This window comes from Bos indicus x Bos taurus, chromosome 3 (genome assembly GCF_003369695.1).
Source record: "Bos indicus x Bos taurus breed Angus x Brahman F1 hybrid chromosome 3, Bos_hybrid_MaternalHap_v2.0, whole genome shotgun sequence".
NCBI lineage: Eukaryota > Metazoa > Chordata > Mammalia > Artiodactyla > Bovidae > Bos > Bos indicus x Bos taurus.
Window position 1 is genome coordinate 40,446,883 of NC_040078.1, and position 288,358 is coordinate 40,735,240.

The window sequence follows — 288,358 nt, forward strand, 5'->3', positions numbered from 1 at the left end:
ACAGACCCACAACAAAAAGCATGGTCAATGTTGAGCCTCCAAGCTCACTTCAGATCAGATCAGATCAGATCAGTCACTCAGTCGTGTCCGACTCTTTGCGACCTCATGAATCGCAGCACACCAGGCCTCCCTGTCCCTCACCAACTCCCGGAGTTCACTCAGACTCACGTCCATCGAGTCAGTAATGCCATCCAGCCATCTCATCCTCTGGCCTCCCCTTTTCCTCCTGCCCCCAATCCCTCCCAGCATCAGAGTCTTTTCCAATGAGTCAACTCTTTACATGAGGTGGCCAAAGTACTGGAGTTTCAGCTTTAGCATCATTCCTTCCAAAGAAATCCCAGGGCTGATCTCCTTCAGAATGGACTGGTTGGATCTCCTTGCAGTCCAAGGGACTCTCAAGAGTCTTCGCCAACACCACAGTTCAAAAGCATCAATTCTTTGGCGCTCAGCCTTCTTCACAGTCCAACTCTCACATCCATACATGACCACAGGAAAAACCATAGCCTTGACTAGACGAACCTTTGTTGGCAAAGTAATGTCTCTGCTTTTGAATATGCTATCTAGGTTGGTCATAACTTTCCTTCCAAGGAGTAAGTGTCTTTTAATTTCATGGCTGCAGTCACCATCTGTAGTGATTTTGGAGCCCAGAAAAATAAAGTCTGACACTGTTTCCACTGTTTCCCCATCTATCAAGCTAATATTGTACCCATTTCACTCTGGGAGTGGCAATGATTTATCGTGAATGTATTAAATCATGACCATAGGTATATTATCTCTTTCTTACCTGCATGGCCATGACCAGTTGATGCAATGCTTGATCTGCCAGCAGAGTGTATATAACATTACATCAGACCAAGAAATTCACTTTCAATCAGCAAAGGAAGTTTAGCAATGAATGCATGTTAATGGGATACATGAGTTATATCATGTTGCATTACTCAGAAGTTGCTGGCTTGAGAGAGTGATGGGATAGATAGTTTTTTGAAGATAATGACCAAGGCACCAACTTAGAGATGCTACTTTGTATGGATTAATCATCATCTTTAAGAATACATTATACACACTAAGTCAACAACTAGTATATAATTCTGTGTCACCAGTAGATAGAATACTTGGGTATGGAATGGAAACTAAGGGCAAAAGTAGAAGTAGTTCCACTTACCATTACATTCCAGTTACCACTTACCATATAGGAACCAACCTGGGGAATTTGTGCTTCCTGGCCCTGAACCCTGGGATTAGACACCCTAGTTCCCAGATAGGCACTGCTTCCAACAAGGGTCACAGCAAAAGTCCCATAAACTAAACTACAGCTGCTTCCCTGTCACTTCTGTCTCTTCCTTCTAAGATACCAGAGTCAAGAAAAGGGTTACCACTTTGTCGGAGGTAAATTGATTCTGCTTGTTAAGGTTGCATTGCTGCTATGAAATGGGGAAGGGAATACATTTGGCATCAGGTGATCTACTAAGCACGGTGACAATATACACCCTTGACGTACTCCTTTTCCTATTTGGAACCAGTCTGTTGTTCCATGTCCAGTTCTAACTGTTGCTTCCTGACCTGCATACAGATTTCTCAAGAGGCAGGTCAGATGGTCTGCTACTCCCATCTCTTTCAGAATTTTCCATAGTTTATAGTGGTCTACACAGTCAAAGGCTTTGGCATAGTCAATAAAGCAGAAATAGATGTTTTTCTGGAACTCTCTTGCTTTTTCGATGATCCAGTGGATGTTGACAATTTGGTCTCTGGTTCCACTGCCTTTTCTAAAACCAGCTTGAAAATCTGGAAATTCGTGGTGCACATATTGTTGAAGCCTGACTTGGAGAATTTTGAGCATTACTTTACTAGCATGTGAGATGAGTGCAATTGTGCAGTAGTTTGAGCATTCTTTGGCATTGCCTTTCTTAGGGATTGGAATGAAAAATGACCTTTTCCAGTCCTGTGGCCACTGCTGAGTTTTCCAAATGTGCTGGCATATTGAGTGCTGCACTTTCACAGCATCATCTTTCAGGATTTGAAACACCTCAACTGGAATTCCATCACCTCCACCAGCTTTGTTTGTAGTGATGCTTCCTAGGCCCACTTGACTTTGGAATCCAGGATGTCTGGCTCTAGGTGAGTGATTACACTCTTGAGAAATCTGTATGCAGGAAGCAACAGTTAGAACTGGACATGGAACAACAGACTGGTTCCAAATAGGAAAAGGAGTATGTCAAGGCTGTATATTGTCACCCTGCTTATTTAACTTATATGCAGAGTACCTCATGAGAAACACTGGGCTGGATGAAGCAGAAGCTGGAATCAAGACTGCCGGGAGAAATATCAATAACCTCAGATATGCAGATGACACCACCCTTATGGCAGAAAATGAAGAAGAACTAAAGAGCTTCTTGATGAAAGTGAAAGAGGAAAGTGAAAAGTTTGGCTTAATGCTCAACATTCAGAAAACAAAGATCATGGCGTTCAGTCCCATGACTTCATGGCAAATAGATGGAGAAACAGTGGAAACAATGGCAGAATTTATTTTGGGGGGCTCCAAAATCACTGCAGATGGTGACTGCAGCCAAGAAATTAAAGACACTTCCTCCCTGGAAGAAAAGCTATGACTAACCTACAGAGCATATTAAAAAGCAGAGATGTTACTTTGTCAACAAAGGTCCATCTAATCAAGGCTATGGTTTTTCCAGTGGTCAGGTATGGATGTGAGAGTTGGACTATAAAGAAAGCTGAGCACAGAAGAATTGATGCTCTTGAACTGTGGCGTTGGAGAAGACTCTTGAGAGTCCCTTGGACTGCAAGGAGATCCAACCAGTCCATCCTAAAGGAGATCAGTCCTGGGTGTTCATCAGAAGGACTGATGTTGAAGCTGAAACTCTAGTACTTTGGCCACCTGATGTAAAGAGCTGACTCACTGGAAAAGACCCTGATGCTGGGAAAGATTGAGGGCAGGAGAAGGGGATGGCAGAGGATGAGTTGGTTATATTGCATCACCGACTCAATGGACATGAGTTTGGTTAAAGTCTGGAGTTGGTGATGGACAGGGAGGCCTGGCGTGCTGCAGTTCATGGGGTCACAATGAGTTGGACACGACTGAGTGACTGAACTGAACTGAACTGATCTACAGCAGACTCTTGGCTCCTTTTTGCTCTGTCTTTGCTATAAATAGATAAGCATATCAACCATGCCTAAGACAGTCATGATACTAATGGGTTAGAACCCATAGGGATGAGTGTGGATTACAACACCAGGTAAACCATCTAATCTAGAAAATGGGTAATAAATAAAGAAAAATATGAGTTACAACCTAAAAAGACCAACTGCAGCACAGTAGTTTTCCCTAATAAAACATAGTGGTTAAAATCTCAGAGGAGCTCTTTCTGAAACTTATGTAAAGAAGATACATTCAAGCTGCTCAAGAGATGGGTTGTAGAAGATACTATAGTGTATAACATAGGTAACTTTAGGACGGAGACACTTTCCAAGTTGTGGAGAGTGTTCAGCTGAATAACTGCCTTAGAAATTGAACTTTGCTGAGCCATATTAGTATATATGCATATGTAAACATTATACATATACAAATCTTATATCCATTTATGTATTACATATTAAATATGTAAAAATTAAATTTAAAAAAGAGGTTGAGCTAAATTAAATGCGGAGTAAATCTGATTTTATTATTTAATGATCAATTTCCTTCTTATGGTATTTTTCCAGCTTTATTGGAGGTATAATTAATATAGAAAAATTTCACATATTTAATATATCCATAACTTCCAAAATAATTCTTGTGTCCTCTTTTTTTATTTTTGTTTTTGTGGTAAGAATACAACATGAGATCTACCCTCTTAACAAGTTTTTAGATGCACAGAATGATGTGCACTAAAGGCAGTAGGTTATCCAGGAGATCTCTGGAACTTATTTGTCTCATATAAGTATAATGTTATCCCCATTGCCCTGTCACTTCAGTTCCTGTCAAGCATCCCCCTGTTCTCTGCTTCTACAGTTTGATCATTTCAGCTACCTCATATAAGTAGAATCATGCAGTATTTGTCCTATGACTTCTTTCACTTGCCATAATGTCTTTTAGATTCACTAATGTTGTCCAAATATAGGGTTTCTTTCCTTTTCTTTAAAATACTGAATTATATTCTGCTGTATGTATATATCACATTTTCTTCATTCATCTGTCAATGGACATTTGAGTTGTTTCTACATCTGAGCTATTGTGAGTAATGTTGCAATAAAAATGAGAGTGCAGGGATCTTTTTTGAAATATTGATTTGAAGTCCTTCAGATATATACTAAGAAGAAACATTGCTAGATCATATGGTAGTTTTATTTTTAATCTTTTGAGGAAACTCCATACTATTTTCTATAGTGGCCAAAACATTTTACATTCTCACCAGCATGTGGTTACAGAAATATCAGTAACCACAGATATGTAGATAATACCACTTTAATGGCAGAAAGTGAAAAGGAACTAAAAAGAGCCTCTTGATGAAAGTGAAAGAGGAGAGTGAAAACTTGACTTAAAACTCAATATTCAAAAAACTATGATCATAGTATCTAGTCATATCACTTCATGGCAAATAGCTGGGGGAAGTGTGGAAACAGTGTCATATTTCATTTTGTTGGGCTCTAAAATCAATGCAGATGGTGACTGCAACCACGAAATTAAAAGATACTTGCTCCTTGGGAGAACAGCTATGTCAAACCTAGACAGTGTTTTAAAAAAGCAGAGACATCACTTTGCCGACAAAGGTCTGTCTAGTCAAAGGTAGGATTTTTCTGGTAGTCGTGTGTGGATTTGAGAGTTGGACCATAAAGAAAGCTGAGCACTGAAGAATTGATGTTTTGGAACTGTAGTGCTGGAGAAGATCTTGAGAGTCCCGTAGACTTCAAGGAGATCAAACCAGTCAATCCTAAAGGAAATAAATCCTGAATATTCATTGGAAGGACTGATGATGAAGCTCAAGCTGCAACACTTTGTCCACCTGATATGAAGAGCTCATTGGAAAAGACCCTGATGCTGGGAAAAATTGAGGGCAAGAGGAAAAGGGGACAACAAGGATGAGACGGTTGGATGGTATCACTGATTCAATGGACATGAGTTTAAGCAAGCTCTGGGAGATAGTGATGGATAGAGAAGCCTGGGGTGCCACAGTTCACAGAATTGCAAAGAGTTGGGCACGATGTAGTGACTGAACAACAGTTTATTAGTGATGTTGAGCACCTTTTCATATACCCGCTGGCTATTGTATATATTCTTTGAGGAAATGTCCATTCAAGGCCTTTGTCAAGTTTTAAATCAAGATATTTGTGTTTTTTGCCATTGAGTTGTAGGAGTTCCATATATGCACTGGAAATCAATTTCTTTTCAGACATACAATTTGAAAATATTTCTTCCTGCTTTGTAGGCCCTGGTTATTCTTAGCATGAATCCAACACACCCTCAGGAATAACCTTAAGGAAATTTGGGGAAAAAAACGTTTATTACTTACAAGTTCTGGAAATTACGTGCCACACTTTGGGCCACACAGCAAGGTCACAGGTAGAGAGAAAGGGAGAGAGAATGCATAAACTCGAGATTCTGCTTCTGTTTGCAGTCAAGAGTGGGGGCCTAGGGTTTCATGGGATTACTATTGATAAATTTAAAATATAAGAATGAGAATTCAAAGTGCAGGACGAAAAAAGAAAAATAGCCCAAATGGCTAGTTATCTAAACCAAACAGTATATTGGGGGGAAAAGAAAAAGGCCTTACATGGTGTTCAGCCTGGCTTTTTAACTAGTTGTGTGGCTGGAAATGTGTTTATTCAATATAACTGTCATAGAAGTACCTCTTTGAAGTGGATGCCTCTGCAATCAAAGCTGAAGTCAGGCATTTTCATTAAAGCAAAGAAAATTCAATTGTCAGGGCTTACACTAAAATTCTCTTGACTGTGTCCTTGGTTGTGCAGAAGTCTTTTTTAGTAACTTAGTTCCATTGTCTACTTTTGCTTTTGATGCCTGTACTTTAGGTGTTATATCCATGAAATCATTGTAAAAAATCAATGTCATGCAGTTTTCCCATACATTTTCTTCTAGAAGTTTTATAGTTTCATCTTTTACATTTAAATTTTCATACTCTATTTTGAGCTGATTTTGCATGGGGATATAGTTTCCCAAGAACATTTGTTAAAGAGATTATCCTTTTCTTGTATATTCTATGCATTCTTGTGGAAGAAGAGTTTTCCACATATGCACCCATTTATTTCTGAGCTCTCTATCATTGGTCTATGTGTTTGTCTTTATGTCAGTACAGTATTATTTTAATTACATAAAACATTCATAATATGTTTTGAAAACAGGAAGCATATATTGCCTCAAATTTTGTTCTTTTTCAAGATCACTTTAGTTTTTTTGGGTCTTTTGCTGTTCCATATGGATTTTAGGTTTGTTTTTTTCTATTTATGTTAAAGTGCTATTGGAATTTGAAAAAATTCCAATATCTGTAAAAATCTGAAAAACTCCAAAAATCTGTAGATTGTTTTGGATAGTATGGACATCTTAACAGTTTTGCATGTGGATACCTTTTCATTATTTGTGTCTTTTAAAATTTCTCTCATCAACGTATTGTAGTTTTCAATGTATAAATATTTTGTCTTCTTGGTCAAGTTTATTCCTAAGAATTTGATTATTTTTATGCTATTATAAATAAGATTGTTTTATTAATTTCCTTTCTGATGGTTCATTGTTGTTGTTTAATCACTCAGTTGCGTCTGACTTTTTGTGACCACATGGACGACAGCATGCCAGGCTTCCCTGTCTTTCACTGTCTCCCAGAGTTTGCTCAAATGTCCATCGAGCTGATGACGCCATCCAACCATCTCATCCTCGTTACCCTCTTCTCCTCTTGCCTTTAATTTTTCCCAGCATCAGGGTCTCTTCCAATGAATTGGATCTTTGTATCAGGTGGCCAAAGTACTGGAGCTTCAGCTTTAGCGTCAGTACTTCCAGTGAATATTAAGGGTTGATTTCCTTTAGGACTGACTGCTTTGATCAAACACAAAATCAGTTGTGTTACTATACATTGACAAAGAAGGTTGAGTGCCGAAGAATTGATGCTTTTGCACTGTGGTACTGGAGAAGACCCTTGAGGGTCCCTTGGACAGAAAGGAGATCCAACCAGTCATATATTTAGGTGCTCCGATGCTGAGTGCATGTGAAAGTGAAGTTGCTCAGTTGTGTCCGACTCTTTGCGACCCTATGGATACCAGGCTCCTCCGTCCGTGGGATTTTCTAGGCAAGAGTACTGGAGTGGGTTGCCATTTCCTTCTCCAGGGATTCTTCCCTACCCAGGGATCGAACCCAGGTCTCCTGCATTGTAGACAGACGCTTTACTGTTTGAGCCATCTGTAACTGTTGTATTTTCTTAATGAAATGACTCTATTAGCATTATATAATGATCTTTGTCTCTTGTGATAAAGGGATTTAGGAGTCCTGTGCCAGCAATGGAGATGAAATTCAAATATATATTTTTGTTGTTGTTTTAAGTCATGATATTACATGAGTTACATAAATCATCTTATATTTAGAATAGCATTTCTTTTAAACCTATATCAACCCAACTTTAAGCTAAGTTAGTTACTCGCTCAGTTGTGTCCAACTCTTTGCGGTTCCATAGGCTGTAGCCCACCAGGCTCTTCTGTCCACGGAATTCTCCAGGCAAGAATACTAGAGTGGGTTGCCATTTCCTCCTCCAGGGGATCTTCCCAACTCAGGAATCACATCTGTGTCTCCTGTATTGCAGGCAGATTCTTAACTGTCTCAGTCACCAGGGAACCTATAAAACTCATTTTTATTTCCCAAACATACTTTATGTTATTGATGTCACTACTTACATATTTTTATATTGTGTATTCATTAACTAGTTCTTGTTGCTAGTTATTCTTAACCATTTTGTTTTTTAACTTTTATACTGGTGTTAAAAGTGATTTTTAGACCACCTTACCTGTCTCCTGAGAAACTTGTATGCTGGTGAAGAAGCAATAGTTGTGGCATGTGAACTCAGTAGTTTCAACTTCTGGGCTCTAGAAGACAAGCTTAATAGCTGTGGTGCACGGGCTTAGTGACATGTGGGATCTTCCTGGACCAGGGATTGAACCCATCTCTCCAGCATTGGCAAGTGGACTCTTCACCACTGTGCCACCAAGGAAGGCTCAAACATAGCTTTTTACTGAGGACTACTCAGTACCAGTCACCAGAGTATCTCAAAAATTCATTATAGCAAGCCTGTAGATGCTAAATATATGTTACACATTTAGAAACAAAGATTCAGAATGGTGTGTGACTGACAATCAGTTACATGCGTAGCAAGTCGCAGAGTGAGGATTCAAACTCCCATGAGAGTAGCCTTCATTTACAGAATTGCTATCTATATTTGACTTTTAAGAGCAAATATATTTTGAAATTGCATTGAGTATGGAATAAATGAATTTTGTTATACACATTTTTTGAGAGATAACTTGAATGACACCATGAGCTGGCATAAAAGCCTGACAGTTAAACTCCCAAAGTCTTGAAATAGAAAGAACAAAGTTAATGTTCTTTTCTAGCATATGTTTTCCTTTGTTTAAATAATTTATATATCGTCTTTATTTTATGTGCAGCACTTTATAACTATGGAAATTGATACATTCTTACCTCATGAAGATGTTATGAAGACTAACAACAACAACAAGCATTAAGTATTTTTAATAAAAATGTTTGTATTTTAGTGACAGTAGTATTTTGCTTTCAAAAGTATTCCTTCATAGTAAATCCTGCTTGTTTTGCAATCATTTAAATTCATATATGATTTTCCAGACTTATAGATTAGATTGTGGAATTTTGAACTGAGATCTATTGTTTGTCCAGCATTTGAATGTGTAATAATTTGACCATACTAATACTGGCAGAACATATAATATTGGGAGGATTATTAAACGCTGAGATCTGCAAAACAAATTAAGTTGAAGTTATTCATCACAGATGTTTAATAAATCAGATCTATTTCAACATTTAACCATATTCACCAGCCTTAAATCTTATATTTGGCATTCATTTTGGCAACAAGAAAATGTATAAGACTGTCATATAAAAATAACAAAAATATTGTTTATAATTCAGAAATATGTTTTGTATGAGTCTTCAGATTTTTGAAGCACATGCATTTGATTTCAGAATTAAATGAATTGGTACATATGGCAGAGGCATGAAACAGATTACACATGGTTATCTGGAAATAATATTCATTTTAAATAAAAAATATTGACAAATGCCATTGGGATGGATGACTCTATGTAGACATCATTGAGGTGAAGAAAAGGATTCACTTATTTTGGAAAGTGCACCGATATATGTGGTCAGTTTTATTATTTATATTAAGAAGTAATAAGCATCAAAGGAAAATTATTTACATATTCTCATTTTACTACCAAAATTAAATTTTAAAGTTCATGAAATTGCTATGTGTAGATTTTAAAGAGTAAATAATCCCTATAGATAAGCTAAAATCCTTACCTTCAGCCACCTTATTTTATTAGGAACAGCCAGTGTGAATTAATTAGGAACAGCCAAGACAATTACTACTCGAATGATAGTTGGGACACCATATACAGTGAAACATCATTGGGATATATTCTTGATGTCGTAACTTCCTTTGGCCATGGTATGTAGTTCACTAAAATGTTTAAGATACCATCTTCAACTTCTATTGGTAGAGATGTTGATGTTGTCCTGCAACACTTTGCGGAAAAGTCTTGTGTAATTTCTGCTGACACAGGAGCTTAGTAAATGCCAAATCCATTCAATTAAGAAGAAAAAAGATACAGAGAGTAAAGTATCTTGACAAAGGTCCAACAGATATTTAAGGTTTTACTCTGAATCATTCTGTTCTCTTTTCCTCTCTTGTTATCTTTGGATAATTATGAAAAAGAACCATGATAGTTTTCTGTTAGCAGAACCATGATAGTTTCAGTGAGCATAGCTAACCACAGGATATTTTTAACACAGATGGACATGATTGTACAAGGCAATTGTCCTTGCTGGATTGGGGTTCATTTAGATTTGATTTTACTTTTCTTTTAAACAGCATGGGTCTATCATCTCTGAGTTGACTCCTTCAGCACTCTAACAGACCAAACTTTTCATATAAAGATTTTCTTTCATCATGGATTTGTGTTAAATTTAGATTCCTCTCAAGTTCTGTATGTTATTTCATAACGTGCAGAAAAATATCCAGTCATCACTGTGGGGTAAGTGTGAGCTAGACTGACTATGAAAATAAACTTTTCTATCCCTCTCTCACCCCCAACTTTCTATAATACAGTGGCCCATCTGTGAGGTAAGAGGAACCAACACCACTTTTAAACAGAGACTAATTTTTAGCCACTCGTGTATTAGGAAAAAAACAACTGTAAAATCAATGTCAAAGTGCTTAGTCATTTCTTTCTTAAAATAATTGACCTAAAGTTCAGAAAAGTGCAAGAAAGACAAACCATTAGGCACAGTAAGAGAGGGATTACATTCAACAACGATTTTCTTTTAAATGTATTAAGTATTTCTGATGTGTGCAAGAGTTTCCCACCCCCGTAATAATTTCTCATTCACTAAGTCTAAGTAGATACAATGGCTTTAGTGTGTTTGGAGAGATTGTTCATATATGTATCATCTCTCTCTCTCTCTCTTATGAATGCCAAATCATTTCAAAGATGATGAAACTTTTCAAAAATCTACTTCTTTCACCTAATTCTGCCCATAGTAATTTAAGTCTTACAATCGAGTCTCTATTATTGTTTCTGTTAGGGACTATTTTTGACAATATTAAGGGAGATTTATCAGCATCACACAATGTTTAATAAAGCTCCATGAACTCTGAAGATTGTCTAGAACATTTATGTTCTCCCACTATGCTACTGGGGCTTCTCTGGTAGTTCAGCTGGTAAAGAATCTGCCTGCAATGCAGGAGACCTGGGTTTGATCCCTGGGTTGGGAAGATCCCCAGGAGGACGGCATGGCAACCCACTCCAGTATTCTTGCCTGGAGAATCCCCATAGACAAAGAAGCTTGGTGGGCTACAGTCCACGAGGTCGCAAAGGGTTGGACATGACTGAGCGATTAAGCACAGAACAGCACTATACCACTATGCCCCTAATCAATTATCAAATTATTCTCTCAGTTTCCCAGACAAGCCAATATGGCCAAATGGGCAATCTAAAATACTACTATAAAGAATGTGACTATTTTTTCTCTAAACTGTTTTCATCTTGTTTTTGAAAGACTTGCGATCAGAGCAAATTATACAAACATGAACAAATATCTTCAAATGCCATTTTCCTAAATGTAACAAGATGGGAAATGTAACACAGATACTTGTGCTCCAAATAAAAGACCTATATGTCAGGAAAACTGTCGCATTCCATTATAATTTGAATCTACGTATAAATAGTTGGCAAGGACTGGTTGAAAGATGGTGTAGGAAACAAGTCATTCTCTGTGAAATTGAAGGTAGTGAGGTGGTTCTCTTTCTGCTTCCCTCTGTCCTTTTGCTCTTTTAGCATTACGCTTCCTTCCACTAAATTCATCTCCTGTAAATTCACGGGCAGGTACCTAGGAGACTCCAGACCTGGCTAATAGCTACAGGTTAGAGGGGTAAGATATAATTAATTATTCCTTACTATGAATCCACTATATTTCCTTCCAGGGCATTAATTCAGACTCAGGTTATGCTTCTCTGGGCAGTGGCCAGAGGAATTCAGACCACAGAGTACAGAGAGCATAAAGTAGTAATAACTCTATTCACCCAAACCACTTTGCCTGAAAGGACCCATTCACTGCTGTGAACAGGCCTGAGATGTGACCAGAAGGTGGGACTTCCTAGACTGACTGCATCATTTCTCACCTCCCAGAACAGTATCAGACCATAGAATTCTCTATAAATCAGGAAAGCTATTGAAAAACAGCTTGGAACACCATTTCTACATATTCCTGCAAGCATTAGAACCCTCTCTAGGTCTTGCATTGACTTAGGATTCTGCTAGCTTCACAAATGATGTACTTCCAAACTCTGTATTCATTTTACTATTTTACATTTAAGAGAAGACCTCGAAAATAAGTTTAAAAATATACAAAGAATTGGACAAAAAGAATTCAGGTTTCAAAAAAAAAACTGTTAACTGAAAATTCCAACAGACTTTTCATTTTGTCATTTTGAGAAGATAAAAATAAACTGTTTCTAAAAAAAAAAAAAAAAAGAGAGAGAGAGAGAAGATGAAGGATAATGAAGATGATAAATTTCAGTATATTTTTCCCTTTATTGTTGTTCAGCCCCCTTAAGGTTCTTAATTTTTAATCCTACATTTCACATTCAAACACTGTATGATATTTAATTATTTTATTAAATTGTGTTAACAACTTGAAAATATTTCTCTGCAGCTGATATAAGGCATCTCAAACATTCTGCCAGCAACATTATCAATGCAAAGTATTTTTTTAACCTATTATCTTTAAGAAGTAAATTTCTTGATGTGGGAATGGTTCTTTGTCACAGAGTGAACAGTCATGTTGAAAGTATTTTTTAGTTGCTTTCCTCATTTGATATGTCTCTTATACACGTCCTTGTACAATTAATTCCATCTTGGACTTCGTATAGTTTCTGAACACCTTCATCTCTTAAACCACATAGTTAGAATATCTTGTTAATCTCATGGGTCATGAGCCATTTTTTGATAACTAGTAGAAAATTAGATTCCTAAACATTAATGGACATATGCATCTCATGAACTTAGCTGAGAACTCTTAAGCCTTGAAATATCTTAAAATCTCAGCATAGGTCCTGGCCAAAGCTTCCAGTTTTTACCAACACGAAAATGTATTCATTCACTCAACCCATCTCTATTGAATCCCTAATGTATGCTGGCACCTTGTTGGGCTCTGTTCCAGAAAATTTTTGAGAAACATCTTAAGAAATATTAAAGAACAAAAAGGAGCCAATAGGAAGGGATAATTTAAATGTAGAAAAAAAATGACTGAAGAACCTATACTCCAGGTTTAAGTGGATTACTTGGAGGAGGAGTAAGCAGAAGGAGTTTAGAAATCTGTCCCTTCTCATTAGTTTCAATGTGGAGTGACCATATTTTCAGCTCCTGAGGCCCTTTATAGGAGCTGTGGGCCTAGACGCTTTGAGATCTCCGCTAGTTGCTTTCCCTGACTTTTCTCCTCTCCCTCTGCCCCCTCAACCTGGTTCAGTATGGAATCAGTTGGAAAATTAAATTACTCACCCCCTTAAAGTCAGCTCCCATATATTTCTTTCTCCTCCTGCCTCAGAGTACAGTTCAGTTCTTTAAGAGACTTGCCTCTGAATGAAGCTAGCGTAGAATTCAAACATTCAAGAGAGAAACCTGTCAGTTTCAGACCTCGAAGGAGAGCTTCCCTGTAAGATCAAGGATTTTGACCTCTGGGGTCTCTCCATCTCACCTTCATCCCTTTCTTTTAATTCTCTGTTTAAAAATAATAGTAAAAAATGCTTTTCGGAGCAGGCAGAGCAGTGAATCCGCTGGTTCCACGTCTGCTATAAGAAGCAGATTTTTGCACAGGGATAAGGTTACCGCTGGCAGCCCAAAACTCCAGCGGTGTGGCGGTTCAGACGCTGGGCTCCTCCCCTCCCCCGCCGACGAGGAGAGGCTCACAGACGGGTGCAAGTAGACAAGTAGCTGTTTTTATTGAATACAGAAGCTCCTTGAAAACTCTGTGGACTCTGGGGCTCTCCTGCAATTCCTTTCATTCCCAAAGTGCTGGAGCCAAGCACGCGTCCCCCGTAACTCCCTCCCATTTCTTCTCCGGGATTTGGATAGGAGAGGAGGGAGGAGAGGAGTGGGGAGATGGAGGGTGGTTGGTGGGCTGGGCTTGCGGGGAGACCTGATTCTCCGGCAAAGGAAAGGGGGGCGGGCTCGGGGCCGTCCGCTAGGCGTGTGATTGGGTCTGACCTTCAGCGGGCTTGTCAGTTTCGCCCGGGGTAAGGGGGGCGCGGGAGGGGAGTGGGCGGGGGAGGGGGCTGCCCGGAGCCTCTCGTCCGGCCCACTGACGGCATGAAGCCTTTAGGGGCACGCAGTCCTCTCAGATTTTTGGTTGAAGCCCCTCATCTGCCGTCAGTCTGAAGGCAGGGCCCCGCAGAGGACAGATCGGAGGGTCCCGACCGGCGGGGCCAGCCGAGAGGGAGAGGAGGGGGCGAGAGACAGGAAGGAAGCAAACCATCAAATTTAAGAAAAAGCCCTTTGACTTTTTCCCCCTCTCCCTCCCCAATGGCTGTGTAGCAAACATCCCCGACGATACCTTGGAAGGGACGAAGTAGGTCTGCAATCGCGATTTCGTGGGTTGAGTTCACAGTTGTGAGTGCGGGGCTCGGAGATGGAGCGGTGGTCCTCTAGGTGGAAAACGAAACGGTGGCTCTGGGATTTCACCATAACAACTCTCGCACTGACTTTCCTCTTCCAGGCTAGAGAGGTCAGAGGAGGTAAGAAAAAATGGTTTGGGGGAGGTGGGAGATTGCTGTCGGTCTTTCTCATTCTGTGCCCCTCCCCCCTTCCTTCTTCCAACCCCTCCCCCGCAAACAATTCTCTCAAATAAAATCCAGATTGTAGCTGCCACCAGGTTGGAAGTGAAGACTGGTGAGAGAGATGGATGTAGGCGGGACAGTAATGGGAGAAGAGGTAGCAGGAAAAAAGATCTGTCAGGCACAGAGCCTGCTGAAATGCCCTTCACCACCTTCCAGGGGCTTTGAAAAGAGGAAAAATATTACCTTGAACACAGAGGCAGTTGTACAAAGCTTTTGTCTGAGGAAAGGTCCTTAGACTACCTTTGAACACATCTGGTTTCTGCAGATTCTAACTAATGGAAGTCTTTTTTAAAGGTGAGCTGAGGAGAGAATATAGAGAAAGGGCATAAAATGAGCCTTGATAAAGTTCTTTGTCTGGAACAAAGTGAGAAACAAGCTGTTTTAAGGATTTGAGAGAGACCAGGGGGAATGAATCTTGAAGACTGAGAATACTTTGTGTGTGTGTGTGTGTGTGTGTGTGTGTGTGTGTGTGTGATCTTGAAGAGATAGTAAGAGGGAAAAAATGGCAGATTAAAAGAAATGGATGGAGATAGGAAGAACACTCTTCCCGGGATTTTGCACCTTCCTCCCCTCTGTGACCCCCCACCCTCAACTTCTTCTTGCAGGTTGGACGTGCAGTTCTCTTGGAGAATGATGAAACTCGCCAAGCAAATGGGGTGGGGGCGGAGGAATAGGGATTGGAAGGAAGGGGAGGGGGCGTGGGGTGGGATGGGAGGAGAGAGGTAAGGAAAAGTTCCTACGTGGCACCACCAAATATTCAATGACCAGACCTGCTGGGAAGACTGCAGCTCTGTCAGTACCCGAGGAGGGAGAGCGACTTCACTCCTCCCCTCCGCCTCCTCCCTCCCCTTCCCCCGCCCTTTCCCGCAAAGGCATCTGGCTGGAGCGGTCCGTTAGGTGCTGTAGACACGGCTGGCGGGAGGACGGTCTCCTTTGGAGTTAAGGGAGCCCAAACAGTTTATAGTAGGAAAGCAAGCTTTGTCGGGGTGTGCAGAGAAGTAGGGGTAAGAAGGAGGGCGGCGATGATTGGCTGAGGGAGAAACAAATTGTCAACCCCAAAGGCTCAGGCTTTAGCAGAAACCTGAGTCTGATCCTGGTGGGTGCCAAGATCTGAGTTCTCCTTTGTGGGAGTTAGCGCTCCCGGAGGCCGAACTCTGCGAAGCCAGGTCTGTATTTCTTCCCCACACTTTGTGATTGTTCACCTTCCTGAGGAGCAGGCAGGGATGGCTTATTCCTCTGTGACTTTTCCTGGCGAATAGTACAGTCAGAGACTCATTAGGACTATCTTTGAATTTTTGAATAAGTCATGCTGATTCATTCATTTCTACATTTTAAAAGATAAATATCAGAGTCTTGAAAGTGAAATCTATCAAAAGTTTGCACTTTACCTTTGGTACCTGGTCACCAGCGGGATTGGTCGGTTCTGTCCTCAGGTCTGCCCTCTGCTGGTTGTCTTTATTATTTGGAATTAAAGCAACTGCCTCAGGATATAAGGCCTCCTAAAATCCTTCTAAGTACAATGATCCTGAAAAAGGACACTTGATTAAGGAAGAACAGGTATACTGTTTCCTTTTGAACTTTTCCAGCTATTTCTTTCGTCCAAACTTGGGACAAGTATCATAATGGCAGCTTTTTGTTTTTAATATGGAAACTAAGACTTTCTTCAGTGAAGACAGATGCACTGTAAACTCGAGAGACTTATAGGTATTCAGGGATTATTTCACTGAAGATGTTTCACTTCCACACGGGGGCTTCTTTAAAGCTCTTAGGAGATCAGAAAGGTCAAATTTATACACTTGTGATGCATAATTTTCTCATTTAAATCTAGCTGCATACCTAAAACTCTTTTAAACAAAACATCTTGGTACCACATCAAATAACTGGTGGTAAAAGAAACTTCTCTATTATTACAAAACCATCTAAAGTGAGAAGTAGGGAACTTTAAAGATCATGTTGTAGTTTCTGTTTGTTATTTTTGATGAAATATCTTGAAAGTTATATGGTTATTTGGATCTTCACATTGTTTAAGATTTGGTGTTCATTTCACCAAATTGCTAGGTGCTTATTCTTTAGAAGGAAACTATATTTACTTAAACCTACTTTTGTAGGCATTCTTACCACCTAATGAAATTCAAAAAGGAAATACTATATTAATGCTTAAAAAGGAAACACTAGCCTGAATCATCACACAAAGGAAAAATAAACTTAGTGTCCATCCAGTTCTCATGCTAGCCTTTATATTTGCAATTGATGTAACAATGAGTTAGTTTCTAAATAAGATATTGTATACCAGAATTATACTATATATATATATATACTATATAATATACTATATATTTATATTTATATATAATACTATATATTATATATTTGATTTCTCTGAGTTGCAGTGGTATGATCTGACTGTTAAACTGAAAGATAATTTAAAGATAACTTTTATCTAAAATTTGTATTTCTTGGATTAAAAAATGCTTAAGTCTAAAAAGTTCTGGGTTCATAATAAATTGGACTCTAAAAATATGCAGTAAAAATATGTAGTTAGGATCCTGATGCATCTTACAGAGAAAACCTTACAAAGAAAATTTCTTGGAGTGAATGAAAAGAAAGTCAGTGAATTCACACAGTCATATTATTTTACTTTGCAAATCCAAACTCTGTAATTTAGTAATCTTTAACTTACTTTAAAAATTTTTGGTATTTATTATGGTTTAATAAGAAGAAAAGAGTAAGCATTATTTCTTATATTTATTTGCATTAACTTCAGGATCATATTTCATATACTTGCTTATGGTTAATATAAATGTTTTATCTCATGAATTTATAGATTTCATATTCAGTTAGTTCAGTACTTATTAAGATAGAACCTGAAATTTACCTGGAATTTATAGTGACTATAACTCATGACTGTGTTCAGATTGGTGGTTTTATGATAGATGGTTTTAGCAGTTTTTAAAGGAGTTAAGCTAAATTGAGTAAAAAGAAAATATAATATCTGACTGAATCATTTTGTTGCTAATTAAAATGGTATTCTACCTTTGGTGGTTGAGCCAATACTGTGCCTTGCAAAACACTGATTAATTTTATGAAGAATTTTCGAAGCTTGTCAGTAGTTGGTAGTGATTCCTGCTGAAGTGTTTTGAGTGCCTGGGATCAGCAGGTGAAATGGTGCTGGCTTCCAGAGTATGTGCTAATCCAACTTTGGGAAGAGATCAAGCTTGTCCCTTAGGTTACTCAATCAGAAATCAGTTAAAAATCAGATATGCTTCTGATAGCAAATGAAGTATCTTCTATGATTATTAATATTGTGTTTTCATTTGTTTTTTAAAGCAAAATCAACAAAGTCTGTAATAAACACTGAAAAAAAGTAGGTAGCTCATGAGAAACATCTTCCTGAATCTTTTATACAGATAACCTTAGTTTAGGTGGCACATATATATTCAGTTAATTATAGACACTTTCACAAAATTGTCTATTAGTTTTAATATTAAGTATATTAATATTTTAATGTGACAATTAACTTTATAATTAATACTTTGTTAAAATCTATAAAAATAATTCTGTAAGAGGTATACGCAGAGTTTTAAATAAAATTATGAAGTTGCAAAATGAGAAATGTATATATCTAAATAGTATGATTGCTTATGATTTATATAATTAAATTTTAGCTTCTATGTTTGCTTCGATTTGTGACTAAAATTGAAGGGGCACATTATTCAAGTTATCACTAAAATATAGCAAGGCAAATATGGCCCCCTTTTCAAATTTGTGGGTAGGATTTCTGACAAAAAATAAGTAGTTGTCTTTCTATTTTTAAATTTTGTTTCTTTTCTGAGACATTTTTCTTCGCTCTGGTTAACTTATTTAGGCACTACCTATGTAGTGATAATGAATGGATTTGAATCAAGTTTCAGTGAGAGTGTGTAATAAAAAGCTGAATTTTTCAAAAGAAGAAAAGGTATTTAGATTCTTTTAAAGAGAATGCTAGAGATAGAAATTCTTATAAAAATTGCAACTCCATACTACCTTCTCACTTTACTAATGAGGAAACTAAGGCACAGAAAAATTCTTAACTGAATCCTGTCTCTAAAAAAACTATATTCATATAATAGTCAAGATTTTCCATAAATGAGTAGGATGAAATCTGCAAAAATGATAAAGTATCTTTAAATAATAGTAGTCTGAGACTTAATAGAATAAACAATTATTAATTTGTATGTATTTGTGAAATGTAGAATGACATATATTGCTTAAATATATGTGCTGGAGTTTAGATTAGTGAGGATAGATTAAGTGAAAATGATGAATCAAAGAAACACAGGAGATTATAGAACATATTTAATAATTCCTCAATGTTCTAAATTTAGATATAGGTAATTTTTGATAATTTGTATTATTAATATACCTAATTATGTGATTCTATAAGATCTGTATCAATGTAAAAAGTGTAACAGTTTATAAAATATTTTTGTATACATTTGTTGCTGGATTATGAACATAGTTTTTTTTTTTCCCTCTCTAAAGTTCCTAATAGAGGACCCAGTACAACTTTGAATTTTCAGGAAGCTAAGAAAGTTATATGTTTATTTCAAATAAGACAAATAATGTCAAATTTCTCTTTTCATGTTGATTTTATATTGATTGGGTGATACATATTATATCTAATTGTATGTTTTTTTATTAATAAGTCAGATAATGAATTGATTTTTACTTGATACGGGTTATTTGTTTAACAGATAACCTTTTTTCCAAACAAGCAGTCAGTTTTGGGAAAAAAATAACAGATGCGCTTAGTAGTGCAAATTCTAATTCAAATTTTTCCTTTTGGATTGTCAAAGTGTCTAAAAGTACATAATCACCTTTTACTTTGGGAATAAATGGATAGTTAATTTATAGAGAAATACTTCCTTTTCAGGGGCTACCATGGTATGCGGTGCTGGCAATGGCTAAGATAGAGCTAGTATTTCAACCATGAAGTTTTTTCCTCTCTTTCGGGAAATTCAGTACATGTCCTTAAGGTCCTGAAGAATATACTAAGGAAATTAATAGTTCTACATATGACTAACTCTGTTTTATATGAATACAGGGTTTTATACATATTGACCCAGCCCTGTCATTCAATATAATTTTTAGTGATGATGTTTAGGTATTTAAAAGCCAGAATCATATTATATCCTAAATGCACTTTTCTTCCTGTCCACCTTTGGAGAAAGTGCAGTTGGTTTGTGATCTTAGGAATTCAGGGGAACTGCAGAGTTGGGACTGAGGGCTGATCTGCATTTCTGCTTTTACTCCTCCACTTCTCCCATTTAATACTGAGGAAATGTGACCTGAGCTGGAAGTGGTGAGAGGAAATCAAACTTTTTTTTTTTTGAGCATTGAAGTTTTGTCCCTTAGCAAAGAAGAGAGGTACACACAGGTGCTATAAAAAGTTACATTGCTTCTTACGCTTTCTTCCTGAAGAGTCTATTTTAAATACAGTATTCAATGTATACTAAAATTACGCTATAATGAATTTCCTAAATTTGGACTTTTTTCTACTGATTTCTTTTGCAATTAAATTCAGAACCCAAAGGGATTTGCTTTTTTTTTTTTTAACTACCTTCTGTATTCTAATGTATCTATTTATTTCTCCTTTTAAAACCCTAATATGCTTTTATTTTTATAGATAATTGTGATTTTTTTTTTTTTTTACTTTCAGTTGTGTCAGAACTCAACATGAATAATACTCTTGGGTAGAGAAGATGAAACAATTTTAAAGTGATTTAGTGAGCAGTATCTATTTATCAGTTGCAGTCTTTGGCCTACTACTGACTTGGCTAGTGGTTCTTTAGACATTGGCTGATCACCAGACCTACTGTTATCTGGTAAAATAAACTCTTTGCTTGCTGCGCATGGAATTAGAGACAGTGCTATTAATTTAGTAGAAAGAACTCAGAGAAAAGAAAGGTTATCGTATTTCAGAGTAAGAGACCAGTTTAAATACGACTTGACAATTGAGAACTAAAACAAACCTGTGTAAAAGTGCTTCAGCACAATCAACTTTTGCAATCCCTCAAACCTTCATTTTCTTTTCTTTTTCTCCTTAAAAAGCATTTCTTTCTTATTTTAACCAAATTTAATTGCTCTTGAATGGCCCTGTACTGTACAGTCCAATGAAGGTCCCTATTCATAGAACTTGAGCGTATAGGATGTCAGTGGAAGCGTCCTCCCTCTATCTGACTGGTAAACTCACATCCGGGCTTATAGGACCAAACCTTAGACTGTTGAGGCAGTTGGCTTTCCTTTCTCACTCAGACTTTAACAAACAATTTCCCGAAAGGATGACTACTACGAAAGAGCAGTAGTTGCAATTCCTGACAAAACTAGTAAGAAGCTCTAGCACATTTTCCTACTTTGTGCTCTTAGGTACCACTGCGGAGAGTCGTAAGTATTAGTGGTGCATGCTAAGTCACTTCAGTTGTGTCTGACTCTGCGACCTTATGGACTGTAGCCCACCAGATTCCTTTGTCCATGGGATTCTCCAGGCAAGAATATTAGGGTGGGTTTTGCTGTACCCTCCTCCAGGGATCTTCCTGACTCAGGCATTGAACGCAGGTCTCACGTCTCCTGCACTGGCCAGCAGATTCTTGACCACTAGCGCCACCTGTGGTATTTGCCCTTAACTCTCTTTTCAGACTAACTGTGAAGTACAGCCTTCTACTTGCTGTCACTCTTTGAATGCTGATGAACCTTCGAAATACTTCACTGGTTTTGAGGACAAACGTATTGTACAGATGGCCTAGCATGATGTAGAGTGCCCTTCTGTATGTCTCAGACTCAGGTTTCCCACTCCAACATCATGCACCCTGCACACTAGGCATGTTAAACCTCTTGACCGTCTTCTCCCCTGTCCTGGAACGCATTATTCTTTTTTGCCAGGAATGTATTTTTCCTTCTCATCCATCTAGCAGATACTTTCTCATACTTCAAAATTTAACTCAAGCTGCCTACTCCAGACAGATATAGAAGCTCTAACACTGAATGCATATGTCTCCTTGTAAGCATTTTTGTATAGAATCTCATTCATTCTGACAGTTGTCTTAGAAGTAAGCTAATACTACCATCTCTATTTTACCCATAAGGAAACTGAAAAACAGATAAGTTAATTGTCCTACTTAAGACCGTACAGCTACTGTGTGACAGATCCAGGATTTGAACCCAGACAATCTTGCTCCAGAGCTCTTGCTTTTGACCATTTGCGCATGTTTACTTTATTGTGTATTCTTTTTATATATAAATAGTTTTTAAAAATAATTTTATTTATTTCTTTTTTGGTTGCCCTGGGTCTTCAATGCTGTACACAGGCTTTTTCTCGTTGAGGTGAGCGGGGGCTACTCTTCGGGGCTACTCTTCATTTCTGTGCCCTGGCTTCTCACTGCAGTGGCTTCTCTTGTTACAGAACACAGGCTCTAGGCACGTGGGCTTCAGTAGTTGCAGCATGAAGGCTCAGTAGTTGTGACTCACAGGGTCTAGAGCACAGGCTCAGTAGTTGTGGCACGCAAGCTTAGTTGCTCTATGGCATGTGGTATGTGGCATGATCTTTCCTGGATCAGGGATCAAATCTTTGTATCCTGCACTGGTAGGCAGATTCTTATCTACTGCACCACCCGGAAAAGTCTTATTGTATATTCTTAACGCTTTTGCACAGCCTCCCTGACTATGCTTATGATTATGGTGCCTTGGGGCCTAGCAATAATGCGCAAATCATGCAGCTGTAACCATTGTAAATATCATGTAAATTGTGCAAATAACTTGAATACTACCAAGGAAAAATATAAAGAGATTTTGGTGAAAGATGATGTCATAATTCAAGTGACTCTTCAGCTTAACGCTAAATTTCATTGGTGAAGGACCTGTCACTCGTCCCATTTTAGGGACAAATCTAAGCCTTAATGATGGCAGAAAACCAAAGGGGAGTGGATGGAAGCTAGCATGTGTTACTTTATTTCTTTGACAAAGGGGAAATTGACAGCTTTGTCTGTAGGTGTTCAAGGTTCAGCTTGGGGTTGGCCTGGTTTCATTAAGTAACAGGGACACTTACAAATTGCTGCCTGTTCTAATCAGGATCTATTACAAGGAACAACAGTTCTATTCCACTTTGGGGGATTGATGTATGGGAGTAAGCTTATTACCTTCAGTATAAAGTGTCAGATGTGATTATCTAAAAGCTGTTTGAATGTAATCAGCTAGGGGAATGTAACTGAAAGATACATGGTCTGCAAAAAAAAAAAAAAGGACACATTATAATTATTTTAAAAGTTCTTCATTTATATATTAGCCTTCCTCTAGGAGTTGCTGGAGGGTAAAGACTGTGATTTAGTTTTCTTTCCCTAGTGTCTGCCAAGATGCCAGAATGAACACAGGATATGATATAGTCACCATTTAGATTACTAATTACCTTCTTGCTTTGCTCATCAGACTGGAACAAGGTTAAAATCTAGTTAACTTGGAGTGGTGTAAAGTGACCTCCTCATGTCATGTTGTTAACAGTGATTAGAGTCCCCCCCCCCCCTCTTTTTCTTTACTCACTCTCTGAAAGTGAATAAATTGCTACTTCTTTCCAGCTTTCCTCATTTGGAAAATAGTTTTGCACATTCTCTCCAAAGATATTTTTATATACTTGAAGCTTTCAGTTGACCATACTATCTCTAAAACTGTAGTTTGCTTTAACATAGTAGTATGACTGATAAAATGCCATATGAAGTCATATTTTTGCTTTGACAGCAACATAAATCATCATTTCACTTGTCTATTGGTGAACAGGAAAGTTTAATTCAAATTTGATTTCAATCTGTAAAAGTAATAATTGAGAAAACCCTGTCGTATATCATTTTTCAAACCTTTATTTCAGTTTTGTATGATATTAAGGGTTGTCTAATTTTGCTTAATGACTATTAGGAAAAGTAGCCTATCTATATTTATTGCATTATGATTATTTCAGTAAGATAGTTCTTCAAGTTAGAAAGCAAATTGCATGTTGCATATATAATTATGTTACTATGAAGTACCATCTTTAAGAAGGAGTACTTAAAATTTCAAGTGCTTAATAAGATTAATAGTCTATAGCCATAGAATTGTTTTGGATAAAAATATATTTTTAATATTCTATTCCTATCCATTGTATATTTTAGTTCCACTAAAATCATCAGGATGAGTATCTTTATCTGCTTTATTTCGTTTGCCCTAAGCATGCAGATTGAAACCTATCACATAGTAAACATTTGGAAAATTTTTGTTGAATAAGGTAAAGATGTTGACTGTAGCTCAGATGAATTGCTTTTCAATAACTTAATCGATAACCTGAGATAGGATATAAATTATGTAAATAAGTTGTTGGCAGTGTCTGTGGAATATACTTAACAGATTTTTGCTGATACTGTTATGATTTCTTGGAAATGGCTGTCTCTGTTTTGTCTCCAAGCAAACTATGGTCTTTATGATGAATACTCTCCCAATCTGCTTACCATTACTTTTTTTACACAGAGTTTAATTATTATCTCCTCTAGGAATACCTCTTCTTAACCATGGAGACTAGGATAATTGACCTTGTGTAGCATCCTAAAGCACAGAAACCTTGTCATAGAATGGCATCCAGCACTATACCTGAAGTATAACAGATGGCCAGTAAACATTCATTGAGTGAATTAATGAGCTCATAATTAAGACATTTTTATTAAAGTCAATAAGACAGGAGTACTCAATTATGGCTTGATATCACAATCATTTCCAGTCCCATCCCTGTGCATATTGATTGAGTAGATTTTGTACAGAATCCAAGCATAACTGCTTTATAAGGCTGTACATATAATTTTGATGCACAACCAAGGATTCATGAACCTTCTGAAATAGGAAATAAATGTATATAAAAATGAGGATTGCCTAGTTTGTATTACAGTGTACTGGAAGTCAAGTGAAAGATTATTTATCTGCTATGTGCAAATCTTCTGATACATACCTTATTGTCAAACAGAAGTGGTTCTGCATAAAATAAGTAAATCAACTGATCATGATATTGATAATGCTTTTTAAAGAAAATCCTCCTCTTCATAGCATGTAACAAACTAAATGCCAATAAATATTTATCTTCTCAATTTAGTGTCAAATTATATAATGAAAATATAATTTTAGTTTTATAATAAGCATATTTTAATAGCTTTGGGCTTCCCTGATGGCTCAGCTAGTAAAGAATCTGCCTGCAATGCAGGAGACCTGAGTTCCATCCTTGGGTCTTGGGAAGATCCCCTGGAAAAGCGAATGGCAATCCACTCCATTATTCTTGCCTGGAGAATTCCACTGGACAGAGGAGCTGCAGGCTACAGTCCATGGGGTCACAAAGAGTTGGACATGACTGAGTGATTTTCACTTTCAATGGATTTGACCACTTATAAATCAGACTTTATTTTCTTGGGCTCCAAAATCACTGCAGATGGTGACAGTAGCCATGAAATTAAATGACGCTGACGAACCTGGACAGCATATTAAAAAGAAGAGACATCACTTTGCCCACAAAGCTCCCTATAGTCAAAGCTATGGTTTTTCCAGTAGTCACATACGGATGTGAGAGTTGGACCATAAGAAAGGCTGAACACCGAAGAATTGATGCTTTTGAACTGTATTGGAGAAGACTCTTGAGTGTCCCTTGGACTGCAAGGAGATCCAACCAGTCCATCCTAAAGGAACTTAGTTGTGAATATTCATTGGAAGGACTGATGCTGAAGCTGAAACTCCAATACTTTGGCCACCTGATGTGAAGAGCCAACTCATTGGAAAAGACCCTGATGCTGGGAAAGATTGAGGACAGGAGGAGAAGGGGGCCACAGAGAATGAGATGGTTGGACGGCATCACCAACTCAATGGACCTGAGTTTGAGCAAACTCTAGGAGATAGTGAATGACAGGGAAGCTGAATGACAGGGAAGTCAGCATGCTGCTGTCCATGGGATTGCAAAGAGTCAGACATGACTAGAGACTGAACAACAACAAAATCAAAAATGCCATACTTTTCAAATATTACATTTTCAACTGGTGTTTCTTCTTCTGTTACCATTCTCAAAGTTGTGACTTTATTTCTGCTTTCAATTTTCAGTATATAATGCTTTTTATGATATAAGAAAGTTCAGGATTAAAGTTGTTTAATAACTGAGAAAATTAAATGATCCCCTTCTTTGTGCAGTCACTGTGTTAGGTGTCAGGACTACAAAGATGGTAGCTCAGGCTCCATTCTCATGGAGTATGTGTATTACCAGGAGAGTGCTGGAGTGGAGGGTATGGGGAGGGACCATGTAACATAAGACCATAAGGATATACTTTCCTGCATAGAATGGAATGACATGACTAATTTAAAGATATAGAGAGGCTGCCAAGTTGGCATGGTCAGCACATACTTTCATATCTGTACATGACTAGGTGGTTCCAACTGATTGCAACCATTGGATTCTCTGACAAATAACCAGGGAAGTAGAGCAATGCAGATTTTTTCTGGATTATTTAATCTACTGTAAAGTGAACTGACATTCTCAATGGTAATTAGTACAGTTGAGTCACAGTTGATATGGAGTTATGGTCATGATGAAGTTGAAAAATGAATGAATAAATAATCTTCCTATTTTATAAAGGAGTATGATAAGCAACCATGTACACATTTATAAAGTCTATTATGAGACAAAGTAAGCTAATATTTTTAAACCTTACAATGTGATTGTTCTTGTTATTAACCAAATTATAGCATGTTTTAGAACATAAAGTGTAAATAGTGATTTTTGTTTCTGAAGATTAATATGTTGGACCAAAACCTCTGTTTTATTTAGTTGGGAATAAGTTACTTATTATAAGCATTTTTAACTTATAATGATTTCTTTCATGGAAAGTTATATCAAATAGAGTTTAAAAAATATATCATTAATTTAGTTATAGTTTAAAATGACATTGATAGTCTGTCAACTCCCAAAGTTTTATTGTTACTACTCTAGACCTTTCCCCTGAACTTCCCCTAAACTTCAGACTCCTAAACTCATTCAACTGCCTATTCAGCTGTTTCCAGTGGCATTTACTAAGTCATCTCAAAATCAGCATGCCTAAGACTGAACTGCAGAACTCCAGCCCTAAAGTCCATTCATCACAGTCTTCCCTGTCTCCGTTAATGGCAACACAATCAATCATGATGTTTGAACTAAAAACGTTGGTGTCATCTTTGACTCCTTTTCTCTCATACTCCACTCTGGTCTGCTGTCTTCAGAATATATCCATAATATCACAAAGTAATTCATCTCTCAGCCCAAGAAAACAGTATCAACAAAATTTTACATCTAGAAGATTGCAATTGCTCCTTCTCTGCACTCTAATTCTACTCCAGTGTCCCTAGAGTCTGTTAACATAGCAGTCACAGTCTTCTGAAAAATTAGTTAGCTGATGTTCTTTCTCTCTCTTTAACTTTCAGTGGTTTTCCATTTCATTTGCAATTAAATCTAAACTCCTTGAATATCCCACAGGACCTATACAAGCTGCCTTCAACATGCCCTCATTGTTACTTCTCTGACCTCGTCTCTTACATCCTTTTATTTCCTTGGCTGGAGACATATTTGTCTCCTTGCATTTCCTTCAGCGTCTTAGGTCAGCTCCTATTTCATTTTCTTTGAACTTACTAGTCTCTTTGCTTTCAATTCCACTGCATAAAAACCTTAAGGTAGAGGAAGAGCTTATGCCTTTTCCGAATTTACTCAAACCTTATCTTTTTGAGGCTTTTCCTGTCTTACATATATTAAAATCCATATCACCATAACCCTTCTTATATTCATTCACTGACTTATTTTTCTCCTTTATTGTTGTTCAGTTGCCCAGTTGTGTCTGACTCTTTGAGACCCCATGGACTGCGGCATGCCAGGCCTCCCTGTCCCTCACCATCTCCCGAAGTTTGCCCAAGTTCATGTCCATTGCATCAGTGATGCCATCCAGCAATCTCATCCTCTGATGCCCTCCTCTCCTTTTGCCCTCAATCTTTCCCAGCATCAGGAACTTTTCCAGTGAGTTGGCTGTTTGCATCAAATAACCAAAATACTGGAGCTTCCACTTCAGCATCAGTTCTTCCAATGAGTATTCAGGGTTGATTTCCCTTAAAATTCACAAGTTTGATCTTCTTGCTGTCTTCTTGCTGTCTGAAAGGAACTTTCAGAAGTCTTACCCAGCACTACATTTCAAAGACATCTGTCTTCTTTATGATCCAGCTGTCAAAACTGTATGTGACACTGGGAAGACCATAGTCTTGACAATACAGACCTTTGTCGGCAGAATAGTGTCTCTGCTTTTCAATACACTGTCTAGTTTGTCGTAGGTTTCCTGCCTAGAAGCAATTGTCTTCTGAGTTCATGGCTGCAGTCACCATCCGAAGTGATTTTAGAGCCCAAGAAGAGGAAATCTGTCACTACTTCCACCTTTTCCCCTTCTATTTGCCATGAAGTAATAGGGTCAGATGCCATGATCTTAGTTTTCTTTTAATATTTAGTTTTAAGTTGACTTTTTCACTTTCCTCCTTCACCCTCATTAAGAGGCTCTTTATTTCCTCTTTGCTTTCTGCCATTAGAGTGGTATCATCTGCATATCTGAGTCTGTTGATGTTTGTTCGGTCCATCTTGATTCTGGCTTGTAATTCATCCAGCCCAGCATGTCTCATGACAAACAGGGTAACAGCACACAACCCTGTTGTACTCCATTTTCAATCCTGAACCAATCAGTCGTTCCATACAGGGTTCTAACAGTTGCTTCTTGACCCACATACAGGTTTCTCAGTGGGAAGAAAAGATGGTCTGGTATTCCCATCTCTTTAACAGCTTTCCACAGTTTTTTTTTTATGATCCACACAGTCAAAGGTTTTAGAGTAGTCGGTGAAACACAGGCAGATGTTTTTTTCTGGAATTCCCTTGCTTTCTCTGTGATCCAGCAAATGCTCGCAATTTGATCTCTGGTTCCTCTTCATTTTCTAAACCCAGCTTGGACATCTGGAAGTTCTTGGTTTGCATAATTCTGAAGCCTAGCTTGCAAGATTTTAAGCATGACCTTACTAGTATGGGAGATGAGTGCAATTGTCTGATGGTTAGCGCATTCTTTAGTATTACCCTTCTTGGGAATTGGGACGAGGATTGACCTTTTCCAGTTCTGTGGCCACTACTGAATCTTCCAAATTTGCTGACATATTGAATGCAACACCTTGATGGCATCATCCTTTAGGGTTTTGAATAGCTCTATTGGAATTCCATTTCATCCACTAGCTTTATTAACAGCAGTGCCTCCTGAGACCAACTTGACTTCACACCCCAGAATGTCTGGCTCTGGGTGACTACACCATTGTAGTAACACGGTTCATTGAGATCCTTTTTGTACAGTTCTATGTATTCTTTCCATCTCCTCTTGATCTCTTCAGTGTCTCCTAGGTCTCTACCATTTCTGTCCTTTATTGTTCCCATCCTTGGGCAAAATGTTAACTTGATATTTCCAATTTTCCTGAAAAGATCTTTAGTCTTTCTCCTTCTGTTGTTTTCTTCTAGTTTTACGCACTGTTCATTGAAGAGGTCCTTCTTGTCTCTCTGTGCTTTTCTTTGGAACTCAGCATTTAGTTGGATGTATCCTTCCCTTTCTCTGTTGCTTTTCACTTCTCTTTCTTCAGCCATTTGTGAAGCCTCCTCAGATAACCACTTTGCCTTCTTTTCTTTTTGTTTGCAATGGTTTTGTTCACTGCCTCCAGTACAATATTGCAGCCTTCCGTCCATAGTTCTTTAGGCACACTGTTAACTAGATCTAATCCCTTGATTCTGTTCATTACTTCCACTGCATATTCATAGGGGATTTGATTTAAGTTATACCTGGCTGACCTAGTGGTTTTCCTTACTTTCTTTAGTTTAAGCCTGAATTTTTCTATGAGATGCTGATGATCTGAGCCACAGTCAGTTCTAGGTCTTGATTTTGCTGACTGTATACAGCTTCTCCTTTTTGGCTACAAAGAATGTAATCAATTTGATTTTGGTATTGACTGGTGATGTTCGTGTGTAAAGTCTTCTCTTGTGTTGTCAAAAAAGGATACCTGCTATCACCAATGGATTCTCTTGGCAGAATTCAGTTATCCTTTGCCCTGCTTCATTTTGTTTTCCAAGGACAAACTTGCCTCTTACTCCAGGTATATCTTGATTTCCTACTTTTGCATTCTAATCCCCAGTGATGAATAGAACATCATTTTTTGGGTGCATTAGTTCTAGGAGGTCTAGTTCTTCACAGAACTGATCAACTTCAGCTTCTTCAGCATTGGTGGTAGGGGCATAGGCCTGGATTACTGTGATGTTGAATAATTTACCTTGGAAACAAACCAAGATCATCTGTCATTTTTGAGGTTGCACCCAAGTACCACATTTTGGACTCTTTGTTGATTATGAGAGCTACTCCCTTTCTTCTATGGAATTCTTGCCCACAGTAGTAGATATAATGGTCATCTGAATTAAATTTGCCCATTCTCTATTTTAGTTCACTGATTACTAAGATGTCAATGTTTATTCTTACCGCCTCCTGCTTGACCACGTCCAGTTTACCTTGATTCATGGACCTAACCTTCCAGGTTTCTATGCAATACTGTTCTTTGCAGCATCGGATTTTACTTTCATCACCAGACACATCTGCAACTGAGTGTCACTTCTGCTTTGGCCCAGTCGCTTCATTTTTTCTGGGGCTATTAGTAATTCTCCTCCACTTTCCCCCAGTAGCATATTGGACACCTTCTGACCTGGAGGACTCATCTTTCAGTGTCATATCTTTTTGTCCTTTTATACAGTTTATGAGGTTCCTACGGCAAGTATGGGGTGATTTTTATTCCATCCTCCAGTGGATCATGTTTTGTCAGAACTCTCTGCTATGACTTGTCCATCTCGGGTAGCCCTACACAGCATGGCTCACTGAGTTTTCCAAGCCCTTTTGCCATGTCAAGGCAGTGATCTATGAAGGGGATTTTTCTCCTTAGTTCTCCTCAAATATTTGTCATTTGTAAAAAAGTAATGACATTTAAATTAAGGGTTGAGATTTTATTTTAAGGCTTTATATAACATGTAGAATTAGATAACTTTGCAGTACAGATATTATTTGGACAGCTTCTAGGCCATATTTATCCAAATAATTCCCACATTTTTCATTTCATTTTACCTGTTTAGATATAGTCAATATAGAAATCAAATTCCACTTAGTAGAACATTTTACTTATTGGCTAGATACTGTGCACATTGATCCAGTTGTCTTGAGAATTGTAGTTGTGTAGTAATTGTAATGGGGGTTTGTGCTTTGTTTTACTGGTTTAACAGAGCAGTGATCCAGGACTTGTAGTTACCTAGAAAGTAGCAGAGAGATGTTTCCCACTGAAGACCTAGAAAGCAATTACAGAGTAGGAATTATCAAGAAAATGTAAATATATGTTGCTATTCAAGTCAAATTTATTTATTGTTCCTGTGCGTGCTAAGTTGCTTCAGTCGCGTCCAACTCTATACGACCCTATGGACTTAGCCCACCAGGCTCCTCTGTCCCTGGGATTCTTCATGCAAGAATACTGGAGTGGGTTGCTATGCCCTCCTCCAGGGGATCTTCCCAATCTAGGGATCGAAATGGCGTCCCTTATGTCTCTTGCTTTGGCAAACGGGTTCTTTACTACTGCTGCTGCTGCTGCTAAGTCACTTCAGTCCTAATCAACACTACATCTGGGATTCTGTATTTTATGGATTTTTCTTAACCACTAAATAGGACAGAATTAGAATAAATTGTGACCAGTGGGACATGAATGCAATCGATTTTGATGGGAGTCATGTTTTTCCATTAGTTCTACTCAGAATACTTTACTATATATTTTTTCCCTGACCTTTCCAGTTTTGAATTTTACTCTGTAGCTGATTTAAAAAAAAACAAAAAACAAAAAACTAGTATTTTCACGAAAATGTAAGAAAGTACATTTACATTTGATCGTTGAGTTCTTATCTTCTGAAATGGTGGTACCAATAGGTTTGTTAGGTGTTTGATTTGATAAAATTAAATTAATTATAAAATTCCTAAAATTCTAGGCTCCTATTTTATATTGTCTTTGTCTATGTCATCCTCGATTTGATGCTGTTCTTTGTTTGAGTATCAAATGCTTGTTTTTTTCAAGAAGCATAAGACACTGCTTCTCCAAAACTTGAGTCTTGAGATGTTTGTATTTCATTCATTCTTTTCTTTTTTTTTCTGTAGGGAAATATATTCTCTAAACATAGGCTTAAATGGCAAAACATTTATTATACAAACATACAAACCTAGGTATGTTTCCCAAACCTAGGAATATTTAATGTAAACTGCACAACTATAATCTTATTTACTTACAATTTACTAATGTATTCAAGCCTTTTATTTCTCCCATTTGCACTTTTTAAATTTTTTCTGAACACAGTGATTCGATTGCATAATATTGACAAAAAGTCTGGTAGTTTAAGCCAAAAAGAATTGTGTAGAGACTTAAAGCATGTATATGATTTATATTGACTTTATTTTTGCCATGCTGTCACTTCAGTCATGTCTGACTCTTTGCAACACCTCCCCCACAACCCCGGCCCCATGGACTGTAGCCCGCCAGGCTCCTCTGTCCATGGGATTCTCCAGGCAAGAATACTGGATTGGGTTGCCATTCCCTCCTCCAGGGAATCTTCCTGATGCAGGGATTGAACCCTCATCTCTTATTCTCCTGCACTGGCAGATGAGTTCCTTACCACTAGTGCCTCCTGGAAAGCCTACTTGTGCCATATAGGCATTTAAAGATAAACTTTCATACCTTTTTAAAGATGGAAGAATCTAGGTTTATATGTTTTATTTTCTAATACTTCATGTTAGTTTATAATACAAGGTTGGTATGTGGCATGTGTGGGTTTGAAATAAATGAAGTAATAGCATCAGAGGTCAGACATTAAAATATTAGCTTTTTAAAAATCTTCTAATAACACATTAGGGTTAATCTAGAGTTATATTAATGTCTATGTGATACAAAGACAAAATTATTGAAAAGGAGACAATTTCAGTGATATCCGTGCTTTAATGTCAAGTTTCGTTGCAGGGTGGTAATGGGACAATGAACTTGACAGCTTAAGTGGTCAAAGTTTCAGGAAGCCTCCTAGGGTTGTATGTCCCTAGAATAACATAAGAACATGCTGGAGAGATTGCTAAGTATTGCATACTTTTCATGCATGATATCTAATGGATCTTTAGAGATTAAAAAAAAAAAAAAACACCAAAAAGCTAAAAAACAGTTTTAGAGATAAAAAGTGTTCAGTCTTATACTCAACTGTTAAGAGATTTCCCAAGGTGGTCAGAGGAAATGAATAAGAGAAATCAAGTGAATTACAGAACTGTGGAAACACTGGTGGCACTCGATGGGATTATTGGATGTTCAGAAAGGTTGAATTTTCGACAAAATAGTGTTTTTAGGTATTCTTTTTATTGAGTACTTAGACACTATTCTCCAAGAATTTAAAATTCCATTTCTCATTTAATTATCAGAATTTGGTTAAGTTGAAGAAACTAAGTCTAAGAAGGGTAAGCAGCTTATCTAAAGTTACACAAATAATAAATACCAAACTTGGGTTGGAAGTTGGGCTATCCCAACTGCAGGAATTGTTATTAACTGCTGTCCACTTGTCATATCTTACATTTTAGATTCTTTATTAAGGGCTTTTATGCTTTTGAAAAACAACAGGATGTTGGTAATAGTTAAATTATAATGAATAGTCACTTCTCTCTTATTTTTTTTTTCTTTTGCCAGTCCTACCTCCCACTACCACATAAACAAAATACTCTTCTGTTGTTTTATTTATTTATTTTTTAATAGAGCATCAGAGCATTTCATGATTGGGTGGTAGATGGCTGATATCACTTTCTATGTCTTATTTTATTTTTATTTCTCTCTATAAGGATATGCTTCATTTCTGGCCTGTGATGTGAGGTACAAGGAGAGAATAAGTGACTCCCTAGAGTGGGGAAAGCGTCTAGCATTCTTTAGTAAGATTACTTCACACCTGTGTTCTTGCCATACCCGAATCAAAGGGAAACAGCCAGATTTGTCAAGCTCTTCAAGGTGCTGTTAGTAAAGGCCACTTTCAACCCTCTTCTTGTTTCTTCTGAGACTGATGAGAAAGAAACTTCAACCCTGGGGCAGAATGTGACTGCTCATTTACTCATTTATTTAGTAACCATATTTCTATTTTTATTTACAATGTGTCAGGTACTATGTTATTTATGAATATTACAGTGAACACCCATAGTGGTGATGTTTGCTGTCAGGAGATTTATGATCTACTGGGAGGTAGATATTAACCAATAAATTACAAGTTCAGCAAAAAGAGAGAGAGAAATTAGGTGGCAATCAAGACTACCTAATTAAGGAAATCAAGGCCATAATTTAAACATACACTGTGACTGAGTGCACACTGCCTAGAGTGAAAATAAATAATTAAGCAAAAGAACAAAATAGAGTGTGGAGCTATCCAAGGGAACTTGGGATCCTATGAAAGGGTCATATAACCCAGCCTAGGGGTAGATAAGAAACTATTTCCTGAAGAAAATCATGTTTAGGTTGATATCAAAAGATTGATTAGGTCTAAGTTCACTGCCCAGCTACACATTAGACTCATTTGGGAAACTTTAAAACACATAAATGCCTGGGGACCCTCCCCACTCCCTGCTCTGTCATTCTAGATGTTAGTTCTGGAGTTGGACCCATACATCTATATGTTTTAAAAACTCTCCAGGAAATTCTACAGATAGGGTTAAAAAGAAAAAAAAAAAAAAAACACTTAACTATCCTTAGTCAATTGATGAAGGATTGAAAAAAGAATCTTCAACAGAGTACAGTAAATTTTAGAAACTTGAGAGATGTTTATTTGAGCCAGAGCATGAAATTTGGGGTTGAGGAAGCAGGTAGGAATTAGTGTAGATGTCTCTCTTGGAGTTTGTGGTTGTGCATTTTCATGGTGGTGATATGATTTTTCTCAAGAAGTCCTCAGAAGCCAAGATGCCCCCCACCCCGGGAGACTGAACACCTAAATTTATTCAGTGTTGATGTCCTGTCAGGACAAGAAGAGTTCCATTTTTTTTTAACTCTATGCTGTCTTTTATCTGTGCTGTCATATTTGATATTTCTATTGCTTCCTCTTCATTGATGAATCTATTCAAGACTCAGCTTAAAAGGATCACATGGCAGATATTTTAGCTTTTGAGGACCACCCAATGCTACAAAACTCTGTCCTTGTAGTGCAAAAGCAGTTACAGACAATGAATAGCTGCAGCTGTATGTACAATATAAAGCTTACTTATGGGCACACATTTAAATTTCATGTAATTTTCATGTGTCATAAAATATTAAGCTTCTTTTATTTTCAACCATTGAAAAGCATTCTTATTTCACGTACCAGAGAAAAATAGGCAGCAAGGAGGTCTTAATACAGAAGCATAGTTTTCCTATTATTTCAACTATCGAGTCAGTTCTCACAAAAACTGTTTCAGGTAGATATTTTTATTATTCTCATTTTACAGATGTTGAAACTGAGGTACAAAGCAGCAAAGTAATATGTCCAAATAACACAGATGCTAAGTGCCGGAGGTGGGATTCAAACCAGCCTGGCGCTTCAACACTGCAATGCTGCTATGGGCTACTTACTGCTCAAGGGAGTCTGTGAAGACAAAGGAGGGATTAGAGACTAAACAGTCAAAGCATTTGTGTGACCTTAGAACAGTAATCTGAGCAGACATTGGAGGCACCAAGGAGGAAGGAATAAAGACCTGGGATAGTCTAATGGATGAGTGGAGGTGTTAAAGAGATCAACAGAACACAAGAGGAAAGACATACTAGGCCCTCACAAATTTTTGTTTCAAGACAAGAAAGCCCTGTGGGCTTCAGAGGAAGTTGCTTCTATATGTTTCACCTTAATGTGTTTTACATTATACAGTATTTTATATAGTACATGGGTTTTTGTGTGTGTGTATGTATGTATACTTGTTCTCTTCTAGTTTTGGAAAAGGGCAGGCAAGTAAGAAATAGGCAAATGTGTGTGTCCTCTGTTGCTCAGTCATGTCAGACCCCATGGACTGTAGTCTACCAGGCTCCTCTGCCCATGGGATTCTCCAGGGAAGAATACTGGAGTAGGTTGTCATTTCCTCTTCCAGGAGAATCTTCCCAATCCAGGGATCAAATTCGGGTCTCCTAGATCTCCTGCATTGGCAGGCAGATTCTTTACCACTAGTGCCACCTGGGAAACCCAGTAGGCAAATCAGTTCAGTCGCTCAGTCGTGTCCGACTCTTTGCGACCCCATGAACCGCAGCACGCCAGGCCTCCCTGTCCATCCCCAATTCCCAGAGTCCACCCAAACCCTGTCCATTGAGTCGGTGATGCCATCTAACCATCTCATCCTCTGTCGTCCCCTTCTCCTCCTGCGCTCAATCTTTCCAAGCATCAGGGTCTTTTCCAATGAGTCAGCTCTTCATATCAGGTGGCCAAAGTATTGGAGTTTCAGCTTCAACATCAGTCCTTCCAATGAACACCCAGGACTGATCTCCTTTAGGATGGACTAGTTGGATCTCCTTGCAGTCCAAGGGACTCTCAAGAGTCTTCTCCAACACAACAGTTCAAAAGTGTCAATTCTTCGTCACTCAGCTTTATAGTCCAACTCTCACATCCATACACGACCACTGGAAAAACAATAGCCTTGACTAGATGGACCTTTGTTGGCAAAGTAATGTCTCTGCTTTTGAATATGCTGTCTAGGTTGGTCATAACTTTCCTTCTAAGGACTAAGTGTCTTTTAATTTCATGGCTGCAATCACCATCTGCAGTGATTTTGGAACCCAGAAAAATAAAGTCAGCCACTGTTTCCATTGTTTCCCCATCTATTTGCCATGAAGTGATGGGACCAGATGCCATGATCTTCGTTTTCTGAATGTTGAGCTTTAAGCCAACTTTTTCACTCTCTTCTTTCACTTTCATCAATAGGCTCTTTAGTTCTTCTTCACTTTCTGCCATAAGGGTGGTATGATCTGCATATCCGAGGTTATTAATATTTCTCCCGGCAATCTTTATTCCAGCTTGTGCTTCCTCCAAGTGTATAAGTGTAGGCAAATAATTAAAACCAAGTGTAGAAAGTACTATGATAGAGGTACATCTAACCCAACTAGAGAATGCCTTCGGGAAGAGGCTGCACATCAGTTATATACTTTTTTCCTTAGAATAGGATTTATAAAAGCTGAAAGACTGGAGAAAAAATGTGGTGAATAGTCTGTGAAGTCTGACTTCAGTATGGGGAGAAATCTGAGTGAGAAAGGCATTAAGGGGGAATGAGATAAAAGGTGGAGATGCAGTAGCATCAAACTGGAAGAGTGAGTGGGTGTGTCCACATCATTAAGATTTTATATTCAAGGTATGTGCAAACCACCTGGAAGTGGGTGGGGTTCTCTGAAGAAATTTAAGCAAAGTGACTTAAGGCATGGGAATTCTGGAAGCTCACTCAAGCTGTGCTATACAGATAGATGAGAAAAGTCATTGAACCTGGTTAAATGACTATTGTAGTAATGCACGGGGTCTGCTATCCTATTTTCTCATTTAATAAATAAAAAAGTGTACACTAAAAAACAGGAAAAATATTATTGAACAAAGTATTATGCTGATTGGGTACATCTGAATGCTAATCATGATCTCTGCCATGAGAACTGGTGAAATAGAAACAATGAAAACATTAGGGACATTTAAGAATTGTTTTGAACATTGAAATCATCTATTTTTTTAGATGTATCGAGTTCAGATCAGATCAGATCAGATCAGTCGCTCAGTCGTGTCCGACTCTTTGCGACCCCATGAATAGCAGCACGCCAGGCCTCTCTGTCCACCACCAACTCCCGGAGTTCACTCAGACTCATGTCCATCGAGTCAGTGATGCCATCCAGCCATCTCATCCTCTGTCGTCCTCTTCTTCTCCTGCCCCCAATCCCTCCCACCATCAGAGTCTTTTCCAATGAGTCAACACTTTGCATGAGGTGGCCAACGTACTGGAGTTTCAGCTTTAGCATCATTCCTTCCAAAGAAATCTCAGGGCTGATCTCCTTCAGAATGGACTGGTTGGATCTCCTTGCAGTCCAAGGGACTGTCAAGAGTCTTCAACACCACAGTTCAAAAGCATCAGTTCTTTGGCGCTCAGCCTTCTTCACAGTCCAACTCTCACATCCATACATGACCACAGGAAAAACCATAGCCTTGACTAGACGAACCTTTGTTGGCAAAGTAATGTCTCTGCTTTTGAATATGCTATCTAGGTTGGTCATAACTTTCCTGCCAAGGAGTAAGCATCTTTTAATTTCATGTTAAGCTATAATAAATTACTGCTTTTAATCTTTAAACATTTGAAGTTCAGTTAATAAAATGTGGACTAGTTTCTCCCATCTATGCATGTGTGTATATATAAGTCCATAGAAACTATGTTATGAGAATTTGTTAAATGCTATAGTTATGGTATAAAATGAAGCAAATAAGTGTCTTAATTTACTATTTAGTTTACTTCAGAGGAAACATCTTTAAGACTTGATGAACTGAATTTTTGGAGAAGGAAATGGCAACCCACTCCAGTACTCTTGTCTGGAAAATCCCATGAACAGAGAAGCCTGGTACATGGGGTCACAAAGAGTCAGACATGACTGAGCAACTTCACTTTCAACTGAATTTTACATTTTCGTAACTTTATATAAATTTTTAGGAAAAACTATTTGCAATCTTTATTATATATCCCTATTTTTAGAATGAATTATTATTTCATATCATTTGTCTCTACATAGAAGCTTATTTAGGCTTGAAAAATAGAGCCCTTAGAAGAGTCCTGTAGAGGGAGGGTGTTTTTATCATATTGCTTTCAAAGTAGGAGCTAACAAATGTGACAAAACCTGTGCTGTTGGAAAAGGTCATCCTGTTAAGAGATAGTTTGGAGAGAAGGAGACTTGTGGTCTGTTTTATGTATTATTTACTGATGTACAGCTGAGACTGTGACTGTGAAGCTGCACCCTTTTCTTCAGGAAAGAATTAGAGCCTTCATAGCTGTGTTCATGTCAATCCTGAAGTCTTTACCCTATTGGCATGTACTTTTGCTAATGGCTTTAGTGCAAGAAGATAAGATAAAATAAGCAGATAAGATGCTGTGTTTTTAGAAACAGTTTCCTTCAGAGTAATTTATACCCTGAAGCATGAACTGAGTTTAATTTAAATCTAATATAAACCTTAAGAATCAATGGACTGGCTCAAGATGATTTTAATATATTTGTGTTTTAAGTTTCTTTTCACAGTATGTTTGGTTATGGGCTAGCAATGAAGTGGAATGAACCTATGTTTGATTTTGCACAAACTTTAGGGGTATCCTTAATTTGTGTTCTGGTTCTAAGTTCCTTCATCTGTATAGTAGGGATAAGAACACATGGCCTGCAAAATTTGTGAGGGTTAACCTAGGAAGAGTTTAATCCAGTTACTGTCCCATGTTAGGTTCTTTGGACATGGAAGCTAATATAGTTATTATTTTCTTAGTTTTATGGTAAGAGAAAAGAAGAATGTAAAAATAGTCAGGTATTGTACTGGCCTTAAAAAATGCCCATTTAAAGCAGGACTTAGCCAAAATTGTTGTTAAATGTTATTGTTTTAAATATCCCAAGGCTGAATTAAAGAGGATATATTTGATCCTTCAATATTCTGATTTTCATTATATTTTTTTCTTTTTTCTTTTTAAAATTTTGGAACAATGTGTACTCTACTGGTTAATGTGTTATTTTCATTTGAAAGTTTGATGAAATAGATGGTCGTTATTATTAAAGGGAAGTACATTTCTTATAAGATAAAAGACAAATTATATAAAGCTTCATTCAACATGATTGTACGTATAGAAGTTAATATCTCAAAAACTTAACTAAGGAAATGACCAAATGCACATTTCTCATGCACTCAGTCATCCATTCATACATTCTATAACTGACACTAGTTAATGCTAAAAATATTAATTGAAATTGTAATTTTCAAAGAGCACCACTCTGTTGCAGGTCACTGTCTACTTTGTGTAGTGTGATAAATCATGGTAATGTTATTAACTGGTTTTACAACCAGTCCCACTTTCATTTTAAGTCCTCCCCAAACAGTGTACTTATAAAATTCAGTGCATTTGAAAATTGATAGCAATTCTATTTTTTTTTTTAACAAGTGAAACTTTTCACATGAGTAATATTGGTCTCATTTTCAACCAAACATGATCTCTTTTCCTTCTGAATGAAAGAATACTGCATGCATCTCTATAGAACAATAGATACTACCTCCCACATAATTATTGGGGCATGTTTAGTGCCTCCTTAAGTAGAATCTAAATATTTGTAGTGTAATTAATTAAATAAAATCTATATACTTGCAGCCTCAGACATGCTCAGTGATAGGTTGGCAAACATATAGTCTTCTATGAATATTTTTATTTTTGGTTATTTATTTTTATTATTATTATTTATTTTGATTATTTTTGATTAAACATAGAAAGCCAATGAATATGAGCATATTGAGTAATATGGATTCCTAGGTCTGTTTTTATAATAATGCTTATACCACCTGAATCATGTTTTGATTTGCTTAGTGAATTAAGTAAATATTTAGTTGTGGACCAGGGAATCTAAGAGTCTAAAAAATCATTTGTCCTTTTATATCTGGTTTATTTCATGCACTATTGTGTTTCAATGGTTCCATGTGGTAGCATGTATTAGAACTTCATTCCTTTTCTGGTTGAATCACATTCTATTATATGTATATATCACATTTTGTGAATCTATTCACATATTGATGGAAACTTGTTTTCGCTTTTTCATTATGGTGAATAATGTTGCAATGAGCATTCACATACAGATGTCTGTTTTAAATTCTGAATTTCAATTCACTTAAGTATATACCTAGGAATGGCATTGTTTGGCCATGTGGTACTTCTATGTTTAGTATTTTTAGAGATATTATATGGTGCCACTCATTTGAAATTTCTAGCATAGCAAACTTCATAGAAATGGAGAGTAAATTATCAGTTACCAGGGCCTGGGCAGAGGAGAGGAATAGAGACTTATTGCTTAATGGTTAAACCGTTTCAGTTTGGGCTAATGAAAAAGTTTTGGAAATAGTATTGATGATTGCATAACATTGTAAATTTAATTATGCTATTAAATTGTACACTTTAAAATGGTTAAAATGGCAAAAATTTATGTTGTATATATTTTACAACAATTTAAAGAATGAATAGTAAAAGAAGTTGTTTAGTCACTAAGTCGTATCCAGCTCTTTTGTGATCCAAGGGACTGTAGCCCACCAGTCTACTCTGTCCATGGGATTTCCCAAGCAAGAATACTGGAATGAGTCACCATTTCCTTCTCCAGAGGATCTCCCCAACCCAGGGATCAAACCCATGTCTCCTCCGTTGACAGGCTGATTCTTTACCACTGAGACACCAGGGAAGATCAGAATAAGTATAATATACCACAGTTCAGTTCAGTCGCTCAGTCGTGTCTGACTCTTCACGACCCCATGAACTGCAGCATGCCAGGCCTCCCTGTCCATCACCAACTCCCGGAGTTTACCCAAACTCATGTCCATTGAGTCAGTAATGCCATCCAGCCATCTCATCCTCTGTTGTCTCCTTCTCCTCCTGCACTCAATCTTTCCCAGAATAAGGGTCTTTTCAAATGAGTCAGCTCTTTGCATCGGGTGGCCAAAGTATTGGAGTTTCAGCTTCAACATCAGTCCTTCCAATGAACACCCAGGACTGATCTCCTTTAGGATGGACTAGTTGGATCTCCTTGCAGTCCAAGGGACTCTCAAGAGTCTTCTCCAATACCGCAGTTCAAAAGCATCAATTCTTCGTCACTCAGCTTTCTTTATAGTCCAACTCTCACATCCATACATGACCACTGGAAAAACCATAGCCTTGACTAGATGGACCTTTGTTGGCAAAGTAATATCTCTGCTTTTGAATATGCTGTCTAGGTTGGTCATAACTTTCCTTCCAAGGAGGAACTGCCTTTTAATATCATGGCTGCAATCTCCATCTGCAATGACTTTGGAGCCCCCCCAAATAAATTCAGCCACTGTTTCCACTATTTCCCCATCTATTTGCCATGAAGTGATGGGACCAGATGCCATGATCTTAGTTTTCTGAATGTTGAGCTTGAAGCCAACTTTTTCACTCTCCTCTTTCACTGTCATCAAGAGGCTCTTTAGTTCTTCACTTTCTGCCATAAGGCTGGTGTCTTCTGCATATCTGAGGTTACTGATATTTCTCCCGGCAATCTTGATTCCAGCTTCTGCTTCTTCCAGCCTAGCGTTTCTCATGATGTACTCTGCATATAAGTTAAGTAAGCAGGGTGACAATATACAATCTTGACGCACTCCTTTTCCTATTTGGAACCAGTCTATTGTTCCATGTCCAGTTCTAACTGCTGCTTCCTGACCTGCATATAGGTTTCTCAAGAGGCAGGTCAGGTGGTCTGGTATTCCCGTCTCTTGAAGAATTTTCCACAGTTTATAGTGATCCACACAGTCAAAGGGTTTGGCATAGTCAATAAAGAAGAAATAGATATTTATCTGGAACTCTTTTGCTTTTTCCATGATCCAGTGGATGTTGGCAATTTGATCTCTGTTCCTCTGCCTTTTCTAAAACCAGCTTGAACATCTGGAAGTTCATGGTTCATGTATTGCTGAAGCCTGGCTTGGAGAATTTTGAGCATTACTTTACTAGCGTGTGAGATGAGTGCAATTGTGCAGTAGTTTGAGCATTCTTTGGCATTGCCTTTCTTTGGGATTGGAATGAAAACTGACCTTTGCCAGTCCTGTGGCCACTGCTGAGTTTTCCAAATTTGCTGGCATATTGAGTGTAGCACTTTCACAGCATCATCTTTAGGATTTGTAATAGCTCAACTGGAATTCCATCACCTCCACTAGCTTTGTTCGTAGTGATGCTTTCCAAGGCCCACTTGACTTCACATTCCAGGATGTCTGGCTTTAGGTGAGTGATCACACCATCATGATTATCTGGGTCGTGAAGATCTTTTCTGTACAGTTCTGTGTTTTCTTGCCGCCTCTTCTTAGTATCTTCTGTTTCTCTTAGATCCATACCATTTCTGTCCTTTATTGAACCCATCTCTGCATGAAATGTGCCATTAGTATCTCTAATTTTCTTGAAGAGATCTCTAGTCTTTCCCATTCTGCTGTTTTCCTCTATTTCTTTGCATTGATCCCTGAGGAAGGCTTTCTTATCTCTCCTTGCTATTCTTTGGAACTCTGCATTCAAATGGGTATATCTTTCCTTTTCTCCTTTGCTTTTCGCAATGTACCACAACGAACAGATTTTATACTTCGAGTGGGTGAATTGCATGGTATGTGAATTACAGTCCATGAAGCCATTTGAAACATAAAGTTTACCTAAAGGATTACACTTACAAAGGGGAAGTTTAAGGTTAGTAGCAGGAGGTAGCTGAAATGGATTGGATTTGGGAAATTTATGGTTCTGCCAACAAACAGCCTATTCTAGGCACCCTGAGGCTAACATAAAAAGGAAAAAAAAAAAAGCCTTAGTATCTCCAGGGACTTTCACAGGAAAGCACTCAAAGCAAGGGCATTATATTTTGTTACCTATTCTTTTAAACAACTTTTAACTTATCATTGGGCATTCAATATGGCTTAGTAACTGCACATTTTACAATGCTTATATATAACATTCATTGTGAATTTGAATCTTTACAATAACCTCTGTTTAAATTATGAATAGTTGAATATAGTATGTTGATTAGAAATTAATGGGATATGTACAAATGCTGGCTTTTTCAATATGTTTTGCTTTTCGTAATTTGATTTCTGATTGAGATATTTTGTGTTTGAGAATGTTTGTATTTTACCTGCTCCTCCGCCTCTCAGCCCCCCAACTTAGTGTTAAGGAAGCATGGCAGGTGGTACATAGATTTGAGAAGTAGGATACAATTTCCTCTGTTTAAAAAATAACTCATTTTTATTAGATTATTTGTTCAATTACTTTTCCCTATTTTTAACGTATTTTTCAGCTGATCCAGTTGATGTACTAAAAGCTCTAGATTTTCACAATTCTCCAGAGGGAATATCAAAAACAACGGGCTTTTGCACAAACAGAAAGAATTCAAAAGGTTCAGATACTGCTTACAGAGTTTCAAAGCAAGCACAACTTAGCGCCCCAACGAAACAATTATTTTCAGGTATGTTCTTTTTATTACTGCGACTACTGCTGCTTTGATAACTATTATTATTCCTTTTTATCATGCTACATAATGCATAATTATGGGGGGATTTTTCATAATGGTTTGAAAAATACTTGGTGAATTTTTTTTCCTGTCCTTGAAAGCACTAAATGACCTGGTATTAATTGTCTAGAAGTCATGATAATGTAGGGAAAGGGAGTAGTGAAATGACAATTTCTGAGTATCACATTTTCTAAGTAAGTGCCTTATTATGAGTGCTTGCTTGCTATTGGATACATATCGATTGTTTCTTTCTTACAGCTTCACTGAGTTGAGTGGCCTTGTTCCTATTTAACAGAAGAAGAAACTGAATTTCACTGAGACTCTGATTTATCCATATTACAGAAGGTCAATATTTAATGCAGGGTTTGTTTCATTGCCAAGGCCAATATTGTCTTATCAAGTATTCCTTTTTGGTCTTTTAGGATCTTTTCAGAAACAATTTATCCTTTAAATTCTTCATATTATCCTCTAGTGTCCTCATGTGAAGGAACTCAAGTTCCCTATTTTTACATAAAACTCTTTTCTATTGATAGAAAAATTATAGATCAAGGGACTACAAATTTACAAAGCAAAAATAGCATATTTTTCAAGAAAGTACATTTTAAAGTATTTTTGAAAATAGATTTATTTTGCTAAATCATTGATTTTTCCAAAATATCTCCTGTCTTGAAAAATGCAAATTTGTGGTGGACAAAAGTAACAAAATGCAAATATAAGGATAAAATGCACACTTTTTCTGACTTAAAATGAAAAATTAAATTCATGAAATATTTTTCAAATCAAATGTGAAAGTTGTAAATAGTAAAAATTAAGCTGCTTTTCTCTTTATTTACACTCTAATGCTGAAATAGGAAAAGGATGGGAATTTTCAGGAGAGAAACAGAGAGTAAAATAGATTAATGGAAAAGCTTTAGAGATACTCAAGAAGTTAGTTTATAATTTTTTATATTTGGCTCATCATCTCAGGATCAGTTTTTCCGCCCTCTGGTGTAGTAGTTATTTTGATTAATTTGATTATTTCTGTTGTTTATTCTTGGAAAAAGAGCACAACATGTACTTCTAGGAGGTCCTTCTGTGTCAGTTAACAGAATAATCAACATTTCCCCATCTTCTCAAAACATTGTGTCTTAGGTATGTGATTTTAATAATGAGTAATTCAGATAGGAAGAGACATCTATATCTGTTTCCACATGCAAGTGATTATAGGGTTATGTTCCTGGAAGATATAGCTTCCTGTCAATTAATACAAAAGAGCATTTAATAAAAATTACCAACAGCACTTTTACCATTAAAAAATCTAAAGTGAATGTGTTAGTAGCATTCCTTATTAAAATAGTGAAAAATCTTGGGAAATTTATTTGGAATACTTTTTCTTTCATTATGAAAACACCAAGTAACAACTTCTTTCCTAATGAATGAAGTAAGCAGTAGTATTGGAAACTTCAACATTAGGGTTGGGGAAGTGTTTTCAGATTGCCATTGTAATGCTCTGTTGAGTTAATTTATGTGTCCTCCAAAGTCCCAATTTGAGACCTTGAATTTAAATACCTGAGAACTCTGTACCTGTGACCTGAATAGATGCTGTAATTTGCAAATTCCACCTGGTCTCTTTAGAACACCTGCTGTGGGACAGACACAGTACAAGAAACTTTGTGTATATTGAACTTTATGTTCATAACCACCTGGAAAGAAGAATATTTCAACCCAAATAATGGATTAGGTGTTAGAAATGTGAAATTTTTGAATACAGTCACAGAACCCATGGATGATTTAAAGCTGAGAGATAGTCTGGGGACTCTTTTTAGACTAAAGTAGGCTTTTGCCATTACGCAAAATTACCTTCACACATGATTTTAAAAACCCTACCAACCACTAAGTTACATCAGAAAGAGATTTTATTTAAAGGGAGACATATTCTGCATGAAAATATATGGACCACAAGTTAAAAATTAAACCCCAATAATAGTTATTGTGCTTTTTTAATATCAAATGTATTCATGGATGCAATATCTATTGATGTTAAAAGCCCATTTAGGGAATCATTTTTGTATCTGATATACTCTTCTGAGTGATTATTACACATCTAGGATTTATGTATATACACTTATTAGAGGTGGTAACATTTTTTTCCTTTAACAGCAATCATTTAATAGAGAGGATACTTTATTCTTAGTTTGTGTTTATACATTTTAAAACATACTAAGTTGCAAACTTACACATTTTTTCTGTATCATGTATACTGATCACTACTATTTAGATAAAATTTCACATCTTAAGTGGTTGAATTTGTGTTATTGAACTTACTTTGTAATGAATTATCTCTGATAGATTTAGTTGGCTGAAACAAATTTGATTAGCATCTTATAGGGAGGAATCTAAATAAGTGTCTAGGTTATATTGTGGACATTTTGACATTGAGTCATGATTTTTTATAATTTATTTTCTAAAGGTCATAACTTAGAGATTACAATTAAAATATTGTTGCTTAATTTTAAATTGAGAAACGCTTCCATAATTGAAAGATTTTACTTGTTGCTACAATTAGAAGTTGACAATTTTCAAAAGCTGTGTTACATAAATGGAATGATTAAAATTTGTTACAACTTATTAAGTCTCACATGAATATACTATTTCCTGAAATTCCTCTTTTTGTAAATGTCCTTTATTAAATAATTTTTGCAAAAATATTGTTTTATCCAACTCATACTATTTTGGCATCATTTTTTTGAGTACAGAACATATTTGAAAATTGAGGTATTCAGGGAGAGAAGTCCTATAATTCTCAACAACATTTTGAGTTAATCATTTGAAGAAAAAACTTCTTTGTTATTGAATTTCCTCAATTTTAGGCTGAATTACTTATATTTTTATTTGTAGTAAAAGAAGCTAAAAGGTGTTTTTGTTAATTGATGTGTTTTATTATCTTTCCATTCTATATACATGATCATTTTTCTTCTATTGATTTTCATAAATATAAAATTGGCTATCTCTGTGACACAAATCAAATCAAACAAAATTCTTACTCTGTGTGTGTGTTTGTGTATGTGTATAAATTGCAATGAAAGCAAGGTTTTTATGATCTATTTGTGATCCAGTGAAGTTGTATTGGTAAATTATTTTAAAGATTAAAATTAAGAATTTTAAGTAGACACTATTTGTTTGGAGGCATCTATCTAGATTTTAGAGTATCTAGATTTTAGGTAGATTAGAACCAAATAGGTAACGTTAATTGACTGCTTTCTTTGTGAAATATTCTTATTTACTTTCCATAGCATTTTAATTAATTCCATTTCATAAGACATCTTTCCACTATATCATTTTAAGTGGCTGCATAGAATTCCACTGTATTAGTATTTTAAAATTTCATTTAACCAATCCCAACCATTGCAAGCAATTTTAATGTTTTATTATTATAAATAGTATTCTAATTAATTGACTTAACATAATATCTTTATGTATAAGTATCCCTCTCACTTCTATAAATTCTTCACATTAAAACTTAAAGTCTCCTATAGTCTTCTGAATTTGAATTCATGGCATTCATATTTATAGTATTTTTATTATTTCATACCACCATACATAATAGTGTATGGAATGGATGGACTGAATATGGAATTTCTTGGTGTTGGCTTATGCATGCACATATACACCAGTTTTGCATGTGTAAAAATTTTAATTTAAATAATTTCATCCTTCAAATAACAATACCTACTTTACTTATGTCCCAGGGTAGTAAAAGGATTAAATAAAATATATATGTAAACTTATTTTTGAAAAATAGAACCCACAAATTTATATGCAGTGTTTTTAGTAAAAAAAAAAAAAAAAAACCCACAATAGTCATTGCTTAAATATCTGAGATGTATTGTGGTAACTATTTAATTTATATATTTATTTAATAAATGCTTACTAAGAACTTATATAGGTCTGGCCCCATGCTGGATATTTGGGATATGATGATGAGAAGGAAAAGAAAAAAAATTAACCCTCTTAAATTTAGAATCAAATTAATCAAGTATCTAAGAGTTCTGATTTTAATGACATAAGCTTTTTATTAGTGAAACTTCATGTGTGATAGAAAAAACTGCTCAGAAAATCTTTAGCTTTTGAAGAGATGACTAAGAGCACCATCATATGTTGTGTCCTTACAATGCCTCTTTCAAGAGAGGATAGAGGGCACAGATTAGACAAAGGCAGAAAATACAAATTGTACACCAGAATTTCATCTTAAGTGTTCTAAAAGTGCTTATTGTGTGTTTGATATTGAATTGGCACCATGATCTTGTTTCCTAATTATGCATTCAATTTTACATAATCCTTGTGCTTTAATGAGTGGTGGCGAAGTTTGAATACAGCTTCAACAATTATTGCAGACAAAAATTAATAGAATCCCCTCCCCACTGGTTTTTAAGTCAGTATTGTTATTACTGTTTGAACTTTGGTTACTGGTTAAGACCACATTGGTAAGCTCAAAAATAATAGGGTGATCCAGGAATAGTTTAGAATTTCTGACTCTTTGGCATTCTGTTTTCAGGGGGAACTTTTCCAGAAGATTTTTCAATATTATTTACAATAAAACCCCAAAAAGGAATTCAGTCTTTCCTTTTATCTATATATAATGAGCACGGTATTCAGCAAATTGGTGTTGAGGTTGGGAGATCACCTGTTTTCCTGTATGAAGACCACACTGGAAAACCTGCCCCAGAAGACTATCCCCTTTTTAGAACCGTTAACATTGCAGATGGAAAGTAAGTAACACAATAATCCTGTGTTTTAACTGTGTGGAAAGCAGTTCCTTCATTCGGTCATTCAACAAATATTTATAAAGTGTGATGCAGTTTTTCTAGGGAGTGGTGATGCAGAAATGAACAAAACAATAAAATACCTAACCTTACATAGTTTACAATCTGGGTCAAGCAGTGAATGATAAAAAATTACTAATGAATATCAGATGGTGATAAGTGACAGGGAGAAATATAGCAATGAAGAGAGTAGGGGATGATGGTGGGGAGTGCAATTTTAAGGAGTGAGGTCAGGGATAGTCTTACTAAGAAGGTGACATGCAAAGGTGGTAGGCTGCATGCCACTGCTAGTAATTAAAAGGGTACTATTCCACATGAAGGAAAAACAAATGCACAGCCTCTGATTCTGGCTGTGACTGATTTGGCCTAAGCAACATCAAGGATGCCAGTGTGGCAGGAACAGAGTGAAACGTTGAGGATGGAGAGGCAGCAGGAGGGAAAATGGTATAATACTTTGTGTTGTTGTTTAGTCATTAAGTCCTATCCGACTCTTTTGCAACCCCATGTAGATGGCCAGGCTCCTCTGTCCATGGGATTTCCCAGACAAGAACGCTGGCGTGGCTTGCCATTTTCTTCTTTAGGGGATCTTCTGACCCAGGGATGAAACCCACATCTCCTGCATTGGCAGGAGGATTCTTTTCCAATGAGCCACCAGGGAAGCCCATAATACATTGGATTATAGGTGATTGGAAACACTTTGGATTTTATTCCGGGTAAATACGAAGTCACTGTAGACGTTTTGAGCAAAAGAATGATCTGATTTGACTTCCTCAGATAGAGCTAGCAGTAAAGAACCCGCCTGCCAATGCTGGAGACAAAAGAGACTTGGGTTTGATCCCTGAATTGGAAAGATCCCCTGGAGGAGGGCTGGCAACCCACTCCAGTATTCTTGTCTGGAGAATTCCATGGACAGAGGAGCCTGGTGGGCTATAGTTCACAGGGTTGCAAAGAGTTGGACATGACTGAAGTGACTTAGCACGCATGCATGCACCAATATTATTAATATTGACAATCATAGGAAGTTTTATATAATACTCAATATGTGCTGTATACTGTTGTGAACACCTTATACAAGTTAACTTCTTTAATTTTTCACAACTTTTTGAAGAAAATAATAATAAACCCATTTTACAGATAAGGGAAGTAAGGTACTGGGAATTTAAGTAACTTGCATTTGGAAAGTGGCAAAGGTGAGGTTTGAACTCAGGTAGACTGTCCAGTAACAGCCACTCTCTTAAGAAAATCATGCTGAATTCTGTATTGTGAATATTGTTTAATATTGTTTTGCTCCCTATCATTTCAGGAGCAGCTAAAAGCAAATAAATGTTTGTTAAATGTACTTGATATTTTATTGCTGAATTTAGGCTACTAAAAAGATTTATCACAAATATAACATTTGATTATAGACATAAGAAAGAAATAGCTGTTCAGATGGGGAAAAAAAAATTCACACTCAGATTACCATTGTCAGAACCATGGAAAAACTGCCTCTCAAACCCAGGAAAAAACTGGGCTTTAACAAGTAATTTACATCATTATCCTTAATATGAAAAGTGATGATAATTCTATGAATGAAAATACATCAGAGTAAGAAGTGTAGGGTATACTGTTTTAGATTGTTTTAGATACAGCAGTCCTCTTCGGCATGGTTGCCTTGAGCTAAGACCTTGGAAGCCAGGGAGTGAGCATGTGGGGTTATGGAGGAAGAGCATTCCTGACAAAGTGAATTAGGTGAAAGGAACAAGAAAGAGGCAGAAGTGAGGCTGGAATACTGCGAATCAGAAAGCAGAAATGTGGACATGAGATAGAAGAGAGGCAGGGTTAGGCAAAGTAAGGACTTCGGCTTTTACTGGGAGTATCAGGTTAGCTTTTAGCTAGAGAGAAACTTGATATGACTCATATTTTAAAATGGTGACTCTGGTTGCATCAGAGTGGGAGCAGGGACCAGTTAGGAGTCTAGGAGAGAGACATGGTTACCTGGTCAAAATTGTGAGATTTGAATCCTGAATATCCTGCAAATATAGGATTGACAGATTTCCTGATGATATGAATGTATAATATGACAGAAAGAGGATAATTAAGAATGTTTCCAAAATTTAAGGTTAATTTAGTATTTTGAACATTGTATGTGACACCATGATTATGACATATTATTATCAGACCTTAAATTAATTCAACAAAATTCAAATTTAGAGTCCTAATCAACTTGCAACAATTGAAAGAAATCATTTTTATTTTATGTTAATGAAAAGCACATGCCCACAGTAGTGGAGGGGGTTTAATTGAAGACACAGACTTCTTGGCGGAAACATGTGTAAATTTTACTCTCACAGTATTAAGTGCCTCCTAATATAAATCTTTGTGCAATTCAAACCCAGCAGATGCCTATGCTAGTTCAAATTGCTATGGAAAGACCAAAGATTAAGTGTATATGGAAATATACTTGGTCCTCATCAGTAGCCATGCCAAGTCACATGAAACAGATTTTTGAAAGGCTCCTGCAACTCTTTGGGTACTTTATTTTATGGATATAGTCCTAGAAACTTCTGGAATATTAATTTAGCACTTTTCATTTGGAAAAATAAAAGAGTGGTTTGCAAAATGCAAGTGATCTTCATTTAGTTGTTTATGTTAGCACAAGATACTGTTAATAAAACCCACCATTTTACAATTTTGATTAGGGTATTTGTATTTCCAAAGGACTGGCCACATCTCCATTCCTCCCCGCCGCCCCCCCATTCCCCACCCCCACTGCAAAGCCTGTCATCACTGCTCTGAATTAGCTGGAGCAGTAGCTTCAGAGTGAATTGAGACTCTCACTCCACACATGCATTGACTATGCTTTCTTTCAGTGTTCCTACTTCCTGCCAACTCTGGAAAGGAGAGATATTGTGTCTCAGTCTTGGATCCTGCCCACAGTAGTGAAATATAACTGTCTTGAAATTAAAGTGGAAAAAGAAAACGAAAGCACTTGAAATAAATGCGAGTAAAGACAGAGAAGCACATTGTGTCTTACAATTAAACGTTCAATTGCTCCAGATGGAACATTCATTCAATTAGTAGACATACCCTTTTAGAGCCTATATCAGGGGATCTCTCAAGCAGAATTCTTTTAAGTGAAATTCCACATTGGAAGAAAGCACTTACGTACATAGAAACTATTACTTATCCCATATCCCACCCCTAATCTCTATCAAATAACCTTGTGAGGGCATGGTGAGATCGAGCTATTGTTTCAACACAAGGTGAAGCAGAGGATGGGCACTGCCTTATCAGCACAGACAGCTAATCCTGCTGTGCAATTTACATAGCTCTGTGACTTTTTGAGTACCTACCACTGCTCTGGATACTAAGTAGCCACTTGTTAACTGATTGATGAATAAATAAGCCTACATTTTGTATAATTTAAGATCACTTGTATAATTCAAAATACATTGTTCTTTCACAATAATGGTTTGACAACATCTTTGGAACTTACAGCATTATTTGGCTTTTTAAGGTGGCACCGGGTAGCAATCAGCGTGGAGAAGAAAACTGTGACAATGATTGTTGATTGTAAGAAGAAAACTACAAAACCGCTTGACAGAAGTGAGAAAGCAATCGTTGACACCAATGGAATTATGGTTTTTGGGACAAGGATTTTGGATGAAGAAGTTTTTGAGGTAAAATAAATCAAACTTTATTTTTTATGAATATTATTAATTCAGATGAGTGGAGTTAATAACAGCAACAATCCATATATGCTATAAAGCAAAGTTGTAAACTTTAAAGGGTGACCTAATTTATTCCCCTGTATGTATAGCAGTGATGTTTTTTATTGTTCAGTAAGAGAATGAGTAGACAGTGGTGACTATAAAACCTGGGAAACTGTAATAGAGATTGGTTGATTTAAATACTGGCATGCTATATTCTTGGGAAAGACAAATGGCTTTCCTCTTAGTACTTTGCATTGTTTTCTTTGGAGAAAAGAACATTTTCTTCACTTCCTTCTCTCAGAGATTAAGGTAATGAAATGTACAAGTCAGATATTTTTTGTGTGTGTGTATTTCCAAGGTAAAATAGAGATACTCCAAAAGATAAACTTTATTTTTAAAAATCACTATTTCAATGTGAAGGTAATGGTTAAAAGCTCCTTTCCAGGTACAATTGGCCAATTATGATAATCGCATTATTTATTTGACCCTTCCATCACTGTATCTGGTAACTCTTGCTTTAATTTTCATTTAGTCAATTATTAATGGAACGAACACATTTGACTCCATGAAGGGGTGCACTCCTGAGCTATTCAGTCATTACTCTGGTGACTGTTTTAATACCATTTTTTAATAACTTAGTTTTCAAAGTGTAACAAAGTAAAGCTGTATAATATATTATGGTTTAATAGACAAGTTTTACATGGAAATACATTTGCTGCATTCTGCTGATATGTATATAGAGATATGTGTGCACACACAGTATGTGTTTTCAAAAACCACAGTGGAAATTCAGAGGGCCAGTAGAATATTGCATTTCTGTGCTTAGTTATATAATCAATGGAATAATTTCAAATAGAACTATTATTTGTGACATATCAGATTATTTGGGATTCTATTTGTTTCTGAGTTTCTGCACTAGTATATACCCAGGTCTTTGATGCTAAACAAAATGTTTTAACACATTATATCACACTAAATTAATGACAAACTGATTCAGACAATATGTAATAATAAAGTCTCAGATATTCCAATATCATGCATTGATTGCACACAAATGATAAATGAATATTTATTTATTAAATGAATGAATATATAAATAAATTAATTTAATTTTTAGGCTTACAGAATTCTATTTTAAAATTAAACTGTTTATGAACATCAGTTTCATAAGCTAAATCTATTTTTGTAATACACAGCACCTGATTTTCCTAGAACATATGAGTAATATGGAAGAAATATATCAGTTGAAGGTTTCATTTCATACATTAGTTTAATCTATCGCTGTACATATTCACAGAGCTTGTGTAAGTTAAACAATGGAAATTAAGAGTAGATTGTTTTTGCCATAAATGATTAAAACATATAAGAGGAAATATATAATATTATTTATTAGTTCTCAAAATTTACTGTTTCTGAAAGATAGTATTTGATACATGTACACATTGATTGGGCTTCCCTGGTGACTCAGACTGTAAAAAATTCACCTGCAGTGCAGAAGACCCAGGATTCATACTTGGGACAGGAAAATCACCTGGAGAAGGCAATGGCCACCCATTCCAGTATTCTTGCCTGGAGATTCCATGGACAGAGGAGCCTGGCTGGTTCCACAGTCCATGGGGTCGCAAAGTCAGACACCACTGAGCAACTAAATCACTGAGCGACTAACACACACACACACACACATATACATTGATTAGATTTCTTTTTCATACCATTTCATAGCATCGAGACTTCTATTTTTACCTGAACTTACTTCTAGGTGAATGTCATTTAATTTTTATTTTTTATTCCCCCTACCCTACACGCATATAAAACCAGATTATATTCCACTTTCTTTTCCATATACTACACTCATACTTACTAGGGTCCAGTTCAGAGTTTTTAAAGTGTAGTTACAGACTATCACAGTAAGCTTCTTCTTTTTTTTTTCAAAATAAATAATTAAACCTAATGTTACATATTAAAAATATGTAATAAGCACCTCTATGTTTCATAGGCTGATTATAGTATCAACAATTAAAATATGTAAAAATGATTCCTTAAAATATTTCCATGTGTCTTCAACCACTACTAACCAAAATATATCTAGCCGAGAGGTATCTAGTAAACTACCAAAGACAGAGGTGCTGGAAGCAAAATGTATCATTATTTTATCTGATTAAACATTAGCAATCTAATGCATAAACCATATTCTAAACTTTGAAGTAACTTCAGCTGTTTTTCTGAAAAAAAAAAGTCTAATATGCAGTATTTGAATTGCAATCTGTAGAGTTTTAAGAATTCAGCATTAAATAATAAAAGCAAAACTAAAAATATTTTTTAAAGTATGACAAAATTAGTTTATATGAAAATGCCAAAATGAATATGTAGACCCATAATTCAGATTATATACTTTTAGCATGGCAGAGTAAATATAAGAATTGATTTGGGAATGATAAAAATCTGATTTTGAATCCTAATACATAGCTTAATCATGTTTCTCTGTGTAATTATTTTTTGTAAGTTTTAATTTCTTAGTCTTCAGATGAGAACAGTAATATAATCTCTCTCGTATTTTTAAAAAATTGAATTTATGCATGTAAAGTGCTTGAAGTACTAGTACTAGACAGATTGTGACTCTGTATCTTTTTTTCTTGCTAAGAATATTGTTTTTTTTTTTCTTAAATGTATTTATTTTGACTGTTTTTGGCTGCACTGGGTCTTTATTGATGTTCCTGGCCTTACTTGTTGTGGTGAGCCAGGGCTACTCTTCACTGGAGTGTCCAGGGTTCTCATTGTGGTGGCTTCTCTTGTTGCAAGGCCTGGTCTCTTGGGCTTTCTCATGGGTGTCAGTAATGACAGCCCATGGGCTCAGTTGTTGTGGCTTATGGGCTCTGGAGCATAACCTTAGTAGTGGTGCTGGGCTCTGTGGTCCGTGACATGTGCAGTCCTCCCTGACTGGGGTTGAACTTGTTTCCTCTGCTTTGGACCCTTAGGGAAGTCCCCATGTCCCTTTAAACTGCATATGTTTTCCAAGGTTCATACTTAAAAAGATAGTATGCCAGTAGACACAGTTTTCCTGTAGATTAGCATGATAAGATGGAAACAATTTTCACATTTATCCATCTTTCCCAGTCTAGATACATTTTTGTCAGTCTTTGAGACTTTTGTATAATTGAAGTGCAATAATATAAAAATATCAAAAGAGTACTATTTAATCAGTTGTGACATATACATATATGTGTATACATATATGAGGATTCCCAGGTGGCTCAGTGGTAAAGAATCCACCTGCCAATGCAGATATCAGAAATGTGGGTTTAACACCTGGTTAGGAAGATCCCCTGGAGAAGGAAATGGCAAACAACTGCAGCGCTCTTGCCTGGATAATCCCATGGACAGAGCAGTCTCTGGTGGGCTACAGTTCATAGGGTGGCAAAGAGTTGGATGTGACAGCACACATACATGCACACACTTTTATATATATATATATATATATATATATATATTATATATATACACACACACATATATACCTCTGAAATTATTGTCATCACACCCAGAGAAATTTTCCTCCTGTATTTTTATGATCCATCCTTTCTCCATCCTAAACCCCAGGTAATCTCTAATTTATGTTTTATCACTACAACTTATATGTTACGAAACTTTTATAAATGGAATTGTACTGTATGCATTCTCTTTAGTTTGGCTACTTGTTATTCAGCATACCATTTTTAAGTCTTATCCATGTTTTCTTATGTATCTTTATTTTGCTTTTTTTAATGAGCAGTTTTCTAATGTGTGAATAAAACACAGTTTCTTAATCCATCTGTTTTGCTAGAAAGCATTTGGATGGTTTCTATACTTTGGCTACTACATACAAAGCTCTTGTGAATAATCATGCCCATTTTGTGTGGGAATTTATTTTTATTTGTCTTAGTTAAGTACCTAGAAGTTGAATGCTTGGGTTATTTGGTAGGTGCATGTTTTGTTGTTGTTCAGTCACTAAGTTGTGTCCAACTCTTTGTGACCCCATGAACTGCAACACAGCAGGCTTCCCTGTCCTTCACTATCTCCCATAGTTTGCTAAAACTCATGTCTTTGAGTAGGTGATATTCCAACCATCTCATCCTTTGTTGCCCCTTTCTTCTGCCCTCAATCTTTCCCAATATCAGGGTCCTTTCCAGTGAATCAGCTCTTTGCATCAGGTGGCCAAAATATTGGAGTTTCAGCTTCAGTCCTTCCAGTGAATATACAGGGTTGATTTCCTTTAGAATTGACTGGTTTGATCTCCTTGCTGTCCAAGGGACTCTTAAGAGTCTTCTCCAACACCACAATTCAAAAGTATCAACTCTTTAACGCTCAGACTTCTTTATGGTCCAACGGTCACATCCATACATGATTACTAGAAAAACCATAGCTTTGACTACATGGATCCTTGTTGGCAAAGTGATATCTCTGTTTTTTTAATATGCTGTCTAGGTTTGTCATAGCCATTCTTCCAAGGAGCAAGCATTTTTTAATTTCATGGTTGCAGTCACCATCCACAGTGATTTTGAGCTCAAGAAAATAAAATCTGTCACTGTTTCTACTTTTTCCCCATCTATTTGCCATGAAGTGATGGGACTGGCTCCTGTGATCTTACTTTATTGATTGTTGATTTTTAAGTCAACTTTTTTACTCTCTTCTTTCACCATCATCCAGAGGCTCTTTAGTTCATCTTTGCTTTCTGCCATAAGGTTTGTGTCATCTGCATATCTGAGGTTATTTATATTTCTCCCCGAATTCTTGATTCCAACTTGTAAGTCATCCAGCATGCATCATGCATCATTTTGCATGATGTACTCTGCATATAAGTTAAATAAGCAGGTGACAATATGCAGCCTTGATGTACTCCTTTCCCAATTTGGAACCAGTCCATTGTTCCCTGTCCAGTTCTAACTGTTGCTTGTTGGCCTGCATACAGGTTTCACAGGAGACAGGTAAGGTTATCTGGTATTCCCATATCTTTAAGAATATTCCACAGTTTGTTGTGATCCACACAGTTAAAGACTTTAGTGTAGTCAGTGAAGCAGAAGCAGATTTCTTTTTGGAATTCCCTTGCTTTTTCTATGATCCAGCCAATGTTCACAATTTGATCTCTAATTCCTTTGTCTTTTCTAAAGCTAACTTGTACACATGTAAGTTCTTGGTTCATGTACTGTTGAAGCCAAGCTCAAAGGATTTTGAGCATTACCTTGCTAGCATATGAAATGAGCACAGTTGTATGATAGTTTGAACATTCTTTGGTATTGGCTTTCTTTGGGATTGTAATGAAAACTGACCTTTCCCAGTCTTGTGGCCATTGCTGAGCTTTCCAAATTTGCTGGCATATTGAATGCAGCACATTAACAGCATCATCTTTTAGGATTTGAAATAGCTCAGCTAGAATTCCATCATTACCACTAGTTTTGTTCAAAGTAATTCTTCCTAAGTCCCAGTTGACTTCACATTCCAGGATGTCTGGCTCTATGTGAGTGATCACACCCTCTTGGTTATCCAGGTCATTAAGCATTTTTTTGTTTGTTTGTTTTGTATAGTTCTGTGTATTCCTGCCACCTCTTCTTAATATCTTCTGCTTCTGTTAGTTGCGTGTTGTTTCTGTCCTTTATTGTGCCTATCTTTGCATGAAATCAAAGATAGGTATCTCTAATTTTCTTGAAGTGATCTATAGTCTTTTCCACTTTTTCTACTATTTTTCTCTATTTCTTTTCATTGTTCACTTAAAAAGATGTACAATACATGTATAAATAATATCTCATGAAGAAGTTTATGCACAAAAATTTCTCTGTGTTCCACCTATTTATCACTGCCTTTCCCCTAAACTCTGGCAACCACTAAGTTTTCACTAGTTTCTTAGTTTTGCTTTTTCCAGAGTGTCATATAGTTGGAATTATACAGTTTTTAGTTTTTCCAGGTTGACTTCCTTCACTTCAGATCAGATCAGATCAGATCAGTCGTTCAGTCGTGTCCGACACTTTGTGACCCCATGAATCGCAGCACACCAGGCCTCCCTGTCCATCACCAACTCCTGGAGTTCACTCAGACTCACGTCCATTGAGTCAGTGATGCCATCCAGCCATCTCATCCTTTGTCCTCCCCTTCTCCTCTTGCCCCCAATCCCTCCCAGCATCAGAGTCTTTTCCAATGAGTCAACTCTTCACATGAGGTGGCCAAAGTACTGGAGTTTCAGCTTTAGCATCATTCCTTCCAAAGAAATCCCAGGGCTGATCTCCTTTAGAATAGTATTATACATTTGCATTTCCTCCATGTCCTTATGGCTTGATAGCTTATTTCATTTAAGTACTGAATAATATTCCATTGTTTGAATGTATCACAGTTTATTTATCCATTCATCTACTGAAAAACCTAATGATTGGTTCCTAGTTTTGATAACTGAGTAAATCTATATAGATAACCAGGTTCAGGTTTTCATGTTGATATGATAACATGATGATATCATATTTACCTAAGATGTTAATAAGTTTTCAGCCTCTTAGGGTAAATACCAAGGAATGTAAATGGATAATATGGTATGAGTATGCCTAGTTGTAAGAAACTAATAAACTGTCTTCCAAAAGGAATGTGCTATCTTGCATTATCATTGCAATGAATGAAAATTCTTCTTTCACAGTTTTGGCACTATTTGGCTATTATCCATTTTAATAGGTGTGTAGTAGTATCTCGTTTTAATATGTATTTCCCTGATGATATGTTGAGCATTTTTTCATATATACTTACTTGCCAGTTTTCTATCTTCTTTGGTGAGGTATCTGTTAAGGCCTTTTGCCCATTTTTTAATCAGGTTATTTTTGTTTTAAATGTTTTTTAAAGAATAATTCTTTATTAGATATGTCTTTTACAGATACTTTCTCCTGGTTTGTCTTCTCATTTCCTTGACATTGTATTTTGTGGAGTGAAAGTTTTTAATTTTAATGAAGTCCAGCTTATCATTTTTTTTTTCATGCACCATGCTTTTGATGTGGTAGCTAAAAAGCCATTGCTCTACCCAGTTGTCATCTAACCTTTCTTAATGTTCTCTTCTAGGAGTTTCATAGTTTTGCATTTAGATAATGATATATTTTGAGTTAATTATTATAAATGGTGTAAGGTTTGTGTTTAGATTCACTTTTTTGCATGTGGATTTCTTGTTCTAGTACAATTTGTTGAAAAAACTATCTTTACTCCATTGTATTGCCTTTGTTTGCTCCTTTGTCAAAGATCACTTGACTATACTTAGTGGGTTTACTTCAGGGCTCTCTATACTGTTTCATTGATCTACTTGTCTTTTCTATCACAAAAATTACATTGTCTTGATTACTGTAACTTTATAGTAAGTCTTGAAGTCTGGGTGTCAGTTCCCCAACTTTGTTTTACTCACTTAAAATTGAGTTGGCTATTCTGGGCCTTTTGCCTCTTGTTATAAATTTTAAAATCAGTTTAAAGATATTCACAAAGTAATTTCCTGGGATTTTTAACTGGGAAAGTTGAAGCTGTAGATCAAGTTCGGACAGCCTTACATCCTGGCAATAATGAGTCTTTCTATCTGTGAAAATGGAATATTTCTCAATTATTTAGTACTTTGATATATCATCAACATTTTGTAGCTTTTCTCATTTAGATCTTGTTCATATTTTGTTATTGTTTTCAGTTTCACTGGTTTTGACTCTCATTTATATTAGTTCTTTCTTTTACTTGCTTTGTAATTAAATTGCTCTTCCCCTTCTAGTTTTCCAAGGTGGAATCTTAGATGATTTGATTTTATATTTTTCTCCTTTTCTTGTATTTGTATTCAATGTTAAAATTTTCTCTATGAGAACTGCTTTTGCTGCATACTACATATTTTGATGAGTTGTGTTTTATTTAGTTCAAAAATATTTTATAATTTTCTTTGAGATAGCACCATTGACTCATTGTATTTGGAAATGTGTAGTTTACTTTCCATTTAAAAAAAGACTTTACAGAAATCTTTCTGTTATTGATGTCTAGTTTAATTTAACTCTGTTCTAAGGGCTGATATTGTATAATTCTATAATTCTGCTCTTCTAAATTGTTTAGGTGTGTTTTATGCCCCAGAAGGTGGTCTGTTTTTGTGAATATTCTGTGCAAGAAGAATATATAATCTGCTGTTTGATAAAATAGTGTATAGAAGTCAATTAAATCTTTTTGATTGATAATGCTGTTGTGTTCAAATATGTCCTTACTAATTTTGTGCAGCTAGATCTCTCAGTTTCTGGTAGAAGGGTATTAAACTTTCCAACTATGTTATTATAATGGATTACTCCATTTCTTCTTGCAGTTATATCACCTTTTGTCTTGTGCAGCTTGATGTTCTGTGTTAGGCACACACACGTCAAGAGCTATTGTTTCTTCTTGGACCATTGACTCCTTTATCAGTATAGAGCATCTCTCTCTATCTCTGATAACTTTCTTTATTCTGAAGTCTTCTGTGCCTGAAATTAACATAGTTACTCTTGCTTTCTTTTGATTAGTGATAGTATAGTCTATCTTTTCCATTCCTATACTTTTAATCTATATGTGTCTATACTGAAAGTAGGTTTCTAGTAAACAATATATAATTGGGCCTTGTTTTTTGATCCACTCTGTATAGCATTTGAGGTTAATTCAGATTTCAGAACTCTATAGAAGATCCAAAACAATACTTGTTCAGGATATTGTTCGTCTTCCAATATGAGCAATTCCTTGTTAATGCATCACAAGATTATCTTGTGATGCCAACAGTTTACAATAACGTATCACACACTTTGTTTTGTCCCTTTTGTAAGTTTTATCTCTGATTTCTTGTTTGTTTGTTTGTTTTTTTTTCTTTAAGGCTTATCATTACTTTGTGGCATTTTATTAACTTCTCAAAAAAAAAAAAGCCATCTTTTATTGCATTCTTGTTGTCACTATTACTGTGCTGTTTTGTAATTATCTAAAATGCATTTCTTTCTCATTAGACTGTAAGTTTATTGACAGCAGAATTTATATCCACTTAATTTAGATACTGAATCAGTGGCATCAAACACAAACTCTGCACAGTGCTTATATCTAATGAAGACTAGCATATATATGAATGTACGTTATGCCTGCTAGCAGTTAAGGCTTTGTTAGAACCACCTGTCTGGAAGGACAAAAAAAAAAAACAAAACGTGGGAAGTCAAAAGATACCTGGAGTAACAGGCAAATTTGGCCTTGGAGTACAAAATGAAGCAGGGCAAAAGTTAACAGAGTTTTGCCAGAGAACATATTGGTCATAGCAAACACCTTCTTCCAACAACACAAGAGACAACTCTACATAGGGACATCACCAGATGGTCAAAACTGAAATCAGATTGATTATATTCTTTGCAGTTGAAGATGGAAAAACTCTATACAGTCAGCAAAAACAAGATGGGAGCTAATTGTGGCTAAGATCATGAACTCCTTATTACCAAGTTCAGCCTTGAAGAAAGTAGGGAAAACCACTAGACTATTCAGGTATGATCTAAATCAAATCTCTTATGATTATACAGTGGAAGTGACAAATAGATTCAAGGGGTTAGATCTGATACACAAAGTACCTGAAGAACTATGGATGGAGGTTCATGACGTTGTACAGGAGGCAGTGATTAAGACCATCCCCAAGAAAAAGAAAGGCAAAAAGGCAAAATGGTTGTCTGAGGAAGCCTTTCAAATAGTGAGAAAAGAAGAGAAGCTAAAGGCAAAAGGGAAAAGGAAAGATATACCTATCTGAATGCAGAGTTCCAAAGAATAGCAAGGAGAGGTAAGGAAGCTTCCCTCAATGATCAGTGCAAAGAAATAGAAGAAAACAATAGAATGGGAAAAACTAAAGATTTCTTCAAGAAAATGAGAGATACCAAGGGAATATTTCATGCAAAGATGGGCCCAATAAAGGACAGAAATAGTATGGACCTAACAGAAGCAGAAGACATAAATAAAAGGTGGCAAGAACACACAGAAGAACTATATAAAAAAGATCTTCATGACCCAGATAACCATGAGGCTGTGATCACTCACCTAGAGGCAGACGTCCTGGAGTGCGAAGTCAAGTGGGCCTTAGGAAGCATGACTACAATCAAAGCTAGTGGAGTTGATAGAATTCCAGCTGAGCTATTTCAAGTCCTAAAAGACGATACTGTTAAAGTGCTGTACTCAATACACAAGCAAATTTGGAAAACTCATCATTGGCCAGAGGACTGGAAAAGGTCAGTTTACATTCCAATCCCAAAGAAAGGCAATGCCAAAGAATGTTCAAATTATGGCACAGTTGCACTCATCTCACATGCTAGCAAAGTAATGCTCAAAATTCTCCAAACCTGGCTTCAACAGTATGTGAACCAAGAACTTCCAGATGTTCAAGCTGGTTTTAGGAAAGGTAGAGGAATCAGAGATCAAATTGCCAACATCCATTGGATCATCAAAAAAGTGAGAGAGTTCCAGAAAATCATCTACTTCTCCTTTACTGTGTACCCCAAAGCCTTTGACTGTGTGGATCACAATAAACTGTGGAAAATTCTGAAAGAGATGGGAATACCAGACCACCTGACCTGCCTCTTGAGAAACCTGTATTCAGGTCAGGAAGCAACAGTTAGAACTGTACATGGAACAACAGACTGGTTCCAAGTAGGAAAAGGAGTACGTCAAGGCTGTATATTGTCACCCTGCTTATTTAACTTATATGCAGAGTACATCATGAGAAACGCTGGGCTGGAAGAAGCAGAGTACATCATGTAAACGCTGGGCTGGAAGAAGCAGAAGCTAGAATCAAGATTGCCGGGAGAAATATTAATAACCTCAGATATGCAGAAGACAACACCCTTATGGCAGAAAGTGAAGAAGAACTAAAGAGCCTCCTGATGAAAGTGAAAGAGGAGAGTGAAAAAGTTGGCTTAAAGCTCAGCATTCAGAAAACTAAGATCATGGCATGTGGCCCTATCACTTCATGACAAATAGATGGGAAAACAGTGGAAACAGTGACAAACTTTGTTTTCTTGGGCTCCAAAATCACTGCGGATTGTGACTGCAGCCATGAAACTAAAAGATACTTGTTCCTTGGAAGAAAAGCTATGACTAACCTAGATAGCATATTAAAAAGCAGAGCCATTACTTTACCAAGAAATGTCCATCTTGTCAAGGCTATGGTTTTTCCAGTAGTCATGTATGAATGTGAGAGTTGGAATGTGAAGAAAGCTGAGAGCTGAAGAATTGATGCTTTGGAACTGTGGTATTGGAGAAGACTCTTGAGAGTCCGTTGGGTTGCAAGGAGATCCAACCAGTCCATCCTAAAGGAAATCAGTGCTGAATATTCATTGGAAGGATTGATGCTGAAGCTGAAGTTCCAATACTTTAGCCACCTAATGCAAAGACCTGACTCATTTGAAAAGACCCTGATGCTGGGAAGATTGAAGGCAGGAGGAGAAGGGAACGGCAGAGGATGAGATGGTTGGATGGCATCACTGACTCGATGCATATTAAGTTTGAGCAAGCTTTGGAAGTTGTTTATGGACAGGGGAGCCTGGCATGTTGTAGTCCATGGGATCACAAAGAGTCAGACATGACTGAGTGACTGAACTGAACTGACTGACTGGGTGGAGAAGGAGCTAAGAGAGGTACAGGATAGTACATGTCCTTTGAAAGTTAGTTGTACATTAAGTAGTTGACCATTCTCTGTTGAAATAGAATACATATTATATAACATCACTGTGCTTAAATTACCTATGCTGCAAAGTCACTTCAGTCGTGTCCGACTCTGTGTGACCCTACAGACGGCAGCCCATCAGGCTCCCCCATCCCTGGGATTCTCCAGGCAAGAACACTGGAGTGGGTTGCCATTTCCTTCTCCACTGCATGAAAGTGAAAAGTGAAAGTGAAGTCTCTCAGTCGTGTCTGACTCTTTGCGAGCCCATGGACTGCTGCCTTCCAGACTCCTCCACCCATGGGATCTTCCAGGCAAGAGTACTGGAGTGGGTTGCCATTGCCTTCTCCTAAATTACCTATATAGAGATACAAATAAATAGTTGTAATAAGATAGAAATTCTGTCTCTAATAAAGATACAGAAATGTTCAAGGGAGAAAATGCAGTATGCAAAATAATGAAAAAAATAAAAGGATGTTTAAAGATGAGGGCACATGTGCAAAAGATGGAAGTTTGGAATGAGCTCAGCGGATCTGAGAATCCAGTTTGCTTTGGGGGATATTTAGGAGATGACTTAGTGAGATGTTTTAGGGCCTGTTTATGAAGTGCATTTTATACCACCCTGAGATAGTTAAACTTTAAACCATAGGCCATGAGAAGTTTCTTTAAGTAGAGGAATTAAATATTGAGATTGTTTTTTTACAAATTCCTTTTTTGTCAGTGAAGGAGTTAGTCTAAAATCAGAAGAACCTGGTTAGAAAACAAAACAAAACAAAACAAAAACTGATATGTTGAAACATTTAGTTCAAATAAAAGGTTACTTAGAGACAAGGTCATCACAGAAGAAATGGAGAGAAAGGTCTTGTTTCAGGATGCTAATGTGTGGTACAATTGACAGATCTTAGTACTGATTGGGTAAGTGGGGTTAAGGGAGAGAGAAACTTCATACTTTAGGCTTTACATAAGGTAGCAAATGGGACTTCCCCGATGGCTCAGTGGATAAAGAATCCACCTGCAAAGCCAGGAGCCATAGGAGGAGGAAATGGCAACCCACTCCAGTATTCTTGCTGGGATAATCCCATGGACAGAGGAGCCTGGAGGGCTACAATCTGTGTAAAGAGTTGAATGAGCACGCATGACTGACTCTTTGAGACCTCATGGACGGTAGCCTGTTCCTCTTTTCATGGTATTTTCCAGGCAAGAACACTGGAATGGTTGCCATGCCCTTCTCTGGAGGATCTTCTCTATCCAGGGATCAAATTCAAGTCTCTTTTGTCTTCTGCTTTGGCAGGCGTGTTCTTTACCACTAACGTCACCTGCGAAGCCCACGGGTAGCAAATAGTCAATGTTTCCTTAAAACATGAAATGCTTGGAATTTTAGCTAAATTCAAAAGCCTTTAGTTCTCTTATTTTATGGTTTATGAACTATGTGTTTTTAATGAAATTTTGAAACGTGATAGGAGTACCCTGAACCAAATAATCTTATCTCACCGTCTTTCTATATACTTCCTGAGGTTTATAGTCGAACTACAGTTAGTGCAAAATTGTTATTAGCTCACCGACTAATAATAATTGTTATTAGCTCACTGATGGCATCACTGACTCAATGGACATGAGACTGAGCCAGCTCTGGGAATTGGTGATGGACAGGGAAGTCTGGCGTGCTACAGTCCATGGGATCGAAAAGAGTTGGATGTGACTGAGAGACTGAACTAAACAGTTAGTGTGAAATTATTATTAGCTCAAAGAAGTAGAATAATAATGTGATAAATTATTCAAAGTATTTTTTTTTTTTTTAGGAATTAGATTTTAAAGGCATGACCTAGTTCATTACAATATGACTATATAAAGTTTTTAGAAGACTGGCAGATATACAGTAAGTGCCAGTAAAATATTATTTATTATTATAACAATTAGAGTTATCTATTTTTTATAATTGTAGGAATTATAATTTCTATAAGTATATGCATATATATTTATATTTATATCCAGTTGACAAATAGCATCACAATTATTACTGTATGAGAAACTAAAATCACCAAAGAAGCTAAGGCCTAAGTTCTTATTCCAATTTTTCCCTCTTGTTTCTACCTAAGATATATTAGAAATTAAATTCCAGTACCTCAAGAAAAAGGAAGGTCTACATTACTTAAATACGTATGGAAAATAAAAGTGCAGAAGCCTTTTGATTGATTTCTCTTTCTCTCTGCCTTTCTGTTAGTCTGTTCTCTAAGCATCAAGCCTAAACTAGTAGGTCTATTCCTGTCAAATAACACCTGGCTGAAAGGATGAATGAGTCAGCAAAGAATGTCACTTCCTTGTTTATAATTGTTCAGTGGCTTTTCATATCATTTAGAGTTCTGTAGGCTCCTAAGTGATTCATTCACACCTTTTGCCCCTTTTCTCTGACTTCATCAATGGCTCCTTGCTCCCTCTGATCCATAGGGCATTATTTCTGAACACATCAATCATGCTCCAGCCTTAGGGTCTAAGCATCTACTCATCCTCTTGCCTGAAAGGCTTTCCCTTAGATATCTCTATGCATTTCTTACTTTCTTGGTTCCTTGTTGTCTCGGTCTCAACAGCCCCTTATCAGCAAAATCTTTCATGATCATACTTTATAATATAGCACTCTGCCTTAGGAGTCTGGCGGGCTAGTCCATGGGGTCACAGAGAGTTGGACATGACAGCGACTGAACAACAACAAGCTTCTAAATATCTCTCCTAACTGCTTTGTATTCTTTCCAGCACCTATTACTTTCTGATACTATGTTTTATTTTCTCTTTCCTTCTGTGGAATGTAGGGATTCCCTCATAGCTCGGTTGATAAAGGGTCCGCCTGCAATATAGGAGACCTCCGTTTGATTCCTGGGTTGGGAAATCCACTGGAGAAGGGATAGGCTACCCACTCCAGTTTTCTGGGGCTTCCCTTGTGGCTCAGCTGGTAAAGAATCTGCCTGCAATATGGGAGACATAGGTTTGATCCCTGGGTTGGGAAGATCCCCTGGAGAAGGGGAAGGCTACCCACTCCAGAATTCTGGCCTGAAGAATTCCATGGTCAAAAAGATTTAGACATGACTGAGGGACTTTCACTTCCTTCCTTCTCTGAAATGTAAGAGAGCAGAGGCTTTGCACTGTATCCACAGTGTCTAGAAGAGTACCTGAAAATATTTTTAAGTGGATGAAATAAATATGCTTTCTAGTGCTTATTAATTCACGGAGTATAGATCATCTTGGCAAACAAGAAAGGAAGAGACCAGATTTGTTACATTTTTCTAATTGTTTTTTTCTTTTCTTTTCCTCTTTTATTATTATTTGTGGAATAATAATAAGAGCTGCATTGATAGATATCTTGTAGTAAGAATGTTTGTTATCTTATATTCAGTAAGAATACAAGATAAATATTTATTTTATACTTTTTGTGGTAGTGTTTATATAACTTTAGGCATTTTCTGTAATACTTGGTAAATAGTTGTTGAATTAGTAGTGCATTCAAGTAACATAGGAATGCTACTCATTTTCTTACAACTGATTTCTTAAGCTGATTTTGAGACAGTGAAATATAAAGACTGTGTGGGTAGCAGTTCTGTCTGTGATTATGTGGGATGTCTTCATTTTTTTCCTTTGAGTTATAGTGCAGATGCAATCTCTGATGCATTTTTCAGTTAAACTAAAATTCTAAGCATTTTGGCAGTCTTCCTTTCCACACAAAATATTTGAGAAAGAATCATTAACTGTACAGAATGTTTGGGAAAAAAAAAAGAACAACTGTGATGAGAGTTAATGCCTTGGCAAATTCAGAAGTCTGAGTAACAGGAAGCATAGTTTTGCAATTAATCTTCTGATAATCTCTACTTTTTGAGAATGTTATCCCATGTTAAAGATTTAATGTCAGTCTTGTTCCTGGATATACAATATTAAACCTCTACCAGGATCCACCGTACTTTTCAGCAAAGATTTAATATCAAATATGAACAGAAGTTTTAGTGTCTAGGGAGACACTATATAATTTTGTTAAGCTATTGCTTTTACAGAGTCACATGCTGGAAACTGCTTCACTAAATGTGTTTTTCTTTCTCTTCTATTCTTTAAGTGTTCTGTTCTTTAAGTCTTCTGACACTCAAGCTTTTTTGGAGTATATTTATGGAAAGATTACAAAGGGATTCTCCAGCAGCATTTCTTAAATTTTATATGTTTATACAGTTCATAAACATGTTTAGAAGTTTGAACTCAAAAGTGTGTTCTCTTGTAACTGGTATCAAGTACTGTAGGAATTGAACCTAACATTTGTGTATACTTACACTTTAAAAATTGTTTAAGTAGGTATTAGCTTTTAAAGAATCTGTAGGAAATTCGAGACAAATAATAATATTTTTAATTTACAGTTGTTAAAATTGAATCTTGTAATGGTGAATAAATTAATTGCCTGGGTATCTATTTATTGAACCACCTGCAATGTATGAGACCTGGGTTCAATCCCTGGGTTGGGAGGATACCCTGGAGAAGGGAAAGGCTACGCACTCCAGTATTCTGGCCTGGAGAATTCCATGTACTGTATACTACACATGGTCACAAAGAGTTGGACCTGACTGAGTGACTTTCACTTTCAGTATTTATCAAACAGACATTTATTAATATTAATATGTGCAGGCCTATTCCATGGATTTGTGGAAACCTGGGAGAATGAAACAGACAGGTCCTTGCTCTCATGATGTTTATATTCCATTGAGTTTAGCTGAACAATATAGATTGGCTCATTATGAAGAGGAGCTACTGGGAGTTCCCTGGTGGCCTAGTGGTTAAGATTCTGAGCTTCCACTGCCATGACCCAAGAGTTCAGTCCCTGGTTGGGGAAATGAGATCTCACAAGCTGCACAGTGTCTTCCCAGCCCCCTAGCCCCACCCCTATCCCCACCCCCAGCAAAAAAAAATCAAGAGCCCAGAGTATAAACTGTGTCATCTAGTAGAAACAGCACACTTTCCTGGAAACTGATACATATCTGTACTGATTATTTGAATCCTTAAACACAGTATATGCATAAAAGGAAGGTACCTATTGTTATTTCAGGGCCTTTAAGCACGTGGTCTTTCTCTATTCTCTCATAGTCCCTATGAGTTCACTGTGGTTCCAGCAGGAAACTGAATTTCTACTGAGGTGATTTAGGAGGTGTGAATAAGGAGGGAGAGTTACCTGGTGAGCATTGCCTTTCCCATTTTCCATGATAGATAGCAGTACAGTGAGAGCTAGAGCCCTGCTCAAGTGCTTTCTGACAGTGGCAGTAGCTGTCAGGGTACCGGACTGCAGTGTCAGGCAGGAAAATGTCTGGTAAAACTACTCCACCCTCTATTCCCACCTTCCGAACTCCTAACTCCTGGTGGTCACTTCATGGTGTGTACTGGAAACCACCTGCAAGACAGTCTGATGATGTGTGTTGTGGGGTCAGACTCTTCAGGCACAGGCTGAGAGAGAGCAGCATGAATGATTAGGATTTGAGAGCCAACAAAGAATACTACGTACCTTTATATTTAAAAGAAAAATTAGACACTTTCTCATGATCTCATTTATGACAGGTCCTTCTAGATCATTCCTCTGATTTTCCCAGATGAAAGTTGTCTCATCCCCAACCTCTGCTGGCCCAATTTATTTTTTTCATAATTGGTTTAGTCCCTAAGTCGTGTCCAACACTGGTGACCCCGTGGACTGTAGCCCACCAGGTTCCTTTGTCTATGGGATTCTCCAGGCAAGCATACTGCCTGGAGTTGCCATTTCCTTCTCCAGGGGATCTTCTGGACCCAGGAATGGAACCTGGGTCTCCTGCATTGCAGATGAATTCCTGCACCGAAGGAGGATTCTTTACCAACTGAGCTACAAGAGAAGCCTGCTTTTCATAATTGGAATTCAGTAAATACTAAAGAAATATGTCTAAGTAATTTCCCTTACCAGGTTACACCCTCCCAGGTGGCACAGTGGTAAAGAATCTGCCTGCCAATGCAGGAAATGCAAAGGACGCAGGTTTAATCTCTGGTTCAGGAAAAATCCCCTGGAGTAGGAAATGGCAACCCACTCCAGTGTTCTTGCCTGGAAAATTCCCATGGACAGAGGAGCTTGGTGGACTGTAGTTCATGGGGTCACAAAGAGTCTCTGAGAGTAGGATCTGGGTCTGATTTTCCTTTTTCTTCTCTCTTGCCTGTCTATAGTGTCAGCATATTACTTTTCCTGAATAAATATGTGTTGATTAAAGGGTAGATGACCGATTGGTAGATAAACAGGGTGAAGGATTCTGAAAGTTATCTGGCTGTCAAATTTCTGTGTAAGTTACTGCTAAAAGTTATAGAAGAAATACATTTATTATCTGACTTATGATGTATCTGTGCCTATTAAAAAATTGTGTGTTATTTGTGCTTTTTTTTAAAGAAAAGAGTTTGGGGAGGGAGAAGCCTTAAATTTGTCTTCCAATTGTAAGGCATGAAGTACCTCCTCAAATTAGGAATGCTGTGTAACAGATTTGCTTTTTTCCTTCAAGAGAACTGTGTAGTTCTTTCCAAGAATTCCCATTTCTTTTTTTTTTTTTTATGATCAAACTATTAAGGTTAGTTATTGTATTATATAAATTTATGACACCAGAAATACTTTTTTCAATATATATATTATTACTCATGTATCAACTTTACTCCAGATGCATTTTACAAACAATAAAATCTTTTTATTTTTTTAATATAAATTTATTTATTTTAATTGGAGGCTAATTACTTTACAATATTGTATTGATCTTACCATACATCAACATAAATCTGCCACGGGTGTTTCTGGCTTTCACCTTTGACAGCATGACCCTCATCTTTGATTTTTCAGTGGACATATGTATAGATTGACTGTACTCTGTAGTGAGCAAATAAGTTTTCACAATATTACTGAAAAAATGTTTTTTAAAATTAAAAGAGTAAAAGGTATATATATATATATATATATATATACACACATATATACTTGAAAAATCCTCTTAGGCTTATATATTTCATAAAAGGGCCAATTTTGATTTGCTAAAACTTCAATTCACTTAAGAAATATATCATTTATATTAGTAGAGCAGTGCAACAGAGTAGAAAAAGAAAGTATTCTTAAATGTTATTTATGGGACCTATTGCTTCTGCGACACTGTCATTGCATGCAGAACTATTACTAGAATAATAAATGTATCAAGATGCTACTACCAATGATTTCTTTTCATCCTTTTTCTCTAGAGTTAAAATTAGGTAATGAAAATGATGCTAAACTGATAATAAAAAAATGATAGCCAAATACCTAGTTGATTTGTTTGGGTTAAAAGAGTAAATGTGCCAGTTCAACTATTGAACTCTTTATGAAAGATTAAAACAGTCTATCATTTCTTTCCATATCCAAAAGATGATAATTACTTTAAAATAAATTCAAAATTTACTGCCAAGTCAAAGGCCATGAAATGTAAAGTAAATTTCAAATTCTACAGTTAACTTTGTGTGACAGCCAGTGAAAGTCATAACCTGCTTGCAAATCCATATTTGACCTTTATGCTGATATTACTAATATGAATTTATTCTTTGAGTCTGTGCTAAAATACAACTTAAAAATATTAAATGATGCATAATGTTTCCTTTCATACAAATAATATTTTTCTCAGCTTAATTTTTAAAGGTAAAGTCTCAAAAGATTTATATTTTGTTTTTAAATCCTCTGTTTAGATCTTTTAATGTTATCTTTAGTTACATTATTTGAACAACAGATGTTAGTAAGAAGTATCAGACGACTCTATTTTGGGAGGAAGATCAAATTTTGATTATGCATATTTAAAATATTCATATTTAATGAACATTTGAAATGAATAATCTTTTGTAATCTAAGGATTATCTCTATTTTTTAAGAATTGTAATTTATTTTGCATATGTTTTCTTAATTCAAGAAAGTATGTTGTTTTACTCTTCATTCATATTAACATGAATAAATAAAATTAGGTATAGAATACAAAAATATATTTTTCTGATTTTATATATGTATATTTTTTAGTATATAAAAACAATAAAACTTTTTCCTATTAGTTTTTTCTTTTCACTGTTGACATGAAGTAGAATTAGGATATAATTTCATTTATATTTTTTCTTTTTTTATTTTATTTTTTAACTTTACAATATTGTATTGGTTTTGCCATATATCAAAATGAATCTGCCACAGGTATACATGTGTTCCCCATCCTGAACCCTCCTCCCTCCTCCCTCCTCATACCATCCCTTTGGGTCGTCCCAGTGCACCAGCCCCAAGCATCCAGTATTGTGCATCGAACCTGGACTGGCGACTCGTTTCATATATGATATTATACATGTTTCAATGCCATTCTCCCAAATCATCCCACCCTCTCCCTCTCCTACAGAGTCCAAAAGACTGTTCTGTACATCAGTGTCTCTTTTGCTGTCTCGTATACAGGGTTATTGTTACCATCTTTCTAAATTCCATATATGTGTTCAGTTCAGTTCAGTCGCTCAGTCGTGTCCGACTCTTTGCGACCCCGTGAATCGCAGCACGCCAGGCCTCTCTGTCCATCACCAACTCCCAGAGTACACCCAGACTCACTTCCATCGAGTCAGTGATGCCATCCAGCCATCTCATCCTCTGTCGTCCCCTTCTCCTCCTGCCCCCAATCCCTCCCAGCATCAGAGTCTTTTCCAATGAGTCAACTCTTCGCATGAGGTGGCCAAAGTACTGGAGTTTCAGCTTTAGCATCATTCCTTCCAAAGAAATCCCAGGGCTGATCTCCTTCAGAATGGACTGGTTGGATCTCCTTGCAGTCCAAGGGTCTCTCAAGAGTCTTCTCCAACACCACAGTTCAAAAGCATCTTTGGGAACTTTGGGAAAAACTCTTTGGGAACCCATGGCAAAATCTGGGAGATGGTGAGGGACATGGAGGCCTGGCATGCTGCAGTCCATGGGTTCCCAAAGAGTTGGACATGACGGAGTGACTGAACAACAACAGTGATACAACTAGGAGTTGTTTTAACTTTTTAAATAGTGTAATGAAAGTGTATTTTAAAAATTCATAAAGTGGATATTTAAACTGTAGCATGCATGTATGCTAAATCGTTTCAGTCGTGTCCGACTCTTTGCGACCTGATGGACTGTAGTCCGCCAAGCTCCTCTGTCCATGCAATTCTCCAGGCAAGAATACAGGAGTGGGTTGCCATTTTCTTCTCCAGGGGATCTACCCAATCCTGGAATCAAACCTGCGTCTCTTATGTCTCCTGCATTGGCAAGGAGGGTTCTTTACCACTAGAGGCACCTGGGAAGCCAGTATAAATTCTAGCATAATTTAATTTGATAAAGTTGTTTAAATCCCTGGTAAGTTTACTTAAAAACTCAATGCTTTCAAATTCCTTTGCCAACTACTGAACAACAAAGGCCTTTGCCATCTGCCTCTATAGCTGTTGACCTTCAACAACCCCTGAGGGAGGTCAGGGTGGAGTGAGGCACTCTGTGCTCCAGGGAATCTGGTGGGGCAGGTCTTTAGATAGTTGGATGTTTTTAGGAACAGATTTTATGATCTCAATCCTTGTATCTCCTCATACCTAGAGAAGCACTAAATCCCTTCATGGTTTTACATCAGATCTTCATGACTAACAAAAAAACCTTTTGTAAAATGAGTGCTTCATGGTATTGAACTCCCCCTTCACCAAAATGTTATATATTGTCTTTCCCCCACTGCTGCTTTGGAGCAGTCTCTCAGAGCTATCTGAGATGCTGCCTCCCAGGCTGCAGTCCTAATTTTGCCCCAAATAAAACTTAACACACACATACATGCACACACATACACACACACACACATACACACAACTCAATGCTTTCACATTCTTTATTTATACTTGGGGACAATAATTTTTCTTTTTTTTTTTTTTTTTAATAATTCTTTACTTTCTGTTACCCCCAGTGCCTCAGGGATATTTACACATGATGATACTGTCCAGGTGCATTATAACCTATGATTACCCGGAATTCTAGCTACTTGTCATATTAAATCAGTCAATACTTCTACAATATCTACTTAATACCAGTCCCTTGACATAGTTTGACATTACCCATATCATGAACAAACAAAAATACTTGTTTTGAAGTGCTATTCTTTATTCTACTATAGATAATACTTGCAAGATATAAACAGCTAGTAATTATCAATCTATATTCATTTTCTAGGACTGCTACAACCAAATACCACAGGCTGGGTCTTAAAACAACAAAAATTAACTTTTTCACAGTTCTGTTTGTGTTGATTCTTACTGGTGCTTTTGGCTTAGTTTGGCCACAGTTACATAACCTGACAGTTGGCATGTCAGTTCAGTTCAGTTCAGTCGCTCAGTTGTGTCCGACTCTGCAACCCCATGAATTGCAGCATGCCAGGCCTCCCTGTCCATCACCAACTCCCGGAGTTCACTCAGACTCATGTCCATCGAGTCAGTGATGCCATCCAGCCATCCCATCCTCTGTCGTCCCCTTCTCCTCCTGCCCCCAATCCCTCCCAGCATCAGAGTCTTTTCCAATGAGTCAACTCTTCGCATGAGGTGGCCAAAGTACTGGAGTTTCAGCTTTAGCATCATTCCTTCCAAAGAAATCCCAGGGCTGATCTCCTTCAGAATGGACTGGTTGGATCTCCTTGCAGTCCAAGGGACTCTCAAGAGTCTTCTCCAAAACCACAGTTCAAAAGCATCAATTCTTCGGTGCTCAGCTTTCTTCACAGTCCAACTCTCACATCTGTACATGACCACTGAAAAAACCAGAGCCTTGACTGCTGCTGCTGCTGCTGCTGAGTCGCTTCAGCTGTGTCCGACTCTGTGCGACCCCGTAGACGGCAGCCCACCAGGCTCCCCTGTCCCTGGGATTCTCCAGGCAAGAACACTGGAGTGGGTTGCCATTTCCTTCTCCAATGCATGAAAGTGAAAAGTGAAAGCGAAGTCACTCAGTCAGATGGACCTTTGTTGCCAAAGTAACGTCTCTACTTTTCAATATGCTATCTAGGTAGGTCATAACTTTTCCAAGGAGTAAGCGTCTTTTAATTTCATGGCTGCAGTCACCATCTGTAGTGATTTTGGAGCCCAAAAAAATAAAATTTGACACTGTTTCCACTGTTTCCCCATCTGTTTCCCATGAAGTGATGGGACTAGATGCCATGATCTTCGTTTTCTGAATGTTGAGCTTTAAGCCAACTTTTTCACTCTCCTCTTTCACTTTCATCAAGAGGCTTTTTAGTTCCTCTTCACTTTCTGCCATAAAGGTAGTGTCATCTGCGTATCTGAGATTACTGATATTTCTCCCGGCAGTCTTGATTCCAGCTTGTGCTTCTTCCAGCCCAGTGTTTCTCATGATGTACTCTGCATATAAGTTAAATAAGCAGGGTGACAATATACAGCCTTGACGTACTCCTTTTCCCATTGGAACCAGTCTGTTGTTCCATGTCCAGTTCCAACTGTTGCTTCCGGACCTGCATATAGGTTTCTCAAGAGGCAGGTCAGGTGGTCTGATATTCCCATCTCTTTCAGAATTTTCCACAGTTTATTGTGATCCACACAGTCAAAGGCTTTGGCATAGTCAATAAAGCAGAAATAGATGTGTTTCTGGAACTCTCTTGCTTTTTCGATGATCCAGCAGATGTTGGCAATTTGACCTCTGGTTCCTCTGCCTTTTCTAAAACCAGCTTAAAGAGAAGTTTCTTAAAATGAAGACTGACCTTTTTCTAAAAACAATCCTTAATTATCATTTGACTTCATAGACTTAAAAGGTTGATCCTCCATCTTTCTCTCTTATTATGTTTCTCAGCCAAACAAATGCCTTTTCCTCCCTACTCTTGCACATACCAGAAACTGAAAAACTACCTTCCATTACTCTCTAATGCACTTTCTCCTTCTCTCCTTGCATATCCCATCCCACTCCATCGTCAGCATCCAGTCAGTTCCCAAATTTCACACATGTTTTCTCTAATAAACTGTATTATCTTTTATATCTATCTTTTATTCCTAGATATCTTTTATATCATTATTTTATTCCATAAGGGTTTCCCTGGTGGCTCAGTTGATAAAGAATCTGCCTGCAGTGCAGGAGAACTGGATTTTTTCTCTGGGTCAGAAAGATCCCCTGGAGAAAGAAATGCAACCCCCTCCAGTATTCTTGCCTGGGAAATCCCATGGACAGAGGAGCCTGCTGGACTACAGTTCATGGGGTCGCAAGAGTTGGACACGACTTAGCAACTAAACCACCACCACCACCATCCTTTATTCCATTCCTCCTATTGCTGCCTTAGTTTAGTTTCTCAATGCTTAACTGCAATGGATTCTTTATTGATTCTTATGCTTACACACTGGCTGCTTTCAAATCAGCCTCCCCCATGTTGTCATAGCAGTTTTGTTAAAATGCAGCATTGATCAGTTTACTCCATGGTTCACAGTCTTTGAACAACACTCTGTAATGTTTAGATTTCAGCTGACACACAAAACCCTTCTTAAATTGGTTCCTCCCTTAGTGTTTTTTTGTTTGTTTTGTTTTCTTTCTATCTTTATCTTTTATACCTCAGTCTTCAGTGCTCACTATCACTGTATAGAGCCATCCCTCCAACTAGACAGCACTGTATGTACTTTTCTAACTTTGTCAGCTTCATGCATCCAAAGCTTTAAGATGCTTTTTCTGTTTAATGCTATTTCTCTCTCCATCTTCTTCATCACCCTAACTCCTATTTGCTTATAACATACAGTTAAGATTTTCCTGAGAAGCATTTTATAAATGCTTTAATTCCCATTGAGATACCTACATGTTGGAAGTAATGGAAGTAAGAATGTGTTTCAGGAAATATGGAGGCTAGCTGATTTTATAGAATACAGTTGCAGCGTGTGCTTTACTCTAGGCTTAGGGGAGATGAAACTTCTAATTTTCGAAACCTTTGAAATTAAATGAGACACTAAACAACAACAGCATGTATATGCATATACAACCCAAAATAACAAACAATAATTGTTAGGATATATGCATTATATTTTAGCTTTGAAATGAGGATACGCTAATACTTACATAATTTGTTGTGATAAAAATGTGTCAGAATCCTTTTGCAATGGAAGTTACATTTAGAGGAACCATATCTTTATCATTTCTATTCAGTTTTCTTACATTTATTTTGCTTTCCTCCTCCAGGATCATCCTGTCTATAGACAAATGCTATAGCATAGACTCAGACCTAGTTGGCACAGCTGTAGATAGCAAGGTAATTGCATCAGCTCTGCTTTAATTTTGGCTTTGTGGGTCGTTAGAGGAGGAGGATGTCTTTTTCATATGTTGTGTGCAGCAGATGCCAATTTTACTTGGTAACTTCACCTTTTTCCAGTTGTGGAAGTTTTTATGACTATTGAATCTAAGTATTTATGGTTCATTCAACCTGTCAGGATGCTTTTGTTTGTCTACAGACTGTCTCATAACATGTCATATGATTACCATAAAACACTGTAAAATACCTTCTGGGAAAAAGAGCACTATAGGTTTTTAACTGAATTTTCCAGTTTCTTCCCAGTAGTATATTTTATGGCTGAATATCAAACACCTGAATAAAGAATTTATAGTGGAAATAATGGCAGGATTCCATTTAATGAAGTGGAGTGCCTTAACTAGAATATTTAAGTACTTAGAAAACCAGTATTCTAAAAAATATGCTATTAAAAATACCATATGCCATACAACAGATGACTTTTTTGTGTTTCAGGAAAAGCTGCATTTAGTTTATTATATTATCTGTAAGTTAAGTTTGAAGTTTTAATTGCTTAGTTGTGTCCGACTGTTTGCGATCTCATGGACTGTAGCCTGCCAGGCTTCTCTGTCCATGGAATTTTCCAGGCAAGAATATTGAAGTGGGTTTCCATTTCCTATTCCTGGGGATCTTCCCAACTGAGGGGTCAAACCTATGTCTCTTGAGTCTCCTTTATTGGCAGGAATATTCTTTACCACTGCACTGCCTGTGAAGTCCAAGTGACTTGCATAATTCTGAGTAATTAATGACAAGGCTGGGGTTCAACAATTAGAATTTCTAATTCTCTAAGATGACAGTATTCAAGATGTACTGAATGATGTCTTTTTTTTAAACAGCAGAATGAAGAAAATTCAAATTTCTCTGTTACTAGTTGTTTGTTGTTCATTTGCTAGGTCATATAAGACTCTTGTCGACCCCATGGACTGAAGCATGCCAGGCTTCCCTGACCTTCATTATCTCCCAGAGTTTGCTCAAACTCATGTCCATTGAGTCGGTGATGCTATCTAACCATCTCATCCTCTACCATACCCTTCTCCTTTTGCCTTCAGACTTTCCCAGCATCAGAGTCTTTTCCAGTGAGTCAGCTCTTTGCATGAGGTGGCCAAGATAGTGGAGCTTCAGCATCAGTACTTCCAGTGAATATTAAGGGTTGATTTCCTTTAGGACTGACTGGTCTGATCTTGTTGCAGTCCAAGGGACTCTCAGGAAGTCTTCTCCAGCACCACAGTTCGAAAGCATCAGTTCTTCAGTGCTCAGCCTTCTTTATGGTCCAACTTTCACATCCATACATGACTACTGGAAAAACTGTAGCTTTGACTGTACACACCTTTGTCGGCAAAGTGATGTCTCTGCTTTTTAATATGCTGTCTTGTTTTTGTCATAGCTTTCCTTCTAAGGAGCAAGTGTTACTGGCTGCAGTCAGCCCTGCAGTGATTTTGGAGCCCAAGAAAATAAAATCTGTCACTGCTTCTACTTTTTTCCCCTCTATTTGGCATGAAGTGATGGGACTGGATGCCATGATCTTAGCTTTTTAGTATTGAGGTTTAACCCAGCATTTTCACTCTCTTCTTTCACTCTCGTCCAGCAGATCTTTAGTTCCTCCTCACATTCTGCCATAGAGTGATATCAACTGCATATCTGAGGTTATTGTTCTTTCTCCTGGCAATCTTGATTCCAGCTTCTGATTCATCCAGCCGGGCTTTTTGCATGATATACTCCGCATATACGTTAAATAAGCAGAGTGGGTTGCCATTTCCCCACCCCATGGGGAATCTTCCCAACTCAGGGATCAAACTTGTGTCTCTGCATCTCCTCTATTGCAGGTGGATTCTTTACCTTTGAGCCACCGAGATTACATGCACTTATAAAGAACTTTCTGAATGAATGATTGAATAAAATGACTAAGTAACTGAAGAATTATAGCTAAATCTGACTGTGGAGAAATTTCTTAATTCAACAAAATTTATCTTAATGATTATCAAGCATTGTAATATGTCATGTTAGTGAAAATTTTATTGACAGATGTGTGTTTTTGACATTTTAATTTTAGTAATTTTTCTGTTGCTAATGAGACATTCTAGATGCAGATCTTAGTACTTGGCAGTGTTCACTTAAATGTTAGGATGTTGAGCAAACAAGGATCAGACAAAGATGAAAAACACTGGAAATGAGACATCTATGAAGGGCACTGCAAAGCTTCTGTATAATCTTGGGTATCTATGAGGCCTGTGTGCATGTTCAGAAAAGACCTGAAAAGACCCTAATATCTCAAATATCACTGAGCTTTAGGATCTGTATAACAAAAAATGAGATCTAAAGCATAGTTGTAAACTGTTGAAATATTAAAGGCATACTCACACACAAATACACACTCAAGACTCTTGGCAAATAGTGAAAGTTTTTTAAGGAACTCTCTGTTCAATCATTTATTCATCACTAGCCTAGTTGAGTTGGAGAAGGCAATGGCACCCCACTCCAGTACTCTTGCCTGGAAAATCCCGTGGATGGAGGAGCCTGGGAGGCTGCAGTCCATGGGGTCACTAAGAGTCAGACACGACTGAGAGACTTCACTTTCACTTTTCACTTTCATGCATTGGAGAAGGAAATGGCAACCCACTCCAGTGTTCTTGCCTGGAGAATCCCAGGGACGGGGGAGCCTGGTGGGCTGCCATCTGTGGGGTAGCACAGAGTCAGACATGACTGAAGCGACTTAGCAGCAGCAGCCTAGTTGAGTAGAGTCCTCAGTGGACACAGAAAACAAAAAATATTGAATTATAGAATTACTTCAAAAGATCACTAAACAAGCAGCAAAAATAACTGCAAACAGAAATATCAGGCATTGAGGGGAAGGCATAATGGAATACGGTTTCCAAAGGTGATATTTAAAATATGCAATTGTCAAGAAAAAATTATGAGACAGGCAAAGAATCAGAAAATTATGTCCCATACAAAGGAAAAGCAAATCTATGTCCTTGAAGACATGACAGATATTGGGCTTACCAAAGACTCTAAGTCAGCAGGTATGAGTATGTTAAAAAAAACAAACAGCTAAAGGAAACTACAGCATAAGAACTAAGTGACAATATGGAAATGATGTTTTATCAAATAGAGATAAATAACAGTTGGATTTCTTTTAAAAGAATAAAACACACTGAGGAAACCAGAAGGGAAAGAGACACGTGTACCCCAATGTTCATCGCAGCACTGTTTATAATAGCCAGGACATGGAAGCAACCTAGATGTCCATCAGCAGATGAATGGATAAGAAAGCTATGGTACATATACACAATGGAGTATTACTCAGCCATTAAAAAGAATACATTTGAATCAGTTCTAATGAGGTGGATGAAACTGGAGCCTATTATACAGAGTGAAGTAAGCCAGAAGGAAAAACACCAATACAGTATACTAACGCATATATATGGAATTTAGAAAGATGGTAACAATAACCCTGTATACGAGACAGCAAAAGAGACACTGATGTATAGAACAGTCTTATGGACTCTGTGGGAGAGGGAGAGGGTGGGAAGATTTGGGAGAATGGCATTGAAACATGTAAAATATCATGTATGAAACGAGATGCCAGTCTAGGTTCAATGCACGATACTGGATGCTTGGGGCTGGTGCACTGGGACGACCCAGAGGGATGGTATGGGGAGGGAGGAGGGAGGAGGGTTCAGGATGGGGAACACATGTATACCTGTGGTGGATTCATTTTTATATTTGGCAAAACTAATACAATTATGTAAAGTTTAAAAATAAAATAAAATTAATTTAAAAAATTAAAAAAAAAAAAAAGAATAAAACATATCTGGAGTTGAAAATCAATGGAGATTCCTCAGTATGAAGAAAAGAAAGAATAAACTTGAAATAAAGTTTATAGAGTATAAAAGACCTGTGGGACACCATCAAGCAGAGCAACACAGACATAATAATGAGTCCATTTATTTGAAGACATGATAAATAAAAAAAGCTAGTCACAAAAGGCTTCGTGATGTATGAAATAAGCAGTGAATGTCATTGGTTGTGGTGTTTCTTTCAGAGGTGATGACAGTTTCTTAAAATTAGATATTGGTGATGGTTGGAAAACCCTGTGAATGAACTAAAAACACTGAACTGTACACTTCAAAAGAATAAATTCTGTATGTAAATTTTATCTCAATAATGTGATAGGGATGAAAATATAGATTTTTCAGCCATTAAAATAAATGCTAATTTTAAGAGTAAGAATATAGAGTGCTTTTTAGACAGAAGAAAGCAATGCAAATAGAATTAACTACCACACTACAGATAGTAACCATGGTATTTAATGAAAATTTGTGGGCCAGAATTAAATAATTTATACTCTTTTCTGGGTACTTTTCACATGAGTTTGCTTGTATCTTTTTAAGTTATAAATTTTACTCTGCGTTTTATTACAGTTTTAACTCTTAACCATTATATTACACTCTCCAAGGGGAAAGATTCTATCAAGTTCATGTTTGCACCTCCCATGATACTATGTTCAATGTCTTGTGTATTGTACCTTTTCAATCCACATTAGTTGATGAATAAATGAATGCTGTGGCATAAAAGTGCTGTGAATTCTTTCCTAGTACTCAGTTTTAGAGATGTCTAAAATTTTCATCAGGCTCTAAATAACCTATGCTAGTCAGATGTAGAGAAAGCTGTAATAACTGGGAAATTATTAAAAATGAAATCAGGAGTTTTGTGAATCAGACTCATGTTCTCAAACTTACAGAAACTTGAATTACCAAGTCAAATGGATATTAACCCAGACATTTTCCCATGCCTGGGCATAATTCTGAATTAATATGATCATGACCCATAGATTTATATCAAACTAGCTTCATGTTGAATTAGACCTATGTGGAAATATTCAGATGACTTCAAGAGCAAAATATTTTATTTTCCTCTTGTTCATACAGCTTCCAGAATGTCCTGAAACTAAAACTCTTTAGCTAACCCTACTATTATTTCTAATCTTTATTTTATTACATTTTAATTTTTTAAAATTTATTTTTCATTAATTTTATTGGAATATATTAAGATCTGATTTGTTAAATAGTTGTGAATTTCTCACTCAATCCTATAAGACTGCTTTCAACATTGAAATGTAAGTGATTTTTCTTCTCAGATATTTGAAAATGAAAAACACTATGTCTTGGGTAAATCTTGCTCTGGATGTATGTGTATTCGAATATGCTAACTAACCATGTTTGTTTCTTGGCAGGGGGACATTCAGCAATTGTTGATCATAGGTGACCCCAAAGCAGCATATGACTACTGTGAGCATTACAGTCCAGACTGTGATTCCTCAGCTCCCGAGGCTGCTCAGGCTCAGGAACCCCAGGTCGACGAGGTGAGGAACGTAAGATCAGGGCAGGTTTTCTCATTCCCATGGTAATGACATAGTTTGCAGTTTCAAGTTGTATCTCTGTTTATTCACTTTTAATTACACTATATCTTTTATTTAATAGTGTTTTAATGAGTGACTAACACTCACTCTTTCACTAATATTTCAAAGATCTAATTTGAAGATTTTTGATGTTTGTTTCAATATTAAGTATTTTGTTACTTAATTTCTTAGAAATAGAGATAGTTCCCTTATATAGTGTGTTGCTGCTGCTAAGTCACTTCAGTCGTGCCCGACTCTGTGCGACCGCATAGATGGCAGCCCACCAGGCTCCCCCATCCCTGGGATACTCCAGGAAAGAACACTGGAGTGGGTTGCCATTTCCTTCTCCAATGCGTGAAAGTGAAAAGTGAAAGTGAAGGCGCTCAGTCATGTCTGACTCTTAGCGACCCCATGGACTGCAGCCTCCCAGGCTCCTCTGTCCATGGGATTTTCCAGGCAAGAGTCCTGGAGTGGGGTGCCACTGCCTACTCCGATATAGTTTGTAGAGGAGGATATTTTACTTAGGGGGAGATGAGAAAAGAGATAATTTCTCCAACACTTATTTTTTTCTTGTTACTTTTATAATTAAGGCAGCCTCAAGACAAGGATAATATTTTCTAGTGTACTTGCCATATCTTCAAGCCTTTAGCAATTCCTGTTGATCGCAATGGCACCCCACTCCAGTGCTCTTGCCTGGAAAATCCCATGGACGGAGGAGCCTGGTAGGCTGCAGTCCATGGGGTCACTAAGAGTTGAACACGACTGAGCGACTTCACTTTCACTTTTCACTTTCATGCATCGGAGAGGGAAATGGCAACCCACTCCAATGTTCTTGCTTGGAGAATCCCAGGGACAGCATAGCCTGGAGGGCTGCGGTCTATGGGGTCGCACAGAGTCAGACACCACTTAGCAGCAGCAGCAGCAGCAGATGAAAAAGGGACGTTAGTGCTATCTTAAAGTTTTCAGGCTGTGCTGAATATTTAAAGACTTTTTTTTTCCATTTCTTACAAGGTTATGCTACAATGATGTGTAAGTTTTCCTTTTCTTGCACAAGACTTGATACAAACAGCAATGGAATGAAAAGCAGTATGAACTGATTGCAGTAACAAAATGTTCATATGCTTTGATTAATAGTGCATTACTTTATTTGAAACTCTGGTGTGAAACCATTTTTCCAGGCTATTTTTGCAAGAAAATTCACCATAATGAAATTTGACTCTATTCTCTCTCAGATAAAAAATATGTACATTTAAGTTAGCCATAGCCATTTTGTCAGACTTGAATATCCCAAAGAAAAAAAATATAGCACAGTGTACCTTTTATGCAAATTTTTAGGTAAAATTTGTTAATGTGGATTTTCTGGAAATTAAAAAGCAAATTCTGGAAGGAGTTGAGTCTTTAGTTGGCTGCAAAACTGTATTTCTTAAGGTGGGAAGAGTTTAAAATTTTAGAAGGTGGGGTGGAAGTTTATAAACATCAAGATTATCCTTATCTTTGAAAGTAACTCAAATAGCTTTCTTCTTGACTTTTAAAATACTATGAAGTACAATCTTTTGAGTTTTACTATTTAGAGAAGGTTAATATCTTATCTCTTAATTTTAGTTTGCTGTTATTTCTGCATGTGAATTACATTTGTGTTTTATTAATTTTTGACATTACTTTTCTTTTTAAGGTATGTTAGTGAATTCTGTTGCACTGACTTTTTCCATAATTTAATATTAATGTTTTTTTTGAAACAGAATAAAGCTTTAAGAAGCTAAAAGGAAAGCAAATATGAGAAAATAAAAGAGAAATTACTTGGATATTTGTGTTTGCTTGTCTCCCAGTTCTCAAGTGCTTCATTCTTTTTATTCCCTCATGATTTATTAAAACATTCTAATATATTCAGGTTTAGTATTTTTATATCTTAGACACTATGTGGGGCTCAATATTAAAATTTATAACATTTAGTATATATGTTTAAGACAGATGAGATTTATTAATATTTTGCTCCTGTTTTAAGAAAGATAAGACTTGTCCTTTTTAGCAACAGATATGGCTCTGATTTTTGGAAGAATGAAGGTATGCATTCTTATTATATCACCTTGAGCTGTTTTATTCCCATGTTTTAATGCTATTATGTCAGGTAAGCTGAGTTATTTTAAGGCAAAATAATATTTTTAACCATTTTTATCTTAAATTCATTAAAAAGTAGGTGTTCCCTTTTTTACTTTAGTTGTTGATTCATAAATTTAACATTCTGCTGGTAAGTCAAATTTGTTTTTACTAGAAGCATCTGATGAGGAAAAGAATGCACTGCTATGATAAGGACTGCATGAAAATCTTGTTGGGTGATCCAGTAATAGCATTTCTTAGCTTCTATATTGAATATGTCATCTTGAAAAATTTTTTTGAAGAATTAGCTCTCACTTTTCCCAAACAATGCTAAATTACATTGATATTTCAGTGATAAACATCTTTTTTACTAGTATGAAAAACACCTGGTTAATAGAATTGTAAGCCACCCTTATATTACTTTTGAACTATAGCCATTTATGTATCATTATATTACAAGTATGCATTTTAATAATTGTACAGCAGATATTTTGCCTATGCAAAATACAAATGTAATGTTACCAATGAATAAAGAACGTATAGTGCAAAATAGAGCATCAAACATACATGTTGTACTTTATATTGCTTAATTTTCCATTAATAAATTTGTGACAATCATATATTATCATTCTGATTTGGATTAATAAATATGTCAATTTATTTTATAAATTAACTCAAGTATGTTTTCTTCAACTTGTGATTTTGTATGGTTCATATCTTCTAAAGAGCATATTTTAATTCATTCTTAAGATTCAATTTTTATGTGTTTTATGCATCATTGCATCATAATCAGAGTGAAATGTAAAATGATAGATTTAAATATAGTCTTAATATGAAACTATTATTCAACTTGAACCTCTGCAATACCATTTATATAGCGAAGTAACCAATATTAAAATTATGGTGGTTTGGGAATTTTTCCACCATGTTAAATAATCCTTCTATCTTAATTAGAAAATTGGATGTTAAATCTGCATATGGTTCTTTCTTAATATATTGAATACAGCACAGATTGCAATGTCCTATGTACAGCAGGGAATTAACATTCTTATTTTTCATATCAGTATAAAACATGAAAAGGAAGAAGCAGCAAGAGGAAAACACTGTTTTATAAAGAAATTTATTACCTTTAATATTTTGCACTTAATATTTACCAGATACCCTAGTTCTCATAGATGCACACATATTTGCTGATGCCACTATTTTTCTAACAACTTGAATAAGAAAAGACTTAACAAAATGTCCAGAAAAACTCCCTTTCTCCTCAAATGTTTTAACTTAGGCTAGGCAACTCCTAAATCATAGGTGAAATTCTATCACTGCACATTTTTTTGCTCATATTCATTTGATTAATTATAACTAGTTCTCTCTTCTTTACCTGTCTTTGAGGCATCACAAAATTCTGCAGTAAAAAGGGAGAATCATTTCCAAAAGTAGGTTGTAAAGCTACATGTAGACCAGCAAATTCCTACATGGGTCAATACCCACCAGAGGGGATGTTGTTTAAAGAAATAAGGAGAACAGAAGCAATGGTTCTTTTTTTTTTTTTTTTAAACTTTACGATATTGTGTTAGTTTTGCAAAATATCGAAATGAATCTGCCAAAGCAATGATTCTTTTCACTGACTTCTGGATGGCTCTAAGAAAAGCATGTGCGTTCATGCCTAAGATAGTGAGGACATTACCTCCTTCATTATTCTACCACCACAGCTAGTCCATGTGGAAAAAGTTAAAACAGAAGAGAGAATTATGGAGATTAGAACAGGTTTCCTCCTATAAGGAAAAAAAAGAAAAACATGATATAAAGATAGTAAAGGTAACTGGCTATTTTGAATATCAGGCTTCATTCAAGATGCATTTAAGATGCTTTTAAATTGTCTATTTTTACAATCCTTCTTGGCTTTACAATCCTTTTTGCGATTGGTTTGTAATATGTTTCATTATATGTCTTTATGAAATTTGCCTTCATTTGCATTGCTATAGCTAAGACCGCTTATTAGAAGGTCCAGTGATCACAAGTCTCTAAAAGACATGGTGTGAAGAGTTATTTTTCTGGTGCATTGAAAGGGAACCATTGGCAATTTTAAAAGGCCAAGAGAGGTCCACTTGGGTTATAATTGAAATTTTACCAAATACTTAGGGATTTCCAAATAGACTGCTTTTGGCATATATGTGTGTGTGTATACATGCACACACATATGTATATATGTACCTAAGTATATATATACATAAATATACTAAACATAATACATGTATATATACATACACAAATGTATGTATATGTATACATAAAGATATTATAAATAATATATACATATATATTAGCATTTTAGCTTATTGATTTGCTGCTTAATAAATATTTTTGTTATATATGACCTTAGTAGATTTAGAGTTATTTTGATTAAAACCAATAATATATGTTTAAGATTAAAATTTCAGTAGAGATATTTGGCTTTGAAGGTGAACATGTTTTCCTCATAATTAAGTATTGTTTCTCTCATCCCTTTATTGATAAACATACTTTTCTCTCTTAATTTTTTTAATAAAAAACAATCTAGTATTCCATCTTTCAATTTGAGTTACATTTACCTGTTTTAAGATACCCAAGTGTTATGCTCTTTTTCAATAGAAAAAACACAATATTTGTAAAAATTGATACAGTGGGTTAAATATAAACAGATCTAATTTTGAATCTTTTAATGGTTCACAACTGTGCTCATTTTGATCTTAATTTTATAACAAATTAGTTATTTCTGAATAGATTTTAGATTTTTTTCCCATTGGTTCTATTATTCCAAATAGAATATAGAATCATTTCATGTTCCTTCTGTTCCCTTTCCTTCCTCTCCCCTTTCCATCCCACAACTGATATGAAAATTCCTTCATACTTGGGAAGACTATTTTTAAACATGCAGTTCAATGGGAAAAAAAGTACCCATTGAAATTGCTATAAATAAAAGAGGTTTGTGTAGTAGTTTTTACAAATTAAAATTAACATGAATATTTAACAACTATGAACAACTGTGTCCAAGTATGTAACTGCTATGTTTGAATTAATATTAAGAATTAAAAGTTTGAATTAATATTCTAAACTTTTAATTTCCTCACACTCCTAACCACTGTTCTGCTCTTAGAAAACCTGCTTTGTCAGTTTTTTATTATACTCTGTATATGATAGTATTACTTCTTGTAACACAAGTAATATTTAGATAACAGTATTTCCTTGTCTCTTAACTTTGCCAGTAAAAGTTAAGAACATGATTCCCTTTTTGTTAATAGTATTACCAGCAACTAACAAAATTGCCTGATATTTTTTCCTTTGCGATGTAGTATGCACCTGAGGATATAATGGAATATGACTATGAGTATGGGGAAGCAGAATATAAAGAGGCTGAGAGTGTAACAGAGACACCCACTGTAACTGAGGAGACAATAGCGCAAACTGAGGTAAAAGCAAAGTAGAACCTTTGTGTGTGGTGTCCTGGTGTTTGTCAACCTGTGGTTCCTTATGTCCACTGTTCCTCAGACTTATCGTCGGTCTTTCATTCATCTCATTTCTGTGACCCAATAACTGATTTTTATTTGACAGTAGTAGCTGTCCTGAAGGAATGATGTTTGGTTTGGTTTGCTTATTCTTCCTTTCATCCATGCTCTTCATTTCCCTTTTCATTTTATTTATGTTTTCCATTCCATCTTTCACCACATTTTACAGAAAAAGAAATTCAGTTTCAAAATGAAGATGAAGACAGTGGCCACTAATTCAAAGAAAAAGTCCAAAAAGTTTACACCCCCTAAATCTGAAAAATTTGCATCCAAGAAGAAGAAAACTTATCAAGCAGCAGCAATGGCCAAGCTAGGGGTAAAGGTAGCAAAGAAAAAGCAATCAAGATCTCTCCTAGATAAGCTGGAAGATCTCTGATGATGAGTCATTCCTAACCCAACCAGATAAATACTCATTTGGCTAATACAATATCCTAATTAATTATGCTTTCCATAGATTTTGGATTACCTTAACATTTTTACTAATTACTTTTCTTTTGAATTCACTATTAGGCAAATATTGTTGATGATTTTCAAGAATACAACTATGGGACAGAAAGTTACCAGACGGAAGCTCCTAGGAGTGTATCTGGATCAAATGAGGTAATGCTCATAGACAGCATTAAATCGCAGTTCAAATTTTTTAAATGTGCAGTATTCCTTGATATATTTTGCTCTGGAAGAATCTATAACCTCTGAAAAATTTGATGTTTTTATTCCTTTACAAAGTAAGAGAAACAATAGCACTGGCTCACTATTACTAAAAACAGTTCATTTAAAATTAATCCCAATTCAGGTTTGCATGACTCTGCTTCATGCAAATGCTAAATTGATCAAACTGAATTGGCTGCCATCTTTTTTTATTGCTCCTGGGATAGAGCAAGCTTCTCAAAATGTGATTAAGGTTACTCACAACATGACCTTACTGTGAGGAGGAAAATCCTCCAAAAAAAAAATTGTATCATCAAATGATACAATTAAAATTTACTCCATCTGACCAATAATCATGCATTTTTATGACACAAATATTTTGATAAAATATAGTCTTAGTTGATTTTAATGTCTGTTTACATTTTCAAACTTAATATGGCTAAAATAATATATCTTAACTTTTCCCAGTCCTTTCTATGAAAATATTTAAGTATATTCAGGTACAAATTAGAACAATCTTCCTGAATTTCATATTATGTATATATTCCAATTATGAGAAAATAAGTATACAATTCAGTTTAACTTTGTTAAATTTCTTCACACCTGGTATGAGGATTAACCGAATCATTTAAATTAATAAAAATTTTACATCACATGTGTCCCAGTGGGACTTTACATGAAAACACATATTTTAGAATAATATTTTAGGGTAAAAACAGATTTTAAGTCCAAATCTTGTCCAAGATAATCCAAATTAATCAAGCTTATCATTTTCCAAAAATGGTTAAGATGTTTATTTATATGCTCAAATTCTTTCAACTTTTTATCTCAGAACTGTGAGCATAGTACTATTCTGATTCTGGATAATATGTACTCTGTAATGATAGTATGTCCTCATTGTCTAAGAATACAAAATATTATGGTTATTGGACATTTTATTTTAGTTAACAATTGCTGAATTAATCATTAACCACTTTTTTCATTCACATGACTTCATGTAACATACTTATTATTAAGTATTATTCTATTATCTAGATTCCCTATGTCATAGCAAACAAGTTATTTCAAGATGAAATTTAAAAGTAGCAAGATACATTATTTGATCTGAACTTCATCAAAATCATAGCATGACCAAAAATTACCTAATGAATGTTATTCAGATTTATGCTATTAATGAGGACTTATTTATAAAAAGGAAATTATACTAGTGTTATTTTTCTATATCTCTGTGAGTAGTTTTGATATATCACATTAGAATCTTGATATAATTTTTACTTTTAAGTGAATAGGCTCATACTCTTTATGAGACTATATAGTGATCTATTTAATTGTATTGAATTCTGAGGACTATAATTTATATTTGCTTTAAAGAACTCTTTGTGATATAATGCTCACTAAATACTTGGAGCTTGGAGTAAATATTGCAATGATAAATCTCAATATTGGCATTAATATTTTACTTTTGGATTGAGAGTCAAACTTACATAGCTTTCCTGATAGAAATTATATTTCAGTATGAGATTCTTTGAGACTTTTGGATTGAGAGTCAAACTTACATAGCTTTCCTGATAGAAATTATATTTCAGTATGAGATTCTTTGAGATCTGAAAATTAAGTTAAGCTTTAACTAAATATTGCATATATATATTATTTGAGTCAAATTATAAAGTAGATATCAAATTGCATAACAAGCTTTTCCCAATGAACAAGCAAATACACATGTTGAATCTATGTGAATATTTGCAGTTTATTGACAAAGGTGCTTTGAAAGCAATATTTTCTTGTGCATTCCAATGTACAAAAATATTCCTTTCAATGATGTTAAAGGCTATCTTTCCCAGCCTTCAGACTTGCTTGAGTAGTACTCAAACCACTTCCCATCACATGCCATCAAACTGTATTTGCAAATGCTTACTTTGCTTTACTAACAGTAAACTTCATTTCTCCAATTCCTTACAACATAAATTAATAGCCAAATCCAGTTGAAGAAGTATTTACTGAAGAATATCTAACTGGAGAGGATTATGATTCCCAGAGGAAAAATTCTGAGGATATGCTATATGAAAACAAACAAATAGACGGCAGGGACTCTGATCTTCTGGTAGATGGAGATTTAGGCGAATATGATTTTTATGAATATAAGGAATATGAAGATAAACCAACAAGTCCCACTAATGAAGAATTTGGTCCAGGTGTTCCAGCAGAAACAGATATCACAGAAACAAGTGTAAGTCAGATTATGCTCTGTGTCATTGTATGTCTTATTTCTGGTGTATTTTCATGTTCATCTTGATGTCTTTTCAGGTTTAAAATATAGATTGTTCTTATATAAATCATGAATCTTGATCACTACTAGGACACCTTGATAGATTCTTCCTCATGGAGATCTCAGGCCACACTACTGGAGTCTTCTTTTGAAAGAATAATCTAATAGCACTGATAAGATTAAATCAGTCATTGTCATTCTGGATACCAAGACTATTTTCTAACTTTTAAACAGCTTAATTGACCTTTCTTATCTGGTGAAGTTCAGTAATCCACCATATTAATTATCATTTTATTGTTATAATTATTAGTATTTAAACTTTTGAACCTCTTTACTAATTTCTTCCTACCACTTCTGTTATTTTGATTTTAATTTGAAGACGCTTTTTGTTTATTGCCTTGGAATAATAACTAAGGTCAACAGATACCATTATCTTTGTATAATATGTCTTTAAGAAGCAATTGTTCAATCTCACTCAAGATTTAGCATTAATGTTCATTGTGTTTTCCTTTGTATATTTTCAGTATTTAAAACTTTAATTGGTTTCTATGTTAAAAAGTGTATTTAATAGATTGTTTAAATGCACTTATATGATTAAATAACCTTTTTAAAAATACTTAAATAGCCTTATTTACTTAAAGACAGGCTGCTTGAATTTTTCACTCAACAGATAAATGGCCATGGTGCATATGGAGAAAAAGGACAGAAAGGAGAACCAGCAGTAGTTGAACCTGTAAGTACTGGTGTGAATACGTTGTAAAGGTTGGTACACTGATTTGTATCATGAGCTATCACTGCTGTAAATCATTACGCATGTTCATGTAGTACCACTGAAAATTCTATATGTCTAAACATTTATAATGCCACAAGTAAGTGAGTTAGTAAAACCAGTTCTGGCAAGTAGAATTTCAATAAATCCAAAAACAGAGAGAGAGAGAATTTTAGAATTTGAAAATAGCTGACACTCTTTTCATCTAATTCTTTCCTTGTATAACTAAGAGACTTAAGATCTAAAGGATTTAAGGAATTTTCCTGAGGTTCAAATGTTTGATAGTTGATCTATGACCTGAATTCGTCTCTTCTATTTTCCAATTCAGTAATTTTCCTCTAAGTGCTGTGACTTGACATAATTAGAAATATATTATTTAACATAGTACTTATTTGTTTCATATCCAAATCACATCATATAATTATATGAAAACATTCTTTTTAAAATTTGCCTCCTTTTCTTCTACTGGAAGAAAAGTGATTTTTCAGATTTATATTAATGCTACTACCACTCAAGATATTGGTAAGAAGCAAATTCTTATTGGAAATCAATTTTACTATCATTCTCCTTAATCAGCAATTTGGGAAGTATGTTGAACTACCTCAAGCTCATGAAAATCATTTCAGAATCTGCAAGGACAAAATTTTTTTTTAAGTGATGGAGGAAGATAAACATAAAAAGGCTGCATCTCTAAGAACATTGTAGTCTATTACTCCAAAATCTGAGAAAGCACATCATATGCTCACCAACATCTTTAAAAACAATTTTCAGAATAAATTTGTCTTTGTTATGCAAAGTTACAACTAGCTTTTAAAATGACAAGACAATTTTCAGAGTAGAATCATAAACTTTTAGAATTGGGTTCTTATCCTGAAATAGTATTCTATTTCTTGTCTATTTAAGAACTTACATTTATGCCTAATTCTTTAACATGGACTTTACTCCCCTTTCCCTAAATTAAAGTGCTTAGGTGCTCTTTCTCCCATCCTTTCATTCACACAGCAAATATTTAGCATGTTCTTGAGATGTACCAGGTGTTATTCTGGCTGCTAGGAAAAATTTGGTTAAATATATTTACCCTTTTGGGGAGCACTTAGTATATTCTTTTTGTAATATTACTTATCTGAATATTTCTTTCCTTGCTAATTAGTTCATGAATTTTCTCAGGACAGGAATTATGTCTTCTATCGTTTTGAATTTCCTCCCTCCCCTGTACAAAAATGCTTGCAATTATCTTTGTATGTAGGAGCAGATAATTCACCTTTTAAAGTGCTGTAATGTGGTGCTTTCATACAGCCAATTAGATAAGAGGTTAGGGGTTCCATTGCCCTAGTAATGACTTTATCTTTTCTTTAACTGTAGGGCATGCTTATTGAAGGACCACCAGGGCCTGCAGGACCTGCGGTATGTAATGTTTTAAGATTATTTTTGTCTTGATTTTTTTAAATCAGATATAAGATTTCTATTATACTGTTGAATTTATATATTTTATTTGAGTATGGAGCTTCCTTGATGACTCAGTCAGTAAAGAATCTGTCTGTAATGCAGGAGAATTGGGTTTGATCCCAGGATTTGGAAGATCCCTGGGTTTGGAAGATGCCCTGGAGGAGGGCATGGCAACCCACTCCAGTATTCTTGCCTGGAGAATCCCCATGGACAGAGGAACCTGGTGGACTACAGTCCATAGGGTCACAAAGTGTCAGATATTCTTGAGCGACTAAGCACACACACACACACATTTGAGTATTGAATTATAGAGGCAAGGACCTGGTGGCCTTAAATCAGTTTCTGATTTGGCTATCCAAATGATACTCTTTTGAGAAATATGAAATTAAATTTTGTTTTAAATATTTTTTGTTGTTTAATTATCTCTGACTTTTCTAACCTCATCTTCAACTTTGTACTTGAAAATTATAAAAATATATAAAGGCCTTCTTTCTTTTCTTTTTAGAGGTATAAGCATATCTCAATGAATGGAGTTGAGAATTCTAAGTAGACTATAGCTGCCTTTATTGTACTGCTGAATGTAGTGATTATCAGCTTCCATTGTCATTTTTTAATAAGGCTGTTGTTACTCATCAGTGTGTCTTTATTGTCAGGGAGTTGTACTGATCTGACATTGTAAGAAATCTTCTTTCTTTTGTGGAATTAATTAAATTCTTGTCATGTGAATTAAATGTATTATATTCCTGCCTATAAATACTTACACCCATAGAAGAAGATAAATGATTTCTAGATTTCAACTTAGTGGTCACATTTTTGCAGTCTGAATGAGTATACCATTTCTTTCACAAGAGCCGGGAACCAGCTTCCACCTCAGGGACTGAATATTGGCAGGATCTCCTTTTCTGTTCTTCCGTGGAATGTCTGTGTCTACCTGAGAACAGCCTTGTAGAGGAAGAGTTGAACTAGCTATAAAGTGGCCCATATATGTTCTCTTTTTATGGGAAGTTTAATAGGCCAGTTGTTTGGGAGAAAGTGTTTGTTTATGAAATATAAATGAGTTCGTCTTTGATTTTGGTAGAATGAATTTGCCTGAATACTAATAAATTCAGGAATCTGACTCATCATGGTTTATTTCTCTGTAGGGTCTTATGGGTCCTCCAGGTCTACAAGGCCCCACTGGACCCCCTGGTGACCCTGGCGAGAGGGTAAGTGAAGGGATTCAAAAGAATGCAACTTAAATAAAAAGAATTAAAGTATATTCTACAAATTTAAGATATTATTCTTCTCACTTGAATAACATGTGAGCTTTGTTTAACTTTTCTAACTATAATTTTAAAAATGAGAGGAGAGAATATGCATTGATCTTATAATTAGTAAGAAATTTTTTATTATTATAATCAATTTTTTTTATATGAACCTGATACATTAGAGCAAGTTCTTCTTTTGGAATTAAGACATATTTTCCAGGAACTACTACAAATGTTTAGCTGAATGCTGGTAGAATGAGTTAATAAGCATGCATCCTAATTTGAAGATCATGTCCTGGGTCACATGGTGAAATAGACTATTTATGTTAAGTCTGTAGGAACTCTTCTTGCAAAATCCCTTTTTTCTTCTTCCTTGAGTAGCAATAAATTTATGTATCATTTAAATTCTGTAAAACTAGTGCAGTGAAATACAGTCCTCTCTAGATATACTTACTATTAATAAAAGATTAACCAAGGAGTAGAGGACAAATTAAAAATTAGGTAATGTAGAGTTATGGCATTCAAAGTTTATTTATTAATTTTGATGATTTCATTTACTTCCCTAGGGTCCTCCAGGACGTCCTGGTTTACCAGGGGCTGATGGTCTACCTGGTCCTCCTGGTACCATGTTAGTGTTACCGGTATGTATTTTTATTGTTATAAAGATAATCTGATGTTTTGTCATCCTATTGCTGAAAAATATTGCAGAATCATATTATAGATCAATCAAAAATCTACTGTGTGAGGTAGTGATACTTGAAGCAGCCTCCAGTAACTAGAAAATTCAATAAAGCAAAATTCTGGTAAATATTAACTTTGCAGTAGAACTAAGCCTTTATTATTTCATTATATTTTGAAAACAAAGCTTAAAGGACTTAGTATTTTTAATTGTGTACTTTGTCCTGAGTCATATGGGTGCATGCATTTCATGTACTACATAAAATTAGTATACTGTTTACCACCATATAGACACTAGCTGATACTTTTTAAATAACATATATTTATACTGTTATTATTCATTGCCCCCAAATTATTTAATTTACCTTAAGATTGCTTTTTAAAGTTGTACAGAGGAATTAATATTAAAATGACCTTACTACCCAAAAGCAATCTACAGATTTAATGCAATCTCTATCAAATTACCCATGTTGTTTTTCATATAACTATCAATAGAATTTTTTTAAAAAATCCCAAAATGTATATGGAACCAAAAAAGGCCCAGAATTGCCAATGCGAAACTTAGGAAAATGAACAAAGGTGGAGACATAAGTTTCCCAGACTTCAGGAAAGTAACTTTACTACAAAGTCACAGTAATCAAAACAGCATAATGCTGGCACAAAAAGACAAATGGATCAATGGAACAGAGGAGAGAGCCCAGAAATAAACTGACATACCTATGGTCAATTAATCTTTGATAAACAAGGAAAGAATATACAATGTGGAAAAGCCTGTCTTTTCATCAAGTAGTGTTGGGAAAGTTGGACAGCCAAATATTAATCAATAAAGTTCAAACACACCCTCACACCATACAGAAAAATAAACTCAAAATGTTTTAAAGATTAACTGTAAGACATGATACCATAAACCTTCTAGAAGAGAACATAGGTAAAACATTCTTTGACATAAGTCATAACAATGTTTTCATGGGTCGGTTTCCCAGGGTAATAGAAACAAAAGCAAAATACAAATGGGACTTAATCAAGCTTATAAACTTTTGCACAGTGAAGGATACCATAAACAAAACAAAAGGCAACCAATAGACTGGGAGAAAATACTTGCAAAATATGCAGCCATCACTGACTTAATTTCCAAAATATACATCTCATATAGCTTAATAACAACAACAGCAAAACCAAAAAACAAAACAAAACAAAAACCCTATTATTCAGAGTGAAGTAAGCCAGAAAGAAAAACACCAATACAGTATACTAACGCATATATATGGAATTTAGAAAGATGGTAACAATAACCCTGTATACAAGACAGCAAAAGAGACACTGATGTATAGATCAGTCTTTTGGACTCTGTGGGAGAGGGAGAGGGTGGGATGATTTGGGAGAATGGCATTGAAACATGTATAATATCATATATGAAACGAGTCACCAGTCCAGGTTCGATGCACGATACTGGATGCTTGGGGCTGGTGCATTGGGACAACCCAGAGGGATGGTATGGGGAGAGAGGAGGGAGGAGGGTTCAGGATGGGGAACACATGTATACCTGTGGCGGATTCATTTTGATATATGGCAAAACCAATACAATATTGTAAAGTTAAAAAATTAAATTAAATTAAAAACACACACACACACACACAATCAAGAAATAGATGGAAAGACTAAGTAGACATTCAGAAAACTAAGATCATGGCATCCAGTCCCATAACTTCATGGCAAATAGACAGGGAAACAGTGGCTGACTTTGTTTTTCTGGGCTCCAAGATCACTGCGGATGGTGATTGCAGCCATGAAATTAAAAGACGCTTGCTCCTTGGAAGGAAAGTTATGACCAACCTAGACAGCATATTAAAAAGCAGAGACATTACTTTGCCAACAAAGGTTCATCTAGTCAAGGCTATGGTTTTTCCAGTGGTCATGTATGGATGTGAGAGTTGGACTATAAAGAAAGCTGAACACCAAAGAATTGATGGTGTTGGAGAAGACTCTTGAGAGTCCCTTGGACTACAAGGAGATCCAACCAGTCCATCCTAAAGGAGATCAGTCCTGGGTGTTCATTAGAGGGACTGATCTTGAAGCTGCAACTCCAATACTTTGGCCACCTGTGTGGAGAGCTGACTCATTTGAAAAGACCCTGATGCTGGGAAAGATTGAGGGCAGGAGGAGAAGGGGATGACAGAGGATGAGCTGGTTGGATGGCATCACTGACACAATGGACATGGGTTTGGGTAAACTCTGGGAGTTGGTGATGGACAGGGAGGCCAGGAGTGCTGTGGTTCATGGGGTCGCAAAGAGTCGGACACAACTGAGCAACTGAACTGAACTGAACTGAAGTAGGCATTTCTCTAAAGAAGACATACAAATTACCAATAGGAACAAGAAGAGATGCTAAACATTGCCAACTATTAGAGAAATAAAAATCCAAACTATAATGAGACATAAACTCATGCCAGTCAGAATGGCCATCATTTAAAAGACTACAAATAATAAATGCTGGAGAGGATGTGGAGAAAAGGAAATTCTCCTACACTGTTACTGGGAATGTAAATTGATGCACCTTCTATGGAAAACAGTATGAAGGTTCCTTAAAAAACTAAAACTTAAAAAACTAAAATAGGGTTACCATATGGCCCTAGAGCCCCATTCCTAGACATATATCTAGAGAATACTAAAATTTGAAATGATACATGTACCCCAGTGTTCATAGCAGCTCTCTTTACAATAACCAGGACATGGAAGCAACCTAAATGTTCAGGAACAGATGAATGGATATAAAATATATGTATATAATAATGGAATACTATTCAGCTATTATTAATAAAAAGCAGCATGGATGAAACTATTGATTATCATACTGGGTGAAATAAGTCAGACAGAGAAAGACAAATATCATACATTATCACTTATATGTGAAAACTAAAACATGATACAAATGAACTTATATACAAAACAGAAACAGACTCACAGACTTAAAAAGCAAACTTATACTTACCAAAGGAGAAGAAAGGTAGAGAATTAGCAGATAAAAGCTACTATACATAAAAAAAGATAAACAGGTTCTATTGTATAGCACAGGCAGATATATTAAATTATAATAAATCATAGTAGAAGAGAATATGATAAAGTATATAGTACCCATATATATATATATACATATTACTTCTCTGTAATACCAGAAGCTAACACAACTTTGTAAGTCAAATATACTTCAAAAAGATTTATGAAGTTGCCCAAGTTCTTGTGAAAAAATAGGTTTATCTATTTAAATATAATATAGATTCAAGTAATAATAATATAGCATGAGAAACTTATTCATCCTGCATTTTGAGTTAAAAATCAAAAGGAGCTTTAGCATTTTATGAAGGGATACAGAAAAGATGTTTCCTAGTATAATTACTTAAGGTAAACAAACTGAATCCATCTCAAGGAAGATTTCCTCTGTGTTCACAGAGATTCTAGAAGTTTTGCTCAGAAAATAGCAGTTGATCGATAACACTGTTGAACTGAATGCATTTAGAATTTTCACAAATGAGTGGATAGAGTGGGTAGCGTTTGCACAGGTAAAGAAATGGATGATGGCTTATTCCAGTGTTTTCAAAAATTATGGAATTTAAAATTGTAGATTCTGTAGTCTCTTCTAAATGTGGTAAAGCATGGTCTAGAGAACCTCCATATCTTAATAAAAGGAAAATTTAGAAAAAAATCAAGGTATGATTCATGATGGAATTACCTCACACTTTGTAAAATGCCATCATTTTAAGTAAGTAGTGTTTAAACTGGTAATTAAGGCACCTATTTGAGAAAGTCTGATTTTGAGCTTTTGTACGTTATTATCTTTTTTTTAGTTTCGTTATGGCGGTGATAGTTCCAAAGGACCAACCGTCTCTGCTCAGGAAGCTCAGGCCCAGGCCATTCTTCAGCAGGCTCGGGTAAGAAAGGATCAACATGTAGTCCCATAACCTGATTATGTGTTCAATTACACAAGAGAGAGAGAAAGAGAGAGTGTGTGAGGTGTGTGTGTGTGTGTGTGTGTGTATGTATCTGGAGGGTGCTACTATTATAAACAAAATTCTATATAGTATATTGAATCTAGATGGAGAAGATGCTAAGAAAATATCTGTTTTTCCAGTAGGAATATTTTATTTGATATTGAATTTAAATGACTGGCCTTTGCAGTATTACTACACATAATTCTTGCAAAACCACACAAACCATAACACACACATTTTCTAATTTTATTCAAAGAGGGCTGATGGTGAATTAACACATAACATCCTTTATCTTTCACATCCAGTTTTCCCTGCTAAGGCGTATGTCGTATGTTGGTGATCAATGAATAAAGAGGGTAAACTTCTAAATAATTTTTCCACCTAATCTTACAGATTATTCAGGATATCCAATTAATCCAGAAATTTCAGTTTCTTAGGCATTCTTGTGTAGGAAAGAAACCTTCAAATATGCAGTCTATGTGTGAAACATTGTAATCTATATCTTATTTTTCCCAGACCTGCTCAGTTCATACTTTATTGTCAACTAAAAGTTTTCCACTATCTGCATACATGTAGAATATAAAATTGTTTATTTTTAAATTTTTTCCATTACAATTAAAATAAAATAAAGAAATAAAAAGAATGGATCAGGAAAGAGTTGAAAGTGATATAATACTTTTATTCATAGTGTAGTCTTGTTTTCTTTTCAAGGAGAAAGGAAATAAAAGGCTTACAGTGGTATGGATATGAGTTCCTGCTTCCTAAGTGATATAAATCATTTTGGTGATAACTATTTATCATCATTAATTTATGACTGCATACATTATATGAAAATGTAAGTCTATTTGAAAAAATATCATTGTTTGGTTACATCATCTATAAAGACAATGAAAATTTAAAATACTTGTTTATTAGATCTTGACATGATAGAAGTCTAAAAATATTTAAATTGATTTACTAATGGTGCATACAACTTACAAATTATATTACTTTGGACAAGTTTTAGATAATTATTTGAGCTTAAATAGTTTATTAGGTCATTGAATTCCTAATTTTATTAGTCCTTTTAATCTACTTGGAAATAGGTAGCAAGCATTATAATTCCAATTTTTCAGATATTTAATCTCAAGGATTAAGAAGTGTATTGTCAAAAATCTCATGGTGAGTCAGTAGTGTAATTTTGGAGATATTACTGTTTTCATCTCATGCACTTTTCTAATATGATTTTACATATTATTTCTATTGCAATATTTTTATATCTGCTATGGTAATCTAAATATTCATCTTTGGAATCACTAATATTCAAAAATAGCACACCACACTAATTTAACACCTGTCAAATATTTATCTTTTTACTCTAATTGTTCCAGCTTTACAAGTGTGCTAATTTCACATTTCTAATATTCAGTGTCAATAGTGCATGTAATCAGTCTATTATGTCTATGATTCTATAAAATAAATGTATTTTTCCATAAAGCACTAAATTTGAGATTTGTTAAAATAGCTATATTATCTTAACACTTCCTGATCAATTTTGCTTTTATTTGGCTTGAATTGTCATAGCTTTTTGTAAGATATTGCTAGAAAACTTACTTAAAAAGCATCTCAAATTGTTCACAACTGAAAGTATTTTCAATGAGAATTGCACCTACATATTGAAGAGAAATTTATGCAATATTCTAAATGTACATTTGAGTAGAAAAATGATCAGATATTAAGTTTCTTATTAGATATTAAAATATATTTTTACTTTTATCATTAGATAAATAATAAATATATAGTATAAGACTATATAAGTTACAACAGTTTAAAAAAGTTTGATACTTATGTCATTGTCATTTTAGAAACATGATTCTTCAGTAATCACCCTTTCTACATAGCTATTATGCCTCTGTTGATCACGCTGTTACTCAAGGGCAACTTGTACAAATAATTATTGTGGTTTAATATGCTCATCCAAGGTATCGTTCCTGAATTTGCTTTATTTTGTTTTCTAGATTGCTCTGAGAGGTCCACCTGGCCCAATGGGTCTGACTGGAAGACCGGGTCCTGTGGTAGGTTATCCAATAAGATTTTATATATTTAAATTCCTGTATTCATAGTTCCTTGTGAGCTTTGGTCACAACTTTCATATCTCTGGCTGGTGAAAGTAAGGTAAATAAATAGACTTACACTTCATTTTGTTTCCATTTAAAAGAAGCTATTTGAATTTAGTCCTCAGTAAATTTTAATGAAAAATTGCCGTAGGAAGTTCTCAAATAATACAATGAAAAATATAATTAAATCACATATCCAATTATTAACTTTTAAAACAATACTAATTATTTGTACAATAGAGCTATTGAATTTCAATTTTACAATAAATTCTTGAGATTTAATTTTAGGTTAAAAAGAATTGATAAAAAAGCAAAAATATATGAGGCTAATGAAAAATTGTCCATAATCTTAGGAGAAAACAAGAGACGTGGTTTAAATTTTAAGTTGCCTATAGTATTTCATGAATTGTTTCAGATATTAGAAAAGCTATTTTGTCTTTCAGAGGCTCTTGGAAAATGTGTTTTGTTTTTCCTTATAAGCTTACTGACAAGCTAATGTGGTCTATATTTTTAAAAAATAATCTCAAATATTTTGAAATTTACCAAATGCTAAGGACTATAGCAATTCACACACACACACACATACACACACACCAAAAGATTTTTTTTAAAAAAGAGAAAAGAACTGAAAAATTCCAGCCTAGTTTTACATTGATTTTAAAATTGATGGAATAATTTATAATTTAAGTATTTGTTTTTGATATTAAAAGCTATACTATGCTTTCGATATGATCTTATATGTGCAATATACTTTATTGAAATAATGGTACTTATAGAAATTATTATGCTTAACATTAAAAGTTTACTTTTGGTTTGCTGATTAGACACAGCAAAACTTTTTTATTCAAATATGATCAATTAAATAGTTTTCTAATTCTGTTTTATTGACCTTATTGGGATGCTAGTTTTCTTCATGTAATTTATTCAAGTGTTTTTTATGTATTTTTCCAGATATTTATAGTTCTTTGAATTCATTCTTGAAATTTTATAGCATTTTATGTATTTTCAGGGCTATACACTCAATCATACGAGCTCATGTGGAACATGTGTTCTGGCAGTATGTTCCACAGAATTTAAATTACACATTTCTAAATGCATTATTATGTATTTATCATATAGTTTTACTGCTCTGCCTTACAAAATATAATAAGGAAATGAAAGAGTTTATGTCAGTTAACAAAGGAAGAAATAGAATTAATGTTTAGTTGCTTATTAGTAATAACAAATTTACATGACTGAGGAAAATCACTAATATGCTGGTGTTTTACAGATATGGGGGTGGAAGAATCATGTGTATATTTTATTAAAAGTGAAAGTTCCTGGAGCCTGGAACTTGAGACTCTGATGAGGCAAATTCAGAGTTGGAGAGGCAGATTTAGGGTTGGAACTGACAAAATGTATTTTTAATGAGGCAGCAGGCTGAATCTTATGTTCAAGAATGCTTGGGAAACACTGCCTATTGTTTAATTTTAAAACATCAGTCTAGAATCTCTAAAATTAAAGGCATTTTCCTACTTATCATCCTGACAAATACAAATCTAGTAGATTTATATAGGGTAAGGGCAGTGATGAACAGAATCCATGAAAGCTTGTTACATTGAGCTGTTCTGTTTTCACCAGTCATTTAGGGCCAGACATTCACAGCATGTTTGCAAAGGGAAAACATTAACACCCATGTTATTACATTACTATTCTCAATGTAATATCCAAGATTAATTGATTTTATTACTAAAGTCTTTGTTATAGAGTGTTTTAGCTTCCTAAAATATTAAAGGTAGGTATTGAGAGAAAGTAATCACGTTGTTTGTTTTCACCATTTTCTCTTCTATTTTCATTGCTCCAAAACATAAAGTTATTACAGACTGTCAATAATCTTAATTTTAGAGTCTAAAAATGTTTTATATATTAAGATTTTAAAAAGAAGCAATATTTTAAGACATAAATATTTTCATTTTTTCCATGAGCACTTCCTTTATTCAATTATTTATTTCCAATTGCTTTTATAGATAAAAGGAGATCTATATTATAAAATATTTAGGAAATCTTGAAAATGTTCTTTTGCTTTTTCTGTTACTGTCAATGATTGCATGACAATTTTTAGAATAAGTGTTTGGGCAAAGTAATTATAATCTGTTAAGTAGATAGTGCTTATATACAGATATACAATGTAATAAATTAATTAGATTATTGAACTGTTCTTTGCATTCAGGTCTGAATAATAATCTCATTTAATGTAGAACTCCAGTTTCTTTCTTGAAGAAATTTAACTGCAAGATTACAAGCATGATCTTCAAGACTGGAATATTCATATTACTTGACTTGCCATATTTTTTGGCAGTCACATTAACAGTTATTTTACTTTGGAGCCACCAGGAGGCTCTCAACACCTAGCATTTTCAGGCTTTGCATAATTTTAGCCTTTTTGCACTTTGATTCAAGGCAATATTTAGTAGAATATTGATTTAAATAAATCAGAAACTTTTTAAACACACAAAGTATACTTCAGCATGAAGTAACTATTATCATTATGTTCAATTTTAATGTTTTAAAGCTCTTTAGGAGGGTGAATGGCCTAGTATTTATTTTTTTTAAACTCACAGCACTTTTATAAAGTGATTTTATATTTTTTCCAGTTAATGTGCCAGATTTTTGTTGCACTTCTTGACTTATGTAAATATTTGTAAGAGGCTTTGTCATAGGATTTATTTTTGTGGGGAAAATTAATACAGAACAATCTAGAGGAAAAATGCTTTAACATTATTTCAGGACATTATAATGATAGCAATAGCATCTGTTTTTGATGTTTTATTGCTATAGAATTCAGCATTTCAGAAATTTCTGAGTATAAAAGCATTAGCATGTTTCCAAGTTGTATAAATGGATTCAGTGTGTACCCGAGTCTGTAAAAATGTGTTTTCTCTAGTACTGCACCACAGTGTAATGATAAATAATGCCTGAGTATGGTGGTAAGTGCTCTGATGGCATACACATTAGAGAATATCTCAGTGTGAGCTCATGAAATTGGCTTCTGTGTGATTATCAGTAAATATAAGCTTTTAAACATAGTTCCCACATGTGAATACAGTCAAAATCTGAGAAGAGATGTGTTTCATTCAGAAGACTTGAAAATTTTATTGTATTAACTAATTAAATCATATTTGAAGAAATGTATTTTGAATAATGTTTGTTTCAAGTGAAAATAGTAGGACATAACTGATTAGAGAATTACAAAATTAAGTGAATATATCTTCACTTTTTCTCTACAGGGTGGGCCTGGTTCTTCTGGGGCCAAAGGTGAGATGGGTGATCCAGGTCCTCAGGTAAAAATTAATCTATGTCACTTATTTAATATTTAAATTTATTTTATCTATTATGGTAATTGAAGGGTCTGCCATTTGTTTTAGGAGTAAAGAAATTACTTACATGGCCTTCCAGCTCACATCAACTTCTTTAATTGAAAAATCTCTAATGGTTAGTTGACTACCAATAATTTGATTAATTTAAATAATATTAGAAGAAGATAATAAGCTAGAATTGTAAAGTCTTGATAGTAATAGGTCTCCTGAATATTAAATTGGTTTAAAATTGTACAGAGCAAAGCAGAACCATTGCGATTGTACTTATAGCAACCCTGACACAAGCCTAAAATGTGGAGACCAAATCTAATAAATTCTCTCAGAAAGGATATTTAATATATCTAAAAGAAGCTTACTTTAAATCCTTTGTAGAGCTGAGGAAATCAAGAGAAACTGAGAACATCTGAGCTAAAATTCTAAGAAAGATCTCACATATTGTTGCACATGCATGTGTGTTCAGTCTCAGTCGTGCCCAACTCTTTGAGGCCCCATGAACTGCAGCCCACCAGGCTCCTCTGTCCATGAGTTTACCCAGGCAAGAATACTGGAGCGGATTGCCATTTCCTACTTCAGAGGATCTTCCCAACCCAGGGAGAGAACCCCTGTTTCCTGAGTCTCCTGCACTGAGCCATCTGGGAAGCCCTACAATATATTTACAGTATTTAAATTTAAAGTATTATTTTTCCTTGAATGATAAGTAGATAGAAACATACACTGTAAACACATTATGGAATATACTTATTTTAGAAAACTGACAACAAAGTATCATGTACTTTTAAAATTCATTCATTTTTTTTAATGAAAATGCTTCCTGGTTTACTCAATATGTATAGATTCAGATTGGCTGCAGGAGCTTTCAAATGGTCATCTACTTTTTCCTTTTTTAAAAAAAATCGATTTTACTTTAACAATATTATATTGTAAAAGTGAATTTGAACACCTATATGCATTTTCCCTAACTACCCCCACAATCATTTGGATATTGAACAGTTACAGAACCCCAAACAATTACTTGATACCACTTTACCGTCACATCTTCTTCCTACTGCTAATAGCTGACTGACTGCTGATCTGTTCTTCACCATTACAGTTTTATGTTTCCAAGAATATCATATAAATGAAACCATACATTATGTAATCTTTTGAAACTGTCTTCTTTCACTCAGCATAATTTGTTGCAGTTGATGAGCACATCCGTAGTTTATTTGTTTTTGTTACTGAGTTAATATTCCCATGTTTGGATGCACCACAGTTTATTTTGAAATGAGAAAAAAATTCCCCTAAATTGAGAAAGATATTTGAGTGACGCAGAATGTGAGAGTTTTTTTTTTCATGCCTATTAAGTATTGTCATAAACGGATGGAAAGCATTTGTACCTTAACTGAGAATTACATAAAAAGATTGAATAAAAATATTGAAAAGTTAGGAAATTTAGCCTTTTACAGTTTATGAATTTCTGGATCCAACTCACCTCTTTACAAAATGGGTGAATTTGAAAACATGCTGCAGCAATTTTCATGGTCTTTGTAGTTTTCCTTAATTCCAGTGAGATGCAGTATCAAATGAAAGATCATTTTCATTAAAAACTAACAGAATTTGCCCTGTTATTATTGCTCCTTGCAGTCCAGCTGGGGTATAGGATAGAATTTTTTTCTACAGTATTTTTAAGCTATATTCTTTTAATCTCTAACTATTAGGCAACTTTAATTTCATGTTTCTATAATCATTGTGTCAAAGCTATCATAATAATTACTTGTAATTTCAAATGTGTGTTACATTTTCTACCACACTCATTAAATTCATATTGTTTAAACTTAAAAAGAGATGCTACGCTATGTTGCTTCAGTCATGTCCAACCCTGTGACTCTGTGGCCCACCAGGCTTCTCTGTGCATGGGATCCTCCTGGCAAGAATACTGGAGTGGGTTGCTGTGCTTTCTTCCAGGGGATCTTCCCAGCCAAGAGTCAAGCCTGCATCTCTAAAGCCTTCTGCATTGGCAGGCAGGCTCTTTGCCACTAGTGCCATTGAAGGCCTATGTCATATTTCTAATGGATCTGTATGTTATCTATTATAAGCTGTGCAATTTTATTTTTAAAACATGTATATTAATTCACAAATAAGACATTGTATGTTGATATAACATTGTACTGAACTACCTCAAGAAAGATACTGAGGACCTTAAAACTTTAATCTGAGATGGCATGGCACCAGTCAGTAATTGAATTTGAGTTTGCCAAGTCATCCTCCAGAAATGTGTACCAGGCACTGTGCTAAACTGTAGAAGTATAATGGAGAAAAAGATTTAGTCCAAAGTTGCGGTGGTTAACAGTTAAATGGGAGACTCAACTATGGAAACCAAAACAAAAAACAGTTACAATCAAATGTGATACTTGCAATAAAAGAATAAATATCTAGGAGAAGATCTCCATAAAAGAAGGGAAATTTGAAAGCAAAGGGATTAGAAAGAGAAGAGGAATGAAATGAAATGTTTTCAGTCAAGGAAAATGTAAAACCCCAAGGTTTTGAGAATGAATTTAGTAATTGAGAATTTTTTAAGTTTAAAATATCATTTTGCATTCCTTTTGTTTATATGTAATCATAGGTCTATAAAAACTTAATAAAATAGTATGACTTTTTCTGGCAAGGAGCCATGTAGAAAAATTGATTCTCTTATCTTCTTGCTTTATGTGGACTTTTATACAAGAAACAGTTTTTTTTGTGTGTTAAAGTGATTAAGGTAAAACTAAGAAGATATAAAATTCTAAAACCATTTCTCTATGTGATTGAGTTTATTGAACTGGAATTCTATAAAATTAATTAAATATGATGTTTTAATATAGGGCCCACGTGGTGTCCAAGGTCCTCCTGGTCCAACAGGAAAACCTGGAAAAAGGGTATGATTTGCTTTCATTGAGCATATTGAGGGCATCTGAAACCATCAGTTATTTTATTTTCTTTTACTCTGTGCTATTTGGAATCCTTTTTGCTTAGTCATGTTCTTGGTACTGTCAGGGTCGTCCGGGTGCTGATGGAGGAAGAGGAATGCCAGGAGAACCCGGGGCCAAGGTCAGGAACTCGTCTCATATGTTTGTATATTCACTCAGTTTCTCCTGAAGTTTTTATATTTTAAAATAAAGTTTCTTGATATGAAATAATATTTAACATTCGAATTACAGTTCAGAAATAAGCTCAGAATATGACGTTGTTGATGATGGTGATGATGATGCTTTTACAGGGGGATCGAGGATTTGATGGACTTCCAGGTCTACCAGGTGACAAGGGTCACAGGGTAAGATATACCATTCTATTGTTTTTTATACAGGGATAATATAAGAATACTATGAAATATTTTAAATAGCTGCACTAAGAAATAAGAAAATTAAGTATTTGTGAACTCATGTAAATTAGTACATCTAAAAGATACATGAAGAAATATAAGTAGAATTATATGTGGGATATTATTATATTTTTTAGATATTAAAATACTCATTTTACACAAATATAAGTTGAGGCAGAATCTTTAGGTACATGGATGTGTACATGCTAAGTCGCTTCAGTCTTGTTAGAGTCTTTATGACCCTCTGGACTGTAGCCCGCCAGGTCCTCTGTCCATGATTTTCTAGGCAAGAATGCTGGAGTGGGTTGCTGTACCCTCCTACAGGATGTTTATGTATATGCAAAATATATTTACAGAACAAGTATAGAGATTTAATTTTTTGATAATTTTTTGATAATTACCTCAATTTCTTTCTTACATTTTGCCTATGGATATATTCAAAAGACACCTGCAGGCAATCTGTAGTTAATATTACAATATACTGGGCAATGTATTTTATTATAGTTGTTAGATGGTGCCGGTAGATCGAGATACCATAGACTACTTCTTTGTGATAATATAAGTTTATAATTCAGTGCAGGAATTTATAATTTACTAGGGCTTATTAACAATATACAATGTTGAACAGCAATCCAGTCAGTAGTTTTAGTGGGAAATTAAGCCAGGATGTGGTCTCTCAAAAGAGATCAGCTTTAGATCTTCACATTACTCTTCTTCAAAAGTTAAAAATAAAGGTGAGGCAATCTTTAAGAAAATTAGAAGTGAAAAAAAGAAAGATAAAGAAAAGAGAGTCCCATGAAAGTTTAGCAAAATATCTACTGTGTGCCACGTTGAGGGAAATACATAATTTTGTTTTTGTTTTTTTTAAATTGAAGCTTTGTTAGTCTTCCAGAATTGTGCTGAATTGATGAGAATTGTTTAAGAAGCAGAGAAAATTTAAATAAAAATCAGCAAAGTGCATCCATGCACCATGAAGAATGAAGACAATCTTCAGCAAAATAATTTTCTGTTAGTTTGTAATAATTAAAAGTCTGAAAATTATTTGGATATTTTATTTAAATCTTTTTGTTTTCAAAATTGAAGGAATGTTTTCCTTGCATACTAAATTGTAATGCCAGTTAATATAAAGTTATGACTTATCTCTGAAGTGTTTTCAGGAGAGAAAATAAAGCATAAGTTTTTCTACCAAATGTTTCATTATTTTTGCTAGGATAGCTGTAGGATAGAGTTATAAATATTCTGGCTTACTTCAAATTCTAATTGTATTTGGATTTCTTTAATAGGGTGAACGAGGTCCTCAAGGTCCTCCTGGTCCTCCTGGTGAAGATGGAATAAGGGTATATGAAAGTTCATTTCTTTTAAGAAATATTTAAAATTAAAACATTAAAGAAAACCATGCTGAAATGTTGCATTGTCTGATCACATCACTATCCTATTCATTATGTCCATGACAGGGAGAAGATGGAGAAATAGGACCAAGGGGTCTTCCAGGTGAAGCTGTAAGCAACTTTCTTTTTTTTTTTCTTTTTAAATAATACCCTATTTAGGAGGAATAGTGCTTGGTGTTACAAATATAAAGTCACTAATAATTGCAATCTTACCTAACCTAACCAGGTAATTTGTTATGTGAAAAAACATTTTAAAAGGATACTTACAGCTCTTCTGTCATTAAATTTTAGGAAATTGAGAGGAAAAAAATGTGGGATATAACATCTTAACTACAAAGAGAGATAATAAAGCCTTTTTAAGTGAATAATGCAAATAAATAGAGGAAAACAATAGAACAGGAAGGACTATAGATCTCTTCAAGAAAATTGGAGATACCAAAGGAACACTTCATGCAGAGATGGGCACAATAAATGACAGAAATGGCAAGGACGTAACAGACACAGAAGAGATTAAGAAGAGGTGGCAAGAATACACAGAAGAACTACATAAAGAAGGTCCTAATTACACAGTTAACCACGATGGTATGATCACTCATATAAGGCCAGATATTCTGGAATGTGAAGTCAAGTGGGCCTTAAGAAACATTACTTTGAACAAAGCTTGTGGTGGTGATGGAATTCTAGCTGAGCTATTTCAAATCCTAAAAGATGATGCTGTTAAAGTGCTGCCCTCAATATGCCAGCAAAATTGGAAAACTCAGCAGTGGCCACAGGACTGGGAAAGGTCAGTTTTCATTTTAGTCCTGTTGCTGCTGCTGCTGCTAAGTAGCTTCAGTTGTGTCCGATTCTGTGCGACCCCATAGACGGCAGCCCACCAGGCTCCCCCATCCCTGGGATTCTCCAGGCAAGAACACTGGAGTGGGTTGCCATTTTCTTCTCCAATGCATGAAATTGAAAAATGAAAGTGAAGTCGCTCAGTCGTGTCCGACTCTTCGCAACCACATGGACTGCAGCCTACCAGGCTCCTCCATCCATGGGATTTTCTAGGCAAAAGTACTGGAGTGGGGTGCCATTGCCTTCTCCATTTCAGTCCTAAAGAAAGGCAAATGCCAAAGAATGTTCAAACTACCATACAATTGTGCTCATTTCACATGCTAGCAAGATAATGCTCAAAATCCTTCAAGCTAGGCTTCAATAGTATAAGAACCCAGAACTTCCAGATGAACAAGCTAGATTTAGAAAAGGCAGAGGAACCAGAGATCAAATGGCCAACATTTGTTGGATCATACAAAAAGCTAGAAAATTAAAAAAAAAAAAAATCTACTTCTGCTTCATTGACTATGCTAAATACTTTGAATGTGTAGACTACAACAAACTGGAAAATTCTTAGAGATGGGAATACCAGACCACCATACCTGTCTCCTGAAATCTATATGCAGGTCAAAAAGCAACAGTTAAATAACCAAACATGGAACAACAGACTGGTTCAAACTTGGGAAAGGAGTACAACAAGGCTCATGCTTTCACACTTTTATTTAATTTCTATGCAGAGTATATCTTGCAAAATACCAGACTGGATGAATCATAAGCTGGAATCAAGATGCATGGGGAAATATCAACAACCTCAGATATGCAGATAATAACACTCTAATAGCAGAAATTGAAGAACTAAAGAGCCTCTTGATGAAGATGAAAGAGGAGAGTGAAAAAAAAGCTGGCTAAAAACTCAACATTCAAAAATCTAAGATCATAGCTTTCATTCCCATCTCATCATGGCAAGTAGATGGGGGGAAAGTGGAAACAGTGACAGATTTTATTTTCTTGGGCTCCAAAATCACTGCAAACAGTGACTGCAGCCATGAAATTAAAAGACTTTTACTTCTTGGAAGTAAAGCTATGAGAAACCTAGACAGTATATTAAAAAGCAGAGACATCACTTTGCCAACAAAGGTTCCTATAGTCAAAACTGTGGTTTTTGCAGTAATTATGTACCGATGTTAGACTTGGACCATAAAGAAGGCTGAACACTGAGGAATTGATGCTTTCAAACTGTGGCACTGGAGAAGACTCTTGAGAGTCCCCTGGACAGCAAGATGAAATCAGTCAATCCTAAAGGAAATCAACCCTGAATATTCAGTGGTAGGACTGATGCTGAAGCTCCAGTACCTTGGCCCCCTGATTCGAAGAGACAACTCATTGGAAAAAATCCTGATGCTTGGAAAGATTGGGGGCAAGAGGAGAAGGGGACGACAGAGGATGAGATGGTTAGATGGCATCACCTACTCAATGGACATGAGTTTGAGCAAATTCCAGAAGATAGTGAAGGACAGGGAAGTCTGGTGTGCTGCAGTTCAAGTCACAAAGACTTGGTCATGACTGAGCGACTAAACAACAACTTGTCATCCAAAAAACCTTATCTAGTTTTTGTGGCTGTTTATTTTGTTTCAGTTTTTTATATCAATACCTCTAGAATTTTTTATTTGTTTAGGATAAACAATTATTACTAGAGGAAACAAAAAATGAGGTGCTTGCTACTGTTAGTACAAAAAATGAGGTGTTTAGTATATATCAAATATAACTATAAAATTTATTAAATTATATCCTTTTTTCCATTGAATTTTACAAATGAGGAAACTGAGTTGGAAAGGTTTACTCAAACCTAGTCAATCAAAGATCCACACTAGAAGCAGACCTCTTAGTTTTACTGCTAGTTTGCCACATTATAGAACCTGTCAATTCAAAGGCAAAGCATGTTTGTATATGTTAGTTGCTCAGTTGTGTCCAACTCTTTGCAACTCCTTGGACTATAGCCCACCAGGCTCCTCAGTCTCTCAAGTAAATATAACAGTAAACCATACTGTTGACTTTTTTGAAGAAGGAAAAGAAGGAGGAAAAAAATGGAGAAGGCGAAGAAGAGAAGAAAATGCTTGCTTAAATCATAATAATTTTAAAAATCATGAAAGTGGTTTCTATAACCTTCCTAATATAGTCCTCCAGCTGTTTGTTTCTTTCTCTCAGTAGAATATTCTCTCAAGATGGAATTTACCTAAATGTAAAATAAATGAGCATCAAGACTCTTTGTGTAGTCTGTTTGAATTATAAGATTTAATAAGATTCAGCGTTGCTATTCAAATTGGAAAATGGCACCAAAGTTACTTACTTAAAGCTTTAAAATATTTCCTATATTGAAAGTTTCACAAGTGATTCATATGTAATTCCATAGACTCAAAGATACAGTTCCTATATTAAAGACTCACTCATTCATTTTGGCTTTTGGCTCAATATAAACACTAGGTAATTGTGTCACACAAAATGCTATTTTAAATGCCCTTATTGGTGTGTTGAAAGAGGGTGAATAAATATTTTAATCAAAACATTACATTAAAATGTGTTTATTTAAAAGACAAGACATGTTTTGAAGGCCTTTTTTTTTTTTTTTGATAATCTGTTTCTTTTTTACTCCTAGGGTCCACGAGGTTTGCTAGGACCAAGAGGAACTCCAGGACCTATTGGACAGCCTGTATGTATTGTTGAAAACATTCACGATGTTCTAGGGAAAGCTTATTGCCAGAGTCTTAAAGCCAGAAAGCTGTAAAAGCTTTCAGTAGACAGCCAAAGTTTCACTATTATAATCTAAGACCTAATGATGCTGCCTATCAATTTACCTGAGTGTACTCACTCCACCTGCTTCTTTCTTTTCTCTTCCTTTTAGTTTATGTATTTTATTCTTTTTCCCAACACACAGTAGAAAATACTGCCAGGATGTCTCCATGGACATGGAGAGGAGAGTATAGACCTTGCTTTTTCCCTCATTTCCATTGAGTTCTAAAATGGCTTTTAGTTACCCTAGGTTACTGGGTATCATGCTATTAGGTTCGTTTTTTATATTTTCTATTGTAGCATCTGAACTTGTATATACTCATGTATATTTTTTCTTCATTGAAGGGTATAGCCGGTGTGGATGGCCCCCCCGGACCAAAAGGGAACATGGTATGTACAAGACATCCATAAAGTAACTCATTTCTGTACTCTAATACTAGCAAACCATTTTTGTTGCTAAATCTAAAATTAAGGTTTCTTACAATGTTTTGCCAAATTCTTCTGCTAGCATTAATATTTTGCAAGATTTTCCAGATTCTCTAAAGGGAAACATGATATGGGAACTATTTTTCAATCCAAAAGACAAAACCTATTATGTGAAATAGTTCTGTTAAAGACTCTTTTCCATTTTCCTATGTCAGGGTCCTCAAGGGGAGCCGGGACCTCCTGGTCAGCAGGGAAACCCAGGACCTCAGGTAAGTCTAAGCCATCACACCTTTTATTGAGGTAATGGGGTAAGATGGTACCTTTATACAAGAAAATTGAGAGCCTCAAAATTTTCTACGTAGGGCTGAGAGTTTATGTATGAATGTACAAAGCTCATTCTATTTTATTCCTTTTAAAAAATTTTTGAACAAATTTGCAGAGGCTTTTCTTTCTTCTAAGAGTAAAATGAGTCATTCAGTGCTCATGGAATGCCAGGATACCTGCGGGAGGGTTCTGAATAGGATCACATTGCAGTTCCATTGCCAAAAGAGTACCTTGTATACAACTCCAGTGTTGTAAAATCTTCTGCAGAAAGTGGGGGATGTATATAATACTCACAGCTCATTGCATGTAATATAGAGGGCTCATCATTTACTATTTTAAAAGTGTGTTCTTATGATGTGATACTTGACGTATGAAATAAATTCTTTTAAAATAGGGTCTTCCTGGTCCACAAGGTCCAATTGGTCCTCCGGGTGAAAAAGTAAGTTCATCTGTTGTCCTAGGAATGTCTGGTAAATGAGCTTGTATTGTCAATCTTAGGGAGGAATAAGGCCTGCCTTCTGCTTTTGATATTTAAATGGCTCAGCATATAAGGAATTAATCTGGATTTAAATCATGAATGTACTGGTGAGCAGAAGCCATTCATATGTCTCTGAATTGTAAATGATAACATTTCACAGAGTTTCCATTTGGATAGCTTCCAGATATGACATTCTCAGCTATATTAATTTCATTAATGTACTGATATGAGTGAGTGCTTTCTCTTTATTTTTGTTCTCCTTTCATTTCTCATTATTTAAAACATGTGATTAGGTTTGCTTGTGACAAAGGGCTTTTAACAAGATCTAATTAAGGGAAAATTGTGACGTTATCATTGCCACCATTTTTCATGGAAAAATGGCAAATGATGTTCTTGTTAAAACTCAATGTCTAGATCAAAACAAGAATAAGTCTTTAATTAAAGAGATGTCTTTTTTCCTCCATCTCCCCTGTCAGTTTCTTTAAGTAGTATTTTCTATTCCCTATAGTTACAGCACAGTGTTGCCTGTTCTTATATAATTTGTTTTCTTATTTTGGCTGATTTCTATAAATATGTGATTTTTTAAATTATCAACTTTATTGGAGTTAATTTCATACCATAAAATTTACTCTCTTTAAGTCTATCAGTCAATCATTTTTAGGAAATTTATAGAAGTTTGCCACAATCACATTTTTAAAATATTTATATCACCCCAGAAGGAAAGCTTGCATCAATTTCTACTCCTGAGTCCATGCACAAACCTACACAATTGATGTGCTTTGTATCTTTATACATACACCTTTTCTGACCATCTTATGTGAACAAAATGTATGAATGAAGTTAACATTTGAATTTAATTATATGAATAAATATAGTATGTGACATTTGTGTCTGGCTTCTTTCATTTGGCATAATGTTTTTGAGCTTTATCAATGTGGTAGCATATATCAGTACTTCACTTCTTTTTTTTTGCCAAACGGTATTCCTTTGATTGAATATTTTGTTTACTTATTCAGCAGTTGAGGGAAATAAGTTATGTACACTTTTCAGCTATTATGCTGCTTTGAATATTTGTACAAAGATATTTGTGTAGACATTTTTAAAATTATTTTTGTTAGATAGAAATGGAACTGCTGGGTATATGACAAATTCATGTTTAACACTTTAAGAAGTTTTCAGATTGTGTTTCAAAGTGGTTGTACCATACTTCCTTCCTCAAAATTTATGAGGATTTCAGTTTTCATTCCAATCCCTAAGAAAGGCAAGCCAAAGAATGCTCAAACTACCACACAATTGCACTCATCTCATGTGCTAGTAAGTGAAGTTGCTCAGTCGTGTCTGACTCTTTGTAACCCCACGGACTATAGCCTTCCAGGCTCCTCTGTCCATGGGATTTTCCAGGCAAGAGTGCTGAAGTGGGTTACCATTGCCTTCTCCAGGGCATCTTCCCGACCCAGGGATAGAACCCGGGTCTCCCGCATTGTGGGCAGATGCTTTACCCTCTGAGCCACCAGGGAAGCCCAAAGTGAAGTCGTTTAGTCATGACTGACTCTTTGCGACCCCATAGTCTGTAACCTACCAGGCTCCTCTGTCCATGGGATTTTCCAGGCAATAGTACTGCAGTGGATTGCCATTTGCTTCTCCAGGGGATCTTCCCAACCCAGGGCTTGAACCCTGGTCTCCCACATTGTAGACAGACGCTTTACCGTCTGAGCCACCATCTCATGCCCTAGTAAAGTAATGCTCAAAATTCTCCAAGCCAGGCTTCAACAATATGTGAACCGTGAACTTCCAGATATTCAAGCTGGTTTTAGAAAGGCAGAGGAACCAGAGATTAAATTGCCAACATCCGCTGGGTCATCGAAAAAGCAAGAGAGTTCCAGAAAAACATCTATTTCTGCTTTACTGACTGTGCCAAAGCCTTTGACTGTGTGGATCACAATAAACTGTGGAAAATTCTTCGAGATGGAAATACCAGACCACCTGACCTGCCTCTTGAGAAACCTATATGCAGGTCAGGAAGCAACAGAACTAGACATGGAGTAACAGACTGGTTCCAAATAGGAAAAGGAGTATGTCAAGGCTACATATTGTCACCGTGTTCATTTAACTTATATGCGGAGAACATGAGAAATGCTGGGCTGGATGAAGCACAAGCTGGAATCAAGATTGCAGAGATAAATAGCAATAACTTCAGATATGCAGATGTCACCATCTTTATGGCAGAAAGTGAAGAACTAAAGAGCCTCTTGATGAAAATGAAAGAGGAGAGTAAAAATGTTGGCTTAAAGCTCAACATTCAGAAAACAAAGATCATGGCATCTGGTCCCATCACTTCATGGGAAATAGATGGGGAAACCGTGGAAATAGTGGCAAACTTTATTTTTGGGGGCTCCAAAATCACTGCAGATGGTGACTGTATGCATGAAATTAAAAGACACTTACTCTTTGGAAGAAAAGTTATGACCAACCTAGACAGCATATTGAAAAGCAGAGACATTACTCTGCCAACAGAGGTCCATCTAGTCAAGGCCATGGTTTTTCCAGTGGCCCTGTAAGGATTAGAGTTGGACTATAAAGAAAGCTGAGTGACGAAGAATTGATGCTTTGGAACTGTGGTGTTGGAAAAGACTCGAGAGTCCCTTGGACTACAAGGAGATCCAACCAGTCCATCATAAAGCAAATCAATCCTGAATATTCATTGGAAGGACTGATGATGAAGAGGAAACTCCAATATTTTGGCCACCTGATGTGAAGAGCTGACTCATTTAAAAAGACCCTGATGCTGGGAAAGATTGAAGGTAGGAGGAGAGGGGGATGGCAGAGGATGAGATGGTTGTATGGCATCATCGATTCAATGGACATGAGTTTGAGTAAATTCCGGAAGTTGATGATGTACAGGGAGGCCTGGCATGCTGCAGTCCATAGGGTCGTAAAGAGTTGGACACAACTGAGTGACTGAACAGAACTGAACTGAACTAGTTTTTCCAGATGCTCAGCTATACTAACATATTTTCTCTCTTTAATTATGGTTATTTTTGTTGGTGTGAAATAGTACCTTATTGTAGTATTAATTGGCATTTCCCTAATCACTAGAGATTTGGGGCTTATTTTTATATGCTTTTTGACCTTTTGTATATATTCTTTCATCTTCCCTGGTGGCTCAGCAGTAAAGAATCTGTGTGCAATGTAGGAAACACAGGTTCAATCCCTCAGTCAGGAGGATCCCCTGAAGAAGGAAATGGCAACCCACTCTAGTATTCTTGCCTGGGAAATCCCATGGACAGAGGAGCCTGAAAGAAGCTCCAGTCCAAGGGGTCTCACTGACTCAATGGACATGAGTTTGAGTAAACTCTGGGAGTTGGTGATGGACAGGGAGGCCTGGTGTGCTGCAGTCCATGGGATTGCAAAGAGTTGGATGGACTGAGCAACTGAACTGAACTGAACTGAACTGATCTGATCTCCTTGCAGTTAAGGGACTTTGAGATGTCCTCTCCAGCACCACAGTTCAAAGGCATCGATTCTTTGGTGCTCCACTTCCTTTACGGTCCTGTTCTCACATCCATACATGACCATAGGGAAGACCATAGCCTTGAATACACGGACCATGTCAGCAGAGTAATATCTCTGCTTTTCAACACACTGTCTAGGTTTGTCATTGCTTTCCTGCCAAGAAGCAATAGTCTTCTGATTTCATGGCTGAGGTCACAGTCCGCTGTGATTTTGAAGCCCAAGAAGGGGAAATCTGTCACTGCTTCCACCTTTTCCCCTTCTATTTGCCATGCAGTAATGGGGCTGAATGATGTGATCTTAGTTTCTTAATATTTAGTCTTAAGTCAACTCTTTCAGAGGCCCTTTAGTTCCTCTACACTTTCTGCCATTAGAGTGGTATCATCTGCCTATCTGAGGTTATTGATGTTTCTCCTGCCTACCTTGATTCCAGCTTATAACATCCAGCCTGGCATTTCTTATGATGTTCTCAGCATATAGGTTAAAAAAACAGGGTTACAGCAGACAGCCCTGTCGTGCTCCTTTCTCAACATTGAACCAATCAGTTGTTCCATACAAGGTTCTAAATGCTGCTTCTTGACCCACATACAGGTTTCTGAGGAGGCTGGTAAGATCGTCTGGTATTCCCATCTCTCTAAGAGCTTTCCACAGTTTGTAATGATCCACACAGTCAAAGGCTTGATCATAGTTGATGAAACAGAGATAGATGTTTTTCTGAAGTTCCTTTGCTTTCTCTATAATGCAGCAAATTTTGCCAATTTGATCTCTAGTTCCTCTTCCTTTTCTAAACACAGCTTGGACATCTGGAAGTTCTTGGTTCACATACTGCTGAAGCCTAGCATACAAGATTTTAAGCATGACCTCACTAGCATGGGAGATGTGTGCAATTGTTCGATGGTTAGCACATTCTTTGGTGTTACCCTTCTTGGGAACTGGGATGAGGACTGACCTTTTCTACTCCTGTGGCCACTGCTGGATCTTCCAGATTTGCTGACTTAGTGACATCCTCCTTTAGGAATGTGAATAGTTCTGCTGGAATTTCATTGCATCCACTAGGTTTATTAATAGCAATGCTTCTTAAGGCCCTCTAGACTTCATACTCTAGAATGTCTGGTTCTGGGGGACTAACCACACAATCATAGTAATTCAGTTCATTAAGATTTTTTTTAATACAGTTCTTCTGTGTATTCTTTCCATCTCTTCTTGATCTCTTCAGCATTTACTATTCTCTACCTTTTTTATCCTTTATTGTGTCCATCTTTGGGCAGAATGCTCCCTCGATGTTTCCAATTTTCCTGAAGAGATCTCTAGTCTTTCCCCTTTTGTTCTTTTCCTCCAGTTTTATGCATTGTTCATTGAAGAAGGCCTTCTTGTCTCTTCCAGCTATTCTTTGAAACTCTGCATTTAATTGGATGTACCTTTCCCTCTCTCGCCTGCTTTTCACTTGTCTTCATTCTGCTATTTGTAAAGCCTCCTCAGATAAACACTTTGCCTCTTGCTTTCTTTTTCTTTGGGATGGTTTTGTTCACCACCTCCTGTACAATATTACAGACTGCTGTCCATAGTTCTTCAGGCACAGTGTTATAGTCCGTTGAATCTATTCATTACCTCTACTGGGAATTCACACAAGATTTGACTCAAGTCATATCTGGCTGGCTTAGTGTTTTTCCCAGTCTTCTTTAGTTTAAGCCTGAATTTTACTATGAAAGCTGATGATCTGAGCCACAATCAGCTCCGGGTCTTATTTTTGCTGACCGTATACAGTTTCTCCATCTTCAGCTACAAAGAAATGAAATCAGTTTGATTTCAACATTGACCATTTGATGATGTCCATCTGTAAAGCCATCTCTTGTTTAGCCTTTGCCCTTCTTCATTTTCATATCAAACTTCAGTGGTCTCTAAAGTGCTTTTTTTCTGTGTATTTTCTATATGATTACAGTATCAGAGGGCTATTGGAAATAGTTGATTTATTTAAAATATTAGGCACCAAAGGTGCTTTAGATCAGGGATTTTAATCTGGACCACTCTTATCATATCTTAGATTAACTCATCATAACCATATTATGTTTGTAATAAATTGCACTTGAGGCGTGTGCCTATTAAATTTTCTATAATAATACCATCCCTGCACTGGAGTCTTAGAGGAAAAATTTGATTTTAAGGAAAGTTGGTGTATCTGAATTCACCATGTTGAGACACAGGTAAAATATAGGGTCTGGTTCACTGCACTTCTTGTGGTAGGAAGAGAGCTAGCATTAAGCATAACCTGCTTCTTTTTCTGCTTTAAACACATCTAGCTCTTGAGTTCAAAAACAGTCTCTTTCTATCAAAGGAGAAAGAACACGAAAGAAATGCGTTTTATTTATTTTGTGTCTATGGTATATATTTTATTTTAGATTTGTGTTCTGTTTATTCTGGCTCAAGAGCCTTGTCTTTCAAAACTTGGTGAATAATGTTTTTAATCAGATTGTGCAACCCACAGTTAAATCTCACAGTTAAATATAATTTTAGAAGTGTCATATATTTTTAATTCCCAATAACATTTTTATCATAAGTTATTGTTGCCTGTACTTTTATTATATTTGGGATAAAATATTTTATAACAATAAGTTAATTATCCAAACTGGATGACCACTATATTGCTCTTCTGACATGCAATAACTTAAATATACTTTTATGTCCTGTGATTTAATTTACGCTTTCAGAATTTCCATCACTCATATATTAATTGCTTTATAGAAAACAAATGATATTGTATAACTCTGTGAGCTAAAGAAGAAATAGCAAGACACAAAACAAATATTAGCTAAAGGCAAAGACTTTGAAAATATGGCTACAGATCTGGATTCATTTATATTGCAACTCTGTGATATATTAGCATTGGTTAATTACTCAAAATCTTAGATGATGAAATTTCATGAAATTGCTTGAGAATTAAAATGGACAGTATACATATATATAATATATATCATATATTGCTTAATATAGCACACAGGAACACAACAAATTTTAACTATTTTATTAAACTCCAAAAAATATGGCATTCATTCATTTAAATTTATTGCCATTCCTTTAGGGAAATAACAAGCAGTTAAGAAAGCAGACAAAATACTGTACTGTCATAGAGCTTCCATTTTAAAATAAATGGATCGATTTTAACTTGATTTTTAAAAATCCTATAGTACAAGACTTTTAGTATTTCTAATCTACACTTAAATATGTAGCAACAACAACAAAAAAAAACAACAACATAGTCTTATACACAAGGTCATTGTCATAGAAATATCATGCCTGCTGGAAATAATAATTATGGAAATAGTTTTGCTTTTGTATTCTACATTTTGTTTTGAAGAAATAAGTATATTGTACTGAGAGCAAAAAATGATTTAAGTGAAAGGTAAAACACTGTCATAAAAGAATCAGGATTTTATAGCAGTTATTTTATAATATTAGATTACTTGACTGTATATGACTTTGCACAGTGGTGAAGAGAATTGAAACTTTTAAAGCCTATAAAAATGAGATGCAATTAAATTCAGTTATAAAGTCCAGATTATTTAATTTATAGGTTATTTTTGGTTGTTGTTGTTCCATAGTGATTTAAATGAGGCTTTCTTGTTAAACTCTGTACTATCCATATACATGAAAACAATGCTTTTCTTAAATACTGTCTGAGAATGGAAAACTCCCTTTACATCCAGCATCTAGACTTGCTGATGTATCCTTGCTCTTTTAATTGTTTCTAAATCCCGACTAATCATGAGCAAGCAGAAATGGCTTGAGCTTTAAAGACTTGATAAAGTTAATTATTCCAAGTAGAAAGCCAGTTTTTCTCCCAGTGAAGGGTCTGCTTGCAATAATCATTCTTAGCATGTTCCAACCTAACCAGTGATCAAATTAAATGATATCTGAAATCCTTTGTGATTAAACACAGATTAATCTATTGAATAAATAGTTACTTTATTATTATTTGTTTCTATGTCTTATGAGTAACATAATCTATAACATATTCCTTATGTTAATTATTACTGATGTTTAATCAATGTTACTATGCAACTATTTGAACTGGCACATTAAAAAAATTATTTTGTTGAAATATAGCTGATTTACAATGTGTTAATTTCTGCTGTACAACAAAGTGATTCAGTTATACACACACACACACATGCACATACATTCTTTGTCATGTTTTTTTCCATTATAGTTTATCAAGGGATATTGAGTATCAGTTCAGTTCAGTTCAGTTCATTCACTCAGTTCTGTCCAACTCTTTGTGACCTCATGGACTGCAGCATACCAGGCTTCCCTGTCCATCACCAGCTCCTGGAGCTTGCTCAAACTCATATCCATTGAGTCGGTTATGCCATCCAACCGTCTCATCCTCTGTCATCCCCTTCTTCTCCTGCCTTCAATCTTTCCCAGCATGAGGGTCTTTCCCAATGAGTCAATTCTTCGCATCAGGTGGCCAAAATATTGGAGTTCAACTTCAGCATCAGTCCTTCCAATGAATATTCAGGACTGATTTCCTTTAAGATGGACTGGTTTGATCTCCTTACCATCCAAGGGATTCTCAAGAGTCTTCTCCAACACCACTTTTCAAAAGCATCAATTCTTCAGTGCTCAACTTTCTTTATAGTCCAACTTGTTGCTCAGCTGGAAAGAATCCGGTTGCAATGTGGGAGACCTGGGTTTGATCCCTGGGTTGGGAAGATCCCCTGGAGGAGAGAAAGGCTGCCCACTCCAGTGTTCTGGTCTGGAGAATTCCACGGACTATACAATCTCAAAGAGTCAGACACAACTGAGTGACTTTCACTTTCATATTGAGTTCCCTGTGAATAGGAACTTATCAGTGTCATTATGGAAATATCCAGTATTTGCTTTTTCAGTGATGTAAATCAATGTATATCAATGAATATAATGATTGCATATGGACCTATATTTTTTTTTCTTTTTACTCTGTGCATGCATGTGTGCTAAATTGCTTCACTCATGTCTGACTCTGCGATCCTATGGATTGTAGCCCTCCAAGCTCCTCTGCCCATGGGATTCTCCAGGCAAGAATTCTGGAGTGGGTTGCTATCTCCTTCTCCAAGGGATCTTCCCAATCCAAGGATCCAGACTGTCTCTCACATCTCCTGCATTGGCAGGCAGACTGTTTACCACTAGCATCACCTGGGATACCCTTTTAGTCTATAAGCAACAATTTATTGTGGTATGCAAAAATTAAATTAATTAGCAATTAATTTAATTGCAAATTAAAAAACACACAGGATTAAAAGCTAGATAAAAAAACTAATGTGTTTTTGACATATGTTAAATTTTATTTTCATCTATCTTTATATACCATTTTTCTACAAAACATGTTAAAAAGTATTTAGATATGTGCAATTTATAGATAAAGATTGGCGACTCAAATTAAGAATCTTATTAGCAGTATATTCCTATGTACAAAGTCAGACTTTACATTTTTTTTTAATGAAAATATTCTTTTTTTCTATTCAATTAGGGTCCACAAGGAAAACCAGGGCTTGCAGGACTTCCTGGTGCTGATGGGCCTCCTGTAAGTAGTAGTTACCTGGTCATTAAACTTTCCATATTTCATTTTCAAAAATAGATTTTACATGTGTTTAGAAGTGATTGTATGAATTCAGTAATAAAAGCAAATTGAGCCAGTAATTAAACATTGATCTCTCTAAAATTCTATTTAATCATGTAGTTTCCATACTGCAAAATCTTTAAAGAGCTCCCAGTGGTCTTAGGACCACTGTCTGCCAGAATCTCATATTTTCCTACCTCTCACTTTTCTCTTAGTAGGCTCTACATTTTCTATTGCTATACTTTTTGTTATGTCCTTTTCTTTTCATAGAAAATACTTTATATCTTCTCTTCCTTTTCAAAGAACACGTTTCTTGAGAGTCCAGGTGATATTCCTCATCTTTTGTAAGTTTCCTCAGACACCTTACATGAAAATTCATCTGTGTTCAGGGATTCCTTACTTTTCTAAAAATATAGCAATGTTTATTGTATCTTATCATATAGCAATAAATTATGTAATCATGTAATATCCATGGTTGTTATTTGAAAACCTTTTATTTATGCTTCTTTTTTTTCTCTTGAAACTACTTACTCAGAACTAAGGTATAAAAATTTTCATCCTGTTATTGCTTGTTTTCATTGAGTAGAGTTGTTTTGGAGCTGTGCATTTTTATTTACCAACTCTCAGTAACTTGATTAAAAACACCATTGGTGTTTATGATGTTGCTGTGTTTTAAATGTCCCATTGATGTTCTTAGTTGCCTTGTAAAGATGTGAGTATAATTATTTAATCAATATGCAAATAGAAGTTAGACTGAAACACTTTTATTTAAAACTAATTGAGATTGGGGTCAAACTGTTCATGAATAATATGCATGCTTTATGTGCTTTTCCCAAACTGTCTCTCAAGTTCATTATGTCATTGGTGAAATTTGCACCAAGCCAATATAAACTTATGTTTCTTTCCAAATACTAGTTTCCAATATTATTTAAAGTTATATAGAGTGATGCAAAATATTTAATATATTTTGAAACATAAAGAGTAAAACCTCAGCATGTGGAAAAAAGGGAACAATTTCATATTATATATTACCATTAATATTGCATCTCATCAGTATATATTTTTGACAAATGTAGGGTCATCCTGGAAAAGAAGGCCAGTCTGGAGAAAAAGGTTCCCTGGTATGTTACAAAGTATTATTTAAATGTTCTGTCACCTTATCTCCTAGAGAAAATGCCTTGCTTTGGTCATTTCTATGAGATACATATACATATATATATATATATATATATTTGATCATTTAGGGCTATGAATATTAGAAAATAAGTAGCGAAAAATACTCTCCACCTGTAATATGTATTTACTTTCAAAAGAATGTTTGCTAACATTTAGGTATAAATCATGTCTCTAAAGTAACTTTTAATTTAGGGAATAAAAAAAGATATGTCTTAGTTAGATAACTTTTAATTCTGTATTGGCAATTTGATCAATTAGATCAATTAGCCTATCATTCTCAGTTAAAAAAAAATTCTCATGATCAGAAATACATTCACGTTCTGCAAATATAGTATATGTGGAATACATGATTATAAATAATAATAATGAAATTGGACAAGAACTACTGAATATTGTTAAAGTGTTTATGTCACTTGAATTTGATCTATATTTATTACTTTCTGATAATCTTTACATAAGATGGGAATTGAAAGAGAAACAGTTATCAAAATATCTAAATAAAATATCAAAATTAAAACTTATTCAATCTTAATACTACTTTTGGATTACAGTAGCAGGGTAAGATCATTTTTATGTAGAGTTGCTAATTTTAGATTCTTATTAAAATAGCATTACTACTGTATGTTATATATTATTTCCCTTAGATAGAATAGTGAAATGAAGCCAGCTGTGGAAGATATATAATTTTGATCATTTTCTTGATGTAAATGCTGTAAATTTAATGCCATTTTTTGGTTAGAAATTATTTATCCTTTTGGTTAATCTGTAGCTGTTTTTTGTAGACATCAAGGACATCAGATTTTTTTCAATCTTAGAAAAGAAATTAATTATTAATATATGATTATTTATATTACTTCATATATTTATGACATTTATCTTACTTTAACATAAATATATGATATGTTTGTTCCTCATATCTCACTTTAGATAGAAATGATAAGCTACCAAATAAATTTTTACCAAAAGTGGAAAAATATCATCTTCTTAGAGATTATTTGGTAAAACTGTAGTATGTGAGTGAGGGACACTTTCAGTACATTATGTATTTAAATTGCATTGGGTCTTTTACAGGGCCCTCCTGGTCCACAGGGTCCCATTGGCTACCCTGGTCCCCGAGGAGTAAAGGTAAATAATATTATATTTTCCACATTATTTAATTTCAATGTAAAATATTATAGTCATTTAATTTCTCTAATTTATTCCATAGGGAGCAGATGGTGTCAGAGGTCTCAAGGGCTCTAAAGGTGAAAAGGTAAAACATAATTTATTTAGGTGATTTTAATTGGTATTGTATAAAAAATTAAATTTATTCAATAGATATTTCATTTCTCATATATTGAATGATTACTTATGTATCAGACACTGCAAGTCTAATAATTTTGGACTCTGTATCCTGGAAACTTTAAAAGAAAAGTTTTATATCCTTGGATGAGGATGAAATTATAGAAGAAAAAAAAGGTATATCATATATAAAATCAATTCTGCTAAAGTTTTATTTTTACATGTCTTTAACTATTCTAAATTATAAGATTGACTGTATGATTGTATTTGTTAAGACTGGATTGGATCCAATTATATGCATAACAGAGGAATATTTATTCCCTTTTTTCTCTACTAAAATTTTCATTCTTCATAAATTGAAATAAAGTACAAAATAGGAATTAATTGTTGGAAGAAGAAGTCTTTGTATGTGATAATGCATGCATAGCAAAAGCTTAAATGAGAAGGAAATAAAGAGTAAAACCAAATAAATGTGAATGAAAGAATATGCACTATTTTAAAGGATGCTTATAATTTAATTTGATGAAGAAAACAAAATTGAGATTTTTTTTTTCATTAAATGGCCTCCCTGGTGGGAGAAATGTTTAAGATAAATGTAGAGCTCCCACATCCTCAATGATTATGTTGAAATGGAATGACACTACTCAGAACTGGTACTGCATTAATTCTTACTATATTACATTTTATAACACAAAGTACAAAGTGTTATGGGAATTTCATGAGAAATATATGGAATATACATTTTTATTTCAAGGATAACTGTTTATTCCTACAGTCATAATATTATTAAAAGCACCTTGAATGGATTTGATATCAGTAAGGAATAAATGACAAGAAGGGATGTATTTATTATATATGTCATATTTTATTTTCTGAAAACAATAAATAGGTAACATACAGAGGCATTGTCAAAGTATGCGACTATATTGTCAAGTCTACTGCGTGAAAATATGTCATGTGTTTTAAATTAACTCAGCTACTTTGGTTTGAATCCCAATTCATCTTTATCATCTCAGTTGAACTTCAGGGTATAGTGTCTTACTGAGCTGACAGCAGAGTGATGGCTTAGACAATGTTGAACTCGTAATTATTTGCAAGTAGCCTAGGCAAAAAAAAAAAAAGTATGTATATATATATAGTCTCAGTTTGGAACTTAGAATCTCAGTTTTTGTTGTTAATACATTTAAATATCAATTCAAATTTTTTATCTGGAATTAGTGCCCACCAAGAATTTTAGGGAAGGCAGTGTTTATATGAAAGGTATATAATTGGAGTGGGAAAGTTGTGAACTTTTTGGAAGGAGGGGTAGTGGCAAATGCAAAGGAAAATAAAATTATAGATGATGAGATATTTGTGAGAAGAAACATACTCAGGAAAAAAAAATGTATGGAAAAAAATTTTATATTATTGGTTATTTTGAGTTGCATATGATCTCAGAAGAAACAAGTAGATATATAGAGAAAGAATTAATATTTTTAATTGGGAATTAAACATTCTGAGTTCTGATTATAGTGCTCACAGTAAAGTTGTAAAGCTAACTTGTAAAGTTAGGTTGCTTACTTTCGCTGAGCTTTATTTTAAGTCTATAAAATGAGGACCTCATCCTAAAAAACCTCTAAGATATTTTTCAGTTGTACCTTTCATTCCATATCATATATTAACCTAGTAATATATTGTTTACCTAGATTTAGAGAAATATTGTATAAATTTTAATGGAAACTTTTTATAACAAGAATTCTTCCTATTTTCAAACTTTGTAAAGAACTATGAAATCCTAGTTAATTTTAATGTACACTATTGTTTTTCTGAATATATATTATAATCAACCATTATCTCAAGAGATGAGGAAGGAAATTGAAACTATTTTCTTTTTACAAATAGCAGTATTAATTAACGAAAGCTGAATTACCAAGTTAGTGCCCTAACTAGAATAAAATTCTCCACTGTTTAGACTCAGCTTTATTCCTTAGAACTTAAGCAACATAACCCAGTCAACCAAGTGGCACAGGTGAATTCCTTTTTCACCTGTTTTCTAAAACCTGTTTCCTCCAGTCTACGTTCAATGCATGAAACAGGGCACTCAAAGCCAGTGCACTGGGACAACCTGAGGAATGGGATGGGGAGGGAGGTGGGACGTGGGTTCAGGATGGGGGACACATGTATACCCATGGTTAATTCATGTCAATGTATGGCAGAAAACACTACAATATTGTAAAGTAATTAGCCTCCAATTAAAATAAATTAATTAAAAATACTAACTAAGATTTGATAATTTAAGGACTGGAAAGCTTAGTAGCTTGAAAGTGCCATTTGTTTTAAAAATGTCACTTACTGTAAGGATGTTCTTACTAACTTACTAATTTATTTTTAAAATTATGAATGTATTGAAAACAAAGTTTTGATAGCAGTAGCCTCTACTTCACTATATATTCTCTTAAAATATTTCTCCTTGAAAAAAATGTTAAAAACTATTATTTATTTTAGACATAGAGTGCAGTAATTTTTTAAACTAAACTTGGCAACTGTGTAATTACTTTTCTCTCTAGGGATCAGGTAATGAAGACACCGGTCAATAGGAATTTAAGTGGTCATTTTCAGCTTTTAAGCCTCTGCTATTGCCCAGCTGCATTCAAGGCACTATATCAAATTTGATTCCTTTTCCAGGTCTTGGCTTCCCAGGTGGCGCTAGTGGTAAAGAAGCTGCTGCCGATGCAGGAGACATAAGAGATGCCAGTTGGATCCCTGGGTCAGGAAGATCCCCTGGAGAAGGGAATGGCAACCCACTCCAGTATTCTTGCCTGGAGAATCCATAGACAGAGGAGCCTGGAGGGCAATAGTCCATGGGGTTGCAAAGGGGCACAACTGAAGCGACTTAGCCTTTAGCACTTCCGGGTCTAAGTCTCACATGTCCTTACTAACCTTATATCTTCTGGACCTTAGCATACATTACCAAACTCACACTGAGGCAAGGATGATTCCAAATTTACATTTAATAAATATCTGTTATATATCATGATTTTGAGGGTCAGAATATAGTAGGCATTGGAGAGCTAGAGGTTACTTAGGCATGATTGTTGTATCCCATGGACGGATAAGCCTGGTAGGCTACAGTCCATAGGGTGGCAGAGTCGGACACGACTGAGCGACTTCACCTTCACTTGTTTTTCAGCATTTAGTAGAAAGAAAGAGACCTGTGATTATTCCCCTGTGGTTCAGTCAGGATGTTATGTTATATTAACAAATGATGAGTGCGGCACATAGGATGAAGAGGTTAATTTTAATAGGCAAAGAATGAGGTCATGGAATACCTCATGGCAATGAAAGTGTAGTCCCTGGGCCCTGTTCTGACTCTTTGCAACCCCACAGACTGTAGCCCACCAGGATCCTCTGACCATAGAATTTTCCAGGCAAGAATCACTGGAGTGAGTTGCCATTCCCTTCTCCAGGGGATCCTCCTGACCCAGGGATCAAAACCAGGTCTTCTGCATTGCAGGCAGATTCTTTACTGATTCATAGCAGAATCATGAGCTAAATCCTAAAAGATGAGGAAAATCTCACCAGGTAGACAGAGAAAGTAAAAGATTTGCAGATGCGTGTGTATGTGGAAGTGGTTAACCAATGCAAGAATTACAAATGGAAATACAGCACATTCAGCTTTTGTAAAATTCAGTTCCAGTGTGTTGGATGAAAGTAGAAGGGATATTTAAACCAAAGATAAAACTATAGAGGTGAACAAAGCCTCGATCGTGAGGGAGATGGCAGCTTATGGTCATCATTAGCACTTTGGAATCATTGATTCCAAAAATTGATATGATCAGTTTTGTGTCTTGTAAAGGTCATTTCCATAGCAGGATGTGGAAGTGTAAGTACTAATCTTCCTAGCTCTGTTCTCATACTTGGCCTGACAGGCCTTTTTCTCAAACTCTGCAAGTCATCCATTCTCTAACTGCTAATTAAGGTACCAGCTGCTCTGTGAATTCTCCAAGTACCCTTCTCTCCTCAGCACCACCACTACTGGTACCAGCACAGTACATCATTATCATTATCCTCATGTCTTTAATCTCTAAACACCCATTCTCCTCCTCCTGAGCCAAAATTAATGCAAATTATTGGTAAAACAAAAACTTCAAATTACTCCACAGTGCTCTGAATAATTGCTCAACTAATGTTATTGAATACATGAATGATTATTCCTTAGGAATTTTTTTCTTGAAATTAAGAGACAGTAAAGTCATTCATGAAGCTGGATATAGTAAAAATGACTAGAAGTATTTTCATAGTCAAAATTTCTCCTCTCTTTGATAAGGATGCCCAGTTTTCAGCATCCCTGGTTTGTGCATATGTGCCAATTAGCAATCCCTATTTATGCATAAAGGATAATATTAATTTGCTTATTCTTCACCTGAAGAGAGGTTGTAATATAGAGAACAGGTTGAACCAGAAGACATTTATCTAGAGCACAGGAGACAAGATGAATGAGATAAAATGTATAGGTATGTATCAGCAAAGATAAAGAATTTATTTGGTCATCCAGGGTTCTTGTAAACCAAAGGTAATTAAATTTTTACTTCTTTGTTCAAATAACATAGGACACATGTTGTTACAAGATAATGGTTATTTTCCCCATAAGATAGAGAAGATTTAACGAACACATTTGTGAAAAGTTTTCTAGTAACTTAGAGCCATTGCTGCTGCTGCTGCTGCTAAGTCCCTTCAGTCGTGTCCGACTCTGTGCGACCCCAGAGACGGCAGCCCACCAGGCTCCCCCGTCCCTGGGATTCTCCAGGCAAGAACACTGGAGTGGGTTGCTGTTTCCTTCTCCAATGCATGAAAGTGAAAAGTAACTTAGAGTCATTAATTATGGGGAAATGAGAGAATACTGGAAATAAAGGTTTAAAATAGGGAAGAGAAAGTTTTCACAAGCAAGATTCATATTTCTCAGAACAATTTTTCCTAATTATCAATACTCATTATTTATATAGTATTTTCCAAACAATTGATTAAGTACTTGTTTTATTATTTATACTTTTTAGGGTGAAGATGGTTTTCCAGGATTCAAAGGTGACATGGGTCTCAAAGGTGATAGAGTAAGTAAAAAGAAAATCTGCACTAGTACATGCATTTATGGATGTGTGTGCTTATTTCTATATAGTTAAATACTGCAAACATAGAATAAGTCAAATGTTTGTACTACCTGAGACATTTTTCACTTCCACTTTTATCTGAAGATTAGGTGTCTTAATTTCTGTGGAAATAAAATATTATTAGTTATTTTTTGGATGCTATGCTAAATATATGTCCCATAGCATATCTACAAATGCATAGTTATATATTTATATATATATATATGTATAAATACACAAAATATATATTGTATCATATATGGTGTTACTCTTCACAGACATTTTATAAATTGATGATCAAATTGCTTTATATAATTAATTCAATAGATTTGTTTTAAATCTTGTTCATATATAATGAGCTATGCTTCCTGGAGACTATATCTGCAACTTTCATGAATTTTCACTTTATAGTTGTCTTGAATTTTTGAGTCTGAATATAGTACACCGTTTTTCTGTTAGCGAGTATCTTGAAAATAAAAGTTTGTCACCTAAAGTAAATTAAATGTTTTATTGGGAAAATTTGTTTTATAACTAGCATAATAGTATCTAATAAATGGAATAAAAAAACATGGTATAGAATATTGATTTTCCTAAAATGCATATAAAGCCTATGTCTGGGATGGGAGCAATAGCATACACATTCTAGAACCTAATACCTTAAATGTGAAAATAAAGTTTAAAGTCAGGTGAGATATTTTTCTTATGTTCCAATCAGTGATTTCCAAAGTTGCTATCATCTGGGAGGAAAAATTATTTTCCCTCCTACCCTGATAGAGTCTCAGACTGGAGCCGTCTAAAATTACAGAATGACAGAAGACAGATTAATAAGAGATAAGCAAACAGAAGTTTATCTTGTGTATCATGATTATACATGGGAACGCTAAATGATGAGTAATTCAAGCGTATATCATTTTAGCAAAGGAACAATAAATTTTAAAGAAGAAAGGACTTTGAGTTTCTAGTGCTATAAACTGTGGGAAGGCAGATAAATGGAAACTATTAATGTTATATAAAGGCTAGTTGGAAAGTTTGCTGTATAGATATATTCCTCTGGTGCTTGCTTCTGGCTCCAGACTAGTAAGGGTCTAGTTACCTCTAGTGACTAATTTTTGTCTTTTCTGATGAAGAGGGTAGGAAAAACACCTTTGCAAATTTGTTCCCCGCTTTTAAGCAAGTACAGGGTGGGTAGATCACTTTTTCTGTATCTGCTCCTTCTCACTTGCCTTCAGTTCAAAATAATCCTTATGCCAAAGTGGCGTATTTTGGGGTAGCATATATTGTCAACCTATAGTATCTAATTTTGATTCTTATTTTCTCTTTCTCTTTCTGTGACTCAGTGAATTAAAATTAATTTAGTGTGATACATGGTAGCATAGGACTTCTGTAGCTTTTCAAATGTCAGACTGTATTGAGTCATTTATGTATTAATTGAAAGATTGATAAAGTCAAAGACTTTCAGTCCTCTTTGTCATATATATGAGTAAATAAACCAAGAATTGAAGAATATAACTTTTTGATGAACTATAATTTCTGCCGTTCAGTCTCAAAGATATTTTAAGTTGCAAGAATGCTCTTACTTTGTTATCAGGGAGAAGTTGGTCAAGTAGGTCCAAGAGGAGAGGATGGCCCTGAAGGCCCCAAAGGTCGAGCTGGTCCAACCGGAGACCCCGGTCCTCCTGGTCAAGCAGGAGAGAAGGTGAGTGAACAACTTTAAATTTACAGGTCCTCTTGTACATGATGTTTCATTGTCATTTTAGGGTGATTTTAATCACCCACTATATAAATCAAGAGTTTTATCTAGTTTCAATTTTTTGAATTTCAATTTCATATCCATATGCTATGTAGAAGTATAATCAGGAGACGGGCACATTCATCCTCTTCTACTGTTTCTTATTTTCTAGTCTCTTCTCCCATTGGCCATGTAGCATCAGCCACTCTTAACACTCTTCTATATTAAAAGTGCAGAATCTGCCTGTGATTAATGAAGGATGAAAGAATCAATGAAAAGTGGCCAACTTATTGTTTTGGAGCAAGTTGAGAGACCTTTGGCCCTAAAACCAAAATGTTCTTTTCTCAATATTTCCACATAAGCATGTATTTTTACAGGATAAATGTTTCAAAAGATACTGATGTTCAGGCCATACTTTAAGAGGTTTTAATTCTAATCCAGTTTAACTCAGGCATCACCATGTTTTAAAAGTTCCTAGATAATACTAATGTATTGCTTTCACAGCCACTAAGCTATATGCATATGTCAAAAATATTTGCAACTGTTACATTTAGATATAATATTAGGCAACATTAAAATTATGCCTTCATAGAATATTTAGTGATATTGTAAACAACTTATAGGGCTTCCCTGTTGGCTCAGATGTTAAAGAATCTGCCTACAATGAAGGTAACCCCTGTTCCATCCCTGGGTCAGGAAGATCCGCTGGAGAGGGGAATGGCAACCCCCTCCAGTAATGAACCTGAAGTTAAATTAAGAAAAACTAGAAATATTGATGATAAGTGCTATCCAATTATGTACATTGAAGGAAAATATAAATAATACATGTCTCTTGGTGGTATAAATCAAACTATTCCTTTTTTTGTAAGTATGTCTAGTCTCCAATTTTTTATATTGAGCATATCATTATTCTATAAATACGAAAATAGCATGCTGTATAAGAAAATTGTTGTCTCTGCCCTTTACCATCCTGTTCCAGAAAAAAAAACAGGGATTATATAGGTATTGTGACTAGACAAATAAAAAATCATTTTTTCATGTTATCATGAGTCATTTCTACAGTTTCACATTCCCAGTTGCTGTTTGTAAACCAATAAATAATGTCATCGTGTTTAAGCAACAGAAGGAAAAGATGGGGTTCAGGGCATAAAGGCTTATAAGACCTATGAACCTTCTGCTTAAAGTGCTCCTTTGCCAATAGTTTAAGGATATTCTAGGACCTTCCTCTTTTCTCAACCCCACTGTATTCTGTGTAAGTTGGTCCCACAAACTGTTCTGAGGCATCAGAAGTTTACTTCCCAATTTTTCATCTTTAGCATTTCATTAGTATTTTCTCCTTTATTGAAGTTGCCTATCACTGTACTGAAAATACAGTTTTTCTGTCTGGATTTATTTTTAAATGACTCTAAAATGAATGAATTTGCATTCTAATGTAGTAACATAGACTGCAAAAGTTTTCTGATCATAATTAAGAGAATTTCATTAACCTTGAAATCAGTAGCATAAAACAAGCTGTGACAACATACTGTGTCCAAGGTGACATCATTATAAGTATGGTTCTTAAGGCTTGTTTGAATATTTTTCGTGTGAAGACCGCTTACCTATGTAAAGTTGATCTTGAATCAGACAACTGTTTAGTTCAATATAAGATAGTGAAAGTGAAAGTCGCTCAGTTATATCTGACTCTTTGTGACCCCATGGACTATATAGTCCATGGAATTCTCCAGGCCAGAATATTGGAATGGGTAGCCTTTCCCTTCTCCAGGGGATCTTCACAACCCAGGAATTGAACTTAGGACTCCTGCATTGTAGGCAGATTCTTTACCAGCTGAGCTATCAGGGGACCCCTATCTATAATAACAAGATCATAAACTGTATTCTTAATTTCTTGCCTTGCTTCATCCAGTAAAATATTTATTTTTGTTCATAAAGCCTCCTCATCTTTTAAAGTTTTATAGATAGTAATTTGGACTTGTTTATGTTTTTGTTATTTATTTTGAATGCACATAGGAAATAATAATACTATTTGTCTGTTAATGTTTAAGATTTTGATAAATATTTTATATATTAAACATACTTTCTTAAGATCTTAAGGAAATTGTCTCAGTCAAATTTCACAAACATATATTTTATTCAATCCACTTATTTTTATTTTCTTTCTATCCAAATTTTTAAATTAATGCTTTGTTCAGGGGGTCAATTTTGTTAGTTTAGTGTTTTAAACCTTTTAGTATATGCTATACATCGTTGGACTTCACTGTAATTTATCATTTGTTTTAGCATTTTCAAACTGAGTAGTAATTTTATTGCACTGGAAGACAATAGCTACACACTCAAGTTTCCACCCGTAGGAATTAACACTCCACAAAAATCATTGTTTAGCTCTGTCTCTCAATATTTGGTATTTATTAACTCAATTTATTCAGATATTTGAATAAAAGAAACTTTGCTCAAAAACTAGGTTAAAATTTCTTAATATAGTTATTTAAGCTTTCCTTTAGTAAAAAAAAAGTTTACATGATTGCTTGCTATTTACAGTGAGAAATTAAATAATTTTTTCAAATAGATTACCTTTAGTTGAAATGGCAAAACCTACATGCAGTTCTAACTACAGCCATTCATTTTAAATAGTATTTAATTTTGATAAAATTTAGGTGAATTCTTACCATATTCTTTCATTCACAAACAGTCCTAGAATTATCTTTACTCAGGGCCCTATGTCAGGGTTTCCCTGGTAGCTCAGCTGGTAAAGAGTCCGCCTGCAATGCGGGAGACCTGGGCTCGATTTCTGGGTTGGGAAGCTTCCCTGGAGAAGGGAATGGCTACCCACTCCAGTATTCTGGCCTGGAGAATTCCGTGGACTGTATAGTCCATGGGATCGCATAAGAGTCGGACATGACTGAGTGACTTTCACTATGTCCTTAAAGAAGACACTATCACTTAAGAGGTTAAGTTATTGAACATCATAGCATTAGTAACATTTTTTTCCTATTCAAATTAAGAAATGTAGTGAAAGTAAAGAATGGAAAAACTTGCAAATCTTCATTTCAAATGCTCTAATAGACTGAATTCTATTTTGAAGTGATTATTATTATTATTATTTTAACTTTAGGGGAAACTTGGCGTTCCAGGATTACCAGGATATCCAGGAAGACAAGGTCCAAAGGTAAAACAATTAGCTTGATTTTTATAGCTTGTTTATTAGCATTTTGTCAATACATTTAACATTAATCATCTATGGTTACATTTCAGTTTGTAATGTAGAGATGATGAATCCTTAAAATATAATGTTACAAGAGAAAGTCAGATGCATTTATGGGTACTGGGATTGCAGAGAGTTCAGAGAGCTTATGTGATTTTGGACTGGAGTATTTTAGAGACAGAGGAAGTCATAGTCAGCTACTTCCTTGTAATTGGAATAAGGTCTATTCCTAGGCAGCATTTAATTAATAGATCTAGAAGTTTTGATTTCCTGTCTAGTTCCCTAAAGGTTTGAATTACCATTTGATATTATTTTAAGAGAAAGAATGGCTCTTCTTTGATCCTCTTCATTTTCCCTCATTTCCACAGAATCAGTTTCCTAGAGCTACTGTAACAAATCACCACAAACTTGGTTATTTAAACAATGGAAATTGACTTTCTTACACTTCTGAAGGCCAGAAGTCTAAAACTGAGGTGTCAGCCAGCCCATACTCCCTCCAAAAGCCCCGTGGGAGAATCTGTCCTGTCCTCTTCCATCTTCCTGTGGCCCTCGGCATTTTTTGACTTGTGTGCAATCTCCAACCCCTTCTTCACATGACCTTTTTTTCTGTGTTCTTATCTTCTCTTCTTCTTATAAAGACACTTGTCATTAGATATAAAGACCACCTGGATAATTCAGGATGATCTAATTTCAAGATCTGGAACTAAATTACATCTACGAAGACCCCTTTTTTCCAAATAAAGTAATATTCAAAAATTCCAGAATATTTGGATATTTGATATGTCTTTGAGAGGACTACTACTCAACTCATGCACTCAATGCACTGAGATTCTATTTTTGACTATGTGAAATATACATATTTTAAGCAAAAAAGTGTTTTTAAAATACATGTTTACCTTGCATTAGTTTTCCTTGAGCTCATTATAGAACTTCACTAAGGATTCTTTTGATTGATTGACTAATTACATTAAATGGTTAAATGATTTCATATATAAATTTTGCTTATTAATATAAAGGTAGTTACATGCACGTGAGATTATCTATATCTATCTACTATCTATCTATATGTTTGTCATCTATCTATCCCTGTTTGATTTGTTAATGTTTGACAGGTTTATAATATAAGGATACATCCTGGTTGGGTGTAATAATACCCAAACATATATTTATTAATGTTTCACAGATAATCAATGGGAGACAAAAATATCCTACCTCCTGACAAATGTGAATTTCATGTACTTGTGACTCATTATCATGTGATAAGAGTATTTTAGGCTTGCCATCCAGTTTTGCCCTATTCACTGGCTTTCTAGAATATTTCCTTGTATTCTAGGAGGTAATGGAGCCATTCTAAAGAAAGATGCATTTAATCTATGATTTAAAAAATAATGCAAGCATTAATTAGTAATTTTTACCTTTTAAATATTGTCTCTAATACCCTATTCTGTTACCTAGTTAATTTCCTTTTGGATGTCAAGCATTTTCACAAGTGCTTTGAGTAAAAAAAGATATTTACTTTATAAAATACAACTTTAAACTATTCTTAACTTATTGGGTAAATTTTTGATCTAAATTGAATTGCAGTTGTGGTTGTGTTTTGATTTAAAAACAAAAATCTGTTTTTACATTTACATGAATGAGTATAGTTTTCTATTAAGTGTTTATTTGACATCCTTATATTTTTCTGTTTTTCCTAAGTCAATACTATGTTCAATAATCATTCAGTTCTTTAGTAACAAAATGGACCAGAATGACTAGAGAGAAACGCTTCTTCCCCGAGGAATCAAACATTGCATTATTACCTTTTAACCTAAATGTCTGAAATTTTGGTCTTTATCTTTTTCTTTTACTTTTTCACAACTTTTTTCTATGATCAAAACCATTTGTTTCTCAGTTCTTAAATAAAAAATGATGGATACATCAAAAATCAAAGATAGGGTCACATTCCTTTCCTATGTGGAAGCCAGTGAATTTTGAATAGGCTTAAGTCTTTATTATACTAAATATGAAACTAGACTACTAATCCCTTTCAAGCAATATAAGGACTATAATCGGGCTTCCCTGGTGACTCAGATGGTAAAGAATCTTCTTGCAATGCGGGGGACCTGGGTTTGATCCCTGGGTTGGGAAGATCCCCTGGAGAAGGGAACAACTACCCACTCCAGTATGCTGGCCAGGAGAATTACATGGACCGAGGAGCCTGGTGGACTACAGTCCGTGGGGTCGCAGAGAGTCAGACATGACTGAGCGACTTTCCCTTTCACTGAAACTTGGCTGCTAATTTTCAAGCAATATAAGGACTATAATTAGACAATATAATTTATGCAATATCTTACTAGAAATGTAAACCACAATGGGTTTTAAAAATATGTACCATTATGCTGCTGCTGCTGCTCAGTCGCTTCAATTGTGTCTGACTCTGTGCGACCCCAGAGACGGCAGCCCACCAGGCTCCTCTGTCCCTGGGATTCTCCAGGCAAGAACACTGGAGTGGGTTGCCATTTCTTTCTCCAATGCATGAAAGTGAAAAGTGAAAGTGAAGTCGCTCAGTCGTGTCCGACTCCCATCGACCCCATGGACTGCAGCTATGTTGTATCCAATGATAGCTATTTCAAAAAGTAAAATCTATTTTCAGATAGAATTAGTTTATATTTAAAAATAGCATTTAAACTAATTTTAAAAGTTTTATTCACCAAAAAAGCTGATTTTGCTATTAACCATTGACTTTTTGGTCGTTTGTTGGCTGTTTATTTTTTCCACTTAAAAGCAAATTGTCTTTCCATAGAAATTGTACATTTTGGTGATAATTTTTATGTGGGAAAAAAAGAAGGATCTGCCTATATATTACAAATTGTTTAGTTGGTGGATTAGACATTTTTGTCTATTTCCCATAAATTTCTTAGAGCAGAAACTATGTAAGAAAATAAATTCATTAAACATAAAATTGATACATAAGAGCCATTTGTTCGAATAAAGTCTCTATAAATGTATTTCTCTTCTACTCCGGACAGATGAATATTTGTCCTTGAATTGAATTTGGTAGAAATGAATTACTTCCATATTGAATAATAATTACTTGTCAATGTCCTAGAGTATTCACATAGTAATACTCTACCAGATATAACTATATGATTCTCTGTAGAGACTTAGCAGCAGCAGCAGCAGCAGAGAGAGAGAAAAGGCTTTTTGAAAGCCTTTCAAAAATGTAATTTGCAGACATGTTCCCCCATTATGTGAGCATTACATGTTTTAATAATTGTCCTCAGGTTGATCACATAGTGGTCTCTATAAATGAACTATAATATGTTGCTAAATGGGTCCTAATAGGACGCTTAGCAGTTCTTACTAAGCTTTGTCCATCAAATGCCATAAGGCTTCACATACAAATTTCCTGATTTGTGGAGGAAATATAAATTGATAACACCCATTCTGTATGTATCACCTGGAGAAATTGTTAAAAATGCAAATTCCTGGACCCTATTGCCTGCAGTAGGATTTGACAGTCCCTTCTTTCAGCAGTCACTCTAGACTATTCTGATAGAGAGGAGCCATTATTACTGGGAGAAATATTACTTTAGGTTAGTTCAGTCCAAATGAGTGTGCACTGAAATAGAAAACAAATTTATTGTTACCAAAGGGAGAGAAGTGGGGGAAACAAACAAATTAGGAGTTTGGGATTAAGAGATACACACTACTGTATATAAAATAGATAAACAACAAGGACCTACTATATAGCACAGGGAACTATATTAAATACCTTGTAATAACTTTTAATGGAATAGAATCTGAGTGAAGAATATGTATTTGTGTGTGTTTGTGTGTGTGTGTATAACTGATTAACTTTACTGTACACCTGAATCTAATAGAAGAATAAAGAAAAACAAAACCCAAAGATGTATTCAAGTCAAAGAAGGCTTTGTTTTACCTTCATTGATGCATGGAAAAGTGTGTAAAATCTGCATGTCTACTATTCTTTGCTAGACATTTTACACATTATTGCATTTAATCCATACACTGGTCTGAATAGGAAAAGTGAGTGCTTGGAAGCCCCCTCCCCCACCCACCACTCTGAGGGTCTCATAGTTATTAGTAAGTTCAAGAGAAAGGATTGAACCCTAATCTGCTTTATTTCATGATACAATAATGAGGCAAACCAATCACAGTCATGTTTGAAGGAATCTCTTAGTAGATGAAAATCTGGACATATGTACAAGGTAAAATGGAATTATATTCCATTTGTTAAAGGTAACTGTGGATTAAATTACATAGTGCTTTTATAGGGCTTATTACATCCTTAAATAATCCTTATTTAATGTTATCTATTATTATCATTTTTATACTTTGCCTTCCTTCAGTTCTATATCCTACAAGTGTCAAAGTACCTGTAAGATGCAGATGATCTCATTTTACTGAAGAAAAAGCTATGCTCAAAGGGGATAAGTGATGTACTCAATTTACTTACATGATTGCATGACAAACATAAGTCTTGAATTCATGTGTTTGGAATCCCCATAACAGATTTTAACGCTGGACAGTCTGACTTAGACTCTCAGCTGTATCCAACCACATTTAAACATCAAACAGAAAAAGGGGAAGGTTTTTAATCTTTTTGATTTTATCCAGTTCCAAAGGTACAAAATACTCAACTAAAAAGTGATAAGTATACTACAAGAATACAATAATGTTAATTCAGAAAAACATTTTATAAAACTCCTATTTTACTATTTGATTATTCATGCTTGTGAAAAGCAAAATTTTTCTTCAGAGTTGAAGCAAATATGTAGAATTATAAGTCAAAATTTATTTTATATGAAATGTCCTTTAATTGCTATTTTTTGGTATGAGAAATGATATATTTGATTAATTAATTTCCTTAAAGCTGAAAACTAAGATGTGTTATCAATTCATGTTTTCAATGCTTCCAGGATTTCAGGTGTCACTGTAAGTTCATTTTTCAGTACATGAATAAAGGTTGTATGGTGTCTTAAAGTTATATTTTTGATTTGAATGCTACCCACTTGTGAGAACCACTGTATTTTAAAAGACTTTCAGCTTGTTGCTAAAATGTTAATTAATATACTCATTGGTTACTATTTTTATTTTTGTAGGGTTCCACTGGATTTCCTGGGTTTCCAGGTGCCAATGGAGAGAAAGGTGCCCGGGTATGATATACAAGTATACTGTTCTGGACTAATATAAGTGTTCTTACATGGGAACCTATGTCTCGGACCCAGACTCGCAATTCATTGTGATATACTGTATACTGAGGCTGTTTGTACTGTTGTTGACAGGGCGTAGCTGGCAAACCAGGTCCTCGGGGTCAGCGTGGTCCAACGGTAAGGGCCTTGATTTAAAATGGTGATTTTGATTTTGGATTTAACTTTCCAAAATAATTTGCTTCAAAAAAGAAAACTGATCCTGTGCCGTTTTGATGTAATTGGAGCTAGATCAATTTCATCTTTGCTCTTACATACAGGGACCTCGAGGTTCAAGAGGAGCAAGAGGTCCCACTGGGAAACCAGGTCCAAAGGTACTGTCAGAACTTGTTCCATTTGGGCTTGTCTGTAGGTTCCTCTTCCAGAGGACGGCTGTTACCGGAAGGAGTCAAAACTGATTTTTTTCTGGTTTTGTGTTGTTTTTCCCAGGGCACTTCAGGTGGTGATGGCCCTCCTGGCCCTCCTGGTGAAAGAGTAAGTATAATAGTTACATCATATAAATGTTTATATTTCACAAGTGTTTAAATTTCTGGGAAAAGACATGTGTTTGCAAATCCACAAAACGTCAGAGTTTAAAAGTTCCTGTTCTTTAATATGTGTGTGCGTGCTAAGTCGTGTTGGTCATGTCTGACTCTTTGCGACCCTATGGACTGTAGCCCACCAGGCTCCTCTGTCCATGGGATTCTTCAGGCAAGAATACTGGAGTGGATTGCCATGTCTTTCTCCAGGAGATTTTCTTGATCCAGGGATTGTGTCTCATGAGTCTCCTGCATTGGCAACTAGGTTCTTTACTATTAGCATCACGTGGGAAGCCCACTCTTTAATTTACTTCCTTAAAAAAATCTTCATCATTTATGTGCTACTAATTTTGTTATAGAAGTGAGAGAAATTATATGTGTAACTGGCGTATGTTATTAACTCTTAAACTCAAACCGAAATCTTGTTTTTCTTTTAAATATGTGCTGCTAAGTCGCTTCAGTCGTGTCCGACTCTGTGCGACCCCATAGACAGTAGCCCATCAGGCTCCCCCGTCCCTGGGATTCTCCAGGCAGGAACACTGGAGGGGGTTGCCGTTTCCTTCTCCAATGCATGAAAGTGAAAAGTGAAAGTGAAAGTGAAAGTGAAGTCGTGTCCGACTCTTAGCGACCCCACGGACTGCAGCCTACCTGTATATAACACCTATACCTTCTCCTCCCCTGCTCTTGCTTTCCATACTGATACTTTGTTTCTGGAGCTGGCAGTAGCATTATGCTGGTAACATGCAAGCTTCCAGTAGCCATTAAGTCACAATCAATAAACATTCCAATCAAGATAAAGCGTCTATTCCAGTAAATAGGAAAACTATTTAGTAAATTGATTTTTCAATTGATATAAAATAAAGCTAAATATACATAAGTAAGCACGCCCTTTGTTTGGCAAACTATAGCATTTTTGTAGCCAGATTTTAAAAGCTATCCTCTTGAAAGAATTTAAAATATTCTACATTACTATCAATGAAATTAGGCTAATGACTTAATATTCTATACTTTAATTATACATTTTATATTATAAAATTGATATTATAAAATATAAAATTGATATTATATATGTATAGAATTATACATTTTATATTATTGAAATTTATAATAGGTATTTCACAAAAAGTAAAACAGAAATACCCTCTGATGTATAACTTAAAACTGAGAATAGGTCATTTTTTAAAAAATAAACTTTCTATTTGTGACAGAAATATCAGTATATAAGACCCAAGTATAAACATTAAATTACAGTTGTTTCAGGGCTTTGGGTCAAGTTTAATTAAGTTTCTATTAAATATTTCTTACTGTTGATGAGCTATTTCCAAATTAAGTTCATCCTGTACATTTTGACTTCATAAACAATATACACATTTTAAATATTTTATATCAGTCATCTTAATTGGAATATACAGTTAAATTAATTAAAATGGCTGAATCATTAACTGGAATAGAACCAGTAGAACCATTTAACAAATTGTAGCATAACTAAGAGTTTTGTCTTTAAAGCACAAACTATTCTATTTACATATTTTATTATACATTCCAAAATCTCAGTATCAGCTATAAATCTTCATGATTTTATTTTGGAACACAACAGTGTAACCCAAGAACATGATCACTTGTGACTGTGAAGAAATTTTGAGAATGAGAAAAGTATATTTTGAGGATCAAAGTAAAGTGAGTGTTAGTCGCTCTGTTGTATCTGACTCTTTGCGACCCCATGGACTGTAGCCTGTCATGCTCCTCTGTCTGTGGGATTCTCCAGGCAAGAATACTGGAGTGGGTTGCCATTCCCTTCTCCAGGGTATTTTCCAAACCAAGGGATTGAACCTGGGTCTCTCACATTGCAGGCAGATTCTTTACCATCTGAGCTGCCAGGGAAGCTCAAAGGTTGATTTTAAAAAGCAAAAAAATTTTTAAGTGTGCTTGAAACCATTTCCAAGAAACATTTATACTTGTTTTAAATATACAAAATGTATTTCTTGCATTCTGTGTAGTTTATCATACATTTTCTCTATAATATAGCATTTTCTCAAAGAATTTTAAGTATCATGAACTATTTGCTATGTCTTAGGCACACAGTTGAAGAACAATAAAAGTAATATCACAGAAATGTTCTCTTCTGTATATATGACTTGGGAAGTTCAAGGAGAGAGTTTTGTAGTACCATTGAATTAGAAATTAAAAATACCTATATTTGCCCATTTTAATGACCTTCTTTAACAATATATTTATGTATGTATATATATATAAATAGCATTATATGTACAAACAATATATATTATATATGTATATATACATATATATTTATATGCACTCATTAGGATATTCTACAAGTTAAATATGATCCCTCATACTCATGATTTGCAGAGCATGAATGCCTACCAATAAGGACTTAGTTAATATAGTTTTTACTTAGGTCTAAAATGAGAAATTTTAGCAAAAATAAAACAGAATAAAAACAAAAAATGAACATACTGAAATAAATTGAATTTTGCATAAACAATGGATAATTTGTGGCATAAATATTTCTTTTTCAATATTTGGGACATAGTATTTTCATCTTATCTACAAAAGAAGCTTATGCATGAATAAAATGAGATAGCAATATCCTCAAAAACAAATACATTTTAAATATAGAGATTAGTTAAAGGTGTCCTCTATGGTCTTTTTGAGATAGTCACTTATTTTTTTCTTTTAATTTTGTATGACTGTAGTGTCAAAATATGTATAGAGTCAATTTTAAAAATAATTTGGGGGAGTCTATTGAATTGAAATATTTCCATTTATAGATGTTTTTAGCTAATATTGAAAATAGATTATCTACAAGGTTTCCTGATACACCCATGTTCTATTTACTTTTAATATGAATTCTGAATATTTTCAGTGTTCTTAAGGTAATGCCACTTATGTGATGTGCAGTTTTGAGTACTGAATTTTGTGGAAAATCATCCATTTCCTTATAGATTAGCATAGATTACCTCATTGTATTGCCCATTGTTCTGCCATTATGGTAAATAAGCTGTGGTCTGTATTGTTCTTTATCTGTAGAAATAAACTTCAGAGTGTAAAGATGTTCCTTTTAAAGTATATGCTTAGATTACCCTACTGCTTTTTCTTTTCAGGGTCCTCAAGGACCTCAAGGTCCAGTTGGATTCCCTGGACCAAAAGGCCCTCCTGTAAGTGTCATAGTTTTTCTTTCTCTTTCTTCACTTGATAGTGTTTTCAAATTTTGCAAGTCACAGCTTATATGTGAAATATATTTGGATACAAATATTGATACAAATTCCTATAAAAACAAAATGCATGTGTGCATGCCAAGTTGCTTCAGTTGTATCCAACTCTGTGCCACCCTATGGACTGCAACCTGCCAGGCTCCTCTGTTCATGGAATTCTTCAGGCAAAAATATCGGAGTGGGTTACCATGCCCTCCTCCAGGAGATCTTCCCAACCCAAGGGTCGAACCTGTAGTTCCTGGCCTCCTGCGTACAGGAGGATCCTTTACCACTGAGCCACGAGGGAAGCCCATAAGACAAATTGGTGATTAATGCCAGAGTTTGTATTTTCAGCTTATGAAGTTTATCAAACATTTCTGAATATAATTTAGATATATCTGATTAAACATCCCTTCAAAGTATATCAAAACTAGAACAACATGAATATTATTCTCTCAACTACTCTTCTACTGCAATAAGTATTATTGATGGCATTAAAAATCATTACTGAATCTTAAATATTTGGTGTATTGATTTCTTTTATCTTTTGTCATCCAATGCATCCTTCTTCAAAATCATCCTCCAATGTTCTGATATTACTTATATCACATTAAGATCTATTATTTGTATTTACTATTTTTGCCTTTATAATGTATTTTTTAAGAAAATGTAATGATAACCCTTCTTGAATCATTCCCTTTTTTATAAAATTTATTTAGAGCCACAGTCTTTAGACTATCCTACTCAAATATTTTCACAAAGTTAATTGAAATTTGTTTTTTACACAGATATTTATGGGAATATAGGACATGCCTCGTGCTCAGTTGCTTTTTTCTCTCCTTTTTCGGCAACCTATTCAATTTATTTATAAGAGCTAGTATCAAGTTACTGCCTTAGTCCATTCTGGCTGCTATAACAAAGAAAACATAGACTGTCGAGTGTATAAATGATAGAATCTATCTCTTAGAGTTCTGAAGGCTGTAAGTCAGAGATCAGAGTCCCAGAATGATGAGGTGAGGACCCTTTTACAAGTAGCAGACTTTTCATTTTCTGTTCTCTGGAGCCACTTTTATAAGTCAACCATTCCATTCTTGAGGGTTCCATGAAGATAACATAAGCACCACCCAAAGGTACCACCTGTTAATAACATCACATTTGCGTGTTATGCTTTCAACATATGAATTTCAAAGGGACACAGCCTTTCAAACCATAGCACCCACCTATCAAAGGAAATTGTTCTCACAGGGTGGCCCCCATGGGCCACCAAGAAGATCAGGAGCACTTTATTAGAAATACAGTGTCCTGTTTCCACCTTACCCCTTTAATCGGAACTCAAAGAGAGGGGCCCAGTCTGTGTCTTAATGAGCTCTCTGGGTAGTTCTGATACATGCTAATGTTTGTGAACCACTGTTCTAGTCCAGAGTAGACAATGCTATTCAAACTTTAATGTACACATAAATCATGTTGGTATTTTGTTAAAAATGTAGGTTTTGATTCAGTATGTCTGGGATAGGTCTTGAGACTTGATATTACTGGCAAATGTCCAGATGATGCCAATGCCAATGGTCAATGGGCCTTACTTTCAATAGTGAATTCAAAAGTAGTTTGACATTAAGACCAATATAATTTGAATATGAATATGACCTACTCTGTAGGAAACTGAGTACAGTTAAAATTTTCAGTCAATGATTTGAGAACAAAATTTTTTCAATGCAATAATACAGATAACTAATTCCTTGTAAATAATTACTGATGGTTTTACTCACATCCTTGATGTTTTCATTTAGACACATACTGATACAGATTTTTGGCTGCATGTTTTAAACTGATTTTGAACTGAATCTTTTTTACAAAGGACTACAACATGCACCTTGTATGAGGAAGTTATATAAGATGTTTTGGATGCTAACATTTTAAAAATTTTCTAATTTCTAATAATTATGTATCTAATATAAATATAGTTTACCAAATATAGTTCAATAACAATCTTCATTAAAGAACACTACTAAATTAAGATGTTTAAAACCTAAATAAATGTTACAAATGAGTACATTCTACTTTTAAACATGTTGACAATCATTTATAAATAAATAAAATGTTCTCCAGTACTTTTATTGAGTTTGAATAACTCCCTCGTTCCTTGATTACTTTCAAATGTGACTTTAGCTCACATATTTGAAAATGGGTTATTTATGGTAAAATACTGATTTAAGTGTTAAATATTATTTTTATCACTAAGAATCTTGATATTACTGCACACATATAAAAAGGCTATTATCTATATTATAATGTTATAAAAGGATTAACACAAATACCTATTATTAAACAAAGGATAATTAGATACTACCTGCATGTAATGTTGTTTACTATTTCAGTTTTGTTCCAAATGTAATATTAAATGATGAAAAGTTGCATATATAGAGAAATGAAAATACTGTTGCAAAATTGTGCACATAAGATCCATTCATAAGTATTTTTAAGGCATGCTCATAGATTATTGTTTAGCAACATAAAATCCAGTGATATGTATAACTTCAACATTATCATGCCATTTATATTTGAACAAACTGGTAAGAAGTGTCTCTCATGTAGTATAATTTTATTGTCACAGAGTGCCATTTTTCCTCAGATTTTTTCAGTCCATTCTCTCATGTATCTTTCAAGTTTTGAGTCATTGATCATGCATGCATTTTGTCTCTTAAGTATTAGAAGTGTAATAAATGCCTACACTTGAGAAGCATGCAGTCTGGTAGAGAGACATGATACTGCTAAGGAACATTGCTTTCACTGCTAAACAAAATGATTTTTATACTCTATTTCTCTGACAAATGAAACATTCAAGTGTGAAATAAAGTACCTATCATTCGTTCTAGTATGCAGTTTTATAACATATAGGAAAGAACTGTCTTCATTTCTTTGATATTTAGAAGGAAGGATTCAGGTAGAAGGATTGAACCAAGCTCCTCTTCCTTCAAATTAACTGATTCGTTTTCATTATAATTAGGAAATGTATATATATTATATGTGTATGTATAAATAAATGAAATATATATATTATATATATATATACTCACACAATATGTATATATGGGATACTTGGAATATTCATGTTTAGAGTCTATTTATCTCAAGCCAATGTCAGCATATAGTTACCCCATTTAAGAAAAAGTTAACTCTGGTGATTAATAAGATTTATAACATGATTACTATAAGATACCTTCTATTTATAGAGAAATCAAGACAGTGCTAATGAGAAGTGAAAAAATTCTTAACATTTATTTCTAAGTATCTTTACACAGATTACTTTGCTATATACATACAACCCCCACTTAGATAAATTTGTTGTCACTGACATTCTCCAATGACATCAAATGTCCATCTATTTTGATCAATAATATTATTATTTTTAAATTAACGCCATGAAATTATTTGGCCACTATATTTATTTTATTGGGTAGTAGTTTGGAGTCAATAAAACTATTTAGGATTTATCACTTAATATTAGGAATGCATACTTAAGAAAAATGATGATATGAATTTTTTATATAGTCTATTAAACACTGCTCCCATAGAATATCTAGGAAAGCCATTAAAAATCATGTTACATTCATCTCAGATTATGTTATTTAGATCTAAGTTTATTTTAAAGCATTGTAATATTTTGCAATAAAAGTATTATCTATACTTTTCACACCAGCAAATATAATGAGATATTTAACTTTTATATTTACAAATGTTAAACAAATGTAAATAGCTTATGTGTGTTTGCATCCTCAGTCATGTCCAACTCTTTGTGACCCTATGGACTGTAGCCTGCGAGGCTCCTGTGTCCATGGGATTCTCCAGGAGAGAATACTGGAGTGGCTCTTCTGGATCTAGGGATTGAACTCCTGTCCCCTGTGTCTCCTGCCTTGCATGTGTATTCTTTACTGCTGAGTCACCCGGGAAGCCCTATAAATAGCTTATACTGATTGCAAAACTCATCATTTGAGATGCAGTTTAGCACGGTGGAACAAAGTGTCTGATTCATGTTTATTATCCTTTAGCAGTCACCCTGTAATTTTATTTAAAAGTTTTACTACTAACCCCAATTGATGGCACATCTATTCCCATATGTATCAAAATAGTAGGATTTGTTTTTATTTACTATTTTGAAATACTGAACCTAAACAAGATCCAGTAACAATTACTTATGTTTCACCTCCAAACTGAGAACTGTATCTCATATTATGATTACCTAGTGCCCAACACATAAGTATGTAATATATGTTTTTGAAAGAAAGAATGGGTCTGTGATGCCCAAGAATATCTGGGGGACTTGGTTAAAAACATTCCAGTTTTGGTCTTTGGGGAAGATGGCAATAGAATCACTGAGATGGTCCTGGAAAATACGAACAAATCACTTAGCAAGCAATGATCTTGCGAAATATCAGAGAGGCTTTAATTAGAGCTGGTAATTTAAATAGTGTGTCAATAAAGAGGAGATCAGGGAGAGAGCTGGTATTAGTCACCATCAGGAAGCCTTTCCCCAAGATGTTACAACCAACTTAGAAAAAGTCTTATTCCAGTGGAAGAAAGCTGTCTGTGAAAATGATATTATTTGGAAATACTTTTTTTCAAACTTGATATACAAAGAATTGATACTTGAAAATAAGTTTATGTAAATAGTGTATTTTTAATACCTGAGTAGGATTATTCAAATAATTAAACTGTGAGAGGTATGCTTGTTATCGTTAAACATGTTGTCATTGAAGTGATCATTTCCTTCATTTACCCAGACCTTCTCACCTAAGAATATCTCTGCCTGTGCCTATTATACATATTTTGAAATTTGAACTTGATGCTTAATGGTCTCTGTGTAGGATGAGTCATCCACAATGCATTCTAAAGAAGCCATCTATATCTACTAAGTATCTAAACAACCCTCTCAGGGTTTTTACCTTAAATTCTTAGTTGATGAGCCTCATTTATTTTTTCAGTCATGACAAAGACAGCATCATTTACCTAAAGTGATAGCACAGTGGACGTGCTCTCCAGTGTTTAAGAGACATTATGCTTCCAAGAGGGTATTTAAGAAAAGCTACAGGGAAAAACTGGGCCTGGTAACTGCTAAAATTGAGTGGTGCCCCTTGTTTTCTTTACCTGAAGCAACTGAGAAGTAAAATGCTGTTGTTTGTAAGAGTTTTTCTTTCTTTCATATTCTGGTCAGTTAGAAGCTCAGACCACCACTAGAGGACACCATCTGTCTCTATTATTCAAGTCTTTATGCACAGGAAATTGAATTAAAAGTATTCACCAAATAACAACAAAAATAAGGGAAAATATTCATTTGTCAAGTACTGAGGGACTATTATTTTTGCAAAAATAAAATACAAATATGTGGATATGCTCTTTAAAAATATAGTTGCTAATGAAATAATTTAAATGTAAAATACTCAGATTACAGTTTTATAATATTGTGTTGGTCTGAGTTATAGCTATCTGGTGGTTTATTCACTCAGTCATATCCAACTTTTTGAAACCCCATGGACTCTAGCCTACCAGGCTCCTCTTTCCATAGGATTTCTCAGCAAGAATACTGGAAAGGGTAATAATTTCTTTCTCTAGTGGATCTTCCTGACCCAGGGATCAAACTTAGTCTCCTGCACTGCAGGCAGACTTTACTGTCTGAACCACTAGAGAAGCTCATAGAATTATACTAAAGAGATATATACGCATACTACCTGCTCGTGCTCAGTCCTTCAATCGTGTCTGACATTTGTGACCCTGTGGACTCTAGCCTGCCAGGTTGCTCTGTCCATGGGATTCTCTAGGCGAGAATATTGGAGTGGGTTGCCATGCCCTCCTCCATGGTATCTTCTCAGTTTAGGAACTGAACCCACTTATCCTGCATCTTCTGCATCACAGGTGTATTCCTTACCACTGAGACTCTGGGGAAGCCCCTTTACATGTACTACCATATATAAAATCAGTAGAACATCAAAATAGCATATCTAATGAAGATATAAGAAAATTGTCTAACATTATATTTAGATTCTAAAATGATTCAAGAAATACTTGTGACATTTGATGTTGAATATTTGTGATTTCAGGGACCACCTGGAAAAGATGGCCTGCCAGGACATCCTGGGCAACGTGGAGAGACTGTAAGTGATCCCACTCTTCTGATTAACATTTTCTATCTCTAGCATCTCATCATTTCACAAAAAGATACTTTATTATTAACAAGACAAATATCAGGTTAAGGACAATACCAAAATTAAATCCATTTAATCTTTTTAAAATATATATAAAATACATACTGCTGCTGCTGCTGCTAAGTCGTTTCAGTCGTGTCTGACTCTGTGCGACCCCATGGATGGCAGCCCACCAGGCTCCTCCATCCGTGGGATTCTCCAGGCAAGAGTCCTGGAGTGGGGTTTCATTGCCTTCTCCTAAAATCCATACAGAGACCCATTTTGTGGCTAAATACCTAAATGAATATGATTATTTGGGGACATGCATATTACTTGATTTTCCTTATTTTCAATAAGAGCATTTTGGGTATTTGCTGATGGAAAAGATGTCATTATCATTTGGATCCCTCCATAAGGTTGTCATCCTTGATCCTTTCACTGAAGTCTTTGCTTACAGATACATTTACAAGTCTTTCACCCTTCTAGTCTCTGAAGGAGACACATTACAATAAACCATTCAGATAATAGGTTCTTGTGTCCAAAATTAAGGGATGAAATATTTACTGAAGTTGGAACCATAAATCTGTAATTTGCCTAGAACTGTGTCAAATAAACCCTTTCCTATCAGGTAAGAAAATGGAAAAAAATGTAGCTTAAATTATGAGGAATATAACATTAAACAGATTGTCTGAACAACTTATGTAAGAGTGATTGGGGCAGAGGAAAAACTGGCATCTCAACTATGGCTTAAGAATCCTGATGGTTTTGTTTATTTATTCTGCCACTGTTACAAAACCTTGTATCTGGCTCTTTTGAGTGAGTGAAGTCGCTCAGTCGTGTCTGACTCTTTACGACCCCATGGACTGTAGCCCCCCAGGCTCCCCTGTCCATGGGATTCTCCAGACAAGAATACTGGAGTGGGTTGCCATTTCCTTCTCCAATCTGGCTCTTTAAGTGGGATGATAATCTAATCAGAAATCATCACGGAGGATTAGTATCTTTCCTTGATTTCAATTCTTAGCTCTTAACATTGATTAATTTTATCCAGATTTATTAAACCACAAGACAGACTGCCTTTGACTATGTGTCTCAAAATTATCCTAGGGTATTCTGTCAGCATCAGTACATATTAGGAGTTCAATTGAAGTACAGAATAACAGATCTGAAAACACAATGCTTTTCTGCATAGGAAAAACAATCTGGAAGCAGCAGCCAATTCTTGTTTTGCTCACCAAATGACAATTCTTCCTGTAACGACTTCTTGGTTTTAGTGAGATTTAGTAAACCTCAAAGTTTTGGATTACACAGCAAAATCAAGAATGATTTAGTGAGGCCAAAGAGTATAATTGTTTGGGGGTCCTCTTGGGAATGACATTTGCATGGTGAACAAGAAATAAGCTCTCTAAAGGATAATACACACTCAAATTTGCAAATGCATTCTCATTCAAATATTGCAGTCATTTCTAAGTCATGGTGTAGCTTCTTGGGAATAACTTTAGAATATTTCAAAAATGTATTTTGAGGAAGGGGTACCTAGAGAATTATTATTATAAAATCCTTTTGTCTTCAGTTTAATCAAGAGCTTCTGCTTCTATAGAGAGCAACAATATTATTGTTGTTCAGTCGCTCAGTCATGTCTGACTCTTTGTGACCCCATGGACTGCAGCACACCAGGCTTCCCTGCCCTTCACCATCTCCCAGAGCTTGCTCACTCATCTCCACTGAGTTGGTGATGTTAATGTCTAAAGTTAAACAAAGTGGAAAACTAACATGTTAACTAATGATTCTAAGATAGGTATTCTCACCTCGTAGTTTCTTATAAATAAAGGCTAGCATTATTTCTGGAAAATTATATTTCTGTTTTCAAATTCACTTAAAGAACAACAATGAGTCATGTTTATACTCAGGAACCTTTCTTGCTCACCTTGTTCTGTATTGATTTTGATTCATAAGATTGTCTTGTACAAGGGTCAGAATCTAGGGCAGCTATATTTTGATATATATGTGTTTCCTTATTTTAAAGAAGTTATTCTGTTATATTTGAGACTTGTCCTCATTCAGAAATCCTTAAACTGAAAGTTCATTCTGATATCTTACAATTTAAAGCTTTTTAGGAGTAATTAGAGTCCAAAATCACTGAAGATGGTGACTGCAGCCATGAAATTAAAAGATGCTTACTTTTTGGAAGGAAAGTTGTGACCAACCTAGACAGCATATTAGAAAGCAGAGATATTACTTTGCCAACAAAGGTCCGTCTAGTCAAGGCTATGTTTTTTTCAGTAGTCGTGTATGGATGAGAGAGTTGGACTATAAAAAAAGCTGAGAGCCGAAGAATTGATGCTTTGGAACTGTGGTGTTGGAGATGACTCTTAACAATCTCTTGGACTGCAAGGAGATCCAACCAGTCCATCCTAAGGGACATCAGTCCTGAGTGTTCATTGGAAGGACTGATGTTGAAACGGAAACTCCAGTATTTTGGCCACCTGATGTGAAGAGCTGACTCATTTGAAAAGACCCTGATGTTGGGAAAGATTGAAGGCAGGAGGAGAAGGGGACGACAGAGGATGAGATGGTTGGATGGCATCACCGACTCAATGGACATGAGTTTGGGTGAACTCCGGGAGTTGGTGATGGACAGGGAGGCCTGGTGTGCTGTAGTCCATGGGGTCACAAAGAGTCAGACATGATTGAGAGACTGAACTGAGAGACCGTTTTATTATGCTGAAACAACCCACATTTTTCTTAGAAATGCAGTGCCAAATTGTGTGTTAATCATACAGGTGATCAGAATAGAAGTTATGTTTTTAATAGCCATTTATCAAATTCATTTCTGTTCTTAAGAATTTTGAAAAACATAATTTAACATACTAAAATAAATGGCTAGTCTTAGTACATGGCAATATTAAATAATCACACTTCATTTTGATCTATAAAAGCTTTTTTTGTATGTATTTTATATGTAAGATCTTTACTGTCAAATTTACTAGATACTTGCAAAATTCTGAATATTTTGAATGAGCTGGCATATGGTCAGAGCTGTTTTCCAGCTCCTTACAAATCTGTCTGTCACTCAGATGAGCTAGCACACTCTTAGGGTGTATGAGTACAAGTCTGGGTAACACATTTTTTCACAGAATTTCCTCAGTGAAAGCATGAGAGGGCATTGAAAATGTCAAGTAGGCACTTACTGAGAGGGTTTTAAGACTCAGCAGAGACTAGAGGGTGAGAAATAGTTTGTTGCAGAGGAGTTGATCAGAATCACAGATATTAATAGGATTTGTTTTCATGGAAATTATTGAGACCATCTAAGGAGTAGATAGGATGTGGGATTAAATGATGTAAACAAATGGTAAAAATAACTGCTAAGAGCTGTTAGCTCTCAGTGGAAAAGTAAAATATAAAGTAATATGTATATAATATAACTATATATATGTGCTTACCTATGTGGGTACTAATTTCCAAACCATTAAGTTCCCGAGAAGTTAAAATTAAGCAATAAAGCTATTATTTTGTTTATAAAATGCTAAATAAATTATATAATGCATTTCCCTTGAATTTATTAATTTTGCTATTGTGATTGATAAGTAAAGTGGAAACCTGAGGGTTTTAAGAATTAATGTGTTTTAAAACTAGGATAAATTTGTTTTTTTTCTTTCCCTGGAACATCAATTAAATAATTACAAATAGAAATTTTTTTCTTTTACTGCTTTTAAGTTTCATTTTTATAAATAATGTAATAATAATCATCAGGAAGGTCATGATACAAGTGTGGAGCCAGTTTCTGTCCCTTGCTTTCTAACTTTCTTATTTCCAATCTCATGTTATAAAAGTGAATAAAACTTTTGCAAATATTATTTGCTTTAATTCAGTTCTTTGGCACATTTTTCTCTCAGCATTTTGAATCTTTCTCCAACTGTTAAGTGTAAATTAACTCACATGAGAAGGAAATTTGCTATTCATAATACAGTCATGCAGAAAATAACCCAGGAGTCTAGAGAAATAGAGGTACCAGAATATATGCCAAAGGCCTTATTTAGTGAGTACATGAGCTCACATGTACTGGATTTTATTCTAATGACTACAATATATGTAAGATACATTTGTAAGTATATTCTTTTGGGTTTTAAGAAAGAAAATTGATAAAATATTGAAATGGTGACAAATCATGTAAAATATTCTTTTTTTTTTAATTTAATTTTATTTTTTAAACTTTACAATATTGTATTGGTTCTGCCATACATCGAAATGAATCCGCCACAGGTATACATGTGTTCTCCATCCTGAACCCTCCTCCCTCCTCCCTCCCCGTACCATCCCTCTGGGTCATCCCAGTGCACCAGCCCCAAGCATCCAGTATCATGCATCGAACCTGGACTGGCGACTCGTTTCATATATGATATTATACATGTTTCAATGCCATTCTCCCAAATCATCCCACCCTCGCCCTCTCCCACAGAGTCCAAAAGATTGTTCTATACATCTGTGTCTCTTTTGCTGTCTCGTATACAGGGTTATTGTTACCATCTTTCTAAATTCCATATATATGCGTTAGTATACTGTATTGGTGTTTTTCTTTCTGGCTTACTTCACTCTGTATAATAGGCTCCAGTTTCATCCACCTCATTAGAACTGATTCAAATGTATTCTTTTTAATGGCTGAGTAATACTCCATTGTATATATGTACCACAGCTTTCTTATCCATTCCTCTGCTGATGGACATCTAGGTTGCTTCCATGTCCTGGCTATTATAATCTTTTTATAAATTTATTTTTATATCTTATTTTATGAGATTGTTGGAATGGAGGAAAGAGAAATGCATTGATATCACAGACTGTAGATTTATCTCTGCATGAAGAACCAGTGGACTGTTACAAATAGTGTCTAAGTCATCACTTATTTCATCCATAAATGTTTCTAGATTAAAATTTCTGTGTTGTCTGACACAGGGAAAGAGGGCTAAGAGCACAGTTTTGCTCCAGCTTCATCACATTTTTTAATTTTCTTTTTTAAGCTTATTGAAGATAATCATAGAACTACAGTGTAAAATAGTGAAGACAATAACTTTTAAATGTAAAGAGAACTGTAATGTAATAATTTATAGGCATTTAGAAACAAGTGCTTGTGTGCACGCTTAGTCACTCAGTTGTGTCCAACTTTTTGCAACCCTATCAACTGTAGGATATTTGCAACAGGCTCCTCTGTCCATGGGATTTATGAGGCAAGACATTTTTAGCCAAAAGATGGCTTCCTTTTAGAGTGAATTAGTTGACTATCTCAGAGAATTATAATGTATGTTTTGTGCCCTGGATGGCTTTTATAGTTTTGTTGTTTTTTCTCCTTAGGGATTTCAAGGCAAGACCGGCCCTCCTGGGCCAGGGGGTGTTGTTGGACCACAGGTACGTTCCACTACTTCTTTCCTAACAAGATTTATTTCTCTGTTTATATTTTAACTTTTGCTAACTTGTATGAGATTTATTTTATTTTGAGAATTTTAGTATTAATATATTTTTATATTTTAAATGGTATTTAAATCTATGCAATTTGCCTACATCAAATGAACTTCAGAAAACCATTAGTTAGCTAAAGCAAGTTTTCAGTTGCCTGAATGAATAAAAGAGAAAAATAAAATAAATAATGAAAATAAGTCAGAAAGTTCACAATGAAGGTGGCACAAAAGCCTAATCATGACATCATTTGCTAAAAACATAAAGATCCTTTTAAAATAGATTGACCATTGTCTTTTTTCAGAGATATCAGATTCTGAAATGACTTCAGTTTTCTGAGTATAAATTAAATGTATGTGTATAATATATTAGAAATATAAATCTTCTAACATAATTCTTCTAAAATGTTAAAATTTGTATTATATTACATCTTTCTTAAAATTTCTGTTTTCTTAACAATGATTTCCATCAGTGGTAAAATATGAGTGTGTAATCTTTGAGTGTATACTGATAGAAGTAATGGCAAAGACAAGTAGCTCTTTCAAGAGAGGCGGCAGAGAGAATATCAAAATTTAAGGTAGTACCCTGAGTTATAGTATTAAATACTTGTAGACAATAATTTGTGAGGATAGAAAACAATGTTTTTATTCTGGCATAACATATTGAATGGACAAGACACATTTAATGTACTCAGCTGGAATTTTACCCCTGCTACTAACAAATTATAGCAAAAGAGCCAGAGCAGTAAAGTGTCTTAATTACTTAATTGCTTTAAAGAGTCTTTTCTCAGCCTACAATTAGTTCTTAATACTTTGGTAACTCAAACACATACACACACACACACACACACACAACACAGAAACAAAATATGTATCTTCTTTCTAGGAATATGTGTGATAGAAGCAAAAATGAAGAATTCTTGGATTGGCTTATCCTTTTAATTTCAGAGGTCAATCTTGAACCAAAGAAATTTCTTTTTGCTACTGTATCAAGGAAAAAACAGTGTGCATGATACTCTTTTTGCATACTTCTATGTGTGTATATGTTGAGCCTTTCTTTTAATTAATTGCCTAACAATTTAAAGAAAAACCTCTAAAATACTTTTGTTTTTCTTTATTCCAAACAACTTCAAAATGATTTTCTGTGATAATTTAACTAAAAGAATGATTCCTATTATGTCACTTATGAACAGAAGTAGAATTAGGGCCCCAGCTAGAATGTAAACAACTTGGGGTTTAACTGAAATTTTCAGATCCTCGCATTTTTGAAAGTTTATCTCTGCCTAATGCAAACATCTGGTTTCTGAAAACTGTGTCCTTTCTTGTCCTCTTACTGTAAGGCATAAAAATAGCAGATGTGTATGATCATGCATCTTCATTGGATTATTTTTCTTCATTGGTCCTTTAAATAAGAAAATTCAATAGCCTATTTCAGATTTAATCCTATTTTCATGTTAGGACATAGGAAGTGATTTAATAGGAGCAATATTGATTGCAATACTTGATATCCACTCCTTTTTTTTGTACATTCATGTAAATCACTCCTCATTTTCGTCTTGGTGATAGCCATTACATTGAAATTCTGATTGATGTTTAAGGAAAACTTCCTTTGGGGAGAAATGCTTGCACAATAATGATAAATTGGGGGCTTTCAGCAATACATAATTAAAAGAATTTAAATCTAGATAGGTATACCCAAATTTGGGGTAGATGTGTTGTTTTTTTTTCCTAATCCAAGACCAAAAGGTAAGAATCTGTTGCAGTTTTAGAAAAATAAGAGAGAATGATAGCCTATAAGCAATTTAAGTAACACACTGGACTGTTTAACAACATTAGCATCTGGAAAATTTCCCTTTATATATCCTTAACTTTATTCTAAGCAGAGATAGAGAGTGACTGGTGACCATTCTCTGTTTACACTTGCAAGGTCATTAAAGTCTAGCACCACAGAATGGCACAACTCAGGGGACACATAAATGACCTGACATTTTTCACTTTGGCATTTGCAGCAGTTTAAGGCAGTGGGCTATTTGTTATAGTCTTTGGCCTGAAGGAATTGCCAACTGAAATCCATGGTTGTCAGGATCTCCCTGACACATTCTCTAGACTATCAAATCAATGTAGATTTACAATTGGAAGGTCTCCAATCATGGAAATTCTAAGGAGAACCACTTTGGTTGTTTCGGTTCCAGGGAACTTGAGCTTATTATCAAGCAGTGATTCACTGACTAGCTACCAGTGTGGTATTAATAATGCCTCTTTTACTTTTAAATTTATTTGACATCTTATATACAAAGAGGGAAGGAGATGAAATTATAATGATAAAATGGTTTTTAACAATATTTAGACTGGCTTCACTCTGAAAAAATCTGGTATTAAACAAAGAAAACAGCTCTTTAAATTTATCTATATATTCCCTTTACACACTCAGATTTTAATCAAGATTATGCATAATCTTTCAGACTTCTATTTTACTTTCAATGCTTTATATGCAATTTTGTAGGACACCATGAAAATAATTGAAAATGATATACCTTTGTGAAAGGGAGTAATATTTGTTATCTTTGCAAAAAAAAAAAAAAAAAAAAAAACCAATCTGATGAAGTTTTTCATCTGCTTTAGGGACCAACTGGTGAGACTGGTCCAATAGGTGAACGTGGACATCCTGGCCCTCCTGGCCCTCCTGGGGAGCAAGGTCTTCCTGGTGCTGCAGGAAAAGAAGGTGCAAAGGTACATACACCATGCTGTTGGAATTTTCTTGGCTGAAATCATCCATTTACTTTTTACTATAGCTTCTCATCACTTGTCTATAGATTCTCTAAATATTGGTGTAGTATTTAAATGAATGTCAGAAAGATATCTTAGTAAAATATTCCGTTTATTGTACTTCAAGTCATGACCGAACAAAAATATGAGAACATATAGCTTCATTGACCATAAAACCACCCATTCATGCACACTCAGCTGTAGATAGTGGTTAGTTCATTTGAATGTATGTGACATTCCACACACTACTCTCATCATTAAATGGTATTCAAACTTTACTCACACTAGGTTAGAGGTAATTACAGTTTTGTTTTTGGGAGCATGTAAGTTTACTTCCTATGATGGATGTATGTTATATTCCTTAGGGTGACCCAGGTCCTCAAGGTGTCTCAGGGAAAGATGGACCAGCAGGACTACGTGGTTTCCCAGGTGAAAGAGGGCTTCCTGGAGCTCAGGTATAATTAACATATTAATGAAACATGTAAATAAGATTGCTTTTTAGAAGCATTCTTTTGGTCTCAACTAAATAAAGATTCATGAGTAATTAAAGGGAAATATGTGAGCATATGCACTGGTTGTGGTAAAACATAGAGCAATAGATTAATGTATTTGTGTCTGGAATCACTTCCTGACATTCTCATTATTTCAGTCATACATCACCTCTTATTTATATTCAATTCATATCAATTCATTTTCTTTGCTTTTCACTTTTCCCAGGGTGCCCCTGGATTGAAAGGAGGAGAAGGTCCCCAGGGCCCACCAGGTCCAGTTGTAAGTATGATTATAAAATAGCCATGCAATCCATAGTTGCAAATTACAGCACTTCTTTGATTACTCTCATGCTGTGATCCCACAGTGTGTGGAAGAGAAAATAAACATATGTCAATCAAATCAGTCAATGCCTGGTCTGTACTAATTGCATGCTCTCATGAGTGCAGAAACAGAAGTGCTTAGATGATGAAAATATTTATTTTACCACTGCTGTCAGGAGGTGAAAGGAGCTATCTTGCCTCTTGAAATACCTGAGAAAATATATCATAATTTGTCTGATTCTGAGTATTTGAATTTTATTAATGTTTATTTTTTAAAAAAAACATAAATATGAAAGGCATGTATCCACTTTATTTGTTATCTAGATTGCTTTAGTCATTGGCAAATTCGTAAATATTGGATTTTTATTTTCTTGGGATATGTATCAATCTCCCAGAAAGCATTAAATACAGCCTTTATTTTTTTCCATAAGTTTACCTTCATTCTTATCTGTGAAGTTACCAACAATAGCCAAGCTATCATTTTTAGTGGTTTCTTCTCATTCTCCATTTTATTTCACCAATCTAAAAGGCTGAAAGTTGCCTAAACTCTCAGCTCCACCTCCAAAATATTTTTTTAATTTGTCCCCCTTTCTTCGTTTCCACTACCATCACCTTTGTTCAGACTCTTTCCTTTCTCACCTTGCTTAATAGTGTCTTAACCTACCTCCTGACTCCATTTTTAGTCTCTTTAGTTGGCTTTGCCCACTGATTCTAGAATTATAGGTTAATGTCAGTTGCTTAGTCATGTTCGACTCTTTGCCACCCCATGTACCATACATAACCCACCAGGCTCCTTTATGCATGGAATACTCTAGGCAAGAGCCTACAGGCTCCTTTGTCCATGGAATTCTCCAGCCAAGAATACTGAAGTGGGTACCCATTCCCTTCTTCAGGGGATCTTCCCAACCCAAGGATTGAACCCGGACTTCCTGCATTGAAAGCAGGTTCTTTACTGTCTGAGCCACCAGGGAATACAGAGTGCCATTTTTCTGCTTATACATATCTCATGGTCCCACACTGTCTTTGGAAACCAAACCCCTCATTATGACCAAGAGGTTTGTTCAAAATTTGATCGCTGTCAGTATCATCTATTTTATTTTCCTGAAAGCCTACATTCTAATTCTTCCCTATTTAATGCATTGAACTTCTTGTTTATCATACTAATACAATTTTTACACTTTGCTGAGAATATACTTGTCTTCTTCCAAGAAACCCCATTTTTCCTATCTCTATTTGAAAAAAAATCCTACTCATCTATAGAGATCAAGTTTAAACATTAAATCTCCATAAGGTCATCTTTGGACGGTTTGCCTCCATTTCATATATTAGTGAAATCTCTTCACCCTTTGTTCTCTTTGTTATGATTTATATTTTAGAAATTGCATTGGAATATGTTTGGTTATCTCTTTCATTAAGACTGTAAGTTCCTTGAATTAATTTGGTTCCATTCACAGCACAGTATTGTCAATATAATCATTCCATATCTCCCTATTTAAATTTATCATACATCCTGATATTGGAGTTAAGTGTGTACAACATAAATAATACTAAGAAAATAACAATATAATCTTTGGCAGATTGATTAACATTATATTTAATCTGAGATCATACAAATGTCATAGGACAATGATTATGGTGGTATGGATATCTGATAAAGATTTTTTAAAAAGAAAAATAATATTTGATATTCATAAAAATATAAAACATTTTAAGATATCCTTATCAGTTAGTGGTGGTAGCACTAGTGGGAAAAATAGTTGAATAAGACAGAAGTGCTTCAATTTGAGCATAGATGTTTATATGCATGGCTCAGTTGTGTCTGACTCTTTGTGACCCTGTGAACTGTAGTCCACTGAGCTCCTCTGTACATGATATTATCCCAGCAAGAATACTGGAATGTGTTGCCATTTTCTCCTCCACAGTATCTTCCAGATGCAGGGATCAAACCCACATTTCAGTGACTCCTGCATTGGCAGGTGGATTCTTTATCACTAAGCCAACTGAAAGCCACTTTGAGCATAGGTAGAGCCTTCAAAATTTTCAGTGCAATGCAATCTATTTATCCAGAACTTTAGATTCTAAAGTGAATTTTATTTTGTAATATGGATTCATTTTTTTTTAGATCAATGGTAATGCATCTGTGAAACCTGAATCATGAGTACAGCATTTAAGTTGTTTTAAGTTATTTTTAGGACTCAAGCAAACAATGTTATCCCAGTTCTTTGGACAGTTGAAATTAATATATTTATGAGGTACATAATATGACCAGGAGATAGAGATATAATTTAACAGGATATAAACTGATTATCTGGTTACATCTGAAAGAACATAGTAAAAATGAGTTTTAAAAGATCTAATATTTATTCATTTAACATCAAGAACTGTTTATTTGGCGATTTCTACATACTTCCTAGTGTACAATTAAGCTGCACAGAATATACACCTTTAAGAGACTTAAAACTAAATAAAACTATAAATCAGCCAGTGATTAAATGCCTAATGATATACAAACAACAAATATTAATTATTCAAGGGCAGGGGAAGAGAAATCAGTAGAGTGTCAGGCAGGAAGTGGTCCTTGAATTTGACTTCACAGAGTATAGAAGATTACAAAACTATGTAAGATCAAGAGAATGATATCAGGAAAGGAATAAGGTGTTTAGGGAACATCTGGTCTTACCAAAGTGGGCATCTTAGACAAGGACTGAACCGTGATGAATTATTTCTAGGATGCAGCTACATACTTTCATAATCTAATGCAAAAATATATGTCATATGATTACTGAAGCTCTAAAATGCCAAACCGAAATAATTTGAAGATCTGGAGTTTTTCAAGTAAGTGGATTATGAAAACTACAATAAAGTGTTTTGCAGTAAAACAATTTAATAAAGTTTTAGGGGAAAAGTTGTCATTAGTGTATAATATATATAACAAAGAGGAGAGAGACTTGTTGAGCATAAAATTTCAGTGATCAATGTCATGATAAAAGAGTGAACCAATATAAGGCAGTAGGAAGTCAGTGGCCCAGGATGAAAGTGAAAGTGAAAGTGAAGTCACTCAGTCCTGTCCGACTCTTTGGGACTCCGTGGACTGTAGGCCACCAGGCTCCTGCGTCCATGGGATTTCCCAGACAACAATACTGGAGTGGGTTGCCATTTCCTTCTCCAGGGGATCTTCCCGACCCAGGGATCGAACCTAGGTCTCCAGCATTGCAGGCAGACGCTTTAGTAGGATTTATTCCTAAGACTGAATATGGGTAGTGAGGAAGATGAAAACAGAATGATGACTTCAAGCTTGTGTCCTTGTGGGAGTGACACTTTAGTGGTGACTTGGTTAATTTCATCTGGTCAGGAACAACAACAAACACTAAACTCTCACATAAAAGCTCAAAGCCTCTTAGTAGTAACAAAAGATTTTAAAACGCTTTTATACTTTGCTGATGGAAATGCTCTACAAATGCTGATTGTGGGTTTATTTATTTGGAATTAAAATCTATTCTTACAATAAAATAACATATCCAAGTCTATAGGCATCAACAAATTAAAATTCTTCTTCAAAGTTGGAAAAGGAACCACTAAAAGGAAAGACATCATCCACATTGACTATGCTTTATGCTATTGTAATTTCTATAAAATGTTGTAAAAAGATCCATGATGAGGTTCCTACTCCATGAAATAAAAGTGAAGTGAAGGGACTTTCCTGGTGGCTCATATGGTAAAGAATCTGCTTGGCAATGCAGGAGATGTGGGTTCAGTCCCTCAGTTGGGAAGATCCCCTAGAGAAGGAAATGGCTACCTACTCGGGTATTCTACTTCTGCTGCTGCTACTCCTAAGTCGCTTCAGTCATGTCCGACTCTGTGCGACCCCAGAGATGGCAGCCCACCAGGCTCCCCCGTCCCCGGGATTCTCCAGGCAAGAACACTGGAGTGGGTTGCCATTTCCTTCTCCAATGCATGAAAGTGGAAAGTGAAAATGAAGTCGCTCAGTTGTGTCCGACTCCTAGCGACCCCATGGACTGCAGTCTACCAGGCTGCTCTGTCCATGGGATTTGCCAGGCAAGAATACTGGAGTGGGTTGCCATTGCCTTCTCCATTCTACTCCTACTCCATAGCAAATGCTAAACAAGCCTTAGTTTATTCCATTTAAATCAAGTACATGCATGTGAGGTTTGATTTTGCATTTTTTTATTTCAAATTACCAAGATTTAGACCAAAAATTTTTGATTCTCTAGATGAAAACTATAATTTATTCAGAAAATTTTTTCATGGTAATTCTTATTTTTTTTAGAAGATTTATGATATCATCTTGCTTAGTTCAGTCACTCAGTCATGTCTGACTCTTTGCCACCCCATGGACTGCAGCATGCCAGGCTTCCCTGTCCATCACCAACTCCCAGAGCTTACTCAAACTCATGTCCATTGAGTTAGTGATACTGACATCTCATCCTCTGTTATCCCATTCACCTACTGCCTTCAATCTTTCCCAGCATCAGGGTCTTTTCCAATAAGTTAGTTCTTCGCAACAGGTGGCCAAAGTATTGGAGTTTCAGCTTCAGCATCAATCCTTCCAATGAATATTCAGGACTGATTTCCTTTAGAATGGACTGGTTGGATCTCCTGGCAGTCCAAGGGACTCCCAAGAGTCTTCTCCAACACCACAGTTCCAAAGCATCAATTCTTCGGCTCTCAGCTTTCTTTCTAGTTCAACTTTCACATTCTTACATGACTACTGGAAACACCAGAGCTTTGACTAGATGGACCTTTGTTGGCAAAGTAAGGTCTCTGCTTTTTAATATGCTGTCTAGATTGGTCATAGCTTTTCTTCCAAGGAGCCAGTGTTTTTAATTTCATGGCTGCAGTCACCATCTACAGTAATTTTGGAACCCCCAAAAATAAAGTCTCCCACTGCTTCCATTGTTTCCCCATCTATTTGCCATGAACTGATGGGACTGAATGCCATGATCTTTGTTTTCCTAATGTTGAGTTTTAAGCCAACTTTTTCACTTTCCTCTTTCACCTTCATCAAGACGCTCTTTAGTTCTTCACTTTCTGCCATAAGGGTGGTGTCATCTGCATATCTGAGGTTATTGATATATCTCCCAGCAACCTTGATTTCAGCTTATGCTTCATCCAGCCTGGTATTTCGCATGATATACTCTGCATATAAGCTAAACAATCAGGGTGACAGTATACAGCCTTGACATACTCCTTTCCCAATTTGGAACCAGTCTGTTGTTCCATGTCCAGTTCTAACTAGACAAGACCTATTACACTGACTTCATAAACCATCCATGGATCGTAATCTACATTTAGGAAAAGCATAGTCTCTAAACTAGGTCTCTAGTATGAATTTTTAGATTACTAATATTGATAGTCCTACTTTTTGCCAATAAAAAGTTACTTGCTTGTTTATTTTTCTTACCTACATTTCTTTTTTTTTACTTTTTAAATTTATATTATCTTTTAGTTATGTCTTCCTTGTAAGCTGCTGTAAATCTTTTCCTGTGAAAAACTGTAATTAAATAATGAATATGCCATTCAATCTATTAAGCTGAAGTTTTACAGATTCATTAAATGGACATTTCCTGCATAGAGCTTATGGTTTACTGAAGAAGATGGGTTTTGTCTATGAAAAGCAAGTTTGTTTATGAGTTTGACTTAGTCTTGAAGTGTTCAATAGTATTTTAGTCCTCTTAGCAAAAAATTGGTATTTCATCATCAAAGTTCTCTGAAGTTCTAGCTACTAGGAGTGTATGCATATTGAGAAGCAGGTTTTAGTGCTCCCGCTCAAGATGAACAAAATTATCCCAATGGGATACTGTTCCTTTGGGCTTCTAAAGTCTGGCCTAAACCAAATGCTCTCTGTATGCATGATGATATACACAATAGCTGGTAATAGATGCCCGTCAAAGGAGGGCATGTTTTCTCCTCTCAAGGGGTTTACTGACTAAATGGATGTCTTGATGCACACAGAAGGCAGGAAGAAGCAAGAGGCTGAACAGCAAGAGAGGAAGGCAGCACAGCATTTTTCTCATATGTTAAACACAGACTGAGTAAACATTTTATATTTATGTTAACATACAGTATATACAAATTGATTATGCAAACGAGCTCTCAGATTGCATTTACCACTGATATATTTCATAAAATAAATTAAGGAAAATGTATTCCCTAAATAATCTCTCCCTCATATTTTTCTTTCTCTGATAAGAAAAATCCCCTCAAGGACTTTCCTGGCGGTCCAGTGAATAAGACTCTCATCTGCCAATGCTGGGGGCACAAGTTTGATTCCTGGTCAGGGAACTAAGATTCCATGTGCCACGTGGCATGGCCAGAAGATGAAAATAATAATAATTTTTTTTAAAGAACCCTCATTCAAACATTTATTTCTCTAAAAATGAGGAGAATTTAAAAAATATATAATAGTGTGCTATTAAAAGCCCTTTATCCTTACAACAACATTTCTCACTCTCACCCCTACCTCTTAGAAAAGTGGGAATTAATATGGAGAATGTGTATGAGAGGGGCCAGATACATAGCTGCTAGAAAGTAAATATCCAAGATTTCACAACTGTGCAATATATCAGTCTTTGTCTCTTTTCTGTGACTTCTATTTCATAACTGTCTTCTGACGATTGTCTCTTTTTCTCTCTATGTGCTATTATTTCTTCCTGTTATTGTCCCTTCTTATCATAATTCCTATTCTAATTTTTCCCCACTTCCTATTCCAGAGAACCTTCTTCTTTACTGGCATTTTACTTATTCCTCAAACAAGGAGCTAGACAAGTTTTTAGAAGGATTTCGCTTACTAACTGGGTCACATGTTATTCTTTTGAAAGATGAAGTACACTTTCTATGTTGGGATCCACTTAGACCATAGGTGGCATGCAATCAGGATTAATCAGGTAGAGAGGTGGTTGTGGGATCAGTGACTAAAGACTGAGACATTGTAAGACTTTCACTTAGTCACTCAGTACTTATGTTTTAAATTCTAGTAATGCTTGATATTTTATCTGAATTTTCAGCTTCAGTCAGTTAAGTTCAGTCTATCAGTCATGTCCGACTCTTTGCTACCCCATGGACTGCAGCACACCAGGCTTCCCTGTCCATCACCAACTCCCGGAGTTTACTCAAACTCATGTTCATTGAGTTGGTGATGGCATCCGACCATCTCATCCTCTGTCATCCCCTTCTTCTGCCTTCAATCTTGCCCAGCATCAGGGTCTTATACAATGAGTCAGTTCTTTGCATCAGGTGGCCAAAGAGTTTCAGCTTCAGCATCAGTCCTTCCAATGAATATTCAGGACTGATTTCCTTTAGGATAGACTGGTTGGATCTCCTTGCAGCCCAAGGGACTCTCAAGAGCTTCTCCAACACCACAGTTCAAAAGCATCAATTTTCAGCTTATCTGATCTCAAATTCATGTAATCTGGAGAGTGAGAATTACCTCAAACTAGTTTTGCCATGAAGATTAACTTGGCTTTAAAAAGAAAGTGCTAGACCTTTTCCTTTCTTTGCTTCGTACTTGTGTAACTAGCTCTGTTCCTAAGAACTTGTATTTGCGTTTTTTTTTTTTTTTTTTTCTTCTCTCTAGTGGGCTGCCTTTTAACTGAAAGCAGATGAGATGATTTCTCTGATTACCTTTTTTTTTTTTTTACAAATGCTCCTCAGAATATGAAACACCTAGTGAACATAACAGAAAATATTTGTCTGGTGTTCTCTTGTGTGTGAAGTTAGAAAAATAATCACTATTCTCACTGCTCCAAGGAAATAAGCTGATGCTGTTGACTTTATTACCATTGCAAAGTTTAGGGAAAAGGACTTCAGAAGACGATAAAGCTAACACAAACTTAAAGAAAGGTCACTGATTAGAAAAATGTAAATTCCTCTGGCTTTAAAAAATAGGCAAATGTCCAGTCTTCAGTTAGTGCTTGCTATTTAGTATTAAAATAACAGGATATACTTAATGATATTATGGCCATCATAATTTTGGTAATTCCTTACACACCTTTGCTGTTGTGTAACACACTTCAGTTGTGTCTGGCTCTGTGACCCTATGGAGCCTGCCAGCTCCTCTGTCCATGGGATATTCCAGGCAGAAATAGTGGAGTGGGTTGCCATTTCCTTCTCCAGGGGATCTTCCCCACCCAGAGATGGAACCCGCATCTCTTAAGTGTCCTGCATTGGCCCAGGGGTTGGTTGCCACTAGTGCCATCTGGGAAGCTTTTAATTTATCTTGTGTCCATTGCAATTTGAATTGAGGAAATATTTTTATAGCTTGTAGCCTCTTTTTCCCTCTAGTTAAGCAGTTTTGATGGGACAGTGTCACTGCTATATTGTTGAGTACATAAACAAAAAGTTAAATTAGGATTAAAAATACTATTTTGTGGGAAAAGTTCTGCTCTTAACGGTGTGGTCTTAGATATATTGCATATCAATTTTTATCTTAATTTTCTCTTTTATAAAATTTTACTTCTACAATCATTTGAGATTGCATATCTACTTTTGGATTAAAGCTGTTCATGTACACTACTCCAACATCTGTTGCATTCAAGGTTTAAGACAGACTTTAGATGTATCATTACATTAATACCAGGAAAAAAAAAGAGGGCAATTTATTGTTGTTTCCATTTTATTGGGAGAAAATTGAGCCAAATAGAAGTTAATCAGTTTGTTCAAGCTGGGAAAACTAGTGGTTTCAGTGCTGAAAAGGAAAAGATCACATACACAGTGACACCGTTACTTAGGGCTTGCTATGTGCCAGTCAGAACTTGAAGGACTTTAGATCCATATAAAAAACAAGCAAAACTGTTACCTTTGGGAGACTATCATTATCCATTTAAACTATGCTTAAACTCAAAGTATTCCTCTTAGATGTAATTGTTCATTTATCTGACAAATATAAAGCCCTCTGTTCTTCACTATAGCCAGTTATAGAGCAATACAATAAATTCTGTAGCTATAAATGTCTACACTTCATGGAAAAATTGCATTTACATGGTGAGTTTCTTAAGGGCTGATACCTGCCATAATACATTTTGTATTCTGTCTGAGTCACAAGAGAGTAGAGTCTCTCTATATTTTTGTTAAATGTGTAAATGGTTCTCTTTTTGATAGTGGGTTTAAATTTTCATTTTTAATGAACTTTCATAAGTGATTCAACTGGGATTAAAGGATTCATAAAACTTATTCTTTTAAAAACTGACCTGGGACTATTTAAATAAGATCCATAAGTTTGTAATAGCATGTGTTTAATCAGTAGGTATCATCAGAGATTTTCACTTTTCCATTTATAGATATGTAATATAAAATCATTGCAGAATATGCTGTTATCAAAAATATCTGGACATAGTATGTTTGAAATAACTAATAGGAAAGAAATTGCAATTGTACCTTAGGGCAAAAATATTCATTGGAAATGTCTCTTCTTGTTTTAATCCACTGTTTCATAGTTAATGAGCTGTGACAAGATTATAAGCACTTTTTTTTAACTTCAAGGAAGCAAAGTGTTTTTATTGTTAATCTTAATGCAGGTTTCACAAGCAAGATGGCAATCTGAAATTTAATATTAGGAATGCTTCAGGGAGTAATTAAAATAGTTAAGTTTGCAATAAAGATAGTATATTATATCTACCAACTATACATATTATCAATGATTCAAATTAGCATTATTTCTCTGCTTGATATATGTGAAAATATTTATTTGATTATTTTTGGATATTAAATATACTTCACTATAAAATTAACAAGCATTCTTTTCTTAAATAAAAGCTGTGAGTTATTTTCATGTGTCAATTATAGTGTCTTGTTAAGATAATACATATTTCTCAATTATATACCACATCCTCTGTGGAAAGTATATATTCAATTGATATTCATCTGCAAATTTGGTAAATTTCTACTGACTACACATGAGTTTATTTAGGAATTAAATTTTTTAACATATCCATAATTTATAAAAGACTAGTGCATATATCTAATTGTATCATTATGTTCTTAAGTATATTATTATTTGTAGTTATGTAATACATACAGTTATTATTTTAAGCTTCGGAAATATTCATGATGAAATCAAATCATGAGTATTTACAGGACAAAATTCAGCTACAAATGCTATATTAATGCCTTCAGAAAATAATAGTAGAAAACCTAGAGTACAATGGTAACTGTGTAAGGAATATTTAGAATTATGTCTCATGATTTAAATTCTCAGAATAATACAACTTTGGACAGAGGAGGTTGTCATCCTGAGCATAAAGAGTGGTTGGAATTTTAACAGTACAGGGAAAGACCAAGGACTGTCCAAGGTAGAAGATAAATGGGACCAATCAGATGTATAAATGGGCGCATCGTTTTAGAGGGATAATGAGAGATTTAGTATTTTCACATAGAAACAATTTTGACAAAGAAACAATTTTCACATAACAATCTATAATGTAAAATAAAACAAAATTTCTTAGTGTGATTATATTAATATTTTTCTGAGAAAATAAAGGATAAATATGTTCTCAAAAAATGCATGAACTCAAACTATTTTGACTTCTGTATATTTGTTGTTGTTCAGTTGCTAAGTCTTGTCTCTTTTTGACCCCAAGGATTGCAGCATGCCAGGCTTCCCTGTACCTCACTCTCTTCTGGAGTTTGCTCAAATTCATGTCCATTGTGTCAGTGATACTATCTAACCATCTCATCCTCTACCACCCTCTTCTCCTTTTGCCTTCAATCTTTCTCAATATGAGGGTCTTCTCCAGTGAGTCAGCTCTTCACATCAGGTGGCCAAAGTTTTGGAACTTCAGCTTCAGCATCGGTCTTTCCAGTGAATATTCAGGGCCGGTTTCCTTTAGGATTGATTGGTTTGATCTCCTTGCAGTCCAAGGGACTCTCAAGAGTCTTCCCCACCCCCACAGTTTGAAGCCATCAGTTCTTCAGCACTCAGCCTTCTTTATGGTCCAGCTCTCACATTCGTTCTTGACTACTGGAAAAACCATAGTTTTGGCTATGGACCTTTTTCATCAAAGTGATGTCTTTGCTTTTTCATATGCTGTCTAGGTTTGTCATAGCTTTCCTTCCAAGCAGCAAGCATCTTTTAATTTCATGACTGCAGTTACTGCCCGTAGTTACTTTGGAGCCCAACAAAATAAAATCTGTCATTGCTTTCATTTTGTCCCCTTCGATTTGCCATGAAGTGATGGAACCGGACACCATGATCTTAGTTTTTTGAATGTTGACTTTTAAGCCAGCTTTTTCACTCTCCTCTTTCACTGATTTCACATATTTCTACATATAAGAAAGGGAAAATCACAGCTGGAAGGTAATGAAAAAGTCCTATTTTGTCACATGTGTTAAATAGTTCTCAAAACTAAAAATAATTCTTCATTGTAAAAATTAAAATAAAATAATAAATAATAGTGACAAAGGGCAAAAATTCTATTGAGTTTTATATAGCACAGTTCAAATGAACTGTATAACTATTTGGACAAAGGCAATAAGCATTGCCATTAATTCTTTCTCATTTTAGAAAGTATTCAACCAACATGAACTTATTCTGGTACAAGTGGCTTTAATTGGCCTCTATTTCTTATACTTATTAAAATTTAGCATAATATGTGTAAATTATAGTGGTACAAGCAAGTAGGAATTTTTTCTTCACCACTGTGAAGTACTCTGTATTGCAGGAAGAAACTGAAACAGGGCACATGAGTGAGACCCTGAGCCTAACGGCCTTTACCTGAGAAATAAACAAGTTGCACAGGAGTTAAATTATATTGCACATGTAAAGTACTTAATACAATAAGTGTGTAGTAGGGTCATTAGTTGGAAAATAATAAATTCTCTTAAAATACACATCTGCTTTCTAGTGAATCTCTTCTTTTATCATTTTGGTCTCATAGCTGTCAGTCTTAACACAGTTTAAAGTGATGTCTTCCTCAGGTAGTCTTTGAAAAGCTGGGATTTAAATTTAAAAACAGGATCAAAGAGAAAGATTTCATGGCCTGAGAAGTTAAAATGTATCTCTTTACAATTTGTATCATCAATTGCAAATGAAATATCCCAGCACTTAAATTGGATACTTAGTTTAGATTGATAACTCTAATGGGTAATAATGCTTGTGTGAGATTTTATAGGTAAAATGTTAAAAATGCAATACAGCCACCTTATATGCACATTGATCCTCAAGAAATTAGATTTTCAGATAAGTAAAGACTAATCTTTAAGGATGACAGTGTTTTCTTGGAATGAAAAAGAATCACTCTGCTCACACGTATATTGTCTTCTGTTTGTATGTGTGTGTGTGTGTGTGTGTGTGTGTGCTCAGTTGCATCTGACTCTGACCCCATGGACTGTAGCCCACGAGGCTCCTCTGTCCATGGGATTCTCCAGGCAAGAATTCTGGAGTGTGGGTTGCCATTTCCTCCTCCAGAGGATCTTCACAACCTAAGATTATTTACTACTTTGCCACTTGTGACCTTTCTGTTTACACTTTTACCAAAAAAGACTACTTTCATTGCTGAAATTTTTATTCCTCTTTTTTCTGTAATTCAGGGCACACCTTTGTGTTTCTCTCAATTTCAGTGTCCTTGCTCTTCTTTTTCTCCTTGTCTTCCTGCTCCTTTCTCTGTTGCACATTGTTCATTTTATTATCTCCCCTGCCCTTCTCCTCTTCCTCCACTTTTCCTCTTTGACTTCTCTGTCACTTATAAGACTGATCTTTGCATTCCTTTCACTTTTAGGACTGTACCTGTTAAATGCACTCAGACGATTCTCCTTTTTATTTTCTGCACTGGCCTCTGGTATCATTCACCCAAAGTCTTGCCACCTGGTTAACAGTCACACTGCTTGTGGTTGACTCTTTTACATAAAATATTTTAATATTATTAAATTAAAAATAACATTTTGACAGAGGGCAGATGCTTTTTATTTAAAAAATACTAAATAAAATTTTCCTTTGCAATTGTTTTTCTTTCATATTTGATTAATGTGGTTGATAAAAATAAAATTTTCACATAACTTGATTAATTATTATCCATCTGCACAGCAATTCCTGAGTTTGTTTTTAAAATGTATACTTATTATAACTCAAAAATGTCACTTGTTTATATCAAGTTCAAATTCCATGATTTTTTAACTATACTTTTAGTGAAGTTTCTCAAATGATTTCTATTTCCTAAGTTTAAAATATCCTATAATAAAACAACCATAACAGTGGTCCAGTTAGTCTTAAAGAAAATGAGACAACATTAGTTTTCTAGTGTTACTCTTAAGTTGTTCCCAATAATCTAAAATTTGTATAATTTCTATTCATTTTAATTGCTTTAATTTTCAGATACCTCACAAAATAAAAAGAGTACTCTATGTAGCTTGTATATGTAGCCAAAAAAATGTCAAGAAATTACATAGTAAATAGTCTTGTCAGTTCAGTTCTGTTTAGTTCAGTCGCTCGGTTGTGTCCGACTCTTTGCCACCCCATGGATTGCAATACACCAGGCTTCCCTGTCCATTTTCGAACTCCAGGAGCTTACTCAAAGTCATGTCCATTGAATTGGTGATAGCATCCAACCATCTCATCCTCTGTTGTCTCCTCCTCCTGCCTTCGATCTTTCCAGGGTCAGTTCTTCGCACCAGGTGGCCAAAGTATTGGAGTTTCAGCTTCAGCATCAGTCCTTCCAATGGATATTCAGGACTGATCTCCTTTAGAATGGACTGGTTGGATCTCCTTGCAGTCCAAGGGACTCTCAAGAGTCTTCTCCAACACTACAGTTCAAAGCATCAATTCTTCAGTGCTCAGCTTTCTTTACAGTGCAAGTTTCACATCCATACATGACTACTGGAACAACCAGAGCTTGACTAGACAGACATTTGCTGGCAAAATAATGTCTCTGCTTTTTAACACGCTGTCTAGGTTGGTCATAGCTTTTCTTCCAAGGAGCAAGTGTCTTTTAATTTCACGGCTGCAATCACCATCTGCAGTGATTTTTGAGCCTCTCCCCACAAAAAGTCTCTCACTGTTTCCATTGTTTCCCCATCTATTTGGCATGAAGTGATGAAACCAGATGCCATGGTCTTAGTTTTATGAATGTTGAGCTTTAAGCCAACTTTTTCACTCTCCTCTTACATTTTCATCAAGAGGCCCTTTAGTTCTTCAGTTTCTGCCAGAAGGGTGGTGTCATCTGCATATCTGAGGTTATTGATATTTCTCCCAGCAATCTTGATTCCAGCTTGTGCTTCATCCAGCCTGACATTTCGCATGATGCATTCTGCATGTAAGTTAAATTAGCAGGGTCATGTATATTATAAGACAGAAATAGTTTGTAATCCTCTGCAGTCAAGGAATAGTTCAATAAAATTGAATAGGTGCTACATTTAGAGAAATTACAATTCGATAGCCCCTGAGAGTTGTTAATGTCTTCATTTTCCGAGAAGCAATGGGTGGCTTTATGAAGTAAAGCCCAGGGAAGAGTCCTTGGTCAGGGTTGCTCTTGACTAGTTCCCTGATTATGGGAAGGACACTTAACTTCTTATGTTCTTCATCTTTTAAGACTGCTATTCTATTCCTGGGCTTCCCCAATAGTTAAGTTGGTAAAGAATCTGCCTGCAGTGCAAGTAGACCCCGGTTTGATTCCTGGGTCAGGAAGATTCTACAGCTGCACCAAAAGCTCCACAGAATCTTTCTGGGAGTAAAGTGACAAATAAGTGTTAAACTGACTTTTAAATTGTAAAGTACTATGTTAACACAAGTTGTTGTCATTATCATTGTTTTTATGTTCATATGTAATTAGTGTCCTAGCTAATAAAAATAGAACAAAGTCAGTAATTCATATTTGTAAAATAAAATTATTTCTAATTACATAGGCAGAATAATATTAGTTAAAAATGTGAAAGTACTGCATTTTCCAGCTTTTTAAATCATTTGAGTTTTAAAATGATGATATTATCTAGACTTCTTAATTATTAAGGGAATCTGCTAAAAATCATGTTTTCTAATATTTCACATTTAGTTCCTCCTGAATTAAAAGAATAAATTATAACTTAGCCACACATCTAGGAATTTAATCCAAAGACATTATTCTTGTTATCTTTCATTAAATAAAATTGAAGATGGTAAAAGGTTAACTTTGAGCTTTATATGACTTAGTAGATCTATGTTTTCATTTCTTTTTTTTTTGCTTTAAATAACACTTTTTAAAAATTTTTCATAAGATAATTAACATGAAGGCAGTACCCACACTTTCTAAAATTTTACATATTAAGTATTTTTAAAGCAAAATAATTTAAAGCATATGGCATCTATTTTGTAATTCAAATGGGCATATCTACTCAAATGTGAATTATCTGTCTAGTGTTCATAATAAAACCAAATGATCCCTATAGGACTCTAAGATAAATTTAAGGACTTATTTTCTTGGAAAAAGTCCAAGCTCTGGGATAGTGATTATTAAACTTTATTATGTAAAACATTATATTTGTACATTAATGCAATGACAATTTCTGAACTTATTTTTAAGACTTAGAAATTGTGACTGAGCAAGTTTAACGTGAAGTACAGAAATCATTTTGAAAATGTTAGTCTTAGACAATGTAACCTGCCAATTCATGATAATACAGGGAGAAAATTGTATAGTAAGGTACTGTTGCATTTATGTTTTATAAAGCATTGTGAACAATTATGAACACTTAAATGAAAAAGAAAATGTCTATAAAATGTTAAAGATATATTATTTTGAAATAGTTTTCTTCTTATCAGTATTTCTTAACTTTAATATCTGTGCTTAATATTGGGGCTAGAATTTAATCTTTTAAATTGTGAGTATTATTCTGAAATTTTAAAGTTATCTGAAAGTGACTTTTATGTTATACAAACTATAAGATGTCAATACTGAATAGTGATTCTTAAGTATCTCTTTTTCCATCTTTAATAACAAGATACCTTTTTTCCCCTATATTAGGGCTCACCAGGAGAACGTGGATCAGCAGGAACAGCTGGCCCAATTGGTTTGCCAGGGCGGCCAGGACCCCAGGGTCCCCCTGGTCCAGCTGGAGAGAAAGGTGCTCCAGTAAGTAATTTCAAGGAGGAAATATATTATACTGCTACCCTGCACAAGTTATTACTTTTTATTCAAGGATATTAGCTCTTCATACTCCACTGCATTCTTTCTGCATATGTGCCTGCCATGTAAACATACTTCTTTTTGTATTTATAATACAGAAAACTTCAAATTCAATTAAGTAAGATGACATTTTCCACACTTTATGAAGCCCTAATACCTGTGAGGGAATTGGATATTATTAATGTAAAAGCTTCTGATTTTGCTCCTTTTAAAAGTCCTTCTAAAATTGGACTTTTGATTAAAACTATAGTTTACAGCATAGAGTTAGAAAAATGAGCACTTTTCACTCCTATACAAAACTATACTTCATTTCCAATATACAACTTCATTTCCAATCACTTTCATAGTCTGTAAGTGAAACACATAGGGAGTGGCTGCCCTTTTTTATGTAATTTATGTTTTGATCTACAGTGAAAGAGGTGGAAAATATCTGGTCAATTATTTTATCTTATATCTACTGTTTAAAAAATTTATATTTAAATAATCAGTGTATTATATTCATTAGATTTATATTTCATCATCAAGCTTCCTTTCCTAATTTTGTTACTGTTTTTGATTTAATCATATTAATTTTCCAAAAAGAAAGTTAAAGCATTCTCTCATCCACCATGGTTAAAGCAAAAACCCAGTAAATGTATATAAAAGTTGCTGACCATCATAAGCAAAAATATGAGTTCAATACTTTTGTGTATATGTAAGTCTTGACATATGTAATTTAGTTTAAGCCTATAATCTTCAAAATACCTTTTTATCACTAAGGCCTTAGTTTTAGCAAGTTCAGTCTGATTTAGCATGTTGCTTTCATTGTCCATTGCCGTTAATGTTTGTGATTTTTTTTTAGTATTTTCAAATTGCAATGATTGTTTTTCTGTAGTCTACTACCTTTTAGAAACACTTAGAATAATTAGGGTAGGATGATATCACCTGTGGGTGGAATTTTTGGGTGACAGAAAAAGCATTTTTAATTGCTGAAAACTTTTTAAAGCAATACATTTCCAGCTTCAAATACATTTGAAGAAAATTTAGACATTGTTTTCTGAGATGTTAATGGAAAAGCATAAAAAATTGTTCTTTGTCTCCCTCTTAGAATTTCTATAATTTCCAACCAATCTCAGAAACTAAAGATTTGTCTATAAAACCTTTATAGTATACTGTGCACTGGAAGGGGATATAAAACACAGATTCAGGACATTTCACTCATTCAGGACATTCTTGATTTTCATTCAAAAATCCAGGGCACTCATATTTTGGCACAGCACAATTAGGAATGTATACAGAGAAAAAGAATATGCATTGCTTTAAGTGTAAATTGAGACTACATAATACTTATTAGAGAAGTCCAGAATTCCCTGAAGATAATTGAATTCTGGGTTTTAACTTGGTTAAATACCTAGAATTTATGAAGAGAAAATATTGAAATGAATGTAAGAATATGGAAAAGTATTGAAAGTTATAATAAGTTACTTCAGTGATGTAGAGGAGAAATTATTGATCAAAAGCCTTCTTAAGAGCTAAGATTTGGCCTGGGTTTTGGTATTAGTTGACAGAATGAGTCGGAAGGGAAAGGAGAATGCTCTGCCCATCCATTCTCTCTCAGTCATTCCCACCATGAAAAAAGTCCAAGATGTTCATTCTATTGTTATTTTATTAAAGAACAATAAATAAAGGATTGAAGATGGTTAGCATAACATTCTTATAGAAGTGTGGGGTGAAAGTATTCATAAACCTCCATGGAGAAGTTTAGTAAAAACTGACGGAGACATTGGCTTAGATGTTACATGAAGCCTTTTACCTCTTCGTTCTTAACTCCTCTGAACAACTTGTATTATAATTTGTCATATAACTATCAGTAAGTTAAGGCTTGCATAAAGAAAGAAAGACAAGCTAGTGATCTGTGAAAGGCAAGTCCTTGGTCTATTTACCTACCAAACAACCACCTTGGAAGGGAGAAAATGGAAAATGAGAGCCATGAATATCCATATGACCTCTGGCAATAACTGGCCTAATTTGTATCCCCAAATTAATCATCCAGATAAGAAACTTGGAGGAATAGGGGGTGCTGGAAAGCAGGTAAAGAAAAGAAAGCTAAAACTTTTTCTACCTAAGTGCATTAATAGAAATATTTTGATGGAAAGAATGATTATTGAAGAAACCTACTAATTGTATTAGGGAGGTACTGGATTGAAGGACTACAGATAGGAAGCTATGTAGATAATACATCTGTCTGAGACTGCTACAGAAATGGGGGATGCCAGATCCAAAACACAGTGAAGTCAATATATTGACCATAAATTGATTAGGCATTAGTAGGTGTAGGTACAAGGAAACATTATTTTCAGTTTCAAGAACATGTAAATATAATTGAAAAGAGAATGATCCAAGTCAGGATTGCAAATCTGGGAGTTATTTAGAATAAGTTTGATGTAGGAACTGTATTATTGAGTCTCCATTTGACGCAGTATTGAGGGAAGAGAAGAAAGATCTAGACTCTTTAGGGAAAATTGTAATGGTGAGAGTTCTGAAAGGATCCAGTAAGAGGGAGAGCAAGAGAGACTGTGAGTGATATGGAATATATCCAGTGGCACACTATCATGAAGGCCAAGAGAGAAAAGAGTTTCCTTTGTTGAATGTTTTAAGTGATCAAGAATACTCAAAGTTGAGAACAAAAGATAAGACAGACCAGGATTTGGTCATTGGGCATTCAAGACTTCAGGGTAATTGCAGTGGGGTTCAAAAAGAAGGTGGATGATAAAGGAGTAGAATAAGTGCATACAGAACACTTCAGTTAAGCCTGAGCCTAGAAGAATAAGGAGGCAGGACGTGGTAGTACTAGCAAAATTGAATGCATTGCCTCTGGTTATTATTATTACTGTGATGCAGTTATATTTATCTCCCTGGAGAAGGAAATGGCAACCCATTCCAGTATTCTTGCCTGGAAAATCCCATGGACAGAGGAGCCCGGTTGGCTATAGTCCATGGGGTCGCAAAAAGTTGGACATGACTTAACTTTCACTTTCAGTTTATATTTATCTACTTAACAAATAATAAGAAATAATCAATGAAAAGTGAGGAAGTTAAGGATGTCAGAATAAAGTAACGTTGCTGGCTTTGAGCCAATAAGAATTGAGCTGGGAGCTCAGTTCTGTTATTTATTTTGTTCATTATTTGGGATGTTAACATCTCTAAACCTTTGTTTCCTTATCTCTGAAAAAAAAATACCTTGATATTTTGTGATGAGTAGATGAAATTGTAGTTCTTTCACTTTGTAGGATCATCATCATAGGGTATAAACCAGAGTTTTCATCAAAATATTAATTAATAACTAGAAAATAAATGCATAAATTAGCTTTTGAATCAGAAGGAATGGATTTGGTGAATTAGAATAAAAGTTGAGGGTGTGGATAAGGCTAAGTTCACACAGAGTCAAACAAAGGACATGGGGATGATTAGCTAATTTTATCAGTGTTAATGTAATATTCAGCTATTAATATTGATGAAGAAGTAGAAGTAATGAAATAAACATTGCTTAAGGAGAGATCAGCGATGTTTCTGGTAGTCCTGTAGGTTATGGGCCAAGATATCCATAATAGGGGAGGCATTTACCATCTTGCAGGGTTATAAAATGAAGAATCTAAATTTAGATTGTTATAGATCTGTTGAAAGGTTATCCCTGATTCTACTCATACCAGGATCAAAAGAAATAAACAGCAGGTGATTCCTGGCAAGTGATTATGTGTACTATAATAAAGGCAGATAAGAATTAATCTGTTTAATTTATACATACTTTCATAGATTCAATTTTGGAGTTCAGATTCTGAAGGAAATTCAAATTAGGGAGAAATATCTGAATCAGTTGATGTTTTCAAAGTAGTGACATTCACTGTGAATAGCATAACACACTTTATAAGTGGAGATAGGTTTGTGACATTGTAATATTTAATTTGAATGAAATAAAAGGTCTCCAGTGTGACAATGGAGATATTATTAAATGATGATTATGACATAGTTTTGAAAAATGAGATCATATGGAACCCAATAAAGTAATAAACTTGTAAAAGTTGTTTTATAGATATTTATTTTTGTCATTAAGCAATAGATTAATTCAATACTCCTTAAATGGCTACTGTGGGCCACAGGCCAGGAAGATACAATGGAAAACAGAAACAGTTTCTTCTCTCACAGTTTATTGTCTGATGGAGCATTGGAAAATAATCAAAGAATCACAAAGTACATGTATAATTACAAACTCTGGTTAATGACATAAAGAAATGTACTGATATATATCAGATTATGACAGAAGGACCTCAGCTGGAGTCAGAGCCTTTCCTTGGACAGGGCATTGATGATGGAATTAAAAAGATGAGGAGGAATTAACTAAGTAGAGGGTCCTCCTAGGGGCATTCCAGGCAAATGAACAACACATGCTCAGGCCAAGTAACAGGAAGGAAATGTCATCAAGTTTAAAAAAAGATCTAGAGGAGTTGAAATACAGAGCAATGGCAAAGGGAGTAGAAACCAGGTAATAGGGAGACTGCACTAGCAGCTTGCTCTTTATCTTAGGAATGGTAAACAAGTAAATTGACTAAAGAATGTTGTTAAGATGATCTGTCTCTCCAGTTACAACATAGGAAATAGTTTGGAAGTAAGAATAGATGTGAGATAGGAAGGAGGTATTTCAACAGTTCAGAGGAGGGCTACTAGTATTTTGGGATAAGATATTAATGGTGGAGATAAAGTGAAGTAAATATATTCAAGAGATAAAACTTGGAAATGAGGTGGTAAGGGATAGGGAAGCGGGTAGATAGTGGGGTCAGGATAATGTAAAGGCAGGAACTAACGACATGGATTCCCAGATTGTATAACAGGAGGAAAGATAGAACTACCAAATACAATCAAAAAATAACTCTGTGCAGAACTGATGAGGTCTTCACTTTTAGGAAAGGAATTTTTGCCATCTTCATTACCAAGGCTCTACTTTTTCAATTATACAATATACTTAAATTTTAAAAGAGGAAAATAATGCCACCGTCAAAAGATAAAGAAAAAATTTTAAGAAGCTAACAACCTTTTCATTCTGAATCAAAAGCAAGAAAATTGAAATACCAAAATCTAGAAAAATTCATGAAACATTTGTTAAAAATGAAAAACATCTACATATAAAGCATATTATAAAGTTGGGCATATGAGCAAATGCATTGTATGGTTTTTGAGGCCTACCAGCCACTGCCCAGCTATTTCAATAGCAATACAGAACAACATAAAGGGTCAGTAACATAAAGGGTCAGTTTTCAAAAACATTAAGCATCTGATTTTTAATATATAATGCTTGATTTGAAAATGTGTGGTTCAAAGGAAAATTCTATTGATTATTTTTGTTGATTGTTGATTATTTTTTATGAGATTCATAAATGGTTAGCAATGGTAGTGTTCTTAGTCACGAAATAATGTGGGATATTTCATGTTATTATTTGCTACTGAGAAAATGCATTTTGGGTGAAAATCAAAACAATTTCCTTGTTAAATATGGAAGCCAGGGTATGACTCTTGTAGCTTCACTTATAAATTATGAGTGGCAAATTCATAGGTTTCTTACAGCCAAGTAATGACTTGGTGGATTTTCAATGCAGGGAGAAAAAGGTCCCCAAGGTCCTGCAGGGAGAGATGGAGTACAAGGCCCTGTGGGTCTCCCCGGGCCTGCGGGGCCTGCTGGCTCCCCTGGAGAAGATGGAGACAAGGTGAGTACTCTTTATTTATGTTAGTACATACCATGAAAAATAAATTTTTTCTCAAAAATCCTAGATATAATCTTTCTTAAGATTAGATATAAAATCTAAAGATATATTTTTCAAAGTTTCAATATAGCTTTCTTGTGCTCAAAAGTTTTAATTTAGGGGCTTAGAATTAGAATTTTCCTGTGAAATAGTATGTGGGATCTAAACAAGACATGAACAATGGTAGTGAGAAAAATTAGCAGATGCCAAAAACTCTTATCTGTTTTTAATGTTTCTCAGATAAATGTGAAATTCGAGTAATTAGTTGTATACATTTAACCATGGTGTCTTGGATATTGTAGGGTTAAAATTTAAGAATGAGCTGCATACATCTTTGATAATCCTGTACTTCTCTATTTTTTACTAATATGTAAGTGGAGATTCTAAGATCTTGATTTTAAATGTATAGCTGTGTTGTGTTTGAATTGAATATACTTTCTAGCATTACTGTGAAATTATATAACAAAATTTGTTAACCAGTGTGCTGATAATGCATTATACTTTAGCAGTTGGAAAACTAGGAGAAAAAATAGATTGATTTTTGATTAATGTGTAATTATATTTTTATATAAATCAGTGTATTTCCATTATCAGTTTATACTGGTGTTATTTCAGATGAAATTGATTTTGTGAATTGAAAATCCCAGCTGCAATATTCCTCAGAGTTCAGTTGACTTTTGTTTTTCTATATGCTTATCATATAGAAAATGATCTAGACAACAATATTAGTCAATACAGCAGAGTGATCAGTAGGCTTTTCCAATTTAAATAGTGACATTAAATGCTAGCACATAATTTAGTCATAAGATGATAGTGATCATAGTGCAATGGCAGGTATGGCATATTAGATATAAATTTTAACTCAAATATTTCAAATTCAGGGTGAAATTGGTGAACCAGGACAAAAAGGCAGCAAGGGTGACAAAGGAGAAAACGTGAGTTTCCTACTTCTTATTGAGGGGGATTATTAATTTAATTTCTTTTGCTATTAACTATGGATATTTCTTCATATTACTATTTCCTTATGTCTCCCTATAATATTACTACTATATTACCTCTGCAGTAACTATTCAGTTTGAGATTTGGTCAATTCTAATAAAACCTCTTTTCAAAACTTTGTGTTAAGAAATGAAATAATTCAAACCTTAAAACCTCAGAATGAGACTAAACTATCTGCAGTTTTCCCCTCCATTGCTTTTACACTGTTAGTTCAAATACCATATGGTTTAAACACAGATAACATCTTTGTGTTGCTATGAAAAAGACACTGACCTAGTGGAAACCTGAAAGGTACCCTGGTAGTCCCTCAACCACATCTCCAGAGCCTATGCTTCAAACATTGTATCCAATGTGTGGCAGTTTTAAGGAAAAGAGCGGTACAATTCCATGACTCTCGTGTCTGGATCTTTTATAGTGCCTGATTGTATAAAAAAAAAAAAAAAAAAGAAAGAAAACAGTTAAGAAAATATGTTTATGCATGGAAGACTCATAAAGCTACTGAAATCTATTGCTTAAAATAAGGAGTTCTGGTTTACTGAAAACATAACACTGAATTTGCTTGTGTTTACATATGAGAAAAATTCTAGGTTTTCATATATCCTTACTTTCTGTCTATATAGAATTCCCCACAACCTATTTTTCTTTTGGAAAATATCATATATATGAACTTTTTCATGTCTCTTTTTGAGATATAGATATCTCACTAAAGAAATCTGGTATTTTGAAAATTTTCAAGTGTGAAACTTTGACATGATTTATAAATATTCACATAGAAATCCTTTTTTAAATATCAACAGTATTACAGATGAGAATGTTTTCAATAACTGCCAATTTAAAAGTGATTGCAAGTAAGCAACTCTGAGGCTCAAGAAGTAAAATAAATAATGGTTGACTGCACTAAATGCAAAAACCTTTTTCTCCAAGAAGTGTATAGATGCTTAATAGATTTTGATCAATCAAATGTTCTGTACTATATAACAGGCTCTTCTGGCTTCAGTTTCAAATTTACAGATTTTTATCTCATTTCAGGGTCCTCCTGGTCCCCCAGGTCTTCAAGGTCCAGTTGGTGCCCCTGGAATTGCTGTAAGTGTTCCTCTTTGTTCAGCAAATCTTAAGTCCTTTCTGTTCTCTGATTAGATAGATCCATGAACTGTCACATAACCAGTCGATTTCATGTGGTAATAGGTTTGTTTGTATGCTTAACACTGAATCAAGTTTAAATTATCTAATATAGGTAGCCAAGTTGATCTTTATAAACAAAAAACACTGTGACATCATTGGAAGATAGCTAATAACCAGTTGGGAAGTACTTAATTTGTAGGAAATTCTGAACATTATTTTCCCTTGTTATGTAGCTCTTATTTCACTTGGTAAACATGAGAAAAATCAGAATAAGTCATATTCCATAATCAAATAATGTAAGTAAAACAAACAATGGTATATTTGCAGCAGATCATACAAATTTTACCTACTTATCACTTGGTTGCTTATAATAGACCAACTTTGATTAAATGAGGAATGATTATATTTTTATTATGTCTTATGGCAGAATCATGATTTTTTCCAGTTTGTGATCATTTGTCTTGGTCTTCTCTAGGGAGGTGATGGTGAACCAGGTCCCAGAGGTCAGCAGGGGATGTTTGGACAAAAAGGTGATGAGGGTGCCAGAGGTTTCCCAGGACCTCCTGGTCCCATAGGTCTTCAGGTAAGACGTTTTCTGCATTGCACATCCAGTCATTCCCACTTACTTCTCACACCAGGTTTTCTGGTGGATGTAAAACAAAGCAGAGGTCCTTTTTTCTATCTAGAAACTCGGGTTTTAAGTATAATAACCATTTTACTTAAACATATATCTGAACTTTAACTGCTTTTTACCAATTACTATTAATTTTTCTGAAACTTCATCAGCCTTGGCTTCTGTTTCTGGAGATTATTTAGCCCCACCTTAGGTTTAATACTGCTTTTCTTCATTCTCATTGTATATGGAAAATGAATGACAAGCTTCTTTAAGTGTATATCGAAAAGCACGATGTTAGAAAAGTTCTTTCACATATCTCACGGCAGGAAAATTAGTACTCGAGATGGCTAGCAGAAACAAAGAGCCTTTTGAGAAATAGCAAACTGTCAATCACAACTGTGGCTTCTCAGGTGGTGCTAGTGGTAAAGGATCTTCCTGCCAGTGAAGTAGACACAAGAGACTGGTTCCATCTCTGGGTGGAGAAGATCCCCTGGAGTGTGAAATGGTAACTCACTCCAGTATTCTTGCCTGGACAATTCCAGGGACAGAGGAGCCGGTGGGCTACAGTCCATGAGGTGGCAGAGTCAGACATGACGAAGTGACTGACTGCACACATACACACACATACACAAGACTGTAGCTATTAACAGAAATTGCCAACAGCAAATGTTAAGCAATAAGAGGTAAAATAGGCTTCCCTTCCCTGGTGGCTCAGATCATAAAGAATCTACCTATCATGTAGGAGATTGGGTTCTATCCCTGGGTCAGGAAGATTCCCCTGGAGAAGCGAATGTCTACCCACTACAGTATTTTTGCCTGGAGAATTCTATAAACAGAGGATGCTGCCACACTACAGTCCACGGGGTCACAAAGAGTCAGGCAGGACCTCAACGACTAGCACTTTCACAATAGGTAAAATAAACAAATAAACATTCAGTTCAGTTAGCCGCTCAGTCATGTCCAATTCTGCAATCCCATTGACTGCAACACTCCAGGTTTCCCTGTCCATAGCCAATTCCTAGAGCTTGCTCAAACTCATGTCCATGCAGTCAGTGATGCCATCCAATGATCTCATTCTCTGTCGTCCCCTTCTCCTCCTGCCTTCAATCTTTCCCAGCATCAGGGGCTTTTCCAATGAGTCAGTTCTTCGCATTAGGTGGCCAAAGTATTGGAGCTTCAGCTCCAATCATTTAAATAACTTAAATGACTAAAATAATCTTTAAAATAACTTCTTATATTTAGAATTATAATTTGTATTTTAGTAAACCCATTAGGACTGCGGCTTAGATCATGAACTCCTTATTGCCAAATTCAGACTTAAATTGAAGAAAGTAGGGAAAACCACTAGACCATTCAGGTATGACCTAAATCAAATCCCTTATGATTATACAGTGGAAGTGAGAAATAGATTTAAGGGCCTAGATCTGATAGATAGAGTGCCTGATGAGCTATGGAATGAGGTTCGTGACATTGTACAGGAGACAGGGATCAAGACCATCCCCATAGAAAAGAAATGCAAAAGCAAAATGGCTGTCTGGGGAGGCCTTACAAACAGCTGTGAAAAGAAGAGAAGCAAAAAGCAAAGGAGAAAAGGAAAGATATAAACATCTGAATGCAGAGTTCCAGAGAATAGCAAGAAAAGATAAGAAAGCCTTCTTCAGTGACCAATGCAAAGAAATAGAGGAAAACAACAGAATGGGAAAGACTAGGGATCTCTTCAAGAAAATCAGAGATACTAAAGGAACATTTCATGCAAAGATAGGCTCGATAAAGGACAGAAATAGTATGGACCTAACAGAAGCAGAAGATATTAAGAAGAGATGGCAAGAATACACAGAAGAACTGTACAAAAAAGATCTTCACGACCCAGATAATCACGATGGTGTGATCACTCACCTAGAGCCAGACATCCTGGAATGTGAAGTCAACTGGGCCTTAGAAAGCATCACTATGAACAAAGCTAGTGGAGGTGATGGAATTCCAGTTGAGCTGTTCCAAATCCTGAAAGATGATGCTGTGAAAGTGCTGCACTCAATATGCCAGCAAATTTGGAAAACTCAGCAGTGGCCACAGGACTGGAAAAGGTCAGTTTTCATTCCAATCCCAAAGAAAGGCAATGTCAAAGAATGCTCAAACTACCGCACAATTGCACTCGTCTCACACGCTAGTAAAGTAATGCTTAAAATTCTTCAAGCTAGGCTTCAGCAATATGTGAACCATGAACTTCCTGATGTTCAAGCTGGTTTTTAGAAAAGGCAGAGGAACCAGAGATCAAATTGCCAACATCTGCTGGATCATGGAAAAAGCAAGAGAGTTCCAGAAAAACATCTATTTCTGCTTTATTGACTATGCCAAAGTCTTTGTGTGGATCACAATAAACTGTGGAAAATTCTGAAAGAGACGGGAATACCAGATCACCTAACCTGCCTCTTGAGAAATCTGTATGCAGGTCAGGAAGCAACAGTTAGAACTGGACATGGAACAACAGACTGGTTCCAGATAGGAAAAGGAGTTTGTCAAGCCTGTATATTGTCATCCTGTTTATTTAACTTATATGCAGAATACATCATGAGAAACGCTGGACTGGAAGAAACACAAGCTGGAATCAAGATTGCTGGGAGAAATATCAATAACCTCAGATATGCAGATGATACCACCCTTATGGCAGAAAGTGAAGAGGAACTCAAAATCTGATCTGATCTGATGTGAAACCCATTAAGAAGTACTACGTTGTAAAACATTGTAGGCTAAGAAATTGTCTTTAAATATAGCTTATAACTGGGTTGTTAGGCAAAACATTGCATAGTAGATATCTGTCTGAGTTGCCTTTCTTCAATATGATGTTAACCGCTTCCTACAAACTGGAAACATCTGGCTTTCTTCTGCCACTTGTTTATTCGATACTTACCTAGTGATTCTATAAAAGATCATAAAATTTTGTTTAAATGATATTTGGGTACATATGGATATTAGTTATGCCACATTAGCAATTTTATAAATGATTAAATCATCTAGTTCATAATAATTTTTAATATTAAAAGTACCTTCAGTTCAGTTCAGTCACTCAGTCATGTCTGACTCTCTGCGACCCCATGAATCACAGCACGCCAGGCCTCCCTGTCCATCACCATCTCCCGGAGTTCACTCAGACTCATGTCCATCGTTTCGGTGACACCATCCAGCCATCTCATCCTCTGTCATCCCCTTCTCCTCCTGCCCCCAATCCCTCCCAGCATCAGAGTCTTTTCCAATGAGTCAGTTCTTTGCATCAGCTGGCCAAAGTACTGGAGTTTCAGCTTTAGCATCATTCCTTCCAAAGAAATCCCAGGGCTGATCTCCGTTAGGATGGACTGATTGGATCTCCTTGCAGTCCAAGGGACTCTCAAGAGTCTTCTCCAACACCACAGTTCAAAAGCATCACTTCTTTGGCGTTCAGCTTTCTTCATAGTCCAACTATCACGTCCATTCATGACCACTGGAAAAACCATATCCTTGACTATACGGATCTTTGTAGGCAATGTAATGTCTCTGCTTTTGAATATGCTATCTAGGTTGGTCATAACTTTACTTCCAAGGAGTAAGTGTCTTTTAATTTCATGGCTGCAATCACCATCTGCAGTGATTTTGGAACCCAAAAAAATAAAGTCTGACACTGTTTCCACTGTTCCCCCATCTATTTCCCATGAAGTGATGGGACCAGATGCCATGATCTTCGTTTTCTGAATGTTGAGCTTCAAGCCAACTTTTTCACTCTCCTCTTTCACTTTCATCAAGAGGCTTTTTAGTTCCTCTTCACTTTCTGCCGTAAGGGTGGTGTCATCTGCATATCTGAGGTTATTGATACTTCTCCCGGCAATCCTGATTCCAGCCTGTGTTTCTTCCAGTCCAGCATTTCTCATGATATACTCTGCATATAAATTAAATAAACAGGGTGACAATATACAGCCTTGACGGACTCCTTTTCCTATTTGGAACCAGTCTGTTGTTCCATGTCTAGTTCTAACTGTTGCTTCCTGACCTGCATACCAATTTCTCAAGAGGCAGATCAGGTGGTCTGGTATTCCCATCTCTTTCAGAATTTTCCACAGTTTGTTGTGATCCACACAGTCAAAGGCTTTGGCATGTCAATAAAGCAGAAATAGATGTTTTTCTGGAACTCTCTTGCTTTTTCCATGATCCAGCAGATGTTGGCAATTTGATCTCTGGTTCCTCTGCCTTTTCTAAAACCAGCTTGAACATCAGGAAGTTCACAGTTCACATATTGCTGAAGCCTGGTTTGGAGAATTTTGAGCATTACTTTACTAGCGTGTGAGATGAGTGCAATTGTGCGGTAGTTTGAGCATTCTTTGGCATTGCCTTTCTTTGGGATTGGAATGAAAACTGACCTTTTCCAGTCCTGTGGCCACTGCTGAGTTTTCCAAATTTGCTGGCATATTGAGTGCAGCACTTTCACAGCATCATCTTTCAGGATTTGGAACAGCTCAACTGGAATTCCATCACCTCCACTAGCTTTGTTCATAGTGATGCTTTCTAAGGCCCAGTTGACTTCACATTCCAGGATGTCTGGCTCTAGGTGAGTGATCACACCATCGTGATTATCTGGGTCGTGAAGATCTTTTTTGTATAGTTCGTCTGTGTATTCTTGCCATCTCTTCTTAATATCTTCTGCTTTGTTAGGTCCATACCATTTCTGTCCTTTATCGAGCTCATCTTTGCATGAAATGTTCCTTTGGTATCTCTGATTTTCTTGAAGAGATCCCTAGTCTTTCCCATTCTGTTGTTTTCCTCTATTTCTTTGCACTGATCGCTGAAGAAGGCTTTCTTATCTCTTCTTGCTATTCTCTGGAACTCTGCATTCAGATGTTTATATCTTTCCTTTTCTCCTTTGCTTTTCGCTTCTTTTCTTTTCACAGCTATTTGTAAGGCCTCCCCAGACAGCCATTTTGCTTTTGCATTTCTTTTCTATGGGAATGATCTTGATCCCTGTCTCCTGTGCAATGTCATGAACCTCATTCATCAGGCACTCTATCTATCAGATCTAGGCCCTTAAATCTATTTCTCACTTCCACTGTATAATCATAAGGGATTTGATTTAGGTCATACCTGAATGGTCTAGTGGTTTTCCCTACTTTCTTCAATTTAAGTCTGAATTTGGCAATAAGGTGTTCATGGTCTGAGCCACAGTCAGCTCCTGGTCTTGTTTTTGCTGACTGTATAGAGCTTCTCCATCTTTGGCTGCAAAGAATATAATCAATCTGATTTCGGTGTTGACCATCTGGTGATGTCCATGTATAGAGTCTTCTCTTATAAATAAGCAATGCTGAGCAATATATATCAGTATGTATGCTGGTGCTGCTGCTGCTAAGTCATTTCACTCATGTCCGACTGTGTGCAACCCCATAGGTGGCAGCCCAGCAGGCTCCTCTGTCCCTGGGATTCTCCAGGCAAGAATACTGGAGGGGTTGCCATTTCCTTTTCCAGTGCATGCATGCATGCTAAGTCGCTTCAATCATGTCTGACTCTATGCAACCCTATGCAGAGCAGCCAACCAGGCTCCTCTGTCCACAGGATTCTCCAGGCAAGAATACTGGAGTGGGTTGCCATTTCCTTCTCTACAGTTGTATGAGCAGCACATATATTTGAAAATAACAAGGCATTAGAAATTAGATTGCTGATGTATATATTACCATTCATTTTCTGCTTTTTCATTTAACTGATTATTCTGAATTCTATAAGGTTGTAATTTAGAAATTTAGTTGTCATGATTAAAAAAGGTGCCTTGTAACTTGTATTTACAAAATATTGTATTTTAAAAAGTCTTCATTTACACAGAGTAAGAAATATGATATTTGATGAAGGTGATTCAAGAAATCAATTCCCAAAAAAATTGATTATATTTTCCCAGAGTACCTCTTTAAATCAGGAATCTGAAAAGATGTTAATTTAATTACCATGCTCACAATTGTGTCTTCATCCTTTAATTGAGTCTTTGGGGCAGAATAGATGTTAGCAATTATATTAGACATTAATAATAATAATGTAGAAGTCTAGTTGCTTACTATTTGTCTCCATATGAAGAACACACATAGAATGAGAGTTCTTGGCCTGAATTCATTTTTTATTTCATCATTTAAGAGGTAAATGATTTTAAATTAACAGATCTTATAGCAGAATCTCTCTATGCATAAATTACTCCTTAGAAAAATGCTGGGACATTTGAAAACTGATTAATACTGGAGTGCCATTTTGCACATTTAGTTGCTGCAAAAAAAGGATTTGACTCATTGTGTTTCTACTGATTTCAATAAGAACATTCTGTCTAAACTTGGGGCTTCCCTGGTAACTCAGTTGGTAAAGAATAACCCTACAATTCAGGAGACCCCAGTTCAATGACTGAGTCAGGAAGATCTGCTGGAGAACGGATAGGCTACCCACTCCAGTATTTGGCTTCCTTTGTTACTCAGCTGGTAAAGAATCTGCCTGCAATGCAAGAGAATTTGAACTATAATCAAACTTCATAAAAAGAGATAAATATTTCAATATTTTTCTATTGGGTGGTTTCTACTGAACTAATATCAAGAATAACATATGCATAAATAAAATGGCAATGCAGACTAGGTGTGTTATAGAAATATAAGACAACTATGAACTAATATTTATATAACATTCAATTTGGAAATCACAAATCAGATGCACTATATACTACAGTTGGTGGGATACAAGGAATGTGATTGTTAATTTATGTGGTGTTTATAAGAGCTTAATTATGTTTACATTGTAATGCTTAATACTTAAGGAAATGGGCTTAAACTGAAACGTTTATTTCATCTATGTTAAAAATCTACTTGTCTTTTTAAGAATTTGAGTTTATGTTCTCCATCAATGAATTAGAATCTCTTTGGTTGTGGATCTTGGAATCTAAAATTTTAGTGACCTCTTTCAGATTATCTTTAAGCGGGATAAAATTGGAAACACTACCTGGCTATTTCCTCCCAGGAACTTCTCTAGTAATTCTAGAAGCTAGCATCAGTTGACAATAACCATTTGGCAAGTACATATGATAGGCTATTTTCCTAGACATCTAACTTACAAAATGAGAAAAAATAAATGAAATTCTGATATATGTTATTATAAATCAGTAATTAAGATTTCCTTATACAAATGAATATACAGAACATTAAAAAATTTACAAATATACTCAGTAAAGTATCCTCTCGCCAAACTGAGAGTCATATGGAATTGGTATATCACAAAAACAATTTAGTGGCTTATTACCAGCATTTAAAAACTGAAATATAACAAGATAAGGATAAAAATATCAAATATCATCATTATCTATTCAAGATTACTTTTTTCTTTTTTAAAATTAATTTATTTTAATTGGAGGCTAATTACTTTACAATACTGTTTTGGTTTTTGCCATACATTGATATGAATCAGCCATGGGTGTACATGTGTTCCCCATCCTGAACCCTCTCCCACCTCCCTTCCCATCCCATACTTCTGCATCATCCCAGTGCACTAGCTGTGAGCACCCTGTCTCATGCATTGAACCTGGACTGGCGAACTATTTCACATATGATAATATAGATGTTTCAATGCTATTCTCTCAGATCATCTTACCCTCGCCCTCTCTCACAGAGTCCAATAGACTGTTCTATACAGCTGTGTCTCCACTGTCCCGCATATAGGGTTATTGTTACCATCTTTCTAAATTACATATACATGCATTAGTACACTGTATTGGGCCTGGCGTGCTGCGGTTTGTGGGGCCGCAAAGAATTGGACACAACTGAGTGACTGAACTGAACTGATACTGTATTGGTGTTTTTCTTTCTGACTTACTTCACTCTGTATAATAGGCTCCAGTTTCATCCACTTCATTAGAACTGATTCAAATGTATTCTTTTTAATGGCTGAGTAATATTCCATTGTGTATATGTACCATAGCTTTCTTATCCATTCATCTGCTAATGGACACATGTACACCCATGGCTGATTCATGTGAATGTATGGCAAAAACCACTACAATATTGTAAAGTAATTAGCTTCCAATTAAAATTAATTAAAATATAAATTCTATATTTCATTAAAATCTCTATTTTTCCCTGGTGCTCTGCCAGTTGTTAGAGACAAAAGATTGACCTGAAAGAGCAATGTCCCATGAGTTCAGTTCAGTTCAATTGCTCAGTTATGTCCAATACTCTGTGACCCCATGGACTGCAGCACACCAGGCTTCCCTGTCCATAACCAACTCCTGAAGCTTGCTCAAACTCATGACCATTGAGTTGTTGATGCCATCCAACCATCTCATCTTCTGTCATCCCCTTCTCCTCCTGCCTTCAATCTTTCCCAGCATCAGGGTCTTTTCCATTGAGTCAGTTCTTCACATCAGGTGGCCAAAGTATTGGAGTTTCAGCTTCAGCATCAGTCCTTCCAATGAATATTCAGGACTGATTTCCTTTAGGATTGTCTGGTTGGATCTCCTTGCAGTCTGAGGAACTCTCAAGAGTCTTCTCCAACACCACAGTTCAAAAGCATCAATTCTTCTGTGCTCAGATTTCTTCATAGTCCAACTCTCACATCCATACATGACTACTGGAAAACCATAGCCTTGATTAGACAGACCTTTTTTGGCAAAGTAATGTCCCTGCTTTTTAATATGCTGTCTAGGTTGGTCATTGCTTTTCTTCCAAGGAGTAATCGTCTTTTAATTTCATAGCTGCAGTCACCATCTGCAGTGATTTTGGAGTCTCCAAAATAAAGTGTCTCACTATTTCCATTGTTTCCCCATCTATTTGCCATGAAGTGATGGGACCGGATGTCATGATCTTTGTTTTCTGAATGTTGAGTTTTAGGCCAACTTTTTCACTCTCCTCTTTCACTTTCATTAAGAGGCTCTTTAGTTCTTCTTCAGTTTCTGCCATAAGGGTGGTGTCATCTGTGTATCTGAGGTTATTGATGTATCGCCCAGCAATCTTGGTTCCAGCTTGTGCTACATCCATCCTAGCACTTTGCATGATATATTCTGCATATAAGTTAAGTAAGCAGGGTGACAATATACAGCCTTGACATCCCATGAGTATAAGTATGCAAACAAGTGGTACAATTGTGTTTTTAAGTGTACGATTCAAATGTGTACAAAGTATTATAAAAGAGGAAATATAAACAGATATGATGAGGGGAATTAGGAAAATCAAGAGGGAGTACAGTAATTTTTTTTGCTGGCCCATAAAGATAGGGCCAGGTGAAATCTGAGTGCAGCTGCTCTGATTTTATTCAATAGCATAGAACCTCTCCTAAAGCAATTACACTGCAATTGAACATAAAGGAAATAGATTTGAGTAAATAAAGGAAGTGTAATATATCAGGTCTCTTGGCCTTATGAGTTTTTAAGATCCAGAACTGGAATTAACAGGTCAAGAGATCAGAAGATATTTGTAACCCTGGACATATGTTGGATGGAATATTTATTTTCAAAGGAGTTTTGTCTAACTGTTCCTATCTATAAAATCCTCACCGGGAAGAGGTGTCCTAAAATAATTTGGAACAAGATTTTTCAAAAACATTTTTACAATGTTAATTCCATATACTACTCATAAAAGATAGAGAAAATGATTAGGTATTCATAAATTCCCAGAACAAATTATATATTTAGTTCTTGTAATTGAAATCAAAAGTATAATACTATGCAAAGCATGAATTTTGTGAATGTACATATATGATTCCCTAATTTTAGTCAATATTTGCATTATGTGTATTTTGACAGATGATAGTTTATGAGTCTTAATTCCACATTCTTATTTAGCTGTATTTAACTTTGAATTCTATATGAGAAATTGGACAAATATTTCTTTTTAAATACATGAATGAATTTTACTGTTTTTCTATTTATATTTTCTTAGGGTCTTCCAGGCCCACCTGGTGAAAAAGGAGAGAATGGGGATGTTGGTCCCATGGTAAGTTTTTATTTTCTAGAATTGATGTATATTGTGAATTTCCACATCACTAGTATCTTTCTCAAGGCTTATTAATATAAACAAAGTAGTCTTAAAGGTTATGACTTTTCAGATTGTTGGCTCCCTGTTCCTCACCCAGACTTGCACCTGCCACTTTTAAAGTTTCTCGCACTGTCTTGACTATTTCTCTATCTTTCCTTTTTCTCTCTTCAGAATAATGTTGTGCACACATATGGCCTTTTTTGGTTGATATATTGTTATATCTGTTTTATTTCTCTGTGTATATATTGTTGCTGCTGCTGCTAAGTCGCTTCAGTCTGTCCAACTCTGTGCGACCCCATAGATAGCAGCCCACCAGGGGCTCCCCTGTCCCTGGGATTCTCCAGGAAAGAACACTGGAATGGGTTGCCATTTAAACTGCTACACTTTGTTTTTTTTTTTTTTACACTTTGTTTTTTTTTTTTTAGTCTTTAGCTTTAGCTCTGGCCTTTGATGTGAAACAGGTGAATAATAGATAATTGTTACCCAGGATTTAGGTAACTAACAAATGTTAACGTACTATTAAAAATTAATTACCCTTTAAAACAAATTCTTAATTTAATGAGGAATTTTATCTTAATCAAAATGCTTTGGCCTAATAATATTCAATTATTGATTCTGGATTTTTGCTCTAAATTTAATATTTCAGCTAAAAATTTAAAATACATATATTTGTTGATCAAGGACTACCTTGGTAAGGAAAAAATAAGCCAGGGTAATTGACATCTATAATGAAATGAATACATTTTCTAATTGCTCTTTCCCTTTGGTAAACATTGCCTCCAATATTTGCTCCCTTCAAAATACATATTTTGATAATTTTATACTTACATGTTAGATTTTATAAGGAACAAGAAACATAAACATTGCCCATTCAAAATAACTAATTAATACCCTAAAGAGTTTCAGTTGCATAGCAAGCTTCTCTCTGAATACTCTTGCTATGGTCCCCTGAATCATTAATACATTCTCTCTGATTTATGGTAATAGCTAATAGCTAATAGTCAAACATGACATGAGAATAAACTGTGACCTCTAAGTACTAACGCCCTGGGATTTACTACAGATGAATTTAAACACAGTCTTGAAGTAAGGGGTTCTGGCCATCAGTATTTTACAAAAATTGTCCCAAGGTAATTTTAATGCATAGCCAGGAGCAAGAACCTTTATTTAAGGATGACAACTAAACAGTTAATCTTATTCCAGTTCTGGCATATATAACATGAGAGCTGACATTAAAAAAGTGAAAATATACAAATAAAAAATGTAGAATTAATGAATTCTAAATCTACTCAAGCACTGTTTATTTTCCCAACTTTATGTCTCCTTTATACTCTAGCATTCTAGTATATTCTGGTATATAATATTTTAGTTGTATTATGAATTCATTGTACTGGATAGTATTAATAGACTTTTATAATTTTTAATTAAATTGTTCTTCCTGCAGTTCTAATTTCCCCATATCTATGTGTAAAGAAGCATTTGCTAACATGATCTTGTATCCATTAAGAATGATACCTGATTTGCTTTATTGACTATGATTTTGCAGACTGAAGCTTCTTTTTGTTTTCTTAATCACAAAATGAAAACATCAGGAATGCATTTGAGTTCAGTCTACATAAACCTTAATATTCTTCTCTTACAGGGTCCACCTGGTCCTCCAGGCCCAAGAGGTCCTCAAGGTCCCAATGGAGCTGATGTAAGACTGTGAAATATGTTAGTTATTTTGAAGTTATATAGATATTACATAATGGCAGGCAGTATCTAAAATACAATGGGGATAATTACACTCCTTTGAAATGTTTACATGAACAATAGCTTAAGTGTCATTTACTCACTTCATTTTTTTTAAAGGAAAAGAAAGGCTTTGTAGGGAGCTAGTCCCTACAAATGTTACTATAATATAGGTACAAAGTTTATATTCATTATATATTTAGTGAGAAATATATATTGAGGGAGAAATATTCACTAAAGCACCACATTATTCAGTTCAAATTACTGTGTCTTGCACATAATAATTCCACACTGCTGCTGAATTGTTTCAGATTTAACCTTTATTTTTTACAACTGCTTGAGGAGATGGTTAGTAATTGCCTTGATTACAGTAGCCTAGGTCTGTGCCCCAAACATCCTTTATCTAAAAGTTTTGCAATTTTGTATTTTTTTCTGTAAAATATATCAGAGTAATGTGTGCATTATAATATATTTACTTCTTACCCTGTAAAAAATGTTTCCTCTTAATTGTATAAATGATCTCCCCCAAGCTTAACTGTTGACTGATTGTTCCAATATTACAGGTGTGTAATGTCATATTTATCTTATTGTTACTATTAACAAATTTATAGACTTTGGTGTTCTGTTTCCATTTGACTTTCCCTTTTCATAAAGAGCAAGTTATTTATTCTTGTCTTTATTGCTCTTCTGTTATTCCTGGTTTTAATGCTGGCAGGCCAGAACTAGGTAAAATAAATTACATGCAGATATACTAAAAATGCTTTTAGGTTTTAATTCTTCTAAGTAATTTAAAGACTAAGAGATGGTTTATATTGTTTTTGCATGGATTGTAATATTCTTAATCAGAGTCATATTTTGATCCACTAAGAAAATCTGCAAAACCATCCTCTAAATCTGATCTACTCAACTGGCAGAAAAATTGAAATTATGTTCCAAGTATCAACTGACATGACTAGAGTTGGAAAGTCCTCTGCTTTATCTCCAGAATTCTGGTGCATTTGAAAATCAATGTAATACAATTAAATTATTTGCTATCCAGCACATTTGACAACTTCATAAAGTTCATCATTTTGTCTCATCTTTCAAATGAGTTGAGATATTCTTGCACATATTTCTCTCTTTGAGAACAAGTGGATGTATGTTTATGAATTTGTATCTTATTACAAGAGTAAGGATAACTGTATTCCCTTTCTTAAACTGCAGGGACCACAAGGACCTCCAGGATCCATTGGCTCAGTTGGTGGTGTTGGAGAAAAGGTAAGGGATGCAGTGATAGACAGTTAAAGCAGGAGTTTAATAATATCAGTTAGTATTTTAAGGGCTTATAATAGTTGTGTCTTTCTAATGTTTTGCACATATTTATATCATCTTCTGTGATAGTGAAATAAATTAAAAGTAAAATGATTCAGAGGTGTAACATTTTTTATTGCCAGGCATGGTGCTGGGTGGTATAAATGGATTACTCCCGGTAATTAACAAAACCACCCCATGATGATAATATTTTATCCACATTTTTAGGCTAAGTGTGCAGAATATAGAGAATATCTGTAATTTCATCAAAGTTTTGTCAATAGAAAGTGACTAAATCAAGATCCACTTTAACCCAGGTATATTTGATTAGACTGTGTCTGTAGTAACATTCTACTGAAAATAGAAGAGATTGGTTGATGCAACTGACTTAAAAGGGAGAAAAGAATCCTTCACAATACAAAAGAATATCACATTTATTTTGTGATATTTGGACAAAATTGTCCAAATATGTATTTTCATTACTAAATTTACTAAATTTTCATTACTAAATACAGTAATTGTATTTTCATTACTAATTGAGCTTCCCTAGTGTCTCAGACAGTAGAGTCTGCCTGCAGTGCAGGAGACCTGGGTTCAATCCTGGGTTGGGAAGATCCCTTAGAGAAGGAAATGGCAACCCACTCCAGTATTCTTGCCTGGAAATCCCATGGATGGAGGAGCCTGGCAGGCTACAGTCCATGGGATCGCAAAGAGTCGGACACAACTGAGTGACTTCAATTTACTTTACTTTTTTCATTACTAATACTGTCTTTGGCACTTTTCAAAATAGTTGACATTGATATAATATCTGGGCTCTGAATAGTTTCCTTTTATCATGAAAATGATTTTATTTAAAATATCTGCTTTTCCTTTTTATAAAAATGATAAAATGATTCTCTTATTTGTTATTTATGCATTCACTCTCATTTCTTAAAAGAACTTTCAAGAAAATTAACACTGATATTGCTTTACTTAAAAAATAAATTCTTCATTAGTTTGAGGCATAGAAATGTCATGCTATAAAATATGCAGTGGAAAAAATTTAGAAATTTCCTGTGTTTGCTTCAGTTTTGTTAATAAATATCAGAAGTATAGACTTATCATAAAAATGATTCTGTTGTTTAGTCTCAAAAATTTTGATGTATCATATATTACATTCATGATTTATTTTTGTTAAAAGATTTAGTCCTCAGAAAAGATATGTAATTGGTTGAGAATCTAGTACTTTAGTGTTTATTTCTTCCCAACACCCACATTCTAGCATTTTGATTATAATTAATTTTATATAATTGCCTATTTAAATAGTTTATTAATTACTAAATTAGAAATAGTTGAAAGCTATTATCTAATTCTTCCCCTGGAGAAGGAAATGGCAACCCCTTCCAGTATTCTTGTCTGGGGAATCCCATGGACTGTGGAGCCTGATGGGCTACAGTTCATGGAGTTGCAAAGTCAGACACCATGAGTGAGCGACTAACACTTTCACTTTCATCAATTCTTGCTTCATAAGAAGGCTAGTTCTTTAATTCTGATTGACTAACTCTTGGTTTATATTCTTAAAGTTTCTGTTTAAAAAAATGCAGATAAATTGAGAATGGAATTCAAAGAACTTTTTCTTTGAGTTCAGTTGACATAGGAAGACTAACAGAAGAGAAGACGGCTATCTGATGGTATCACAGTAATAGACAGATGAAGGTAGCCCATGCCTTTCCTCTTTCTTCCCTTTGCATCATCTTCTTTTGGTTCTAATACTGAACAAATAATTGTGAAGACTAGTCTCTAATTTTAGTTTTCTGCCCATATAACAAATTCTAAAATCATTTTACAACTTTTTCAGCTTATTTTGTTTCCTAAAGCTTTTGGGTGCAGTGGGAGTACTGTTAAGTACTTAAGTTGCTTCTTTAATGGTTTTATCCTCTGCCCTACTCTAGAAGATAAGCATGGATGCCAGATGTTTGGAGCTTTGGGAAATTCCCTTCCCATACTGTTTCCATTTGCTTAAAGTCTATCTGGTAATATCTGGCCACTTTTGCATCTTCATAGAATAATTCGGTCAGTCAGGATAGGTGTTTGACTTCTTACAATTAAAACGTCTAAATTTGTTGTACTTAAAAAAAAACAGAGTTTTATTTTTCTCTATTTAAAAACATTTCTATGTGACAGCAAGATAGAAATAAAATCCTAATTTTCTTTTTTCTTCAGAATCTAGGGTATAGATTCTGGCTATACTTTGAATCTAGGGTATACTTTGATGTAGATTACAGATTTTTGAGATCGAATCTGATTTGATTTGAATGCTTTCTCATTTCTATGCTGGAAATTTATTTTCAGTCCCAAAGTCAATAGAAAAAAGAAAAGCTAAGCTACTTTAGTCATGCTGCACTTTGCTTAAATAAATTTAACTTGTTTTCTGTGTAATATATATTTGCTATTGATGGATTTTGTACTTTAGTATTTTCCTCAAAACAATGAATGCATATTTTATGAATTGAGGCAGACAGAGTAATTTGCTGTCCCTTCTGAAGGGGGCTTTAATCTGAACAAGTGTGTTATAGAATGGGATAAAATGGTTAAATGATAAGTAATAATTGTATAATCTACCACCTCTTTCATATACCAGTGGTCTTCATAGAATTTACATTATTGTAAATACACTACTATTACTTAGAATAAGCATGGTATAGCCTTGTTGATACTAGAAATATTTAATTTATATAATCTAGTCTTGTTTCACTGTATTATCGCTTTACTTGTGATCTTGTTCCATCCTTTTTCAATTTTAAATGGGATCTTTAGAGATAATATTAAGATCATCTTAAGTAATTGCTATTGTGCACATTTGTCTATAATATAACCAAAAATGTAATTTTCATATATATTTAGTCATACTGCTACATATTAGATCTCTAGAACTTATTCATCTTGAGTATCTGAAATTTTGAACCCTTTGACTAACATCTCCCCATGGCTCCAGTCTCCAACCCCTGGTGACAACCAATCTACTCTCTGCTTGGGTGAGCTTGGCTTTTTTAAATTCCATCTAATTGAGGTTATGCAGTATGCTGCTGCTGCTGCTGCTAAGTCGCTTCAGTCGTATCCGACTCTGTGCGACCCCATAGACGGCAGCCCACCAGGCTCCCCCGTCCCTGGGATTCTCCAGGCAAGAGTGGGTTGCCATTTCCTTCTCCAATGCATGACAGTGAAAAGTGAAAGTGAAGTTGCTCAGTCGTGTCTGATTCCTAGCGACCCCATGGACTGCAGCCTACCAGGCCCCTCCGTCCATGGGATTTTCCAGGCAAGAGTACTGGAGTGGGTTGCCATTGCCTTCTCCATGCAGTATACTATATACATTCCATACAATGAATTTAATATGGACATTTTACATTTGATTTGAATGGAAAACCACTTAAGTTTTTTCAAAGATGTGAATAATGACCCTTAAAATATCACCTACATTTTATTCCATCATCCTGGGATTGCTGAATTATTCATTGCTTTGAAAATAATGTAAATATAATATTTTACTTATAAAGTTTATTCACGATAATTGGAAATATTTTCTACTTATCTTGAGAGAGAAAATAATTTATACACAATAATAGTACTAATAAATTCTTAGAAAGTACTTGATCTCTTCCCTCATTATGCAGACAATTTCAAAAGTTAAAATATGTGCATATTCTCAAAGAATAAGAAATTGTGTACACAAAATAGTCTCTCCCTTGGAATTATGTTGATATTTGATTTCAAACAAATTCATGAACAGTCGGTTTGTGCCAGGAACATTAGAAATAGCCAAGTTAAAAATTAAAGGAAATTCAGGCCTCATTTTTTTTAATTAGAATAATTTTTATTTCAGAGTTTCTACTACTATGGGTTTTGCATAGAAACATGCATGGCACATCAATGTACTCTATTACTTCACTTGAATGATTACTTGAACAGAATATTGTGTTTGTATGCATTTCTAAGTATGAAGAGTTAATAACAGACTTTCACAAGAGAAAATCTATTAGTCTAGGAGGTTTATTTATTATTCCACTGAGTCAGAAAATAACCATCCATATCTATATATGGAAATCATAAAAACTACCTATATATATTGGGGAAGTATATATATTGGAGAAGGAAATATATACACACACACACACACACATAAGAGAGGGAAATGGCAACCCACTCCAGCATTCTTTCCTAGAGAATTCCATGGATAGAGGAGCTTGGCAGGCTATAGTCCATGGGACTGCAAAAGGGTCAGTCATGACCTAGCGACTTAACTATATATATATATATATATATAGAGAGAGAGAGAGAGAGAGAGAGGCTCAAAAGAAGAAATTTTAATTAGTATCTAAGTATCAATATGCATCTTATAGTCTTTTTGTATTTATTTATAGCTCCTCTTCAGACCTCTACTAACTAATTTGATAGGATTATCAAAATACTACCAAATTGTTTGATTAGAGCAAATTAATATTTTAGAGAGAAAACATTTTTAAATTGTTTAATCCATAAGTTTAATTGTAATGTGAATATTGATGCAACACAATACAGAGTTTTTAGGAAACATGTGAATGTCTGTTTTGTGTGCTTTGGTGGTAACTTGGCTTAATATTCTGGCTATTAACTAAGTGAGAATTGTAGCATCCAGCATATTCAGTTCTATTAATATCTCCCCAGTTGAGAAATAAAAGTATTAAGGTCAGTAACAGAAAAAGTTCCTTATTTTTATCAAAGTTGTCCCTGCTTTTTAAACAACATAATGAGTTAAGGGCTGGTTTAAAGTGTCATGGTCATCATTGAAGGCAATTTTACAAATGCAAAACATCGTTTCTGTGTTCTGATAACTCATTTCTCTTCTTTACAGGGTGAACCTGGAGAAGCAGGGAACCCAGGGCCTCCTGGGGAAGCAGGCACCGGTGTAAGTGCTGGCTTATTGTCAATATAGTGTTTTAGGGATAAGATATTTCTTTCAGAGTATTTTAAACATGGAACTTAACTCCTAGATGTGATTCAGTTACTTGGTTTCCCTTTCCAGTCCATTAAGAATCATCACAACTGCAGAGCCTTTTTATTTAATAATTTTGCCTATCCTCTGCATATTTTTGACTCACACAGAAATTTAAAAAATATTACATATGCATAAATTAGAACATTAAGAACTGTAAGATATTTATTGCACATATCTTTCGTGGACTATCCACAGAAGAACAAACCCTGCTACATCAAGTGATTATATATGAATTGTATTAGGATGGTACTATTCTGACTTAGATTGGTTTAAACTGAGGGTGACCTTGACTTCCAGAAAACATTTGGCCATGTCTGGAGACATTGTTGGTTGCCACTCTTGGAGGAAGGATAACTGCTGGCATCTACGTAATAACACCTGGATGGTGGCAAATGTCTCGCAATGCAGGAAGACAGGCTCCCACAGCAGAGAAGCGCCTGACCTAATATGCTGAGGTTAAGAAGCTGTTTTAAAGCTTGCAAGAGAATCAGGTGTTTTTCTCATGTTGCGTAGGGTCCCAAAGGAGAAAGAGGAGAGAAAGGAGAAGCTGGTCCCCCGGGTGCTGCTGGACCTCCTGGTGCTAAGGGACCACCAGGTGATGATGGCCCTAAGGGTAATCCGGTGAGTGACGCTGGTCCTCTTTAAAGTGAAATCTGTGGCAAAGCTCCTTGAAACTTTTCATAGAAAGACTAGAAATCATGAGACTTTGGCCCATAGTTGGTGAAGTTAACTTTTCTTCATTTTATATATTCATAAGCATTCTTAATTCATACCATTTAAAAAAATTTTCTAGCAGAAGAAAGATATTTTATATGGTTTTGCCATGACTTTTACCTCTTAAACTTCAGAATATCATGACTTTTTATGAAACTATTTTTCATTATTTCCTTTTAAAACATTATCTTAGGGTCCTGTTGGTTTTCCTGGAGATCCTGGTCCTCCTGGTGAGCCTGGCCCTGCAGTAAGTATCATGAGAAAACAAAAGAATTATTTTCATGAGGAATCTTCCCAGTAAATAATTAAAGAAAAGCCTTAATTACTTCAGTGGATCCTCAAAATTAGGAAGAAAAGAAAGATGTAAACTGTAGCCACGTGTACCAGAACAAAAATTTGTATATTTGAAGATTATTAGACTTGCGTTGCATGATTATTATTATCTCTTCATTGGGTTAGTGTTCCAGATTTTGTTGGGTTGTACATATTAATTATCTGAGTAGCAGCAAAGAGTCGGACACGACTGAGCAACTGAACTGAACTGAACTGAGCAGCATTACTTTTATTTCAAAATTATAGGAGTTCTGCTTTTACCTCAGTCTGTTCTAAGATCCAAATATCTCAAACTGCATCATATTTGTTCATAGTTAAAGGATGCACCCTTCTTGTATAATAATTATATCTTCCCCTTTCCTTATATTCAGAGCACACTATATATTTTTTAATTTCATATGAAAGAAATTTCATAAATTTTATGGTAAAAGTAAGAGATTCTACAATTCTTAAAAATAAGAACAACTGAAAGAATATAATGATACTCTTGTCTATCAGGTAATAATTTATCTTAAGGACTAAGCTGGTACATCATATCTTTTTTTTCCTGATAAAAGTGAGTTAATGGTGAGAAATACCTGGGTTCATTTTCTTTTGCTGATTATAGGGTCAAGATGGTGTTGGTGGTGACAAGGGTGAAGATGGAGATCCTGGACAACCGGTAAGTAAGCACACTATTTTATTTAGTTTCTACAGAGTCTCAAGATATTTTAAAGAAGTAATCGGGCTCTCAAAAGCATAGCTTAATGTACACATATTTTTCTTAATGAATTATCAGTTATATTTGAACTCCAGTTTAAATTCAGTCTTCCATGGAATGTTTCTTACTTGATACAGTTTAAGAAATATAAGCACAGCCTTCATAATAAAAACTAAAGCTGTATCATAATAGTGATTTTGTCACACCAGATCACATTCAACTATTTCTCCAGTTGTGTTAAGTGGAAAATCATTTTAAACTCACAAGTGAGACTTAAATGAAGAAAACGAGGTTATCAGCCTATTATTAGGATGAATTACTTCAATTTCCAACCTAAATAACTCAGCATTATTGGACTATTTTTTTATTTTTTAACTTGGGAAATACAGCAGGAGGCTTCGGCCACATGTGGTATTTAAGGAGGAGGTAAGAAGGGTGCTTACTTAACTAGGAATGAAAGACAAACTGCACTTTTACCATAACTCTGTCTCTAGAGTCATATCCGCTGGATGTTTGCAATCACAGATATATAGGCTTATTCTGTGTGAATAAGACTTGTGGGTCATATCCCAGCATGTTGTGTTCTCCTTTGCATAAAAAAGGGTAGTGTTGCACAAGATAAAATTAGAGATATAGATTCATAGTTCACAGATGTATGTGATACGAATAGAATTATTAACCACATGGTTCTATTAATTAGTACACCGACTGGATATTTTTCAGATATAAATTAACACTTAAAAAACAGTTTTAAATAGAAGGAATTCAATTCCTCTTTTTTTCTTCTATTTATATGAAGAAGTTTTCCATATAAATTTAGCACTTGTAATTATAGATATCTGGAGGAAGTTTAAGTATCTGAAATAGGGATGAGATATTCCAGGAAATAGATGTGGAGAAATGAAAAAAGCATGTTGGTTTCAGTCCAGATTTTGAACAGTGCTGGGAGCCATAAAATAATACCCATAAAATTGCTTTAAAAGATATTTTTTTTCACATTTTATAGGGTCCTCCTGGCCCATCTGGTGAGGCTGGCCCACCAGGTCCTCCTGGTAAAAGAGTAAGTTTTAAAAATTCTTTATTTGAAATATCTACTAATTATCCATTCTGTGTATAAATTTGTATAATATATATAAGCTGTAGGCAACATTTTAATGGTACTGAAATATATAAGTCTTAGAGAATAATTTCCTGAATTTGTCAAAATAATTGTTAATGTAGAACACACTTTAATTGACAGGTTTAATCTGTCACCGTGAAAAGTAGTTTTACACTTCTCTGTGCTTAGGTCTCCTCCTCTGTAAAAATGTCACAGGCTTTTTAAAAGACTCTGCTGATACCCTGAACTTCAGCTCATGGTGGTGCCTGAATTCCGGTGCTTCTTGAAAGAATTATAGAAACCTTATTACAGTATCAATAGTATGAGCTCAGAAATCAGCATGTTAGATTGCTTTGCACTGTCAAACTACTCTGATTTGGAAACAATGGCTGTATTTTAAAAAAGAACTGTAGTGAAATATAAAAATCTTGTTCAAAATATTGGCTACAAAGGAACCTAGGAGATTTGCTTTATTGCTTTGTCCCTATTATTATACTGTTTTTATAATAAAACAATCCTGTAGACCTGCCTCTTGCAGCTCTTCTATCAATATCCAGTGCTCTCCTGCACCTTCTTTAGTCTATTTTTTAACCTATCCATGAACAGAATATGTGGTAAACATTAAAATGTGTTTCATAGTCTTATTTCCTCTTCAGTAATTCAAAAGCACAGAGCAATTGGGGCCACGCTTGTTTTCTAGGGTAGCTTTATACTAGGAGGTATTCATACTATACATCTTCCTATACACAGAGTATGAACAGGTTTTAATTCCATCTCTCAGGATCAGAGGAGCCTGGCAGGCTACAATCTGTGGGACTGCAAAAAGTCAGACACAACTGAAGTGACTTACCATGCACTCAGGATATAAATTTGAGTTAATATTTACAACCAAACACTTCTCTGCCAGAATGAACTTAGTTTGTAGTAAATATTGTCTTTGAATACAATTTTATCCCACTGACCAAGTGCCTGTTTTAACTTTTCTCCTCCTCTTCCTCCTTTTCTTTCTCATTATTATTTTATTTGTTTGCTTGTTTTCTTTTTGTTAGCAGGCCAAAAGCATAATCTTGATAGAAAAAGAAATATATCTCAAAACAACCACTGGGCTATTATTCTTACATACATTCTCAATCACTTGGTTGTGTTTGACCCTTTGTGACCCTATAGACTGTAGCCTGCCAGGGTCCTCTGTCCATGGGATTCTCCAGGCAAGAATATTGGAGTGGGTTGCCATGACCTTCTCCAGGAGATCTTCCTGACCCAGAGATTAAACCTGATCTCAAGTCTCCTGCATTAGCAGGCAGGTTCTTTACCACTAGCACCACCTGGGAAGCCCAGAAATACAACTTAGAATAAGTTAATTTCTTTGAGTCTTAATTTTCTCATTTATAAAGTGGGAAAAATAATATTCAATGCTGGAGTGAAATTAATAAATGTATATTTAAATCATCACATCTAATATCTGGATTTACCAAGAGTTCAAAGAGTGAATGCTCTTCCTAAGGAGTTAAATACAAGTTTTGAATTACAGCATCATTTATAAATGAAACAAGCATGTTAATTAAAATGTACAGATAAAATAGACATTTTCTTCTAATTTCTGAGTTCTGTAAATTGACGTGAAAGTTCATTAGCAATGAATTTATAACTTCATAATTAATTACATTTTTGAAATATAGAATACTGTGATTCTGTTGAGGTAAATACATATTTGTATGTATTTACTGATCTCCTTTAGGATGGACTGGTTGGGTCTCCTTGCAGCCCAAGAGACTCAAGAGTCTTCTGCAACACCACAATTCAAAGCATTTAAAATCACCTTTGTGGAAACAGCAAAAACATTCCTATACAATAATTATAATATCTGATCTATATACTTATGACTTGATTGAATATGGAATTTCCTTACCATTTATTTCCCTTTAGTTCATCTGGAAAGTATAATTTTAAATAAGCTTTGTATGTAATTTGTGGAAATTAATATTTCTCTTATCCTTTGTTTCCCTACATTGGACACAACACAAAAGTAGATCAGTAACAATTTTGCTATAACATCTCATAGCAGAAATAACAATGAATAGAAATGTGTTGAAAAGTATTTTACTTCCCTTGAGGGAATCTTACAAATAAATGATAATAAACTTTCCTGATAGAATATTGATCGGAATGTTGTGAGTAGCAATGGTATTAAGAAACATCATTCTAACAGTTATTGAACAGGTAGGAAAATTAAGTTGCCATTTGTAGTACATGTACCTTCTGTCATGCATTTTAATACTTGAGAATAAACATATATTTCCTTAAGGCACTAGAAGACTACAGTTTGTATCAATAAGCCATTGGATTTTAATGCTCCAGTTACCATTATGGCTGTTTGAAACCAAGAGCTAGTTCAAAACCCTTATACTGAAAAAGAAAAATCTACAGATGACTAAACTGATTTAAACATTATAATTTGAAAATGCATATACTAAATGGAATTTTAAGGAGTTTATCTCATTTTTGCCAAAGGAAAATTGACAAAAAATTAAAGCAATAACTGATGTTATTAATTGATACAAATACAGAGGAAATTCTAACCAACTCTATATGCTCATATATAACATATATGAGCCTATGCCTTTATGCATGGATGTGAATGGTCAGAAGATAAAGTGTTATAAGGAAACATCCTTTCCATATCTACCTACCGTAAGATAAAGATCAGATATTAGGTTCTTAGGAAAGCCTTCCTATTGCCAAACTAGATCAGTATACCTTTCTCGTACACCTATTTCATCTCCCTGTGTTTTACAATGTACTGTATTTGTTAATATTGTCTTCTCTCTTTAAACTTTGTGGATTGCTAGAGTTTCACCATTTTTCTTACATTCTCCAGGCACAGTACATTTCTGGCATCTAAGAAAGTTTTAATTATTTGCAGCATGTGTGGAAGATTGTGTAAATTGAAGAAAAATATTGTAAAATGTGAATAGTGGAAAGGACTATATTGTATATTTTGAAAGTGAAGTGAAAGTGTTAGTTGCTCAGTCGTTTCTGACTCTGCAATCCCATGGACTGTAGCCAATCAGGCTTCTCTGTCCATGGGATTCTGCAAGCAAGAATACTAGAGTGGGTAGCCTTTCCCTTCTCCAGGGGATCTTCCCAACTCAGGGATTGAACCCTGGTCTTCCGCATTGCAGGTGGATTCTTTACCAATTGAGCCACCAGGGAAGCCCAAGAATACTGGAGTGGGTAGCCTATCCCTTCTCCAGTGGATCTTCCTGACCCAGGAATCAAACTGGGGTTTCCTGCATTGCAGGCGGATTCTTTACCAGCTGAGCTACCAGAGAAGCCCATTGTGTATCTTATATAATGTATATTTCTCACAGCAAGAAAAATCTTACATAGCAGTGATTACTGATTTACAAGAAGTATTTATTGTATCATGTTTTATGAAACATTTTCCAATCAGAACACTCATTACTTCATGATAGTACAGCAACTAATTCACTGCCTTAAGTCCTTGCCTCTCTGTTTAATGCAGATATCTGAGAAAGACATGACTAAAACAAGTATGTCCATAGGCATTGTTTAGTTTTCTTTTTTTAAGAAAACTGCCTCTTCTCTTAGAAAAATTACATTATCCATTTTCACTGTAGTCTTTCTTAAAAATAAACCTGTTTCATCTAGAAAAAATATATAAAGAATAAGAGAAAAATGGGAAAAATGAGATAAAGAACAGACCAAAGTCATTTAATGTGGATTTCCACCAGGATAGACATTAGGCATTCATTCAAAGAAGAAATAAATCCTTTTGGGATGAAAAAGTGAAAGTGAAGTCGCTCAGTTGTGTCCGACTCTTTGCGACCCCATGGATGGTAGCCTACGCAGCTCCAGGTCCATGGGATTTTCCAGGCAAGAATACTGGAGTGGGCTGCCATTTCCTTCTCCAGGGGATATTCCCAACCCAGGGGTCAAACCTGGGTCTCCTGCATTGCAGAGGGACGCTTTACAGTCTGAGCCACTAGGGAAGCCCTTGGGATGAAAAAACTTTCTATTAAATCACAATTTTGTGGCTGTGCTGTAGCAACATTTTTGTTACATTTTAGATTGTTGATGACTTGCTTTTTCTAAAGCTGGATATTTATATATCTTCTGTATTATAAAGTTCATGGGTGTAAATTCAATCTCAAAGTTATTACCTTTATGTCACTATTGTAAGGTAAAATCTTCACAGAATAAAGAAAAGCCCATTATTCATTGAATCTCATTTCTCTTCCCCAAATTATAATTATTATGGCTATTTTACCCACTGTCCTTCCCTGATGGCTCAGATGGTAAAGAATCTGCCTGCAATGTGGGAGACCCAGATTCCATCCCTGGGTGGGGAAGATCCCCTAGAGAAGGAAATGGCAACCCACTCCAAGTGTTCTCGCCTGGACAATTGCATGTGCAAAGGCTACAGTCCTTGGGGTCACAAAGTCGGACAGGACTGAGAGACTAACACTTGCACACTTGAATAAGTAGTATTTTAGCCGTCATGCCAATATGTTCAATTGATGTATAATTGACTTACAATATTATATTGTTTCACTGTACAACATAGTGATTGGATATTTTATGCATTATAATCATCAAAATAAGTTTAGGTACCATCTGCACACCAAAATATGACTCAACTCTTTAACACGAAGAAATATTTGAAGCTTATGCTTCTCTGGAGAAGTACTCTTGCATAAATAGTATGAAATTCAAAAGATACACTGAAGTTTCAATGCCTATATTATTGTTAACAAATTACTGCTTGAATTGTAAACAAGAGACTGCTTACAGAATTTATACATTTCTTATTTTGGGGTCAAGGAACAAGGAATGTCTAATAATAGATGAAGCTACAGTGATAATACTGAGAAAATAATTACTGATGATATTATCATTGCCTCTCTCAGAGATAAATGAGTTCACAGAACTCTGAATTTGATGAAGTGCTTGATCCTCATTTTAAATGTGGATTTTAAAGACCAAATGAAAGGCTAGCATTTATTCACCAGTAGAATATTAATAAAGCATCTGGAAGAAATTCATCCTCCCTCGCCTTGCATCCACCGATTAATATTGTTTCTTCTACACTCCCCAAACTCCAATCTCAATCTTAGTGGATGATTTTGAACACAATTCATAGCAAAAATTAAGTAAACAAATGAAAAGCGGGAAAGTCTAGGGGTAAATGAAATAGTACAATTTCCTAGATATCATTCAGTTCAGTTCAGTTCAGTCACTCAGTAGTGTCTTTTTAAACTTCCTGTACTTATGTCTGAACTTGTGTAAAAATTTTCAGCACAAGTAAGTTTCAGGTTGAATCTTAATGTTTGTTGCTGCTGCTGCTGCTGCTAAGTCGCTTCAGTCATGTCCAACTCTGTGCAACCCCATAGATGGCAGCCCACCAGACACCCCTATCCCTGGGATTCTCCAGGCAAGAACACTGGAGTGGGTTGCCATTTCCTTCTCCAATGCATGAAACTGAATGTTTGTTAAGTAGTAATAAATATCAGTAAATTAGTGGAAATGAAATAAATATTTTATAATCCAGTCATAAATTTGTTATGTCTTAGAATGAATTTGTTAGGAATATATACCTTGTTTATCCCACCACAGCGAGAGGGAAGAAGCACTCTTACTGATTGGACTGTCAAACCAAATGCCCTGGTTGTGTTGATTTGAAAGATTTCTAAGAGATGCCATAAGTGAAAATATCAATGACCTAAAAATAATGAATAGGAACAAAATTTATATACAGTGGGAATTATAGCATATTTCTAGCTTCAAAAATTTTTGTTTTCTTTGATACCTTGACTATTATATTGAAGTTATGTAATATAAATGATTCCTTTTTACCTATTTGTTATGAAGTTTAGAAATGTCAAGTTTTATATTTCACTGATGACCGATAAAATGTAAGAAGGAAATCTGAATGTCAAATTTTAAGATCCGACCACATAATACAGGATCATATTATAGAATATCTTTTTAGTTGACTTTCAATTTTCTAGTTAAAACAAGTAATTTAAAAAATGGAGTTCATATTTTGTAGGTGTTATAAACCTGAAAAGTATGAAATAAATAATCTGTTGAAATGATATTTGCAAATGTATTTTGAAAGTCAGTTTTATTTCCTCGATTCTTAAGTTGCCAACAGGGTGAAAAATATTGGTAAAATACTCTAATTGAATTTATATAGAATAACAATAACCAATCATTTTAGTAATAATAAGCAGTAACTAATATTTGTAGTGTTTTTATGTCTCAGGTACTGTTATACACCCTTTACATTTATCAACTCATTGAATTCTCATGATGATGCTGGGAGATAGCTGCTATTATAATACACATTATGCAGAGCAGTAAACCGAATCACCCACAGTAACTGGCCAAAGATCACAAAGCTAGTTGACGGCAGAGCCATGATTTGAATCTAGGAAGTCTGAGCCCAGGCTTTAGGTTCTTAAACACCAGATTCCATACCTGTATTTGATACTGCTCTACTGGGAAGTTCACAAAATACTTCTTCATGTGTTGCATCATTTAAATTTTTAAATAATTTTATAACAAGGGAATTATTATTAATAATATTTTAGGCATCACCTACTTTATAGACATGAGTTTGAGTAAGCTCCTGGAGTTGGTAATGGACAGGGAAGCCTGGCGTGCTGCAGTCCTTGGGGTTGCAAAGTGTCAACCACTACTGAGCGACTGAACTGAACTGAACATTTTAGGATGAAAGAAATCAAGTTCAAAAATACTAATAATTGGTTAAAAGTCACATAGCTAATAAAAAAGAACTGAAGAGAAATAGGTAGACCAATACCTCACAAAGATAGAAAACTATGTGTGTGTGTATGTGTGTGTATAGAGGAGCATTATGAAAATCTTTAAATATATAATAATTAGCATTTCTCCATAGCAATCCATGCAGCTATACAAAAGTTATGCAAAGAGCAGTATATCTTATTGTTTTTGGATGACATATGGAGTGTGAATATTTTTTTTCTGTTTTCTCTAATTCAAGGTTTGTAAAAGTCATACTATTTTTATGCCATGCCACTAAATTATAATGTCAGAGAATAAAAAGTCAGTATCTGTTGACCAACAAGATTTTAAATGTTGTACTATTCCAATTTGAAAATGATCTTATGAAAATGTGTAACATATTGATCTTCTGAGATTAAGAAAGGACCCAGTCTAAAACACATATAATGATGGAAGTCAAATCTGAAACCCTCAATTAATTTCTAACTATGCAACATAATAAATGATAACAGTATCTAACACACTAAGAGTGACTAAGCATTAACCTTTCTTTAAAATTTTTATCTTTATTGTTTCCTTACATTATTGTGATGTGATTATCTGTATTAATCTGTGCTTCATTTGTGCTTCATATTCTAAATTTGTACATCAAAGGGGTTTTGAGTTTTCTCAGTTTCTTAAACTAAATTGCTATAGAAAATCACAATTTGTTAGACTCTCACTAGTTAAATTGGGGTATTTATAAATAAGATCTCAGTTGTACTATTTTTATATGCTATATGTATTTGAAGTGCAATTCTGTGTTTGTAGGGTCCTCCTGGAGCTGCAGGGGCAGAGGGAAGACAAGGTGAAAAAGGCGCTAAGGTAAAACATTCACTATAGGTATCATGTTTGAAAATCTCATGTGTATATTGGACAACAACTGTTTCAGTACTTTTCATAAAATAATAAAGTGTCTATCTTCATTATTAATACATCCACATATTTTATTTTCTAACAGGGAGAAGCAGGAGCTGAGGGTCCTCCAGGAAAAACTGGCCCGGTTGGTCCTCAAGGACCGGCCGGAAAGCCTGGTCCAGAGGGTCTTCGGGGCATCCCTGGCCCTGTGGTGAGCATCTGTGCTGATAGTTGTCATTTTGAAAATAATGTCTTATTTCTAAGGAAAATTATGGATGAAAATATTTATGTCAGCATTATTATATAAATTAGTATATATGGTAAATAGTATGTAATAATTAAAGCCAGAGCCCCTGAGAATATTTAAGTATGTCATTTATTTAGTGAGTACATTTTGAAATTCTAAATTATAAAGATAGAATACAAAGCTAAGCCCTAAGATCTCAAAGATGTAAAACTTTTTATACACGCAGTCATCTATCTGTGAGTGTGTGTGTATGTGCATGTAGACATACAAACAGCAAGTAAAAAGACTCAAAAATTGCTTACAATATTTGTAGATGTTCTCCATGTGATGGAATCCATAGGTGTTGTTTGCTTTCTTTCTTTTTTGCATTACCAAAATTAAAGAAAAATAATATGTCTGCTTCTGTTAATTTAAAAAATCTGTCATGTTTCTTCTTCCACAGGGAGAACAAGGTCTCCCTGGAGCTGCAGGCCAAGATGGGCCACCTGGTCCTTTGGTGAGTAGCACATTATTCTGTTGTTAGAATTCCAGAAATGAAATTGTTTATAAGCTAGAATCCCCAAAATTTTGTCTGGTAAATTGGTTTATAAATTGTAGAGTATTCAAGGAAGTGTATTACTCAGACCAAAATAAAAAGAGGAAAGTAATTCCAAGTGATAATTTACTTGGAAAATATGCCCTTGATCAAAAGATCTTTCCTATCTTATGTCCATTGGATGAAAAAAAAATCCGTTTTGAATAAAATGCCACTAATGGCCCAGCCAGTTCTTTTCCAAATGTGGACGGCTCCCCTAAATGCATCAATTACACTTAGTTTCCTGGCACTTCATTTAAAAGAACAGCATTGGCACAGGCATACAGTGATTCTTTCACCAAATAAATTGTTCTGTTCATGAGTCATATGGGCTGAAAGATAAAGCATTAACCCTCATGAGTGAAGAGAGGTACAATTATTACAACACAGAAGCTTGGTTAATATCATAAACTGTATATGCAAACAACACACCTGAAAAATTCAATAAAGCATTTAGTTGACTAGCATATGGTTCATAGAGGCTATCCTTGCAATAAAATTTAGGCAGAAAGTGAGAATCCAAGACCTGCCTTTAAAATTATTGCCTACTAGGTGACAGATTCTATTTCATGGTAGAGATATTTGAACTTCATTGTCCAAAAATAGTAATATGTAAGGGGATTAATTAAAACAGGAAGCAAGACATTTAGTGCTATTCAAGTATAATGTTGGAGAAGGCAATGGCACCCCACTCCAGTACTCTTGCCTAGAAAATCCCATGGATGGAGGATCCTGGAAGGCTACAGTCCACGGGGTCGCTAGGAGTTGGACACAACTGAGCGACTTCACTTTCTCTTTTCACTTTCATGCATTGGAGAAGGAAATGGCAGCCTACTCCAGTGTTCTTGCTTGGAGAATCCCAGGGGCGGGGAGCCTGGTGGGGGGCCATCTATGGGGTCGCACAGAGTCGGACACGACTGAAGTGACTTAGTAGTAGTAGTAGCAAGTATAATATGTCTGCATATGCTCAGTTGCTCAGTTGTGTTCAACTCTGCAACCTCATGGACTGCAGCCAGCCAGGCTCTTCTGTCCGTGGGATTCCCAGACAATAATACTGGAGTGGGCTGCCATCTCCTCCTCCAGGATATCCTCCCGACCCAGGGATCAAACCCACATCTTCTGCATTGGCAGGTGGATTCTTTACCCCTGAGCCACCTGGGAAACCCCTCAAGTATAATGTATATCAGTTTAAATAGTCAGGTTTATCTATAGAAATTTTACAAAACTGCTTCACATGAGTATATCGACTACCTCAGATATATGTACGTGACGAGAAAGGCATCGAAACTAGTATCCGCAATCTTAATCATTCAGGAAAACTTGGCCTTTTTTTTTTTTTGTTAAATATCACAAAAATTTCCTCTAACATTCCAGGTATTAGTGTTATGGAGATTATTTTTTTAACTTGCTTTGAAAAGTTAAAGATCACTTATTTTAATAAATAGATAAAAGCTATCAAATTTTGAGGAGATTATCAACTCTGCACATGACCAACCCCACTGGCTTTGAAACAGGGACTTGACAAAATAGGATCATCAGTTCCATGTCTGCATCACTATTTAGAGAACACTCCTCTTAGATATGCTAAATTCCTAAGTGCGCAGAGCCATAGCCTCGGAAAAAAATACTCCACCTTAATACCACCCTAAAATTTGCCAAAGATTTTTTTGGTTATTTCAGATTTTCCAGTAAGTATTCTGACCTTTTTCCAGATGTAATAAAAAGCATCAAGCTGGAGATTTCCTTCAGCTAATATTAAAAATAAAACCATCAGACATACCACCTGATTCTAGCTTGCAAAAGTTTACAATTCTGAATGTTAGCTAAATAACTCACACCCTTTTCCACAGTAAAATGGAAAGCAACAGAACTGAGCAACATGGGTGCCATTCCTTTTTCGGGCTGCTTTTTTTTGTTTTATCAGAGAGTATTTAGAATGCGAATTTGTTGTAGCGTTTTCATACCATCAAATAGTTTGTTCGAATTTTGGTGAAAATGCTACTTGGTCTTCAGGAGATGAGGATGAGTGGAGAAATCATCTTCAGGATGTATAACACTTTAATGAACTTTTCAGTTCAACTAAGAAATACATGTTCTAGTAGGCAATTTTGGATTTGAGTGAGAAGTAGCATATCATGATTAGAGGTTAAGCTCATCAACTTTCAACCTGAATGAATTTTAAGAAAGTTATTCAATTTTTTTAAGCTTTAGGTTTCTCATCTGTAAAATGAGAATTTAAGTAGAATCTATCTTATAGGATATTATGAGGTTAAAGTGAATCAAATGGGATATTAATATATTTTTATCCATGGGGTTCTTATGATGATTAAACAAACTATTCCTAAAAAAAAAAAAAAAAAAAAAAAAAACTCAAGCAACTTAGACCATTTGCTATATAAGTAACAATTTAACCACTTTATATTAATATTTGGATTGGAAATTCTTTGTGCTATAGTGAAACAAACATTTCATTTCTACCTCACTGTATGTGGGCTTCCTGGGTGGCTCAAATGATGAAGAATGTGCCTGTGATGCAGGAGACCTGGGTTCGATCCCTGTGTTGGGAACATCCCCTGATGAAGGGAATGGCAACCCTCTCCAGTATTCTTGCCTGGAAAATTCCATGGACAGAGAAGCCTGGTGGGTTACAGTCCATGGGGTTGCAAAGAGTCAGACTCAACAGTAACTAACACCTCACTATATGTAGTTCTTTCATAGGCCTGGTTTTTCTTTAATTATCCCAATTCTCTAACACAGTTATTATTATAATATATTTATAAATAAAGCTCTGATACAAGAAAGAACAAACATTTTAAAATTCATAAAATGATAACTGGTATTTCACCATTCTATATGATCAGCTCTACTAGAGTTTATATATGGTATAATATTTACTTATTACTTCAAAATTAGATATTTCTCATGGCAAAATTTAAGCTTCTACATATGCATGAATTTTATATACAGTTAAATATTCAGAACCATCATATGGAACTGAAAGCAGATAAACAGTATGTGTGAAAGCTAAAAGAAAGCTAAAGACAATGATGAGATTGTATAAAGAAATTTATTTGAGAGTTTTTGAAGTTGAACTTTTTTGTTGTGTTGTTTTTGTTTTCTTTTTCAGAAAATAGAAAAAATCAAATGGTAATAAAATTGAGTGCTTTAGAGAACAGTAATTATTGCTATATTCTCCTCTCTGCTGTATAGTCAAACATGATTTAATAATTTTATGTTAATTTTTATTTTACTTTTTTAAGATATAATTAGCATCTATTTTAGTTTTAAATATTTATTTTGTTTCATAATCTTTTATTTTAAGAACTATTTGTTCCAGTGTAGCTGAAAAACTGTTTAGTATTTTTACAAGTTTACCTTATCATACATTCTTTTTCGTGCTGATAAGTAAAATATCTGATAACGTTATTTTTTAAGCCATAATTGCTGAATAAATGGTAGGATTACTGAATTATATTTTAAATTTTTAAATGCTACATTTAACTTATCTGTAAACAGGTTTGAGATGTGTAGTATTCCATAATGATTATGCAGGTTTAAATCACAAAACATTTGCTTTTCACCAAATTAAATGTTATTTTACAATACTACTTTCTAAATAAAGAGTAGGATCTGAATTTTCTCTAAATTTTAATGCACTAGAATTTTGAGATGCATAGTAAAGCAAATATTGTGTATAGCGTGATACTGCAAGGGAAAATATTTTATTGTGTATTCTAGACACCTAAGAATGTATCATCCCTGTTTTCCTTTTCACTTTATCACTTATGAATTATGTATTTCATAAGGTTTTTCAATTTACAATATTCTAAAGAGGAAATAGAAAATATCTGTACCTGAAATAACATTTTTATATGCAGAGTTGATATTTTTGATGTGTTCCAGGTTCAGAGGATTTTTATAACTGCTATCACATCATAACTTGCCAATGTCTACTTCCAACTGATGAAAATAAGAAACTGACTTTGCTTGGCAAATGCCTCCTTAGATATAGTTTGAAATTTTATGATATTATTAGCTTAAAAGAATTAACATTCATTTCCTATAACTCTTTCATGAAAAGTATTTATAGAAATGATTTGAAAGCATTACAAACACAAATAACTTCTAGTATGTTTCCCATTACCCTGAGCATTTAGAATCTGTAGTGTTTCTTTTATTTTTGCCATTCTAGCTTTTACTATTAGATTGTCATGAGAAAGCTGATTGATTACCGTCCAGAGCATATCAAAAACAAATAACAATAATTCAATTTCCATATATTTCACTATATGTAGTGCTTTCATAGGCCTGTTTTTTCTTTCTCTATCACAGTTGTCTAACAGTTATTATTAGAATACATTTATAAATAAAGCTCTGAGATAAGAAAGAATGGACTCAGGAATACCTGAATAATGAGTGGGAGACCTGAGATGCTGAATGAAGCAGTGATTGGAATATCAGTGTTCATGAAGTGACATCCCTGTTAGTTCTCTCACTTATAGCAAGATTTCTGTGTTTATTGTCTATCAGAGAGAGCTTAAATGTAAAATAAGAAGAAAGAAAAAATCTAGCCTCTTTAAATAGCTTTTGTATTGCAATTTAATAATATATTTACTTTTTACTGACAGATGTCAATTTTAACCAATATTTTTAAATGGGTTCAGGCTACTGGTTCAGGTATATGGTTCTTTCATGAAATTACATATTTCTTAGAACTATTTTTTTGTGCTTTTTTATGTCACTTTGTGCTAACATATAGAATGTTTGGCATCTATCCTGATGGTCACAGGACCTCAAGGAATTATTTCATTATTTTCATTACTCATTTATATTATTCCTTTAAAATTGTGCTATTAGACAACATTAATTTCCTAACCAATAATTTACCAGGCCTTTCTGATGAGATCAGAAAAAAGTTGATGCAAATATACTTACTTAATCTTAAAATTATTGAATTAGTAGGACTAAATAAGTAATGCTTTTAACATAAATGACATTCTTTATGCTGTTCTGATTTTCATATTGATTTAACAGATTTGGGACCTAATGCCACAGAATCCTTTTTCTCAAACTTTAATGAATAATAAACCTATGAAACAGATTGCTGGTTTCTAACTCCAGAATTTCAGATTCAGTTAGTCTAGACAAGCCTCTTCTCTAATACATTCACAAAGGGCTTCTCCGATGGGTCAGTGGTAAAGAATCTGTCTGCAGTGCAGGAGATGCAGGTTCAATCCCTGGGTTGGGAAGACAACCTGAGGGCATGGCAACCCATTTCGGTATTCCTACCGATTATTCGGATAATCCCATGGATGGAGAAGCCTTAGGCCATAGTTCCTGGCATCACAGAATCCTGAGCATGCACGCACACAAAATACCTTCATAAGTGGTGATAATGCTGCAGTCTGAGGATCACACCTTGAGATCATCCACTCTGATACAATATTAGCAAATGATATGAAAGTCCAGTGTTAGAATCTAGCCTTAGAATATTCCTGAAAGTGAATTTGACAATTATTTTAACAAAATAGCATGATTATTTATTACACAAAAGAGAATCTAAACTGAATTGATAACAAATCTGTATCTGAGGATTAATAACTTTTTCTTTATAAGAAGAGTTTTAGGGTTAAATTTACATTTAAAATTGCATGGAATTTCTATAAAGATAATTTTATCTATTGTCAATAGAATGACATAGGGAAATTGTTCACTTTTATATCAATACTAACAGAATTTCAGACTCATTCATGTAGTGCAGTGTGTTAGCTGCTCAGTCATGTCCAGCTCTTTGTGACCCCGTGGACTCTAGTCAGAGGGTCCACTGTCCATGGAATTCTTCAGGCCAGAATAGCTTGTCATTCCATTCTCCAGGTGATCTTACCAACCCAAGGATCGAACATGCGTCTCCTGTGTCTCCTGCATTGGGAACTGGGTTCTTTACCACTGCACCATTCTTTCTCTGATATTCAAGATTTCAGTTTGAGGAGAAGACTTGAGAAACTAAAGAATGGAGAGTGCTTATCTATGCAATTTCACAGTAGCCCCTTGAGACAGGAATTATATAATCCTTGGTTTACAGATGAGAGAACTTCAGTTCTCTTTGGTTAGCTAAACTGCAGATAAGAGCATCTGGCTTCCATCCAGTCTATCGGATTCTCAACCCATAGTTTTTATATTACATCACGTTATTTAGATCCATGGCCCTTAATACATTAAATTTGTAAAGATGATGGACTAAGACTTACTGTGCTCTTTCACACTGAAAATTCAAGTTGTCTAGAGAGTGAAAAAATACTTATGGTAGCCTTGCAAAAGATACTACAGTGAAGACTAATCATATAGCTTGATCAAAGTTAAAACAATTTGATTTGTAAGTGCTATGTTAAAATCTTTATGGAAATTATAATTCAAATAGTTCAATTCAGTCTATATAATTCAAACTCATAGAGAAAAAATTATATTTTGCCTTTGTTTCTTGATGCGGTATTTTTTGCAAGCAGTAGTGACTCAAGTGTGTAGTATTATCCTGGCCTTTTTTTCATCCACCACCTACTTGTAAACCATCTGCTTGCATAGTTCAACTTGCTGTAATTTCAGAACAAGAACCTTAGTTTGTGTTGAAGTACACTAGTTTTTTATATCTAAAAATTTGTTTAAAAGACATCATTATGAATATTTTTGTAAGTAGAAGCCAGGACTAAGAGTTAATTGCTAAAATAATTCCATACTTTTCATTACAATATAATTTAACTTGAATGGATAAATGGATTACCCTTGGATTATAAAAAAGATTAAATAATTAAAATATAGGTATAATATGAATAAAGTGAAAAATTTTTTTTTTTACATTTAGAGATTATTTAGATTAGAAATTCAATTTGGGAATTATAGCTAAAAATACTTTCTTGGGAGTTTGCTTAGCAAAATGGCTAACAATGGTCAGTTGACTGTCAAACATTTTATTAAAGGCTTTTCCTTTAAATTTTACTGGCAATATTATAACCTTTGAATTTGAGTTTAGCACTAAAACACTTCATTAAATGAATGTAAAATCTGGAAACTTCTTTTCTAAAATTAATTAAAAATGCTTCTTTTCTTTTAAATCATGTGCTATTTTTAACTTCATATTTATTTAAACAAACTTACCAATACTATGTTTTATTATTATGGTTATATATTAAACCATGGAGTTTTAGTGCACAAAATAATTTATAATCCTAAAAAGTAAATGCTTGTTATCAGTAGTTATCTTGAACCTTATCATATTATTAAAACCAGCTTTTCCTCTTTTTGTTTTCCTCGGATAATAATATGATTCTCTAATTTGCGCATACTCTATGTATGTTTGTTATTTCTCATTATTTAGGGACCTCCTGGCTTACCCGGTCTCAAAGGTGACCCTGGCTCCAAGGGTGAAAAGGTGAGAGTAAAATAATGTATTATTACACTGTTGCTATCCTAATTGCAGAGGCTATGATTATGCACATTAAAATCACTCAAAAGGAAATTTCAAGGAATTGCTTTGTCATTCTAACCAAGGAAAATGCTGTCAATCCTTAGCTTCCAAGAGGAATTCAGAAAAGAGAAAAGAATGATGAAAAATGTACCAGAACTCAGTGCTATATTAGTCAATGTTCCTTTGTAGGAACCATATGGAGAAAGCATATGGTTATACTAAAATAACTATTCAGAAAATAAACAGAATAACAAAGTGCCCATTTTTTCATGTTTTTAAACATGAAAATAAAAATTTTAAACTAGACTGTCCTTCAGATGGTAATTTTAAAGATATATGTGCTCTGTTGCATCAAATAAAGAAAATAAAACATTTTTAGAGTGACATTAATATTTTTGAATTATTTTTGTTTGTAAATATTTCTTGGGTACTGAAAAATCTCTGAAGAGTAGAACTCATTTTATTTTTTTTAAATTTTTTAAGCACCAAAAACATTGTCTTGGATTATAGCCAATTAGCAATGTTGTTCTAGTTTCAGGTGAACAGAAAGGACTTGGCCATACATATACATTATCCAGTGCTTATTAAACCAAAGAATTTTCTGTTGTTTATTTCACCAATATTAAATTTGGTCATTATTGGCCTTTTAGTTAAAGGAATTCGCTTTAAGTAAACACAGCACTGAAGGTGATGCTTTCAGAAAGCATTTTGTTCAATAATATATATTCCTAACCCTTAATGAAAGTCTCATATAATACAATCAGTAAAGGATCCTATTAGGTGAGGAGGAAAAGGTTCTTAATCCTATATTTTATTCAGAAAGGGTTAAATTTTTAATGTATTTTTTATTCTTATATTTCATGTATTTAACGCAGTTATTTTATGACTATAACTTAATACATGGTTGCAATTTATACATCATTAAAATTTCTTTGCCTTTCAAAGGGACATCCTGGTTTAATTGGCCTAATTGGTCCTCCAGGAGAACAAGGTGAAAAGGGTGACAGAGGACTCCCTGGAACTCAAGGATCTCCAGGAGCAAAGGGAGATGGAGTGAGTAAAGATATCACTGATTTTCCTACTCCTTTCCAATCCTACAGTCAATACACCCACACTCCTGCACACATTCCTTTAAACATGACCAACAAAGTGATTTAGGGGGTCTAATCTTAAGTCAATGATGTTTTCAAAACAAAATTTATTCAACTTTAGAGTAAATAAATAAAAATTATGAATATTGGAAACCATAAAAATTATACTTTAGTAGTCAATTACACAAACGTTCATTGAATCCTCAACACATACAAATCATTCTCAATGCTGCAGGACCATAAAGATATATATAGAGAGACATATTGCAGCAAAATGGAAAAAAAATACAGATTATCTTGCTTGCAAAAGTTATTTCCTAGATTTAAAATGGAAAAATTTAAGCCATTCTTCTGTATTTCTGCACTGTCTAAATTTTGCAGTTTGTGTTGTTATGTAATGTATAAAAATGGAATCACTGAGAAAAACTCTAATTTGTATGAAACTTCTCTGTAGGGAATTCCAGGTCCTGCCGGTCCCATTGGTCCACCTGGTCCTCCGGGCTTACCAGTAAGTACAAGACAGAGAATTTTACCAGGTTAACTTATAAATAAATCAAAGAGACATAGATTCTCTAGATTTTTATGTCTGCTTTCGCTTTTGCTTTTTTTAGGGTCCTCAAGGTCCAAAGGGCACTAAAGGCTCTACGGTAAGTACCTTTCCCTTTAGCATTTAAATTTTTCAGTGATGCCTACTCAAATGTTTTGGTCTCCATTTATTTTGTTGCTTATTCTTTCTAATAGGGACCTGCTGGCCAGAAGGGTGACAGTGGTCTTCCAGGGCCTCCTGGGCCTCCAGTAAGTGCATAGTAACAAGAGTAATATTTTGGCAATTAGCATCTTGAGACAGCCAGTGATTTCTCTGAATTTATAAGAATGAAAAAACACATTCTGTCAAAGTACTGATTTTCTAGGAAATAGCAACTACCTTAAATAAGTACTTAGGTCTGCATGCCAACACATGTCTTTTAATTGGGCTTCCCTAGTAGCTCAGATAATAAAGTGTCTGCCTGCAAATTGGCTTCACTCTTTGAATACACAGATACTATAACTATATATTATAATATCTTGCTTTATTTTTCAAGAAAATCATATATTTTTATATCACATTTTCATGAAAGCAACTGCTTGTATGCCACAAAGATATATTAATACCTAACTAGGAATAAAAAGTTCAGATACTTGGCATTTTTTTTTCCTACTGCATATAATGATAATAATAGCTTCTGCTGCTGCTGCTAAGTCACTTCAGTCATGTCCAACTCTGTGCGACCCCATAGACAGCAGCCCCCCAGGCTCCACTGTCCCTGGGATTCTCCAGGCAAGAACACTGGAGTTGGTTGCCATTTCCCTCTCCAGTGCATGAAAGTGAAAAGTGAAAGAGAAGTCGCTCAGTCGTGTCCAACTCTTAGCGACCCCATGGACTGCAACCCACCAGGCTCCTCAGTCCATGGGATTTTCCAGGCAAGAGTACTGGAGTGGGGTGCCATTGCCTTAGACGGCAGCCCACCAGGCTTCCCGTCCCTGGAATTCTCCAGGCAAGAACACTGGAGTGGGTTGCCACTTCCTTCTCCAATGCATGAAAGTGAAAAGTGAAAGTGAAGTCACTCAGTCGTGTCTGACTCTTAGCGACCCCATGGACTGCAGCCTACCAGGCTCCTCTGTCCATGGGATTTTCTAGGCAAGAGGACTGGAGTGGGGTGCTATTGCCTTCTCCACCAGATAATAATAGCTGCTACTTATTAGATCTGACATTTACCAGGGTTCACACAACTACTGTGTTAGATCCATGTGACAAAATTTGAGACTTTCTTCTTGAACTTGTTTCTAAGCTATATGAGTACTAATTTGCTGCAATGACAGTAACAAAGAATCAAAAACTAGATGGTTCAAAGGATAGAAATGTTTTGTCTGACAAATTTAGAAGGCAGAAGTCCTAGACCAGAGTGTCAGAAACTTGTTTCTTTTTGAGGTGATGTGGCTGGGAAAGATCCTGTGGAGACTTCTCTCCTTTGGTTGTAGAAAGCTGTCTTCTTGTGTCTCTTCACATGGTCTTCTGACTATGCATGTCTCTGTGCCAGATTTTCCCATTTTAGAATGATACCAGTCATATCGGAATCAGAACTACCCTAATGCCCTCATGTTCACTTTAATAATTATATATACAGCCACCCCATTTCTAAATGAGATCTTCCTCTGAGTTATTGTGGCTTTGAAATTCTCCACATGGATTTTTATGGGATAGAATTCAGTCCATAAAAGTACAGATTAACTATTTGATGTAGTTCTACTCTTATAGATATGTAAATTCAAGTCTAATTGCACTTCTTTATTTATATATACAGCTATAAATGTTTGGAACCAGCTAATGTGTATTTTTAAATGTGATATAAATTGTTATCAAGTACCATAGACATCTCATTATATAATACAAGAACCTAAAAATGTTTTTTTAATCTTCAGAGACTAAAGTCTTGTTGCAGGGATAGGACATGGAAATGAGGACTAGTTAGTAAATAGAAAAGTAACAGATATAACATATCTCCACACAAATCTGTACTATGTTACTTGTATAGAAAAAGCCCAGAAGTCATCTGATTTTTGTGCCTACCTTGATACCTCCACTAGATTCTTTTTAAAGAATTCACAAAGTTTATATATAAAGATATATATGTATGATAAATATATATAAGCAATTAGAGAAAACTTTAAAAATAGGGAAAACATTAAAAGGCTAAATAAATTGTAATATCTTATGATATAACATAATCAGTAATAATTAATATTTGAAGAATATTTTACCCTAGGAAGCAGTTACATGCAGATCATCTCTTTTACAGGGTCCACCAGGTGAAGTCATACAGCCTTTACCAATCTTGTCACCCAAAAAAACAAGAAGACATGCTGAAAGCACGCAAGCAGATGCAGGTGATAATATTCTGGATTACAATGATGGAATGGAGGAAATATTTGGTTCCCTCAATTCCTTGAAACAAGACATCGAGCATATGAAGTTTCCAATGGGGACACAGACCAATCCAGCCCGAACTTGCAAAGATCTGCAACTCAGCCACCCTGACTTCCCAGATGGTATGTTAATAATACATGCCCAAGTGAATGTTTTGAGCTTCTAAGTTACTGAGATGCACTGTCAGCTCATTAATTCTAGTTAAATATTTAATATAGACTCTAAATAAAATGAGAGTGAATGATTAATTCCAATCCTGTAGACAAAAAAAAAAAAAAAAAGCCATTTACACTGTAATTCTAGATCTACTTTGGAAAATCTTTGTCTTGTTAAATAAGGTTTTATTAAATTATGACAAGATCAATTTTAGATGGTTATAGATAACAAGGGCTTTCCTGGTGACTCCCCCTGCCAGTGCGGGAGATGCAGGTTTGAAGCCTAGGTCGGGAAGATCCCCTGAAGAAGGAAATGACAACCTATTCCAGTATTCTTGCCTGGGAAATCTTACAGACAGAGGAGCCTAGCAGGCAACAGTCTTCTGGGGTTGCAGAAGAGTCAGACATGACTTAGCGACTAAAAAATAACAACAACAAGATAACACAAATGTATTTTGGTATGTAATTACTATCATAGAATGGGTATGATGTGTGCATACATATGTGCATATTACTACATATATATACTATGTCCTAACTTATATAACACTCAGGCTTAAGTAGCATAACTGAATCATGTGACCTATCAGTTTAGCAATGATTTGGTGAAAAGAGTATTTAAGAGATAGGATAGTTTGAGGCAAAAATGTATTTCATTGATCCATGAATAACAAGAACAACTGTGAATTATTTGTTTGTAATAATATCAAGATAATTTCCTATACCTACCCACTCCAGTATTCTTGCCTTGGAGCTCCTCTGCACCAGGAACAGAGGAGCCTGGCTACAGGCTATAGTCCATGAGGTTACAAAAGAGTGAGATGATGACTGAGCAACTAAACAAAATTAGTTGACAAAACTCTTATATACCTGTTCTGAGAAGCTAACAGTCCCAGGTATTTTAAATGAATGACTCACATTATCCTAAACTAAACCAAAAATGGGCAGATCTGTATCTGATTTTAAATCTCCCACTTTAAGTGGAAATACTTTGTCACTCTATTTACTCTGTGTGACAACATTATTTTTCACTATTGATCATATAATGAATGTTGTAACTGAGATCTAAATAACTCAGCATAGACAGAAAAGTTTCATGCTATTCAAGAACAGACATTCCTTACTACAAAAATGTCTTAAAAGTCTCCTATCTTAAGCACAATTTGTTAAAAAGAGACACAGATAATTATTAAGGATTCTTTACAAACTGCTATCAAAAATCTTTACATTTATTTTTATTTGAAATATATATTGTTTAGTTTCATATTAATTTAGTGATTTATAAAAAGAATGACCCACATTTCTGATCTAGCTAAGGTAATCATACATATGTGACTGAATATCAAATGTAAAAAATAAGCATTTACTGACAACATAAAACAACACATGATTAACTAGAACTTGATGCTCAAGACACTTTTGTAAATTTGGGGGATAGAAAGCTCACTGTGGACTACAGTTTCTGGTGGTTTCTGTATATTAGCTAACTTTATTAATTATTTGTGTTAATTAATTACAATTAAATATTTATTTATTTACTTATTGGTGTCAGACACTGTTATTCATGCAGAAACTCACAGATAAACAGAAAGAACAATTCCTTTGGGCTATTATTGTCTAATGATGGCAACAGGTAAACCTTGAGTTTTATAATAGCATAGTATGACAGATACAGATTTCCCCTGCTATCTAAAATCAGAGAGTTCCTATGAAATCTCTTGCAAGCTGAAATGGTAAAAAGCCAAAAAAAGCATCTTAGTAATTTAAATATATGTCATTTGAAAGACTATCTAGTAACAATGTTAACTAAGAAGAGATAAAAATAATGCTTACCAGATAATTCAGAATTATATATTCTTAAAAACCCTAAGAAATATCAAAGATTAAGAGTGGTTATTCCAGTTGGTAAAATCTTTAAGATGATTTTTATTTTCTTGTGTAATTTTCTTCCAAGAATTTTAATTGGTTCCAGATGTGAAATTATTAATGGTGTAATCAGAAAAAGTATAATTTTTTTGTTAAATAATTTATTTTAAAAAGCAAACTGATATTAAATTTTCAGGAGTTCCAATACTAAGCCAAGCAGTTTGAGCTTTTACGTTGTTTAAAGTTCATAATCAGTGAATTGACATAATTCAAATCAGGATTTGAAATGAAATGGCAGCATGAAGAATGTTAGGAGAGAAGTAGTCATCACATATCTACCAAGTCTATCTCCCCAATTATTCTCAAATAACCCCATTGTCAATTACTTAAAGAATAACTTTTTGTTAGTCCCACTACTTAACATCATTACTCACCTAACACCAAATTAATGGTCATGGTCATTTACATGATAAAATTAGTTCTGTACCATTTAAATAATATAATTAATAGCAAACTGTATTTAAATATATAAAATAGACTTATTTGGAGCCCATTTAAAGAGGGAGTACATTTACTTAATGAAGTTTTTGTTATACAGTAATGCAAAAGAATGACCCTTGAAGCTAAGTAGATACTCTCACCTCCATCAATACAGATAAATAAATCAAGGAAAAATATAATGATCATTATAGTCAGGTTATTGCTGTTTTAGTTGCTAAGTCATGTCCAACTCTTTTGCAACCCCATGGCCTGTAGCCTGCCAGGCTTCTCAGTCCATGGGATTTCACTTAAGTAGTAAATAAAACATATAGGATTTAGGGTCAAGTATATCTCCACCCAATGTACTTGCAATTTATTATATGTAAATCAATAGGGTATTGATATTTGAGGAGGAGTCATTTAAGCTGAAACCCAAAAGTAATAGGCATGCTAAGAATAAAAAAAAGGATGTTCCAGGAAGATGGGGACATTCGCAAAGCTCCAGGCAGACAAAACAATAGGTCATTCTTTCTTCAAACATATACCCCAATGTGACCAAAAGCATAAAAGTGATCCATGTAGAAAAATAAATGATTATTCATTTTTCCTTATTTCTCCAATAAAATTGGCCCTATAATGTATTCAATTTTTTATATAAATGTATTTGTGCTTGTGCTGTGCTTAGTTTCTCAGTTGTGTCTGACTCTTTGCAACTCCATGGACTGTAGCCCACCAGCCTCCGCTGTCCATGGGGATTCTCCAGGCAAGAATACTGGAGTGGGTTGCCATGCCCTCCTCCAGGGGATCTTCCCAACTCAGGGATCGACCCCAGGTCTCCTGCATTGTGGGTAGATTCTTTATCAGCCACCAGCAAAGCCCAAAATGTATTTGCATATGACTTATTTTTTTTCTGCTTTCAGGTGAATATTGGATTGATCCCAACCAAGGTTGCTCAGGAGATTCCTTCAAAGTTTACTGTAATTTCACATCTGGTGGTGAGACTTGCATTTATCCAGACAAAAAATCGGAGGGAGTAAGTAACCAATCTGTTTTGATGGTGACTGTTGACAGTTTATGCCATGTTTTTGCAATATTGAAGTAAACAGGAAAATTATATTGTCATATTTTCATTTATCTGCTTTTCTTACAGGGGTAATTAGAGCATTTCATTTGCATAAACATGAATAAGGCACCAAAGTGAGACACGTAGTTAACAAATACTTTTTATTTTTTAGCCAGATGTACTCTTACCTGCTTGCTCTCTAAAATTCTATGACTTTCCATGACACAGCACAGCTGATTATCAGATTTTAGTATATGCATAGTGGTATTCTTTCCAATTACCATGTGATAGAACTCACAGCTGTATTTTACGCTCAAAATACACAAAATACACAAGAACGAATCTTTAACATAAGAGTATTCTCTGTACTTTCAGATAGTCTCTTCAAACATATTCCTTGATTTTCACCAAGCAATATCAATATATGTGAGTTCTGTCTTTAAAGTGAAAGTGAAAGTGAAGTCGCTCAGTCATGTCTGACTCTTTGCGACCCCATAGACTGCAATGGCACCCCACTCCAGTACTCTTGCCTAGAAAATCCAGTGGGTGGAGGAGCCTGGTAGGCTGCAGTCCATGGGGTCGTGAAGAGTCGGACACGACTGAGCGACTTCACTTTCACTTTTCACTTTCATGCATTGGAGAAGGAAGTAGCAACCCACTCCAGTGTTCTTGCCTGGAGAATCCCAGGGACGGGGGAGCCTGGTGGGCTGCCGTCTATGTGGTCGCACAGAGTCGGACACAACTGAAGTGATTTAGCAGCAGCAGCAGACTGTAGCCTACCAGGCTCCTCCGTCCATGGGATTTTCCAGGCAAGAGTACTGGAGTGGGTTGCCATCTCCTTCTCCAGAGGATCTTCCTGACCCAGGGATTGAACCCGGGTCTCCTGCGTTGTAGGCAGACGCTTTACCATCTGAGCCACCAGGGAAGCTATAGGCAAATTATTAATATAAGATTTTTCACTAACATAATTACCTTCTCCAAACATTTTATAGATGGGACATTTTGATTTTATCTGTATACTTTTAATAAATCATATTCTTGTTGGTAAGTGGAGTTGGCATGCAGAGGCACAGAATCTCCTTGAGATAAAACAAGCAACTTTTAAAAAATATTTTAATTTTATAGGAGTATAATTGATCTACAAGATTGTGTTTGTTCCAGGTATACAGCAAAGTGATTCAGTTATATATATTATATATATATACACATACATATACACATATATTCATTCTTTTTTAGATTCTTTTCTCATATAGGTTATCACAGAATATTGGGTAGATTTCCCTGTGCTATACAGTAGGTCCTTGTTGATTATCTGTTTTATGTATAGTAGTGTGTGTGTGTTCACCCCAAGCTCCTGATTTATCCCACTCCACTCCACGTTTCCCCCTTTGGTAACCACAGGTTTATAAGAAAATAAGTAGCTTTGTGACTACTCTCTTTAGGAGAGACATTTAGTTTGTAAGTGAATGATGGATAGTAGGAGCAGGAAACAAAGCAACTTCTGTTTCCCAACCACATTTTGCATGTGGGGAAGCATAATAAACTCCTCTAGTCCACAGAGAAATGTGGGTAAATGGAAATGCCTCCCCTTACAGGATTACTCAAATTCCCTCTAGTGAGGCCTTGCTGCTGCTGCTGCTAAGTTGCTTCAGTTGTGTCCGACTCTGTGTGACCCCACAGACGGCAGCCCACCAGGCTCCCCAGTCCCTGGGATTCTCCAGGCAAGAACACTGGAGTGGGTTGCCATTTCCTTCTCCAATGCATGAAAGTGAAAAGTGAAAGTGAAGTCGCTCAGTCCTGTCTGACTCTTAGAGACCCCATGGACTGCCACCAGGCTCCTCCATCCATGGGATTTTCAAGGCAAGAGTACTGGAGTGGGATGCCATTGCCTTCTCCGAGTGATGCCTTAAATACCTCTATATCTTGCTGATCTTTGCAAAGCTAAATAATAACATTTATAAAAGTTTCTAATCATTTTCCCCAGCAGGGAATGACTAGGCTTGCTTCCTGCCAAGCTTAATCTTGACTTCTCCATAGCATCCAGTCCTCAGTTACTAACGGGATGCTTCAGGATGCCTCCCTTGGTTATGAACTACTAAAGGTTTCTATCTGCCTTGATGGCAGATTCCAACTGGCATTGTGGTTTCTTTTGCAAGGAGTTGCCTAAGAGTTCTGCCCACATCTCCTATAGCCAACACTTGGTATGCCTTTACCAGGTTATTTTCCACCTCCCTTATTTTGTAGCAATTAAAGAAAACAGGAAAAAAAATTGGCTCAAAATTCACTAAATGGGAATTCACAGATCTATCTGAAATTTTGCTCTTTATCCTGTTTTGTATTATCCAGGTAAACCATTTTAAAAACTCTTCAGCATCACAGTATTACTGAAAATAAATGATAAATATATAAACAATATTGTTTATAATTTTAACCTGCTTTCTAACTTTTCTTTTCTTTGCAACAGGTAAGAATTTCATCATGGCCAAAGGAGAAACCAGGAAGCTGGTTTAGTGAATTTAAGAGAGGAAAACTGGTATGTTATTACCTTAGCATGCATGGTGTATCTTAAACATCATAACTCAAGTTCAAATTATATAATCTCTAGCCCCTTACTGTGAAAGTCTAAATCATACAAAGCAGGATTCCATGTACTCTCTAGTTTGCTTTATCTAAATCTCTTAGACCAATTTTGGGATTTTTAGAGAGAAGTCTAAAATTTTTACCAAAATAAATGGAAATCTATTAAATTTATTAAAATAATAAAATCAAATAAAGTATACATTTCACTAAGTACTTGAGATAGCATAAAAATGGACTATATTAGAAATATGAGTTATAGAGAATATAATATCTATTTAGGAAGGATCTCTGACTATTTCATTTCCTTTATACTTGAAATCTAATTTATTCTTTGTTTTCAATTGCAATAAGAATTTTTGGAATGTGAAATGTTTTTTCCAATAGTTACATCTGGAAATAAAGTGAGCTGACTGACTGACGTTTTATATGGATTACAGCACATGTTTACTTAGATATTTCCATAGAATTACCAGTTCGTGGTTAGTCATTTTCTAGAGATATTTTAACATTGCATGCCAAAACTAAATTTGCATTTAAAAGCTGTTTAAGATATATTTGTTTTTGAAATGTTAATTATAATGTATTCTAATGAAAGTTTCTCATTTATTCAGATAATTATTCAAATTTTCAATGTTCTTTAAAAAAATTATGATTTTCCATTTATGACTATTTATACAATCGTTATCCTCTAAAAATCTACACATATTACTAATATTCTCCACATCATAAATCTCTAGTTCAGTTTTCAAGTTACATATTAAATATCCATGTTACAGTTTTATCTTTGTGTGAGATAAAAATACATACACAAATAGAGCTCTCTGGGTGTAGTTTTATTTTTTGCTGTTTTGTTTTCCTTAGAGTGGATTTCCCAGTTTTTTTCTCTAACCTCTCAGGTATTCTCATCATCTGAACTGTTAATCAGAAAGAATTAAGTAAATCAATAATAAGGAGGAAAAGTGAAGCAAAAGTTGCTTGTGGACAGTTGTCCATGGAATTCTCCAGTCCAGAATACTGGAGTGGGTAGCATTTCCCTTCTCCAGCAGATCTTCCTGACCCAGGAATCAAACCAGGATCTCCTGCATTGCAGGCAGATTCTTTACCAACTGAGCTATCAGGGAAGCCCAATAAGAAGGAAAGTCACAGATAACTGCCTTTATATTGAATTAATCTATAACCTGGGCAAATTTCTTACTTAATTTTTAAAATATAAGTTTATATGTCTCAGCTAATCCCAGATAGTTTATTTATACCCAGTAAAACAAATTACAAGCTTGACAAGAGAGACAGTTTTTAATAATTTGAAATTAGGACTGTGTTCCTTCTCAAAACACAAATTAAGTATTTCCTGATAACAAATATTTACTTGCATGTTTCAGGCAATATACTTGGTGCTGATGATACAAAGATGAATATAATTACATCAACTAAGAACAGACAAACAGGAGGTCTGTGGTGAAAATTAGAAGACCAAAAACCTCTTGGAAGACTGTGGCCCCAAAATGAAAAATGCAGGAATGTGTCGATAATTTTGAATCAAACAGATATACTAGGAAAATAGGGGAAAACAAACATAAAAATAGTCTGTCTTTGCATTTCACTGAGATTCCTTGATTTTCATTTTCACTGTTTTACCACTCTATTATTCAAAAGGGCTTCCTTGATAGCTCAGTTGGTAAAAAAAATCCACCTGCAATGCAGGAGACCCTGGTTCGATTCCTGGGTCAGGAAGATCCACTGGAGAAGGGACAGGCCACCCACTCCAGTTTTCTGGCCTGGAGAATTCCCTGGACTATATCAAAAAGGTACAGGAGTATAATGAAATAATTCTTGGAAACAAATAAAACAATTACATTTTTTTGTGGTATTTACTGACTGACTAGGAAAATGAAGTGTAGAGGTAAAATGATTTTTTTTTTTCCAAGATAAGTATTGTTGATAGTAGCTAAGGTGAAAACCCATCTTCATTTCATAAATTCCTATATCTGGGTGATATAGGACTTCTGACTCTCAGTGCATACCTTCTTTCATTAAGTAAGAAATAGGTCTGTTGATACATCCACATGCTTCTGGGATCTCAATTCACTGTTGACAGTGATTTTATTCTTTATAATAGAAAAGAGTCTTTATGTGTCTCTTTATTCTCTTATTTCCAGCTTTCATATTTAGATATCGAAGGCAATTCCATTAATATGGTGCAAATGACATTTCTGAAACTGCTGACTGCCTCTGCTCGGCAAAATTTCACCTATTACTGTCATCAGTCAGTGGCCTGGTATGATGTGTCATCAGGAAGCTATGACAAAGCACTTCGGTTCTTGGGATCAAATGATGAGGAGATGTCCTATGACAACAACCCTTACATCAAAGCCCTATTTGATGGCTGTGCGGTGAGTATAGTCCCTGTGGCCTTCTTTCACAGAGATGAGAGGCAATGTATAGCCATTCCACTTTAGCCCTAAGTCAGATTTCTCTCATGAAGGGGATGTCAATTGTCATTAAGCCTTGATGCTTAACACTGACATATTAAAGTGCTGCTGCTGCTACTGCTGCTGAGTTGCTTCAGTCGTGTCCGACTCTGTGTGACCCCAGAGACGGCAGCCCACCAGGCTCCCCCATCCCTGGGATTCTCTAGGCAAGAACGCTGGAGTGGGTTGCCATTTCCTTCTCCTATGCATGAAAGTGAAAAGTCAAAGTGAAGTCACTCAGTCATGTCTGACTCTTAGTGACCCCATGGACTGCAGCCTACCAGGCTCCTCCATCCATGGGATTTTCCAGGCAAGAGTATTGGAGTGGGGTGCCATTGCCTTCTCCAATGCATGAAAGTGAAAAGTGAAAGTGAAGTCGCTCAGGTTGTCTACTTGAAAGTTACACAGTCATGTCCGACTCCTAGCAACCCCATGGACTGCAGTCTACCAGGCTCCTCCGTCCATGGGATTTTCCAGGGAAGAGTACTGGAGTGAAGCCAGTACTGAAGCCATTGCCTTCTCCGATATTAAAGTACAGTATATTAGAAACCACTAGTACTCACACACAAACACACACACACAGATACAGAAACTGAAACATACATATAGACACACTTTTAAAGCCATAGCAGAAGGTAATCTTGGGTCATATGTTATTTTTATGGAATTATTCCTGATATTTAAATACTATTACAGCTAGTTATTCGTGGAATGAAAAAGATCAAGAGCCTTATTTCATTTGCCTCCTTAATTCATGATTCTAAAATGACAGTTAAAGGAATCATCATTATACCATTCATACCATAGATAATTCTTATCTTGTATTTTGCTTATAGAGGTTTGCGGATTGGTATTATGTTACAAGAGCTTAAACAGATACAGTCATTTTGTTATTTTAATCCTCTGCAACTGTCTTTCTCACACATATGGTAATTTCATAACAGCAAATGACCAAGAGAGCATCCTTAAAAATTTGTTTTCCTAGCTGATTACTGAAAAGCCACAATTACAAATAAACAAAGTAAGTAGCTTACACATAGACCAAAGAAAAGAACATACTGTATACTGAAAGGAGCAAGTGATTTAGATTTCCCAATATAATGTACTGATAACTATTCATAAAATTTATACATAGCAACAGAAATACTTTGACTTGGGCTTCTTGTATTATAATTCCTACACTGTATTCAAATTTTTCTTAGAAAATTTGCTTATATGTGTGTGTATACATATATATATCTTAATTATTGTAACAATGGTAAGGATATATTATTTATGCAAAGATATGACCCAGTACCAATATCAGTTTTCTCATATTAAAATGTATATATCAATTCAGTAAGATTCTCTGCAGCTGTGCAATATATTAGAGTAACATTTTGAATATGTGCAGCTAAATACTAAATATGGTCAACATTCAGAATTTAAAACTACATATGACATCAGTGATAACAAGAAGAGTGAATTACTACAAAGATAATGGCAAATTTGTTTTCCATTCTCTTCTTTCTTACCTTCTTACCTCTACTCAGAGGCTTAAGAAAAAAATAATGTATGTTAGAAGTATGCAATGATTGTATAACTTTTTATTTCTTCTTAACTTTACAGTCCAGAAAAGGCTATGAAAAGACTGTGATTGAAATCAATACACCGAAAATTGATCAAGTACCTATCGTTGATGTAATGATCAATGACTTTGGTGATCAGAATCAGAAGTTTGGATTTGAAGTTGGTCCTGTTTGTTTTCTTGGCTAAGATTAGGACAAAGAACATATGAAATCAACAGAAAATATACCTTGGTACCACCAACCCATTTTATGCCACATGCAAGTTTTGAATAAGAATGGTATAGAAAATAACTTGCTACATATGTATGTACCAATTAGGAAATACTGATGCCCTTGTGGGCACAGAACCACATGACAAAACTTTGAAAATCATAAAAATATAAGATAGTGTGGCTGAGATGGAAACAGGCCTTATTCTTGAATCCCAATTTTCATCTCTCCTTTTCCTATTTGGATTTCTTTGGTGCTGTAGAAAAAAAAAAAAGAGAGAAAAATATATATTCATAAAAGATATGGTGCTCATTCCCATCCATCAAGGATGTGCTAAAACAATGTGTTTAATAAATTGTAATTTTATGTACAGTTCTATACTGTTATCTATGTGTCCATTTCCAAAACTTGCACGTGTCTCTGAATTCCATCTGACTCTAATTTTATGACAATTGCAGAAATATGATGGCAATAAATATATGTATTATGAAAAAATAAAACTGTAATTTCTGGTGGCTCTAATTCCCTTCCTTTGATGAATAATAAAATGCCTTTGTATATATTGATGTTGAAGAGTTCAGTTATTTGATGTCGCCAACAAATTTCTCAGAGGGCAAAACCTGGAAGACTTTTGGAAGCACATACCGAGCAACTCTTCTCTTCTGACCGTAACTTTGCTGAATTTCAGCCAAAAACATCATGCATTTTGATGCTTTATTCAGTGCTATACCTCAGCCGTTTTCTTTTCAGAATCCAGGATCTCACAGGATACTTGTATATATGGAAAACAAGCAAGTTTATATTTTTGGACAGGAAAACGTGTATGAGAAGCTATTTTAACAGATTGATGCCTACATCAAGCAATCAATCAATCACATGTACAATTTCTTTAACTACGTTATCTCATCTCATTGTTTTCAGTGTGCTTCAGCTATTCAGGTTAATATTAAAAGATGGAAACTAAGCAGTTATTTATGAACTTGTTAAATGTTATATTTTAATCAATCGACTTCTAGAATTTGATGCTAAGTTGCATATAGTCTTCAAATATTATTTTACTTGCACCTGTCCAACAAATATTATTTCTTTTCTTTCAAGATAATATCATACATTATTTGACCTACCTAATTGCTAATAACATAAGGGTGAACTGTTACTAATAGTGCTTGTACTAAAAGTCATACTTATTAAAAAAAATAAAAATATTTTTCCACTAAGGCATTTTCTTTCAGGTAGCTTGAAATAGCAGTAAAATCTAAAAATAACAAATTGAACTTTGTATCTATTTTAAGTAATATATGTAAGACTTGAAAATAAATGTTTTATTATTTCTTATATGAAGTGTTAAGTTAATTGATACTAGATTTCACTGGAACATTTTCAACTGATAATTTATCACAAAAGAACATACTTGTAATATTGAAATTAAAACGTGAACATTGTCATTCAGAAGTTCTTTTATTTTTTAAATCAAGTTTGTAAATGTCCTTTGAAGAAGGGAGATATGAATGGTATAAATAAACTCAAGTCTTGTCTACCTGGATTGGTCATTCTCTTTCTTAAATAGGTTTTAAATTACTCTATTGCAGAAAAGGCTTTCAATTTGTTTCTTGACCATCCAGGTTAGAATAGTTTTACACTTCTGAAAAAGAATATTATCCTTCATAGATTAGTTGTTTAAAATTCTCCACATTTCTAAAATAAACTCTATAAACAAAATGATAGGATATGCTTAATTTTTAAAATATTTTTATAATTAAAAACTTTATGACGTTTCAAACATTCATAATTTCAGCATTACAAGAATTTCCAGATATTTTACTTGAAATATAGACTTTAATATAGACTGTATAGGCTTCCCTGATAGTTCAGTTGGTAAAGAATCTGCCTGCAATGCAGGAGACCCCTGTTCAATTCCTGGGTCAGGAAGATCCCCTGAAGAGGGGATAGGCTACCCACTTCAGTATTCTTGGGCTTTCCTTGTGGCTCAGCTGGTAAATAATTTGCCTGCAATGCAGAGACCTGGGTTCGATCCCTGGGTGGGGAAGATCCCCTGGAGAAGGGAAAGGCTACCCACTCCAATATTCTGGCCTGGTGAATTCCAGGGACTGTATAGTCCACGTGGTCTCAAAGACTCAAACATGACTGAGCAACTTTCACGTCATAGACTCTAAATCATACATAAAATAATATTGTCTATCAAGAGGAATTCCATACATCAGACAATTTAATGAATGCATAGTAATGAGGGAATTTTTCCATACTGACCTGCATTGGGGAAGTTGCATCATTTGTCCATTTAAACAAAATGGCTTCAAACGTGGCACTTAACTGAATTAATGCATAAATAGCTAACTCACCTATCCTTTTCTATACCTTTCATCTATCATATGGTCTTCTGCATGCTATCAAATTTTTTCTGTCTCCTTATTGATTTCATCTGAAAAGGAATCTCTCTGTAAGGGAAAATGGATACTATGCAACATTCTAGTCTTGACCAAGAACTTATGAATCGTTCATGTGTAAATTATGGAAAGTAATATTGACTTTGCAGGCATAGGTAAGTCCTGGGCCTGATACACATAAAGTTTGGTATAATTCTCTTTAAAAAGCTAATACAAAATTACAAATAAAAAATACAAAAGTTACTATTTAAAATGAGTAAAGGATCAACTGCGTGATTAGTGCCTGCTCAGTCCCGGGTTAGGAGCCGGCTAAGTCCCGTGATTAGAGTCTGCTTAGCCACTTCATTACAGGCTGCTCAAAAAATAAAATAAAATAAAATGAGTAAAGGTATTACAACAAATTATTAATTTAAAAAATGGACCAATACCAAAAGTATCAGAACATCCAGGAAAATATTGATATTTTTATTAATTAAATCTCTAAAGTACTTCTGTAACAATTTTATCCATGTGTTTGCTTGTTTATTTATTTATTTGGCTGCAACCTCTGAGTGCCTCTTCAAATGACAATCTTAAATTTCTTTTAGAAATAATGTTTCTCTAACAAATTAGGTTTAAAGTGCTTTTTATTGTCAATAGCTTAGAGATGTTTCAGAGTCAAATTCTGTTATTGGTGAGTATTGCTTAATGTTAGATTATTTTAAATTCAAGAAAATCTCTTTTATAGTTCCTTCACACTATACTTCACACCATAAATGTGTGAGAGTTTTCCAGAGCGCAGCCTCTGATTCTGTACGTTTTCCTACCTTGTTGCTCCTCCATTATCAATAGATTCAGGTTCTGGGCACCATAATACACATGCATACAATGGTATAAATTCTGCCCTCGTAGCTTTTTCATTATCATAACAAGTGGGTGACAGGACTATTCCTGAAAGCCATATCTATACAGAGATTACTGGCATTTTAATTATACATAAATATTAGCTGCAAGCCACATAATTATATCCCACATAGGCATATTCCACAAATGCCAAGTAAATGAATCTCTAATCAAATTTCCTCCTTACAGCTTCCTTCCACACCGCCCAACACAAAAAAAAGAATATCAAGAAGTTGGCATGTAATCACAAAGTATTTAGCTGATCCTGGTATAAAGAATCTTTGGCAAATCTTAACTAATCATATGACCACATGGGCATATTTTTAGAATCTCATTAAGGTCTTAGATGATGCCTGTTAAAGAGGATTATGAAGCTTAAGTTTTATTGGTTTCAAGTAAATAGTCCTCTGCAAGCTGGATAACAGCATGAATGAGTTAATTAAGGGCCTAGCACACTGATATACACTAAGAGCCAAATAAATAATGACTATTGCAAAGTAAATACAGATTGTATCACAGAGGTCCAAATCAGGAAAGAGACTCACGTAAAATACAAGCCATGGGACTTCCCTGGTGGTCCAGTGGTTAACACTCCATGCCTGCAATGCAGGGGACCCACGTTTGAACCCTGCTCAGGGAATGGGGTCGCACAGAGTCAGACACGACTGAAGCGACTTAGCAGCAACAGCAGCAGCAGGGAACTAGATCCTATATCCCACAACTGAGAGTTTGCATGCCAAAAAAAAAAAAAAATCCTGCATGCCACAACTTAAAGTCCCACAAGCAGCAACAAAGACCCAGCACAGCCAAATAAATTAAAGAATAATAAAAAAGATGCTTCAAATCATCTTAAAAAAAAAATAAAAGCCTTACAGAGATTCACAAAGGATACCAAAAAATGAAAGCAGTAGCATATACGATATCCAAGAATCCCAAATTCATCAGACAGAGCTTATCAAGGCCCATTTTACTAGGATGTTTTTGTTCTTGAGAAGGATAGGTTTGAAAGGTTTTAAGATCATTAAATTTTATATTTTGTATTTTGCTAGTCTCATATCTCTGTCATTGTCTTTAGTCTCACTCTTTGCTACCCCATGGATTGTAGCCTGCCAGGCTCCTCTGTCCATGGGATTTTCCAGGCAAGAATACTGGAGTGGGTTGCCATTTCCTTTGCCAAAGTGAAAGTTGCTCAGTTGTGTCCGAGTCTTTGTGACCCCATGGACTGGACAGTACAGTCCATGGAATTCTCTGGCCTGGAGCTCAGTATTCTAAGCTGTATTCTCAGTATTCTGGTACAATATTCTCAGTATCCTGGAGTATTCTGTGGCTCAGGCTAGAATACTGGAGTAGATAGCCTTTCCCTTCTGCAGGAAATCTTCCCAACCCAGGGATTGAACCCAGGTCTCCCACATTGCAGGCGGATTCTTTACCAGCTGAGCTACCTCGGAAGCACAAGCATATACAGAGCATATCTCTGTAGTGGTCATATAATTGATAATTCTTCAATGTAGCTTCAGCCCAGAGATCCAGAGATTGTAGAATTACTCACAATTTTAAATCTTTCAGAATATATTCTGCTAAAACATTCCAAGTTCAGTTATCAGTTCATAGGCAACACCTGCTATCTCCTTACTTATTTTCTTTTTTCCTCACTGAGTGGTTTATGTGATCTTAGTTCCCCAACCAGGGATTGAACCCATGTTCTCTACAGTGAAAGCACAGAGTCCTAACCAATGGACCACCAGGGAATTCCCTCCTCATTTATTTTCTGTCTTGTAAGTACAGCACTCAATATTTATAAGGAGATTGGTCAGTGTCAAAAGAGAGGGAAAAATGAGTTACCAACTTGCTGTTAATTCTTTCCTTCTAAAAATATAAACCAAAATAATTTCAGAAATATTTCATGATATAAAATCTAGAACTTATAATAGCCTTATAATGGCATTTCTCCCTATAATAGTATTCATACAAAGCTACACAAATACACAGATTTTTATTTTTAAATCACCTCTATAAGTTTATAAAGAAGTAAAACAGGTGTAAATAAAATGTCTGCTATTTTTCTGGCTTACTGAGGGAAATGAATATTCCTAAGGCACAAAGAAACTTTAACCTGAAAAGACCTCCATTTCTGAGCTCAACCTTGACAGGACAAGACTGAATTAAATAGAACAAACAAGTCCTCTAAGAAAGGATTTTCAGAGCCCTTTAATCGACACAGTGGAAAATTCTGTGTAACCAATTCATTAATGACACAGGTATTGGCATCTTACCTACTTCAGGAAAACAAAATAACTCAGTAAAACTGTTATCATAGCTATCGCTCTATAAGGCAAAATATATTTTAAAAACATTCAATTACAGTTTATGGAAAGTTTCTTAGCTATAGAGAAGCAAAGTTCACATGTTAGATAATATTATTATGTAGTTATTTCTACATAGTTACAGAGATCTTTACATCAGTCCTGAGAGAATCATGGAAAAAGAGAAACTGATAATAACAACATTAGAAAAACTCTTAAGTTATTAATTAATTAAAAGTGGAAAAGTGATATTACTAGGTAAATAATTTTTTTTTAATTTTATATTTTTAGTGAAATAAAAGGCTTATCAGCATATCTTTCCTCTGTGTGAGAGACCTCTCCCACCCCTGGGCACACCACCTCCCTCCACCCTCCTGTTCTCTCTCTCAAAGGGAGGCAGGAGAGGAAGGAGGGCAGCTGCAGTGGGGGCAGAATTTTGAAGTAAATATTTTCTAAAGATGGAGACAAATGGTTTTAAATAATTGAATCCTAAAACATCAATACAGAAAACGATGGTTATTTATCAGTTAATCAATGACTGAGGATATCATTTAGTGCTATCACAGGACAGTTTTCTATCAAAAAAATAAAAACTACCCAAAATAATTATGTCAGAAAGTGTCTTCACTAAATCCTTAATCCCAGATTAATAGAAGAAAGGAAAACATCAGTTCTAAAAGAACAGTTTATTATTGAGTCAATTCCTAGGCAGGTTGATAAGAAGTCCAGGGTCCCTGAGGAGGAGAAAGGGGTCTGGAATTCTCAAGGAGGAAAGGAAAAACTTTTTTTTACAATCCTTGGTAAGGATTATACAACAACAATGTATCCTGCTTGAGGACAGTTTCTCCTTCTTGAAAACCTTGACTAATCCTGTTATCTTAAAATGTATTCATCAAGTGACTGAAAGTTGCTCAGTCCTGTCTGTCTCTTTGCAGCCCCATGGATAATACAGTCCATGGAATTCTCCAGCCCAGAATACTGGAGTGGGTAGCTGTTCCCTTCTCCAGGGGATCATCCCAGTACAGGGATCAAACCCAGGTCTCCCAACATTGCAGGCGGATTCTTTACCAGCTGTGGCTCAGACAGGAAAGCATCTGCCTACCATGCGGTATACCTGGGTTTAATCCCTGGGTTGGGAAGATCTCTTGGAGAAGGAAATGGCAATCCACTCCAGTATTCTTGCCTGGAAAATCCCATGGACGGAGGAGGAGTCTGGTAGGCTACAGTCCATGGGGTTGCAAAGAGTTGGACACGACTGAGCGACTTCACTCACTAAAATGTATATTATGGGAGTGGGTCTGGTAAGATCTTTCTACTGTTAGTTCTAATTCTGTCATCTTAACATGTAAATTGTGGGAGTGGATCTATTAAGACCTTTGCAACCTTGAGACATTCTTTTGATTTATTGTAATAATCAATTAAAAAATATAGCTCCCTTGCTAAGACTAGTGAGGGGGGCACTCTCTGTCCCCCTTCTGATGTCTGTGTCAGAGGTTTCTCTGTCCTTTTTCACTTTAGTAAAACTCTGCTACACAAAGCTCTTGAGTGATCAAGCCTTGTCCCTGGTCCAGAAGCTAAATCTTATTCTTTGGAGACCATGAATCTGACACCATTTACCATAAGCTATCATTATCAAGTTTCAGATTATACAGATTTTTGGAGAACTGAAAGAACCATTAATACTGGTTTGTGAGTGTTTCATGAAGATGGCAGGTCTGCAAATATCTGTAGGGTTTGGATAGGTATGTGTAAAGGTGAGAAAGAAGAGCATTTTAAGGAAGAAACCCAAAAAGAATTGCAAAGGCACAAGTTGGTGTAGCACTTGACCAAGAGGAGGAGTCTGATAAGTCCCAGTGATGAGACAGTATGGCCTGGGGTGAGGCCAAGGCCTGTGTTTAAGGTTTGGTTGTAATAGCTTGAAATCATGTAAGAGTATGGATAATATGCAGTAAATAATTTTAAATGAATGCTTATTCTTGAGTTAGACAGTCACAATGAAAGTTGTATTTAGAATTACTATTTGGGGCAGTTTTTACGGTATCTACCAAGTAGGCATTCTATGCTGGATGGATCTGTAAGATGAGTCAGATAATAAGAATTATTAAGTGAAAGTTTATTGAATGATTGTGAAAATTTAAGTGAGTGGTAATACAGATTTGGATTACAGTAGTTACACTTCCCGGAGAAGGCAATGGCACCCCACTCCAGTACTCTTGCTTGGAAAACCCCATGGACGGAGGAGCCTGGTAGGCTGCAATCCATGGGGTCGCTAAGAGTTGGACAGGACTGAAAGACTTCACTTTCACTTTTCACTTTCATGCATTGGAGAAGGAAATGGCAACCTACTCCAGTGTTCTTGCCTGGAGAATCCCAGGGACGGGGAGCCTGGTGGGCTGCTGTCTATGGGGTCGCACAGAGTCAGACACGACTGAAGTGACTTGGCATAGCATAGCTACACTTCCATGATTTAAGAGGAAGAGACACATATAAAACAATTTGAGAGAATAAATGACTATATTTTACAATATTTAAAATATCCCAGAGTCTTTCACTGGATACACATACAAGTAAGTTACAGTTGCATAGCTTTTGAGAACATATATCATAAAATAATAAAAAAGAAACCTTGTGTCTACTAAAATCTGAAACGCCAACAGGTTTCAGTAAGGAAAAAAAAAGACATCTGACACAATCTTATCAACTGGCTTTGTATCACACATATTATGGTAGGATTACTTATGAAAATAATTTGTGATTGCTTAAATAGTACATGTTTACAACATTATGGGTAAATGGCTGTCTCCTATATAAATAAAAGTTCATCTATATTATCAAACACAGAGGATATACATTTATAGAAAGAAAAATTAACTGATAAAACAATTATTATAGTTTTGTCTGTTGATATTGAAACTTTATAAGTAAAAATTGGAACATAAGGAGTAAATAAATGGATAGGAGGCCTTGAAATAATTTTATATTATTAATTTGAAAAGAATATAATCTAGCTATAAACATATTAGGGCATGTAGGCACTCAATATCTATTTAAATATAAAAATGGGCAAATGAAGAAATCATATCTAAATGTCCTCTATTGTCTGCTCATCAAAGTCAAACTTTTTATAGATATACTGTTAGATAGGTTATAGATAGATAGAAACACTGTTTCTACTTTCTGACCCATTCTTCAATTCAGTAAAGTTGAACTCATCCCCTGACCATAAAAACTTTTCAAGATTGCAAATAATGGAATATTCACCAATCCAAAGTGTATTTTCTCAGAGACGACAACTCAGTGTGTCAAAACCTACTCCTTTTCCTGTGCTCTTAAGCTCAGTTAAAGACACCTCTATCCACAAAGTTACCTGGTCCAAAGACGTTCAAAGTCATTATGAATTGCTTGCTGTTCTTTCAAATCAGTCCTCTATTTTCCTCAATTTTCTTTTCTAGAAAATCTTTCACACCTTGTTTACCTTTTATCTTTGTTGATACTGCTTGAGTTTGGGTAGTGATGATTTTTCACCACAAAATTTTAATAACTTCCTGTATGATCTCCTACTTCTGGATACCCATATTCTCAAATGCAACATATAAAATTGTTCAGTGGCTTCCTATCACCTATAACATTGTCTTTTTTTGTTTTTGTTTATTTTACTGCTTACAAAGAGTATATTCACACCCTCCCCTTCTCTCTTGCTTTCTCTTATCCATAGGCACCTAACATGAAAATGAAATAACATTTGCAAATGAGTACTCATTGTGAACATCCTAATATGTAATATTTCATATTAGAAAATGTAAGTTGTACAATGGGTTTCCCTGGTGGCTCAGATGGTAAAGAATCCTCCTGCAATTGGGAGTCCTGGATTCAATCCCTGGGATGGTAAGATCCCTGGAGGAGGGCATGGCAATCCACTCCAGTATTCTTGCCTGGAGAATTCTATGGACAAAGGAGTCTGGTGGGCTACAGTCCACAGAGTCACAAAGAGTCAGACATGACTAAGTAACAAAGGATAGTGCATTTGTAGATTGAATGATAAAGTTGTTAAAATCAGAATTAGAAGACTTAGTGATATGAGATGCTGTTCCTAACATATTTCTAAGTGAGAAAGCAATTTTTAAATGCAGAAAGCATAGACTTTTAAGGTCATTTTTCATATATTTGAGATAAATGTAGCTTCCACTCTCTGTGTGTCTTTGTGTTAATCATCACATACAATTGAGAACAAGCTTTATGAATATATCAGTCCTTTCACCATGCCAAGCAAAAAGCGTGGCAATTAGTCATTTGCCTATAAATTTCTCATCTGTAACAAAAAAGAAATGATGAATCATAAAATAAATACCACAATCAAAGACAGAAGTTCTTCAAGCTAATTCTAGTAACTTAATTCAAATGAAGCATGCAAAAGCAGACCCAGGGATAGGTTAGTTTTGTATACTGGTGTAATTATGTAAGGTTTCTCAGCAAGAATCCTTCACAGTGATACAAATCTATGTGCAAGTTCTATGCACTGTCTTCTGACTCATTGGAACTCCTGATGTTTCCACATTGCTATAGTTAAACAACACATCTGTTGAACAAAATGCAAGCTAAGATATAGATGTAGATCTCTGGAGAACCAGGAGAACTAAAGAATCAAAGGGAGACAAAGAAGACATCATTCCTACTTCATCTGTTCCTCTTCGCTCACCTATTTTCACCTAATTAAATGATTTTTGTTTTTATTTTTTTTCCAGTTTTATTGAGACATAACTGACATATAGCACTGTTCAAGTTTAAGGTATACAGCATGATGATCTGACTTACAGACATCATGAAGTGATTACCACAATAAGTTTAGCGAACATCCATCATCTCATATAGATACAAAATAAAAGAAAAAATATTTGTCCTTGTGATAAGAACTCTTAGGGTTTATTCCCATAAGACTTTCATATATAATATGGTGTGGTGTTAATGTTATTTATTGCATTATAACTTGAAGTCTGTATCTTTTGACCATCTTCATCCAGTCCCTCTCTCTCCTCATCCCCACTTCTGATAACCACAAATATGATCTCTTTTTCTATGAGCTTCTTTATTTGCTTGTTTGATTTTTAAGTATAATTGACCTACAACACTATGATATTTCCTGGTGTATGGAACTCAAAAGCCTCTTGATGAAAGTGAAAGTGGAGAGTGAAAAAGTTGGCTTAAAGCTCAACTTTCAGAAAACGAAGATCATGGCATCCGGTCCCATCACTTCATGGGAAATAGATGAGGAAATAGTGGAAACAGTGTCAGACTTTATTTTTCTGGGCTCCAAAATCACTGCAGATGGTGACTGCAGCCATGAAATTAAAAGACTCTTACTCCTTGGAAGGAAAGTTATGACCAACCTAGATAGCATATTCAAAAGCAGAGACATTACTTTGCCAACAAAGGTCCGTCTAGTCAAGGCTATGGTTTTTCCTGTGGTCATGTATGGATGTGACAGTTGGACTGTGAAGAAGGCTGAGCGCTGAAGAATTGATGCTTTTGAACTGTGGTGTTGGAGAAGACTCTTGAGAGTTCCTTGGACTGCAAGGAGATCCACCAGTCCATTCTGAAGATCAGCCCTGGGATTTCTTTGGAAGGAATGATGCTAAAGCTGAAACTCCAGTACTTTGGCCACCTCATGCGAAGAGTTGATTCATTGGAAAAGACTCTGATGCTGGGAGGGATTGGGGGCAGGAGGAGAAGGGGACGCCAGAGGATGAGATGGCTGGATGGCATCATTGACTCGATGGACGTGAGTCTGAGTGAACTCCGGGAGTTGGTGATGGACAGGGAGGCCTGGCGTGCTGCGATTCATGGGGTTGCAAAGAGTCGGACACGACTGAGCGACTGATCTGATCTGATCTGATCTGATAACACCGTGATTCAATATTTCTATGTAGCTAAAAAGGATTGCAGTGATAAGTTTAGTTACCATCTGTACCATTCAAAGATGTTACAAATTATTGACTCTATTCCCCATGCTATACTTTTCACCCCTATGACTCAGTTGTTTTGTAACTGGGAGTTTGTACCTCTCATTCTCCCCCACTATTTCATTAGTCCCCTCACCTTCACCCTTCTGGCAAGCACTTATTTGTTCTCTGTTTTAGTGGATGTTTTGTCTGAGAGGAGCTTTTTATGAACAAGACATAATTTTTATAAGGAGATTTGGTGAAGCTAAGTTTTATGTACACACACACACACACACAGACATCTATAAACATAGACCTAAATAAAGTAAAATTGCCTAATTTACTCTATGAGAGATGCTTTAAAATGACTTAAGATTGTCTTTCTTTTATCCTTGACACATGTATATTCATGAACATTTAGCTATAATGTTAAAAATGTATCTTCACTTCTTGCTACATTTGACTATTAAAAAGAATCCATGTTTTCATTGTTATGTATGCATCTGTGCTTCCTATGTTTATTTTACTTGATCTTTCCATCTTAGGATGGCACATTCTTTAAAACAGCTTATAGGAAGGATTTAGCTTAGGTTAGAAGATAGGTATGAGGAAGCACTAAAAATCTGGCAGAAAGCCAACAGGCTGGACAGAAATGTTTAATCTTGCTTTATCCTTGACAAACTCTGAAACTGAAGCATGTGGAAATCCTACTAACTAAATGACCAAAATTTTCTTATGTAACCTCTTAGCTCTTATGGTAAAAAAAAAAAAAAAAAAAAAGCTACCTTTTTTCCCTGGAAGTGGGGTATCTTTGGTGTTTATATTTTAAAACAACCATCCTAAGCAAAGACTTTATTTTTATAAAATAGTATACTATACTATGGCCACATATTTTGTAGAATGTGATTTAATTTGCTGTTCTTGAAACCCCAAAATGGCCAGGTATATTTTTGTAAACTGACGAAAGAACTGGCTTAATGAAAGATCTCATTTGAGACGTTAAAAAAAAAAAACACACTCTAGAAATATATCTAAAGGAAATAGCAAAAGTTTATCTAATATTTGGCAAAAAGAAAAATAAAATTCCTTAATTCTATCTTACTATTTTTTTTAAAAAATTCACAAGTTTTATCAGTTTTCTGAAAATGCTTTCCATGACTGTCTTACAATATATCTCAATTAGTGTGCCTAGTTGGAGCTTTTTTTTTTTTTTTTTTTTGAGTCAGTTTATTAACTATTACTCCTTATCGCAATCATTCACTTCTACTTCTTACCTATGCACACAAACACTCCAATCCATACTACTATTGCTACCCAGTTCATCCATCTCTAATTAATCAAATGTTACCATCTAAGTTTTCTATTACAATAATGCTGGCTAATGAACAACTTTAAAACTTAATGGTTTAAATATTACTTTTTATTATCACTCATGAGTCTGAGCAAAAATGGGAGATCTTTCTAGCCTGCATCTGGCTGGGCTGTTCTTGCTTGAACTTACTTGTATGTCTGCTGACTGTGGGCAAATGAATAGCCAGCTGGGGAGTTCCTGTCAAGAATGATCTACCTGTTGGTGAATTTCCTTCACATAGTTTCTCATCCTCTTGCAGATTATAACAGACTTTTTCAAATGATGATGAAAAGAGAGGGAGACATATATAGAGGAAGAGAGACAGAGAGAGACAGAGGGAGAGAAAGTATCAGTTCAATTCAATTCAGTTGCTCAGTTGTGTTTGACTCTTTGTGACCCCATGAACCAAAGCACGCCAGGCCTTCCTGTCCATCACCAACTCCCGGAGCTCACCCAAACACATGTCCATCGAGTTGGTGATGCCATCCAACCATCTCATCCTCTGTCGTCCCCTTCTCCTCCTGCCCTCAATCTTTCCCAGCATCAGGGTCTTTTCAAATGAGTCAGCTCTTCGCATCAGGTGGCCAAAGTATTGGAATTTCAGCCTTAGCATCAGTCCTTCCAATGAACACTGAGGACTGATCTCCTTTAGGATGGACTGGTTGGATCTCTTTGCAGTCCAAGGGACTGTCAAAAGTCTTCTCCAACACCACAGTTCAAAAGCATCAATTCTGTGCTCAGCTTTCTTCACAGTCCAACTCTCACATCCATACATGACCACTGGAAAAACCATAACCTTAACTAGATGGAACTTTGTTGGTAAAGTAATGTCTCTGCTGTTTAATATGCTGTCTAGGTTGGTCATAACTTTCCTTCTTAGGAGTAAGAGTATTTTAATTTCATGGCTGCAGTCACTATCTGCAGTGATTTTTGGGCCCAGAAAAATAAAGTCAGCCACTGTTTCCACTGTTTACCCATCTATTTGCCATGAGGTGATTGGACTGGAAAGAAGGTATACACAACCATTAATTTTAGGCCAGTGTCAAAACTGCTGTGGTGTAAATTAGGCCACATCTGTTTGGTCAAAGTAAGTCAACAGACCATCAGACTCACTGGAAAAAGAAAATAGTCTCGACCCCCTAATGAGAGGGGCTGCAAAGTCACATGACAAAGTAAATGGATATGGGGGGGTATAAAAGACCCTGAAGATTTCCTTATTCTAGTACACTCACTGTCAGCCTCCTGCTTAAAATCTTTCAATGGCTATTTCATATCTCATCAAATGTAAACTTTGCTCCCAAGATTTCAAATCCAATGACTTCCATCTAGTTTAACCTTCATTTTTCATCTAACTTAACCTCCTTTTTCATTTGTCCTCAACATGCTTCCTCTACCTGAGCCAGATCTACTCACTCTTACATGAATATGTCTACATTTTTAATCATTTATACTTTTGTGCTCTCACCTATATCTCCTACCTTTATGCCTTTTTCCATCTTTTGTACCTAACCAAACTCTATTTTATTCAGCTTTAGTTTTACTAAGCTTTTATTTTTATTAGTCTCAGATGCTTCCTGAGTACTCTAGTGCACACAGCTGTTCTTAATTTCTAAACTCCTATAGTACAAACATATGTTCCACACCATTTCAGCTCTTGGATGTGTAATTCTTCATATCATATACTTCTGTTTAATGAGTGGTGGTTTGGTCTCCCCAATGAGAGTATAAAGTATGAATTCCCTAGAATCTAAACATTAGTTCTAATCATATAGGTTTGTTATGGGTTGAATTATGTCCTCCAAAAATTCACCCACTGGACTCTTAACCACCATCCATCACAATATAATCTTATTGGAAGAGAAGATCTTTACAGAGGTAATCAATTTAATATGACGTTATTAGGGAAGGTCCTAATCTAATAGCATGGATGTCCTTATGAAAAAGAGAAATTTGAACACAGAGACAAATATAGAGGGAAGAAAATGTGAGGAGACAAAGGGAAAAGACAGCTGTCTACAAGCCAAGGAGAGAAGCTTGGAACAGATCTTTTCCTCAGAGCTATCAGAAAGAGCCAGTCTTGACTTTCATCTTCCCTCTTCCAGAATTGTGAGATGATTATTTCCTGCTATTTCAACCATTCAGTCTGTGACACTCAGAATAGTCTTAGCAAACTAGTATTAAATATTAAATAAATATTTGTTTCTGTTTGAGTAATTGAATAGATGAAAGGCTCATAAGTATAAACTACCAAGTCTATGTTCTTAGATGAGAGAAATTTGGGCTGAATTGCTAGAAACTTAAAATTTCTGGATCAAACACTAACAATATATAAAACAAGCTTCTAGCTGCCAATATTAAACTACTGATGAATAAATTAATTAATTTTCTACCTTACACTTTAGATATGAGAGGAAGAAGCACAATGGATGGAAACAGAAGAGATGACCAAGTACTGCACACAGGGAGCAAAGTGAGCTATTTTGCTCAGTGCAGGTATAAAATAGTGGTTGGCAAACAGGGGATAAATATTAATGAACTGTATGAAATTAAACAGCAAATATGTAACAGGAGGAGAAACTGGCAACCCATTCCAGTATTCTCACCTGAAAAATTCCATGGACAGAGGAGCCTGGTAGGTTACTGTCCTCAGGGCCAGGAAGAGTCAGACATGACTGAGCGATGAAGTAAGCACACGTACAAGTGTAACTAATTCAGCTGAGAAATGCCTTATTTATCTGTCCTTCTAGGTATACAGCAGCGAATAAGACAGACATTCATACCCTCATCACCTTTGAAACTTTAAAGGTAGATATATTTTTTAAATGAAAATTTGATACTAACAATAATAATAACAACAGTAAGCAAGTAATTTTGGTGATGGGCAAAATACAGGAAACTGAGGCTATCTATGGCAGGGGTTCTAACCTTGATGAGGAAGCCAGTTAGATTTTTGTGAGTTAATAACCTTCAGTATGAGACTGAAAATATGTATAGAAACTGTCTTCCTCAATAACAGGGAAAGAGACAAAGTATGTTAAGGATATCATTATGATAATGATTATATGATGAATCTGATTCAACAAAAAAAATATTGAAAGACAAAAGCACTGAGTATTTTTCTTATAGAATGTGTTCAAAATTAACTTTTCTTCTTTCTTTGACTCCATCAAACCGTTTTCTGGTGTAGTTCAGAAACTTTCTGTGAAACAAGCTGCAGCTCAGCCCCCTCAGGCTACTGCCCAACCGGGCCTGACACATTAGAAACAAGGAATAAAATAGCAAGAAATGCCTCAGAGACTCACTGAAACTTCTGCAGAGTAGATGAACACAGGTCTGACCAGCAGAACTGAAAACCCAAAGCAGTACTTCAGCAATAAAACTATACCAGAAATAGACACAATCATCAAGAGAACAATTTAAAGCACCTGCTGATGATTCCATCTCACAGCCCAAGTTAGGCAGAGAAAATTCAATATTGTCCAATGAAGTAAATAAAGTATTGAGGAAAATAAAATCCTAGTGCCTAAGATAACAATAGTATTGATGTCTGCAGATTCTGCATGACAGATGCACTCTGTTGCCACTGCGGAAGTGGCTGCAGAGCTATATACCAGCTTGTGGCATCATGAACTATTCAATTTAGACAGATCCATCCCCAAGACAGAGTGAGCTGGGCAGTTATCCTGTGTTCTGTTCTTTGGGGGAGCTCTGCTCTGTTGCCAGCAGTCAGCTGGGCAGCGATTCTATGAACCAGAGGGAGCTGTTTGCCAGATGGAGCTGGAAAAAGACATGAGACATGATTCCACCATAAGCAGGCCTTAAATTGGCCTGATCTCCAAAGACATCTAGGAGATGTCAATAAGAGCCACCTGTAGAACTGTTTGTACAATAACTCCTGGGAAAAATCATTAAAGAGATTATAGACGAGATCCTATATTGGGAACCAAAGAACCAAATCTGGCTCTCATACCTATGTTGTTTGGTCTGAATACTGCTGGCTTGCACACAACATTTTAAAATCTTTTAAATTAGTTGTTAATCTTTAAAAACTCAGATTTATGGTTTCTCTCAAAAATATGGAGGATCTAACATAATGTGAATATTTATCCACTGCACCTTTTGGATGGGAACATATGCTTCTCTAATTTGATGCACACCTCAGCACTCATCCATTCTTTTGCTTTTAATTCATTTGCTTCATTTTTTTTTTTTACATGGGTGGGTCCATCTAGGCATTTTTTACATGGGTTGGTCCATCTAGGCATTTTTTACATGGGTTGGTCCATCTAGGCATTTCATTCCTAAATCCAGGACTAATGAGACAAAGAAGGATAGAGATTAGAAGATATTGATCAGAGACAGAATTCATTGTCTAGAAAAAAGCAAAGGCCTAAATGAGTTATATTAATAAATCCAGAGGAAATTGGGAAGATGAGCCAAATATCAAAAAAAGGGATTCAGATCTCAAGAGAGGTAATAGACAAAGCAAGGAAATAAAACAGGCTATATTATGGGATGGTTTACAGTCTTTTAATCACAATAGTGAAGACAGCCAAAAATCAAAGTATTGATAAAATTCTCTGTATTAATTTGCTCTGGTTGCCAAAGCAAAATACCATAGATTTTGTAGCTTAAATAACTGAAATTTATTTTTTCATATTTCTGGAGGCAGGATGCCACCAGGGTTGGTTTCTTGTGCAGGATCTCTTTCTGCCCTGCTAACTTCTTGCTGTGTCCTCACATGTTGGAGAAAGAGAGAAAGCTTTCTGTGTCTCTCATTATGAGGGCCCCACTTTCATGTGTAAATCTTCCTTATTTACATCCCAAAGGGCCCATCTCTCATACATCTCATACATCTCATACATCTCTCATACATCTCATACATCTCTCATTAAAATCTCAACATACAAATTTAGAGTAGGAGAGCAAACAGTCAGTCCATAATAGTTTCCTTCAAAGTTACCCTGTATAAAGCTATCCTCTCCTGCTTGACCCCACATGGTAATGGCATCAAAATGAAAACTGTAGTAGTCAGAGTTCTCTTAAAAAAAAAAAAAAGTAGAACCAGTAGGAGGAGAACCAGGAGAACTGATAGTGTGAGTTCTTACTCAAGTCCAGAAGTTTAAGAAACAGGAGTTCAGATGCAAGCCCTAGCCTGAGACCAGGAGAAGACTGGTGCTTCAGCTCATGCAAAGCAAAAGTCAGGCAAAAATAAGTTCTTTTTCTCTGCTTTTATGTTCTATTCAGGACCTCAACAAATTATTAAATGATGCCCACCCACACTGGAGGGGACAATCTGCTTTACTCAGTCTACTGATAATTCAAACATTAATCTCTTCCAGAAACACCCTCACAGACACACATAGAAATAACTGCTTAACCAGATATCTGGGCACCTGGAATCTGGTTTTGTGATGGTTAAGATGACACACCATATTAACCATCACAAAAAACATACCTCGCAAATGAAGTGACTGGTAAGTTGAGACTAAACTATTCCTGGTTTAGTTAGCTCTACAATAAATGCTTAAGAAAAATTGAGGAAGATTTTATACTAGAGACAAAAATAACATCATGAAGGAGAAAATATGACTTAGTGCATAAGGGGTAACCTGCATGTCTGTATCTCAAAAGGTTGTTCCTCCTTCAGATTCAGACAAAGTCAGTATACCTTTTTTTTTTTTTTTTGAAATCACTGTTGTTTATAAAGTAACCTCAGAAATTTCGAACTCAAGACTGAAAGCAGATAGACACTCTATGGGTTCCTGTAAGAATTTGGATCAATGTAGATACAATTGCTTAGATTAATCTCTCTATCCTGAACATCTTGAGAATAAGAGAGAACAGACCACAGCATGGTTTATAAACTGAACTTCCCTATAATCTAAGAAAGCAAGCTCCATTGCTGGCACTGAGCAGCAGATACATTACTTTGCCAACAAAGGTCCATTTAATTAAAGCTATGGTTTTTCCAATAGTCACATATGGATGTGAGAGTTGGACAATAAAGAAAGCTGAGAGCTGAAGAATTGCTGCTTTTGAACTGTGGTATTGGAGAAGACTCTTGAGAGATCTTTGGACTGCAAGGTGATCCAACCAGTCAATTCTAAAGGAAATCAACCCAGAATATTCATTGGAAGGACTGATGCTGAAGCTGAAACTCCAATACTTTGGCTACCTGATGCAAAGAACTGACTCATTGGAAAAGACCCTGATGCTGGGAAAGATTGAAGGCAGGAGGAGAAGGGTTGACAGAGGATGAGATGGTTGGATAGTATCACTGACTCGATGGACATGAGTTTTAGCAAGCTCTGGGAGTTGGTGATTGACAGGGAAGCCTGTTGTGCTGCTGTCCATGGGGTCACAAAAAGTCATAGATGACTGAGCAACTGAATTGAACTAAGCACTATGCACCTAGACTGGAACTGTGCTCTGTATGACCACCTGTGCATAGGATCTGCCTATATTTTTATTTTATTTTACTTTTTTCCTATGTATTTCATTTAAATTTACTGAGGAAATTAAATAGCAAAATTATCTAAAATGCCTCTTAGAGTATGGAGTGGTTTGTGCTGCTGGTAAGGTGAAGTAGATTCACTTTCTTCTACTCCTCTCAGTAAGCACAAATGAAAAACTCTGTACATTTTATATAAAACAAATATAAGGCGATTGTGAAAGGTCAAAAGAAGACAGCAGATCATCTAGGGGGTGTTGGGAGCCGCGTTAGGCATTACTGACAAAATGGAGGCACAGCCCCAATCCCCTCTCCTCATCTTGCAGGCATGGCCCCAGGATGAAGGAGTTAGGCCTTGTGATTCTGACTTGTTCTTCCCTTTCTTCAGTTGAGTTGGCTGGAAAGAATGTTAAGGTGCTTGAGAGAAGCATGAGAAAGCACAAACCCTTCTACAGTTGTGCCCAGAAAATAATCTATAAAATAACCATTGACATTTGTTCAAGGATCTTTACAAAGAATGTCCCAGGATGAGCAAGTAGGCTGCAGCTTGAGGCCATGGGAAGGATTGTTATCTGAGACCTGTTTGTGAGGGAAATATTTATGGCAAAAGATTGCTGAGTTTAGGGTTTAGGAATAATTAAGAATAGCTAAAAGCCTTTTAGGAGATAGTGATCTTAAGATGCTAGGGGCAAACAGGATTTAGAAAGATAAGAAATAAACTGAGGAATGTAGCATGAGTTACAATATAATCACAAGTTAAGTACAATAAATCTGGGTAGGGGAAACTAAAAACGTCAAACCTCTGACTAATGCTTTTGTCAAAGTATAAAAGAGAACCTGAAGCTTGAAATAAACATGAAGTTCCGTACTATGAGTCAGAGACGGCATCATCATCGTCTGCCGACACTGCTCACCCCTTCAGGCTGATTCCCTGGCTGCTGGAGCTGGACTCCAGCAGGGGGGACATCTTATTACAGATTATCAGGACCCTCCTGGGGCTTCTCTGGTGTCTCAGAAGAAAAGAAGCTGCCTGCAAAGCAGGAGACACAGAAGACACAGGTTGGATCCCTGGGTCAGGAAGATGCCCTAGAGGAAGGCATGGTAACCCACTCCAGTATTCTTGGCTGGAGAATCTCAAGGATAGAGGAGGCTGGTGGGCTATAGTCCATGGGGTCGCAGAATCAGACATGACTGAAGTGACTAAACACTAGTGCAGCATCCCCTCCCTTGAATCTCTACTGATACCACAAAGTGGTGGTCTCATTACTAGTGAAAGTGAAGCCTTAATTGCTCAGCCCTGTCCGACTCTTTGTGACCCCATGGACTGTAGCCTGTCAAGCGCCTCTGTCCATGGAATTCTCTAGGTAAGAAACTAGAGTGGGTTGCAATTTCCTTCTCCAGGGGATCTTCCCAATCCAGGGATTGAACCTGAGTCTCCTGCACTGAAGGCAGATTCTTTATTGTTTGAGCCATCAGGGAAGCCACAAATGCTTATTACTGGTGGACAATGGTGCAAAGCTTCATTTTCAGCTAGGCCACCTTTGATAACACCCCAGTAGAAAGAGATGGATGACTCCTTATTGTCAATTGGAAATGGAAATTCAGGCTTCCTGTGGGTTTCCATTAGCAACACAGAGGAAGCATGGTGTTGGTGAAGGGAAGGGTTAATTACCAAACAGTAGAGACAAATGTTCCAGCTTCTTACTTGGCATTCTCTGACACCACTCCAGTAGGAACACTGGAGAGCCTTGTTACAATCTAATAAGGGTAATAGTTTGTGTTCCTTCCTTGGATTTTCCTGGTATCAGTGAACACAGTCACAAGATTTGAGTTGCATAAAAGCAGCTATTATCTCAAAGTTTTCTAATTTACTGGACTTCTCCTTTCATGATTTTTTTGGGTAAGGTAAGCCGGATTTGCTTGGGTGGGGGAGTTAAATCTGTGTTTGCTGAATTTCAACTTCAGCTTGAAGTCTGGTATACATGAGGTTAAAAGAAAACCCAGGTGCACTGGGTTGAATATTATCCCATAAAATCCATTTCAGTGAAGAACCTCAGAATACACCACTATTCGGTGATAATATCTTTATAGAAGTGGTTTGCCATTCCCTTCTCCAGCAAACCATATTCTGTCAGATCTCTCCACCATGACCCGCCCATCTTTGGTTGCCCCACTGGCATGGCTTAGTTTCATTGAGTTAGACAAGGCTGTGGTCCTAGTGTGATTAGATTGACTAGTTTTCTGTGAGTATGGTTTCAGTGTGTCTGCCCTCTGATGCCCTCTTGCAATACCTACCGTCTTACTTGGATTTCTCTTACCTTGGGCGTGGGGTATCCCTTCACGGCTGCTCCAGCAAAGTGCAGCCAATGATCCTCACCTTGGACAAGGGGTATCTCTGCACCACCACCCTTCCTGACCTTCAACGTGAAATAGCTCCTCTAGGCCCTCCTGTGCCCACGCAGCCACAGCGTGGGGTTGGTCCTCCTGGCTATGGCCCCTGGCCTCAGGCTTAGCGGGGGTGGGGTAGCTCCTCCCACCTGCTGGAGAAGGGAATGGCAAACCACTTCAGTATTCTTGCCTTGAGAACCCCATGAACAGTATGAAAAGGCAAAATGATAGGATACTGAAAGAGAAACTCCCCAGGTCAGTAGGTGCCCAATATGCTACTGGAGATCAGTGGAGAAATAACTCCAGACAGAATGAAGGGATGGAGCCAAAGCAAAAAGAATACCCAGCTGTGGATGTGACTGGTGATAGAAGCAAGGACCGATGCTTTAAAGAGCAATATTGCATAGGAACCTGGAATGTCAGGTCCATGAATCAAGGCAAACTGGAAGTGGTCAAACAAGAGATGGCAAGAGTGAATGCCAACATTCTAGGAATCAGCGAACTGAAATGGACTGGAATGGGTACATTTAACTCAGATGATCATTATATCTACTACTGTGGGCAGGAATCCCTCAGAAGAAATGGAGTAGTCATCATGGTCAACAAAAGAGTCTGAAATGCAGTACTTGGATGCAATCTCAAAAATGACAGAATGATCTCTGTTTCCAAGGCAAACCATTCAATATCACAATAATCCAAGTCTATGCCCTGACCAGTAACACTGGAGAAGCTGAAGTTGAATGGTTCTATGAAGACCTACAAGACCTTTTAGAACTAACACCCCAAAAAGATGCCCTTTTCATTATAGGGGACTGGAATGCAAAAGTAGGAAGTCAAGAAACACCTGGAGTAAAGGCAAATTTGGCCTTGGAATATGGAATGAAACAGGGCAAAGACTAATAGAGTTTTGCCAAGAAAATGCACTGGTCATAAAAAACACCCTCTTCCAACAACACAAGAGAAGACTCTATACATGGATATCACCAGATTGTCAACACCAAAATCAGATTGATTCTACTCTTTGCAGCCAAAGATGGAGAAGCTCTATACAGTCAGCAAAAACAAGACCGGGAGCTGACTGTGGCTCAGACCATGAACTCCTTATTGCCAAATTCAGACTTAAATTGAAGAAAGTAGGGAAAACCACTAGACCATTCAGGTATGACCTAAATCAAATCCCTTATAATTATACAGTGGAAGTGAGAAATAGATTTAAGGGCCTAGATCTGATAGATAGAGTGCCTGATGAGCTATGGAATGGGGTTCGGGACATTGTACAGGAGACAGGGATCAAGACCATCCCCATGGAAAAGAAATGCAAAAAAGCAAGATGGCTGTCTGGGGAGGCCTTACAAATAGCTGTGAAAAGAAGAGAAGCGAAAAGCAAAGGAAAGATATAAACATCTGAATGCAGAGTTCCAAAGAATAGCAAGAAGAGATAAGAAAGCCTTCCTCAGTGAACAATGCAAAGAAATAGAGGAAAACAACAGAATGGGAAAGACCAGAGATCTCTTCAAGAAAATCAGAGATACCAAAGGAACATTTCATGCAAAGATGGGCTTGATCAAGGACAGAAATGGTATGGACCTAACAAAGCAGAATATATTAAGAAGAGATGGCAAGAATACACAGAAGAACTGTACAAAAAAGATCTTCACGACCCAGATAATCACGATGGTGTGATCACTGACCTAGAGCCAGACATCCTGGAATGTGAACTCATGTGGGCCTTAGAAAGCATCACTACGAACAAAGCTAGTGGAGGTGATAGAATTCCAGTTGAGCTATTCCAAATCCTGAAAGATGAAGCTGTGAAAGTGCTGCACTCAATATGCCAGCAAATTTGGAAAACTCAGCAGTGGCCACAGGACTGGAAAAGGTCAGTTTTCATTCTAATCCCTAAGAAAGGCAATGCCAAAGAATGATCAAACTACCACACAATTGCACTCATCTCACATGCTAGTAAAGTAATGCTCAAAATTCTTCAAGCCAGGCTTCAGCAATATGTGAACCGTGAACTTCCTGACGTTCAAGCTGGTTTTAGAAAAGGCAGAGGAACCAGAGATCAAATTGCCAACATCCGCTGGATCATAGAAAAAGCAAGAGAGTTCCAGAAAAACATCTATTTCTGCTTTATTGACTATGCCAAAGCCTTTGACTATGTGGATCACAACAAACTGTGGAAAATTCTGAAAGAGATGGGAATACCAGACCACCTGACCTGCCTCTTGAGAAACCTGTATGCAGGTCAGGAAGCAACAGTTAGAACTGGACATGGAACAACAGACTGGTTCCAAATAGGAAAAGGAGTATGTCAAGGCTGTATATTGTCACCCTGTTTATTTAACTTCTATGCAGAGTACATCATGAGAAACGCTGTACTGGAAGAAACACAAACTGGAATCAATATTCCCGGGGGAAATATCAATAACCTCAGATATGCAGATGACACAACCCTTATGGCAGAAAGTGAAGAGGAACTCAAAAGCCTCTTGATGAAAGTGAAAGTGGAGAGTGAAAAAGTTGGCTTAAAGCTCAACATTCAGAAAACAAAGATCATGGCATCCGGTCCCATCACTTCATGGAAAATAGATGGGGAAACTGTGGAAAAATTGTTAGACTTTATTTTTCTGGGCTCCAAAATCACTGCAGATGGTGACTGCAGCCATGAAATTAAAAGACGCTTACTCCTTGGAAGGAAAGTTATGACCAACCTAGATAGCATATTGAAAAGCAGAGACATTACTTTGCCAACAAAGGTCTGTCTAGTCAAGGCTATGATTTTTCCTGTGGTCATGTGTGGATGTGAGAGTTGGACTGTGAAGAAGGCTGAGCGCCGAAGAATTAATGCTTTTGAACTGTGGTATTGGAGAAGACTCTTGAGAGTCCCTTGGACTGCAAGGAGATCTAACCAGTCCATTCTGAAGGAGATCAGCCCTGGGATTTCTTTGGAAGGAATGATGCTGAAGCTAAAACTCCAGTACTTTGGCCACCTCATGCAAAGAGTTGACTCATTGGAAAAGACTCTGATGCTGGGAGGGATTGGGGGCAAGAGGATAAGGGGATGACAGAGGATAAGATGGCTGGATGGCATCACTGACTTGATGGACATGTGTCTGAGTGAACTCCGGGAGTTGGTGATGGACAGGGAGGCCTGGCATGCTGCGATTCATGGGGTTGCAAAGAGTCAGACATGACTGAGCGACTGATCTGATCTGATCTGTCTTTATAGTTGTAATCAAGTTAAGATGAGCTCATACCGGATTAAGGTGGACTTTAATCCAATATGACTATTGTACTATAAGAAGAGGAGAATATACATGGATACAGGGAGACACAGATTAGAAAAGAAGAAATACAACTGTCCCTCTTGACATAAGATGATATTCTGCATAGAGATTCCAAAAGAATCTCTAAAAGTAGAACAAATAAATGAGTTCAGTGAAGTTGAAGGACACAGATTAATATACAGAAATCAATTTTATTCCTGCATACTAGCAATGAACACATGGACAATGGAATTAAAAATACAATACCACTTAACTTCCCTGCTGGCTTAGACGGTAAAGCGTCTGTCTACAATGCCAGAGACCCAGGTTCAATCCCTGGGTTGGGAAGATCCCCTGGAGAAGGAAATGGCAATCCACTCCAGGACTATTGCCTAGAAAATCCCATGGACAGAGGAGCCTGGTAGGCTACAGTCCATGGGGTTGCAGAGTTGGACACGACTGAGCGACCTCATTTCACTTCACTTCACTTCCTTCACCACTTAACATTTTTAAAAATGCAATACTTAAATGTATAATTCTAACAAAATATGTATAGGCTTTGTAAGCCCAAACTACACAACACTGGTGAAAGAAATCAAATGAGAACCATACTGTGTTTATGGATTAAAGCATCAATATAGCAATATTGCCAAACTTCCTCAAGTTGATGTATATAGGTTTAATTCAATTCCTAACATAATACAAGCAAGACATGTTACAGTTATGTACAAGATAATTCTAAAATTTATATTGAAAATCAAGGCAACTAAAATAATTAAAACAATTTTCAAAAAGAAGAATAAAGTGGGAGATTTGATCTACATGGTTGTAAGACCTATTATGTAGCTACAGTAATCAATACTCTATGGTATTGCCAGAAGAATAGATAAATAAATCAATGGAAAAGAATAGAGAATCTAGAAATAGACACAAATATGTCCACCTGATTTTCAAAACAAGTGTGAAAGTAATTCAGTGGAGGACAGATAGCCTTTTCAACACACAATGACAAAGCAACTGGACATTCATAGGCAAAAAAAAAAAAAATCTTATATAAAAATAACCCAACATGGACATGAAATAAAATTTAAAATAAAATAAATTTTGTGGAAAAAAAAGAAAATCTTTGAGACCCAGGGCTAAGGAATGCTTAGACATGACACCAAAAGAAGCATGATTCATAAAAAAGGAAATAATTGAACTCTCTAGCTTCATAAAAATTATATACAGTTGTTCTGTGAAAGATACCATTAAGAGGATGAAAAGACAAATCACTGAGTGGGAGAAAAAATTACAAGTCGTATATTCAACAATGGACTTGTGTTTAGAATACATAAAGTACTCTCAAAACTCAATGGTAATAAATGGCCTAATTAGATAAAACAAACAATCCAATTAGAAAATCGGATAAAGAAAGGAAGAGACAACTCATCAGAGAGGATATGCAGTGGGAAATATGCATTGGAAAATATATTCAACCAGCATTAGTTATTTGTGTCATGCAAATTAAAACCACAATGAGATAGCCCTATACATGTATCAAAATGGCAAAAAACCCAAAAGTGACACCAAATACTGTTAAGGATTCAGATAAACTGGGTGAGTCATACATTGCTGAAAAAGGATATATAAGTTTTCACTATATGGTGTCTTTTAAAAAAATATGCAGTATAGTTGCTTAGGGCTTTCCTGGTGGCTCAGATGGTAGAGAATCCAGCTGCAATGCAGGAGACCCGGGTTCAATCCCTGGGTCAGGTTCTAATATTATGTTAGTTTCTGCTGTACAACAGAGTGAATCAACTATATGTATACATATATCCCCTTCCTCTGGAACCTCCCTCTCACTGCCCCCTCCACACACACACACACACACACACACACATATCCTACGCATCTAGGTCACCACAGAGCACTGAGTGAGCTCCCTGTGCTATAGAGCCGTTTCCCACTATCTATCTATTTTACACATGTATACAGTGTATATATGCCAATACTACTCTCTCAGTTCATTCCGCCCTCTAGTTCCTCTGACCCACGTATATTGTTTCTTACAACTGCATGTGGATTTACACCAGAAGGCTCAGTGGTAAAGAATCTGCCTACCAATGCAAGAAACACCAGAGATGTGGACTGGATCCTGGATTGGGAAGATCCCCTGGAGAAGGGAATGGCAACCCACTCTAGTATTCTTGCCTGGGAAGTCCCACGGACAGAGGAGCCTGGTAGGCTATGGTCTATAGGGTTGCAAGAGTCAGACATGACTAATCACACACTCTCTCAGAATAAACAGATTCAAATTGGAAACATGTTCTATAAAATAGAATAATATAGAAGATTAAACACTTATAAACCCACACTCAGATTAAATATATATGATTTCTGTATAAAATAGAGAAATAAAATACTATAGATAACTGTAAAATGCTTATTCCCTTTTCCTATTCCTACCCTTCCTAAGTTTGTAGTATATTCACCATATAGTGTCAAATAGTACCAAATATTACCAAATATTTACCATATTTGTAAGTATACATTTATCTACAAATAAAGCTAACTACAAACCATATGTAACATTGTTTATTTGATCAAAATGAGAAGGTAAAACATAAATACAATAAAATGTACTAGTTTTAACTATGAAGCTTGATGAGCAAATAAGCCTATGTAACCCCCAAACCGATCGAGATATGAAACTCAGGGACTTATCCAATGGTTCAGTGTTTAAGACTCCAAGCTCCCAATTTGAGGGGCCTGGGTTCAATCCCTGGTCAGGGAACTAGGTGCTGTATGCCACAACTAAGACCTGGCCCAGTTACGAAAGAAAAAAAGATATGAAACACATCTACCACCCTCCAAATCCTTTCCCGCCATCTACAGTCTAATCCCTCCAACCTTGGCCCCACAAAAACATGTGTAATATTAAGTGTAATAAATATTTATTTGAATTTACCATACAATATATTAGTATATCAGTTTACTCTAAGAACTTGCCTCCTCATATCATCTGTTATTCAGTCTCTCTCTCCCTCTGCCCTTCCCATTTTCTAATTCAAAATGTCCACATACTTTTAAATTCCTACAGAGCTTACTGACACTGGAAGGAGAAACTTCCCTTTTCCTGAAGAAATTCGAATGAAAGCATTTTCATTAGAGGTGCAGGATATATTTATCTCTAGGATAGTGGAAATAGCTCACAAATTGTGGTTCCAGGACAGAGAATTCTTTTGCCAGATTTTGTTTAAAGGACTGGATCTTGATGCCTGATATTAAAGTTTTTAGACAACATGTTACCAAGTTTAAGGTCAAAATATTCTAGTAATTGGAATAGATCTAGGAGAACCACTTAATCATCTATCACTGAGGAATCTTTGCTCAGGCAGTTCTGGCAGTGGGAATGAAAGCGATGCAGGTAATATAGTTAGAGTGAAACATTTGATAATACCATGAGGAACTCGAAAATGGTAGAAAGAATGGAAGCCTCATCTTGCTCTCTCAATAACAGATAAAGTGACTGTTAATCTTTTGGGGAATATACACTGGAGGAAGATCCCCTATATTCCAACAACCAATTCCACAATTCAGACATTAGAAAATGATGATAAATATATTAGCAAAGAATGTACAAGCTTTAATGTAAAAGTCTTTGGTACATGATCTTGGTCCTGCTTACAATCCTCAGTTGAAACATTCGCTGTGATTAGGAAGACCAGGGGGATGGAAAGGAAACTAGGAAAACAAAATGACACCTCTACAAGTAGTTCTACTTTTCAAGATAAAATAAATCACTGGAAACAATTAGATCTCTATGGCTTCTGAATCAAAGGGAAGTAGATAACAAATATTTCCAATGTTAAGAGGGTCATTGCTGTTTATTTGCTTAGTCGTGTTCAGCTCTTTGCTATCCCATGGACTGTGGCACCCCAGGCTCCTCTGTCCATGGAGTTTTCCAGGCTAGAATACTGGAGTGGGTTTTTATTTCCTTCTCCAAGAGATCTTCCCAAGCCAGGAAGCAAAGTTTCATCTCCTGCCTTGGCAGGCAGATTCTTCACTCCTAAGCCACCAGGAAAACCCATCCCATGATTACATTATTTTATGTAAAAATCCATCTTAGCAGATTGGTGAACAAGAGATTCTCCTGCTGAGTTCAAGAAGCAAACAGCCATTTGTAAACTGCCCAGTAGAAGGCCACATGGCAGTAAACTGGCATGGCCTCTAGGACCTGAAGGTAGACTCCTGCAGGCAGCTGGTAAGAAGCTGGGGCCTTCAATCCTATCGTCACATGCAAATAGATTCTTCCAACAACTGAGAGAATTTGAAAATGGATTCTTCTCCAGGGATGTCTGCAGATGATAATGCAGTCTACTTGCCGTGTTAATTGCAGCACATGAGACCCGGAACAGAAGACCACGCTGAGCTGTACTTGGGCTTGGACCACTGAAATTGTGAGATAAAATTGTGTTGGTTTAACTTATTAAGTTTCTATTTGATCGTTATGCAACAGTGTTTCTAGGATGTGCCATAATTACTGAGGATTCAAAATTGTATCAGTCTAGAAAAAATTGAATTAAAGTAGTATTATAAAACGGAGAAGGCAATGGCAACCCACTCCAGTACTCTTGCCTGGAAAATCCCATGGATGGAGGAGCCTGGAAGGCAGCAGTCCATGGGGTCGCTGAGGGTCGGACACGACTGAGCGACTTCACTTTAACTTTTCACTTTCATGCATTGGAGAAGGAAATGGCAACCCACTCCAGTGTTCTTGCCTGGAGAATCCCAGGGACGGGGGAGCCTGGTGGGCTGCTGTCTATGGGGTCGCACAGAGTCAGACACGACTGAAGCGATTTAGCAGTAGCAGCAGTATTATAAAATGGATTGTTTTAATCATTGTTTGCTTTTTTGGCATAAACTGACTAGTGAAGGATATTTTTCTAGACTCTAGAGATGGGTTAAAGTGGAGTCGGACCCTATATTCACATATCAATATAATCTGAAAAATAATTCTCAAGTAGTTCTTCCCCAATGCTAAATGTTTTCAAATTTCTTTTCATTAGAATTTTCATCATGATACCACATGATAGGTCTTGACATTGCCTTCTAATTTTCTAACAGAAGGATATTTTTTGCAGTGTTAGAATTGAAGTTGATCATATTTTCTGTTTGAGAAATTACATATATTTAAATATATTAAGAAAAGATAATGAAGATATATCACATAACTGAGAAAATAATAGGATATAAAAATTCTGCAAAATGAGTGAAGAACAATTTTATTGAACTAGATTGTTTTCTGATAATGCTAATCTTTTATGAGTGAATATAGGTTTCTATCTATATGCTGATCATTCAATTACAACCAATGTGAAATGAAGGTTCCAGCCAGCCATATTTTACTTAATTTGAATATTTAACCATTTATACTAAATCCTGCTTGAGTATAAAATGTATGAATTTTGTTTGTTTAATGTGAAAATGTGATTTATGAGAAAAAAATATATATATTTGGTTATTCAGATGACCAAAATATATTTTTCATATATATTTGAAACTTGTCCAAATATTTGGTCTTTGTCCTGATTCACAGTTCTCCAAATACTTGGAACTTCCTAAGTGTTGAAAGCCTAAGTTGTCTTTTTTTTGTTCATGAGGTGAGTTTTGGAAATCACCTAAGAATGGGGGCTGGTATCAGTGGAACCAACCAGTTAATTCAGTTCAGTTCAGTTCAGTCGCTCAGTCGTGTGCGACTCTTTGCAACCCCATGAATCACAGCATGCCAGGCCTCCCTGTCCATCACCAATTCCCGGAGTTCACTAGACTCACCTCCATCGAGTCAGTGATGCCATCCAGCCATCTCATCCTCTGGCGTCCCCTTCTCCTCCTGCCCCTCCCAGCATCAGAGTCTTTTCCAATGAGTCAACTCTTTGCATGAGGTGGCCAAAGTACTGGAGTTTCAGCTTTAGCATCATTCCTTGCAAAGAAATCCCGGGGCTGATCTCCTTCAGAATGGACTGGTTGGATCTCTTTGCAGTCCAAGGGACTCTCAAGAGTCTTCTCCAACACCACAGTTCAAAAGCATCAGTTCTTCAGTGCTCAGCCTTCTTCGCAGTCCAACTCTCACATCCATACATGACCATAGGAAAAACCATAGCCTTGACTAGACAGACCTTTGTTGGCAAAGTAAAGTCTCTGCTTTTGAATATGCTATCTAGGTTGGTCATAACTTTCCTTCCAAGGAGTAAGCGTCTTTTAATTTCATGGCTGCAGTCACCATCTGCAGTGATTTTGGAGCCCAGAAAAATAAGTCTGACACTGTTTCCCCATTTATTTCCCATGAAGTGATGGGACTGGATGCCATGATCTTTGTTTTCTGAATGTTGAGCTTTAGGCCAACTTTTTGACTCTCCTCTTTCACTTTCATTAAGAGGCTTTTTAGTTCCTCTTCACTTTCTGCTAAAGGATGGTGTCATCTGTATATCTGAGGTTATTGATATTTCTCCTGGCAATCTTGATTCCAGCTTGTATTTCTTTCAGTCAAGCGTTTCTCATGATGTACTTTGCATATAAGTTAAATAAGCAGGGTGACAATATACAGCCTTGACATACTCCTTTTCCTATTTGGAACCAGTCTGTTGTTCCATGTCCAGTTAATTAGAGGATTGGAACTTTCAGTCCTGGAACTTCCAGGGAGGGCACAGGGACTGGAGGTTGAAAAATTACCAATTGCCAATGATTCAATCAATCATGTCAATGTAATGCAGCCTTTGTAAAAACCCAGCACCGGGTTCAGAGAGCTTCCAGGTTGGTGCACAGCAGATGTTGGCAGAGCAGCAGGAAAGGGCATGAAAGTTCAGTACCTTTCCCACATTTATTGCCCTATACATCTTCCATCTGGCTGTTCCTGTGTTACATCCTTTCATAATAAAATGCAATATGAATATTCATTGGAAGGACTGATGCTGAAACTGAAGCTTCAAGACTTTGGTCAACTGATGCAAATAGCCAACTCTTTGGAAAAGACCCTGATGCTAGGAAAGATTGAGGGCAGGAAGAAAAGAGGGAGGCAGAGGATGAGATGGTTGTATAGCATTACTAATTCAAAGGACTTGGGTGAACTCTGGGAAACGGTGAGAGACGGAGAGGCCTGGCATGCTGCAGTCCATGGGGTCACAAAGAGTCAGACATGACTTAGCACCTGGACAACAACAGTCTAGCAAATAAGCATATTTTCCTGAGTTCCATGAGTCATTTTAGAAAATTAATTGAACTCAAAGAGGGGGATACAGAAATCTTTGATTTATAGTTGCTGCTGCTGCTGCTAAGTCGCTTCAGTCATGTCCGACTCTGTGCGACCCCAGAGACAGCAGCCCACCAGGCTCCGCCGTCCCTGGGATTCTCCAGGAAAGAACACTGGAGTGGATTGCCATTTCTTCTCCAATGCATGAAAGTGAAAAGTGAAAGTGAAGTCGCTCAGTCGTGTCCAACTCCTCACGACCCCATGGACTGCGGCCTACCAGGCTCCTCCATCCATGGGATTTTCCAGGCAAGAATACTGGAGTGGGTTGCCATTGCCTTCTCTGTGATTTACAGCTAGTAGGTCAGAGGTACCAGTAACAACTTGGACTTACTATTGACATTCTGAGTTGACATGGGTTGGTGGAATCTCGAATTTGTAGTTGGGCTATCAGAACATAGGTAAAAACCTGTGTGTGTGTTGAGAGTGAGTGTCTGTCACATGAGACAGAGCCCTCAATTTGTGGAGTTTGATGGTATTTCCAGGTGAACAATATCAGAATTGAGTTGAATTATAAGACATCCAGGACGTCCCTGGTGGCTCTGATGGTAAAGTGTCTGTCTACAATGCAGGAGACCCAGGTTCTATCTGTGGGTCAGGAAGAGACCCTGGAGAAGGAAATGGCACCCCACTCCAGTACTATTGCCTGGGAAATCCCATGGATGGAGGAGCCTGGTAGGCTACAGTCCATGGGGTTGCAAAGAGTCAGATACAACTGAGCAACTTCACTTCACTTTCATAAGATATCCAGTGGTGTCAAATCATTGCTTGTTGGAGGTGTGGGGAACCTCCCTCTGTCCCTTTCTTCTTACACTTTAGAATTGGAACCAGAAATCTAATTTAGAAAGCTATATCCAAGACCTGCTAAAAATATTGGGAAAATACCTAAAAGTTAAGTCTTACAGAATTGTAACATATAGGTGCTAAAGTTGATAAAGCTTTTATGAAGATTTGTTCTCTAAGAAGCAGGGCCATGTGCAGTGTAAGTTGCATAGAGGTTGTTTTATATAAACTTTCTGAGTGAACCTAAAATCATAATATATGACATTTTTGATGGTTCTTAACATTATTTTTTTTCTGCTTTCTGACACTTTGATAGATTAGGAGTAATTAGTGTCTAAAAAGTTGAAATTATATATATATATATATATATATATATTATAATATACAAAGGAATATTATAGTTAATAAAAATGCTAGTAACAAAGCAGTAAACAATGGTTCTAGTTAAGGAAAACAAAGAATGTAACATGGAAAATGCAAATGAATTAAATGAGTTCAGTTTAAATAGAAAAAGGCAGAGGAGAATTTTAAATAAAATTTAAGAGTTTGCTAAGAATTAGGGCACTCTGTGACCCTGGGTTCTCCGGTTAGTAGGGAAGAACAATTTAAATGGTAGAAAAGGTAGAGCTTTTTCTTTCACTTTCAAGTGATTAGGGTCTCTTCTTATCTGAAAACCTTACCATCAGTTGAAGTACAGATGGGATGGTTTTCAAAAAGAGGAAAAGAGAATTGTAGATTTCAAAATCTTGAAGAAAAAATTTCAAAAATACTCTTTGTTTTACAGTATATAACCACTGGAATATTAAAATTATTGACCAAATTGTGGTTTGTAGTTGTTCATATAAAAGCAGTATAAAACAGGGCCTAGTGTTATTATAGAAAGTGAGAACTAAAGAGCCTCTTGATGAAAGTGAAAGAGGAGAGTGAAAAAGTTGGCTTAAAACTCAACATTCAGAAAACTAAGATCATGGCATTCAGTCCCATTACTTCATGGCAAATAGATGGGGAAACAATGGAAACAGTGAGAGACTTTATTTTGGGGGGCTCCAAAATTGCTGCAGATAGTGATTACAGCCATGTCTTGCTCCTTGGAAGAAAAGCTATAACCAGCCTAGACATCATATTAAAAAGTGACACATTACTCTGACAACAAAGGTCCATCTAGTCAAAGCTATGGTTTTTCAAATAGTCATGTATGGTTGTGAGAGTTGGACTATAAAGAAAGCTGAGTGCTGAAGAATTGATGCTTTTGAACTGTGATGTTGGAGAAGACTCTTGAGAGTCCCTTGGGTTGCAAGGAGATCAAACCAGTCAATCCTAAAGGAAATCATTGTCCTGAATATTCATTGGAAGGACTGATGCTAAAGCTGAAACTCCAATACTTTGGCTACCTGATGCAAAGAACTGACTCATTGTAAAAGACCCCGATGCTGGGAAAGATTGAAGGAAGGAGGAGAAGGGGATGACAGAGGATAAGATGGTTGGATGACATCACTGACACAATGGACATGAGTTTGAGCGTGCCCTGGGAGTTGATGGACAGAGAAGCCTGGCATGTTGCAGTCCATGGGATCACAAATAGTTTGAACATGACTGAGCAGCTGAACTGAACTGAATGTGATTACTCAGATTTATCATTATTTCATGGCTTAAAAATAGTAAAAAATTACCTTTATCCCTACTGAGATGACATAATTAGAGAAGGAAAAGTCTTCCACTTGAGTTTGAAAATACAATATATTGAATTCTGCATCATAGAAAGTAATAGGAAAGGATGGATGCAGGATAGTGAGGGAAAGGATCTGAAAATAGCAAGAGTAACCATGGTAAGTCAGCAAAATATGAGTCAGAAGCAAGAGGTGTTTCTAAATCTGAAGAGCAAGGCTTCAGCAGGCTGAGAGAAGACAACAACCAGATGGGACCAGAAGCGATGGTGTGGTTACTAGGGTCCACGAAGCAGTCCTTTTGGGTGTTCCATCCAGTCATTCACATCTTCAAGTAAGGCATATTAGGGGATATTTCTTCCTGTCACTAAGTGGTAGGCTGGTAGTGATGAAATTCCAATGACAAGCCTGAAGGCAGAAGTGGCCCAAACCAAAAAATCCAAATGAGAATGATAAAATATGAAAAGAGAAAGGTGCATATTCTTGTATACAGTTGACATTTGCTGAGCAATTTTTTGTTCATTTTTCAGTTGTACACTCATGTCCAACTCTGCAACTCCATGGACTGAAGCATGCCAGGCTTCCCCGTCCTTCACTATTTCCTGGAGTTTGCTCAAACTCATGTCCATTGAGTCAGTGATGCCATCCAACTGTCTTGTCCTCTATCATCCCTTATCCTCCTGCCTTCAATCTTTCCCAGCATCAGGGTCTTTTCTAAAAAAGATGGCTCTTCACATCAGGTGGCCAAAGTATTGGAGTTTCAGCTTTAGCATTAGTCCTTCCAATGAATATTCAGGACTGATTTCATTTAGGATTCACTGATTGGATCTCCTTGCAGTCCAAGGGACCCTCAAGAGTCTTCTCCAATACTACAGTTCAAAAGCATCAATTCTTCAGCGCTCAGCTTTCTTTACAGTCCAACTCTCACATCCATACATAACTACTCAAAAAACCACAGCTTTGACTATACAGATCTTTGTTGGCAAAGTAATGTCTCTGCTTTTAAATACACTAAGTCGGTCATAGCTTTTTTTCCAAGGAGCAAACATCTTTTAATTTCATGGCTGCAGTTACCATCTGCAGTGATTTTGGAGCCCAAGAAAACAAAAGCTTTCACTGTTTCCATTGTTTCCCCATCTATGAAGTGATAGGACCAGATGCCATGATCTCAGTTCTTTGAATGTTGAGCTTTAAGATGACTTTTTACTCTCCTCTTTCACCTTTATCAAGAGGCTCTTTAGAGCTATTTTCAGTCTCCTAATATATTATTTTGGGGCTTCTCAGGTGGCTCCCCTGGAGGAAAAAATGGCAACTCACTCCAGTATTCTTGTCTGGAGAATCCCATGGACAGAGAGGCTAGGTGGGCTACAGTCCAAGGGGTCAGAAAAGTCAGACATGAATCAGCTGCTAAAACAACAATATATTATTCAGAAATACAAACATTATAAATCATTTAAAGAAGTCTTGCTTACTTACTTTATTATACAGTCTCCATCCTGCCTCACACAGGTACTTCCATCCTTACTCTGCGCTCTTTAGCAGGAAACCATGCTGCACTGCACAGTGTTGTTCCTCTTTTGGACAAAATATATTCCATCTAGTTTTTTTTAATCCCTGCATCCACAATAACTAGTGCTTGTTCTGTGTTCAATATATGCTCATTTATAACTTGAATAAAAAAATAGCTAGATTGTTCAATCTGTTAAGAAATTAACAGTTGAAAACTAGAAAATTAACTTGTAATGAATGCTCACTTGTACACCAGAATTTATAAATTTGCTATGATATAAAATATAATGTATTTTTCATATATGCTTTATTTGAACCATAAGGGAAATGACATATTTTCAAATATAACCACTTTTTATCTATCAACTGGTTCATCTTCATCACCTTCCAATCAGGTTTTATACAGATGATGATCCAACTAATATATTTTACTGACGGATTTTGTTCAAACAAGGGTGGCGAAAAAGCTACATTTTCTGTGCCTTAATAGTTCATTAATTTATTTGCAAAGGCAGTTCTTACCTGGTTTTACAATATTAATACACATTTTTTCTGACATAGGCTTAAGAATGTTGAATTTTCTGTTCAGAATGCAACAATATCCGATTCACGTAGATTATGATTTAGTGATTTAAGCTACTTTTCCTCAAATATAATATGATTAATCACAGCTCAGCATACAATATACTATGATTTCACTACATAGAAATCAATACAGGCTTCTTAGAATGGATTCCATGGTCTTTCATAACCTCATTCTAACTCATTTCCAGCCTAATCTCCTAAAATACATATTATTAACCTGTGCAACTGCTACCCTGAGTGTCTCACCATTCTCTCTACCTGTGTCAGAGTCTTCAAAAAAGGAATCTACCTGTTTCTTTCCATATCTACTCCTATATCCCTAGTTCATATCCATCTTATTCTACCTGGACTTCTGCAGTCATTTTCAATAGATCTACCCACATGATTTTAAATTAAGTTTTGAAAGTGTATCCAAGGTAAATATTTCAAAAAAATTATGAAAATTGCTTGCATTACATCAAGGAATTCTCATCACTCATAGAATAAGAACTAAACAAGGTAAAGGCATGATGTGATATGCCCTCTCTCTCCAGTTTCTCCTAGTTTCATCTTTGTGTTCATTATCCATGCTTAGCAACACTGCTTCCATTGCTCCTGTTTCATTTGTTTGAAAATATCTTGCTTCCTCGTAACACCTCCATGATGTTTCTTTGACCTGAAGTTCTCTTCTGGCATACTCCTTTTCACACAGTAACTCTGATTCACTTTCCAAACATCAGTTTAAAAATTATGGTTTTTAAATACCCCACTCTTCCCTTCAAAAGAAAAAAAGCAGCAGATTACATGTTCATGACCTTTTTTAACCAAAGAATTGAGCTCATGACTGAATCCACTAATCCAAAACCTAGAAATAGACTAGAGCATGAAGGAAAGGAAAAAAAAAGGAAGGGGCATGAGCTCTTCTTCACCCAGGACGATAGACACTGACAAGAAGAACGATGCTAGAGTCATCAACAAATTGGCAGCTGATTATATGCTGATGCAAAGGTTTTGAGACTTGGTGCTGTCTGTATACAGGAGTTTACACCTACTTGTAGGTTTTTCAGCATGAATCTCAGAGGATAGTCACCAAAAATATCAGTGAAAGTTCAAGGGAATCTCCTTCACAGTGCAGCTGCTACTGCTAAGTCACTACAGTCGTGTCTGACTCTGTGAGACCCCGTAGACGGAAGCCCACCAGGCTGCCCCATCCCTGGGATTCTCTGGGCAAGAACACTGGAGTGGGTTGCCATTTTCTTCTCCAATGCGTAAAAGTGAAAAGTGAAAGGGAAGTCACTCAGTCGTGTCTGACTCTTAGCGACCCCATGGACCGCAGCCTACCAAGCTCCTCTGTCTATGGGATTTTCCAGGCAAGAGTACTGGAGTAGGGTGCCATTGCCTTCTCCGTCACAGTGCAGAGTTGCAGGAATAAATGGCAATGGCTGCAGGAAGAGCATGTAGTTGTTGTTTGGTTGTTCAGTCGAGTCCAACTCTTTGTGACCCTATGGACTATAGCCCACCAGGCTCCTCTGTCCATGGGATTCTCCAGGAAAGACTATTAGAGTGAGTTGCCATTTCCTATTCCAGGGGATCTTCTCCGGCCAAGGACTGAAACCACATCTCTTGCAAGTCTCCTGCATTGTAGGAAGATTCTTGACCACTGAGCTACCTGGGAAGCCCCACCACAGGAGCATGTGTGCTAAGTCGCTTCAGTCCTGTCTGACTCTTTGTGACCCTATGGACCATAGCCTGCCAGACTCCTCTGTCCATGGGATTTTCCAGGCAAGAACAATGGAATGGGTTGCCATTCCACTAGGGGAGCCCTCCTCTAGGGGATCTTCCCAACCCAGAGATGGAACCTGAATCTCCTGTCACTCTTGCATTGCAGGTGGATTCTTTACCACTGAACCACCAGGGAAGCCCTAAATGGAAATATCTAAGTGATATTTCCTCCCTACCTGCCCTACAGAACTTACTGAGGTAGGAAAGCAATAAACACTTCAGGGCATTAGTAAGGCTGCTGAAGGTCTTCAGGATCAGAACAGGTGCAGGGTCAGAATAACATGCCTGTCCAGGTCTACAGCTGGAATAGGAATAATTATACTTTACCACCAGACCAAAAGTATGATGAGTGGCAGGTGAACAACTCTGGTGTAATAGCAGAATAGAACAAGACTGGAGAGGAATGCTCTCTCAGGAGCATTGTAAAGGGGAGCCCTAAAGCTGAGAATGAAGCAGAAATCATAATACCATATAAAATAATAGCCTCCAAACTAAACACAAATTAATACCAAAGAAATTAGGTGACCAAGTACACTGAAGCTAACAGTAGCAAGAAAACAGTCCAAACCAAGGGTCATTCCTATTTGGATAACTTCAAATCCACAAAGTTAAGGTCTAGAGAAGAAAAAGCTTGCTAATTTATACCCCGTCCCCCAAAAATTTCCCTCATAGCTCAGTCAGTAAAGAATCTGCCTCCAGTGTAGCAGACCTGGGGTTTGGTCCTTGGGTCAGGAAGATCTCCTGCAGAAGGAAATGGCAACCCACTCCAGTATCCTTACCTGGAAAATCCCACAGACAGAGGAACTTAGCAGACTGCGGTCCATGGGCTTGCAAAGGGTCAGACACGACCGAGCAACTAACACTTCACTTCAAAAAAGTTATTTACCTCAGTAACTACTGTCTCATTTGTGATTAGTTTCTTCAACAAAACATTAAAAGTTTTACTTTTAAAAAAAGCAAGAAATAAACAGTGAACTTCAGGAGGCAAAAGCAATCAATAGAGCTGACATGGATGTAAGAAATCTCTGAGTACAATGTTAAAATCTGTGTGATTAATATAATAAAGTCTCTAATTGAAAAGGTGGATGTCATATGCATAGAAATGAAGTATATAAAACAGAAAAAATGAAAATTCTAGAAACAAGCAAATTAAACGAGCAGTAACAGTGATAAGGAATACCTTCAACAAACTTATGCCCAATTCAACCACTTTAACATGCTCCACATGATCAACACAGTCAAAAAAGAAAAAGAAAAAACAATTCAATGACCTTAAAGATAGTTCAAAAACCAAAAAGTATGAGAAAATAGATCTAAAGTGTATTGGACATATTAGCTGGTCTAATAAATGTATACTTGGAATTCTAGAAAGAGGCAAAAAAGGAGGAGAAATATTTAAAGACATAATGGCCACAAGTCTTCTAAAATTAGAGATAGGTACCAAACACACACACACACCCCCCCCACACACACAATGCCCCACTCTAGCTGTTGTTACTCCTGAAAATAAATTAATTGGAAAAAAGCTTGAAGACACTCAGAGAAAAAAAGACACATTAACATGAAAATAATAAAGATAAGCATTACAGTGCAGTTCTTATTTGAAATCATACAATACAGAACACAACAAATTGTCATATTTAAAGTCCTGAAAGAAAAAAAAATGCCTATATAGAATCCTATACTCTAAAATATCTTCCAAAGCAAAGGAGAAATAACGACTCGCTCTCTCTCACACACAAACACAAAGATAATTTATGTCTAAGTAGACTTGCAACACAAGAAGTATTAAGAAAAATTTTTTAGGCAGAAAAAATATGAAACCAGACAGAAACGTGGACATACTTAAAAAAAGGATGAACCCTGGATATAAAATAAATGAAGGAAAGCATAAAATTCATTTTTTCTTTACTTTTAATGCCTCTAACAGATGGCTCTATCTAAAACAAAAATAGTGATAAATTATATGTTTAAAGGATATGTTAAAGTAAAGTTTAGGACATAAATAGTACCAAAGATTAGGGGAGAAAGCAGTTATATTATATTGGAAGCATCTTATGTTACACATTAAGTGATATAGCATTATGTGTAAGCAGACAACATTAATGTAACATTACATATAATGTATTATTATCCCTAAGTGTTTATGCCCTAGGAACGACCACCCATTTCTCAAAAGTTATAAATAATGCCTTTGTAGAGACAAATTAGGACTGTAAAACATAGTTAATTAACTTAGAAGAAGGCATTAATTCTCTTTTGTATACACTTATTTTGCTTTACACACTTATTTCAGCTTATTGAAACACATTTTTCAAGGAATTTATTGGCTGAATACCTTTTCATAAATTGCAAACTCTATGTGAGTTGGAATCACATATGTTTTTGCATCAGATTGCATCCCAACAGCCTAGCATGTGTAATAGGCTCAATAAATATTTACTGAATAAATGAATAAAATCTACTTGCCTTTGCAAACAAATTTCTCTGTCTCCAATGCCCTTGGTTCATTTCTCTGCCTAGAAAAGCTTCTAGTGATTTACTACTTCCTCTTGTTTTTTTTAATTCCCCATATGTACAATACTCTTATTTAGTACTTAATTTCTGTCAGCACTTAACAAGATATTTTCATAATGGTCTAATTATGAAAAAAATTTGGTCCCTACCTTAAAGGAGTGCAACATAGTTTTCTGAAGTGATAATTAGACAACCAATATTTGCAATGCCATAAAAATAGTGTAAATATAATCAAAGGCTTTTGGTGACATCCCGAATGTGAGAGGATACAGAAAACTACCACTGTGAAAAGCTACATGATACCTTTCTCTTCTAACTATTAAGCAATCACAGCAGAAATTCCACTAGTTGCAAGTGTATCGTTCGATAGTTCTATTTCCCTGGATTTTTACAAAAGAAATTTCTTAATTTAAAAAAATGAATTAAATAGCATTTTCATACTTAAGTACATAATAAGTTTTTCATATACTTATTTTGTATGTTTAGCATAATTTATAATTACAGGGTATACAAGGGTACCCTCTAGATGTAGCTAAGATCTGGTATAGTCACTTAATGAGTCATGCTATAAATTTTAAAGAACTATTCAATGTTTTCAAGTTTCTCAACTCTCAATAAACTAATCTATAACAAACTCTTACTTAGAATCACAATTTATTTTGCATGTGGAAATAGCAATATCTATCTAAATTTATACAGCAATTTAAGAATAGCAAGAATCTAATCAGTAGAATAAGGTAGGAAAATTTGTCCTCATAGATAACAAGGCTTAGAATAAAGAGTATAATAAATAGCATTATGTGATTTTGTCATCCTGCTGCTGCTGCTGCTAAGTCGCTTCAGTTGTGTCTGACTCGGTGCGACCCCAAAGACGACAGCCCATCACGCTCCACCTTCCCTGGGATTCTCCAGGCAAGAACACTGGAGTGGGTTGCCATTTCCTTCTCCAATGCATGAAAGTGAAAAGTGAAAGTGAAGTCGCTCAGTCTTCAACTTAGCAACCCCATGGACTGCAGCCTACCAGGCTCCTCTGTCCATGGGATTTTCCAGGCAAGAGTACTGGAGTGGGGTGCCATTGCCTTCTCCGTTTGTCATCCTGTTTCAGTATAAAAGGTTTTTTTTTTTTTTTTTTTTTGCCTACATTGAAAATCTGTTGTTTAGTGTAGCCACCTTCGTTAATGATCTTAGCTAGATCTTCTGAATAACTTGGGTTTCCCTAGTGGCTAAGATAGCAAAGAATCTGCCTGCAATGTGAGAGATCTGGGTTAAATTCCTGGGTAGGGAAGATACCCTGGAGAAGGAACTTGCTGCAGCTTCCACAGCTGTTTCACCTCACACTCACATTACGAGATGGCTAAATGGCAGCCCACTCAAGTATTCTTGCCTGGAAAATTTCATGGACGGCGGAGCCTGGTAGGCTACTGTCCATGGGATCGCAAAGAGTCGGACACGACTAAGCGAAGGGAAGATCCTTCCTTAAATTTTTTGAATTATCCTCTATTGGTTTCAAACTTTCCTTCTGTGTCTTCACTTCTGTCAGCATTCACAGAATTGAAGAGAGTTGGGTTTTTGCTCTCTGTCCATGAAAGTTTCCCGGCAAGAATACTGGAGGTTTCTATGAAAAGCAGACAGAGGTGGGAGGAGGGTTCAGGATGGGGAACACATGTACATCCATGGCGGATTTATGTCAATGTATGGCAAAACCAATACAATATTGTAAAGTAATTAGCCTCCAATTAAAATGAATAAATTTATATTAAAAAAAAAGAAGAAAAAAAATTTTGCCACTGACAGAAATACCACAAGAAAGTTTTCTGTCTTGGCTTGGGCTCTGGATGTGTACCTGTGGTGGATTCATTTTGATGTTTGGCAAAACTAATACAATTATGTGAAGTTTAAAAATAAAATAAAATAAATAAATAAATAATAAAAAAAAATAAAATAAAGTCATTTGAGCCTTGTTAACAATGGACCTTCCCTACTACAAATTTCTTAACACCAAGTTTTTCCACAATTCTCCCTATTCTGGCAGAAGCAAAGGCCTAAATGGATACAGTAGTTAGCATGAAGGATTCATTCTCAATTTGACATACAGGATTCTCACAAGCAAGACCTGCTGCAATTACTTGTCAGTTCAAAGTCAGAAAAATTTCCTGAAAGAAATCAATATGAATGACACAGAAGTGAAAGTAAACAGCAAAATTAGTGTCACAGAATTAAAGGTGTGGGGACTGTTTTTAAAAAGTAAAATAGAGTAGAGAGGGGTTAGGGAGGAGACAGAGGTGACCTGGTGGAGAAAAAGGAGAGTCCAAACAGTGAGAGAGCAGTCAAGCCAGTAATCTTGCTCCCTAGTGAAAAATGGGTACTGAAGTTTGGGTTCTTAAAGGTACAAAATTGGTAACAAATACATAAAAGCAAAAATTAAAAATCTAGAGTAGAGTTTGGAATTTCAAAAATACAATGTTAAAGAAAAGAAGAAGGCAAAGAAAGAGAGAGAGAAAAAAAAAACAAAGTCGCAAAAATTATAAAGAAAATATAGGTACAAAATTGATAACAAATACCAAAAAGCAAAAGTTAAAAGTCTACAGCAGATGAATGGATAAGAAAGCTGTGGTACATATACACAATGGAGTATTACTCAGCCATTAAAAAGAATACATTTGAATCAGTTCTAATGAGGTGGATGAAACTGGAGCCTATTATACAGAGTGAAGTAAGCCAGAAAGAAAAACACCAATACAGTATACTAACACATATATATGGAATTTAGAAAGATGGTAACGATAACCCTGTATATGAGACAGCAAAAGAGACACTGATGTATAGAACAGTCTTTTGGACTCTGTGGGAGAGGGAGAGGGTGAGATGATTTGGGAGAATGGCATTCAAATATGTATAATATCATATATGAAACGAGTCGCCAGTCCAGGTTCGGTGCATGATACTGGATGCTCAGGGCTGGTGCACTGGGACGACCCAGAGGGATGGTGTGGGGAGGGAGGAGGGAGGAGGGTTCAGGATGGGGAACACATGTATGCCTGTGGTGGATTCATTTTGATATATGGCAGAACCAATACAATATTGTAAAGTTTAAAAATAAAATAAAATTTTAAAAAAAGTAAAATAAATTAAAAAACAACAAAGAAGAAGAAAGAACAAGATACAACAAAAACAATAAAACAATTTGAGAAAAAAATGTGTAAAACTTTTAGAAACACACACATATTTAGTAGAATTGAATGTATAGTTTAATACAATTATATAATTACATATAGTTACACAAAGATAGATGTGTAATCATATAGATACAGATGAAAAAAAAAGAATTGATGAATCAGAAAGTAGATTGATGATATTACACTGACTAAAGACTAGAGAAGTAAAATGATTAGAAATAGAAAAGAATAAGATCTCATATATGTCTAAGAGGAAATTTAGGGGAGGAGGCTTGGAAAAAAAGGGAAAATAACAACAGAGAAAGAGTGACAAAATGGTGATAGGAACATTTATAATTTCTAAGCAAATAAAAATTAGAAAGACATCTTCAACTCTAAGTGTATGAAAAATGAATGAGTAAAACCAAACTGAAACATTTAGAAGAAAATATACAGGACTAGATGTAAGGCCTCTGATGTGGAAAAAATTAAAAAGCATAACCCACAAAGAAAAAAGCTAATGAAATTTACAATGACAAAAGTTTAAATTATCTATACAGAAAGATAATTTAACAGCAGGCGTGAAACTAGTCATAGCCTGTCAGAAAGTATCTGCTACAACAAACAATTAGTGTCCAAAGTGCATAAAGAATGTTTTTAAAACAATTCTTCATAAAGCAATGGGAAAATGGTTAAGTTGTTAAAAAAAAAAAAAAAACATATAGAATTGAAAACATGAATAAACAAGAATTATGTAAGTAGATTTTATTTTTTGGGGGGCTCCAAAATCACTGCAGATGGTGACTGCAGCCATGAAATTAAGAGACGCTTACTCCTTGGAAGAAAAGCTATGACCAATCTACACAGCATACTATAAAGCAGAGACATTACTTCGCCAACCAAGGTCCATCTAGTCAAGACTATGGTTTTTCAAGTAGTCATGTATGGATGTGAGAGTTGGACTATAAAGAAAGCTGAGTGCTGAAGAATTGATGTTTTAGAACTGTGGTGTTGGAGAAGACTCTTAAGTCCCTTGGACTGCAAGGATATCCAACCAGTCCATCCTAAAGGAGATCAGTCCTGAATATTCATTGGAAGGACTGATGTTGAAGCTGAAACTTCAATACTTTGGCCACCTGATGCAAAGAACTAACTCATTGGAAAAGACCCTGATGCTGGGAAAGATTGAAGGCTGGAGGAGAAGGGGACGAAAGAGGATGAGATGGTTGGATGACATCACCGACTCAACGGACATGAGTTTGAGTAAGCTCTGGGAGTTGGTGATGGACACCACCATAGGAGGCCTGGCATGCTGTGGCCCATGGGGTCACAAAGACTCAGGCACAACCAAGTGACTGAATTGAACTGATGTAAATAGATGGCAATTTTAAGAAGTCACTTTACAAACTCTGAGCTATTCTACTCGAGATTTCTTTTACACTGTTTATATAATTGTAGTTATTTTGTGTTTTTTAAAAACATATGCAGGAAATTTTTACTTCAAATTGATAACAAACTTCATAACAAAAATGTAAAGGATGTATGGAATTGATCAGACTGTAATTACTCCCATTTATTTGGAAGCAAAAGGAATCTGTAATGCTCCAGTTCTTAAAAAATTAAAAAAAAAAAAAAAGAATTTTTAGGACTTCCCTGGTGGTTCAGTGGTTAAGAATCTGCCTGCCAATTCAGGAGACAAGAGTTCGATCCCTAGAACAGGAAGATTCCACATGCCATGGGACAACTAAGCTGGCAAGCTGAAGCTCTTGAAGACAGTGCACCCTAAAGCCTGTGCTCTGCAACGAGAAGTCCCTGCAGTGAGAAGGTCCCCCACCACAATTACAGAGTAGCCCTTATTCACTGCAACTAGAGAAAGCCTGTGTTGTACATAACAATGAAGACCCAGCACAGCCTAAAGTAAATAAATAAATAAATAATATATATACATATATATATATATGTTTTAAAAGTTCTAGTAAATATAGCACAATATAAGATATGACAAAGTAGGCAGTGAGGGTGATAGACACACTTCTGTTTGCTTTATCCCGTAGTTTTCTGTATTCTTGAAGCTAATTATAATAAATTAATCACATTTAAAAATTAAGATACAAAAAAAAATAAGGCTAGAGGAAGATAAATGTGCTTCTGCAACTTTCCCATTGGCAAATTCTGATTAAAGTAACTATGTATGTAAGTTCAAATGTGTCAAAAAATGAAGTCATAATTAGTATTCATATCTGTTCTTCACAACTCTTTAGCAGAGTCTGCTTATTTTAACAGTTGTATTTGGAATGCAGTCTGTGCCTCGACAGATACTAACAAAAGTAAATCAGCAAAACGATTCTCCTTCTTCCACCCTTGGGCTCCAGGCAATCACAGAAACTGAACATCTGCTTGAATTCTGATTGCCATGTTCACTGATTCAGTGCACCAAAATAAGCAACAATTAGGCTGTTCAGCATGTGTCAAAAGATCTGTCAAGTTAATTCAAATTAAGACAGGATAAATTGAATCCAGTTGGCATTAGACATATTTGTATGCAAAATTTAAACAAGCGTCAACTATGCTATATTATCCTTTATTTACAAGAAAACAAGAATATATTGTTGCATAATTTCAGAAATAAGTCTTTCTCATAATTTTATTTAGGTTATTTCCTGGATGTATTTTCTCAGGGTGGAAAAATTTTCTGATAGACTTGAGTGGACTTCTATATTACGTTAGATTAAAATAGTGTCATTTTTTCTGGGACTCATTTATCTTCTTGCCATTAATTATCTCCTAGGTACACAAATGGATTTTAAAGCTTGAGATACATAAATTTCCATAAATTATGCTTCCAAAGGTGAACCCTTTTTAGATATACACCTGGCATTTATTTCTTAAATTTTAAATATTCCATAAAATGTTAATATCTTTAAGTGGTCAGGGGATAGATTTCCATCTCATTTATTGGATAACAATCTGTGGTATCAATACTGTGAAAGACTGAAGGCAAAAGGAGCACGGGGCAGTAGAAGGATGATGGTTAGATAGCATCACTGACTCAATGGACATGAATTTTGCCAAACTCTGGGAGATAGTGAAGGACAGGGAAGCCGGCCATGCTGAAGTCCATGGGATCACAAAGAGTTGGACATGACTTAGTGACTGAACAACAACAACTGTAATATCAAATACCTCTTTACCTGAATGGAGAGAATCTGAAGATTCTAAGAATTAGTGACAACCCTTGGGAATCTGACAGGCTCTTAGCAGAAGACAGAATAGTTACAGTGGCATCATTATAATCTATCCCATCTTCCAATTGTCACAACTAGCCAATGCTTCGTGTTCTATCTCCGTTGATGTTGGTTGGAGTCATGTAGATAGTCACCAAATATTTGTACAGTATTGATCTTCAAGGAAGGAACTCCATCTTGCTTCTATATCTCTAATACACCCTGATGAAACAGAACTTTTGAGGGAAAATAGACAATTAACTTTATCAAGATCTTCAGTGTTTACTTTTAATGAGTCATATCTCCCACTTTTGACATTTCACCAGTCAGAGAGGAATAAAAAGGCTGTTAGACTTTGTGGTCCTGATTAAGGTTAGAAATAGGAGAACTAAGAAGAGGAAAAAATATATCACATTTTTAGGAAATACAAAAATATATGCCCTAGAATTTAGCAGAGAACTTCAAAATGACAATTAGCAGACACTTACCAGGATGTCTGCAGACCTAGGCATTGGTGAATATTGCCAGGATATTAGAGTAAGACAGACTCTAACAGGTCTCCATTTGGATAAAATGGAAATAATTTAGTCTGTATGGGTTAGGAGGTTAGAGATGCTTCTTCCTTTCCTTTTGTCTAATTTGAATATCAAATAAGCACTAGATTGGCAAATAGCATTGCCTGATATAATGATATGTATAAGTTTTAATGGGCTTCCAGGTGATGTAGAGGTAAAGAATTTGCCTGCCAATGCAGGTGTGGGTTTGAACCCTGGGTTGGGAAGTTCCCCTAGAGTAGGAAATGGCAACCCACTACAGTATTTTTGCCTGGAAAATTCCATGGACAGAGGAGCCTGGCGGGCTATAGTTCATGAAATTGCAAAGATTCAGACCCAACTGTGTGACTGAGCATACACATACACATATAAATTTTAATACAAGTCTCAGCTTCCATAATTGGCAATGCAGAAGGAAGAAAAGAATAAGGAGTAATAAATAACTTATTTCCCAAATAGTTTAATTACCTTGACAGTGGCTTACTCCATTAAAGTTGATAATGGTGAGAGTCTTGGAACTATTTCCCAAGGCTGGGAAAGATTTGTCTCTAAAAACACTGGGGCAGCAGGTAAGATGGGTGGCTTCATTGAGATAGAGCAAAGGTTTCTTTTGTATAGAGTTCTTTAGTGTTAACTGTATCGTGTTTGTGTGTGGGTGTGTGACTGGGGCATACACTTTATCAGCTGTAAATGTGAAAACTTAAACAGAGAAATATTGAAATCTAGTTAGATTAAGCTGTACTGAATATCCAGTTTTAGAACAACAGTTTTGTAGTTATAATCTATTTTCAAGTTTCCTGGCCCTTGATTTATTCCATCTTTAGTATTTAAAATCTTACAGGGTATCATGTTTGACTTGCACTCTCCCATGAAAGTGCTATTATGTAATTTAGATGAGGAATATATAATCCAATTGTTTGCATTAGAATTATAAGAATTTGAGCAACATGAGTGTTTTATAGTTATTAGGATGAGCATGCTAAATCTAATCAAGTTGTGATCAGATTTACTCAGATACTGCATAGACATGATGAGAGTTGAAAGACGTTACAAATTATCCTGTCTTGAATTGCTTGCTCCAGTTCTGGGATCAAGAACTCAGCCTCCACAGCATGAAGTCCCCATGCCAAACCAGAGGACTTTAGCATCAGCCCCAGATGATGGGGTGGAAGGTTGCGTTCCTTGATATTCCCATCATTCCCATTAAGAACTGAGTCTGTTCATCAGAAATTACTCCAAATAGTTATCTGGAGGGTGCATTTACTTCACATTCATCCTTTTTGCCTTGGAAAAATATTTATGAGCTTTGGGGATATCTGGGCTAAGGCCAAGAAATAAAATGAGAAGTGGAAAATTTTTATAACCCAATTCCTATATTGTGTGTTGTGTCCAAAATACAGCTAGAGTAACAGAGGCTCTTAAATCATGGAAGACAAAAGAAAATAGAACTGAGAGTTGAAAGTTTGTGCTACCTGAACTCTGATGCAAACAGAATCAATTGGAAATGGCTTCTTCCCATGAACTTAGTAGAAATATTAACATTAATGACATCTTCTCACATCAGTAAAGTAGATTGGCCTTTTGTTTTCCCTTGAGCTCCTCTAGGAACCCAGGAGGACATGATTATACATAACAGAACCTAAGAAGAAAGTACCTTTTTCTTAGTCAAGAATTATAAAGTTAGCCATGTGGGTACTCAATCTCTTCCAAACTTCTCCCCCATCCTTGAGAATCTTTGTAACAGATCTATAAGTATCCTTATTTCTGTATGTATTCAACCTTTGTGTTGAACCTAAACACAATCATTATATTTCCTTCTAAAAAACTTTTTATTTTGAATTGGGGTATAGCCTGCTAGGCTAGAGTCCATGGCGTTGCAGACTCTACGTGGAACTGTAGCCTGCTAGCCTCCTCTGCCCGTGAAATTTTCAGGCAAGAATACTAGAGGAGGTTGCCATTTCCTCTCCCAGGGGATCTTCCCATATTTATCTCCAAACAGCATAGTTTCTTAAAACGAAAGACATTGTCTTACATAACCACAATATTGCATCGATAATTTTACTGCTAGCATTTTCCTTTCTTTTTTCAGTTCACTTCAGTCACTCAGTCTGTTCGACTCTTTGCGACCCCATGAAACGCAGCAGGCCAGGCCTCCCTGTAGATCTCCAACTCCCAGAGTTTACCCAAATTCATGTCCATTGAGTCGGTGATGCCATCCAACCATCTCATCCTCTGTCGGCACCTTCTCCTCCAGCCCTCAATCTTTCCTAGCATCAGGGTCTTTTCAAATGAGTCATCCCTTCACATCAGGTGGCCAAAATACTGGAGTTTCAGCTTCAACATCAGTCCATCCAATTAACACCCAGGACTGATCTCCTATAGGATGGACAGGTTGGATCTCCTTGCAGTTCAAGGGACTCTCAAGAGTCTTCTCCAACACCACAGTTCAAAAGCATCAATTCTTCGGTGCTCAGCCTTCTTCACAGTCCAACTCTCACATCCATACAGGACTACTGGAAAAACCATAGCCTTGACTAGACAGATCTTTACTGACAAAGTAATGTCTCTGCTTTTGAATATGCCATCTAGGTTGGTCATCACTTTCCTTCCAAGGAGTAAGTGTCTTTTAATTTCATGGCTGCAATCACCATCTGCAATGATTTTGGAGTCCCTAAAATAAAGTCTGCCACTGTTTCTACTGTTTCCCCATCTATTTGCCATGAAGTGATGAGACCGGATACATGATCTTAGTTTTCTGAATGTTGAGCTTTAAGCCAAATTTCTCATTCTCCTCTTTCACTTTCATCAGGAGGCTCTTTAGTTCTTCTTCACTTTCTGCCATAAGGCAGGTGTCATCTGCACATCTGAGGTTATTGATATTTCCCCCGGCAATCTTGATTCCAGCTTGTGCTTCTTCCAGCCCAGTGTTTCTCATGATGTATTCTGCATATAAGTTAAATAAGCAGGGTGACAATATACAGCTTTGATGTACTCCTTTTCCTATTTGGAACCAGTCTGTTGTTGCATGTTCAGTTCTAACTGTTGCTTCCTAACCTGCATACGGGTTTCTCAAGAGGCAGGTCGGGTGGTCTGGTATTCCCATCTATTTCAGAATTTTCCACAGTTTGTTTTGATTCACACAGTCAAAGGCTTTGGCATAATCAATAAAGCAGAAATAGATGTTTTTCTGGAACTCTCTTGCTTTTTCTATGATCCAATGGATGTTGGCAATTTGATCTCTGGTTCCTCTGCCTTTTCTAAAACCAGCTTGAACATCAGGAAGTTCACAGTTCACATATTGCTGAAGCCTGGCTTGAAGAATTTTGAGCATTACTTTACTAGCGTGTGAGATGAGTGCAATTGTGCGGTAGTTTGAGCATTCTTTGGCATTGCCTTTCTTTGGGATTGGAATGAACTGTCCTTTTCCCATCCTGTGGCCACTGCTGAGTTTTCCAAATTTGCTGGCATATTGAGTGCAGCACTTTCACGGCATCATCTTTCAGGATTTGAAATAGCTAAACTGGAATTCTATCACCTCCACTAGCTTTGTTCGTAGTGATGCTTTCTAAGGTCCACTTTACTTCACATTCCAGCATGTCTGGCTCTAGGTGAGTGATCACACCATCGTGATTATCTGGGTCATGAATATCTTTTTTGTACAATTCTGTGTATTCTTGCCACCTTTTCTTAAAATCTTCTGCTTCTCTTAGGTCCATACCATTTCTGTCCTTTATTGAGTCCATCTTTGCATGAAGTGTTCCCTTGGTATCTCTAATTTTCTTGAAGAGATCTCTAGTCTTTCCCATTCTATTATTTTCCTCTATTTTTTTGCATTGATCACTGAAGAAGGCTTTCTTATCTGTCCTTGCTATTCTTTGGAACTCTGCATTCAAATGGGTATAACTTTCCTTTTCTCCTTTGCTTTTCACTTCTCTTCTTTTCACAGCTATTTGTATGGCCTCCTCAGACAGCCATTTTGCTTTTTTGCATTTTTTTTTCTTGGGGATGGTCTTGATCCCTGTCTCCTGTACAATGTCATGAATCTCCATCCATAGTTCATCAGGCATTCTGTCTATCAGAAATTGTCCCTTAAATTTATTTCTCACTTCCACTGTATAA

The 288,358-nt window shown here is 35.6% G+C and overlaps 1 protein-coding gene, 1 long non-coding RNA gene and 1 pseudogene across 4 annotated transcripts; 2 read left to right on the plus strand and 1 right to left on the minus strand.

Annotated features, from left to right (window-relative positions):
• Window positions 1–13,714: 13,714 nt before the first annotated feature.
• Window positions 13,715–15,772, minus strand: LOC113889549. Of its 2 annotated transcripts, none has more exons than XR_003510285.1 (3): window positions 15,404–15,772; window positions 14,351–14,513; window positions 13,715–14,171 (listed from the first exon to the last, which is right to left on the minus strand). It is a non-coding gene; the product is annotated as an uncharacterized LOC113889549 (long non-coding RNA). The 2 variants fall into 2 exon arrangements; XR_003510284.1 differs by lacking the exon at window positions 15,404–15,772 and adding an exon at window positions 14,817–15,247.
• On the plus strand, window positions 14,356–237,748 carry COL11A1 (collagen type XI alpha 1 chain). Of its 2 annotated transcripts, none has more exons than XM_027536365.1 (67): window positions 14,356–14,531; window positions 43,797–43,964; window positions 48,544–48,757; window positions 52,311–52,473; window positions 82,694–82,822; window positions 88,282–88,398; window positions 89,005–89,094; window positions 91,115–91,369; window positions 92,079–92,141; window positions 93,540–93,581; window positions 94,766–94,828; window positions 95,437–95,511; window positions 99,391–99,474; window positions 101,532–101,588; window positions 104,897–104,950; window positions 107,827–107,880; window positions 107,999–108,052; window positions 108,222–108,275; window positions 109,607–109,660; window positions 109,778–109,822; window positions 113,178–113,231; window positions 113,657–113,701; window positions 113,953–114,006; window positions 114,456–114,500; window positions 123,556–123,609; window positions 124,722–124,766; window positions 125,893–125,946; window positions 126,029–126,073; window positions 131,136–131,189; window positions 132,814–132,921; window positions 136,067–136,120; window positions 141,265–141,318; window positions 141,448–141,492; window positions 141,633–141,686; window positions 141,802–141,846; window positions 145,016–145,069; window positions 151,198–151,251; window positions 156,625–156,678; window positions 159,348–159,455; window positions 159,857–159,946; window positions 160,209–160,262; window positions 176,248–176,355; window positions 182,037–182,144; window positions 183,062–183,115; window positions 184,209–184,262; window positions 184,777–184,884; window positions 194,823–194,876; window positions 196,561–196,614; window positions 197,853–197,906; window positions 202,807–202,860; window positions 203,464–203,571; window positions 203,858–203,911; window positions 204,605–204,658; window positions 205,704–205,757; window positions 213,396–213,449; window positions 213,586–213,693; window positions 214,172–214,225; window positions 221,673–221,726; window positions 222,708–222,815; window positions 223,308–223,361; window positions 223,465–223,500; window positions 223,595–223,648; window positions 225,691–225,940; window positions 229,240–229,352; window positions 231,850–231,918; window positions 234,122–234,355; window positions 236,042–237,748. In XM_027536365.1, exons 1-67 carry the CDS (start codon window positions 14,426–14,428, stop codon window positions 236,186–236,188), a joined length of 5,418 nt encoding a protein of 1,805 aa, XP_027392166.1. In that variant the 5' UTR covers window positions 14,356–14,425; the 3' UTR covers window positions 236,189–237,748. The 2 variants fall into 2 exon arrangements, with proteins under 2 accessions (XP_027392166.1, XP_027392167.1); XM_027536366.1 differs by lacking the exon at window positions 88,282–88,398 and adding an exon at window positions 88,664–88,816.
• On the plus strand, window positions 17,796–22,895 carry LOC113882370 (annotated as a pseudogene).
• Window positions 237,749–288,358: the final 50,610 nt, after the last annotated feature.

Bases quoted from the DNA above. Each gene is read 5' to 3' on its own strand.
- COL11A1 (XM_027536366.1), top strand. From the start codon at position 14,426: ATGGAGCGGTGGTCCTCTAGGTGGAAAACGAAACGGTGGCTCTGGGAT. The intron at 141,847-145,015 runs GTAAGTATAATA...TTTTCTTTTCAG, and splicing joins CTGGCCCTCCTGGTGAAAGA to GGTCCTCAAGGACCTCAAGG. The intron at 213,450-213,585 runs GTAAAACATTCA...ATTTTCTAACAG, and splicing joins AAGGTGAAAAAGGCGCTAAG to GGAGAAGCAGGAGCTGAGGG.